General features: G+C 41.0%; 2 long non-coding RNA genes across 2 annotated transcripts; both read left to right on the top strand.

Moving 5' to 3' along the window:
- Positions 1–535: 535 nt before the first annotated feature.
- LOC141806824 (uncharacterized) lies at positions 536–39,601 on the top strand. The gene is made up of 3 exons (XR_012599792.1): positions 536–720; positions 1,266–1,536; positions 38,747–39,601. It is a non-coding gene; the product is annotated as an uncharacterized LOC141806824 (long non-coding RNA).
- Positions 39,602–43,929: 4,328 nt separating this feature from the next.
- LOC141806825 (uncharacterized) lies at positions 43,930–169,006 on the top strand. The gene is made up of 4 exons (XR_012599793.1): positions 43,930–44,147; positions 57,324–57,405; positions 96,023–96,155; positions 168,669–169,006. It is a non-coding gene; the product is annotated as an uncharacterized LOC141806825 (long non-coding RNA).
- The last annotated feature ends 66,652 nt before the right edge of the window (positions 169,007–235,658 follow it).

Genomic DNA, 235,658 nt, shown 5'->3' with positions numbered 1-235,658 from the left:
ACTCAATTAAATACAAAAGAAAAGAGCTGACACACGTTCTTGATCTATAATGTTTGATATGGACTGAGATTAAATTTAAACACAAATACTTTGCCAAGAATGCCTTTTTCTCCACTACTTGAAAGTCAAAGGAGCAGAATTTCGGTATGAAATTACAGACAAAATTATCATGCAACTTACTACCACAAACTGTAAAGGGAGATAGAAAAACTATAAAACTACAAATAGGTACTTATGAACCCACCGACGCCGAACTGAAGTCCCTTTGTTTTCAAAGAATTAGAAACGATTTGTCTCTCGTTTAATTTTTACTCCCTGCCTTCTCCTTCTGAGTGTTAAATTCTGCGCACTTTGCGTAGAATACGTTAAATCCCGCTTGTTTCACTGTCGTAGTCCTCCAAGTCAACAGCGCACGTGAACACAAAGGCATTCTGAAGTCTTCTGGAAGGGTCTCGCGCTCTACCCTCCTCAGCTGGGCTGCCACGCGCCTGTCGCGTGGAGCAGTGTACACATCAGATAGTAGTGCAGGGGCTCTTGTAGCTGAGAGGCGTGGTTTACTATCATACACCCCTCAACAGCACGGATGTGGTTTCACGGGAAGAGCAGGGCAACGGAGGGTTCGAGCTGTGAGCCTCAGTGGGTACAATGACTGCTAAAATACCTCGAATGACAACCCAATCGAGCTTGTAGTGCAGTCAGTGTCTTCCAGATATAAATAAGGTAAGAAGTGTGTGTGTGTAAAATAAAAAAGGGAGAAAAACAGACAGTACAATGCCTCAAAGCTAAGGTAGCATTGTCACTTTCCGTCTTTCTCTATGCTCTCCTACACTAAAACCCAAATATATTCAGTTTACCCTCACACTTGTCAAGCTAAAGTGGCTTATCTTCACATCTAACTAGCTATTGACAAGCTAGTGTTTGACCTTTCTTCTCAGAACCAAAAAGCAGATTCTCCCGTGGCTACACTGCAGCCTTAAAAAACAGTAGGCCTATTTTTGAAAGAATTTCAAATTAGTCATTACTCATAAATTTGTTAGTAAAGCATAATGAAATTCAGAGTCATTGGACACATTTCCTGATCATTAAAAAGTTCTGCCTGCATAACCAGAGTCATTAAATTAACACAAGTTCATCTGTTTTAAATAATTGTTCTCGGTAAAAATGCCAGCCACTGCATAATGGTATGAAGTAGCTAGCTGACAAAAACAGAATTTGGCTTGACTGAAATACATCTGTCTGTCCTCTTTCTCTCTGTCCACCTACAGAGTTTCCACAATGAGACTTCCCCTGTTCTCTAAGCAAAAGCCATCAAGGCCTGAATCTGTTGTAACGTTAGAGGCTGCAGAGGGCACACAGACAGGCAGGAAGCTCTGATAGAGAACGATGAATGGATGGAAGAGATGGGATAACCAGATTGGACCAGGAAACAAAGGCACCCTGGCTGCCCTGGTGTTTTTCAGGCTGGTTGTGAAGTGGCCTCTCCAAATCCCCTGTGGTGAGCTCTGCTACAGCTGGTTGCCGGACATGAAACAACAGGTACAAGGTGTATGGCTGTATTTTTTTATGATGTCTTTGTGCAACTTCGCTACAGACAACTCAAGCAAGTCGTCAGGCAAAGTTGTTAAAAATCCACTTATTTTCTGTCAGAGCTGAACCACTCAGATCTTTTGGCCAGCATGACAACCACGAACCAGTTGGCAGTGTGGAAAAGTTGGCTTCAGTCTAACTTTTGGGCAATATTGCCCGTTGGCATACAATCACACATTAACATTGCTGTGTCGCCCACCTATCACTGCGGCACAGCTGTCACTGCAGCAAGCAGTCTGTACCCCCGTAATCAGATATCTGCATATCTCCTCTTTCACACTCTGAGTATGACAGTGTGGTTTCAAGTCCAACGTACTGGTAGAAGACGATTGTTGAAATCAGATTTGTGTGTGTGTGTGTGTGTGTGACAGGGAGAAAGGAAGTGAAGCTGTGTCTGTAAGGGAAGAAGAAGTAACTCAAAGTTAGGGAGCGACCGCTGTTACAGAGTAATGGTAAAGAAAAATTGGTATCAATGGGAGGTGCTTACAGTTTGGATGTGACAGGTACTTTAACAATGTAACGTCATTTCACCTGAACTACAGCAGGCAAATTGATTAAGTTTGTGTCGTTTCAATCCCAGGTTCCTCTATTCCAAGGGGAATTGAGAGTGTATACGAGACCTGAAAGAGGGTTATGATACCGCCTTGGCTAAGACTTCTTGGATTCTGTGGTAGCACGGTTATGAGTGTCTGTGTCAGGAGGTCCATGCTCAGATTGCATTTCAGGGAACACTTCCCTTGTATGTGTTGTTAATTCCTAACCTTTCACAGTTGTTTGATTCTGTATTCAGGAGCAAAAATAAGACTGTATAAACATTTATATCTTTAACATTTCATATAATGTTCATAAATGTAGGTTGTTCTTGACCTTTGACCTGAAGTGGAAAACGTAATCTTGTAACAACCTTCATTTAGTGGCTATCTGGGTGTTGTAAATTTTATCAAACAAGAGACTTCAGTTTAAGGTACAGATTTTAACCTGGAAATTAGTACAAGGAAAAAAGAGGCCAGAAAATTGAAAATTTTATCACCCATCATCACGTGACAACAAGAAAAACCTCATCTGCTAGAAATTTAAGGTCAAATCTCAAGAGAAGCTACCAAATAGAGTTTAGGTAAGAAATTATTTAGTTTTCAGTCGAAAAAAAAAAAAAATCTCCCAAATTGATACTGAAGCCCTGACTTTGTTCTTACCACCAACAACAAAGTAGTTTCTGGTTTAAGTTCCTGACTAGTAATGACTGATTTCTTGTGTGAATTGGTCTAAAGCTTCAAATTCAAAAAGCAACATCCTTCTAAAAAAGCAATAATCAGAGCATCACAGGTGAGTATTACAAAGAAAATATAATCTTTTCAGGCAAAATGTTGGCCTATAGTTATGTTATTAGGTAAACAACAAAGAAGTTTATTTTTTTATTATTTTTATGGAGGAATGCATTCAAACAGTAAATTTAAAGACTGATTAAGGAAAAGTTTGGTAAACTAGCTGATGCTACACTGCAAAAACTGTATCATTTTAATAAATTAGACATCGTTAGATGTTGTATGCGCTACATTCACCTGAAAAGTTCAGAAAATACATGATTGTACGAGTGAACCTCACTTTACGGCCTCTAATCCTTTCTCTCATTTGTCTCAAGTAAACTCGGTGAAGCTGGTTAGCTTCATTTTGAGAGCTTTGCAAAAACTGCTATGACAGTTAATAATGACTCTAAAACCAGACTGCATGGTGAACTCTACTCCTAATTTAGTGATGTTTAAATCTTTTATTTGTGAGTGTTTTAAGCTAAAGTTGACATGTTCTGCGTTTGTTATCCACCTCTCAAACCGTCTGAGAGCGAAACATGAAATTCAAACATTTCTGACTTGGCTCTCTGAAGCTTCCTCCTGCTGTATCTCTGTGTCACAGCAGAGCTTACTTCCTTATAACCCCAAACCCTCTGACCACAGTCATCTCACTTCTTACTCAATCTTTATCTATTTATACAGCACAGAGGGAAGAGAGAGTTAATGTAGGAAACACACTCCTTTCTGTGAAAACAGAGAAGCGGACAGTTGGCTGATTCATGGCTCTGTCTTTTGCCATCCCTGACCACCCGGGCTTGTTGTTCCTTCTGAGGTAAATAACGTGACTGATGTTTGGAGAAAAGCTGCACAGAGCTTACAATAACAGCCGAGAGTAAATGACAGAAGAATAAATGTCATTTTATTTGTATATTTGATGCTTTAAAAACATGTTCATGAGAGAAATATATATACTTATATAAAGTGAGTCACATTTTTCAGTCCCACCAGTATTCTCTGATTTTGTAAAAATCTTCCATCTGCACTGAAATGCCAAAATGACAGAAAAACACTTAAATCTTTTCTATTCTAAGCCAACAGCTTAACACTATTACTGCCAAGATGCTTTCCACTGTCTCTGAAGCGTTATTTATTGTTTACAGAGCAAGTGTGAAAAATGAAGTGCATCAGCACGTCCAATTTCCAAAAAAACTGGAACTCATTTCAGTGAGACTGGGGGCTGTGTTAGAAGTCATTCACTCAACCTTTCATTCACTTTTTTATTAAAAAGACAATTCCTTGGAGAGGGCAGGGGAGCAGCAAGGAGTTTTTTGAATACCAAGGGCACTTGTTCCTCCAGATCTCCACAAACTGGCACAAGAAATAAGAGGTTAAAATTGTTTTGGATTTTTTGCATGCTTTTTCTGATTTAAACTGAGCTTATTTTTTATAGAAATTTCTTATCGACTATTTTATGTCCTGAGAGTCTGGGACTGACCATCGATATGTCGGATTTACGATTCAGCGAGGAAAGCTCTTCTTAAAATCAACTGGACATTGAACAGAAATAGTTGTCTCAGATGTTTGTTTTCTCCATAATCCAAACCAGATTACATCGTTTTTTTCCAGGACTCTTCCCAGGAAATTGTGAACCAATAAAACTGGGTTTAGTGTTCCATTTTCCAGTATAAGGTCTGTTTCAATGGCCTCTCAATGCTGCCAGGAATAACAAATCTGTTGGGAAAACACTGGATCCCTTTTTATATTTATTGTGTTGACCTAGAAGTACAGTTTATTATCTTAATATTTATTTAGACCATGAGTTGTGTTCATATGAAAAAGGATTAATCACGGTGACAAAACAGTTAGTTTTATTCCAACTCCACAGTTCCTATCTGGCTTCATTTTTACGGCCCATTTTGCTTTCTTCCTCTCCACTTCCACTGATCTTGTTTAGTCATATTTTTTACTCCAGGCATCTGTTTTCAATAAAAATATTCTTAAAAGTCACTGCACAATACCTGCCCTGCAATAAATGGAGCGTGAAGTCCTTATGATGTAGTAAAACCAAATCAAATCTCAGAGGAAACATAGATCACAGGATGTAGCAGTCCTCAGTGTTGGCTACAGCACAGAACAATGCTTACTTGTGTGTCTAAATCATACACTGTATAAAACAGGGATTTAGCATTGGTTACATTAATGTCATGAAGAGGCACAAAGAAGCCTGAGCTGGTGGTCACCAAACTGGAAATAAAAGTCTCCAGCAAAGTGAAGTGGAGGACAGATTGGAGAACAACAATAACAGGCCCACCTGTCAGTCACATGATCACTTGCATCCATATTCATGCATAATGGCCTGTGTCCACCTGAGGTGTAAATAAATATCAATATAGCAATATATCACAGTACTTTGACCTCTGATACAATATCGATATTACATCTCAAATTATTATTTTCTTTTTTTGGAAGAAGTTTCAGTCAAGTTGGAAGTTAAATATGGCTTTGGCACCTCCACTGTGGTAGATGAAGAGATGCTCAGCTGTATGTTGCCTGTAGGCTGTGTAATAAATGTAATGTCAAAGCACATTTAAATATTTAATTTCTAAACTTGATGATATTGGTTTTTGTTGTACTGGGCAAGTCAGAATAACTGGATGATGCAGTAGTCATCACTGCTTTCTTTCTTTTTTGGATCGGTTTAGTTAAAATCATTGTTAATTCAATTTTTTACAGTATAGTAGACTGTTAAACTCATAATCATAGGAACTTTTTTTTTACACAATATCAGATTTTGTAATGAGAAACACTGGTTACACCAAGTGGTTTTGTCAGTTTCACCAGCTGACCACGTCTTTTGTCCAATAACTTCTTTGCAAAATTTTTTTTTATGTCACAGTAGATCAGGAGTGGTCAACCAGTCAGAGACCAAGAGCTGCAAAACTTACCGTGGTACTACAAAGAGCTGCATAATACACATGGTTGTACAAACACACTTCCTCTCACTCATAATCAAAATAAAAATTGATGCATTTCCAATTTCCAAAGCAAGATTAATTTATTTTATTATTTAATTTGCAAGTGTGTATAAATTTATTCATGGAGCTGTGTCAAAGACAAATTCCTGTTTTTAAGACAGAAAAAAGTTCTATCTATCTATCGATTAAAAACAAGGTTTTAGATCGATAGGCATACTTCTACTCTTAAAAATGACATGATTTTTTAAAATTATGTATATGAATGGATCGAAGAGCCACACACTTAAAGACAAAGAGCCACAGGTTGGCCACCCCTGCAGTAGATCAAGCAACAAACTTAATTCACTTCATGTTTTCAAGTGAATGTGTTTAACACTGCATTTGACTTTCAGTATTTCAAAAACAAAATAGAAAAGCTGTTTTCAATCAAATGATTGTGACTTAATTTTTCCTTTTAATATTGAATAATACTGTGTGATTTACATAAACATCAGCTCTATTTTCTCTTAGTTAACTGTGTAGGATTTTTCAGTATATCACAATATTGTGATATCATGATACATCATGATTCTATCGGTTCATGATCATGTGAGGTTCTTGCCAATACCAACCCCTGTGTCCACTATAAGGCCTATAAGGCTGGAAGTGCTCATGACCCATTATTGGTGCTTATTTGTAATGATTGTTAATAATTACCATCAAGTTAGTTTAAAATGCTCTGTATACCTCATATTTTCCTTTTTTCCTAATTTCAAAAAGAAAATGTAGACATAATTGATAAAACCTGTGCTGTAGCTTTAGCGGTCCCTCCAGATCTGAAAATAGTATTATACTCTGAAAAAACTGAAATCTTTTTAAGTGTTTTTGTCTTATTTTCAGTAGAAAATTCCTTTCTAGACTCAATACGAGCCACATTCACCTGACCAGTCCAGAAAAATGTCTTGTTTCAAGTTATTTAAAGACAAAAATGAGGTCTGAGTTGCTTGTAACCAGTAAAAAAATCTGCCAATGGAACAAGAGAAAAGTTACTTGTATTAAGACATTGTTCTAGTCTCAAGCAATTTCTTCTTGTTGCATTGGCAGATTTTTTTACTGGTTCCAAGCGATTCAAACCTCATTTTTGTACTCTGATAACTTGAAACAAGACATTTTTCTGGATTGATAAGTTGAAAGTGGTTCATATCGAGTATAATAAGAAAATTTTTACTTAAAAAAAGACAAAAACACTTGATGAGATTTCAGTTTTTGCAGTGCAGAAACAACGACCATGGTAAGCTTCCTCTTGTATATTTCAGATTTCCCACCTCTTCTTGATTCTGATTGGTCTTTGCCAGAGAAGTGACAGTGACGAACATGGCAACATTCCAAAACATGAAATATTTTCAACCTAGAGCTGCTAATAAAAGAAATGAGGTGTGGAGGTTAAACTGTTGTGTGCACTAGGCTGTAAACATGTTAAAGTCTGTTGTGAAAGTAAACACACTTTAAAGGGGTATCCTCTGCTTGAGGAGCTAACCTCGAGAGGACAATTTTCACCTCCACAGGCTTCATTTGTCTGTGCCAGAAGTTGCTGCTAATTCTGACTTAGCCCTTTTCTCTGTCTAAGCAACACGTGTTTATCTTGCTGTACATCTCCTCAGACATGTAGACCACTCAGATGCAGAAAGCTTTAAGGGGACGAATCAGAGATTTCAGATTTATGCTCATTGAAAACTTCAGGCAGTAGTAGCATCATCTCAGGGTGTCTTGTCATCCAACACATGCAGATTTGCTGCTGTAGGCACATTGAGGTGGTCAGGTGGATCATTGAGAGCCAGTGCTTTTAACTGATCACAACAACAAAGGTTCTCACGGCCCTAATCCTCTTTGGCTCTTATCTCTCACCCCTCCTCACCCATCACCCATCTCATCGGCTCACATAGGATCAGACCGAGCAGCACAGACTTTCTCATGCCTTTCTCTTTTGGTATGCTCCAAATATCCCCATTACTTTCTCCATCTCTTTCCCCTCTCAGATTATCTGTCATTCTTGATCATCATCCTCATTTTTTTTTTTTTTAAGTGTGTGTGTGTCTCAGTTTCTTTTCTCACTTTCACTCGTTTATCTGTTCATTCCCACCAAGGGCATCGGGGTCTTACAGGGCCCTCTTCACCCTTTGGCTAACAAAAGCTGAGTCACTATTTGAAATGAAGGGACCAGGCTTTGAACACCACTTGCTAAGCCTCATTTGTAGAGAAGCCTCAGTCTCTTATCGACAATAGATTTGGCTCTGTGCGTGGACTGTGTTGCATTCAGGATTGTGGGAAACTAAGCTGCAGTGTGCAAGAAAAAGCATTTGAATAAGAACTTTCCTCAGCTGCTGCATCTTTAAATCTTTGTGATGTAATTATGTTAAATCCCCGAAAGCTGCTGTGCCTCGTATTGCCACCGTTTTTTACTTCCTCCCTTGATAAGCTCTGCCGCAGTTAGTCCCAAACATCACAGGTTAATGCGGCCATTTACTTTGATATCAGCAGAATAAATCAACCTTTAGAGGCTATTAGTGTTATTAAAAACACCCCAGAGGGAGCTGCTATGGTGCGTGTACTTCCAGGGCCTGTGTATGTGTTGCAGTTAGCTTTAGATTATTGGGACTTATTGGAGTAACAAGCTAATGGAATTAAGGTGCTGGATTTCATGCGCCGTTGCCAAGATTCAGCATTAAAAGGATGTGTGCTGAATAAATAGTGCTTTAAGTAGATGAGATTCCGACACGGGAGAGATTCGCCTGTCAGAGCAGCATTGTTTGCTCGCCTCCCGAGCAAGTGAAACTGTCAAGTGTGCAAGTGGCCACGGATGGATAGATGGATGGATGGAGTGGATTCCTTCTCTTAAGAGTGCACATCAGAAACAAACTCTTCAAATGCTGGAAGCAAAGAAACTTTCCTCTCATATCTAGTTTCTGCATGAAGCAGCTCTGGCAGAAAAGAAGTGGCTGGAAACGCACCTTAAGGCACCCTCTTGATGAAAAAGCGAGGATTTCTATACAGATCTATATTTGCCAGCTAATTACGTACATGAAAAGCAGAATGAAAATGAAATCCAAATATTTACCAAAATAAACTCCTGTTTTGTTTCATTTCTCCGTCAGCCGTGCCAGAACAGAGTCCTCTCCATTACAGATAATTCATCTGATGTTTGTGTTTGTTGCTGGATTAGCTGGGAGGCGTTGCTGTTGGCCCGGGCTGTAAAACGCTCTCATCTGTATTTTAATGGACTACCAAGCAGTGGGAGGATGTGGCTCCGTGCCACGATTTCACAGTGAAAGAGGGGGATCGTATGTAGCAGGTAATCTATTTGTGAGAGTGTTTTATCCGTATAAATGGAATTAGCGGGATGGTTTGACGACACATTAAAAAGGCAACACTGAGTGTTTGTGAGTGAACGCGTGCGCCCGCACGTGTGCTCGAGGAGCCATATTTGATCGACCCTAATTGGGATTTCTGCGCTCAAAAAAAAAAAGACTCTTTGCTTTAATGATGCCGGGGATGTAAGGTAAAATAAAAACCGATAAATGAAACTCATCTGTGTGAAATTAGAGTGCGCACACTTGAAGTGGGAGTGAATAAACCAAATACACATGGCATGAAATCCACAGTGAAGCAGCTGTATTTGGATGCATGTATGAAGTACGTTAGCTACTGTATGCAGGATGGAAGTGATTATGTTAGGTAGCATGCTAGCGTCTTTTCACTGAAGTGGCTATAAATTGGATTTTAATGCTCTGTAATCCTCCTCAATTTCCTGTTGGGATGAAAAAGTTAGTCAAGAACCTGCAGATGCTTTATTTCCCACATTTAGTAGCAAACATTCAAAGTAAAAGCAAAATGACAGCATGCATGCGTCACACACACACACTCTCATACACACTCACACACATACCAATGCACACACAGAGCTTGCAGATGGTAGGGTCTTTCTAACCCGGCTCTTTGTAGCCCTCTCGCAGTGTGAGCAGAGGAAGAAAAGGCTTGTCTTTTATCAGGCGCTCAACGCAGCAGTGTTGACATTGGGATGGCACCTAATTAGGTTAGGCCCAGCACAGCATGCACGGTTAACTAGGCTGGCCTAGGCCTCAGGCTCCGCAGATCCCAAGGTGAACGCAACACTGCAGCTGAGGAATGATACCACCGACTACTAATGTACTTTTAACTTTATCTGTCTTCTAAAAATACTGCCGCAGCAAACATCCCCAGCTATTTTTACCTCTCCTTCTACAATTAGCAGGTGAAAGTCTCGGTGTTGGCAGAGTTTGATGAATACAGTGGGAGGTGAGAGTTTCTCATGTTCTATTTGAAAACATATGAGATCTTTTATAACATGTTTCCACAAGGATTTGAATGTGATTTCTGTGGCAAAAGATCAGAGGTCATTAGGCAAGTTTTCTGATAAGGGCTCCAAATTTACTGAGCAGTCAAACTGCTGATGGCAGCTTTTTGGAGTCAGTTTTTTTATTGTCATGCTCACTAAAATGAAAGAGAATTTTGAGCAGGCAACATTGTCAAAACTAGAAAATCACTCAGAGACAGCAGACCTCCACCAAGCATATTGTCAGCAACACTTTAGTCCTACTTTAATGTTATACTTCCTTTCAGCAGACTGTCTGCTGCAATTTGGAGTTAGTTGCAGGTTTGTATGATAATTTGTTTCCTGACAGTGTTGAAAATGATGATGACCCAGTACATATGACATATTTCAGATCTTAGTATCCAGAATATTGCCAGGATCTGGATCATACTTTTACATCTGTCAGAAATTATGGTGACCTTGTCTTGTATTGTTTTGCAAAGCAATCTGACCATTTATCATAGAGTTATGGTGAAAACAACCCTATCTCACAATGATAAAGAATCCTTTAAAAATGTTCTGGATTCACTTCTTCATTATCCCATTATAAACATTTCCTGAAAGTTTCATCAAGATCTGTTCATTACTTTTTGAGTTATGTTGTTCACAGACAAACAAACAGGCTCTAAAACATAGCCTCCTTGGTGGAGGTAATTAGGACAGAAACCTGGCACAGGAAAGTGAACACACAAATTGCAAACTAGCGGGATTGGCCAGATTAGCCCCCAGATTTTTCCCCTGTAACACCTGAAAGTGTAACTTTTGAAATTCTGATATGAAAGTCCCCATAAGATGTGTTAAAGCTCCTATGAAGCGTTTCAAACTGGTTATGAAAAAGTATGATATTAATAACAATTCATCTTTATGGCCTGTAAGGGCAAACTAGACCATCAGCACGTTTTTTTTTCCTTCCAAATGTCTCAAACTCTTTTTATCAGGGAGGGCATCATGATTATTTTCATCGAGTCCTCAGCTGGATGCAAAACGACGGCAGGATAAAATTTGTTTCCTTTTTATCACACTACCATCTGCACAGGACAAAATCTGCAAAGAAAGAGGATGTAATGCTTTGTCCACAGGGGGCGCCAAAGTTGACACAAACCAAGTTGCTTGGAGAGAACATCTTTTTTTGTATCACTTTTACTCAATCCTATTATTGGATTTATTCAAAATAACAATGCTGAGATGTTCAAACGAAGCATGCAAATTTTCAGAACTTCTTCATAGTCATATTTTGTAGAAATCCCTGAATCTATCCATAAACTGCTCAAAAGGATCTGTTCAAAATGACATGAGATATTAATGAGACTTGTTGAAATGATGAGGTCATCACATAATAATTTACGAACTGGTTCATATCAAATTTGAAGGGAGGGCCTCAAACACCAAGGTCTGTCCAAAGCTCCGCCCCCATTAGGTCTCTAATTGAGGTGGGGAGCCTTTAAGAGACAGCAGCTCAAGTTTTTCAGACTGAGGCTGAAATAAGGGTTCTCAGAATCTTCAGTGTGAGAAATGCAAAACATTATTTTGTTATGTTTAAATCATATAAAGCTACTATGGGGGTACAAGAGGGACAGAATTAAGACCAAAAGGTTGTCACTTATATATGTATCTAGTTGACTGAATTTGACTTGACAGGATTAGCCTCATATTTACAGTATTTAAAAAAGCAATATTTTTCTAAACTTGATATTGATTCATTGAATAATTTCTCTTGCCTAGAACAAAAAAGATGTGTTCCAGTTAAAATAAATAAATATATATATATATATATTTATATATATATATATATATATATATATATATATATATATATATATATATATATATATATATATATATATATATATATATTTATTTTCAATTTATTTTTAATTTAATTCAATTTTTTGTTTATTTTATTATTATTTTTTTTAATTTAATTTTTATTTTATTTTATTTTATTTTATTGTTGGAGGCCCCCAGATTAAGACTTGGTCCTTTGGTGAGTTTTATGGCAGCAGGAGAGTTAATGTGGGGATGGCTTACAACAACACTTTTCTCTTGTTTGTCTAATGAGGAAAAACACCCAGTGGTGCCTCATCGGTGGTATTTTGGAACACAATGAAGTTTTGCGGCTCAGAGGAATTAGCTTTACTTTCATAAAAGCCATGAAGATGAGCTTAGGGGATTCTTTTGATTTGGTTATGTCTGTGTTTTTGGTTGCCAATACAAAAGCTATAGAATATCTCCAGACTGGTCCTTTAAAGTCATTTTCATCTTTTAAACCTGGTTTCACCCTGATGAAACTGTTTGAGCACAAGATTCACAAAGAGAAGGCTCACCAGGGTGCATCATTTTAGCGTCCTATTTCTAACAGAACTGTGAAACAAAAAGCTTTTTATTGTAGTTTCCTATTTGTCCACTGACTAAAGGACAAAACAGGACAGAGGGAAGCTGACTGAAGCTCTGTCTGGGTTTTAGTTTCACAGTCCGCGTACTTCCCCTGAGAGGCTGCTCTTCTCTTTGTAGCATCATTAACAGTTTCCCTGTGTGGAATCCCCTCCTCTGATTCTGATTTCCGCTTCATCGCCAGTTTGGCCTCATTGAAGTGAGATGGTCAAGCTGGAAAGGGGATGTTAGCTAAAAAAAAGACAAAAGAGGATGTGGTCCGGGAGTATCCAGTCATGTGACACTTATGATTAAAATATGACATTTTGACTCATTGCTGATTAAATTTAAAAACGTAGTGTTCTTTTTTTTACAGTCAGACTGGCAACACAGCAAATTAAGGCCGAGTTAGCTCCGTACAGGTGTCAGGAAATGAAATGAGATCATTTGAAAGTCTTAGAGTAGCTAATAGGAAGAGAACAGGAGGGAAGAAGGAGGGAAGGAGGAGGAAGAAGAGGAGGAGGAGGGGTGTCCGGTCACGCTGGTGCCCGGCGTCTTTTTAGAGAGAAGAGGGGGAAAGACAGAGAGAAAAAGAGGGGTAAAAAGAAAGGAAAGCACTTTTGCGAGCCACCCAGGCTTCATTACCACGTCAATCTTAAGAAGGAGAGAGAAAGAGAGAGATAGAGAGGGAGAAACAGGCCGGCCAGGGCCCAGCAGTGGGGCCGGATCCATATGGTGCTGCCGGCTCTGGAATGAATAGTGAATGGAGCGGCTGGGCGCTGGGCTGCTGGAATCTGCCTCCAAGCCTTTGTGAACAGGATGACCAAAGACAAGAGGGAGCTCTGCAGATGGCCCAGGCTATAAATAGGTAGCTAGTCTATCTCTGTGCTGTCACTCTTCTTGTCTATCTGTCCCAGCTCACCCCCCACCACCACAGACGCCACGGAGATCTAAGAAAATAAAAGCCGACAGTTGCATGATTCTGCGATATCACATCTGGGCTGAGAATCTGACTCGTCCCCTTTTGTTTTCTTCCTTCCCAGCCACCCCCTGACTTCACACATTTATCATTCAGATCTGTTGCAGATCTGCTGGAGGTATGGGACTCCTCGGGGTGTATGGGAAAAGTGTTTTAGCATGGTCGCTAAGTTGCTCAAACACAGACAGAGAGATTGAGCAGTTGTGTTTTCAGTCCAAACTTCTCGCAGATGGACTTTAAAGTGAGTGATAAATCCGTGTCCAGATTGAGGGTCCTTTTGTCATTAAACTAAGCCTTAGCACTGCTGTCCATCTGGCTCTGTGTGTGTGTGTGTGTGAGAGGGAGAGCATTTGTGTGTGTTTGTAGTGTGCCTTGTGTGCAGACACTGGACATGATCCTGTGTTGGGAAGAGCACTTCAAGCCTTCCTTTTAAAGAGTTGCTGACTGTAGCGCACTATAAGCTAGCCTTCTGCTCCTTCTTCTCATACATCTTCTTTCTCTCTCTCTCACACACACACACACACACACACACACACACACACACACACACACACACACACACACACACTTTACACTCCTGTAAACACATCTCCAGCCGCCATTGCCAGTGTGTTTTGTGAGTAACAGCCCCAGACTTTGAGGTGCCCGATCTGTGAGCTAAGATAATTGTTAGGAGTGTTGGAGCTCAGAACCAGACCTGTGGAGACAGAGATGACGTGTGTGTACGTACTCAGTGTGTGTGTGTGTGTAAGAAGTTACCCACCAGTAAACAGAGAGTAGCAAGTGGCCTGGATGACTTACGTCTGGACCACACAGAGGAAAAAAAGCATCAATCAGTTTGGTGCTGCGTAAAAGCTTCAGCATTACAAACAGAGTCTGGCTGGTATACAGACACATACACACTTACACACACACTCACACCATCTTATTTATTGTCATGTTTCCAGTTTTATTGTTTTGTCTAATGGAAGTTGAACACTTGCTGCTGACTCTCTCTCTCTCTCTGTGCATGTGTGTGTGTGTGTGTGTGTGTGTGTGTGTCAGTAATGCCTCTCCTGAGGTGAGGCAGCCAGGTGCTCACCACAGGCGACATCACCGCTGGGTCAGCCGCTGATGCAGTGCACCACCTCGCCTTGATGACATCATCGCCCTCCCTGGCACATCGGTCTGGGGCCGACTGAGCAGCTTGTGCTCATGTGTGTGTGTGTGTGTGTGTGTGTGTGTAAAAATGTTATAATTACATCATTAAATCTAGCATTGAGTGTATTAAAATCATATTTTTTTCCCAGAACAAATTAGAAAGGCAAAAGCTAATTAGCAGATCATTTCAGTTGTGTGCAATTTGACTGAAATTGTTTCAAGATTTTCCTTTTATCAAATAATATCTTGAACATATTTCCACTCATTTTGAAGTGCTTTTGGAAACAATTACCTCTCCCTACACAGCAGGTGTTTGTCTGCCTCTAAATTAAACCAAGATTTTAAGATTAATATGAGACTAAATGGCTTGTTAAGGCAGACATATTTGGTGTTTTTTCTCTTTTTGGAGGGGGAGAAGACTCTTTAAAAGCCCTTCCCAGTAGAGGCCCTCCATCTGTTTAAACTCCAGCAGACACCTTGTATCTGTAGCTCTACTCCTCCAAGATGCTGCACAGCAGAGACAGATGAATTTGTGTGAGTTATCCGGCCAAACATTAAGATATGCTGCTGTGAAAATAAAAAATACGCTGTTTATCAACCAGGGCGAGTTTTTGTTTTTGTTTTGGGTGCGCGGCAACAGACATTATCCATCTTGGTGATGTTGTGTCACAGCAGCGCAGAGGTTGCTCCTCTCTGAGAATGTGCTATTATCAAGCGTACTCCATGCTCATAAAAATATCTATCTGGTGGCGCCATGACATCAGAAACGCTCTATCTGGGTGGGGAAAAAGGTTGTGTAATTGCAGCACGCTCTGTCATTAGAAGGGCAGAGTGTCATTATATCACGAGTTACTACGAAGATAAAAAAAAAAAACGCGTTCTTCTCCTGCTTTGACCTCCTGTTTCCGCTGCTGCTGCATTCCTAGTTTGGAAATCTGTCCTTCTCTTTCTTTTTTTTCCCCTCTCTGATTATCCGTCCATCCGTCTGCTGCAACCTCAGACTCCCAGCTGGCCAGGGTGCGATCCAGCTCACCTCCGTGCTGTCCCGGCTTTAGCGCGGTGAGAGACTTAGTAGGTTTAGTCCGGGGCAAACAGGAGACCACCGCGGAGGGAGGGATGAAGGAGATAGAGGAGGAGTAGGAGGACAGATGGGGCAGGGATCAAGGCCCTGCGTCGCTCTGTCCGTCTGCCTCTCCGCCGCTCACTCTTTGACTCGTCTTCTCTTTTTGGTTCAGGTCTTTTTAGGCATTATGTGGGACCAGATGACACCCAGCCTGTGTGTCTCATTACCACCACAGATGCCTCTCTACCACTTCTCTTAAGCCGTTTTCTTCTTCTCTTCTGTTATATTACAAAACTGAGCCCAAATCTATCTTTATTTTGACTTTAAAAGATTTCTCAAGGGCAACCTTCATTTCCCATGACCACCCTCTCCACCATGACCACACATGCATGTAGAAAAGCAGCAGAAAGCGACAGACAGAGAGACAGAAGTTGTTTTTGTCTCTTCCTTTTTTTCTCCCTTGCTTCCGCATATGGTCATCCGTTCTGCCTGCCTGTCTATCTGTCTGTCTGTCATTACAGTAAATCAGAGGGCTCTTCGGCTTTATCCGAGCGTCCTTCTGGCTGGGACGGCTGCAGCAGATGTTGGAGCCTGGGACAAAATGGATTTCCCCCCGCTGAGAGCAGCTTTTCTTGCCCTCCTTAATGGAGGCTCCTTGAAATGCTAATGCCCCACCATTAGTGTAGTGGTGGTCTAGCATAGTGATGGTGGGAAAAAAAGGGGTGAGAGCGCGATCCCGGGCTGAAGAAAACCTTTGTCGCCGGAAAATATACTTTGCTGATCCAGACAGACAAGCGTCTAGTGGAGGTTTAAAGAAAGAGAAAGCATGAGAGGGAGTTATCTGTCCTGCCACACACGCAGAAAAGGGTGTGTGATGGCATCTCGTGCACCGGCCTCCCCCCCCCCCCTTTTCCTCCCCTCCTCAAAGTTCAGCTCAAGAGTGGGATAATCGAGCAAATGAAAGAAGCAAAAAAAGAAACCAATTTCAACTTTTTTTTTTTTTTCCTCAAGGATCAGGCGGATTCCTGAAATTAGCCGGCTTAGCTTGTTGAAAACATTTGATGATCAGCCTCTGCTCGCTGTTATCAGAGGAATCAAACAGCGAGCAAAAGCAAAGCTGCTTTGCTGAACAGCATGTAGTGCATGTTTTCTCTCCTGCAGGCGTGCTGCAGGTACAGAGGAGGGAAAAGACAGCAGTTGTAGGAGTTTATGTGTCTGTTTTGTGCAGCTTCCCGAGCAGATGAAAGGAGTTTGCAGGTACGAGGGAGGCAAATATTGTTGCAGCAGCTTCCATAAACATATCACCGACATATTTTCATGCAAATCTGCTGCTTTTATGTGCTACACGGCGACTTCTGTGCAGCGTGTAAAGCTAGAAGAGGCTTTTTGCTCTTTTGCTATTTCCCTCCTAACCTCCTCCCCCCTCACACACACACATGCTCACAGATTTATCGCTCTGGACACTCTTGTCCCTGTCAGCAGCTGGCGGGCTGAGTCTTGTTTGAGCTTGTGTGTGTGCATGTGTGTGTGTGAATGCTTATGCATCAATGTGTGTGTGTGTGTGTGTGTGTGTGTGTGTTCAGAGCCCCAGTAAAGCCTGCTGCTCTGCTCTGCTGTGCTGGCCAGGCCATGTGGCCACTTTAAAGCTCCTTTCTGAGAGTCCTGTGAAGTTGTTAAGGAGCTCCACTACACTGGCAGTTGGCTCTGGGAATCCCTCTGCCAGCTGTAGCCTGCACACACACACACACAAACACACACACGTACTAACAGACATGCACACACACCCTCCCTGCTTCACTTCCCTCTCTCATGTCCTCCCTCTCATGCTTACACTTGCTCCGTTTCTCTGCTCTCGCTCCCATCTCTGTCCTCTCTTTTTTCTCCGTGTCTGTTTGTTGCCTATTCTCTCCCCTCTGTCTGTTTCTCCCCTCTGTCTGCTCCTCTTGTTCTCTTCCTCCCCTTCTCCCCCATTTCCCTGCCTCTGTCTGTTCCTCGTTCTGACCGCGGTATCTGCATAATCTATGTAGTGAAACATCATTGCGGACCTTCTGTCTCTTCTGGCACGGCTCCGGCTGCACATGTTTTCTCCTGTATACCTGCTCAGATCGCTGGAAATGCACTTTGGCAACTGAGCTGGAGCCACGTGAGGCAATGATGGCTACTTAGAAAAAACATCTGGTGAAGAAAGTTATGAAAAAGCAGCATTAGTAACCGAAGTCTGAAGGAAGGAAGCTTTCAACATATTTACAGCACAAACCCAGCACATTTTGTCAGTGCCTCACTCTTTTAGCTTCTTTTCTGGCTCACACACGCTGACACACAAACTCAGGAAGGTTGCATCCCTCTCTCATTTTGGCTGACCTTTCATGGAGAGCAGAGAGCAGGTGCACCTGTGTCCTGTTCCCTGGCTTATACTCCCAAGGTCTGCTGTGCACATCTGCTTGAGTGCTCTTGCTTGTACACACAAGGAGGACATTTGCTTGTGTTGTCATCAGCTCCATTTTGCAACAGAGGTCCCTGGCTACAGGGTTATGGATGAATTGTTGAAGAAGGCCATCGTCTTCAATATCTATTTGCTGATATTCACTATGCTGCCATTGAGGTGCTGTTTTTATTTTGTTCTGTGCCTTTTTATCAAACCAATTTAGAGCCAAAGAAAACATTACTAATTCTTTTGTTTATGATTTTCATGTTTGAGTTTATGCTCTTAAAGCTCAGTCTTGTCTTTATAAGACTAAAGGAGGTCGAGTTTGGCTGTTCAAATATAAAGCTACAGAAAAAATATTGCAATTTTTATTTTTAAGCTTGTACATCAGTTTTCCAGCCCATTAGATATAGTTCACTTCCTGATTTTCAAGCAATCGCCTCCTCCACTCCTGTACACGTTGCAGATCAACCTGCCACATGCAATGATGAGAGGACAGAGGTAGTGAATAGGAAAAGGAGCAAAGAGCTTCTGGGGGTCATACCTTCCAGGATCAAAAGAAATATTGAATGACATTTTCCATCCATTACAGTAAAGATATTAACAATTTCTTTTTATGTAAAAACCATAATAACAGAAAATTTTGGATTAGTTTTCCACATTTCCTTGTTGAAGACCCTGTAGGTGACTAAAGGCTGATTTATGCTTGATGTGTCCGCAGGGCCCGCGCAGCTTCTGCAGACAAGTGGCGTCATTTTTGCGCCTGCACCCCCTCATGTGGTCCCTTTCACGCAAAAAATTTCTCCGCCATGCACACTTGAAAATTTCTAACCTGCCGGACGGAGACCTGCGGATAAGATGGCAGAAGGACGAGATCTCCTAGTGGTTGAAGTCCAGAAATACAGGCACCTGTGTGACTCTTCACTCATAGATCACTGTGATAACAGAGTGGTAAATAATTCATCATGTGAAATTGTGGCCACTCTCAGCAGAGCAGAGAAGAGAAATCGGTGTAAAGAACTTGGAAAAATCTCTAGGACAGATATGTCATGTTGTAAACAAAAGCAATCTTCTTTGACTCTCGTTTTGTGGTACACCGCCCCCTGCAGTTTGGCAATGGACACCAACAGACGCTGTGCCTGGTGTTAAAAAGTATAAAAGTCTCACACGTTCTCTCGTGTGTCTCATTTCCACGAAAGCATAACACAGCCTCAAACCAGGAAACACTGAGAAGAAGATTGATTTAAGACACACCACGTGTGCACATAGCTAGTCTAATATTCTACCAATCTGCTAAATCAAAATACTAGTGGCAACTAGTGGTTACCAGTAGCTTTTTTAAATGTTGATCAGCCTGTTGGTGTATTCCCACAGCAGGGGGATGCAGGTCTTTGACCTTGTATTTTAGGTGGTAGAAGACTAGAAAGTTTGGGAACCTGTGGGCTAAATAACTATTCAACTGCCCGTACCATAACCCGTAGATTCACAACGCTGACACCAGCAAACCGCTCACCCACACAGCGCCATACACACTGTCTGCCATCTGCCCTGTGCAGCGAACACCAGGATTCATTGGTTAAAAAAGCATCTCCCCAAAGTGCCAGACGCCATTGGATGTGAGCATTTGCCCACTCATAACAGTAACAACGAGGAACTGCAGTCAGGTCGAGAGTGGAGACCCCGATGAGGAAGACGAACATGCAGATGAGCTTCCTCTAGACAGTCTGTGCAGAAACTCTTTGGTGATGCAAACTGATTGCTGCAGCAGTTGTTCGGGTGGTTGGTCTTGGGCGTTTGTGGAGGTGATGATGCTGGATGTTGAGGTCCTGGACTGGTGTGGTTACACGTGGTCTGCAGTTGTGAGGATGGATGGATGTACTACCAGACTCTCTGAAACTCTGGCGGACATTCCTGCAGTCCGTATGCCGATTACATGCACCCTCAAAACTCGCCTGTGAGGTGGATGGATTATCTCAACAAAGGAAACAGTATTTGAAGGAGCATCCTTTGTGTACGTAGAAAAAGTTTTGGATCTTTGAGTCCAGCTTATAAAAAATGGAGCAAAAACAAGTGTTGCAATTATATTTTTGTTCAGTGTACTTTTAACTCAGTCACAAAGTGTTTTTTCAGCTCCACTCTTACCTTTTTAGTAAATTAGTATCAAATTGCACAGCGTGTCTTGTGACATATATAATATCTTAACTTGTGCATTGTGCATCTCTCCTTCAGAAGTCAGTCTGCTTCAACTCTTGATTTAAACATATCAAAATGAAACAAAATGTACTTCTTTTTTTCCCTTTTTTTTTCCTTTTTTTCCCCTTTTTTCCTTTTTTATTCCCTTTTTTTCCTTTTTTCCCTTATTTTTCCTTTTTTTTCCCCTTTTTTTTCCTTAAAGGAAAAAAAACGGAAAAACAAAAAACAAAATGTACTTCTTTGGTCGTAAAGTCTTGTGATTTGACATGTCATTGGTAAGATACAGCTTTAGCTTTATGGTCAAGGTAAAAGGAAAAACTATTGTTTGTGGACATTTAACATCGAGGTTTGGTGAAAGGGCTGTGAGGACTATCTGGAAAAGCTGTTTTTTATATGTCAAACAACCAGTGCTCATCTACCCACTCCAACATCACCAAGCAGAACAAACACAACCCTGCTTTTCATTTTGTTAATAGACTCAAGTTTGAACAGACCACTGCAGAATAACAGCTGCATGTTGAGCCTTTAGCTTAGTCCGTGTTGTAGCTTTTAGCCCGTGCTTTCTCCTGCTTTTCTGTGCTTTTTCTTTTTGACTATTCAGTTCCTGTGTCTACCATTACTGCAAAATGAATCCAGTAAATCACCTTAGTTCAACACAACACAAATCTCTCTCCTCTCTGCTGAACTTTCTCAGCTGGTGTGGTGTTGTCATAGAGACTAAGTGCCTTTAAATCAAGTCTTACCTTAAATCTGACCAGGAAGCTGAGAAGTAGCATTAAGAAACTACCTTTTTTTTTTAAGCGTTAATGATCTCATTTTGAATCGTGGATTATAATCAGGCATATATCTAGAAGTGAGACTTTCTCCAAATTACTTTGAAACTCCTCACAGAGACTTTGAGCTACAAAACGTCTAAAACAGGGGATTTATTTTTTACCTGACCAGTTTCAAGTTGTATTTCAGAGAAGTGTGTGAGACAAAACTTGGCCAAAATTTGAAAAAAACAACTTTAACCAAAAGCCAAGTTTGGCTGCCAAAAAGAAGAGAAAGACGAACAAGTGAAGGAAGCAATGAAAGACATCCTGCTAATAAGAAGTTTTTCAAAAAGAAAAATGAAGTTACGAAAAGTTGAGTGAATGGACTTCGACACAGATATCAAACTAGCTACCTTATGAGCTGTCTTCAGTTTTAAAGCCAATCCTGCCAAAATTTGGAGTTACATTGTGAAGAAAGTTGTAATAAAAAGTGATTTTGATGTCTTCTCTGTTAAATGTTCAAAGTGTGGGAAGATTTAAAGTTGGCAGTCGACTTGTGTTTTTACACGAGGACTTCGTAAATGGTTGAGCGTCTTGTTCATATTAAAAATGTTATCCCTGTCTAAACTAGACGGGACTCCTCTAATTATCAGCTAACAGACAAGGTTTGGAGCTCCTGCTGACTCTCCTACATCCCCCTGCCCGCCCGTTCCTCTTCTTCTTCCTCCTCTCCTCATCCTCCTCCTCCTCCCATCCTCTCCTTCCTCCAGAGACGGCCATGCAAGCTGGCGTCCTTTCACTCCACAGATGTCTCTGTTCCTATAGGGCTCTCGCTGCGAGGAGATGTGTTGGCAATCCTGTGAAACACACCTAACACACGCGCCCGGGCACACACACACATTCGCAGACGCTCGCAGAAACACCCAAACACACGGTGTGATACTGCTGTTGTCGCTGCTGGAGTCGTTGTCTGTGCACACACTCATCCTCGCCGCCTCACTCTGGCGTTCCTTCCTCTTTCCTGTGTGCGGCTGTGTTCACATGACAGAAAAGTTAAGAGAAGAAGTAGAAGGTGTGTGTGTGTGTGTGTGTACACACAACACATCCTGTGTGACAACCTGGCGTAGCCTAGATCCGCCAGAGCTCTCAAGTTGGGTGTGAGAAGGTTGTCACCACGTACCTGAGGCTGGCGGGATTAACACCTGTTCTGAGCGCAACTGTCATGTATGTTTGTCAATGAGCGTCTCTCTGCTCCCTTTGTGGATTTTAGCTCCTGAGTTTGGGTTTGAAACAAAGAAAGTTGTGATTAAGACCTCCTGCTGAAGTCGTATCAAGAGATGCGGACAGGAAACACAACTGATGTCTTTGTTTGTGTAGTTTGCGTTGTTTGTCTGTCACTCCTAAAATGTGCTTTATGTGTCTGTGACGCCTGTTTAGGCTAGCATGTTGCTGTGTGTTTTTTCTGTTTTCCACAGTCGTGCTCTGATATGTTCTCTTGCTGGCTGTACTGTTGTGTGTCACTCTGTTCGTGTGTGTGTGTGTGTGTCCACAGCATGGGAGTCCATCTGTCTCCAGGAGAGCAGCTTCCTGTTCTCTCCCTCTCATCTCTGCCACTGCAGGAACACACAACCTGGTCTGACATCCGCTCACACACAAACACATACACACACACAAACCCACACATCCATATATACACACAGGGACGCACAAACACACATGTATATATACCTTCTGTCTGTCTATCTGTCTGTCTGTTTGCCGACACACATTTGTCTGTCTGTCTTTCCACACACATCCCCATAAAGCTCATCAAAGCCAGTCATCTGCCTTCCTTCTGTCTCTCTGTCTGCCTGCGTGTCTGCCCGTCTATTTGTCTGTCATCCAATCGGTCACAAATGATGGGGTGGGGTGCGGGGGGGTTTCACACATGCCATTTGGCATCCCCAGCTGAAGCTCAATAGAGTGCTAAATGGCGGGGACACAAAATGGCTGCGACAAAGTAGCCTCTGCAAAATGGCGCGTGATGAAGGGTGTGATGTCAATCAATCAATCAATCAATCAGTTTTAAGATCACCAACTCATATAACACGTCACATATAGAGCACATTTTAAGGGTGTTCTTTGTGATACAAAGTTCTTGTCAAGAGAAAGAAAGTAAAACTTTTTTCGTGACAGGCGGAAACCTCGAGCAGAACCAAACGCACTGGTGGACAGCCGTCTGCCTCGTGCCCTGTCAAAGGTCTGCTTCCTATCTGGCCTCGTCCACACGGTGATGATTTTAAGAATGCAAGTGAGCTCCAAGGAGAAAGCACCAGCCGTGCTCACTCTCCACCCGAGCCGAGCAAATCGATCGGCCAAACTGCTGGCTGGGATGGTTTGCGATGATTGTTCCACGGATCCTGGAAAACAGTGGCGCTGGGGTGTGTGTGTGTGAGAGAGAGTGTAGCATGTGTAAGTGTGTGCTTGTGTGTGTCCGAGGGGGACATTGATTGGAGCTATTTCTGCTTTGCCACATGACAGATGCAGCCTGTTCACAGCAGAAACGTCAATGCCCACACCTGCTTGGGTGGTGAATGTGAGGCATCACTGACGATTGCCTCTGTGGAGCCAGACTGAGAGACTGACAAAGTAGGAGGAAGGACTTTGTTAGCATGCAGACATCCAGCTGAATGTGAATTATCACACCATCGACTCTGTCTGTGTCCTGGGTGTGTCTGCGCTGACTAACACAGGCAGTGACATGAGATTTCAGATGAAGAGTTGTTTATTGTTGCTCTGCTCGCAGCATACAGGAGGAAACGGCGCAATATTATGAAAATAAATCCTATCATGTATGACTCTCCTTTACAGTTGGTGGAAATTACCGTACGCCGCATGTTGCACCTTCATTTACATATAGTACTATCAGTTTCCAGCTCTGCAGCAGCATGGGGCAATCTGTTGACTGTTGATTTAAAAGACAGATAACCCTGTATCATATTATCCTTGCACATATGTGTCAACCACGCAGTTTGCAGATTAAAAATACAGAGACAGATAGCAAGACGGAGAAATCGTGAGGAGGACTTTTCTGGCAAATAGAAATGTTTTAAATGAGGAGAAAAAAAAGAGAGCCAGCCCTACGCGTTGGGGCGTGTTTGACGCAGGTAGGATTATAGGCCCTAATAAGTTATAAATGATAGTAATGGCCATCTGTTCGCCTATAGGGAGCTCCTAGCCAGCTCTGATTTGGCACGCCGAGCCGCGGCACGACAGACACTCCTTTGAGCATTGGGCATTTAGAACGCAGCCACCTCGTGCCTGGGCATTTGCTAAATTCAGACGTGACACTCTGACAGCAGATGCTCAAAGCTAGACTTCAAGACGAGGATAAGTAGAGATTTTTCCCTCCTCTCCGGGAGCGGTATGAACACTGTAATGATGGAACTGTCAAATGTGCGATTAATACCAACCAATTAGGACGGATGGCTGCAGTGTGGGGACGGGGAAGCCACAAACAGGATGGAAATATGCTCCTAAAGCATGCAAAAACACCTGAATGTCACAGTGCTTGAGCTGTAATGGACTGGCTGCTTCGTCCATAGTTACTGTGGCCTCTCCATCTGTGTGTGTTTGTGCGTCAGGGCTCTGGTCTTAGCCCTGTGGCAGGTGTCTCATCCCAGTGCAGTGTTTGCAGTCTGGCCCCTTTAAGCGCTGTAGCCTGTCTGCAGCAGATTACACACACACAGGAGCAGATGGGTGCAGACCTCAGCACCCACAAACACACAAAGCAAGGCCTGCCCAGCTGAATGCACTGGATCCATACGTGTGTGTTTATGTGTGTGTGAGAGAGAAATGATGCGTGCGCAACACATGTCTGTTCATTCATCTGTGTTTGCATGTACAGTATCCACATTAGCTGTATCAGAGTGTGTTTATATATTTTTTGTGTGTGTTTTTGGCTTCAGCGTGGCTAAAGACATTAGCGGGTAAACATGCTAATCCTGGTGCCCGGAGATGAGGAAATGAAGCTACTCTGCTTCTTTCTCTATCTTCCACACGTTTATTCTCATATGAAACCTAGCTCGACTGTCACAGCTTGCTAATATATGCATATTCTTCTCTCCAGGTTTGCTCAGCACGGCGTAAAATTATTAGCAGGTTAGCTGTGCTTACACATACTCGCCCTTTATCTTATCAGACCTTGTGTGCAGGACATAAAATGCTACGCTATGCTAAAAGCTAAAGTGCCTGAGGCTAGAGCCGCACCATGGTTTGCTGACACAAGAACACTAGTGGAAATGCTTTTGTCAACCCAAGGCAGGCATCTGTAGGGTCAGATATCCTCCTAGTTTTACACGCTGAGATTCTTAAGGACAAACATGTCAGTCAGATTATGATAATTAATAGGTAATCCATATTCTTCTGCACTCAGCACAAATCCCTACAGCAAGAGTATTTTACAGAATCTATTGATGAAGAATTAGAGATTTGTTGTTGGTATTGCACTGTCCTGTAACACTAAAAACAAAGACCACCTGTGTGAAGAGCAAAACATGACTGACGATAACACAAATGTCTGACAACAGTTCAGCATAAAGCATATCTGCAGTGTCTGGAATATTTTTGGTGGATCTGTTCTCTGCACGTATATCCTTTCCTTGAATTTCAGGTTTGCAGTTGGATGGTAGAAAATGAACGTGAAGAAAATGAAACATTGGCCCTGAAATCAAGGCCCAGAAATTCTTCAACATATTTCTGAATAATCGCAGACATACCAGACACTCCAAGATAGACCATATCAGTCAAAAGGTTTCTGAGATTAAAAATAAAACAGGACTTATTAAAAGAAAGACTTTATGGCTCTAATGGCTGAAATACACCAGCTGCGTCTGCAGTCCGTCTCTGCTCAGTCACAGCATCAGGTAGGTTTCCATTCAACAGGATGTCTGCGGGGTCTTAAAAAGTATTAAAAGTTAATAAATCAATTTTGGGAAAATTAAGCCCCTTAAAAAGTATTAAAAAGTCTTAATTGTGGTTTTATGAGGTATTAAGTTTCATAGGTATTCAAGCTTTGACCCAAAAAATATCCATGAATACTTATTTTCCTCCTTGCAACTGTCCCCTGATTGGGATGTTCAACATTCAGCCAATGAAGTTCTAAAATAGAATAGAATAGAAAAGAATGGAGTTACTTTATTGATCCCAAACTGTAAAATTGTTGTGTTAACAGCAGAAATTGATGGAGTCAGTAGAAAAATACAAAAAAAAAAAAAAAAAAGAATAGAATAAAAAAATGCATAAAGATTCTAGTTACAATACAATACAACAATAAGGATTGTGAGCGGTATAAACACCAGCTATAAATTATTTCTAGTTTCATAAAGAGAAATTAAATACAACATTAAAGCAAATCACACTATCTCCGGCGCATGTCCTAAATTTTAAAAATGATTAAATAATTTCTCATTTTCTTCAGCAAGTTGGCCTCGAATAATTACTGTTTCTTGTTGTGGGAGTGTTGATAAACCTGCCTTTAGTTTCATTTGTTCTTTCAAGCTTTATTCCTCCTTAGCTTACATCATTTCTGTAAAAATGTAAACTACAACTGTTGAAAAGTGGATGCCAACAACAACTGAAAGTTGCGATAAAGTCTTAAAACTTTTTTAAAGGTTTTTAAAAAAGTCTTAAAAAGGTATTGAAATCAACCTCAGGATTTTAGCATACCCTGTTCAAGTCAATGTGTCAAGCTGCCCTCTTATTTAAATGTCTTAGAAGAAAAAAATATTACAAATCAAGCCAAAATTTCAAAACAATCTTAAAAGTTGGCTAAAATGCCTTTTTTCATGCAAACAACTTTTGTGTTAACATGTGTATTCGCTGAGTAATGGTTGGTAAAAGGGCTGACCCGTCACAATGTATCGGGGCCTGACAGGCCCCACAATTCATGATTTAGTGCAGCGTCTGGAGAGAGCTGGTAGTTCTGAAGGCTGGTCCAATTTTTTGGCTTCATTTTCCAAGAAAAAGAGCAGTGTTGACATTTGAGGCAGATGATTTCACAGTTAGCTTTAAATGGGACTTCTTTATTGTGCACCTTGACCCTCTTAATGGACAGGCTGTTAACTTCTAAAGTGAGGACTGTGAACTGTTCCTGATTGAAGTATACCGTATGAGCAGCTTCTTGGTATTTCAAGTTTTGAACTCTAGGTGATTCCCTCAGCACCATGGTTAGGATCTCTCTCAGATTAAAGCCGCTGAGAGCAAGTGAATTTGAGCCATAAAAAGTGGCCATTTGACAAATAAGTGGAGAGGAGTTTGACTTCTTTTGCCAAGGAGTTAACAGGACATGACATGCAGTACAAAGATTATAATGTGATTTATTACGCCATTTGTCACGCCTACTATCAGCTGCAGTGGTAAAATTGGGAATTTCCAACAGACTTATCTGAAGATGTTCTGGAAATACTGACTGTATCTGCACATCAAAACCAACTTAAACATAACAAGCAAGAAATACAAGAAGAGCACCACATTTTGAGGCATTTGCTTCACAAAAAAGCAGGTGTGAGACCTTGCTGTGTTTTTGTACGTCTCTAAACTTTGTGACTCACTATTCTTCAAGATGCAGCTGTGCTTTTACACTCGTTTGTTACATTTTTTTTCCTTCTGTCAGAGTCATTATCTGGAAACTTTAGCCTCACAGACACGACAAGGTGATGTCAGAAGAAACTTGTTTGGCTCCCACTAAACTGACAGGAAACATGCACATATATTCACACACACACTCTCACACACACATGGGTACATACAGATGCCCTTCTGTGTGCTCCTCACAGCTGCTGTTTGATCCTCCATGTGACCACAGGCTGCAAGTCACACATGAAAAGGAGAATGTGTCACCCACAAGGCTGATATATTGGACCTTATAGCTAACTTTGTGTGTATGTGTGTGTTGTGTGTGTGTGTGTGTGTGGATGCTGCTTTGTCCCATCCCCAGCTGTGTGTGTCCTCGGGGGCTTGATGTCCAAACAGGAAGAGGTGTCAGATGTCCAAGGGATTCATCTCTGGGACACAACAACTGGAGATCTGTCTGTCTGTCCTCCACACACACACACACACACACACTCTGGCACACACACACACGCACACAAAAAACTGTCATCCATACGTCACAGCAGCAGTTTGTCTTCATTCCCCTAGTGGCCTGCACACATTCGACAGCAGCCTCCTTCCTGCAGAATATGTGCCTGCCTCCTCTATGCATCTGCTGGCACTCACACACACACACATACACACAAGTGTGCATGCACACACACACATATCCATCCATACACAGGCCCTGTTCTGAGGCTCTGATAATGAGTAATTAGCCAAACAAACAGGTACTGCCTCTGCTAATGGCTGAGGGCGCAGTGTGGGAGTGGGAGTGGAAGGAGTACAGTATTAGGGAAGTGAAGGAGGGGCGGGAGCTTCCTGTTTCACTGTCCAATAAAATCTTAGTTTGACTTGAAGAACCAGAGGATAACTGGTTGATTTACAGCTGACATCACATCCATATTGTTTGATACCTCAATTCACAGCTGTCATTTCAAATTAGCATCAGCTGTCATCCTCTGACGTGTGATTGGACACGGCTTAAGTCGTGTTTGTTTGTCTCTCTTCTCACATTGTTCCATCTCTCTTAAACTGACACTGTTGCAAAAGTATGTGTGGAAAAAGAGTGTGTGTGTGTGTGTGTGTGTGTGTGTGTGTGTGTGTGTGTGTGTGTGTGTTTTGAGTGTGCCCTTGTATTTGTGTACGTTTGGACAAATTAGTTTTCAGCTTGACTGCTTGTGTGTGTAAATGAGTTTGAAAGGCTATGTAATCACCCAAGATTGGGGCTAAGTGTGCCCCGTGTGTGCCAGTGTGTTTTTGTGTGTGGAGACAGCTGGACCTTTGCCAAACCCTTGCCAGGTCCTTTTTGGTGCATTCTTTCAAGACTGAAGCACATCCTCTCGAGAGAGCACGAGAAGGAGAGAGTATTTCATCAGACTGTATCATATAGAGTCGTCTCTGTGACATCACCCATTTTTATTCTGATGTGAGTTTTGAAGCCTATGGTCAGCAGAACCGTGCTTTGAATGCTAAACTCAACCTTGCTTTATTGGTGGGTCTTTGACCTCTTTGTGTCAGAGTGTGCATGCCTGGGACAGGATCCAGCCTCCATGACCAGAGAAGGGGAAAGCGGTTTCGATAATCGATGGACAGACTGATGTGCAGGAATCCAAACATCTAATAGATACAAGATGCACCCTGAGATTTGCAGTGAATTAAGTAAACAAGTTGTTCTGCTGGATTCATGTATGTCTCCATCCTCTTTGTACTGCAGTTGGGAGTGATGTCAGTCTGTGACTCAGCAACTCTGTCCCTGGTAGCAGAAAATGCACACACACACACTCACCTGTACCTGTAAGTCTGGGAAGGCAAAAGGGAGAATGGCCTGTGCTTTTCGGGTCATGTGAGCGATGTGATTGTTTCTTTATTTCTTTACATGTAGTTTTCCACTTTTGTTTGCCATTCAGTAATTGTGTTTAAAATGAAAATGTTCTTTTAAATAAGAACATTTCTCGTTAAACATAGTGGGTTTCATTTGTATGGGTTTGTATGAATTTAAGTCAGTCTGAGTCAGTGTTGGATGTCAGAGTTACACTCGTAGGGAACCAGAAAGACTGATGTTGAAGAATTTTGAAAACATTCAGTTATGTTGTGGTTTTCCCCTTATTATTAAAATAGCTAATTTTGTATTTTGCTTGTTTTATTCCTTAATGCACTTTTCAAATAATTCTCTCCAGATAAATCACTGATAAAACTTTAAAACTTAGCCAGCTCTTTGTTTACCCCCCTTTTTTTCTTAGTACTCTTAGAACTGTGGCAAAAAGAACCCCGCTACACAGTATCTCGAGGGAAGCCTTAAAGGGGACATATCATGCTTGTTTCTCCTTTTCACTATGCCAGACTAGGATGCCTGTAAAGCATTTCTGCCCTCAGTACAAGTCATTTAGTTCCTTCATTGCCCCACAATAGAGTTCTCAATATCCTCAGTTTAGGCCATTCTGAAGATCTCGTTGAACAGCTCCGTTTCGAGAATGACCTCCGGTAACCTCGCAACGTCACTGCCCTTTGTGCTCTGATTGGTCAGTTCTATCAGAGGGGTGGAGGGGGTAGAGCCAGGGGGCGGTTTTTGCAGCATGGCAGTATTTACAAAATCGCCACATTGAATGGAGCAGACCGAGCGAGTTTGCTGTTTGCCAAATCTTCACCGTAAGGCATTGATAGCACTAATAAAATGGCAGAGTGTAGGATACGTCCTTTTGTATTGGACCCCGAGTCAGACCCGGACGGTTCTGCAGCTCAGGAGGAAGAAATTCCACCTCGACACAGATCATCTCAGGATGCTTCAGTGTGGTGAGTCAAACCGGTACTGTAACATGTATAGTTTATATGTTTAAACTCGTCTCTTGGTGGGTGTATCCCTCGGTGGCGGTTGTGTGACTAACTGACATCACAGAGGAGGAGCTGCTTTATCAGATTACTCCAATAAAAAGAAAGGATCCTCGTGTCGTCATGAAGGTCGAAATCTCGAAGCCAAATGTCAGTGACCTATTTTCAGAGGCATCAAATCTCGTTCTAGGATATCAGAAAAAATACAATATCTCATTTTTTTGAAAATTCAGGGGGTGAAAGGTCTTGTTTTCAAATGTATTATATTATATGTAAGTTTTAGATCAGGGATCAGCATGATATGTCCCCTTTAAGTCAGTCTGAGTCAGTGTTGGATGTCAGAGAGTTACACGCGCAGGGAACCAGAAAGACTGATGGTGAAGAATGTTGAAAACATAGTTATGTTATGGTTTTCCCCTTATTATTAAAACTGCTAATTCTGAATTGTACTTGTTTTATTTCTTAATGCACTTTTCAAATAATTCTGTTCAGATAAATCACTGTAACAACTTCAAAACTTAGCCAGCTCTTTGTTTACCCCCCTTTTTTTTTCTAAGTACTCTTAGAACTGTGGCAAAAAGAACCCCGCTACACAGTGTCTCAAGGGAAGCTTTAATTTTTCAGATGAGTGGCACTGCCTTCTTGTGCAGTAGAATTCCCAATGAAATATGCTGAAAACATAGATGTTTGATCGACATCTTCAAATAGATGCAAAAACTTTTCCCAGTCTGGTCATTTCAACATTTTCCAATGGAAAATAAATGCCCATTGGGCTGTAACTGGAGTGTTTTAGGAATAACCTCGACCTTATGTGCTTATCCACTACTCTAACTTAATTTCCATTGAATATGAAGAATGTTTATTTGAATATTTGCTATTTTTAAATGCTGGGGAGAACCAGTCCTAAAACTGCAGACAGCTCAATGTTGTTGCCCGGGTATTTACTAACCTTTCTTTGAACGTGCAGAGTGCAGAAACATGCTACAAACACTGAATACTGAGACTTTCACTTCATGGTGACTGTATTGACCCTTGGTGTGGACCTAAATTTTTTTTGGTTTGATGAAAATATATTCTGTTTACAATTTCATTTTTCCTACCAACAATAACACTCTGCCTTATCTCCTTCACCCTGTCTTATTTATTGATTTATCTGTGTTTGTGGCTCCATGGTGCAGCCTTAATATCCATCCCTGCATCCTTCGCTTTAAACGTTCCCACACTGCTCATGGTTGAATTCTTTTCCATTTCACTCATTCCCCTCTTCTCAATTGCTTTCTCACCATTTCCACTGTTGTTCCTGCCTCTCTTGCGCGCTCTCCCTGCTCTGATATATTTAAACCATCCCTCTGGGGAGAACAGAAGCCTGCCTCAATCTGGAACCAATTGTTTTGTTCGGTTCACGAATCCAGAACCAAACCCTGACAAAAGAACTCTTGTGAAGGCCGCTGTGTTATTTGTTTTTGCCCGAATTACAGATTGTGCTGTTATCAGAGTATTTATTGTGCAGTTGAGGATGCAGAGAGAGAAAGAGAGAAAGGGCCCTGAAGCTTCACAGCACATCAAAGCTGTCACAAAAATGAAGCAGGGGCCAAGTGGCAAGAAACGCTGTGGGCTCAAATGATACGAGCCCGCACTGCTACAGATAAGGAGCCACTTTTAAAGGCTCTCTCATGGTTGTAATGATTGTGCTCAGCGAGTGTAGAGGACTGGTTAACATCCTATCACTATCAGAGCAACTGGGTTTAAGTTCCATTTACATTTACAAAGGGTGAACTAATTGGAAAAGGGCTTGGTAATGCAAGGCCCCGATAAGCTACTGATGAATAAGCTGAACTTGGATTTGTTCCTCAGTCAAACTAAATGAATAAAAAGTTGCTCCGGCTTTGCTTTGCTTCAGTACCCATCAGAGGAGCCGTTTGCTGCAGCACATGTGAGATCAGGGAATTACAGACGCGAGCAGACTGCAGGAAGTCTATCCCCTGGAGTTCATCTGGGACAGGACCTCTGGCTGTGTGTGAGGTGTGTGTGTGTGTGTGTGTCTGTGACAGCCTGAGCCACTCAGCTGGAAGCCTGTCAGCATATGCCAACCAGCTGAGTAATGCTGCAGAGAGTTAGCTTTGTGGGAGAGGCCACCTGACCCCGATAGGTCACCTAATGACCTTTGCTTTAGACGATGAGCTGCAGAAAAAGGCTCCAAAATTAGCGTCTGCCAAGTGTTAAATGTCAAATCTGTCAAAACGAGTCCCACTGCCAAGAAAAATTTTATACAATAAAAAGGTGTTTGTTCCAGTTCCTGCCTGCTGTCGTAATCCCCATAATGTATGTGTACATTTAGCCCCTGTTAGCTTAAAACAGGCTAATGCTGTAGTGTGTTTTGACGACTCCTTGGCTCTTTGACCTCTCACGCGTTGTCCGGCGCAGTCACATGCAGCGACAGGAGACAGGAGGGCTCAGGTCTGGACCAAAGCGCAGGAGGATCTCTGACTGCTCTTAAACCCATTAAGGCCACCTGGGTGTGTAGTCATGCGTGGTTTGAAAGCCGGCCAGGAGGTGTGTGAGCTTGTGCGTATTTGTGTATTAGTGTGTGTGTATGCGGGCCGAGGAGGTGGCCAGGAGGAGCAGGCTGTTCAGCGAAGATTAGCAGGCTCTCACATGTTGCATAACAGATTCCCCGTTTCGTGAAAAACCTGCCCGCATGCTGCCGCCCGCTAAGCAGGATGGCCTTTCACTAACGCCCTCTACACTTGCACATAGACTCCCATGCACGAAGACATCGAAACAGTGTATTGTTTAGCCTCATTAGCAAGTGGCTTCTGCTTTTCTTTGCATCCTTTGCGCGGCTGTTTCCCTCTATCGATACTGAGTGAGAGGAAAAAAGTAGCCAGACTGGCCTCCCAACTCACGCAGGTTGAGTCAAAGCCTTAACAAATGTCATTATCCAGACCAGCCTGGGGGTGATTATGTAGTGTGCCACTTATGGTGCTGTGTTTAGCATGGGCCTGCTGCATCCATCCAGGCCAACTGCTGTGTGTGTCTGTGCATATGGGCCCGGGCTTGCTCGGGGGCTGTGATCCGATGGGTCCTATAACACCAAATCAAACACAGAGGGAGACGCAGCCTGCCTATTTCTCTGTCTTAGCATGTGTGTGTGTGTGTTGTGAGCAAGGGGGGGGTTAAGTAATAAACAAGGTCTCCATGGTGACAACAGATGCAGCTGCAGCAAAGAATGAAGTTGAGTGTCAGCAGTAAGGAGCTACTGTGTGCATGTTTGTGAGTGCATGTGTGTGTGTTTGAGGGGAAAAACACCAGCAGTAGGAGCCCAGTGAGGATCGTAAACACCAGCAGGCCATGACTTCCACAAATAGACCTCTGAGGAAAAATAGGGAGCAGCAGAAAAACGGGGTTGTAGGGGGATGATTTCACACAAAAAGAAAGAAACATAGCACCAGGATTCTGGAAACATAATAGGTTTAAAACCCTGTAAGGCTATTTTTAAACGCGCTGGTATGAAAAGATGCTAAAACAAGTAACCAAGTGTTAAAGAAAGTGGAAAGTAGCGCACATTTCTTCATCCTGAGCTCTGGCATCCACGCCTCAAATGTCAAGCCTGCGTCCTCACTCCCCCATCGCTAAAGCACTGACGATCTATTCATCAGTCTTCATCATCTTTCATCATTATATGGTAATCCTCCCCGCTCACTCTGGGTCCGTCTTGACAGCCCCCTGCAGTGTTTCTTTCTAGTCCTGTTGTGTGCTGAGTGTGCCATCTTGATTCACACATCCTGTCAGTGGTTTATAATCCCTCCTTTATTTAAGGCAGAAAAGCACACGGCTGTTTCACTTCAAGGCCAGAAAGCGGCCCAGCAGCCGCACCGAGCGCTCTCATTGTCAGGGCACCTCGGGTTTGCAGTCCACCTCTTGCCCCAGTGTGACCCCCCTGCCCCTCCCCTCTTTGGTTAGGCTATTTTCCAATATTATTTATGCACAGACTCTTTTTAGTCCTCTCTAAGCTGGCTTTTTCAAGGCTTTTCACTGAAAGGCTAAAAACATACAAATCCCCATCCAAAACCCTCAGAAAAACCATATGGAGCACTATACCTTAATCAGAGAAGTCCCTGTTTGTGTGTGTGGATGTGTGCGAGTGTGTGTGTGTGTGAGTGCCTCTGTGTGTGCTCACTAATATTAGAATAATCCCTGGTGATTATGGGAGTGGTTATTAGGATGAATATGGCAGCAGGGTTGGGTCGGGCCGAGCTGAGCTGAGTCCAGCCTGTTGTGAGAAACAGATGTCGGCTGACCCACATCTGCCGAGCATGCTGGGACGTTGGAGTGTCAGGTCACAGCTCTGTCACCTCAGGGACAGTGTACATCTGGGCCCCGAAAGATGGTCCACTTTTTCTCTCGTGGTTTACGTTGTGCCCCTGAACGCAGTCTTGATGAGGTCTCTACCTCATCCCTCTACCTGTCTGTTCCTCCGTCGTCCCCACACGCGCAGAGACAAAGATTCATGTACACATGTACACACGCCGTACAAATACAAATATTTCTGGCAGAAAGAACACATTTCAGGCTCTGATCTGGAGATCAAAGGTTTTTGGTCAATCTGTACTGTTGGATTGTGACCCAGACTGGTAAAGTCCGGGGATGTGTGAGTATAAACACTCTCTGCTGCAGCGCTCTGTGAGAAAGGGAAACTGATCCAAACCTGTTAAGTAATGTCACAGATCTAAAAGTAGCTTTTTCATTGTGACGTCTACATAGATCTTTGACAGGGTATATGCTGATATTCTCAGGTTAAATTCAATACCTTTTAAAGACTTTTTAAAAAACCTTTCAAAAGTTCTTAAGACCTTATCGCCACAATAAGCTGTTGTTAGCAACCGATCTTTGACAGTTGTAGTTCGCATCTTAACATAAATTGGGTAAACTGAGAAGGAATAAAGCTTGAAAGAATAAATGAAACTAAAGGCAGATTAATTGACGTTAACATTCTCACAAAAAGTAACAGTGGTTATTTAAGGCCAACTTGCAGAAAAACAAACAAACAAGAATTTTATTTCATCATTGCCAAATGAAGGACGTGCTTAGGATTGTGTGATTTGCTTTCTATCAGTGCTACATACTGACGGCTACTAAAGTACTGTACGAACTGAGTTTGTTGTCACATTAGCCTATGGATATGTTGGGCTGCTAACGCTACGTTTAGCCCACGCCTCACAAAATTACAACTTTGCTTGTTGTCACGTCTCAAACAACAGCGCTACGTAACTGTATTGATAAATACCTTATCTCATCGCTTAGTATCCAGTAAAAAGGTGATTTGAACAAAGAAAATTTGTTCCAAAACAACTGAGATCAGGGGAAGCTTTCTCTAAATCGTAGGAATCGAAGATCCCAGGTCATCAAAAGTCTAAGAAATTTTCTCGGAAGGCTCGAGAAACTCTTCTGATCTAGAGTGAAATATTTTAAGACGCTAAAGCATTTTCTAGATCCTCACACTGGTCTGTGATGAGTGTGGCGAGCAGAATGATTGTCACACTCATCAGGTGTGGTTATTTTTGAAGGTTCAGAACCTGAAAACATTTTTCAACTAAATAGACTTTTTCCGTGGCAGATATTTGGAACTGTCTGTCTTTGGAGTCAAAGCTTGAACACCAATAAAATTTAATACCTCATAACATTAGGGTTGAGACTTTTTAATACTTTTTAAAGGCCTTAATTTTCCCACAACTGATTTATCAACTTCTAATACTTTTTAAGACTCCGCGGACACCCTGTTTGACATGTCCGACTGTTTCTGTTCACTCAGGCGCAGGATGTCATGGCTTCTCTGTATTTGGTTATGTATTACAGTCATATTTGTCTGTTCTACTTAATATTTGCTGTTTCACTCAATCGCTCCTGTCACTTAATCCCAAACATGAAGCTTAGTTTCTTTCCCTGCTTTGTAATCATATGCCCCACCTGTTTTGGTTTCACCTGTGTCTGATCACCTGTCCCTTATTACCCTCAGTGTTGATAGTCTTTGTCTTTCTATGTTTATCTGCCAGTTTGTTTTGTCAACTCTCTCCTCTACTTTGAATATTTACTCAGCTCCTGTGACCTTTTTTTTTTTTGCCTTGAGGTACTTTCTTACCTGCTTAAAGCCCAAGGTTTCTCTGCTGGTGTTGTAAACTTTTTTTTTTTTTTTTTTTTCCTGTAGCCCCATTAATAAAGCCATTCTTTGTTGGTCAACTCTTCCTCCATGAATAGACAAATAGATGTCAAAACTGCTAGGTAATTAAAGGAACATGCCAAAAACTAGAGTTGGAAGCCTGTCTCAATTTGAACCTCTACCTTTTATCACACGTCATGGACACAGTGAATAGATTACTTTTACTTTATTCTGTTTAGTTTTATTTTATTGCTCTAATTTTTGTTATAGTTATTTTTTTACTCATTGCTTTTTATTGGTTTTGTATATTATCTATTGTAAAGCACTTTGGTTTACTCATGGGTGGCTGTTCAGGGCTGTATAAATAAAGCACATTTACATTACTTATAACTTCAACTTAATGAACAAAGAGAGGCAAAACTTAAAGAAAACTTTTAAAGTAAAGGGTCCATTGCAAGAAAATTTTGTAACTCCTGTTTTGTGGTTTATTCATCAAAGTCCTGCATATAATGTGCAAAATAAGCAGGAGTCTGACCTTAATTTTGAGTTGCAGGATTACCAGTCACAAAACTTTATTGTAATCATGGTTGGACAAAGGGATGATAACTGCAGGTGGCAAGACAGAGAAGTTGATTTGAATCATCCGTTTTACTCAATTTTATTTTGTATTTACTTAAAGAGGGGGTAGCATGCTTTCCCATAATTCTAACATGGGTAATAAGTAACAATGCAAGATGTCTGATGTATGCAAATTTTCCAACCACTGTTGTAGAAACTGCTGAATTTGTCTGTAAACTGCTTAAAATGGTCCGTTCTCAAAATAGCACAAGATCTTCTTGAGATCTGAAATAAAATGATGAGGTCTTCACAAGGGTCTCTCTTGACTGGCTCAGGATATGTTGGGGGGTTGGGCCTCAAACACTAAGGTCTGCCCAAAGCTCCGCCCCTGACAGATCCTTAGAGGGTCGGCCAATCAGAGAGAAGGGGCTTTTTGGAGTGAGGAGCCTTAAAAAGACATCAGCTACATGAACTCCGTTTCAGACAGAAGCAAATTTAAGAGGTCAATATGAATCACCAGTGAGAAAAAATTAGACCTTATTTTGGCAGTAATCACATTACACTGCTATGGGGTTAACAGAGACAGTATAAGGCCCTGAAAAGCTCAATACCCCCTCTTTAAAGTATCATCTTTACTTGCAAAAGACTTCATTCCAAATCTAATTGACAAATTCTGTTATCCATCACATTAGCATTTGTTTTGGAAGTTGATTGAGTCAGTTTTGTGTGACACAATTTTACTATAAAACCTAAAAAAGAAGTACTCTGTATGCAATAGTGCAGTAGACACAACCCAAACTCACCCAGGAGGATTCTGCAGTGGCTTCAACTGACAAGAGAAAGGAGACAAGCATAGATTTTCTCATGTCCAAACCAAACATTGTGGCTTTCAGTTATGGTTGCATTTACTTGAAATGATGCGGTAGACCAACACTGAGAATCAGCGAGCGCTAATTGAAAACAGCTTGCCAGAGCTTCACTGGATCCTGACTGTGGGATTGAGTCCCTCTTTTTTTTTCTATTGTGCTCCAGTTTGCCGGTTCTCTGGTCATTCCTCTGTGTTCCCAAGAGGCCTGAGGGGTTACGGTCTCAGATAGCTGGCGGGTGACTCATACGGGCCTTTCTGGCTGTGTGATAACATAGTTCACATAACGTCATGTTGCCTACTAAGGACAGGGACATCAAATATTTCTCATCTCAATAGACTGCTGCATGGTGAAACTGTAATTTTCACTCCCTGAGGTGCAAACTTTAGGAGGTTACATAATCACCTCTTGGTTCAGTCATCTTTAAATAAATTTAAACTACATTGCTGCATGTCTTACATAAAGAACCAGATTGCATACAACCTACTCACGCTTTTTCTTCTTTCTTCTGCCTCTCTCATTTCTCACCATCTAATTTCTCTCCAGCTCCTGTCCTCTCCCTCTCTGTTTTCAGCAGGATTAAGGCCTGTCCGCGTCATCCCATAGGGCAGAGCGCTGTGAGTGACAGCTGGGTGCAGCGTCTTGACACAGGTCCGTGCCCCCGTCATCATCGCTGATCGTCCCATGCTGGCCTGCAGAGTGACAGGCGCCTGCAGAGCCATTTACTCCTGATGTGGGCAGAAAAAAAGCCCTCCTCGATCACAAGCTTTTATCCCACCCCTCTCTACCTCTTAGCCATAACTTTTTCTCCCTTTGTTGCTCGATTAACATCCATTTTTCATCCCTTTTAGGATATTTGTAATTATATCAACCCTCTCCAACCTTTCTGATCCTCCTCTTGACCTTGTCTAATCCTCCTCTTTCTCCTCTGATATCGCCTCCCTTGTACTGAGCTTGTGTTACTATTAATCTAAAGGAATCTGCCAGATCTTAATTAGGGTAATTACTGTGTTGTTTTAAGTTAACACTGATGACTCCACTCAAGCTACTATCTTTGAGCAGCCCATAACAGATGGGGTGCTTAGTTCTCTTTTGGGAAGGCAGACAGGAGTCACGATCGAGCTGTATGATTTTTAAACTTGATGTTTTTGTAGCTCCCTTTACCTTTGAAAATCTCATCAGCAGAGTTTTCTTGCTAAACCTTTCAGCTTCGAGGTGAAGCCTCCCAGAGTGGTAATAAAAGGCCAGGAATGAAACAGAAAATGCTTTTTGCACTGGTTCGTGACTGAAATTAAGTGTCATATTTGGTTTGATTGATGTGGCGTGACTTGACTCACTGCCCTAAAACAAAGCTGGTCAGTGCAGTCACAGTGTAATACAACTATTAAAAAATAGCGGGAATTGGTCACATTGTTCTGTTTTTTTTGTATCTTCAATTTGTTTTCAGATGATTATTTCCCAAAATAAGGTTCAGGGAGGACTAAAGAGTGTGGTTATTGGCATTTCATGTGAGTAAGAGTTCACCAAAAAGTGCAGGATATTTGGCTTTTAAGTTTAAGTCATCAGATGATTTGAGGACACAGAGCAGCTCACACAAGAAGTTATGAGAAAGTACACAACTTTGTGGAGCCCAAAGACTGTGGCAACCATATTGAAATGCTAACTTGAATTAGCATTTGACTAAGCTAAAACCAAGCAGCAACCTCTGGTCTAAGAATATGAGACAATCCAGACTAGCTAAAATCTGCTGTTTCTTGAGTGTCCACTTGAGGCTGGCTCCAGAAGTACAGGAGGTCACATACATACCAGGCCAAAAAAAGACGTTTTCAAAGCAGAAATTAACCTGTTTACAGCCTGGTTCAAAAAAAGTCTCCTGACTGAGTCGCTAATTTTACTATCAGCACATACTGTACGGGGGATGAATTTTTTTCCAACTCAGCAGTTAAGTGGATATTAAAGGGCAACTCCGGATTTTTGACACCTGGACCTTATTTATAGGTGTGCGCATGCTCATATACTCACTCAGAAAAACATTGTGCAGCTCGTAGTCCTTCAGAAGTTATCTAGATCCAACTGGTTTTAGCCGCACTAAGCGGGGGCCACGGCAAGGGAGCTTCAGCGCGGTACATAATCTCTGCAAAATCGCTCATTTTGGCTATATTTTTTCATCCATCGCCAGTGTTATCACAAACACACTCCTCTTCTGTTGCCATAGGCTAACACTGTCCACAAGCGCACCACCAGTTCGCATTGAGTCGTAGACGTGCTCCTGTTTGTTGTTCTCGAGCCAGCTTTGTCTCTCTCCCTCTGCATCCTTATTTCATGGAGCTCCTCGTCCGTGTACTCAGGCTCAAACTGGTAAGGACAACCGTCAAACGTTTGTTTACCAGGTCAGCTCTGGGTCAGCTGACCCACCTGAAGACAGTAGACGAGCTGACTTTATGATAACACTTGTGATGGATGAAAAAATATAGCTGAAATGAGCGATTCTGAAGAGATTATGTCCCGCGCTGAAGCTCCCTTGCCGTGGCCTCCCCTAAGTGCGGCTAAAATCGGTTGGATCTAAATAACTTCTGAAGGACTCCGAGCTGCACGATGTTTGTCTGAGTGAGTATATGAGCATGCACACACCTATAAATAGGGTCCAGGTGTCAAAAAACCGGAGTTGCCCTTTAAGATCAGGAGCTCACCCAATCAGAGGTACAGCTCAGGTCACGTGACTGACAGGCGCCCTATAGCTGTATGTGAAGCCCTTGCCACTACCAATATGGCTGCGATAGCCGATGTGCTTCATTTTCTGTTTCAGAAACAGACGCGTCAGGGAGACTATGTCCATGTTTTAAACAGTCTATGGCTAAAACTCAGTGCAGATGTTTGACATGGCCATGCAATATGTCGAATTACCTGAGTTTTTTTTTTTTCATTAAAAAAAAAACTTTTATGTATCTGGATGTAAACATGTTCAGATCTGTGTTACAAATGTACATTTAACTTCAGGCTCTAAAATGATTCTCCAAGTGGATCTTTAAAGAACTCCAGTTTTTCAGCACTGGCCAAATTTTATGTGACAGAAATTTACAACCTAATGCAAACGCCGATTAAAGACCTAGAAACGACATTATAAAAGGCCTAGAGCAAAGCTTCTACAGTTAAAAAACTCTTTTGCTCCAGCAAAATATCTTCTGAAAGGTGGAAATACACAGACATTTGCTTCTTGGTCACTTTTACTCCCCGGCAGTTTCACAGATACCACAGGGCAACTCACAGCAAGGCCCCGTAATCTGAAACAGGTTGTTGAACGCTCTGTGATATGACAGCATGGGTATGACCAACTTACATCTTGTGTGTGTCAATGTGTGTGTGTGTGTGTGTATGTGTGTGTGTGTGTGTGTGTGAGAGAGAGTGAGAGACAGAGAAAGAGAGAGTGTAGAAGGACAGGAGGGCATCAGATGAGTACAGACTGTTTCCACCTGCCAGGTGCCCGGTCTCTAATCCCCCCTCTCTGTCTGATTAAACACATACACACACACACACTCGCGCACACAAACAGGCGCAACAAGGTCATCTCTCTGTCAACCATACAATAGGGCTGTGTACCCATCTGGCCTTCATCCTAAAAACTTCCTCTTTCGGAAGCAAATAGGAAAGGAGAAGAGAGTCAACACTTAGTGCCTTCCAAACAGGTCACATGGACTTAAATATTCCTCTTAAGCTTTTGATTTATCTCTGCTTTTTGCAGTTATGTCCTCTCCATACACTTCTCTCCTTGATTTCTGAGTCAACTTCATGTGACACTTTGAATTTTAATGTATGCTTTCAAAACACATTTACATGGATGCATAAAGGTGAACTCACAAAGCCCTCTGCCCCTAAAATTTAAAATGATCTCTTTCTTTCTTTACTCAACATTCTTTTATTCTCTTTTTTGTCCTTCTGCTGATTACATCCTCTTTTTTCTGTCATTTCTTTCTTTTCTATTTTTTTTTCTGGCACCAGAGCAATTCTTCTTGCAGTGAGTCATATTATTCTGATAATATTTTACGCCGGGAGTAGAGAACTTTGATATCTCGAGGATAAAAAAGCTTTTGTAGAGACAGTGACACCATTCCTCCTCCTCCTCCTCCTCTTCTTCTTCTTCCCACTCCTCTGCTTTTCCCTCCCCTGAGGAGGTTTGGCTTCTTCTGCCCCCCTCGATGTCTTTTATGTCTGACGAGATTCTGTGCTTTGGAGGTGAACAGGAGGTCAAACAGCTTCAAACAGTGTTGTGAAGATCATCACACTGAAAATGAATAAAGATTAATTCAACAATGTTTGTGTGCACATGACTAAATGCATGAACACTGTGTTTTTGTCTTTAATCTACAAAATCTTTGAGGATTCTGTTGGTAAAACACAGGCTGTACATACTTCCACACTAGAGTGTCTGTAAATGCCAGGTGTGCTTGAATATGCATTATTTACTGTATTTAGTATCACAGCATAGCTATTGTATGCATTAACTATAAATCCTGTGTGTGTGTGGTTAAATCTTCGCTATAATAGTGTAAGAATTCCACAAGGTGCCAGGCTGTCTGCGGCGTCTCCCCTCCTCACCTGTTGAGGCTGTGATTAGATACTGTCAACCCTCAGGCCATGGCTATCACATACAGGTAGAGCACTGTGGAGCTGCAGCTTTCCCTTTTCTGAGGGCTGAGCTAGGACTGGTGAACTCCAGAAACTACAGACGGTGCTGAAAGTTTGTGTCACAGAAATGAGCCATCTGTCAACAAGTGTGGGCTAAAGGGATCTTTAAGAAAATATGAAAAAAATGTAAATTATCTGGCGGAAATCACTGCATGACTACTCCTGCTTAATAACACACACACACACACACACACACACACACACACACACACACACACACACACACACCAATTGTAAAATTATAGGATGTCTGAAAATAGAGCTTACAGAAATGTTTTATGATTCTGTTACAGTGCAGTGTGGAGACCACAGAGTGACAGTAAGTTAACCCCCTTTTCCTACATATGGTTTATACAAGTTTACATTAAACTCTAATATATTTGTAATAAAACTTATTTTTCCCTTCTGTTATTTTTTTTCCTTTTATTTAAAAAAAAAAATCTATTTCATAAGATTTTTTTTTTCCTTCCTGGCTTTTTGTCCCCTTGAATAGACTGAATGTCATGCAGCACCACGTCAAGTCATGACAGAATACATGCTATGACAAGTGCAATGAGACTTATTGGTTGCTGAGTCTAACAACTAAGCTAAACCAGTGTACCAGCATTGAGCTCATGCCATGGAAAGCTCAGAAAACAAGCCAAAAATAATCTGAAGTCAATACTTTTTTGCCCCACACCCCAGCTTTTTTTTTATTTTCAAAAGCTGGAATTAACTTTTTCTCACCCTTCTGACAACATGCTTTATTTTGCCTTGTCTTAACATTGTTGCTTTTCTTCCTTTGCAATAACTTTGGTACAAGCACTGAATATTCTAAGTATTATTTTGATACACATCTGATTTTACAGGAAAGATGCAGCTTGTGTGGCAATATGGCTGTCTATAGTCACACTTGCAAAGGTGGATAATATTCATTAGAGAGGAGTGGAATTGGAATTATTATTATTTTTATTTCACAAAGTAATTTTAAAAATATTTCCTGTTACTTAGAATTTTTTTTTTTTTTTTAATTGAACACGTCATTGAGATAACTTCCGGTTCGTGCCCCTCCTAATGAAAAGGAAAAAAAGAAGAAAAAAGAAAAGAAAAGAAAAAGGGTCCTCCTGTCGGTTTGTTAACACAGAGTTTGGTACCTAGACATTAGCATGCAAATAAAATATCGTGTGGAAGACTTTTTTTGGTTTCGTTTTGAAACGTGAGGTGCTTCGGTCGTCTGAAGACCGTGGTGGACACTGGTGGACGAAGTGAGGCGCATGGACAAAAGGTATTTATCAAACACAAAAGTTTGATGTCTAAAAAAGATCTCTCTTGTAGTTAAGAGTAGTTTTTGTACACTTTTATATCCGTAAAAGTTCTTTAAAGTCGATTTATCTCCTATTTTTGGCAGAGGCTCCTGACATGCTAACGAGGTTAGCTAATTTACACAGCCACGTGACATATTATGGATCACGCGATTACTGCGCCTGCTCCGAACTTTTCTCCAGTATATCAGGGATAATTTACAGACAAACATACCATGTAGCTTTTAAACACATTAGTTATGAATCAGTGAAATGAAAATGCTCCTGTGTACCACAGTGGTTGAACTGAGTTTCATTGTTATGCCAACTTTATCCGTAACTTTACAAAACCACGCAGCACAATGTCAACAGTTTTACCTTGACTTAGGTAAATATAAAAGTTACTTCATCCCTTTCAGCTGTACTGATTGTGATGAAGGCCCTGATAAATCACAGTTTGGCACACAAGTCATGTGGAAGACTTCATACCGGCAGCAACAAGTGAGACAATATGTGTTTTTGCAATTTGGGTGAATCTTCTCTTTAGGTATAATTGCTCTTTGCCTGAAGGTATCATAAAGCAGCAATATATCATCACCCCTGCGGTCTCTTTTGCAAGATGGTGTCTGATTGTGCTCTGAAGGGCCCCATCTTGCAGGCAGGGAGGCTGACAAAGTAGTTTTGACCCTGGGCTGAGTCTTGTTGTGGCGCTGGCGTCTCTGGAGGGCTTGTCTGGATGCTGGCTGCACTCTGTCTGGGCCGCGCTGCACTCTAATCACCCTGACACTGCACTTACAGGGCTGACAGCTATGGCGCCAGAGAAGGAGAGCGCGAGGGAGAGAGGGTGAGATTGTACACGTGACATGGCCCACCTTGGCTCCCCACTTGTTCGCTCCCAAGATAATCACTTTGTATTGATTTTCTTGGAGCACACAGATCCATGTTACCTTTCAACCTCCTCTTATGCTGCTTGTCAAAATATCCAAGGGCCACAGCGCACAGACCTGTTACCTATTACCTCTCCTGATCCGCTTAATAATTGATTATGAATGTGAATGAGAGAAGCTGCTGCGGGCCTTCATTTTTGCGCCATGATCAATAATGAAACATAATAGTTGGTGTGAATTTTATCCACTCCCATTGAAAACAATCAGGCCTGTTATTGAGTTAAGGGGGACAGGGTGGGTGTGCAGTGAAACATGAACCCAAACTCAGTGTGCGAGTATGCAGTCAATGCTCCATTCCTTTACAGCTCCTATCAGTGAGCTGAGGCGTCACAGCCGGCGCCCTCTGCTACTTACCTAATTAGCTCTAGGAGCCCTTGCATTATTAACAGACCCCCTAAATCATTCAAAGGGGCCTGTAATGTGTGTGTGTGTGTATGTGAACACAAGGGTACACACAGAGGGGGTACGGAGGATCACTGTGATAATGTCCCTCCCTATTCACGACATGTCAGACGTAATTATTCACCCTGGGAAGACACGGGTCCAGAACACTGGTAATGGCACTCTTCTTATCCTCCTTCTCCTCCTCCTCCTCCTCTTGCTCCTCCTTGTCCACCCCTCTCCTCTCCCACTGCTTTTATGACTGACAAGGTGCTAGATGGCCCAGACACACACTCTAGATAGACAAATAGTGCAGGAATGTTGGCATTGTTAGACAGGAATGTTCATGTTACAAAGGTCACATGCTAATGTGTGGAGATCAGCAGGAATCGATGGATAATGTTTGTTTTATTGTGAACATGGATCTCATTAGCATGCTCTGCTATGGCCTCATTTGGTTATATTAGGCGTAATGCACTCTTCATTTATAGGTACATTACTGTGATATAGCGTCAGTGTCATTTCACTGCTTTAACCGCTGCTCAGCTCTGGTTTGTGTGCCTGAAATACGAACAGCTGAATCATGTTCAGCAGAACGCGGTTTGTTTTCTCTTGGTTTAGCAGCTGGAAGTGGTTTGGGTCCTTTTGTCAGCAAGAGTCAGCAAGAAACAAATGAAAAGTCAACATACATCACTTCCTCCCTCTCAGCCAATCGCCGCCTCGTACAGAGACAGAGGGTGTGATATTGTTCTGTATGAGATAATATTTGGCTGGGCTGGCGACCAGGAGCTCTTGCCCTGGTAATTCCACATGTGTTTACAGGAATGTGACTGTTTCCTGAAGCTCTGCAGAAGCTCTGGTATGTGGCTTGAATTCCAAAACATGACTCCTGGTCTTTGTGGCACGGTTTACCCGCAGAGGATTTGGGATGAGGTTTCTAGAGACCAGAAGGGAATTATTATTCTTTTTGTTTGAAGAGATTTGTGATGAAATTCAACACCACAGGAAGCTTTGGCATAAAGTGGTTATCAAGAGTTGTGAAAAGTGTTTACACAACAAATTGTGTCACATTGAATTCCAAATACTATATTTCCTTTGCAGCCTATGTGCTCAACAAAATACGTTTTTAGGGTCACAGGTTTGTTGATATATGGTGCCTATGTTTGACTTTGACTCTCTGCTCATTGCTGATTAATTTTCCTTTGAAATTGATGGAAATGCTAGACTTGGATTTGGTTTGTCATATTTAACGTACACATATTTTAAGGATCCGACGCTCACCTGTGTCACACGATCAGTCCATCATTCTGAACTTTCAAACAAAGGTGGCAACAATCAGACTCTGGCAAGCAGCCAAGATAGAGGATGAGGAAGATATTTGTTCCCCTTTAGTAATAAATCAGCTGTGGGGAGATATTCTGGAATTTTGAGAAGATAATGTGATAAACATGATGTTGTGAGGAGATGATGCACACAAACCTGGAGAGGTGCCTGTAGGGCTGCAGCTATTGAATATTTTAGTATTCAAGTATTCTACTGAAAATCCCATTGATTAATCGAGTAATCGGATAAAATACATTTTTGTTTAGTTAAAGAGCAGTTATTTTTCAAATGAAAATTTTTCTCTTTAAGAAATAGAATTTTCTGATACAGCATGTCAATAAGAGCACTTGCTTTGGTAGCTCCAAAATCTGTAAACACACTTTGACACATTTTTTGTGCCTTGTACATCTCATCAAATGTTGCGGACCCAAATGGCACCCGTTTCGTAGAATGACCCATTAGTCTCCAAACTCCAGAAAAGAAGCTAGATTTGTTGCTAGTTGCTATTTTGTATAAGAGGTAGCTTGAGGGGTCTGAAAACTCTCTTTATATGGCCTCAGCTCTATTTGAAATACCACTCTTTGATCTTTTTTTGAAATCAAATGATTCCTCGAGGCGGAGAAAATTACTCGAGTAGTTTTTGTAATCGAGTACCTCGACTCATTCAAGGAATCGTTTTAGCTCTAGGTGCCTGTAAAGAAACTCTGCATTGACCACATTGCTAATGTTAGCATTGCTGTACATGCTGATAATTGCTCAACACCACAGACCAACTTCTTTTTAGTTAAACAAGTAATACGTGTTATCAGCCTTTTTATTTTATGCAAAACAGTAAATTCAACCCTGTAAACTCAAGGTAGTAAGACAGGGATGTTTCTTAAATCCAAGGTTAAAAGGAGTCCTAATGGAAAATGAGGCAATTTACACCTTTTTAAATTCTTCGTCTTCCTCATTTTTTTTTTTAAGTTTTGCAGTTTAAATATCGGCATAGACCTGTTTTTGAGTATAATGTGACCAGTTGGGTTAAATTGGTACATATAGCATTGTAGCATTAAAACTGGTGTGGGTTGAGATATGAGCCACTAGAAACTGAATTTGAATAATTTAATTAAATTTGAAATGCTCAGTTTGGATAATTGGATTAAACATGATTTTTAATAACGTAAAATAGAATATTTGAAACAATTATTCAAATCCAGCTTTTCAAATCCAATATAGTTATTAAAATTCAGTCTTTATTGGCCACTATCTCCTGCCTGTAGTCGGGCTCTCAATGAAATCAAAGAATAATCACTTTGTGTCAGACTAGGTCAAATTACAAAAAATATGTTATTGTTGTTTAAAGAATTTATATTATATCAAATCATGATGAAACTATGGATTTAGACTCCTGATCAGGAACAGATTCTTATCATGTGATGGAGTTTATTTTTACAAGTTACTCACTACATGTCAGATCAAAAGTGTGTAAATACCATTATCAGATCAATCAGCTAGATAAAGAGTAAATTCATGTTTGGGAATCATCCTTTTTATATCCAGGGCAAACTGCTTTTTTAATCACTAGTTTGAGATAAAAGGGGGCACTAATGAATAGGAAATCAATCCAAGTGATGCTTTTTGGCAAAGCAGGCTTGGCGCTAAAGGTCCGTGATTCCATATTGTGCAAACAAAAGTGTTACACTACGACAGTGGACGTGCCCAACACTGCCAGTGAGTACACTTGTGAAAAAATGTCCAGACTTTGGCAGACGAGGATCTCAGAGCACCAACAGCAGACGAGCAGCACTGCTCTTCAGACATGTTTCAGCACAACATCACAGTTTAAAGATGGGTGTGAGAGTAAGAAGATCACAGGCATTTTTATACTGTAGTTGCAGGGTGGAAAAAATTGTGGTGTGAACTGTAAGGAGGGAGAAATAATTAGACAAGATAAAAGTCTCAAGAAGACGGAGAGTGAGAGTGAAAGAGAGGAAGAGCAAAACACCCCTTTACGTGGTTAATCTGGTCTGCCCCTCCCCCCTCTGTTTCAATTAAGAAAATTACTTTTTAGTTCAATTAACAATAATTCACGGTTAACTGAATAAAGTTTATTACACAATCAATGCGACAACAGAGCAGAGAGAGGGACACACACACACACACACACACTCACACACACACAGAGGAGCCCGGTTGTTGGAGCAGGTGTCAGGGCCCCCTGATCTGTTGACCCATGCAGTCTTTGGTGAACTGTGGCTGGGGGAGGCAGGATGCTGCCGAGGGCCTGGTGCTGGAGGTCGGGGGAGGACGAAGTCTGTATTGGGATGTGAGGGAGAAATGTGCCATCGTGCTCTTAGATGGAAGGCCCCCCCCCTCTATCTTCTATCCTCTATCCTTGGCCTCAGGCAGCAGCTTGCATGGCAGCGATTAGTTCCCAAACACAGACAATAACACTAGCAGCCACATTGTCATAATCGCCATTATCCCCCTCCACCACCATCAACACAAAAACATGGCAGGGACTCATTTCTGGAAGCTTCCGCCCTCTTTTATGCTGCTGCAGATGAGCTGTCTGCCCATAAACATTTAGAAAAATGTAGCATATAAATTCTCCTCTTTTACATTTACATACCAACAATAAGGTGCTCTCTGCTCGCCCTCCTTTGTCTCATCCCTCCTCCTCTTCGCCCTCTCTGAAATGATTTACACTGCTACAATTATTGGGTAATCTCCACTGTCATTACTCTTAACATCTGCTCTGTCACAAAGCTAAGGGCTTTTGGCTGTGCTCTGTGATAGTTATTGTATGTGCTTACAGTCCTGTGATGCACACAGACCCTACCCCTCCCTTTTTATTTCACTGCTTCATTCCTTAAATGCTCTCTACATTAAAGAAATGAAATGGCTTTTATATAAGCGATTGCAGCGTGGTGGGATGATTATTGTATGTGTATTAGGCTTGTTGTCAAATATAGAAGCACGGGTTGTAAAAATAAGGGCTGATACTGATATGAGAAATTACCAGTGCTTTGATATTTTGTGATCCTTTCAGCCTGTTTTTCAAACGAGCCATGAGGTCTGATGTATTTTAAGTGTCACTGGTAGTCCCTCATCTTAAAATACCACTGGAACATGTCTTACAAAGTGCATGTCACTGATCTTTCTCAGAGATCAGAAAACTCCCACACTGCCAACATAGTCTTTCATGTTTGACCATGAGAAGAAATCAAAGACTGTCCAACAAGTGACTTTATGCCCAGTGAAAAATTCTCTAGATCCGTGGTTAGATAGATGATATCCAGTCGCTGGCCAGATTTGAAGTAACATGATAAAGATATGACAAGTTGCTGATAGGCTTTGGCATGTTACACTGTCCACTGCACCTTATTAACTATGAACAAAATGATGTCAGAAGGGCTGATATTGACTGAGGCCACTGTTCAAAACATTTGTCAGGCCCTGGATATCAGTATCTGTGCCTGAGGTATTAATGGGTGTCATCAAGGGAGCCAATTTTACTTTACTTTTCTTTATACTGTATTCCAGACCCTTAGGTCCATATAAATATATTTATAGAAAAGCATCCCAGTACTTTGCACATCATCACAGTACTGTACCGATCTTGTACTGTAATTGTTTGTTTTTAGTAATATTTTTCTACTTTATATTTCTCTTCAAATTTCTTATTTTATATTCTCATTCTATTACTATTCTTTTTTTATTGTTTTTGCATTTATTTCACTTTTTTAAATTTAACTTTTTTTTCTTCAATTTCGTTACACTTGTTACAATGACAGTAAAGTTCTATTCTATTCTATTTCTGTGAGCTGCTGTGGCAAAAAAAAAAAAAAAAATCCCCTATTAGGGATCAATAAAGGAATATTCTATTCTATTCTATTCTATTCTATTCTATTCTATTCTATTCTATTCTATTCTAAAATAACAAATGAATAGTGTTACAAAAGTTTTGACCATGATTATTGATTTGGATCTCCTGCCTAAAAAAAGGATTTTACATAAATCAAAAATAAAAAAGGAACTACAGTCAATTGATTAAAAAAAATACAGTTTCTTAATGAGCTGTTGGGAAGTTTGTGATTTTTAATGTTGGATTCAGTATTTGCCCATTTTTTTTAAAAATCAGTGTTGATTTTCTCAGAAAAATAATGACAACAAACGTTTTTTTCAAAGACCCATTTTTGCTTGACTAAGATTGGACAATGACGAGCTGAAATACAGCACTGATAATAAAAAAACTCTGAGGAACTTATGTTTCCCTTTTGCTAATGAGATCATGACTAGAAATTTTTATGCTGGACTGTCAAACATTTAAAATCCATGATGTTTTCGACATCGTGTCTCTGATCTGCTCTCTTTTAACAGACAGGTGGTGATACATGAAAGAGTTAAGTAAGACTGTCACTACAGGTGCATTTAAGGACCATCATAAAAGTGGGAAACAGTAGGTTTACTTTGTTCTAGCAACATGTAGCACTTGTGTCAACAGCAAAACTTTTATCTGTCTTGTATACTGGCACTTTAATCCGTGTGTGATGACCTTTTCTTACTCCTGTAGATCAGCAGGTCGACGGAGTCCAGGCGAATTATTACTCTGAGATATTACACAAGCAGAAGTGTCAAGACAGTGAAGTGTTGTGGATTTAAACTTTTAATACCAACACCTAATTTGCTAGATGAATGGTGAACGCTGCAGTGAATTAGTCAAAAAACCTCTTGTTTCAGGTATTGTCTGACAACAGACAGTAACAGTCTGGCCATGGAAGAGGCGTTAATGTCAGCCAGAGCTTGTGAAGTTTCAATAATCAGTGTTTTTTATACTGATGCTTAGGCCTGTCACGATAACAAATTTTGCTAGACGATAATTTTCCAAAATATTATTGTCAATATTATTTTGATTCTTTTTCCATATTTTCATTGATGTAATTATGATAAATGGGATAATTAAGTGAGTACACCATATCAAAAGCAAGAAACCTTAATTTCTTCAGAGTATTTAACTGTAATTAAAAGGTCAGGATCTTTTAAATAAAATAAATTAAACAAAAAATATAATAAATTTAACAAACAAGAAAGAGAAAAAAAAATACAATGAAAAGGAAATGGACTCTCTTTTAGAAAAAAATACATGTCAATGAAAATAACTAATACTAATCAAAAACAGTAAAACATAGACCCTGTCTCTAAAGAAAAAACGAAACTCCAAAAAAAAAATAAAATCCACAATTTAAACTATAGCCTTAATAAAAGGGAATTTATACAGTTCCTGAAATGTTTGTAACATGTACTTTTCCCCAGTCAATCCATACTGTCTGTCGAACATTTTTAACATTTCTGGCTTTCAACCGTATTGAAGGGCTGCATTTCTTTGGCAATGTAGCTGTCTTTGAGCGCCCACCGTTTGGCGCTTTTATTTCTATTTACTTTGCAGACCAAAAGCCTCAGCAAGAGCGGATTGTCAAAGAACAAGGCTCCGCTGCACCTCCCCTTCTTTTTCTTCGTCGCCACTATTTTCAAACAAATGCGACATATCAGCTTGTTGGTGTTCATGAGCTCACACTTTGTTCATTCTGATAAAAAACAAAATATTCCCACACTGGGACTGTGACAGGCGGCTTAAGAACTGTATCTTTGGTGCCATCACTCATATTAGCGTGTGTTTCCTCCTTACCCCTCAGGACGCTCGCTTTAGCTCTCTCCGTGTGTACGCGCGAGCAGCCCCGTCTTCACCCCAAAGATCGCATTTTTGACGGATGCTCACTTCGCTATAAATCCGCTAAATCTGCGATAGAACCTATGCACCCCGATGTTAGGAAAGATAGACGTAGTGAGCCATCTTCTCATTCAGCCTCTTTGGTCGAAAGAGAGGAGGAAAACAAACACGCATGCACGTGTCACTTTATCGAGGCTGGCAAACTTACCGAACACGTTTTATTTATTGTTCGGTTAATTGATTTATTGATTATTGTGACAGGCCTACTGATGCTAGTCTTGGAGGGGTAACCCGTATTGGTTAATAATTCAGACTGTTTTCTATAAGCTAAGGAAGGTGCCAAAACATCTCTGATTGGTTGAAGCACCCAGAGGTCAAAGGTCAGCTGATGATCAGTCCAAGATGGAAAGTTATCTTGAAAAAATATAATCAGATAAAAAAAAGCAGGACTGTTAAAAACAGACAAAACTATCAGCGACTTGTGTGTTTCCGTCTGTCCGTCCCTCTGAATGAATAACAAGCGACCAGCCAGCAGACGGGCTGTTAAGCAGGCTAACCTTTAGCGAGCATGGAGAGGAACATTGAGAGATTTCCATCAGATTACCCTCTCCAGTTTCCATTGTGTGTTCTGTGAGCGTGTGTGTGTGAGATTTTGTCTGTGTGTGTGTGTGTGTGTGTGTGTGTGTGTGTGTGTGTGTGTGTGTGTGTGTGTGTGTGTGTGTGTGTGTGTGTGTTAGCCCCCCCTTGGTATTCCTCCCCCCTCTCATGCAGCAAATTGGAACCATTTGGTATTCAGATAACGGCAAACAGCTCAGATCTACTGGAACAATAAGCGCTTTCCAACTGATCGCCCACCTGGACTGAGCTGCGTTGCGACCGTCTTGATAGTTGTCACTTCTTTCAACACGGCTCAATTGCTAGAGCAGATTTTTTCAGTAACCACTAGCATGTCATTAGCATGCCCTGTAGTTGTTACCGCTGACTGGACTTCATTTTTTTTCCCCACTCCCGACAGATACAAGGCAACTGTCTCAACTCTCAGTGTCAGAGATGTACTGACGTGTGTTCATACCTTTGAGCTTAACCCCAACAAGAGGATTGTAATGACATGGCTCCAACACAGTGTGATTGAGATGGATGACCTGTTTTATTATCTGTGCTTTGTATGTATGTGTATGCATGAATATGCTCCCTGGGCGCTGGGGGAACACATTGTGACCCTTGTTGTTTTTGGCCACCAGAGGCCACGCTGGCAAAGGCTGAAATGATGATTAAGGACAGGAGGCCTGGATGGGAAAATGTGGATTAATGAAGCTCAGATAGAATTAATAGCCATGACATCCCACAACAGCGGAGCAGCTAAATGAGAATATGCCGTGGGTGCACCACAGTCTCTACGCTTGTTTCGCTTTCAAGGTGAGAGTGGGAGTACAGAAGGTGAAGTTGCATCTCCCGGCCTTCTTACCCAACTTGCTCCTGCATGACACGGAGAAAGTGAATCAGTGTTTCACGAAGGCCAAGGATTTAGTTTTGGAGTCTCCAGCTCAGTGGCTCGTGGAATTACATTCATAATGGACTGTTTTGCTGAGCGAGTGCTGTAAGCAGTGTGATCCGAGAGCTAATGTGTAGAGTCAGGTCCTCCTTCCTAATTGTGTTTTCAGGAGAAAATCTGCAGGTTTCTGTTTGAGCTGCATCATAACAGCCTGTAAAGCTTATAAAACCTAAACCCAGCCTTTGTGATCCCTTGTGTCCTTTGTTTCTGCAGTTGGGTTTCGTATTACCCACAGAGGTCTCCTCCTCTCCAAAACAATCAGATTTCAGGAGAAATGTCAGCATTTCTTCAGTGTTCTTTGGCCACTGCTGGATGTCAAGTGGAGCAAGGAGCTGACAGCTTGTAAAAGTGGGAATCCCAGGACTGTCACAAAGAGATGCATCAGGATTAGAAAATCAGTTCAGAGCGCTTTTAATTGTTTGAAGTTTGGAGCTGGCAGAACAATGACAAAAGTCACGATGTCAAGATGAACCTTCTGATAACTATTTGCAATTCAAATACTCCCTGACGTAAGGAAAGAAAGATCCATTTAAAAGCTGTACAAAGTTGTCCTGGGCTTGTTAGTTATGGATATGATGTACGTAAATATTCCAGTTTTAACCTTGTATGACTTTATTAACTAACAAAACTCTTTGGGGCTGTAAAAGTCTCCAGTTCTCAATCTCACAGTGCTGATCCTGTTTGACCAGCAACTGGAATTTTATTTGGAATATTCATGATACTATGGAAGTTTTTTGTTATTTAATGGCAAAAGGAAAACAGCTTTTGGTATATAGTAGAATACAATAGAATAGAATACAAAATACTTTACTTATCCCAGAGGGGAAATTCAGGATTCACAGCAGCAATCAAGAAAACAAAAGTAAGAAAGTGTATAGAAAGTGCAAAAAGGTCCATAAGAAAATAGATGATGACAGCTTGTCCATCATTGTCCAGTTCAGCCAGTCTCCACCTCCACAGGGTCCAGGACTGAGCTTCTTTAGCAGTCTGTTCAGTCTCTGTCTCCTGGATCCTGTCTGCTCACAGCAGGTGAAGCTCTTCCAATGTGGCGTTGGTGTCCAGTATTAGCTTTGTTAGCCATGTCTGTGAATAGCATGATGATGCTACTCTGCCTTCTGGTATTCCCTCTGTTGCTAGGTTAGCACAGCTAGCTTGTCCATTTTACTGGAGATAGATCTTACGTTCCCAATAACGATGGAAGGAAGAACAGGTAGATGTCGTCACTTCTTAGCTCACATGTCAGTACCAGCACGTCATCCTCACCTCCTTCTCCTCGCCTTGTGGGAAGACATCAGGCCTTGCACCAGTTAGCATTAACATGCTACAGGCTGCTAACTGCTAATTTTACATGTCAACAATGAGGCCATGGTTATATGTAGGATCTCCAGACAAACTTAAGAGCAAAGATTGTAAAAATATCACTGAAGACAAAACCAGTCCATGACCAACACATGAGCCAAACAAAGTAATGATCCACTCCAAATACAAAGATGGTGAAAAAGAGAGTAAAAAAAATACAAGTAACGGACAAAGAAGAGAGAGCTGCCACAACCAACAGGGCAGCGCCTAGAAAATAAAGTTAGATAACATAACAGTCGGGTGTAAGTAAAATTACCTGATAAAATACAGCTTAAGATGAGATAATAGTCACTTTAATTAAGCAGTTATTCCAATATCAAAAAATTATGACTCATCCTTACTACAGTCCTATCCAAATTAACTTGTTTCTCGCGTCCCAGAATCTTTCTTTAAGTCAGCATACCTTTGGTGTTCATCATCTATTGGGTTTTTATTTGAAGCTGAGCCTTCAACAGAGCTTTCATCCACTCCAAAACAAACCAAAGCTAAGTTATAGATGGAGCAGTTTTGTGATATGAAAAAAGAAAGAAAAAAAAGTGATTCCAGGGCTTCTGTTTAGCTCAGAGGTCAAAGTGTGAGCTCCAAATACAGAGGCTAAAGTCCTGGCTCCAGTTTCCAAAGGCCTGACTTCAATCTTTGTATTATTAACTCATTTTTTTATGTCTTTTTATTCAGCTGCCCCGCTGAATGAAAAGAACTTCATCAATTTAACTTCATCAATAAAAAAAAGAAGACATTTGTGTCACACTCTAAGTCTAGCAGTAGGGACTGAGAGCTTCACTGGGTGAAGTAACAGTTGAAAAAAAGAGTGACATGACTTACAGCACTGAAGGTTGTCAGCTGTTGATGTTTAATAGGTGAGCTCAGAGCTTTTTTTTTTTTTTAAAGTGATTTTTTTTTCTGACAGTCATCAGGCTGAGGAGGAAGAGGACGGACTTAATCTTGTTTTGTTGCAGTCAAACAAGCAAATTCTTTGAATTGTGTTAAAAGAAATAACAAAAGCATGTATTATTTTTAACTTATAGGAAACATTACAAAGAAGGATACAGTTGCTGTTGGGTTGCAACATGTTTGCCTCTCCGAGCCTCAGATGTTTCTCCCAGCAGCTGCACAGCTCACAGATTCAACCCCCTGAAGTTTTTGTTTGGCTGTTTGAGGATAACAGTTGCTGGACCGACTTGTCTTGTCTTTGATTCCACCACCTGGTCCGTTGTTCAGTTGGTGGTCTTTCACTCCTACCTCCTGCGGGCTACAAACGTCCCAGCTTCTGTGTGTGTGTGTGTGTGTGTGTGTGTGTGTGTGTGTGTGTGTGTGTGTGTGTGTGTGTGTGTGCACGCTTGCGCACAAGCACACCTGGACATCTTATTAGCATGTGAAGTCAGGAACGGGAGACTGGTTTAGCTCCAGGTGGTGATCAGTCATTTATGTCTGATCAGTTCTGCAGGTAAATGTTTACCTCAGACTGGTTAGACATTACCGCGGCCTGGAGGCAGAGCTCATTATGTCTCCTCTGGAAGTATTTGTAACAGTTTGTAAGTATTTGTAAATGTGGTCTCCTTTGTTTCTTCAAGAACTGGAAGAAGAGTAAACAAAGAAAGTGTTTGAGGTAAAATTGAGGCTGTTTGGACATCCAGTAAGTGATCACGAGTTCAAGGTCAGATTTAGAAAAAAAGTGATTGAGAGAATACACAAAAAGGAAAAGCAGTTCATGGGGTTCACTCCAGAGCATCTTGCTTTCTATGAAAACACAGGAATGTGTTTTCTTCTTATGTGAAGTCCGAGGGGAGACCACAGGGAGTGAGAGGAAGAGTCAAAGAGGGGCTGAAATTACAGCCCAGAAATGCATAATAGTCTTCTAACCTTACTGTTCTTTATTCCAACACAGGAGATCATCTCCAAGTGGACTCACCAGCTGCTCAACAAACAAATCCTTCGGGGCATGAACCCACCACTGTACTCCAGTCAAGGTACAAATGAAAGTTTGGTCACATGTCAAGAACAAGGTTTTAATAGTTAACTAAAACGAAACTAAAAAGGAAAACTAAAATTTAAAATACATTGCAGTTAACTCAAATTAATAAAAACTAGAAAAGAAAACAAAAACGATCAGTAAACTAAAACTGTATCTTGTGTTTACAAAACTAACTGAAACTAACTAAAATGATAGACACAATGTCCTTAGTTATAGGTTTTGACAATATCAATAGCCTTTAGGATTTGAATTAATCCGACACATTTTCCCAACCAATTTTACGACAGTTTTCGGCAGTTGTCAGCACTGAACGGCACCATCACAGCGACGTACTGGGACGTGCTTGTTTACTGCACTGACTGGCTGTGCTGCCACAAAACGTAGAGGAGCAATGAATTAGAGCATCTGCAATAGTTTAATTTCATGTGAGTCTGACTTTAACTGTTACAGAGTCCAAGTTTACTGTTTTATATAATTTATGTTTTTATTATTTTTATTTAATTCATGTTAACATTATTTTATATAATTTATGTTTAAATTTTTATATTAAGTTTATATTATTTTCATGTGTTTAAGGCAGCAGCCAACATTTCAGTATCAGCATTGACTGAGCAGTGAGCACTATGTTGGACTTGAAAATAAACTGTATTACTAAATATTTACTCTGACCTTTTTGAATCCTGCACCTGCTTAATAAGGTATGAAAAAACTAAAACTAAACTGAAACTAAACTAAAACTAAACTGAAACTAATCCTTGTTGCAAAAATTAAAACTAAATTAAAACTAGAAAGCCCGCCCCAAAACTAATTAAAACTAAACTGTAATGGAAAAATAAAAAGTCAAAACTAACTAAAACTAAACTATAATGACAAATCCAAAACTATTTTAACCTTGGTCAAGAAATAATCTTTTTAATCTGAACTCTTATTGTTATTGTCTCTGTGGGAAGCAACAGCAGAAGTCAAAACAGGCCGCTGTGATATTCTTTCCTCTTCCCTCTTCACCCCTAAGGAACTTTTCCAATTGTTTTGTGCTTGACCTCGTCATGTCAGAAACTCATTAGACCACCTTTCTGCCCTCCTCTTAAGTTTCTGTGACAATCGGGTAAATACTGACCCCGGGCAGGAGGTGAGAAAACTCTGGGAACGAGTAATACAAGAGAGAAAAGTGGACTGAAAGGGAAACTGAGATAGTGAGCATTGACAGGATTGAGCTCCCAGGTGGGGTGTCAACCTCCAGGGAGGCAACAGTTGCTGACAAAGCTGTGTATATTTGTGTGTGTGTGTGTTACATGATAAGGTCTTGGCAGGTACTCTCTTTGTAAATGAAGATTATTTGGTTATTGCTCATTAGGGGCTAGTTATGGTCCCTGATGATGACAGTCTGGCGTGTTGAAGCTTTCACAGCTTTAAGCAGTGGTTAGTGTTACAGAAAAAAAGTCCATCAGTTGAAAAGACTGGAGGGTTTAGTGATTTTCCTGTCTCAAAATGTTTTTTTTAACAGTGGCTTTAGTCGTGCAGCGTGTACTGTTGACTTTGTCGCTACCTTCCCATTGTGAAAGGGTGACCTTCCTCTTTCTCCCACTCTCTGTTCTGCTCAGCTCCGTACATCTGTGTCTGTTTACCAGCCTGCCTGCGTCTCCCTCAATCTGAACTGATGAGTGCAACTCACAGCTGCTCCTCTCTTGTTTCCCGCTGCTTGGATTGTGTGTGTGTGCGTGTGTGTGTGTAAGCATTATAGTGTGTGGTGTCATTGTGTTCAGCAGCGATCGCGCCCCGCTCCCAAATCAAAGACGACTGGCTCACTACCGTAACATACCTCTAATCACAGGCACGAGAAGAGTTTACATGAAGGAGTGAACGTGGCTTCCACTTCTTCCTAATCACTCGGGTGGATACTTGAGTATTTTTCTACACCTGTAGTAGCCAGCGTATATAAACATGTGCATACACATCAAATACCCACATCCACCTGTGACACCTGAGCCTTTTCACCTGCATTCCTCTTTCCTTCATGCTCTATATAGACCTTTCTCTGCTCTGTTTTTGACCTGATGACACAAATGTTGCTGCCTCTACAGTTCAATAATAAATACAGTAGTGTGTCTTTGAGGGTTAACGTGGTTTTATTTAGTTTTAAGGTCCATTTGAGCAAGTATGTGCTTACTGGTTGCAAATAATGAGAACAGGAAGTCTATGGTTTCAGAGAGGTTACAGAAAGGTGACAAAGAAGGAGGTTAAAGACTGAATGTGTCTGCGGGCAGAGTACAGGATATCATTGAGAGATGACATCATCAGTACAGGTGGAGTCATGTGAAACGTTGTCCTCTGGTTGGGGTGAAGGGCTTTGAGGTTGTTTGGTTGTTTGTCAAGCTGAACCTGTCACACCTGTTATGGACCATTGGGACCCCTCCTCACATCAGGTGGTGGTTCAGAGAGAAATGGTTGTGTATTTCAAACATGACATAAGGAGCTGTCATCATATTGATGCTACATGGTATCACACCCTCCACCCTCCTTTGTTTTCCTTTGAATTTGATTCTAAGTGTTTTTTTACACGACAGTCTGGGAATTTTCTATTTTACATTTCAGAAACATTTACATACAACTGAAGCAGTCAGCTTTTACATCTGTGACAAAATTTAACTGTCTCCTGCAAATTAACATACAGCATGAGAAGGGTTGTAACAACGATAGACTCAATTCTGAGAATGTCTTCAAGTGTATTAAAATGATCAGTCAATGAATGTATTCTTTGATTAATGAATCTGGTTAATCATTAAACATTTTACTTAAGCAAAAGCTCTAATTCTCAATGCATGCATTTTCATTCCTGTTATGAGTTTAATCCCTGTTCCAGAAAGATAATGATGGGCATTGTGGTGAACATTCCATGTCTACATTTGTTAAAGGTGCCATAAAGTGTCTTACGTGAACCCATTTCTGGATGGAATGTATCATCTTGTCTGGTCTTGCTAGTCTTACACGGTTTGGTATCGAATAGTAGAAAAATAATGTAAAATAGTACTCCTTATTTCAGACCCAAGGGCATTCATATCACAATTAAAAAAATAGCAGAATAAAAAAAATAAAAGAGAAATAAAGTAACAAATAAGGACTTTGAAAAGCACTCTGTCTAACAAAAAGAGATGTTTACCAAAGGTTCCACTGCCTTGAAGAAACTCTGACAGAACTGAGTACAGGGTCATCTTTTAACAGCAGTTAAGTTGTTTTCTGACTGTAAACTCTTACACATTAATTTAAATATCAGTTTACATATAAAAGCCATAGACTGTATAAAATACGGACGTAGTCTCGTCAACGTCACCCGTCTTTTTCTGCAATGGGAATTAAAGCAAATCAGGAATCGCGGCCACACTGGAAGTGGCAAGGGCTTTGCGTACAGGTGTAGGTCACTCAGTCACGTGACCTGAGCTGGGCGACTTGTGATCTTAATATCCTCTGATCTGTGGAGTTAGAAAAATATTCACCCCCCTACAGTGTGTGCTGATAGCAAAGTTAGCTGTTTAGACAGGAGACATTTTTTGAACCAGGCTGTACATAGGCTAATTTCTGCTGTGAAAACAGCTTTTTTTGGGGCTTGGTGTGTTTGTGACTTCCAGTACTTCCGGAGCCAGCCTTCAGCGGACTCTGAAGAAACAGCAGATTTTAGCACTTCCACATTGTCTCATATTCTTAGACCAGAGGTTGCTGCTTGACAACAGGAGAGCAGGTAGGTACCCCGAAACTAACCAACATCACCTACTTTCCAAATCAATGAGTTTGGCTTTCAGCTTATCATTTTCTTTAGCCACTGTTGTTAGCTTTGTGACCAAAGCCAGTATGTCCTGGTTATTCATGTTGGCAGATAACTCCAGCATAGAAAGACGTTGTAGATGGTCTAAGATTGTGGTCTGGATGTTATCCAGCTTTTTTCGTGTTTAGAGAAAGCAGTGTTAAACTCTGACGAGAGTGAAGACTTGTGGTCTGCTAGCCCTGTTGTTAGCGTAGCCATTAAGGGGCTGGTTGCCAGGTCTTCCTTCTTATGTTCCTCTTCCTTTGATCTGCTAGACATGTTTTCAGTGTGAAATGTAGTTACTGATTAAGATTAGAGAGATACAAAAAAGTAAAGGTTGATCAAGTGGGAGCGTGGAAAAGTGTGATTCCTGTGTTTTATCCGTTAGTGATGCATTGTCCACTCTCTAAAGTTATATGGCCTCGTCCCTCGCTGGTCTTCCCTTGTCTCTTGTCTCTTGTCTCATCTCTCTGGTCTTGTCTCATAACTTATTGTTTTGTTTCTCTTTTTTTTGTTTAGCTGTGTATTGCATTATATCACATCTTGTCATTTTGGCTCTTATTCTATCGTCTAGTATTTAATTTTATCATGAAGGGTTGTGACTTATTGTTTTGTATGACATTAAATTGTCTTGTTTTGGGTCATATCAGATGATTTTTCTGTTTTGTTGATGTGTAAAACACTAATAATATTTATTTCAACATTTTTAATAAGTCGCCATAATTGGAAGACAATATTCAGTTTTACAAAATATGATCAAAATATGAAATCAAAATTAAAGACGTTTCCGTAGACATTAAACGCTTCTATATGATCCTGTATTGGTAAGTTTTTCCATATTGAATAGAGGAAGCTATTCTGTTCTTGAAAAAAATGTGTTTTTCTGTCAAAGCTTGTGCATAAACTCCACTGTTACTGATGTATGTACACATATATTTGCATTCCAACATACATTCAAACAGACTTCAGGGGGCTGCTGGCTTACTGTGGAAGTTCTCTAAGCTTCCTATAAATATTTCTGCAAAAAAAGAACAACAACAACAAAAAAAACACACTTTCTCCTTCAGGTAGAACTCAGCTCTGTGTCATGTTGCCTGTCGGCGCTGCTGAAATGTTTCTTTGGTAATTCATTTGCAATTAGGAAATGTAAATCAGACAGGTGCTGCTGGCATCTATCAGAGTCTGTATTTGTTTTACCTAAGGCTTCTCAGATCCTCCCTTTGTAATAACATGCAATATGCACGCTTACACATTTGAACACACACGTGCACGCACACACACACAACAAGGTCACCTCCACATATCACTCAGGGCCTTTCTGCACGAGTCTGAAGAGACTTTAGAAGTGCTGCTTGAAAAGAGAAGAAAACTTTTTATTCAGAAGAAGGAATACAGAGTGTGCCTTGTTTCTGACTGACATATGTTCACTGTGTGTGAGAGAAGAACTGGGATCAACACTCTCTGCACATAAGGAGAGCTACAGCTGCTAGATAGCATTGCTTCGTTTGTGTGTGTGAAGTGAGGGAAAGTGTGTGCATTTGGAGTGGGGAGGGGGCACACAGGGGAATGCGCACTTTCATGAGTGTGTGTGTGTGTTTGTGTGCGAGAGGAGGCGAGTGACTTCACACAGGCGTAGTAGTAATGAAGCGTGCCAGCGTGGAGAGAGTGGAAGTTGAGTGTCAAACTGGTGAAGAGGAAGGAGGAATCTGCAACATTTGGTTTCCAGTATGTCACATTTCCACCGCATTTTAATCACCTTTATTTATGCCAAATACTGAGCATGAGGGATATAAATCCTTGTTTACAAAGACTGACCAATGTGACAAATGTGCAATTTTAATATTTGGACCAGGGACAAGCAACTTTTTAAAAGACAGTTTTTTAATATTCAGATGCCCTCCCACACACACGCAAAGGCACACGCAGACCACATTAATAACCACACACACACACACACACACACACACACAGCATTTTATACCACTGGCAAATGCCTTATTCCCACCAGCTGTCTGAATGCATAAAACCCAGGCTTGTTGTTAAGTCTCTGGCTTAAAAGCACTGCCAAAAAGAAAGCTGGGCAGGAATAACGGCATTAATTCTGCGATTTGAGCCACCACTCAGACTCAGCATTTAAAAGTGCTTAAAACTAGCAGCTGGTGTCAACAAGGTAATAAAAGCAGGCACGGGGGATCACTCTGCCTGACTGGTATCAGGCAGCAGGACGTCCGTGTCAGTTTAAACAGTCGTGATGCGGACAGGGAGGAGACACTGGCGCGTGCCCCAGCAGGCGGGTAAAGAGAGGGCAGTCAGGCTAATGTGAAGGAGGAATTTGTATCAGTGTATGTCATACAGATATAGCCGTCAAAGATTGATGCTGTCATCCCACTTCCTCCGTCTTGGTTTCCCAGGCTCTTCCTGTGACATCACTCTCACTGAAAAGCCTCCCTCCCCCTTTTCAGGTGAAAGGTATTGTTTACCGCAGCTCCTGCCAAGTCAGGAGTTGGAAAACTTTAATTTCCCCGGCTCTGGAGACAGTGCCAGAGGTTTCATGTCCATTACCCAAGCCCTGAAATAAGAGCTGACGTGGACTTGGATTGAGCTGAACACTCAGCGGCAACATTATCTAACCCCTAAACGTCTGTATCATCTTTCTCAGCATCCCCCCGCCTCTTCATCACTTCCTCCCTCCACCTCTTCCCTATCACTTTCTCTCCTTTGTCCTTCATGTTATCCTCATCTGCTGGGCTGGGATACTGTTATACTGCTAGGACTTAGCTGGACCTGGGCCACAAAGTGCATTATGATCCACCTCTTCTCGTCTGCCCATTAACTTGTCTTTCATGATGTGGCTGCTGCTTGTAAACGCCTCGGCACCTCAGCACTCTGCTCTTAAATCTACGCTCCGCAGTCTGTAAAACGCTCGCACTGTCCTCACCACTTGCACCATTGTCCCTTTGAAAGTTAAACCCAACCATGAGTCAATGCTGGTCAGATTTTATAGTTTGAATGTCCCTGTGCTAACTGTTATACAGGGTAAGGGATGATAAGTAGGTTATTCGAATACATTGGAATCCTGACAGGCTGAGCAGTGCTGTATTATAGTCCTATAATTTGAGAATATTATATTCTGCCAGGCTCTGAAAATCCACACAATTGTCTAATACCATAATATTCTTTTTTTTTTAGAATTTAAAATACTTTTAATTTTGATTAACTTTATTTGAATGGGAAATTTGTAACATAGAAATTAAGTTTGGTCTTATGGGAATACAAAAAAAGTAAAAAAAAAAAAAAAAAAAAAAAAAACACAAAAAAGAAACAATGAAAAAAAATAAACACAAAAAATATAATGAATATGTGAATAAATAAATAATCAGAATTTATTAAACAAATTTAAATCAACCCATACAAAACACATACACATACTTAAAATATATACGGTAGGTCACTTAGTCACTTTTCTTCTACATCACACATGATTACAGCCGACATAATGACTGTACTTTGACATCAGCTACAATATTTGTTCTGTTGATCAAAAAGTTTTGGAACCACTGATGAATGTGGTTTCCAGTCAGTTTTAGCATCATACTTGTTTTAAATAGTACTTAATGGAGATGATGCATAAAAAATGTAGACAGAGCTGTCAGTCAAAGCAGAGGACAAGTGCAAGGTGTCCTGAAGGTTAATGGCTTAGGAAACGCTGAGCGATTTAAACACCATATGGATAGGCTCATCATCTACAAGCTGTTCAAGGTTGAACCCATCCAGAGCACTGTAGGATTGAGATAATAGCCTTCTTGGCCCAACTGTTGTTAAGCTACCAATCTCCTGTCAGCTGCAGACGAACTGACAGGCATTAGGACCCCACACCCACATCAACTTTCTCCCTCTGCTCAATCTTTGACTCATTTTCTCTCCTCACTCTGTCAGGTACACAATACAGAGGTGTTGATGACACATCTTCTCCTTAATTTCATTCTCCCCTCCTTTCACACCACCATTCTTTTCCCTCTTCCTCCATCTTACTCATCGCTCCTATTCCTCTTCTTCTCTCCCTCTTCCGCTCGTCAGCCGTACACATTCGTCGGAGAGTGGCTCGCCCTCAGAGCCATCTGTTTCCAGGCAGCCTGTGAGCATTGCTGAAATATGTAGGGCCTAATTAATTCAACCAAATTGTTTTAGAATAGATTAATACAATAATGGCAGCGCATGAAAGGTTATTTCAAGTACACCACTCAGCTAATCTCATCAAAGGGTAGATTTCACTGCTCTGCACTCAGTGAACACCCACTGCCATATAGACCCTCGCATGCAGGAAAACCAACGTGTATGTACTGTAGAGCCTCTCAGTGCGGGCGCTGGTTCTACAATCAAAATGGAAAGGCTATTATTAAACGGAGGGTTGATTGATAGTTTGGAGGATGGAATTAAAATGGTTTCCTGTCTATTAAAAATGCAGAGCCTACTCAGAATTCCTGTCTAATGCAAATTGGTATAGAAAATTCCACCCCAAGCCTATTACTGTTGATTAAAATTTCATGAGAATAAACATTTAACTCTGTATGTATGAAGGGATTTTTTTTTTAGTCTAATGGAAACAACATGCATCAAAACTTTTTAAAAAGTCGCTTTATAATTAAAACCTCTGTATCATCCAGTCTATGCAGTCTATCACTGGCTGGTGTATGTTGATTGTAGGACAGGAAGTAAAGGTGGGAGATGGGCATTAATTACAACGTATGATAAAGAACTCTTTAACATTAAAAAACATTCTCCCCACTCCCCTGAGCTTTTGTTCTTAGTCCTACAAAGTCATCTTTGAACTAGACATGCACCAATCCATCGTTTAAAATTTCCTTGATTTTGGGGGATCGGTGATTGGTGATCAATGAGTGGTGATCAAGGATTGGTGATCGTCATATTCTAAATATGAAACTGATCTTATATACCTCCAAGAAGGTCTGACAGCCAGCCATTGTTGATTTTTGCTCTGAGACCTTAAACCGAGGTCACTTTATTGGTTGTTTAAGTTAAAACATGAAGATTTTATTGTTTCACAGGTATTGTTCAGTGATTTTCAATAAAATAAGATTATAACATTGAAGGTATATGCTGTCACGTATGAAAAATAAAAAATAAAAATCTGTATCTGCCCAAATCGGTATCGGCAGGTCAGGCTTTTTAAAGATCAGTGATTGGCCAGAAAATTGTGATTGGTGCACCCCTACTTTGAAACCAAATAAATGATCAACATGCTGGATCTCTGTCTCTGAATACTTCCTCTGAAAGTTGCCAGGTTTTCAGCATTTGACCTTGAGTTAACTGTTGTAAAGTTTGTCTTTGTTCTGTGTCAACCAAAATCAGGAACAGCCAGATATGCATTATATAACAACTATAAACTTATATACATAAAGGTATGTACGTAGGAGTCTGCTGTTACTGCTTTTGTGATTACACTTGCTTGTATTTGTGAAAATTACCAGCCCAACTAATCTCACATTTATCACAAACTTACTAATTAATCGAACACTAGCATTATCTGATAAACTGTAGGACTGTAGGTCCGTCCTTTCTCCTCCTGCTTAAAAAAAGAAGAGATATATAGATACTCATAGCTCAAGGCTTCAAAACAATCATCCTAGAGCCAACAGGTAACAGTATAGTGGCTTCATCCACTTAATGTATACATCACATATTTTAGATAAAGCATTTCAGGTCAGATAAGTCTCAGGAGTTGAGGAGCCGTGGGGTCAAAGCTTTTTTGATAGCTCCACAGATCCTGCCAAGCCTCCAGCTCATACATTTTCAGAAAATGGATCTGTGATAGTTTTTCCTTTGATGGCTGTTGAGCTGAACAGCTGGTGGTGCTTTAAATCCAGTGACCTCCAGGAGAAGAAAACAATAGTCACTCACTTGAAAGCACTTTATAAATGATACTACACTAAACTCATTATAAAGGGCGTCCTTTTCCAGTTCTCGTTATCCATATTTGGGAAGACGATTTTTCTTGATGTGATTATTTTGTGTTGTTTGCGATTGTCTGCTGATCCCTGAAGGAGAAATTTGACCTTCTGGGTGAGAAATGCCTCAATCGCTAAACTACACACCCTGCTGGTCTTGAACTTAGTAGGAAAACATCTTTTCCTCGGGAAAAGTTTTTGTAGGGAGTATTGGAGGCAGGCTCATCTTTGGCACATGAATCACTTAGAAAACAAATGAATTGAAACATCAAGCCAGCAACAATTTTTAAGATCAAGTGTCACATTTTTTAAGCCGTGGGTGTCTGAGTTTCAAATGAACCTTTTCAAATACTTCTCCTCAGAGACGGAAAGGCTGCACCATCAGTCACCTGGACTAACCTCTGTAGGGAACAGTAGAGACAAGCAGAAGTCACAGGGCTGTTGTTCATCAAGATTAATACGAGCTCACTGTCCTCCCTGGAGAACCAAACGAACAGATTCCCTACTTGACTCCCGAGCCGGCTCCTATAGACGGCTCTGGTTCATTAACACGAGTATTATGGCTCAACCACTTGCAATTAGGAATGTGTTTAAGACAGAACCAGGCACGTGCACTTACAGCAGCGTGTGAGCATGTCTGGGTATACCTATACACACACAAACACACACACACACACACACACAGTAGCACAGTGTTGGTTGCATTTTTTAAGAGGAGGAATATGATAATGAACCTGGCTTGATAGAGTAATTAACTGGGCTAAATGGAAATCCCACGAGGTTCAGTGATAGTTAGCAGATGTTCTCTGAAATACATTAAAGACCAAACGTCTTGTGAAGCGGGGAGAAAGTGAGATCGAGAGAAAGAGCCAGAGTAGTGCCGCCGTACATGAAGTTTGGCTTTTACAAAGTGGAATTGGAGGTCTGGTCTCGTGAGGTGGGAGCATTATTAGGAAACAATGTTTCTGCAGGGGGGCTTAATCAGCTGATCAGAGTCATGCGGCTCACAGGAGCAGCAGCCATCAACCTCAAGCAGGCTTTGTTTTCAACTGAGTGCTTTTATGGCCAGAAGAAATTTCTGGTTGGCTAATTTTGCTTTTGATTGTGTCGGCTAGGCCACATGTTTAGAGTCAGTGACAAGCCCATAAATGTGACCCAATAAATCTGGCTCTGGAAATGTCTCTGGTTTAATATGCCCCAAACCTACCAGTTTGTTTCTCTAAAAGAGTAACTCTTCCAGGCAGCAAAGAGGTCATATAGGGACATGGGGAAATACTTATGCTTTGAGTTTAGCAGATTAATTAGCAACCATTGTGACCCTTTGCTCCTAGATTACATTCCTTTGTTCTTGTAGGATGCTAGCAGTAGCTCTTGCACATTTTTTTTTAGTAATGATCTAAATCTATTCAACATGATTTGAGATTGGAATTTACTTAAGCTCTCCTGATAATTATTTTGGAGTGATATATAAAGGCCTCACAAAAGCATTCTTGGTGTCCAAGACTAGGTTTGCCTCTCAAGGACAAAAAGTGTATTGCGTCAAATTGTAACTTGCTGTGTTACAGCCCTTTATTTGAAGACTACTGGTTTGTTTTGCATACTTTTGTCTTGTTTGATCCAGTGCAGCATGCTGAAGGAAGTTTTAACTGTAGCCAATACTTGCCTCTGATTGGCCAAAGGGCGTAGGAGGCAAGGATCTGCATTGTATCATTGGAAGCTGTGATGTTACAAAAGCACAAATCTTCTTTGGACCATACTTCATGTTCATATTAAGTGGCAACCTCCGGTCAAAGAATATGAGACAGTGCAGAAGAGCTAAAATCTGCTGTTTCTCGAGTGTCCACTTGAGGCTGGCTCCGGAAGTACCAGAAGTCACATACACACCAAACCAAAAAAAGCCTGGTTCAAAAAACGTCTCCTGACTGAGTCGCTAATTTAACTATCTGCACACACTGCTCGGGGGCCAGGGGTGGCCAACCAGTGTGAGACCGAGAGCCACAAAAAATACCATGGTACTCCGGAGAGCCATGTGACACGTGGTCTTACAAATACACTTCCTCTCACACATAAACGAAATGACATAAAATGAAAATCAATACATTTCCAACTTTCAAAGCGAGATTTACTCTGTTTGTATGTGTGTTTAAATTCGTACTAGAGAAGAGAAACTGAAACTTAAGTATCAATCCCAACTGATCCCAAAGTAGGCATCCATATATATAGTTTAGATTGATCAGCACACCACTACTCATAACTATATATATATTTTTATGAATGGATCGAAGAGCCACACACAGAAAGGCAAAGAGCCACATGCAGCTCGCGAGCTACAGGTTGGCCAGGGTATCAGAGGGTATTAGGATCGTGAGCTTGCCCAATCAGAGGCACAGCTCAGGTCACGTGACTGACAGGCGCCCTATAGCTGTACGCGTAACAGACTGGCGACGTCTGGGAGACTACGACCATGTTTTATACAGTCTATGGTTTAAATCTTTTAAAGAAAGTTTGAGTATCTTTTTTTATCAACATTGACAAAAGGCTTTTCCTACAATCATTGAATGAAGAACCTGGAATAAGATCGCATCACATTGCATTGGAAAGCATGTTTTTGACAGAACACAATTTTTCCTGTCTAGGGCAGAAGTAGTATATGAAATCAAAAAGATGCTGTAGAAGTCAAACTTTAATGTTAGCAGTGTATTCATTGTGCAGAGTTAAACACTTTGTTAACATTTTTGAAGTTTTGGCAGTGTGTGTTGTGAAAAATGAGAAAATGTTCATCATACAATGAGCCTCCCTCGATAACTTCTGGGAATTTTCTGTGCATGTCTGAATAGGGCCGGGAGTTGTTTTAACTTCCATGAGCCTTTAAGTTTGAAAAATATGCATCAGAGGGTTTAACTGCCATATTTACACACCAACAGGTCAGTTTTAATTATAGGAACTAGCAAGGACATTCGAGAGAATTCATGCAGCATTTGAGTTGCATATTGTTCTCTTCTCCTGCTTGAATAATCATGTGGCGGTCTGTAGATGCCCGGCTCAGTCTATAGCTTGGTTCTTGTCATCTATACAGCGATATCAGTGGCACCACCAGAAGCAGTGAAGTCGCACTCCACAGCTAGCTAGCGTGCTAAGTCACACTGAGAGGAGCCATCTGCTTCCCTGTCTGAACTTTAGAACAAAGACGCCAGGCTGTCAAAGTTTCCCTCAAACAGAAACTGCACCCTGACTCAATCACAAGGAGACGCACACAGGCAGAGCGCCATGAACGCATATACATACACAGTCTCACACATACACACACGCTCACACACCACCCACGTATGCGCACACATTTTGGACTTGTGTCCTTCTGTTCTGGAGTCTAATGGACTTCCCCATTCTTAGTAAAATGGCTCATTTGAGCAAACAGAGGTAATTTTAGATATTTCTCTTTTTGCAAACTCAGATTAGTTCCCTGAAAAAATAATGAACCAAATGAGGCCTCTGGTAGAAAAAACCCCCCAAAAACATGTGCATGTGCTTGCGGAGAGGAACACCTGTTAATATCGAGTTTATTACTGACTTTCTTCCAGTCAGTCCATGTGGTCAGTAGGTGTGAAGCAGCTGCAGGAAGTGTAATAATGACTTCCTGTTTACTCCGCCTCCTCCCACCCACTCACCGGTTACAGCCGGCCATGTGGTCGCGCATGGACCGAGTCCATCACTAATGGGCTGGCACTGGACGTGAACCTATGGCAGAACACACCCAAAAGAACAAGCAGCTCTACCCCTAAGGTCATCTTCCTCATCCTCATGCTAATGTAACAGTCTGAGCTCATATGTGTGGGCTTGAACTTCCAGTGACCTCACACCTTAATGCACTGATCAATCAGTGTCCTACTATTGCCGCCTCTACTTCTCTCTAATCTAATCTTAGTTTTTTCTTTCCGACATCCTCACTATTCCAATGAGCAAAGAGCAAAGAGAAAAGAAACCTGGAAAACCTTTTAGTGGGACTTATTTTGACATCCATAATGTGTTCCAGAGGAGCACACTTGAATCCTGTGCCAAGCTAATCTGTTTACATTAAGTGTGAAGAATGCCTGAACCCGCCTGCCCTAACATGAGAGGACAGCTGATATCGAGCTGGATTTGTTGCTGTTTTTTAACTCAGCGCAGCAGAATGAAATATTAGCTTAGGCTTTAACTGTCCATAACCTGACATGAAGAAATATTGCAGACACTTTGACGTTTTGCTAGCTTTAACACCTCTGATGTAAACCAGAAGGCGGTGAGTTACAGTTGTGGTTATATCTATCATAAACAGTGCGGTGCAGGAACAGTAACAGCTCTGCGTGCACACATGCGATATTGCACCAGCAGGCTGCCATGCAGTCTTCCTCTGTGCTGATGTTGAATGTGATGCAAAGCACTTCTCTTTCTGGTGCAGTCACTTTTGGCTCGTACTCTGATAACCCTGGGAACCTCATAGGAGGAAGCTCAAAGTAAAACAGTTAAAGCTGCTGTTTTTCAAGACCTGATGAAGGCCCGGTTAATATTAGATGTTGTTTGTGAAGTGAAAAAACTTCTGTGCATTCAGCAATCTGGGACTTCATGAAGTCAGAAATCTGAGCTGAGTTTCTTGGGTGTCTAACAGAATCAGGCTTGTAAACAAGTTGTTAGCAGCTAGCAAGGAGTTAAAATTTAAATCTCCTGAGAGCCGTATACAAGCACTGCGGCCACAGAGGAGGGAGCTGACTTTATGGTTAGAAGGGTGTGCATATGTTTTTGCTTGTTAAGAGGCATTTTAGATCCATGATAAACAAACAAAATCTCCTTACATATCAAAAAATTGATGAGCACTTCTTGTTTTTGCGGAAATATTTAGAAAGGTGTACATTTTCAATTCCGTGCACATGCTCCACACATCTGAATTCACAAAGTGTCTTCAACACGGCATACAGAGGTTGCTGCTGGAATAGATTTGTCGGTGTCTGACCACCCTGTGCTGCCATGGTAACCTCTTTAATAGTCCACAGAGTATGGATGTGACATCTGCCATGGTGTGCTCGGCTTGTTTGATTATTGAAAGCCTAAGCAAAGGCAAAGGCACATTGATTAAAACAGAAAATGACTCCAGCATCTGGTTCTAACAAATACGTTACATTATGTATTTGTTTTTGTTTTTTGAATGTGAACAAAACATTTTCTGTTGAGTATCAAGATTGAATGTTTTTCTGTATTTTCATCATTTGTATCTATTTGCCTGAAAGTGTTCGATGCTTTAATTGATGTCGTAGAGAAAAACAGAAGTAAAAAGTCTTTCTCAACACGTTCCAGATGAATGTAAGGTTGGGTTTGTTTCACACACTCTGTCTCCGCCCAAGTTTGTTGTCCTCCCACAGAGCACAAGGGTCAGCTCAGTCAAGCGCTTCACTTAATCTGTGCGACATTCCCAGGAAGACAAAATCACTCCATGCTGGTTAACCATTACCACACTCAATTAATCATTCTCCGAGCTTGTATGAGAATTTCACGATGCCCGTCTTCTCCTTTCCTTTCCTCCTCCCTTTCCTCATGCCACTGGTCTTACTTCATCGCATCCTTGTTGACACTCTCTGGCCGTGCGGCAACAGAATCTGCCTTTCATGTGCTCCCCAGCCGGCTCGGAAACACCGGTGTCGCAAGCAGCCCGAAGTGCCATCTGCCACCGTCCCTCAGAGCAGACGATAAAGTTAGCATCTCTGCTTTGCATTCTCCCTCTGGATATGGACAGACAGTCGAATAAAGACACCCTACACAATAATCTTACAGCCCAGTACAGTCAAGGTAGAGGCATACTTTCACATCTACTGGGAGGGGGAATTTTGGAACTCATCAGGATTGTCTGATCATGAGAAATGCCTTTGATAATGATGGCTAACTTTATAGGCACTCTGTTTACGCTCATGCTAGCAGCCTATGAAGCGCCTGTGTGTTTGGATAAAAAGCAAAGCTAAAGTCACCTCTCTAGATGAGAGTCATGGGTCTGTAAACGCAAGTTCTTTCTATTGATTATCAGACAATTATTGACAGATTTTTTTTCGATCTATTATATTCCATTATATTCCCATTCCCCTGCTCTGTTGAGTCTCAGTTTCACTGTTAATAGCAAGTTACACAGAGACTTAACTCTGGTTTTCTAAAGGGGTACAAACCTGAAAAAAACTTTCAATTACGAGGCCTTGAGTTAACAATAAAAGACACCATGGTGTAAGCTTTAAAAATACCTTGTCTGTGCTCCAGAGAGGAGAAACAGCTTTTAAAATAGTTGTTAATCGAATGGAGGAGAAAGCTTGTGGAGCTAAATCCTGATTGGCTGTTACGGCAACGTGTGGAAGATTTGTCCCTGAAACTTTTGTTAGCTGCCTACGGAGGAAAACAATGGTTGTTGGATCATTATAATTGTGTACTGACAAGAGGTGCAACGGTACATGTATCTGTGCCGAACCGCTCCATAAGGCCGTTCGGTTCAGTACAGTGCTGTATTCGAACGAGTACAATAAGTTTACGTTAGCCGCTGCACATGGCTCTTTAATATGCACATGAGTACTCGTCTATGATTGGCTGAGCAGGGAAGGCGGTTTAATATTCATGAGGAAAGTGGTCTGTGATTCGTGCTTTGCGATCATGTGCATATCATGTGGACGTGACGTCTCATGGTGAATCAATCAGAAGATGAATATCAAAGAGCTTCCGTAGCCACAGGAGCTTGTGTCTGAATTGTGCATCATGGCTGCTGCTAACGACCAACCGGAGCTTGAAGAGCCCCCCCCCCCTCGCTAAAATCTCCTGTTTGGGAACACTTTGGCTTCCTGGTGAAATACTGCAATGGAGAAAGACAGGTGGATAAAACGACTGCAGTGTGCCGATTCTGCTCAACTGAGGTCGGGTATTTTTCCGGCAGCGCGTCAAACATGCAACTCACCTGAGACAGAGTATTTCAGTAGACTCTGACCCACTTCTATGGTGGAAGACCAATGAGCCCATGTATCCCCTCACTGTTAAGTTAGCAAAGTGCTACCTTGCCATACCTGCTACTTCTGTCCCAAGTGAGAGGATATTTTCGACCGCTAGGGACATAGTCACTGCCAGCAGATCTGCTCTTACTGCTGATAGTGGACAAACTGATTTTTCTGGCAAGAAATTTGAAGATTGAGTGAAACCGCCTAATATTGGAACTGTCAGTGCTGCAGTTAAGGTGTTGAAAAGTTTTGTTTACTGTAAAAAAAGGAATATACAATTTTTGATTTCATACATTTGTTGCTTATTTTTTTATTTAACTCATTAGTATTACCAAGCAGCAGTTTGAATTATTTGGTTTTCAGTTTGTATAATGGCAAGTTTTTGGTTTTAATAAACATGCTAAACAAGCAAATGGTTTTGCGTTGTTCCATACTGTACCGAACATGTACCCAATAGTGACCCTAAAACCAAGGTACATGCCGAACCATGATTTTTGTGTACCGTTACACCCCTAGTGCTGACTGCTTTTGCTCTCCATACTTACTGTTATTCCTACATACACCAGAACCTGCTATTGTAGGATTAGCCTGTACTGCTCAGACTACAAACACGAACCAAAAAAATCATCCCACCAAAACCAGACCCTTGGTACTGATTCCACGTTTTCATCTAAAGTCTGTAAGTAGAAATAAGAGCTTTTAGCAATATTTGAACCTTAATAACGAAAAGACAATTGTAAATGAAGAAGCACTGGGTGTGTTTTATTAAACCGGAGTCAGGAAAAGCTTGGAAGAGATCAGTATCTCTGTGACTTTCTGTGACTCCAATTTCTTTTTGACTGCAGTTATGCATAAACTTTCCTCGATTTCAGGAGCAATCAGAGCTTGAAAGAAATTAAATGAAACTGACAGCGGTTCACCAAACACGTCCTTTCCACTGCACTTCCTCAGCTTGGTTTCTCTATCAAGATACTGTGACGATTTAATTTTGTTGCTGCATGAATTTATTTAATGCAAGGAAATATTTCCCCCTGCTCTGTCTTACCTGCTCCTAGATGGAAATGATAAATTTGAGCTCAAATTCAGCATGGCCGTTATACAAAGAAAGCAGTGGGTTTGTTTTTAGAACCCCAGGATCAGATTCAGTTGAGTTAGTATTTTAAGTCGTCTGTCACTCAACAGATTTGGGCGAAATTGGCAGCTTTATCTGAGTACATCTTGCATAGATTAATGTAATCAGATTCCACTTTAAATGCGTTTCCCTGCAACGATTACCCCAAACAAATCTATAATGACGGCTTTAGCCCCAAACTAAAACAAGCCAAAGTGTTTAATGGAGTCATCAGCCCACTCAGATTACCATCATCTGCTTGGACTAGCTACCTCTGTGTGCCACGCTCCTGCTCCCACACACACACACACACATACACACACAAACACATACACACACCCTTATCCCTCAGATTCCCAACTACAAGGAGCAAAGAAGCGTCAGGAGATGTTTAATTAAGACAACAGATCAATTAACAGCTCAATTAGCCTGGCTAATTAGGGGCTCAGTTGGAACAAAAGCTCGCTCTCCTCTGCTCTCATATCCTCTCAGTGTCTCTCTCCCTTTCTCCCTTGCTCTCCCACACCAACATGCACACACGCACACTCCCACACTCCCTCTCACAGGGTTTAAGCACAGGACATGATTGTCGCAAAAACCCCGCTATAGAGCACATAATCCCACTTAATCGTCGGTCCAGATTTTGGCTGAAAATTGCCTGGAAGGGGAGGATAGGAGCAGGAATTGTCTCCTCGGCTCAGTTTTATCTATGAATCCAGGATGCGGAGGTTCTCAGAGGACTAATTGAAGTTACAGAAGCCTGGAGGTGAAGGTGCTTTTGGGTTAACCTGGATTTTTTTTGTGGCTGGGTGCATTACATCATCCTAACATGCATCTGGATGCAGTATTTAAATGTGATCATTTCTTAAACTCATTTCACTCTGCTTGTTATCTGTTTCCTCAGTACAGAAAACATCCTCCTGTCTCTGCCAAGTGTACCTGGACTTCTTGTGTGTACCGAGTCTTTTGGGGGTGTTGGTGGGACTCTGCTGACGTTTACAGGCCTGAGTCTACATGTATTTGGCAGAAGCTCACGCTCTGGACCCCCCTGCCCAGTCAATTAGGACAACTGTGGTAGTTGGTGCACAGCCCCATTAGTGTATGTCTGTGTGAGGGAGACACAGAAGCTGTGTTTCCATTTAGATTTTTACAACTTAGGCTGAGAAAGAGGGCCACCCTCCCTCAAAAAAAAAAAAAAATAGATGAATAAAATGCATGAAGGAAAAAAAGGAATAAGGAAAAGAATGAAAAATTATATTCACATTTCTTTCGACAAAAATTTCAACAAATAAGCAGCTATTGGCTGCTGCTGTCTTGTTAAACTCTTTGTGCCACGCTCAGACTGATCCATGGAGGTTGGATGAGGTAAAGAGGTGGACCTTTTGCCTGTCAGTCAGGTCAGCAATGCCCTTATATGAGCAAAACTCGTAAGTTTAATAACTTCAAAAATAACATATTTTAAGAAAATGTGATACCTGTACAGTGTGTGCTGATAGAGAAATGAGGTATTCAGACCTAAGCTGTTTTTGGAATCAGGTTATAGGGGTGTTTATTTCTGTTTTAAAAGTAGTCTTCTGCTTGGTGTGTGTGTGTGCGATTTGCTGTGTTTTTGCAGGCAGATTCTTCAAAAACTGAAGATTTTCTCACTTCTGCATAAGCTCTTTACTTGAGACTGGTGATTCTTTTTAAGATTAATAAAATAAAAAAGTCATACTTCAAATTTTGGTTGCATCAAAATGAATAAGATTTTCAAGGTTTTCATAGCACAAACAGGCTATTTTTATAGGTTATTGTCTTGACCTACATGTTAGGTGTATCATAAAGTGTACCGTGTAGCATGAATTTGCACTACATGGATATCATTGAGCAAGGCACTGAACCTTGAACTGTTTGGGGCACTTGTTTGTCTGTGGCCCCTCTAACCCTGACAGACCTCTGTGAGGTCATGCCCAAGGATCATGCTTGTTCGTGTGTGTTAATATTTTGGCCTATGTGTGAGTTGCATACGCAGTAACCAAGTAAAAATAAATAAATTCCACCCCCTGGATTTATGAAATATAACTTGTTCCTTTTTGATAACAAAGTTGACACTTTTAGTCATTTTTGGACAAACTGTCTTCTATCAAAATTTAACTTGTGTTCGTCATTGATGGCATTTGAAACATACACGATACCAAAGTGAACCGTCAAGTCTTAGAAAACACACAATAATAATGAATTATCATGTTAAGAACTAACTTTGCTGACGGAAACCATGTTTAACAAGAATTCATTTAAAATACATATTTGTTAACCTTTTACTCATTTGTCAACATAAAGGAGGTTTTTGGTCACTACTACAGTCAGTCAACAGGGGGAGTTCTAAATATTTTGGCTTCACATTACTTTAAATATACACTCGGTTGTGTTTGGTAGGAACCATTTCGCCACAATAATGGGTGGAGCAGCATAAATAACCAAGTTAAGAAGATAAATACCTTAAGTTTTATAAATCTATATAAAATCAATCTCATTTTGATGTCTATGTTTTTTATAAACAAGTCTCTTATTTTACATTTTTTGAGTTCACATCCACATCACTGGTTCAAACAATATGTTATCACTCTTGGTTGTGACCAAGGTTATAATAGTTAACTAAAACGAAACTAAAAAGGAAAACTAAAATTTAAAATACATTGCAGTTAACTCCAACTAATAAGAACTAGAAACGTAAAAAAAAAACGATAAGTAAACTAAAACTTTATCTTGTGTTCACAAAACTAACTGAAACTAATCAAAATTAAAGACAAAATGTCCTTAGTTATAGTTTTTGACAATATTAATAGCCTTTAGGATTTAAATTAATCCGACACAATTTTAACAACCAATTTTACAACAGTTTTCAGCAGTTGTCAGCGCTGTACGGCACCATCACAGCGACGTACTGGGACGTGCTTGTTTACTGCACTGACTGGCTGTGCGCTGTGCTGCAACAAAACGTAGTAGAGCAATGAATCAGAGCATCTGTAATAGTTTAATTTCATGTGAGTCTGACTTTATTGTTACAGAGTCCAAGTTTCTAATTATTAAAGCTCATATTATATTGTTTTATATAATTTATGTTTATATTATTTTTATTTAATTCATGTTAATATTATTTTATATAATTTATGTTTAAATTTTTATATTAAGTTCATATTATTTTCATGTGTTTAAGGCAGCAGCCAACAGTTCAGTATCAGCATTGACTGAGCAGTGAGCACTATGTTGGACTTGAAAATAAACTGTATTACAAAATATTTACTCTGACCTTTTTGAGTCCTGCACCTGATTAATAAGGTATGAAAAAACTAAAACTAAACTAAAACTAAACTAAAACTAAACTAAAACTAAACTAAAACTAATCCTTGTTGCATAGATTAAAACTAAATAAAAACTAGAATGCCCGCTCTAAAACTAATTAAAACTAAACTGTAATGGAAAAAAAATGCCAAAACTAAACTATAATGGAAAAAAAAATGTCAAAACTAACTTAAACTAAACTATAATGACAAATCCAAAACTATTTTAACCTTGGTTGGGACACATTGATCACAGCTTTGATCGTTACCTCCCATATCCAGAATTATTCTGTGAATCTCTGTACTCCTAAAACAAATGTGTTAATATGAAATGACTTACATGCTTATTGATAGAGATAAGAAAAGTAAATCTTTAGTCTCAGCCAAACTTCAGTTTAGAAATGTCAAGATGTCTTTGTGAAATATGTGTTAAGACAGAGGGGTGGAACACCTGACGGACAGAAGAGATGTGTGTTTGTCTGTGTCTGTGTCGATCTCTGGTGAGTGTAAGAAAGATGTCCTCATGTGCCCTTCCCCTGCAGTCCCTTTGGGTTTGTGTCCATGTTTTTGTGTGGCTACATGTGTATGCATTTGTGTGTGTGTGCGTGTGTGTGTGTGCGTGTATGTGTGTGTGGTGGAGTTCAGATGTCCGGTCACCCCATATATCTACAGTACAGCAGGCAGGTCTGGGGTTCTGTTGTTGGTGTACTGTCTTCTCTCATTACTGAGCAGGCCCAGGAGCAGGCCCAGGCTTGACACACACTCACATATACACATAGAAACATGGAAACAGACACACAAACACACACACATATATATACATGCACACTCACACACACACGGTCTTGCAGGGACAATTAAATATGACTGGAAACACTGGAAGAATCTGCCTAAAGTGAAGGAGACGGCTGGAAAACAACTTCATATTGATGCATGTTGATCCACCTTTACTGTCCCTTACCACTCACACACTCACACAAACATACTCAACCACAATGGGACACACTGTGCAAGTCTTGTGACAGGATGACTGACAGAAGGACAGGCTGTTAGCGCATGACTTCCTCTCTCTGTACACACACACACACACACACACACACACACACACACACACACACACACACACACACACACACACACACACACACACACACACTTCCCTATGTTCCAGTGATAATAAATTGTGTCCCAGCAGCTGTGTGCTCTGACTTCAGCCTCCGTCTGCTGTGTGATCTGATCTGGTAATGACGTCCAGTTACCACTGACTCTCCTCCTTCCTGTTTCTCTTCTATTTCCTGTCCATCTGAGCCTGCTCAGTTACACAGCACAGAGTTTTTTAATGCAGCAAGTTCTGCTATTTTGACTCCCTACATTAGGTTAAAGTTTACATTTGTAGCCAACTACACTTTTGTTTGATGACTACTGCCAGGGATCCTGATAGTCTTTGTAATACCTGCTTGTGATCTGTTGATACCTTTCTCTCTGATAGAAACACCCTTATTTAACCTGCAGCTGGTGTGTGGATAAAATAAACACCTAAAAAAAAAACAACTAAAGCACAGGCCTTTTTTAGTCACACCATGACAGATATTCAGGAGCAAAAAATGTTGAGAAAGTTAAAAAAGTGATCTAATAAGGGCCCTGTTTGAAAATGTAAAGCTTATTAACATGAAAAAAACACCAAACAGCAGTGCTCACATTTAAAAGAAGATGTTGGTAGGAATTTATATTTATGTGTCTCCAGTTGGTCCGATCTAAGATTAGGATTTCAACCTCCATCAGACTTACCTGGTTAAATAGCCAAAACATAACTGATACAACTCTGAGCTCTGAACATTACATTTGCAAAAGTTAAACTAGAAAAACACTCAGAGAGCGCACACTTCCACCAAGCATATTGTGATTGTCACCAACACTTTAGTCCTACTTTAAGGTTATACCACCTTTCAGCAGACTGTCTGCTACAATTTGGTGTTAGCTTCAGGTTTGTTCCATAATTCGTTTCCTGACAGCGTTGAAAATTATGATGACCCAGTTCATATTTCATATCCTGGATCTTAGTGTCCAGAATATTGCCAGGATCTGGATCGTACTTTTACATCTGTCAGAAATGATGGTGACCTTGTCTTGTATTGTTTTGTAAAGTAATCCGACCATTTATGCAGAGTTACATACACATATGGTGAAAACAGCCCTATCTCACAATGATAAAAAAAAAAACCTGGATCCAGACGGTGATCCGTATCACCTCCAAAATTTAATCACTTCCTCCTTATTATATTTTGAACATTTCCTGAAAATTTCATGAAGATCAGCTTGTTACTTTTTTAGTTATGTTGGTCACAGACAAACTGACAAACTCTCCCAAAAAAATAACCTCCTTGGTGGAGGAAATTTGAAGTTGAACACTTTGCATCATTTATTGCCAACGAGAGAGAAGAAGAGGAGGAAGTGAACCGGTCAGCCTGTGTAATGATACACACCATCAGAGCAGAGTGACTGTAAGGGCCAGGCCTCACTGATGAAAAACACAACATCTAAAAAGAGCCTCACTAATTTTAATCAAACGGTTAGCTAAAATTAGCTTTAACTCCCAGCTAGTCATGCAGCTAGCAGTATTATTAGCTGAGTCTGCTACACAAAGTGTGCTCACTTGTCTTTGCAGTTACTGTAATTTTCACATCACTTCCTGTAATGTCAACATTCTCATCTAAACAGTAAAACATTGTATAATCCTGCCTGGGTTTCTGTGTGTACAAAAGAACCTTATTACCTGAAATAGGTCACGTATCACTCCCTGAGGAGGTGACCATGCAGCTTTGCTCAGTCATCATGCAACATTCATATTCCAATTTATTGAGTACATTATCCTTCCATGTGAATCAATAATATTTGGTTATTTAGGCGAGGTCTTTATATGATTATAGATATACTTGTTTATAAATGAAGAAAGCAGACAAAGACATTGAGACCGTAGCAGCCAGCCAGAGGAAGATTCCAGCAGTGGATAATTGGCCTTAAGCCACTCCTCTGGCCCACTGCTCTCTGAATAATGCATGCTTTTTTAATGAAGCCCCTTTTTTGTTGTCTTTTTACTTCTCTAGGATGTAGGGTAAAATTAGCATACCCCTGTGTCTGCATTTTAATGAGGGTTTGGCTACTGAGGCTCGGTCGTGCTCACAGCTTCGCCCATTCTTACTGATCTTCAGTTTACAAAGGAAAGATAAGGATAGCCGTGACAAGGATTGAACCACCCTGATGGTTGATGTAGACAATGTGGCATCATCAAAGACGGCTTTGTCTCCTGATAAGGGCAGTGTAGCCGTCACCTCTGTGAAGTTTAAGGCCCCCGGAGGCTTAAAGTAAATGTTTAACAGAAAAACGAATTTGTGTCCTTGCAGGTGTTCCTTTATACATCTCTTTTCAATGTCTCTTTCTTTCATCGGCACTACGGTATATAAAAACCAAAAGTACATCCACGTGAACATTTCTCACGTGGGGCTTACAGTAAGAATGTCAGCGCCGTCCAGATCATTGAGTCCTCTTTTTTTTGCTCCAGATCGGGGCCTGGAGTCTGGAGTGTCTGAGTCTGGTCTTGAGTAGGGCAGGAGAGCATTCCTCAATCATTGGGGCATGTACAACAGTTTCTTAATCCTACTGTAGACCCCCCTTTCATCTACTGGCTAATGCTTTGTGAAGCACTGAGCTGTGTGCAGTCCCAGCGCTGGAGGAACGGTGGAGCTGAGCAGGTCAGAGGAGGAGAAGGAAGGAAAGGCAGGAAGAAACAGGAGCAAGGAGTCGGAGAGAAAAACAGAATTTTTGTGTTTTAATTCTGACAGAAATGGAGACGGAGGTGTCCGTACTCTCTCTTGGTGATCTCACACTGCTTGACGACTCTGACATGAAGCGTAGGATGGAGATGGATGAAGACAATCCAGGCCTCATAGTGTGTGTGCAAATTGATTTGTGAATCATGAAATGCTAATTTCTCAGGAGTCTTTGAGTGCTCCAGCTTCTTTATGATGAAGATGACAAATTACACTCTCTTCACAAGCAATATTTGGCTGCCATTTTTGTCTGATGTTTACTGTAGACTTTGGAGTGATTTTACAACATCTGCCTTCATTTGTCCAGGCCATCAAGTCACCAGCCGTGCGAATGCTACTCACTTTTTTTTGGCATTTCTTTATTGACTGATTTATCCCGAGATGAGAGGAGTGGTAAGTTGAAACATTGCGGTAGACAGCAACAATGCCGGCCTAACAAAGCGCACTTGGCTCAGATTATTGTTTCCTCCCAGCAGAGTCGCCTAGATAATTAACCTGTACATTAACTTCCCAGCTGATAGGAAACGACATGTGGATATGAGCTCGGCGAGTCACGGAGATTGATCCTGAGAGCGATGGGGATGGCAGAGGCAGGAAGCCTCGCGGTTTGGCAGACGCCGCCATACCTGTCAATTCTCACATTTTGTTCAGTCTACCAGGTTCAGAGAGAGTCTCATTTCCGAGTTTGGCTCGGGATGGAGTTTGGCACGGGAACAGAATAAGAAGGGAAGTTACAAGATGCTTCCTCGCTGGGACTGTGTACCGGCAAACTTTCCGACAGCTTGAGCAACTGGCTGGTTTCTCTGTGATGGACTCGAGTCACGGCTGGGTTGTTGTTCCAGCTGACAGTGTGCACAATTATCATATCTATTAAAAAGTATTGTGTTACTCTGACAGTCTGGCAAGATTTTCTAACGACATTACTTTTTCCTTTCGAAATCCAATGACTCCTTATGATGTTTAGTGACAGGAAACTTTCCCTCCAGGCTTTAAGCGTCCAGCTTTGTTGGAAGTTACACTCCTGGCTCGCTGTGCTGTGTTTATCTGTGTTTGTTATTGTGAAGTTGGTGATCACTTCTCGAGCCTGATGGTGCACACCACCGCACATCTTTAACTCCTGGCACAAACCTTTCCTCTGTGCCGGGTGAAAGCCTGCGGGATTCCAGGTCAGCCCACCGCTGGGCATCGGGCAGCGAGTAATGGGCTGGTGGCAGCAGGCACTGGGCACTGGGCGGCAAGCTGGGACACAATAGCGGAGGGCCGGTCCAGGCCAAAATCAGGCCAAGTAGTTGCAATCAGTGGTGCATGAGGAGATCTGGCACGGGCTCTCAGCTGCCTCTCCTCTCCTCAGCAGTGGACTGCAGTGATGAGCTTTACAACCAGCTACTGTCTGTCCTGTCTCAATTAGCACTAATCTGTGTTCTCTGTGCCCCAGAGAAGACAGAGACTGTTCCCTGCGTCTGTTTAACTTGGTACTGAAATATTTTAGGTTGCATTGAATAATGCTTTATTGAATGGATAACATCTTAGTGAGAAACAGATGATAAGCCTGCACATGAACTCAGTGGCATGTTAGGTGAACGTTTGACCCACTACTCTGTTGATGATGGGAGCAAGGGACAAGTTTCACTGTAAAGTTATTAGCTCAAACTGCAAAAAAAAAAAAAAAAGATGAATACTTTTTTTTTTTGGAACACCTGAAGTGGTCCCCTTGTGACAAGACTTATGTCTGGTACGAAGACATTAGTCTAGATCAGGGGTCTGCAGCCTGCAGCTCTGGAGCCTCCTGCAGCTCTGGAGCCTCCTGTGGCTTTTTGACTAATTTGCAGAGGCTACTTGTAGTTTTAAAAAAATTATTGAAGTAAAGAATTTTATTTTTATCACTAAGGGTATTAATTGTTATCGACATGACACTAAATAAAACCATGCATTAACGTTTTTGTTGAACTCAGTATGTATCACATCTTGCAACAAAGCCTGCCAGCCCTCTACTTCCTCTTCCCCAACACTAACAGCCCACCAACTTTCCATGCACCTGTGACGATCCTCAAGTAAGAAAGCTAAATCTACAAAAAGACTGATCTGAAAGAACGTACTGATTTTTATTCTGTGTGGATGGATTCATTTAGCTTCCTACGTGCCGGCTTCATTTATATGCTTGATTTAGGCCGAGACACAAGCACACAAGAAAAAATGATGCGAGCAATATTATCAACAAATGTTATCAAATTCATGTATTCTTTCAAACATTGTGAAATTTTTGCAGACTTAAAGTTGAAATGTATTTTTTTTGACAAAATTTGAAATTTTAAAATAATGTTTTTTTTTTCCAAACTTTTGAAATTTCAATAAAAGTGAAAAAAAAAATAGTGGAGTTTTGACATTTCATTTTTAGCATATTTTGATTTTTTTTTTTGCAAATTTTACAAGATTTCAAAAATTTTGCACAATTTGAAAATTTTTAAAATTATTTTTTTGTATTGGTGCAATTTTTTATTATTATTATTTTTTTTAAGCTCTGATGGCTCAAAGCGTGACTTTTCCTTGCGACCTTTCACTTGGTCATTATTTCAGTATCCAACAAGTTGGCAGCCTCAAAGATAAAGTGCTCACTTGTTTCCTTACATTTCTAAACCATGACATCTCCTCTTGTAAAAAGATGAGTTTACCTGTCAGTGGTACATCTACATATATTTGATGGCATGTAAAAAATCCCTGGAAAAGCTGCCTAAGCCTTGTTTTGAAAACCTTTTATTTTATTGTTTTTGTGAGATTGAATGCTCCTCTCACTTACACAGACATGATATTTTTTAATTCTGTACATTTTTCGATGATATAAAAAACTTAAACCAGAGTTTTGAATCAGCCAGCTCAGAGACTGAATAAATATTCTCTTCAGGTGAAGCACAGCTGAAAAAATGCTATGTGCCAAACACTTTCTTGATGAATGAAGTAGTCACTTTGTTGTTTTTTTTGCAGCTCAAAGTAACAAATTTGGATCCTTTTTTTTAAATAGCAGTGTAAAATCTAGAATGTATAAATATAAAAAACCCCACAGCCTTTATAGCAGGGAAGCTGTGACCAACAAATGTTCACCAATCACGCTCAAAGAGGCTAAAACAATCAAATGCTGCCAGAAAGTGTAACAAGCATCTTTAGCTCCAAAGTTACACATTAGTTCTTTTCAAACAAATTAAAAGATGTTAAAATATACAACATCCCACTGTGTAAGAAATGTTTCTGACTGTTGAAATGTTTCATGATGAAGAGAGAGAATCTCTCTGTGCAAACTTATTCGGTTTCTGTGTCCATGACTTAACAGTTGACCGGGTGGTTTGTTTGTACGCACTCTTTGGTCCACAGCAACACGGCACAGCTTCCTTTTGATCTGAATTCACATGCTTTTGGCTAATTTCCCCACCATGTATTTTTAATAAGCACACCAGTGTAAATGGCAATGAACAGGACACCTCCAATCATCAGAGCGGCTTGGAGCCCCAGCAATGTTGAATTAACTATGTGAAGGCAGCTGCTCTTTGAGCTCAAACACTTTTGTTGTGTGGTGAAAACAATGAATAATTCTCTTTAACACCCCATATGTGGGTGTTGGGAGCAGGGCAGCAGGCAGGAATACCATCCGTGGCTCTGATCAAAAGCCAGGCAAAGTTTGTAATGAACACACACACACTTGCACACAAACACACAAGCTGGATGGAAAGAGGAATGTTCATTTGTTTGAGGAAGTGTGTGTGTGTTTGTATGAGGATGTTTACATCCTATGTGTTCACCTTTACAAGGGACATCTGTGGGGCTTGTTTCTGTTGCATGGTAGTGTGACTGTGATGGTAGGAGATACGCAGCATCCCCAGTGTTTCAAGCACTAGATTACCATGAGTTTTCAAAGACAGTAGAAATTTCTGGAGGTAAAGACAGATGTTGCTTATGAAGAAAACTCATCCAAGTTTGACCAGGCATAGATTTAAAAATACGGAAATGTTTTTTTCTTTGCGACTTGCTTTTGAGTAGCACTGTGTGCAGGTTGGAGATCAGATGTTATTAAACTAACCAGTTGCACTGGAGTTGGGTCGCTGTCTGTTTTGTGAGGTAAAACAGTTCTTAATAATCTTTTTGTGTGATGCTTTTCACTGCATTCAGCAAAACCTGCAATGTGCAGTTTCTGTGCAGCTGTGTAGCCCTTTTAAATACCATCTTTGTTCCTAACTTGGAGTTTACAAACCTCGAGCTACCTGTTGTGGAAGCATTTATATCTCTGAGGCAATGCCCTGACCAATTTACCCAGTGTCATATTGCCTACTTTTCTGCTCACCTAAAACTGTAGACCAACATTTAAAATCTAAAATCTAAAATATCTTTATTGGTATTTAATTTCACTGAAGCTAATAAAATAAACTCATTTAAAGTTGTATTGTAATAGCTCTGCTGCAGGTGTGTTTTACCCTCTAGGTCAAGAGTCTAGGTCAAGGGTCTACAACCTGCAGCTTTGGAGCCTCATGCGGCTCTTTGACTCCTTTGCTGTGGCTTCTGGTAGATTTAAAAAAAATAGTGGAATTAGGAATTTTTATTTTTCTTACTAAGGGTTTTGGTGATAAAAGACATTAACACTAAATAAAATCACGCTTTAACATTTTGTTGACCTAAACATGCATCACATCTGGCAATGAAGCTTACAATTTTTTAGAATTTATTTTTTTTTGACATTTTTCCAAATTTAGAAAAAAAATCATATATTTTTTGGATAATGCATTTTTTTAAAAAAATTTAAAATTTTAAAATTTGTTGAATTTCTGCAAATTTTGCAAAATATTTAAATTCCATTTTAAAAAATATTTTGCAAAGTTTTTGTCACTTTTTGTTAAATTTAGCATTTTTTAAATTACAATTTTAAAATTTCTTTGCAAAGTAATAAAATAATGGCAACTTTTTGACATTTCATAAATTTCTCAAATTTATGAAATTAATTAATTTACATTTTTTATACTTTTTGCAAATTTGTTTAAAAAAGAAAAAAATAAAACATTACATGTTCAATATTATCAACATAATAACCTTTTTCAGGTAATTGTTCACTAGATTTTTACTATCTTTAGAATATTATACACTTTTTTGTCCTTATTGTGAAGATAACAGTTCATTTTGTGGCTCTCAATTGACTTCAATCCAGGTGGGCTGAGGCAAATGGCTCTTAGGAAAATAGAGGTTGCAAACCCTTGCTGTAGGTCTTACTTTACTCTTAGGGTCAAATCAACAACTTTTGCCAATTTTACTGAAGTGAAAAAAATCTCACCTCTGTTAGTACATACATGAACTGTACTGGTATACATTATAAAAATATAAAGAAGCACCTTTATTGCTGTTAAAAGTATTTATCTTTTGTTGCTGGGGATGATTTAGCATTTCTTTTGAATGTCTGGTCCACATTTTAAATTGTGGCTAAAAGATTTTTATTTTCTATCTGTGAATGCACGCTTTTCTCAAATACCACTCAGTGTGTGTTTTAACTGTAGGAGCGTCCCCGCTAAACTAAGGACTTTTGAAGAATACTTGCTCTTCGGCCACAGGACTAAATTTATTTGTAAGGTTACTGATCTTGATTTGATGCATTTCCATGAGTTATATGCTAAAATAACGCCTGACTATCTAAAATTCTTATTGCACCAAACAAACAAAAACTGCTTTTTTTCAGCCTTCCTCACCCTCACAGGGAATCTGTCTCAGCAGCTTCATGTGGCTAGAAAAAAAAAAAAAAAACACCCAGGCAATTTTCTCCAAACCAGTTCAGTTTGCAACCTTTCGTGCTTCTTGCTGCTACCTCACCGTCTCCCTCAGATCTTTTTCTCTCCCTCTCACTTCAGCTGTGATTCCTGTGAAGCACATGCCAACCCAGAAACACCCTCAGAAAGTAAAGTTGGCCTGTGTGTGTTGTCTGCAGGGCATTCACCTGCCTGACAAGACACACAGGGAGACAGGGAAAGGGAAAGAAAGAAAATGAGAGAGGCAACTTGTTACCTAGCACCTCAACATTGATCATGACAGATTTTTGGAGGGTTTGGCATCAAAAAGACAGTGCTGCAGGTTCAGTAACTCACACATGATCATCTCTAGGAACGGACAGAGAAGTTTATTATTAGCTAATAATTCCAGCAGTTGCACTGAGGCAGTCAGTCTATATGAGAAAATATGGGAAAATGATGCAGTGCGCGTTTACCATGATTTGGTTTGGAGCTGGAATCCAATAAAGATGATGAAGAAGGCTCATCTCCGCACCTCACAGGGCTGGGCCCGGTGGCGGAGTATTCAGCGCAGTGAGAGGAGAGGGAAGTGATTACTGTCGTTAAGTTGACAGGAAATGTTGCATCTCCTTGACGTTTAGTAATGATCGCAGCAGCTGGGAACAATAAAACTCCAACATTGCACAATTATTGGCCTGCCTCACTTCCATTGGATAAAAGTAATAATGCACATTATCCCCACGTCCCCCTTTTATACTCGCAGCAGCCAGGGAGCAGAGGCAGCAAATGAGATTTGCTGCACAGGAAGCTGAGTAGGCTGACGGTTATGATTGACTGGAGGAGGACTTCCTGCAGCTCTGCGCGATGTGACCACTCTCACTCGCTCCCTGTCTATCAATTTGTCTCTCTTTTCTCTCTCTGTTTATTTGTCATGATTTGACTCGTGCCTTTGGGACAGAGGAGGGAAGATTAGAAAGTTAAAACGACACCCAGAGACTGTCAACAGCAGCTTGGATTCATGAAACGTTCTTGTTGGCAGCAAGTTAACGAGACACGAGTGAGGGGGCACGCTGAAGACAGACTTTTTACATCCAGTTATAGATCTGTAACTTCTCTCCCACTATTTTCCTCATCACTGTTGTTAGTTTCTGTCTCAGTTTAGCCAGCTCTATCATTTTTCTTTATGTCTCTTAGATCATAGAATATTGGACCTCTTGCAGTCTGCTTTAGCTTTCCTCTTTCTAATGTTTAAAAATGGCAACAGCACAGAAGTGATTTTTGACAAAAGGAATGAGGGGCAAATTTATTATCATAATTTTTTTTTTCTTATATTATTGTTGTTTTTTATGTCTGAACGATTTTGGAAAATAATCTAATTGCGATTTTTTTAGACCAGTATTGCGATTGTGATTTAGCATACGATTTTCTGAGGGTGGACATTTATCTTCTGCATTGTTCACTTAACACAAGTTTTAAGTCATTTTATAGTATGACAACCAACAAAAGATACTGTTAGCATCTAAACAAATCTTTTTTTTGCATTTCTTAATTGAAAAAGAAAAAGGAACACTGTGAAATTTTACTGATCTCCAGTTGTCGGTAAGAGTAACAAACCATACAGAATAAAGTGATCAAGATGTATGGCTCGCGATCTACTGGATGAATCTTTGTAGCCCACAGGTTTTTTTTTTGCCGGAAAAAAACAGCATTTTGACTTTTGCTGGTTTCAAGGGAGAACAAGTTCAAGTTACTATATTCCCTCCAGGTCTGTGTACATAAAACTTTGTTTTTTTTCTAATTGCAGCTTTTGCAATTTGAAAATTGCATTCTTTTACATTGCGATGTCGGTTTAAATTCCATTAATTGTTCAGCCCTTTTGTTTTGTGCTAAATTTGTTAATGTATTTAAGTGTTTGTTTGTTTTTTCAATATGTATTATTAGTGTCTTCCAAAGCTTGACATGATGCCCTCTAATTGCTAATATTAACACAGAAAGCTGTGTATATTTTTAAAACTTCAATGTGAGAAAAATAAATTCAAAAATAATTTAGTTTAAGAAGTGAGAATTAGAAGGTCTTTTCAAAGAGCTACTTAAATAAAATGATACAGCATAATAATTGTGAAAACAATAGACAAATTATTCTTCAATCTCTGATAGACGTATACAGGGTTAACAGTGACATAAAAAAAGTCTTAATCGAGGCTTAAAAAAAAAAAAACTCTACTAGAGGTCTTACAAATGGAAACACTTCATTAAATCCATGGTATCTGGTTAATATTAAATGACTTGATACATTTTTTTGTGGATTTACTTGTTCACATGAACATTGGTGGCAGTGAATGCATTACACACCTGTGTAAAATACCTTTTGTTCTGCTGTGTAGTTTTTTTGAGTGCTGAAAGTATTCCTTATGGGAACTCTAAATGTGTGCAGAAACCCTGATAGATGCTGCACTGAGAAAGGATGATAAAAACGTACAGAAAACATGACACAACATTTTCATAAATCAATTCCACTGAGAATTTAAATTTCTAAAGCAAGTTTCACAAGTATCTAGACATATTTCATTGCTTTTACATTTCTTTGCTTGTAAATTTGTAATTGTTTTAAAGTGTGAAACGTGTGCGTCTGCTCAGAATAAACTATCATAAATTCATTTACATTATGACTCTATATGTCACATTGACCACTTGCTGTTTTGATTATTAATTCATGGTAGATTTATTCATTAATGATGATGCATTTATAATGCAGTTTGAGTGTTTACACTTTATACAGCTCACACTCATCCATACTGTGCTGTGTTTGATGGGAGTGTGAGCTGAAAGATATGGTAAAGCATCATCCTCCATATTTAATCGAGGTCTTCAGATGAAAGATAGCTTTGACCTTTATGCTCCGTGTGTGTGTGTGTGTGTGTGTGTGTGTGTTAGCATGCCCAGGGTGAAGAGGATGGAACCAGTTGAATATTAATCATTGATTAGGTCTGTTATGGTTGTGCATAAATATAAGGGCTATGTTTGAACTATGAAGTTTCCAGCTCTTCTTTCTTTCTCCTTAATTGGAGCTGCTCAGATTCTTTTTCAGTGACCAGTATTGATACGGCTCAAGAGAAGCACTGAAGTAAGGAATCCACGAAGAAGGCCCGGCCTTGTAATGAAAAGCATTTCATTTGCTGATGTGCTTTTTTTGTTCTTCGACAACGTCGACATCTCCTGGGTTTATGTTTCTCAGAGCTGCTGTGACATTGCGTAGGAGCAGGAAAACCTCAACGTCTTTGATAGACGCTTTTATTTTGTGAAGAAGGAAACTAGTTTGTGTTCATCTCATGCCCTGGCTTCCTGTATGGGAGTTGTTTCAAGAACAAAAGAAACGCCTGAAAGAGAGGAGAGAAAAAATAAGCCAGTCAGATGTGCCTTCTGAGAAACTCCTCTGACACCGGATGCTTTACCTCTCGATGCAGCGAGTGTGTGGTTTTCAGTGTCTTCCGGGATACTTTTTTACCTTTCTGGAGGGGCTTTAAAGGAAGTTTTCAAAACCTCACCCTTTCATCTCCTCCGGCCCCAATGCTCTTCTCTCCTCCGCAGGTGGTTTCCCCTCCGGTCCCTTCGCTCTCATCTCTCTCGCTTACACCTTCTTCACCCTCGCCTTGGGGAAAAACACACACACACGCTACACTGCTGCCCTCAGATAGCTTTCCTATAACTCGTAAAAATAGGGCGTACAGCGTGAGCTATTTTAGCGTCTTCATCCCCCAGCAGTCTTTGCTCACTCATCTCAGGAAGTCGTGGTAGGTAGATGATGGTACAGAAAAGCTTGGGTGAGGATGGCGGCGATGATGATGTCATGTTTGTTTCTTCCAGGGTTGTATCACTTGTTATGAGTCATGCCAGGGTGCTGACTCTGTGCGCTGATGGTGGAGGAAGAGTTCACGTTCAGTGGGAGGCTTTGGGAAATCACCTCTTTTCTCATTCCCACAGGTTTGAAATGTTAGCGTGCATATCGGCCAAAGCAGTAGCAGCTCTCCTTTACCGGTCAGACGGTTTCATATGGTGTGATAATGTGAGTTTGAGATGGAGATTTCTGTTTGAATATATGATGAGTTTCCTCTTATAATGGCTAATTGCCACAGCCGTTCCCCACAGAAAATCTTCGCACTTGGATTTTTGTCAGCCTATAACCGACTTGCCAATCATTTCAGGTCAGTGTTTGTCGCACGTCTCACCACTCAGACACTGAGCCCGAGTGAGACGTGGTAAACTCCTGAAAACACCCCCCCCCTTCCCTTTTTCTCTGTCTTGTTTCTGTTTGTCTCACCCCTCTCTCCCAAAGTTTTTCCTCTCTCTGGCTGGGCGGCCGCAGGTTTCCAAACAAACTCGCCGAAACATGTTGTCTGTGAGTCCGTCCGTCCAGCCCTCCTGCTGGGCACCAAAGCTGCCATCCACAATGTAAGCAGGTGGCGCTGGCATCCCAGGGAGAACGGGCAGCGCGTGTGGGCGTCACACAGGCGACGCCAATCCTAAATTCCCAGCTGACCTCCAAAACCAAGGCTACGAATGTGCTCGCCAATCTTTTCGGCTAATGCTAGTTTTTGTTTGTCTGCGTGTATCTTTCTCTTTATATTGCACTCGTCTCTCGCCAGCTGCATTCATGTCGTCGGTTAAATAATCAAATGTTGAGCCTTACTTTGTTTAAATGTCTTTTAGCATGCGTGTGTGCCTCTCCTTCTCCCTCTCTGCCTGCGTTTGCGTGGTGGGGGTGCTGTTTAGCCGAGTGGGACTCGCAGTAGGCCCCAGGCCAGCCGCCTTCGGTTGGACGTTAATGAACGGAACAGGAGTGGGCACATCTGATGAAGCTGGCCATGCTGTCAACTGATTTTCATCTGTGTGTGTCTGCGTGTGTGTGTGTGTGTGTGTGTGACAACAGGTGCAGACCAGTTCTCTATGCACTGACAAAATACATCCTCTGCTGTGCCAACACAGGTGATTTCCACCCAGAAAGGCTCGCACAAACACACATCCTCCCTTCTTTTCTGCTGTTTTTCTTACTTTTTAAACAGAGAGCGCCTTCAGAGCTAAATGACAGTTTGATTACTTAGATTATCTGGAGAGTTTGAACTTCCACTCGCTCCTCTGGGTGCCTCATTGATAAAATATAAATCATTGCCTTGATGTTAAACCAGTCTGATAGACAAACAAGGAAACACCTGTCACACACAGCCCTCAGTCAAACGACTCACTCGTGAGTAACATATACACACCCAGTGGAAGGTCTGAGTGACAACATCCTGTTCCTCTCTGCTTGTCAACAGGCCTGAAGCAACAACAGTATAAGTGTGTGTGTTCATTAGAATAGTACCTGTCTGGGACTCCCTTAGCCACCTGGCTTTTCAAACAGAAGCAACCAACACTCCTAATCTTTCTTCCTATATGCCACAGGCAGACAAGTTGAAAATCCGCGTCGGAACAACAAAACCAAACATCACAGCGTTCCCAAATGTCACATTATTGTGCATCGTACGCGGACAGAAGCTAACGAGACGGGGAGACAGGAACGTGATTCTCCTCGGAGAGAGGCAATTTTTTCCCTCTGCCATCCGTGCGTCCGAGTCCAAAAATAACAAAGAACAAAGGCGGATAAATGAGTGAGTTTTTGAGCACAGGCTAGTGGGCTTTGGCAGCAACCGGCCAGGCAGGAGGGGAGGGAGGGAGACGGGGAGCGCTAGCTAGCAGGCCCGTCCACACATCTGTCCACACAGCACGGGGTGGGTTCCAGCGACACCCACAGAAACAGGCTTAACCTTCTCTTCCCCCCACCACCTGTTCATTACTATGGGCCCCCCCACCGAGCCACCGCCACTCTGCTCTTCTCCTCTCACCCGCTCCCTTGTTCTTGTTGTCTCCATCTCTCTCTGTCTGTCGCTGATCGTTCCAGTTCTCTCTTTGTTATCCTGACGTTTTTTCTTTTCTTTTTTTACTCAATCTCTTCTCCTTTTTCTTTATTTTCCTGCATTTCAATTTCCCCGCGGTGCAGCCATATCGCTCCTCACTTTCTTAACTTTTGGGTCAAAGTTAAAAATCTGTGCAGGGATGGAAATATGGCCTCGCTCTTTTGGGGAAAGGCTCATCACACAGGTTGTTTTAAGTTTTAAGTGGAGTGGAGGAGAAAGAAGTGGCTGCCTTACGTGCAGAGAGCAGTAGAGAGAGAGAAGAGGAAAGAGAAGAAGAGGCTTTTGATGAATTGTCTGTGAAAGTGCATCAGTCTACACACATCTTCAAACCCCCTGGTGCCTCTTGTCTGCTTTCAGACCCATTTCTCTCCACATTGTTGGTAATTTGAGCGTTCTCGCCCATGGCATCGTTCATAGTTGGCCCATTTAAATCCCCTTAGAAATTCAATTTGGAGAAAGGAAATGACAAGATTTAGCTTATTGAGGTTTGCCAGAACATCCCTGAAAATCAGACATGGGAATATGTGAGATTGTTAAACCCTCATCATTGTCCCCCTTTGTTACCATGGTGAAAAAAAAAAAAAACACCACATATTCTCTGTACTTGCTCGGGCTTGTTTGCATTTTTGATCATTCATTTAGCCAAGGTGAGACCTCAAATAGCCTTCTCTCATGTGGCTCTCAGAAACCTGGACGGACACTGTTGCAGCGACAGAAAAACAGGCAACAGTTTGCTTCAGGAAAGAGGGACATTTGTTTTTAGCTACATTTATTTCCATACCATAATTTCCATCCAAAACAATAAGACAAAAAAAAAAAAAAGCAAAAACAAATTGCACCCGCAGTCTCTCATATGGTACCTCAGTGAGAGCAACTTGGCAGCAGCTAATGCCATCATTGTACACAATGTGGTACACATTTCAATTCAGCCAATTGTTATTTTTAACTGTGAAAGTGAAGTTAGATTGTGAGCCGTGCATGGAAGGAGTGCAAAAATCTGTCATGAAAACATGCAAAAGAAAACATGTTTTATTTTTAAATGGCGCACACATGTGTTGGAGAGGAATATAAAGAGTAATTGGAGTGGTACTTTATGAAAAATTGATGTTTGAGTGTGTGTTTGAGATGCCTTTGAGATGCATCACTCTGTTAAATTTGAGGCTATAAATATAACAGGAAAAACAAAGAGCTTAAATCTGTCTTCCTCTCCTTTGGTGTGTGTGTGTTTTAATGTGCGCTTTGTGTGCACCGGGCACCTTGTTGACTTGCGTTCTGCTCTCCTGCCTCCTGCATAACCTCAGATATTCTTTTTGACTCTTTAATTGCTTTTGCGCAGTGGCCCTGATGACGATAAGGAGGACTCGGTGACAACATCTCAATTTCTCTCTCCAACTGAATGCTCCCCGTTTCAATTATCCTCGCCGTTTTTTTTTTTCCTTCTATGCCGCCCTCACTCTTGCCTCCAAATAAATTTTCATTTCCCCCCCTTAAGCCCGCTGCTTCCTGTATCTGATGGCGTCTCACTCAGTTATCCATGCATGGTATTATCAGAGAGACAGGCCCTCACTGCTCACTGAGAGGGAAAAGGCTGCAGGGTCCTTATTACATACCAAATATCAGGCACCATATTCAAATCCAAAGGAGCTGGCTGTGGGTAATATTTCTAAACTGGTTCAGCCTGTTGAGACTTTTTGCACCAGCCTACACAGAGACATGAAGCCCACACAGTGTGTAAGATGAGGGAATTTGCTTAAATTGCTACAGTTTTGCATAAATTCACTCGCTTTAAAACATTTCTTGATTCGTTTTATTATTTTTCTCATACACAAAGTGTCAGAGCAATTTTAAAATATATGCAAAAGAAGACTACATCAAAACCATCAGTTGATTTTCCTTTTACAGGCACTGGAGATGTACTCTGAGTCATCACATCCATGGATCCAACCGACAGAGCCTACGTGAGCTCTCCAAACAATGAAATCACCAGGAGCAGCTTTTCCAGGTTGCCTGCCCGCTAAAGATAGAGAAGAAGGAGGTAAGAAGTTGGACACACCCGCTGAGTATTGAGCAACATTACAAGAAAAACAGAGAGGCAATCAAACAGTGTGATACCACGTTGTTTTACTGCCTCCCAAAAGCTCAGAGTAATTTTCCTCATTTGAAAATAACATAAAAAAAATCTCTCCCTGGATCATATCGTCAATATGAGTCCATGCGATTGACAGTTTTTCCCACAGAGATAGAAACTCTCGGTCACATAATAATTACAGAGCAATGAGCGGCACAACAATAAACATGTAAACCATTCAAGGCAGCACAGATAAGATAGCGCTCAGAGAGCGTTTTATTGCCAGAGGTTCCCACAGTTTGGGTTGTTCAAAGGTCTCTTACACAAGCACAGATGTCCATAAAAAGCAGCAGTTCACGATCAAAGCTGAGAGGGAATGAATCTATGTCAGAGAAGAGCTACCAGTGATTAGCTTTGTTAACAGAAGGCAGGGACTTTTATTTTTTAATTCAGCCCACGCACTGAAATCGACTCAAAATGTATCCACATCTTACTCATTTAGCAAAAAAAAAAAAAAATGTTTTTTGTATTTCTGCCTTCAAAAGTAAGGACTGTTTTATCTAATTCAACTTTAAATGATGATTAATTCAATCATTGTTTACAAAGGTCTCAAGAAACTCAAGTTTATTAGTTACAGCTGTTTTTCATTAAATTAGAGACTTATCAGATTTTTATCGTCTTATTACAGATGAATAATCTTGGGACTCTCTTAGACCAGATTTGAAATCTAATCAAACTTCAGTTTTGTTTTGTAGGAAGTTGTGCAAGATGTTCAAATTGAAAAGGTCTTATCGGCGCAGGAAGTGTTGCAAAGTCAAAGTTATTATTTTATTGGGTTTTACAAGGAGCAAGGAGTGATGCATGGGCTGATTCAGGTCAAGGAAGTGAGGTGGTAAAATTTTATTTGTGTGGCACTTTCAAGACACAGGGAGAGTGGCTTCAGGGAAAAAAAAAGAAAAACATTACAAAATCAAAAATAAAAGTGTCAGCTTTAGCAGGTATGGTCAGATATGGGGCACAGTGTGGATGGACCTGTCATTGTTCAAAACTTTTTCCACTGAAGATTTTTTCAAGTTTTCATCAAAGGTTTCTAGGAAGTGCTTTCCAAATGAGTTAGGAAACATTTCTTTTTATTTGAGGCGCAACAATGAAACAATATAAACGCACACAGCAGTGAAACAGTAACAGGAATTCAGTCATGACTTCTGGTTTGTTGCTGAAAGAATCAAGCTCTGGTAGCTTTCTTAAAAGTGGAGAATTTTATGTTAAAAGTTGAGCGATCTGTGGCCAGTTTTCGGACTTGACTCCTGTCCCTGAAAAACTTTCTGAGCTGTGGATGTTTTGCAGAGTATAACTTTTTATTTATCTCTTGAAGCTGCTTCTAGTGGATGTGCTGTTTGCTGTGGAGCAATTTCAGTATATTTGAAATTCCCTTTGAAACAGTCCATCCTGGTTGTCATTCTTTCTTTCTGTTGGTGTGTGATTGTTTTGACATGATCACTCCTGTAATTGTGTTTTATTTGCAACAATTTTGAAAAGAACTTTTCTGCAAAAGAAGAATAAAAAAAACAAAACAGTAGGGACTTTTAGAGAGGAAAGAGCATTTGCCTTTTTCCAGACAGTTGAGCTAATTTAAACACATTTCTTACAATAACTACCAACTATTTCAAACTTAACTAACTTGTTCTTGATTTGCTCTATCCATGTCAGAATAAAGGGAAAAATGTGCTCCAATGTCCTATTTGTTTGTCTGTTAGTCTATGAATATTAATATGACAATGAATCTTATCTTACGTCCAGCACAGTATCAGAATAGATCCATAAAAAAACATTTGTATTGTGTATAAATCCCTGTCATAGTCTTGTGTCACGATTGGTGGGAACTCTTGATTTTTCAGCGTCAGCTCTCTGAAGCCTTTGATAAAAGCTTGAGGTGGGCCCGTTTCACTGCTCAGAGAACTGACCTGCAGACTCTTTCATGTGTGGACTTTACGCACTGATGCAGCTCTATCAACGTGTTTGTTCGCTCTGTTATTGAACGCTTATCTTTGCGACGAGGGGGCACTCAATACACAAGCAGATAAAGATGAAAAGCATGGACGGCCCTGCTTTTTTTCTCCCTCCTTCCTTTTCTGTCTCATTCTGAAATTGTTCAATTTTCAGTGTCAGTGGATTGAAGAGAAGATAGACGTGGCTGGAAATGAGAGGATCAATGTTGCATGGGCTGAGTCTTAATAACTTTAACATTCATGGCTGCACTGAAATACTGCGAATCAGTTTAACAGTCTGTAGTTTAATTATCAAGAGTTAGACACTTTAAAAGTCATTAGGGCACATTTAGAGGCTTTAATGTTGCAGAAGAAACCTTCAAGTGTACGCCAACAGCAGCATGACTTTCAGATAGACTCCAAAAAGTATCTAATAATAGGATCAGTAAAGAGTGCCTACCAAAATAAGAGTCTGGGCAGGTTGCTGCTCTGAGTTGTCCTGTCTGCCAGCTCTTAGCTCCCTTATTTTGTGGGATAATTCAATTTCCCTCAGACATACTCTCTCACACTGACGCCATCTCCATTACGACACGCAGCCAAACACAAGCATTCATTAATTAGCGGCATCGTTGTCTTTTAATTATGCATGTGGCTTATTAGGCACCTCACCCGCTCACCCGAGCCTTTCGCGTCTATACTCCCCCTCTGTTCTTTCGCTTGTGCTCATACGGGACCTTTAAACTTCCACCTGCACATTATAGCTCTAATAAAGCTGTTATCAGCTCCCGTGAAGGAGACAGCAAACAGGTGAGGAGAAGGAAGGGGGAGAGATGGAAAAAAAGAGGCGACTGAGGGGTTCTGATATGTCAGCAACAGAAATTAGCTAACTGCGCTCCTGACTGTGACACAGGCAGGGAGAGGAGGAAGCCAGCGCCTCCTCGCCTTCTCTCCCTTTCCTTCAGCAAACCATAGGCAGAGAGAGAAGGAGGGAGAGAAAGGGAGGAGAAGAGAGAAGGGGAGAGACAGAGAGGGAGAGAGCGTCAGCCGGCAAATTTTTACAGCTCTCCAAAATCATTATTGGCAATTAGCGTTCGTCAGGGAAGACAGCAGCTGCTTGTAATTACAGGTAGCCCCTCATTACTTCTCAGTGTAGGGGAGAGGAGGGATGTGGGGAGGAGGGGGACATGTTCCAGAGCCAGTGTTTATATTTATTTATTTATTTCTTTACCTGTGATGTTGAGCCACATAATGTATAGCAGCTATATAGTGCAGGGCTGAAGATTTCAGCAGGTGCAGCTTGAGAGGAGGAGGAGGAGGAGGAAGAGGACGAGGAGAGGAAACTTAGTGTAAACAGGCAGCGATATCACAGAAACATCGTGCAGCAGTGGTGATTGTGTAAGAGTGGGTATGGTTTTTTACTGACGCGCCAGTGGGCTCAATACAAGATTTATCTGCTACGTCTTTAGTTCCTGGTTCTTCTTGTACGATTTCGTAAAAATCTGGAGAGTTTCTTTTCCAGAAGCTGTGATATTTCAACCTGACACGGCGCAGCTGAAGGTTAAGATGTCCTGACATCTTCCCCGTTACCATGCCCTCAAAATTCAGCACTGCATGGCACCGTGTGGAGCGTTCAGCAGGCCTCAGACTCCTTGTAATATAATATTCCACTAATGGTTCATATCAGGGCAGCCTCACCTCAGTCTTTGCCAGACTATCTTGGCTAACTCAAGCGGGAGACCAGAAACCCTTTAGAAAAGTGATTTCAGAAGAATCCTCCTTGATAGTCGAGGTATTTCTACCTAATCAGCACGCTGGAGCTTAAAACTGGCACAGGTCAAACCGTACTTAATTTGAGAAAGTTTTACTTTTTAATCTCAAGGCGAACCAACTCATTAAATGATACCTGGTGCCTTTTACTCTGCATCTGATTCCGACATCAAACGGTTTATATATTTTCATACCTTTCAAGCTATGTTCAGCATTTCCTCATGCCTTGTGCTGGCCATTTTTATTGTTTTTCTAAAGAGCGGTTTGGAAAAGTTGGGATTGTTGAGCTTTTATCCTGACAGGTCTGTCAAATCAAAATATTTTCTTTGACGCTCGTAGCCAGAAATGTCATTCCTGCAGACGGACTTGACATTAATTTGACTCCATAGCTGAAATAGTTAAAGGTGGAGAGGTGTAGCCTTTGGTGACTATAAAAGGAGATATTTCTGGGGGTGATGGAGATGAGGTAAACACATACCTCAGGCAGGGGCTAGACTCCTATGAATAGTTAATTAATACCATCTGAATGCTTTCTATGCCCTAGCGACTGCTAAGCTTAAAGTCCCCCACTGACTCCGCCGTAGCCTGGGGCAACAATCAAACCAATTAACCCCGGGCAGAGAGCGGTGCAGGTGCACGTGGAGGTGAGGGTGTAAAGTGTATACAGCTCAGTTTAACAGAGGACCACTGCTTCTTCTGATCCCTTACCTCAGACAGAGCAAGGTTAGGTTTAGAGGCTCTGTGTCCGAGGTGTAGTTTTCAACACGGAGGTCAGGTCTGCTACATGCAAGGCCTCTCAGCAAGGCTAACACAGGGCACGCTAATAGCAGCCAAGCATTAGCCTCTCAGCCTCCGCAGAGGGGTTTGGCTTGTACTCAGAGGAGAGGAAGGTCTGACTTTGTTTTTCCTTTTTGTTACTACGCTCCTTTATTACAAGTCTCACTCACACAGTGACTCATCTCTGGTTCCACAAAGGGAAAAAAGTCACAACTGTCAATCTTGGGGTGACTTCCATGACAAGCAGCCATCCTTTATCTTCCTCTCTGTTGATCACCATCATAACAGTATACATAACAGTAGATAAACAGCTCTCTGTGCCAGCAACATAAAGGCCTTACCGTGTTCGCACTAATTCATAAAGCGGTGCCATTAACTGTCTCTTTTTATAAACCTATACCATGATTGTCTGGTACTGATAAAAAAAAAAATCTCTTTAGACCTTGAGGATATCTGCAAAGCTTTATTCACCGTGAGGGTGCCGGTATTTATTTTCCTCACACACACACGCACACACACACACACACACAGGCTCCTGCTCGGTTACAGTAGAACAACCGTCATCCTGGCAGCAGAATAGCTCACATTTGCAGGGCATCTCTCGTTTCCACTGTAGACCGTCCAACGCAAATACAAAGAACAACTGTCACATTCAAACTGGAGCTGAAATGACTGGCTGGGTTTCGATTCATCTTGTCTGTCCGGGTCTCTCTTTTTTATTCGCTGCCATGAAAAGTTGGAACTGTATGAGAACCCCGCGCTAGAGGGAGAAGATCAAGTGTGTAAGGATTTAACAGATGGAATTGGGACTAAATGAAGCGCTAATGCATGGATGGTATGAATCCACTGTGCATTTTTTAGCAGGGACACACGGAGAGGCTTTCTGTTTAAGGTGGAAGTTAGCAGTTGATTTAATTTCTGCATAAAGTTGAAGAATTTTTGTAGAAAAAAATTCAATTTATTTTAAAAGAAAATAAAAGTAGAAAAGTGATGTTCCTCATTAAATGTACTCATAGGTAAGAAGGTGCTAAGATCAGACAGGTAATGTGGTGTAAAACTGATCTTTTAACTGCTTTACTTCCTGTTAGAATAAAGAGATAAAGGCAGAAAATTGCACTTTGTATTGGCATTTGGCATTTGTTTTTTTTTGTGTGAAATGATTCCAACTTTTAAAAAGTAAATCTTTGACACTGGCATTTAAAAACACTTCACATGTTGCATGCTGCTTTTACATTGCTGTGACTTAAAAAAAAAGCGCCAAATGTGCAACCTTTTTTCTTAAATTGAATAAAATTTACACTCAAATCATTATTTTAAGACACACAGAAAATATTCCTACCGGGCTCCATGCAGGGCTTGCAAGAAAAGCGAGATCTTAAACCCTTATTTGGATGCTCCTGCTGCTTCATACTGTGGCAGCCTTGAGAAATATTGTCGTTTTGTTCCACTGATGCTCGCTGCGCTGCAGTGCTGCATTTTCAACTGTTGAGTCAGATTTCATTTACCAGCTCTTTCATCTGTTTTAACTCAGCGAGGCGAGGTATCGCACAGAGTGCGTCTGTGCGCCTGTGTGTGTGATTTAGCAGCGACAATATGTGTATAAATTTGCTGAATTTTGTGCGGGCCTGTCTGTGAGCAGGGTTATTTGTGCTTGTTTTGTCTGTGTATGTGCACCCTGTTGTGTGTGTAAGTAAATGTGTGCGTGTGGCTCCCAACCCAGAGCTATTATGTGGAGACAGCAGGTATAATATCTGCAAACCTTCGCCGCTGCGCTGGATAAGTAATGGCCTCAAGACGTCACCTTTATCTGTAGCCACACTCCTGCAGCTGGGGCTGTGTATTCCCTGCCTCACACTCCCTCCATGATACACAGGTGTGCCATTATGTGTGTGTGTGTGTGTGTGTGTGCTGTTTATCCCACAACACAACCCCCCTACCCTCTTATGTATTTGCCACACACAAAAGTGGTCATGAGGAAGGCAGATAGGGCCCAGACTGACACATTCATTTCCTTAACGGCCGTGGATGTGGTGGCAGCGCCGCCGCCTTTTAAGCAGCTTTGGCTATATATCCCCTACAGACACTGGGTGAGGGGAGTGTGAGGCGCCACTGGGAGCATCCCATCATGCCCTGCAAACGGGGAAAGGGAGGCCATGGTGGGGACAGATAGCAGGATGGAGGGGAGAAGAAGGAGGGAGGGTGAAACTTTGACAGAGACAGAGAAGGCAGAAGCAGAGAGATGCTGGGGAAAGAGACAGAATGACGTGTGGGATAGATAGGGCGAAAAAAATGAAACCAGACAGAGGGAGCGCGAGAGAGAGGGGTGAAACAAAGGAAGAGTTAGATGGGGAGTGAGTGAGCTTTGTGGTCTCAGGCTCCATGGGAGGTTCAGCCCAATCATTTATAAAAGGTAAATGCTGTCAGGACGCAGAGCGTTTAAAGGCGCGGCGCTGCAGGTGTGATTTATGCTCTCAGTACGAGGCTATAAATCACTCTGCCTTTGTTTCTACAGGCTGCTGCTGCTGCTACTGCTGCTGTTGCCGCCGCGTCAAAACATAACCATCCCTGCCTCATCTGTAGCAGGCACACACACCCAAACACACACAGCGGACAGCAATAAAGACAGAGCAAAGAAGCATGATGATGGGAACGGATGGCTGGACAGAGAGTAAGGAGAAAAGGGGTGACTGTTTGGAGTCTATGATGAGATGTGTCGAGTCAAAGAGGTGTGAATGCGCACACACACACACATACACACACAGAGTCACACAGAGCTATCAGTGCTGAACAGAGAGAATCTACTCTGACACAGAATTCATGTTCCTGCGTTGCTGTAATTCAAACAGTGTTGGGGAACGTGACCTGCCGTCTTGGAAAGTTTGACTCCAAAAACCAACTATACCACAATCTGTGAGACTGTCAGAAAGCAATTTCTGTCCCGTTCTGGTCTGTGGAGTCGTGCAAAATTACTTTGTGTTTCTCAACCAAGAAGAACATTCACATTTTAGTCATTTTTACTGGTATAATTCAGATGTGACTTCAACTTGAAAGGTAGTCGTCAAAAATCTGATTCTTACTTTTCTCATTTTGTCGGTATATTCTGTGTACCAAGTTTGATACAAATGTTTTTTCTGATATTAGCTTACCAAAAAGTGTCTTGCCCTTACATTTCTTCTTCCTGAGGACAGTATCTTAATTAGTATCTTTGTTTTTAAGTGTGATTTTGGAAAGCATCAGAAGGGGCTGTGGGCTGAGCACCACTAACATTAGCTTAGCTTTCTTTTACGGTTAGCATTTCTTCAAAGTCATGCCATAAAACAGGGAAAGCAATCATTTAAATTCATATAGACTTGGAAATACTCTCAAAAGATGACAGTGAACCATAGCATACTTATGAATACTGGTTTCTATCAACCAGTGCCTGAATCTTTGTATCAGTGTCAGTATTTGAAACGGAGGAATGATATCTCTCAACATCTTTATTTATGACCTAATGAAATTTTCCCTCATCACCAGAACTGGAGTCTAATTCTCAAGATCTCCTCAGCAGCAAAAAAAAAAAAAAAAAAAAAAGATTTCTCGAGTCCCACAGGCATTTTTTGGGGGCATAAAATGTAATTCATTTTAATAGACTCCAAGTTTATTTCATCATAACAATGCAATTATAGTCATAGTCATTTCTCTGATGGATAACAGAGCATCTCTCTAATGTTCTTGCCTTGGTCAAATGCCATTACTAACTACAGTTTGAGTGTTGAAGACATAGGCAGTATTGATATGATGTGTGTGTAAATGTGTGTGTGTGTGTGTGTGTGTGTGTGGGAGGGAATGGCACTTCAGCAAGGTCACACGTCCTGCTTATGACACTCACATTGTCAGCATTCTTTTACTAGCGCAGATAAAGACCTTTGTTCTGCTCGAAACACCCACCACTTTAATGGTGTATGAAATGGGTTCAACTCTGACGTATACAGTGAAGCAGCGAAAAAGGAGAAAAAAAAGGTGAGGAAAGGATCTGTGTGATGAGAGTACGACTGAGTAAAACCCACCACATGAACACTTAGTGGGGAAAAAAACAGCTTCTCATACCAGGTGATCTGCAGTATTCACCCAAAGTCATTTACCGTCTACATTTCTTCAAATGACTTTCACTCTTTGCCCCAAGAACGATCCTGACCGAGGGTGATGTCACTTTAAAGAGTTATAACAGGAACAGAGAAAAGGAATTACAAAGTCCCTTATTCAACTACTGGTTGTAAAGAAATAGTCCCCTTCTCTGCATTTGGTTATTTGTTTGTGGGCAGAAAGGCTTTAGTAAATTCCCAATTTGTACTGGTACTTACTTGAAACACCTGCTTTGTAAAACGGCTCTAATCTTTTTTTTCTATATGCTATCAGATTTATTCACTTTTGTTTGTTTTGTTTGTTTTATTTTGATGCAGTTTCTTTTCTTCTGTTTTGGGTTTCTACACTTTCTGTAACAGATAAGACTGTAAATATGAAAAGACAAAGGGGTAGGACTGGAAAAGTTTCTGATTTCATCCTACGCCCTTTCGAACAGGGTATAAAGATCTACGTTATTAGAGTTGTTTCTTTAATTGTTTGTTTTGTTATGTCTTTCACCTGTTCGAATAAACAAATAAATGAAATTAAATGAAAAGTAACTCAAGATGGGCCTTACAGACAGAGCTCTGAGGTAATGGGTCACACACACACACAAATAAATCCACTCACAGACTGATGACCTGGCGCTAAACCCCGGAGTCTGGGTCTCCATCTCACACTTTTAAAACCTGAACATAAAATCTTTTTTCCTCTGAAAAAAGTGTGATCGCCTTGTGTCACAACTTATCAATATTTGTTCTCAACACTTGACAGTCAAGTAACTTTTCCCCTTTTGTGTATGTGTGGCTAGCTGTCACTCACAACCACAGTGCCAGGAGGATGAATGACGGAGAGACACAGTGATAGTCCAGAATCAGGCCATATTATAGAAGTGCTTCATTTAGACACAGGATCACATTTTATCTATTAAAGTATTATCAATTTTAAAGGTATTACAAACACTACTTTCAAGTCTCTCTTCAAATTAATGCAGGATCTTCTTTTAATCACAGGTTCTTGTTTGTTTGTACCAATATGAACATGGTATTAACATCAGTATTAACATGGAAATACTGGATGAATTTGCATGTTATGACAGATAGTTTCAATCATGTTAGGACAACAGTCTTTCAAGTAGCATTGGAAAAGAAACGTCTTTTTACATTAAAAAACAAAAAACAAAGCATAAAAAAAATCCCACAGAAAACAAACAAAAAATAAAAAAAACAAAACAGCCTATTTCAAAAATGTATTTTAAGATTTCTAGTTGTAATGTATTCAGCAAAAATGTATGAGGTAGTCAAAACTGAAAGTGAAACAAGCAAATTTGGGTTGCTATACTTTTCAATGGACTTATCCCTCCTTTCTGTATCATTCCTCCTTCTTTCCACTTCATTTCCCAGGGAGCAGAGACACTGAACTGCTGCACAACATGATTCAGAAACACTCCACTGAAAGCAACACTTGGTCTTCACACATAATCAATCCCTTCACCCAAAACATATTTCAGCCTCGTACGCATCACCCTCAACACAAACCCCATTGTATTCCAGAGAGTGGTCAACAATGCTCTCCACTCAATACATAATATAGGCGTATAAATCACCTCAGAGAAGGTTTTCTGTCTCTTCAGCTGCGAGTAGTGGGGGGGAGGAAAATGGAGCTGTAACACGCGGCGAACACGTACATGCTGACCTGAATGGCTGCTGGTATTCTGATTTCCCTCAGGAGCTCCTCTCTGGCCTGTGCCGCTGTTTTAGATTCCAGAGGGAGGCCATTAATGCTCAGCCTGTCGACCTGATCCATATGTATGGCTGCCTGTTCCGTTTCTGTTCAGCTCCTGCCTACCTGAATGTCTCAAGCCTGCCGGAGCCCAAATTGGTTCTTTGGCGTGCAGAGATAGAAATAGAATAGCGGACATGGTGGCATACAAAGGACAAGCAGGCTGGTTTCATGAGGTCATTATTCAGACGGTGCGTCTGGATGTCTAGCTGCAGCTAATGGGCTCTATTTGCAGACTGAGGAGCACAAACTGGTTCCTGTCCTCTAATTCTTAGTCAGTTGGTGTGTTATCAGGACACGACTAGTTACTACGCTCTCCTGTCAAGAAGACCTAAACCACTCTTGACTGGACTGTCCTACAAATTAAGGGATTTCAAGTTTTACTGTTTTGTCATTGGATTTATCTTTTACTATTTTTTTCCTAATTTGGATCAAACACTTGATGAATTCTTGGAGAATCCCTAAATTCCCCTAAATCCCTGAATTCTTTTTTCACGATCTGTTCATGTAGATACTATTTCCAAGTGTGTATACACATGTGTATGTGTCACAACAGTACTGTAAAAGTAGTAATGACCAATTTGTATCTGTCCAGTGAGGTTATTTTTTATTATTTTTATTTATTGGTGATACAACTGCATTAGATCAAAACAACCAGGAAGTGGTGCACGTAATTCTTGACAAGCAGTTTTTGATCCGTCATTAAATACAGAAAAAGACTTTTAGAGTAGCCACAACAACCCATTTATTTCCATTGGAGGAGAACATGATTACAAGTTAACCTGCAACCTTTCAAGAGGATTAAAAAAAGTTATCAAGCATTAACTAACTGAATCTTTTAAGTCATATGAACAGCCTTCGCTGCGACATATTGAAATATATGATCAGCTGGAGCTTCAGCTAGCATATGAACCAAAAAAAGTCAAGTGCTGCAGCTCATTTCAGAACTGCAGAGTTCACAAATATGTATCTATTCTGCACTTAATATCCCACCAAATATCTTACCAGCTGCTTAATGTTACTAGAAACTGTGCCACATACTGCAAAAGCTGATTTTTAAGTCAGCGTTTGTCTTATTTTTAGTAGAATTTTCTAATTAGACTAAGTATGAACCACATTCACCTTACAAGTACTAGAAAACGTTATCCCAACATAGCAAAAATCAAAAATGACACAGATTTGCTTGAAATTAGTACAATTATCTACTATTGGATCTGATAACAATTTTTACTAAAATCAAAACTCAGGTACTTGCTTAGATTTTAGTTTTTCCTGTATCCTGGGGGTTACAGATCACAGCTGTATCCCTACCTGCTCTGTACGCTGGGATCTCTGATGTTTGCCCAATAAGTAGCTTAGTTTGTCTGCCCAGAGGCTGGATGAAGACTTTTTTCTAACACGTGTTAAGAGTGATTTTATTAAAAATTACTAATTATTTTAGTAATGTGATACTGAAATAGCTTTTTTTCTTGCTGAATGATATCCTGTCTTACTCTCAGGTGTGCATGCTCTTCACATTTTAGATATCAAAAAGGCATCAGCCTGATCATGCCTCTTATGGTCATAAAACTGTTTTGTGTCAGAATAAAGACTGAAAGAGAGGACCATTGATGCACCGTGTGATGCTTGTTATATTCCTCCTCACCATGACTCTTTCTTTGCTCATCTGCATCATCCCCATGTGATGATTCACATGTTAAAAATAATTTTTGAGGAGCCTGAAATCCTGTTTGAAATGGTAGTTGAGGTAGTCTCTTTGTCTCTGAGCTGCTTTGTTCTGTGTTAATATTAAAAATTAATACAGCTAGGCTAGAAAATAAAGTGGAAGTGAGCTGTGCTGTCTGCATATAGTGAATCTCATCGTGTACATTTAGCATTAGTGTAAGTCATCTCCTGAGACAAATAGCCTGTATCACAATACATTACATCACATTAGTGTTTGTTAGAAGGGAGTCTTTGTAGGATGGAGAAGATGGAAGACTCAACTTTCTGAGACCATGTTGAAATTTTAAATCGTAAACTGTCTGTTATGGGTAAGAAAAAAATTCAGAGCTATCTGCTTTTCTGCACATGACTTTGTTTCCCCTCTGTTATTATATGTTGTTTAGATCTGCTCTATGATTGGAGATCTTTAGCTGATGTTAATCATAGTACAGTTAATATGCAGAGGCTTCACATACAGATTTAAAAGAGTCACATTTCTGACTCGATTTTAGTGTCATACCTCTTATTTAAGGGCAGGACGCTAGGCAGTACAGTGTCCTGAAAGCACTTCCTCACGACTTGGCCTCTAGAAATGTTGAAAGTTTCAGTTTGACATTAACAGGAATTTGTCACGAGTTAAATTTTAATCATCACAGCATTAAACCATGACACATCCCAGTCTTTAAGTCCAGAATTTCATTTGAACCAATCACTTGAACAAATAATTTGCACTCATAATAATTGAACATTCTGTCCTTAAACCTGTTTCAAAATATACACCACATTAAATATATTTTTAAAACTTAGTTTATCTATTCAGTCAATCTAAATCAAATCATCATAAAGAAGCAAGACAAAAATATTCACCGTTATATCTGTAATTACATAGTCAGAATCTGAACCTGTAAAGGGAACAATGATTACTGACGTCTTAAGTCTGAAATAATCAAACTAATAATAATGGACAGTTTCTGACAAAAAGTGACAGAGAAAAGGATGGTGTTTTATTTTTACTTAATTCAATGTGTTAAACTTGCGTCATAATCACATCCCTATTTGAACTGATTTAATTTAACCTGAGCTCAGATTACACTCATGACATTTAAAGCAAAAAGCAACAACTGAATTGGCACATATTCAACAATCCTGGAAAGACAGTGTATAATATTACTGACATACTGTATGCATTTATCAGTTTTACTTTGATTACCATAATTGTCATGAATCTAAAACAATTAAGCTTTACGACTCCTTTGCCAAGTGGAAAAATAAGGCTTGATGATTGGCTGAGAAAATGATCAAAGAACAGTTTGCCCATCACTTGTTGTTGGCGAGGGGTGTAATCCCAACGTTGGCAGTCTAGACACACTCGACTGCCTTCCAGTCGACAGTCAGGGAATAAGAAGTCCGCCTTTTTTAAGACGTGTGATTTTGTATTTAATTTCAAATTTTCCACTCAAATTTTTCGTCCGTGTTAATGCAAATTTTGAACTGTTAGAGAATGTGAAATTTGAAATTCTGAGGGCTTTTTTTGTAAGTAATGCCACATACAGTTTTTCCTGCACAGATATTAAAGATATGGGTGTGAAGATGTCTTACTGGCAGAGAGTCCCCAGTGAATTACCCTGTCAGACATTCATTACTGACAGCTATAAGCCAGAACATTTGAAGAACACACACACAGCTACTCACACCATCTCCCTCCATCTCCTCTTTTTTCTCCATTTCCCTCTCCACCTTGTAACACTTTACTTTTACTGTGTTTAATGGGAGTCTGATGTAACGACACAGTGTGAGAGCAGGAGTGCAGATGTAGCTGGTTGTTCTGACTTTGCTGTTTTTTTTCCACATTGACTTAATGTAATCAAAGGATTTTCACTGGAACACAGTTTTATTGTGTACCCTGCTTAGACTTCTCCTGGTTCTACAGCAAATTGGAATAAGGCCATCCTAAAGTAAAGTGTTACCAAGACAATCCCTAAAGCAAGAGCTTTGAGAGCTATAATGCTGTACACACTATCATCCCTGGGTTTAAAACAAGGGGATTTATCAGGGATGTGTCTGCCTCTGCTGGGGCTAGGGGGACCAAATTATAGCCCCAGTGTCTGGTTGGAGGCGGGGAAGGAAATAGATGGGTCTAGATATAATGGTGATGGCCCCTGGGTGGTACTCTTGTGAGGGAGAAAGAGGAGATTAGAGTGGAGGTGTGAGCTCGCAGTAAGATTACATTTTCCCTCTTTTTAATGGATAAGTGCTTCTCTTTTTTCTTCTTTCACTCCCACTATTCTGCTTCTGTTTCACAGTGTTCCTTCTCTCTCTCTGTACATGCACATATGCACACACATACACACACACACACCAAACACACACATCTCTCCTCTCTCTCCCTCTGTCACCCTCTCCCTCCGTCCTCCCTCACTTGATCCTTACACCTACGTGCTACAGATGGTTTCATTTTATAAGAGATAAAACCACATTTGGTGGAACTGATTAAACAGAGGGAACAACATCCCCATCTGCCATTTATTCCAATCTGAAATTGCTTGGGCAGATGCTGACATCTTTGGAGATGATTGATTCACCCCGTCTGGCCAGAGAGGAGAGAGGAGAGGAGAGCGGAGCTGGAGCCTCCCCGGGGCTGCAGCTTCCTGCTGCCCTGCCATGGCACCACCACACTGTCACTTCAGCAGTGATGGAGCCCCTGAATCCCCCCACCACCCCCTCCAAGTCCCTCATCTCCTGTCTCCAGCAAGCTGCTGCAATCAGCACAGGCCCTGATTGGACTTGGGCAGGTGAGCGCAGTAAACTTTAATCATGAGGCCAGTACATGCCAGATCACCCCCTCTGAGTCGGGGTGTGACTGAGCGATGGCAGAGGGAGGGTGGTCGGCGTTTATGAGTGGATGCATTTAGCGCTAGTTTCACCCAAATTACAAATAAGCATATTTTCCCACTTAACTCTGTCCAGCCGTGCAGACAGTCACACTATAATTGCTTGGATCAGAGATATCGGTCTTTGAGATCCATTTTTATCATGGGGAATAGGATGGAGGCAATGAGATCCAGTTTATGACTCTCACAGCAGCAAAAACATTGTTGAGGATTAACGGTAGGACTGAGGGTAAAGTCGTATGAGGTGCATCTGGATTTTGCAGTCTTTGTGGATCACGAGTTGTATCTTCTTTTTCTTTGCTGATTCTATTACGATCTGTTACAAAAACGCCTGAGCCTTCTTCCTCAATCACTCAAATACATCCAGACAGGTGAGATACACAAACAACACAAAGAAATCAAACTTTGAGGCAGCTTTAACAAGCATTCAAATTGTTTTTTGAAATTATCCCTTTTTTTGTTTCTATTGTTATTCTGAGGAATCAGTGTCAAATGAGCCTGGATCTGGTTCTGGACTAGTTAAACTCTTCAAAGTATGTTTGAACAAGGTGAATTTGAACACCAGAATTTCAGCACTAAAATACTGTTAAACTAATGTTACATCAACACAAAATTAAAAATGCTCACTACCCTCGTTGTTTGATATTTGCTCTGTTGACTGACGACAGACCATCTGCAACAATTCACTGTGCAGTGATGTCAGTCTCTGATGCACAATCTGACTAATGATTCAGAGAAGAATTGTTTTTCATAGGGCAGAAGAAGTTACCTGTTGGACACCTTAAAACAAGAACAGCAGGGGCTACAAGCAACAATCAAAAACATCAAATCACTGACATTATTTCAAAAACAGAGGTGAAGAAATGCAAAAAAAAAATACAAAAACCATCAGTATTGGTTAAGTATATTTCTAAAACAGCAGTATTCGTATTGTGCCTGATCTGTAACGATCAGTGCATCTGTAATAGCAGGCCATTAAAAACATCACAACAGTCAGATTTCTATTTTTGTGTAAAAACTCAGCAAATTCAAAAAGAATTTGTTGGTGTGGGACTAGTTTTAATTTTTTTTAAAGGTTTCTACTTGATACAACTTACATACATTAACACCCAATTATATGGACATACTGACATTCTGAACTTGTACTGACTGTTGGCAGCAAAACAGCCCATGCAGAGAGAAAGAGAGGTTGTAACTAATAGATGATCCAAAGGTTGGTTGACATGATTGACCATTTTTCTTTTGGATAAACTTTAGGATAAAAACTTTTTTTGGAAGTGCAGCTTCAGATCTGCTGTCAGATATCTAAGATAGTCAGAATTGCATTTATTCCCGAAGTATCTTAAGAATACAAGGAATTTGACTCCGGTTAACCACACTCTCTCTGTACAATTATTGTAAATACATGCTAAATATTACAAAAATAGAAAAAAACTACAGCTTAAGTAGTAAGAAAAAATAATAATACATAACTTTGTACAGAGAAGAATAATATATATATACACAGAGAGCTGAAACGATTCCTCGAATGATTTGAGGTACTCGATTACAAAAAATACTCAAGTAATTTTCTCCGCCTCGAGGAATCGTTTAATTTTAAAAAAGATCAAAGAGTGATGTTTCAAATAGAGCTGAGGCCATATCAAGAGAGTTTTCAGACCCCTCAAGCTACCTCTTATACAAAATAGCAACTAGCAACAAATCTAGCTTCTTTTCTGGAGTTTGGAGACTAATGGGTCATTCTACCAAACGGGTGCCATTTGGGTCCGCAACATTTGATGAGATGTACAAGGCACAAAAAATGTGTCAAAGTGTGTTTACAGATTTTGGAGCTACTAAAGCAAGTGCTCTTACTGACATGCTGTATCAGAAAATTCTATTTTTTAAAGAGAAAAATTTTCATTTGAAAAATAACTGCTCTTTAACTAAACAAAAATGTGTTTTATCTGATTACTCGATTAATCGATGGGATTTTCAGTGGAATACTCGAATACTAAAATATTCGATAGCTGCAGCCCTATATACACATTAAAGTTACACAAAATAAAAAATAAAAAATTAAAGTATAGTGCACTGTAAGAATGTCAAAGAAGTGTGCAATGAGCTGTGGCTTTCCGAAGGCTGGTTATAAGTTAGTAGCTTAACATTTAAAGCTCTATCCCACCAATTAAGCCAAATATGCAAAAGTGTCATTGAAATTCAATGAGTTTAATATTGTATTTTAAATTAAACTCATTTCTCCATTTTTTAACCCCTAAACTTTTTTTTGGACACAAGACTCTAAACCAATGTAAGAAGGCTTTGTTTGTTTCAGTTTCCTGTTGCTTTAATAACAATTCTTTCAAAACCTTGACTCATAAGGATTTGATATCAAGCGTGGTTATGTTTATTTTTCCCTGAATCATTAAAGAAACAATCTTTCTTGATATACCAGTCTTGATCAAACCATAGTGCTATAGAACATGAAGTACATCGCTGTGCTCTCTGACACTGAGGCCATGCAATGAATAACAATAGTACAAAAAGCATACCAGTGGGTCCCTAATGATTAGCCATTCCACCTGACCTCAATCTAATCAACATTTATAGTGTCCTGCCTGTGGAATTACACTGCCCTCCTCTGAATCGACACTGCGTCATCACTTGTAAACACTCAAGCATTTTAAGATGGAAAACTCTCGCTGCAGAAGTGCCATCAAAGCCAGCGGTGTGTGAGTCCACTGGAGTGTGCGATCAAACACGCACACCCAGTCTCATAAAAACTGCTGAGCTGGGCTCTTCAATGCAATCAGGCACCGGTCTCAGCTCATATACTTGTTTGATGATAACCGAAGATGGAGGGAGAGTGATGGAGCTCTCCGAGGGACCGCGGTGATAATTTAGCTCAGGGAATGGGTGTGAATCATGGTGAAGGCGCGTGGAGGGGGTGCCTGGAGGTGGTGGATGAATCATTAGGGTGGACGGGCAGAAGGGGGATGGAGAGATGGAAAAGAGGGGTTGTCCCCTGGGGAGCTAGATCCATCAGACAGTGCTACTGTGGCCTCGAATGTAGCATCGACCTGGAGGTCTGCAGCCCGGACCCGTCCATCTTTCTCCCTCATCTCTCTTTTTCTCCTCTGACTGTTAGTCTCACTCCTTCTCCATCGCTGTCATTCATCACAGCCTCTCTTCTTCTCTCCTTCTCTTTCCATCACCAGGCATGTCATTCCACATCAGAGGCCTCATCTCCCGCTTCGCCATGTCTCTCGTAAGCCTCTTGAAGTACGACTGGGCCTGAAAATGGCAAATGAATTCCCAATCTGAATGCATACTCTCACCCTCTCCTCTCTTCTCTCCCCATGCTGCCCTCCATCTCTCGCCTCAGGCAACTCATTCTACCTCTCCTCCCCTTCACACTCCTCTCCTCTGCTCCCCCCCATGAACACCCATGGCAGACTCTGATGGGATTCAGAGGAAATTTCTCACCCCTGGAATTCAAAAAGAGATACAGAATAACATAAAAGGAAGAAAGTGAATTGTTTCAGTCAGCAGACTGCCGTTCTGCGTGTCTGTGTGACGAGACAAATGGCGTGTACTTCTCAGACATGGCCCTAGACTGCCCTGCTTCTCCCCATGCAATAATCCATTACCAGCAAACATCCACGCCTTTTTAAGAGTTCTAGCTCCCCAAAGCTTTGACTTTGGACAGGCAGAGGTTAGAGGAAAACAACCTGAAAACAGCCTTATCTCCCAACACACAAATGTTTGTTAAGGCTCCCCATTAAGTCTCCCCCCTCCTGAATTTGCATATTAATTGCATTCTGGCTCTACTTCCCTCCTTTAAGGCTGCTGTTTATAGGTGCTTTATTTCTTCGAGAAGACACAGACGTCCGCAGGGAGCTCACCTGCAACAGAGGACATGAATTGAATTCTGCAGGAAATTGCTTTAACTGGAGTGTAATCGAATTTGCACCCACACACACCTTGACTCGAGGACCCGGAGGTCACGGTATGCAGGCGGATATACATGTGGAGTACAGGGAAGGTGCACCCACACTGCACATGGAAAGACAGCCTTCTTGAACAACCAGAAGAAATGAACACTTCTGCCAAATAAAAAACTCATACCCAGCTTTTTTTCCCCCTCAAACCTCCCTCGTCTTACATATTTTCCCTTCCCTTCTTTTTTTTTCTCCCCCTTGTGAATTGTGTTCACCGCTTAGACATCACAGCATGTTTTGGCAGCTTCCTCAACAAATGTTTGAAAAGATGTGAAAGTTTTAATGACTGGATTGAGTAGGGGGATAAAGGAACAGCTGGAGATTCTGTAATGTAGTGGCTATTCTTATATAGGAGAGGTACACTCAAGCTGTCTCGTTTGAAAAAGCGGCGTTGCAGTTTTATCCGCACTTAAGAATAACAGGTGATTGAGCATTCTCTCGTCCCTATCTCCAGAACAATGTGACCATATGGGACTTATTTGAATATGATGTACTGAACGGCTCTCTATATGTGTGATATCACATTATGCAGAGTGGGCCTATTTATTATTTGCAAGATAATACTTTCATTTTCACAGATTATGACTCACATGATTTTTTTGGCTTTCAGTGATAGCATGGCATTTAATGGAATAATACCAAACAGTGCAGTAGTCATTATTCTGATTATTTCTCATTGCCAGTAAGGATGTTTGTGTTGATGTGTATCTTCAACATAGCTATTACATTTCTCGGATACAGCTGAATTCCACCACAGGAGACTTGGTTTTATGGTAATGGTCCTTCATGCAACGGAAAATCTAATGATCTGCACTCAGCCCATCGGAGTAACTCAGTTCCGGGGCATTGATTTCCTTTGTGTTCCGGATTGATCCGTGGCCTGTTAGAGCTCAGTATGTCACAGCTTCCTTGCAAAAGGGCCACAATAAAACCAGATGCATGAACACGCAGTGGAACGAAGCAGAGAGGAACAGAAAGGTGGTGAATAGATCAAAACTTCTGTGTTTCAGTATGCATCACACAACAATGTATATTTGTTATTTTTAAACAAATGCATCGCTCCAGTGATGATTGTATTGATGCAACTGGACCTCAAAAAAGAATCATTACAGTGTCGCTGTGCCACTGGTCCCAAAACCCCTGTCCTCTCTTCTCTAGTGTGCATAATTCGTGCACAGCTGCGTGGGAGAATGCACAGTCTCATTAGGGCTCCCACTGCAGCAGACCACTCCCCATATCTCCCTATAGCACTGCCATCTCCCATCACCCACTGGACCACAGCCCCCCCAAGGCTGAAGTGTGTTAGCGTGTGCATACCCAGACACACACTTACAGCCTGAGTCTTTCCATTAGGCCATTTCTGTAGCACCCTCCTCTTAGCATGGTTGTCTGACTCCTCTGTCTCGTCTGTGCTAATGCAGACTGGGTGCACGCACCCTCCAGCGTGTGTGTATGTGTGAGAGATCTGTGTTTCAATTTTAGAGCTTTTATGTATGAGAAACAAAGAGCTGCACAGGGACATGAGACACGCAGCAGTCCTGCAAGATGCATGCCTCTGTACATGAAAATTTGCAACTGTTCTGAGGAGGTTTCTATGAAATGTGTGTATAAATTGTTCTAAGGGGTTCAGCAGGCACGCAATGGGACACATAGGGCTGCTCTCCCGCAGATGCAATTAGGCTAAATGGGATTATGCCTATCACATTTCAGACAGGCCGGCCCCACGGCCACCTGGGGGAGAGGGTGATGGGTGGACGAGGAGGGGGGTGGTGAAGAGGAATAGAGAGGGGAAGAGGGGGATGGAGAAAATGCAGAGAAGGGAATTTGGTCTCCTAGAGACAGCATCCAGGATGGAGCTGAGCACACTGAAGCTATGCTGAAGGAGAAAGCATGTCAGGCATCTTTGTACTGCATTGAGAAGGCTTGTGACAACACAGAGTATGAGACTAGGCTTATATCAGATGGTTCGACACCTTTGTGACCCCACATCTAGTGGCTCTGTATGATGTCTTTGATGTCATGTACTATAGCGAGCCCCCCTCTGGACCAGGCTAAATGTCAGCGTCAACAAAGAGGGCGAGAGATGGGAGGCTGACATTTTCACACTGTGTGATTGTGGTCATAGATTCTCCCCACTGAAGCAACACTCAATTGAACTTTGTGGTCACATGGTGGAGGAGAGGACATGGATGAAGAGGAGAGAATATACACTTTGCTCAGCCTCTGATACTTTATAAGTGTGGCTGGGTTTCTGAGGCCTTTAGTTTGTCAGGGTTTTTTATTCACTATAGAAAACACATTTCTGACTTTAGAGAGGGCCAAGTTCACACAGTTACATGCCTCTGTGTTGCATTCTACTACCATGTAGACAATATACTATTTCATTGAATCACATGAAGTCCTCATTGCAGGTCCGGGCTCAAGTCAAGCCAAGGCCATTTAAACACATCTTTGATGATGATTTGGTAACACTTAACTTTAGAGGTCCGCAAATTTCATCACACTTAGGTAATAATTAGACAAAGTTTTCTCTTATTTCTTTGAAACCTGTACTCGTAGTGTCTATCACAGTCAGGTAAGGCCAATTTACAAGCCCACTCTTGGTGAATATCACATCTGAAGCCTTCAGTTATATCATGTCAAACATTATAGGCCTAATCACAAAGGTTTATCATTTTACATGTGATCTCAACTATTCATGTCAACAAACTGGGTACTAAAGAACTTGGTGAAATTAAATAACAAATAGCTAACTATCAACTGCTTATTGGGAAATTAAATTATTTACTTAATATTTCAAAGGAAATTATCAGAGGAAACAATGAACCTAACTTCTGTATTCAAGAACTAAGCAGCTATTTATCACTGCTTCTCTGGAAATAGCAGAAACGTTGGGATACTCCTAAAAACATTTTGTGGTGGGTTGTGATTTAATTTAAAAAAAAAAAAAAATCTAATCGTCACCTTCTTACCTTGTAATTTGGAGTAAATTTCAAAGAAACTGGATAAAAAAACAGTAACCCACCAATTGTGACTTGTGACATTAAATTTAGACCTGATTTAAAAAAGGTATGTACTAATTTTGAAGAAATGAGAAAAAATTTGTCTAATTATTACCCAAGTGTGATGACATTTTCAAACCTCTAAAGTAAAGTGTTACTGATCTTTTATGTGAAATATAGCAGGGATGGGCAATGAATTTTGAATATTTAATAACATAAAAAAATTCAAATAGTTCATGTGACGATCACTTTGTCTTGTCTGCAGCAGAACCCAGTTTTATGCAGGATGCCAGAGCTGTTTTGCGTCAATTTCACAAAAAGCAGATCGAGTGGGACAGGAAGTTGTGCGCAGAAACCAACTAAAATGCCCAATGACTTTCAAAATAAAACAAACTGTGTCCAAACCAGATCGTATTTTACTTGACCACGGCAACAAACTGACATAATGAATAGAGCGAGACCAGAAATGAACAGGCTGGAGGATTAACAACGATGCCCAAATATGGATTGGGAAGTGCAGGAACTCCCTGGAAAGAATGAACGAAAATGAGGTACAGCAAAACTCTGCAAGGTTGGACTAGCATATCACAAGGTGTCAACAACTGCACAGCCACGTGAGAGCGAGGCATGTAGAAGAAAGTGCGGCGCTGTCTGCAGATCAACAGCCAATGGTAGGCTTCATCACCCAAGAAGTAAGTTTGATGATAGATGTGCAGAGCGTAACAGCCCTCTCCCTCTTTGCTTGAAATGCCCCTCCCTAAAATATAGATATGAATACAGCCAATGGGTAGGTTTTTAAAAAGGTTGTAAAGTTATAATAAATTTAGATGAAAAAAAAAATCCCTGCATGGTGTGATCTCAAAACCAGATTCATTGGCCTTTTTAAGTTATAAATAAGTAAGTGTGTTCATATGTACATGATCACATACTATGTAACACAACAACAGCGAGTCTTTGTGTAAGTGGGACCTTAAAGTAGCCTCCATTGGAAAGTGAAATAACAGGTATTGAAGGTTTAAATCCTCACGCCGGCTGAACAATGTTACATTTAGGCTGATGGTGGATCCTCCTAACCTCTGTGCCCTGCCCTGGCAGGAGCAGAACAGGGTTGAAGCACTGAGCTGCTGTCCTCCCGTTCCCCCACACGCTCTCTCACATTAATCAAAAGGGATGTGGAGGCTCCCAGCTCACCTCTCAGTCCCCTGGTGCCAGCTGTGTTTGGGCTGGGCCCTGTCAGCCTGCCTGCCTCTAATCACACACTGTCATTGTTCCTGCGGCCTTGTAAACACAGAGCCTGCTACGGCTGATCAAATCCAGGGTCGTTTGCACAGATGCATGAGCACGTATGTAAAACTGCAAAACACTTAAACATCTGTGTCTGCATTAACAACTGAATGTATAAAAAAAATCTACATTCTCAGAAAAAAAACACACAAACCTTTGGGCTCTATTCTCATTTTCAAATGCATTGCTTAGGTAATTTATCAAGTAGAGGTAAAATTAGCTCATGAGAACAAGATTCAATAATCAAGCAGGCCAAATTGGAACTATTGAAAATCAGGAGTTCCTCCTCCGGTGCCACATAATGTCAATAAATACATTCACATGCTGTTTCCTCACGAGAGTGTGAACGCCAAGTGTCTATTTTTCATCGAGAGCAAATAACTGTCGAGGTGAAACTGGACATTTCTTAATGATGAGGAATTAAACGTCCGTGGTAGACCACTGAGAGAGATGACAATATGCTCCTGAACACGGTGGGACAGAGCACAGAGGCTGAGGGGGGTAAACTGGAGAGCTGTGATAGGATACGGCCCATTAATTATTGAATTTGCTGACGTTATGACAAATGGCGTTGTCCTAGCCCTCGCTGGTGCCTGTGACTTTTGCAAGGCCAGCTGGACAGTCTCAGCATTTCTGCTGCTAAACTGCAGCTTTAAGACCTCTTTGGTGTGTTTTTTTTTCTCTTTTCAGGGCTAAAAGATTTTTCCAGCCCACCTGCAAGGAGGCAGAAGTTCAGATTATTAAGTCGGTGGATCAAAAGATCTCCAGGCTGGGGTCATTTACACTGAAATCCTCCTCAAGGATCTCAGCACTGGTTTGCTGTTGTGGGCATGAGAGTTATTAGTGTGCATAGTGAGACAGTGTGGGAGACAGTTGCACCTTAATGCTGGGTGTTTTTGCGACGTGAGGCCAGCGGGGGAAGAAAGGCAACAGTGTGCTGTGTTTGTGCTGTGTGGGTCGGCCTCCTGCTCCTGACGTGAATGTGGTCGACTGCTCCCAAATGAGATGTCCACTATGAACTGTGGGCTGGAACCCTGGTTGTTTTGGGTGTATATAAACCTTACACACATTCCTAACCATGCTGTAAACAGAAATAGTGCACCTGAAGCTGTGCATAATTAGTACCATCAACAACAACCTCAACTACTTTCTCGCCTTCTCCTTATTTTTTTCATTCTCTGTCTCTGCCTTCAGTATTTTGTGAGGTATCCTTCATACATGCATCCTGTATCTGGCTGCAGCTAACCTTAGAAAAACTCCAGCACACCCAGCAGAAAGAGAGAAAGAGAAAAACGTGAGGAAAAAAAAACAAGGGAAAGAAAACAAGTGAGAGATGGCTCAGAGAAAACATGCTGTTCTCTGCGCTGAATACAAATGGGTCTTGTTTGGTTTGTCTGAAATAATCTGTTAACCTTAAATAGCTTCCATGTTTTTTCTGTGGAAGAAAGTACTCTCTACACAGCTCATCTTTAACACTACCTTTATATCTTTAAAAATGACACTCTGGAGAATTACCCAGGGCTAAAGTGTTATAATTAAAATGACTAACCAACCTGGTTCCACACACTGAAAAATGACTCCTTTTAAAATCCACACTTAAGATTGACCCAGCCGACTCTGGAATAACAGCAACCATTTATGAGTCAAACGTATGGCGAGAAGTCACTGAGGGCACACTCTGCGTATTTGTCACCTGCAGTGTTAGCTCATCTCAGAACAGAGTGACTGTCAGTGAGGGAGCTGGGGTCTGAGGGCCTTATTCTTTTACTGGCTGCACCACTGTTAATGGCTCTCCCTGTAGATACAGCCTGCTGCCAGCTGCTGCTCTGGCCCTCTGGAAAAGAGGCCGGCAATTAGACCTTGCACTTAAAACAAGGTGAGTCAGGACCTTTTAATGGCGCACTATTTCTGCGCTCCCACACATGTGGCCGCTTAGATTTTTGCTGTGCAAGAGAACTCTGAGAACTGAGGCGTGGAGGTTACTCCGTTCAAGTAAGTCAGGAGGTGGGTGGCTCGGTAATGGTGCAAGATTGTTCTGCAGATATAGCTTTTTTTTGTGAAGCTTGAACCTTTCACTTGCACCTTTGTTAATCTTTAAACCAACTTTTTATTTAATAACTGTTCCAACTTAGATGATGAAGTCGACTTTTTTTAGCCCTTGCTTGAATTAACACCAAGAGAATAAAAAACAATGCCTTTATTGTCATAAATAATTTCACAACAAATTTGTTTTGCATCTCCTTCAACAAAAATAATGTTCACTACATGCCCACACACAGTGGACCTCACACATACTTATATTTCAGAAGACATAAAGAAAATAAAAGTGCATACTGATACTGTTTGACTGTGCTCTGCAACATTATGCTACTGCAAACATTTTGTAAACAAGCTGGGCAAAACCTGCAGCATATTAGCTCTGTATTGGCTCCCTGCTGCTGCTATCTAGAGGGACTGAGGTTAACTTTCTAATTCTGTCCTGCCTCTCATCTCAGACCTTGATAAGATGAAGGATAAAGGCTGCCTGTGTTTAGACTGCCGAACCTTGTTTCCTTGGACCTCTCCCAGCTAACCTTGAGACCATATGATGATGAGCATAAAGAAGTGAACACATTGACATGTGCGCTCTCTGTGTGTCTCTATCCTGTGCAGAGAAACATATACAAACATACACGCAGCATGAAAAGGTTGTATGAACATAGGCATGAGAATAAATAATTCACTACTGCACAAATAGAACAAGCGTAGGCTGAAATTAGAAGGTTAATATCAGAAGTTTCCAGCTCTGTATTTTAAAGGGCCCTTATATATGCACAATCTTATCTTGCTGTAATATCTTTAGTGATGTCTGAATGTGACTTTTTATAACACACCCAAATACAGGACTAATACAATTAAGTACAGATACTGAACCTCTTTAAAGAGAAATTTTCAAGTAGTGATGCTGACGTCTTGAAATCTGTTCTTTTGCCAGATTCTTTCTCATACTGTGAAATTTTATTTCTCAGACCAAATTTCAGAGATTCATAATTGTCTTTACACTTCGACACATTTAAAGGACATTGGACTTTCAGACTCTGGTCTGCTGGAGCAGTTGGACTGCTACTGAGGAGCGGCTATACACCCATGATAAACGACAGCCTTCAACCTGGCCAATCTAAATAGATTATCTTGGCTGCATCCTCCCCAGCCAGGTGCCAATATGAAAAATAGACCAACTGTGTTAATACTGTTTACATAGTTGTAGAGGAGTCTGGATTTTGGAGCCTTTACATGGAAATATGAAACATGGGAGCACCAATAAAAATGTCTGTATTAAGATTATTTATCCATCTGTTTTGAGATTGAGCACCTCTCCCTAAGAATGGCTATCCAAAGTATTTTATCAATTTATTACATTGTAAGAATTTGAATTTTAGCCTTGTTTTTCTGCCAGCACAACCCCACCTAAAATTCATGTTATATGAAGACCGACTTGTACCCATGTAAGTGTGTGCATATATGTGTGTCTGCAAAGAGCTCTCTGTCTTTTGTTCTCTGAGAGATAAAGAGCATCCTCTGCTCTAACAAACACATAAATATGCATTAATCAGTTCTGGTTGAGCGAATCTGAAGAACTGTCAAGCGTCAAATGTAAAGGTCATGCTTTGCTCGCTGTAAGGGGAAAATCCTGGAGACCATGGTTAGGGCACCATTTGAATAAACTATGCACAGATTTACAAGAAGTAACCTTCAGGGGTAAACACGCCCCCTTCACTCACCAGGGAATTGCTAGCATTGTGAATCTCTTCTATCCCCACCTTCACCTCATGGATGAGACTATAGCTGTCACACAGATCAAGATAGATAGGAAGCTGGTGGGCATCACTTTGATATTTAATTAGAGCAGATTTTGTGCATTATAATGAAGTGTCAGATGTTGAAATGCATTAAAAGAGTTGAACATGTCTCTCTTATACTCGCTTATACAGAGTAATTTGTAACAGTATTTATAATGCAACACTATATGTCACAATATAACATTTCATTACACAATACCACACGTTAGGAAACAATAGGATTTGACACAATAATATATTAAACTACCGGATACGATGTATTGGGATACTCCACAATATGAGAGGAGACAGTATGTTAAGATACATCAGAGTACGACACGAAATGATAAAATGGGATACAATAGAAAACAACACAATACACTACTATGGGATGTAATGGGATTCAACACAGAACAATAAGATTTCATACATAAAAAAACCTGTAGACTGTGTACCGATAGCAAAATTAGCATTTCAAACCCAAGATGTTTTTTTGTACCAGGGTTTAATATATTTTTTGTAAGTCATAAAAGTCTGTTTTTTTGGCTTGGTGTGTACGTGGTTTCTGGTCTTTATGCAACCAGCCTCAAGCTGATCCTCGATGAACAGCAACATTTAGAACTTCCACTTAGGCTTCATTTTTCTATTTCTTTGATATTACACAAGCCGTTATGATACAATACAACATGATACAATGTGTAAAGGTATAACAGAATGCGGTGTGGTACAATACAGTGAGTTAGGGTTAGCTGGGATACAACCAGGAGGCAACATCCATTTTAAAAACATAAAGCTTTTCAGGAAGTGCTAAAAGTTTCACTTAGCTGCAAAAAGACCAGAAGCTACATGCACGCCAAGCCAAAAAAAAAAAAGATTTTTACCACATTAATTAACCTTTTGACAACTTGGTTCAAATAGAAGCTTGTGTTTGAATCACTAATTTCACTATTGACAAACATTTCACAGGGGGTACATTTTTTTGTAACTCAGCAGTTTAGAAGATATTAAGATCGCTAGCTTGTACAATCAGAGATGCAGCCTACATTTGGCGCCCTATAGCTGTTAATAAGGAGGCTCAAACCCACCACATTTCCAGTATGGCCCCCACCAACGATTGGCTTCATTAGTCCGTAACATGAACAGACGGTTGATGTTTCAGACACTGTGTCTATATATTATTCAGTCTACGGATATGACACAATATGATGCAATGCGTTTTATTTACTGGTGCAGCGTCAATGTCCTGTTACCAGGAGTCATGAACTAGTTATTTATTTTGTAAGGAAATGTGTATTTTTTTAAATTGAAATATCAACACATGGTTCAGCCAGCCAAATTAAGTTGCATTAGTCAGTGTGACAGTTTGTAACCGTATTTAAAGTTCGCCCAGCTAATTTGTGCATAGATTATAAATGAGATGTGTTACTCCAGTTGATTATATTCTGTATAGAAACAGTGTGCTCAGTGGATCCCCTTTTTGAATTTTGAATACAGAGCCCCCACTTCAACCCCCCTCCTCTCTGCGTACCCTGACAGCCGAGCAGAATATGACAGGTGGAGGTCTTTCAGGCAGAGCAAGGGGTGACCTTGCCACTTCCTCTGTAGAATTGGTTTGGGTGGTAATGTGTGGCATAATCCCCTCCAAAATGTGCCCTGACTCCATAGACAGGCCTGGTGGACAGTGTGGCCAGTCCCAGCCCTAGACTCGCGCCTGAGCCCCATGGCAGCAGATGCCACATGGTGGCTCACAAGCCTTCAGCGCGGGTGATGTAGGCGGGCGCCGGCAGGGTCACCGAAGCCTGTGTCCATGTCATGAACAGGGAAGGCCTTCTCAGCAGGCAGGCAGGCAACATGCCGTCCTCTCCTGTCCCCCTTTCTACGAGGCTGTGTGTAACAGCTCATTTGCACGTGCTTTGTGTAGATTAAAGCAAGAGGCTGCAACGAATAATTAGAAGTAGTAGAGCTTACCGCTTTTTGGATTAGTGTCCTAGACAATGATGCTACCTTCTGAGTGAGTGTGTTCATTTATGTTAAATCTGTGAATGCACAGACATTTGTACATGTATACATTCATTATGTTTATATTACTCTGAAATGGATGTTCACAAAACAAAACAAACAAAAACAACTGATAACAACATGACTTGACCTTGTGTTAATGTGTATTTTTGTTTGTGTGTTACACAGAACAAGGCAACAAAGTCCTCTCATCCAATTACACCCGTTCTTCAATCACCCAAACGGTTGCTTGGGCAAAGTTAATTGCAACTGTGTAGTAGCCCATTTAAATTGCATTACAAAGACTGAATAATGAATATACATGTATAATTGGCATGTTTTTTATGGTCATTTCAGCCATCAATCTCTCCACCCCTAATAACACAATATATAACTCTGTTCCCAGTAAACACTCTATGAGAAGTTTGATTCTCATATTTAGCAGTTAAGCTAAATGGGAAATGATTTTAATGATCCACCTTTAAAGTACTCTTCCTAATTTCTTATTTCTTCTGTTTTTTCAGTAGATCTCAGACTTTCAGTGTAAAAGGCTCAGCACATGACGAAAAAAAAAACTTGATCACATCATCAGTTAAACTTGAAAACCTTGTGTTTCAGACAGGATGAAATAATAAACCAGTGAAATGGAATTAGGCTGCAGTATTTGGGCTAATAATATGACTGGGCAAGGAAAAGATAAAACTACTTGGGGAAGCGGACTTCTTCTTCATCATCCTCTACATCAACAACAACAACAACAACAACAACAACAACAACAACAACAACAACAACAACCACCACCTTTGTCTTCTGCTGTAAAAACAACTGCCCTCTCCCTTCTTCTCCAGTCTTCCAGGTAGATTTCAGAACCCGCAGCCAGGCTCATATTGAAAACCAGGTTTCACTCTTTCTGTCCCCCAAAATCTGCCATACACAAACATGGCTGTTCCTTATGCCTGCCTCTGTTAACAGGACTCACAGTAATGTGAATATAAAAAGCTTAAAAAACGAAAAAAAAAAAAAAAAAACTGAAAGTTTTATGAGGATCTTTGTTCACCTATTTTAAGATAATTTTTATACCTATGTAAGCATTGTCTCATTTTCTACAGTTCTACAGTTTCTTTTAGCAGACACTTTTGTCCAAAGCGGCGTACAACACAAGCAAAAATTGGACAGAAGGGAAACCTTAATTTGTGTGACAAAAAGTTATTTGGCTGCAGATGCTGCCGTTAAGTGCAAGAAGAATCCCCCATGTAGAATAATAAAGCCATAACTAACCACAATTAGTTGCTGCAACAATATAATTCAACCTTCAACAACATTCGATGATCAGTGCTAAATATTCACTAAGAGCTGAGTCTGAGACCTTCTGACTTATTCTACCCCTGAGGACAAAGACGAGATGGCTCAGATTAAGGGCCCAAGTGTTCCCTGAACAAATGAGTCTTCAGACATCTCCTAAAGTAGAAAGGGCCTCTGTGGATTGTATAGACTTTGGTAATTCATTCCACCATTTGGGCGCAACAGAGGAGAAGAGTCTGGCTAGAGATTCAGAGCCGCGCTGGGCTGAGAGCACCAGGGGTCTAGCGGGCAAGGAGTATAGACCTTGATGAGGGACCCATTTTTTCCCCACCATTTCTGTTTGGTAAAATGCTGCCAACTTCTACACTCTGCACCTTTAAATAGGTCTAGATCAGGGGTCTCGTGCCATGGAGGGCCAAAAGGGTGCAGGTTTTCTTTTCAACCAGAAACTTCACCTGCTGATTTTACTGATTAGTCCCTGCTCTCTGCTTGAAGGTGAGTTAATTAGTGAAATCAACTGGTGGAGTTTCTGGTTGGAAAGAAAACCTGCTGCCTCTTGGCCCTCCATGGCACGAGTTTGAGATCCCTAGTCCAGATACTACTGCAGCCATGATTCTAGAAGAAACATACTGATAGAATAATTATAATAATATAATATTAACAATAAAAAGCTAAAAGTCATTAGTTGGTTTTCTGCGCTTGATATTTTGTTGTCAAACTTTTCTTGGCAGAACATCTTGTAACTGAAAGATAAATATATCAAATGACTTGAAAAAAAATGTATTTCATTAAAAATAATGTACATCTGAATGCTCAGATAACATTATCATTTCTTTGTTGTTTCAGAGATAAGTTATATCTGTTATTTAGACTGGGATTAAAAATATTCCCTTCCTCATTATCAAACCAGGAGTATGACTATGCACACTATAATGAAATGAGTGGGGCAGAATTTTCCTTATTACAGTAACAGCATGATGAATTATGGCACTGTTTCTTCAGGGGATGTTGCTTGTGGAAATGTTATAGGATGCCCATGGGAACCAGTAGTCATCAATCACACATGGTGTGGTTGTGCTGTTGTGTTGTTGTTCTGTTTTGTGGTGTGGTGGCCCTGAGGACTCGGGTGTGCACAGCAGCCAGCAATCTAAACAGTGACGCTGAGCTCCGAGGCCTTTATGGGGCTGCCCGCTCTGCTGCCTGTAAAGAAAACAGATCAGGGGAGAGGGATCAAGGTTTGTTTTCTCTCCTTTTTCTAGGTCATTATTTATTATGAGAAATATCAACGTCCTTGGCTGCTGCATGGGATCCCCCCCCCCCCACCACCAACACCCAATTGACAGATCTCATTATAAGATAAACGTGACAAAGATAGCTCATAATGCTTCAGAGAAATGTAACACCATTAGCAGGTCATTGTCATCGTTCTAATGTGTCCTTTTAAGCCGCTTAGTGAACTGGTGCTGAAGTGTGATACAGGGATTAACCTATCACAGAGTTGCTGCGGAGGAGTTGAGCCGCCATTGATGGAAATTTTTGGACGTGCGGTGATATCTTCCCAGGCGCTACGCAGAGTCATGCTGGAGACTGATTCCTAAACATAACACAGAGGATTCTGGGATATGGGGGAGGATGTCTAGAGGGTATAGGCATGCACCGGGCTCGGTACTGAGTGTTTCTGTGGGGTTGAAGACTTGTGATTAAAACAGGAGGATGATTTTTCCATCGTAGTTGCCTTGAAATAATTTTTTGGGTACAAATTTTTCCACACACACCCTACTTAGGGCTGCTAACAGTGATACTGCAACAAACACCTCCAGTACAGACACATAGCAAGCTGAGCAACAAACACTATAAATCTTAATAAATGGACAAACTACAACTCATTTCTAGGACGAGCTTCTATTTAAGAATGTGCTTTTAATGAGTTGACAGAACTGATATACTGAGGTGGAGCGTCTGCCTCGGCGGATTAATGAGCGCATCTCAGATGTGAGTTGTGGAAATGAGTTGAAAATGTGAATGACAGCAAATGCTTCCAGGGTTAAATAGTTATTTATGAGGCCATTGTCTGATTCCAGCGTACAGTAGAACCATCTGCAGTAGCGAGGACACGTCGTTATCGTTCAGTCATCCATTGTACTTTCAGCGACTGTTAGCTGACGCAGTTTTCGCTGATCAGTTTCACGACCTCATCAATCATTCCATTAGCTCTCAGCAGCACATTAACATCGTATTAAAGCGGCGAGGAACACAAAAGATTCGTTTTAATGATGACACAATACACACTATCTGGTGTGATCACATATTTACACTCACTTGAAAAATACACTCATAATTGTGTTTGTATCCTCATGCAGAATCTCTTTTTCAATGGACCCACGTATCCATATTTCGTGACGAAATATCAAAACAAAGGTTACAAAAGTGATGGAAATTGTACAACTCAGTTACAAAGAAAAACAGGACTCTTGCGGTGCTTACATATTCCAGTCAAATTTATTGGCGGCAAGACATTTCAGCTACTACTGCTTTTTCTCATTTCATGGCTCAGCAGGAATTATCAAAGCTTTTTTGATTACATTTTCATATGACCTTGATCTGAAAAGGGCAGAGCAATCAATACAATAGCCATTAGCATCCTAGTAATTGTTAGTGAAATAGTAATCATTTCTGAAGGCCCCCACAATCTCCTTTTTAGCTTCTTATTTATTTATTGGGCATATGGAGGGAGAACGGGGCTGCTAGCCGAGATGGATGTGATGAATAGAGCCCCGAGATGCAAATTAAAATGTTTGTAATTAAACCCACTGATCATAATGGCTTTCTTTCTGCAGTCCTGCTGGTTCTGGCTGATGCTGAAATGGGTTTTAGTGTTAGATTTTTAAAAAAGTAGGCATAAAACAGCTTTTTACCTCCTCAGTGGTGTTGATTATCTGTACTTTTTGTTAGCATTGCAATCTGAAGCCACTACTCACATGAGACACTGGAGCCATCTTGTTTACATTCGAACATGAGATGACATGTAAACCATCAATGCACCAAATCACAAAGCAGTAGTCAGGGTAATGGGACTATTTATTCAGCTTTGTTAGGAGAAGAGGTCATGTGATCAGGGGATAGTAATTATAGCATACGCTTAATTACATCAGCAACCTCCTGTCTTTTCATATTATCTCTGACGCAAAAAAATAAAAAAAAAAACACAGAGATTTGATTATGTTAATAAGCAGCATTTTATACATGGTAATGGAGGCCTAGTTCAAAGCCATTAGTGCTATGAGGAATATCCATTTGAGTGTCGGAGCTCTCGAACGCAGCTCAGCTCAAAGTGCACATTGTTTAATGGTATTGATCAACGGTCTAGCGAGCTCGGGGGCTTTTGCTCATTACTGTGTCTTATTCATGCTTTCTTGGGTAATGATGCCCACACAGCAATTACTGCCACAGCCATTTAGATGATCTGAGAGAGAAATCATAATCATAAAAAGATGGAGGAGAAACTGAAGAAAAACAGAGTTCAGTCATTATCTGAGAGAGAAAAAAAACAGCTTATAGAGAAGAAACGTGTCAAGGTATGAAGCTTGTTGAGGTCAGAAAGAATACTTGGTGAACTTCTTTCAACCTCTCATGGTTGGATAAAGTGTACAGACCTGAAATTAGGAGTTTCCCATAGGATGCATTTGTCCAAAAGATTTGGCTTAAAGTCACATAAACTCCTTTAAAGGTTTTGAATGATTTGGATTGAGATTTGCCACATTGCTTATTGTTTTTTTCACGTGCATTCTTATTTTCTCTTGAAATGTGAAGGGAACTTGTTATGCAGTATAGAACCATGTTTTTCAACTGGTGGGCCGAGACCTATAATTGGGTCAAGGAGCCATGGTCATTAAATTGTGCCCAGATGAAAAAGTGAAGTCCATTTATTTGAAATACAGTAGTGACCTGAATATTGGATGACTCAGAATATAAGCCCCCCCCCCCCCTTTTTTTTTTCGAGACCAATCTTTAGAAAAAAAGACTCTGATAACCAAAATTTACTTTGTTTAAAGAAACCATTCTTATACTGAAATTCTGAGAAAATTGTTAAAATAATAATTGGAGACTGCTTTCATTCTTGGCTTTAAATGCAATCACAAAGATCTGTGTTTCAAACGTAATTCCGATGACAGTTCTGGCAATAGGTGTGCCTTTGTTACATTAATCATTAACAAACTAACACCCTCCTGTCAAGCTCTTGGAAACGGTCGCTTTGGGGCCTATGATAGGCTTTTCTTTCACTGTTCACATTTTTCAGACAGTCTTTCTGGACGTGCAATCTCACGTGCCATAACTCCATAATTTGTGTCTGCTTGACGGTTGTTTTACGTCTCTCCTGCATTGACCGTCATTATCTTAAAATTAGCATCATAACTCCACCTCAGTTGTCTGTCAACTCGCCCAACTTTTGGTTAACTATGTGCTGGACAATTACCATGCCTCTCCATTTTTCATCTCCTGTCACTGCGTCTGCTGTGATTGACAGATCATCACAGCCACCATGAGGTCACTGGCTTTACAAAAGGCTGGCGCTGTTGTGGTCGTATAGCCACCATCAGCATGTGTCAATGGTTAGACCTTGATTATAAGAAGACTTCTTCCTTTCCACTTTATTTTAAAAGACAACCTTCTTTTTTATTGGGTCAATACTGTAGTTAACTACGATGCAGTGCACTAGTTTATTTACACTCCATCTCAGGGATCAGTCCATCTCCTATAAGTTACTTTTTTGTACAGTCATCAGGGCTTGACATTAACTTTTTTGCTCACCAGCCACTGTGGCTAGTGGTTTCCCAGAGTTACTAGCCACTCAGCATTTTCACTTGCCAAAATTTGTTGTCGTATAATTTTGTTTAATATGATTAAAGCCGACAATGACATGCTTAAGTTTACTTGAACTAAATTTGCAACCTTTTTTTAATGTTAATGACCCTGTGCACACCCAAATAAAGACTACATAAACGTTTAATGCCTCAGGTCATTATCAGGTATTCATTTTTGAAACGGTTGTGTGGAAGGTTGTTCTCCTTTAATATGAAAGTATGCAGTCTATTTAGACAAAGTCGTAAAAGGAGTAGTTAATTATTGTATTTAATAAAAGTTGTGAAGGTTGGAGATCAGTATTTTTTTAGAACCGTAATTTTTCAATAATAAAGTAAGTAACATACTTTCTGGACTATAAGTCACTCCGTAGTATTATCATACATTTTTTGAAGTCATATCAGTCCAAAAATGTGTCATGAAGAAGAAAACATCTTAGCAATTCCATCGGCAGAAGACTTGGCGAATGGACCATTGAGCAAACACTGTGTGCAGGCAGTGCTCAGGGGAGTTGTAGTGTCGCAGTCTCATACTGCAGTAGCTTTAGTATATCAGATGCCGTTTTAGAAAACTACAGTTAAATAATTCAACCCGCCAAAATGACTAGTAGGAGAGGCAGTGTTACCCGCCACAGCTGAAATTCACCCGCATTTGGCGGGTGTTAGAGTCAAGACCTGGTCACAACAAGCAATAAGTTATATCTGGGGGTATGGCTCTGTTTTGGGAGCTCCCTGCCCCTTGAGGTGGGGGCAGCATGATGTGCATACATGAAAAGCCTTAGCAAGGAGGACAGCAGCAAAGAACCCAAGGGGAGACTGAACAAAGCAGGCATCAGTGACAAAACATAATGCATTGGTGAAATCAGACACAGCATAAAACGAGGTGTAAAGCAGTTTGCAGAAGGAGCAGCAAGACAGTAGATAACAGACAACATCATTGGTCGGTAAGTAAATGCAAGAATTGGGGGTAAGAGGTAGGTGAAACCAATGACACATGAGATGGTTCAAATCCATCAGAGTGGAGGCAGAAATTTTCAGAGGCAAGAAAAACATGATGGCAGGAAGAGTTAAAGAAGAGAGAGGTTGGTTAATGAAAATAAATTAATGGAAACATTAACTCATCAGTAGACCAGAAGGTATCTGTCACATCTAAGATTACCTTTGTTATTTTAATTAGTGATATCTGTTTTCCATGGTTTACGGCCTCATCCTGATTCATTCTTAGTCTATTTCTTTACTCTTAACTCAAACCTAGCTGTAAAGAACCACCGTGATAAGAATTCTCTCATTGTGTCTCAGAGAGTCTGAGTTGACTTTACACATCCTGACCCTTTGCAGACACAGACACTCCTTTGACTGTAGTCTAATTTTTTTTTCCTATTTATCTGTCCTACCAGAATTCACCAGAGATTAGCCCCTCTTTGCTTTATTTTCTGCTCATTAAAGCTTTGTAAAACCAATCAAAGCAGGTACTGAGCCGGGTCAGTTTCTGAATCATCCTTGCTCCTCTCACACACTCCCTGCCTGTCTGTCTCGTTTTCCCTCTCTGTCTCTCCTCCTTTCAGCCCCCTCCCCGCCCTTTTCCCATCTCTCCCTATCAATGAGGCGGCAGACATCCCAGACCTGCTCAGTCAACTGCTTCAAGATTTATTCTTTGTAACAAATCTGCAACAGCTGGAGAGCCGGGGAATGCATGTAAACTTTGTGTGTGTAATTTGGTGACAAGTCAGGCTTAATCAAGCTCCCAGTGGCTGGATGAGAGGAGCGCAGGGGAGCGGCATATGGGGAGCTGAGTGGTGAACAGGCAGTGGGCAGGGAGGGAGACACAAAGCTCTGTTCATGTGCATTAACATGCTGTACAGTAGCAGAGGCAGGCACACAGACAGACAACCAGCAGTCAGTCATTTCTATCAGCGCGTACCAGTGCACAGGTACTCCAATGGCTGGATCATTTTTGTTTTAAAGCATGTACAACTGGATATTTCTTGGTTCCACTTTACAACCACATGGGCATGCTTGATTAAATAACTACAGATAGATAAATATAGATATCAATTGAATTAATAAAATGTGCGTACAAAGGCATTTTCTTACACAACAGAATCTGCAATTGATGTTAACAGTCTGATTTTGTTCTTAAATGCTTTAAAAGATGTAAACCCTGTTAAATTTCACTTCAGAAGGTGAGTCATCATTAATAATCTCTATGGATGAGCTTAAAAATCACTAAAATTGTCATTTTCTGGGCTTGTGACCTTGCATAGAGAGCTAATCCCCTGGTATTTTCTTCACCATGAGCCAGAGAAATCTGTAGTTATCACGTGATGATGTATTAAATCATCTTAAAGTAAAATAAGTTCAGCATTTCTAATATAGACCAGGTGCTTACAAGCCACATGTGGGACAAGTAGTGTGTTTGTGTGGGACAATGCTGAAACATAGGCTAAATTATTATATAATGTCCATCTAACCCTGAAACATTAATATTTCTATTGAGACCAAGCTTATCATTATATGAATAAGCACAGTTTGATTTGGTTACACACAGTATGTTTGTGTTTTGTTTTTTTCTTCCTTTAATTGAATTTTTCCAATTCAAAAGACAAGTAAATGCAATTGTCACAGGAAAATAATACTCATAAAAACTGTCAAATATTTACTTGTTAAAGTAAAAAAAAAAAAAAAAAAAAACGTTTCTCAGACCTTAAATATTCTGATTGTGATTGTATCTGCTATTCTTTAAGTTCATTGTATGTTCTCAACTCTTAAAGGTGGACTAATCTGTGTGGAATAAAACAAAAATTCACGAGTGACAACATTTCAACTTTTTCTGCAATAGTCATTTCTTGTACGTTTTTTTTATCATGATGTGTGTCGCTTCACAGCATACTCATTTCTATGTGCAATGGAGAAATACTGGATCAAGTTCCCAAAATGCTCGCTATGAATTGCCTTCCACTGGTTTTGATCTTAAATAAACATGTTCCCAGCTCCTACTTCTCTGAAGAATTTAATTTCACCAAAATCTGCATTTTGGTGTCTGAGGATTTAACCCTTGTTTTTCATGTCGGTGGACGCAGGTGACAGGTTGATGAACTCCTGACATGTACGTTTATATTGATTGACAGCAGACAAATGTAATGATTATAGCCATCTTCCAGCTATTGGATGAAAATCATGCTTTCAGAAAGGAGGCTGCTGCACTTTGGAGAGCAAGAGCCGATCAAATGCGGGACATTGTCTCAATTTGCGGTACGGGGAAAGAGTGATAAAGATGCTGTGCAGTCCCGCACAAAGTGGGACACCTGGTCACCCTATTTTAACATGGCACCTATTGGCCTCAATACTGTGTCAGAAATGGAGTCGTGGACCCCACATCCAGATATTAGGGTCTATGGTGCAAATGCATGATGTAAGTGGTTGTGTTTCATTACAAAGCTAACATTCGCATGGAGCGCTGTTTTCCTGGCGTTTATACTCGAGCGTCATTAATTCTTACTTTGTCACGTGACCTTGGTTTTGTTTATTTTTACAAGGCTGTTCATGTGTGAACAAGGCTTTATTGTTGGAAGTGAAAAATGTATTTAACCTTGCTTCTTTTAGCCTCAAATGTGCAATGTTCCAAGGTTTAAATAACTAATTGTGTCACAGTATTAACATATCAATTGATCATAGTCAACATGGGTGAAAACAGAACAAAAATGTACCTTTAACTTTTTCCATCCATCCATTTTCTATACCGCTTATCCTGTTTAGGGTCGCGGGTGGCTGGAGCCTATCCCAGCAATCATTGGGCGAGAGGCAGGGTACACCCTGGACTGGTCGCCAGTCAATCGCAGGGCTGACACATAGACAGACAACCATGCACGCACACACTCACACCTAGGGACAATTTGGTGTGACCAATTAACCTGGTAAGCATGTTTTTGGACTGTGGGAGGAAGCCGGAGTACCCGGAGAGAACCCACGCATGCACGGGGAGAACATGCAAACTCCACACAGAAAGGCCCACCGGCCGAGGTGGGGATTTGAACCGGTGACCTTCTTGCTGTGAGGCTGCAGCGCTAACCGTTGCACCACCGTGCAGCCCACTTTAACTTTTTGCCCCTCAAAAACAAGTATGTGTTTTGTTAATCCTTACTTCATTTTTAGTCTTCCTACATTTTTCAATTTGAATGATTTGCTTTTTTTTTTCTTTCTCTCACACACATATGCACAATGACTACAGGCCCCAGTGCTGGGCCACTCAGGGGGCTTAATGTTAATGACAGGGTCTGTTGATGAACTGACCTGTCCAGCTGGTCCCAGCTGCCCTGTGCAGCTGCAATACACCACAAAAAACAGAAAGAAAAAGAAACAGAAGAGATAGATGAGTACGGGTGTAGTGTAGACATGATTGTTAAAGATTTGAAAGAGTGAGAAGAAAACAACAGTACGACAGGAATTTAAGCAATGTGAAGAAAAACGAGTGGGTGTTTCAAATGGATTTGTTCAGAAGGTTACAGGTGAGGACTCTCATCATAATGTAGATATGTCAAAGTGGTAAGTAGACAGGAAAAGAAAAGGTGGGAAGCACTGACAGTTTGTGAGACCTTGGTTGCTTACTATAAAAGCGACACTTCTGCTTTAAGCCGTGTTTACGTATTTCCACGATGTATAGGCTGAACTAAACCATTGTGCTTCTCTGGAGGTTCAAGGCATACCTTTACGTCCTTTGTTCACTGTACCCTTGAGTTTTTATTTTCATTTGAAGTACCTTTGACTGTACTCTATACAATATGTACAAAACACTTGTAGCCATGGTTACACAGTTAATTGAATCAAAACCTTTGTGAGATAATTGCCACAGAAGGAAGCCTGCGCGTTAGATTTTCTTCTAACATTGAAACTTGCATCAAAAAAGTGACTCAGAAAGTGTGAAACCTTGATACATATTTATGAGAACTTCATTTGATTTATTTTTAATACAAACGAGGCTTAAGTAGGAGAAGAAGGAGGATTGCGTCAAGAGAAGTGGATGATTTGAATGTGGTGTGTGAGGTTGTTTGGGCGAATGTGCGTGCGTTTTGTCGTGATGCATTATAGTTTCTCCTCAGGAACACATGGCAAGGTATTTACCAAGCCATCTGCTAAAATCGCCTGGCTGGATTGAGCTGACGTCCAGTTGCTAAGGAAATGGATGCTTTTCAAAGGAGAGCCAGCCCCTGTTGCACACCTGTCAGCGCAAAAGAGACCCAGTCTCTGTTGCTCCCTGCTTCTTTCTTCATCTCTCCATGCTTTATGTGTGTCTGAAGCTCATCAGTCACATTCTGTGGCCAGATGTGATGAGCTTCCCTGCCTTAAAAAAAGGGAGAGTTTCTATTTTTTGGTTGAGCTCATCTTTATAAACAGAAAATATAGGGAGATAGATTTTTTTTTTTTTGCATTTTGTTGTCATGGTAGATTTGTCACATATCAGCAGACTTTGGTGTATGCCACAACACCATCTTTGACCCCATCATCTGTAACTTGATAACAATGTCTTTGGCGCTTTAAAGAGATGTAGGCATGAAAGTGCAGCAAGTCTATTTTACAGGAATAATTTCAAGCAACAAACCTGCTTGAAACTGTCGAAAAGTAGCTCACAGAAGTAAGCCAGAGTATTGCCTGCGCAATGTGACGTTGAAATGACGCATATTTAACGTAATTTTTGACGTCCAAATCAGGTCTCCTGAAGGTGTGGAATGAAAGCTTTTATTACGTCTTTTTCAGACGTCGTATTGTCAGTTTTAACGTCTAAAAAAGGTTGACTATTGATGTCTGAATGTTTGGATCCATTTTGAACATCTCATTGATGTCTTGATTTGGTCTGCGGATGACGTCCATATGCTGAACGTCATTACAGCGTCTGAAAATGGTCAGATTTAGATGTCAAAATTTGTACCCATTCTGCACGTTGCCCTGACGTCTAGATATGGTCTGCGACAGACCGACCCAATACTGGCGTGATCTGTCTCTCCGACGTCCGATGTTTGAAGGGAGTGTTTACTGTCAGTGTTTCTGCAAATGCATCTTGAGTGATAAACTTGGTCGCTTCCGAAGCTGCTAAACCAAAAAACAGTGCAACAAGGACAAAAGCCAGTAGGTTTTGAGACTGGGTCCTTTTTATAAAAAAGTCCAACCACACTGCAGCAGGATGAGTGAGTGGGTATGAGAAAGATGACACATCCTGGCTCTGAAACAAACGTGAAAAAGGAGCACAAGGTGCACTTCAGCACAGTTGGGCCCATCATCGAGCAGGTGGTTATGATTGCTTTAGTGTCACAATCCTTCGGCCTGCGGCTACACACTTCTCCCAGAAGAAGTTAATGCAGGTGGAGAACTGTGTCCAGGGCCGACGATGAGTCTCAGGAAAACGTGGCCGTGGGGCAGGGCATGACCTTCAGCGTGATGCTTTGTCATCTTGGCCTAAGCACCACGTCCCTGTTCGAGTGACATCCATAAAGGTCACTATGGGGTTAGACTTCTGGTCATAAATCTACAAGGCAACCTGGGATATGGTGTCCTTTTTAAGTCCCGGTCCCTCTGTCCTGTTTGGGCCTTGTCCTAGATTTAGGAGCTGAAATGATATCATAGAAGACTGAGCGTTCCAACACAGATGAAAGCTTGAAATATGTCTTTACCTAAAAGCTTGGGGGGATGTGGTCTGCTGCTGAGAGCAGAGTTTTATGAGTTATTGGTTCGAGTGCCGTGAAAGAGCTGCCTGTGTAAAGCACTGAGGTATTTTCTTGTATTAAAGCCAATGTATTCTCAAAAGTTAAAAAAAAAAATGTTTGAAAGATATAAATGTATTTTCCTGGTCTATTAAACCACTTGAAGAGTAATTCAGAGACCTACACAAAGAGAAGCTGAGAGAAATATGAAAGAGGAATTTAGCTGATTATGAAATCTTCATTTCATTCAAATTCAACTCATCTACGTTTTAAGCTCTTGTGAGAGGCTTTCACTTTGTGTCAATTTTGATGACCCCTGTGAACACAGCTTTGTCGGAAATTTCTGCTGCTATTCTCTACGAAAAAAAAATTCTCATATTGCTTTTTTGGGGTCAAAAGTTCCTCTCAATGTGAATTGCAGAGGAAAATGCAAAGAAGAGCCCTTCACCATCAATGGCCCTGCCTGCGACCAACTCAGTGGCATCATGAACACTGAGGAAATATCTGTAGATAGCTCGGTTTGCTTTTGTACTTTTGTACAACCTTGAAATCCACTGGGAATTGTCGAACAATGACATACCTCTGGGGGTGATTATGATATTTTTGAGCATTCTTGTGCAGCTAACAGTTTCCAAATGAAACTTTCCTGTGAAACTCTAAGGTTACTACACCATCAGATTGAAAGCAAAGCAGAAGTTTTCCTTTAAAATGCATCTACAAAATAAAAAATTGTAATTTCTTAATCCATAAACAGTTTGTAAGAGATTTTTGGTTGCTCTTGTGTGCTGATAATATAAATACATTTGAGGCCCACTACAGCAGTTTGGAACAAGGAAGTAATATGGGATTGCCTGATTTTTCTTTCCATACAGATGACAAAGGCTGCCTATGTATGATTGGTCAGCGCATCATGAAATGTGAATGTACTACCAACAGAAACCAGAAAGTTTCCCATTCCAAAATCAAGACTTCTTGCACACATTCTACATTCTTTGGTGGAAACTTTTTGTTACCGTGAGCTTATGTAGGTCACACGGAAACATTAATTCTAGGGGCTTTAAATTACAAATGGAGTAGTCTTTGTAATCTACATAAGTTGACTATCTGAGTGCAAGATCAGAGCTTTTGCTCTGCCTTTGTACTTAACATCAGCCCTTTGTGTTCTCTGTGCAGTACATTATTACTTTACCATAACAGGACCATCAGCTCTCCATTAGTGAAATATTAATATGCATCTCTGAAAGATAATTGCCCTCTCTGCTCTCATCATCCAGACACCATGTGAACTTAGAAACAATCCCTCCTGTCGGTCCGCTGCAGAACAAAAGGGGCCTTGGCTGGAGGAGGAACATCTTCATTTCCCTCACAGAATACATTAAGGCCTGTAAGTAGGGGGGGCTCGTTTATTGCCCATGCCTGCGTTTGCGTCGGGCACCTGGGATTCTCCAGACCTGTTTGATGTGGCCCTTTTCAAGCACTCTGATCATCCTGTTAAATTGCGGCTAATGGACAGGGCCTGCCACTCGGAGAGGCCCAGACAACGGGGGGACAATTTAGTGACACGCACACACCTGTCCTTTGTAGCTGAGCGAGACATTGTGTGCACAGGCGCATTAGTCTCTGCCGGTGCTCATACAGGCACTTTGGGTGCTGCAGCGTAGCCAGAGCTGCCATTTAGGCCTGAATAACCCCAGGTGTTATTACCTTGGGTACCTGAGCCCCCCCCATACACACGCACACACACACACACACACACTCTGACCAAACAATACACAGCAGGGCACGGAGGGTGCTTGTTCACCTATATCTATCTATCTATCTATCTATCTATCTATCTATCTATCTATCTATCTATCTATCTATCTATCTATCTATCTATCTATCTATCTATCTATCTATCTATCTATCTATCTATCTATATACATATATGTGTGTGTGTGTGTGTGTGTGTGTCTGTGTGTGTGTGTGTGTGTGTGTTATATTTTGTGTGACATTTGATTGTTTACTATGGGGTGAGGCGGAGGCATGGCTGCACCTGTCCCTTCAATAGAATCCCCACAATAGAAAAAAAAACAATAGAGTGGGGGAGGGGGCATTCTGCTGGGATGTTTTTTCTGCTTTATAAGAAAAAAAATTGAGTTTTCATTTTCTTTTATTTTTAGGATAATGTCCTAATTTTAATATTTCTTAATTTTCTTCAGTTTGTGTTAATTTAGGATCAATTTTCAGCACAAGCCTCTACAGCATTTAAATATTCTCTACCCGCCTTAAAATTCTAATCACCTCTTTTTTGTCCTTACAGCGTCTTAGCCTTGACATTTTTTTGCTAATTCTGCACATTTTAGCCACACTGAGCCTCCTCTTTGTTCCCAGTCACCAACAGTCACTTTAAATTAGCAGAAATAGCCAAAATGCTGTTCCTTAGAAACAAACAAGCAAACAGAAAAAACAAAGAACCAAGGCCTGTGTAAGGAAACCCGCTCTGCTCACACAAACACACCGCAGGCTACTTTTCTGAAGTGTGCTGGAACAAACAAGCGAGCAGGTAACTGAGCAGAACCTTTGAGAAATGTCCGAGGCTTGGCTACAGACCAAGCCCATATTGAATGGCACCTAACAGTTTTAAATCAAGTCTGTGTGCCCAGCATCTGATGTGGGAGGGACTGGGAAAGGCTTTCTGTGAGCGCACCGGGAGATTTTTATATTTGAGCTTTAGTGTGTGTGTGTGTGTGTGTGTGTGTGTGTGTGTGTGTGTGTGTGTGTGTGTGTGTGTGTGTGTGTGTGTGTGTGTGTGTTTGTGTTTGTGTGGACAATGACAGTATCTGTTGTGCCAGAGGAACTGATGAGCAGGTGGTCTGAGTGGGATTCAGCATACTCTCTCTCCCTCTTATTCACACTCGCACTCATCTCTCTCTGCTTCTGTATTTTTTTTTTTTTTTTTGCCTGTGTCTGTCTGTCTCCTGGGCGGTCTCACTCTCTTTTTATGTTTTTTTTTTTCTTATTTAATTTCATTTTTTGTTTGTCACATGTGAATCACTTTTTTCAGTGCTGGTGGTTCCAAGCAAAAAGTAATGACCCTCATATTTTGAAAAGGTGTATTTTACATGAAAATAAACGTTAAAAAGAAGAACTTATCCTATAGGAGAGCTCACTTTGTGGAAGTGACATGTAATACGGGACTTTTGACACCTGTGTTTGAATGTATCTTTGATGTTGTTATGAATAAGTCATTACAGGAACTCTCATCTTCTGTTACAGAGGCAGTGCAATGTTACATGACTCAGAGGACTCTGGATAATACACACACATACACACACAAACACACACGCACACACAAATAGTTGACATACCATCACTGACCAGATGTCTGTGTATCGATTGCTTCAGTGACATGGTTCAGTGACATTCCATTCAACTGATGTGAATACAAAAAACTTACTGTACACACACACACACACACACACACACACACACACACACACACACACACACACACACACACACACACACACGAGTAACACATTATGTGGTGTCTACTACATTATTCTTGGTATGTCTTATATGTAGAGATGGGTACCGAATTAGGTACTTTTATTGTTACTGACTGAATTCCGTCTGTATTCTCATAAATTCAAATGATACCATTCATAGAATAGTATAGAATTGAATAGAATAGAATAGAAAATACTTTATTTATCCCGAGGGGAAATTCAGGTACCTAAATGCATCCTTGTGACTGTGAGGGAGTGGAAGAGTAGGCAATTTTCCATGCCGAACATGAACACAGCATTGCAAATTTATGAATTAAATTTAGAAATAAATATATATATAGAAAAATTTTGAGTTTTTACTATTTAACAAATTAATATTTATTACCACACAAACACCCACAAAAGTACCAAAAATGGGTACTGTTGAGTACCAGTACGGATTGCCATATACCAGGCATTGGTACTGTATCCTTTCAAATGTGAAAGGTACCCATCCCTACTTATATGAGCCTTGTGTTGACCTGTTGGGACAGTGAGACCGTGTTGAGTTTCAGGTTGGGATGTGGTGTCCTGTGCCTTCCTCTTGTCCTCTTATTTTCACCAGGGGTCATGCCCCAAATTCAGCTAAAACATTAATTACTGTAGGTGAAAAAACTATGTTTCAATTTAATAAACTAGTGTAAAGTAAATCAAAAGAACAGCACTTAAGATGTGACGTAAACTTTGCTTTTCCTGACTTGAGTGTTATCATTTTCAGATGCAGTACTTTTACTCCTGTTATTCAGCTGTATGAAATTAACAGAATGCAATTTGTAATATACTTTATCTACTTGCATTATTTCTAACCCCCTTACTGTGTCTCATTCTGATTGATGAATATTCCCAAAAACATTGTTCATTTTTTATTATTATTATTTTTTTAAAAATATTTCAGAAAGCCAATTGACAGACATAAGAAAATCAATAACATCACTGAAAAAAAAAAGTTTCTGCCAAACAGCATTGATAAGCAATGCCAGAAACATCTGCTCACGTCAAGGTAATGCTCACATTTTTTGACACTGTGGCAAAAAAGTTAATTTCCTAAATTCTTTTAGCAAAGCTGGTATGTACATCCAAAAGTTGCTGATGGCTAACTGACTGAGTTCATTTTTTATTTGCTCCAGGGACTTCATGGGCCCTCTAATGAAACGTCATACAGTGTTTTCCCTAAATGAGATAGATCTTTCTAAAAATATTTAATGCTTTCAGAGACTGCACAAAATTAAATGAGAAAAAACTAACCATCAGATAAAACAACAATGAAAACAACAGACAGCATCTTCTGGCCTTGTGTGTGTGTTTTAATATCGTGGTCTTGAAGTCTGTGCATGAAAAGGAATGGTCATTTTATATATGTGACACATTCTCAGCACGCAGTGTCAACACTGATGACTGAGAAAGATGTGAGCTGAGTTACGTGGATGGTTGCTGTCTGCCGTGTCATGAATTATAAATAACAGAGGTGAGCTTTCTGCTGGCCTGTGACAAACATTCCTGCAGGAACATTATTGACGTGTTGTTACAAAATGTGATGTGAATGATTTCTTTTGAGTCCCCAGTGCAGCAAACCTTTCTCATTTCTTTCTGCATCGCTGCTACTTGCATCAGCCTCAGGCGCAAAAAAGGCAGCCAGTTTTAAATATGCAAATATTTTTAGGAATTAGGGGCTCGATTTGAATAATGATGTGAAACGTTGAACTCATTTTTTACTGGAGAGGAAGAGACATGTTAACTGTGGTCCACTGTCCTTTCTCATTAGCCACAGTACATCAAGCCTCCAGTAGCTGCATTGCTCTGTTTGTGTGTGTGTGTGTGTCGGTGTGTGTGTGTGTGTGTCGGTGTGTGTGTGTTAGTTTGGACGTATACTACAAACCTTCAGTCTTCCTTCACGGCTCTTTAATTAGGGAGCATTTCTCTGCATTTTGTGTCAGCTCTTTATCAGTTATGGCTCCACAACTGAAACCTACAAACAGAGGGGAGAGGCAGCTGTGGGGAGGAAGATAAACAGTAGAAAAAAGGAGGGAAAAAAACAAAAAACAAAACAAAAACTGCAGACTGGACTGTGGATGTTCAAAAACCATCTGAAATGTAACAATTTTGTTTTTATCTTCAGCTTTAATCTCACATGAAAATCTGCTACTGCAGCACAGTTTCATCATTTATGCCTTTCCGCTCTCAGCAGATATTTAATTGAAAGCTTCAGTCAGATGATCTTTGTAAATGATACTTTTTAATGGGGCTAGAAAGGGTGGGAAAATTTATGATTCATGTGTTGATACATGGCTGTAATCTCTTCATAATTTCCATCAGGTTTGGGGTTCTTGTTAATATTTATTGGCTGTTTTGTAAAGTCGTAAACCATAGATCAATAAAGGGTGCACTTTAAGAAATTAGATAAAGGATTTATTTATATTGGTATTGATTATGAAGTCTGGCAGAGAGAGACAGAGGCAGGTGGAGGGAAAATTCCCTTAGCTTCGTGCTGTGCGAAAGAAAGACTCATTTGTTTGTTTATTTAGGTTTTTAAATCCTATTTTAACATTTTCTTTAATTCATAAAAAAAAGGATAAAAACAATGTAACATACAAAAAACAGTTGTTCATTCATTTCTTTCCTTCAACACAATTTTTTTCATTGACTTCAGGAAGAGCATTGTTTTAGTTGGTCAGGTGGCGTTAATTTGAATGACAGTGTGAAAAAGTCAGTGTTGGTTTTGTTTCTGTTCTTCAAACAGAAATATTAATCCTGACTGACCAACTTAACTAGATCATGACCAGTCAAAATAAACCACAGGTTATTGAAATGATGCCTGTTTTATTCATTTTCACCTTTCACTTTGTCAGTCTGGGGCCTTGTTCATTAAAGCCGGATATTTGGGAAACCGCATAAATTTTAACATGTTTAGGCTTGTCATCCACACGAAACTGTGGCCTTACTACAGCCTCACTAAAAACAATGTTTTCTGAAAACTCCGGCCAAAGCGAAGATTTTGGAACACTCTGGTTTCATGGTTTCACGTACATCCTGGTAAACTGAGTTTTCGGTCGTCATTCTGATTGGATGGCACGGGTTCACACCTGGAAAACACTGCCAGATATGGGTTTGGCATGCACTAAGCTGCACTTCTGTTCTGGGACTCCCTGCTCTTCCACTTGCTCGTGTGGAAAGCCTGAGGCAGGAAGAGCACACCTTCTTGTCCATCACAAGCCATCATGAACAGCATAAGCAGGGAGTGCAGCAGCAAAAATAAAAACCCAGACAGAGCAGAGCAGTCGACATGTATACATTGACAGGAGGAGGTGGGTTGCAAAATGCCAGCAGAGGAAGCAGGAAAGAGGCTGGGCTAGAGCTGTTTAAATAGCCCGCTCTGAATGCAGTTTTCCAATAGGAAGTGGACAGGTGAGTCAGCCGAGCCATGAGCTGAACTGCACCAATGATGACAGCTAAGCTGTTAGAGCTTGATGTCGCGGCCTGCCTGAACTAATGCTACACTTGATGTTTGGCATGCCCCGAGCTGCACTTATTGCCGGATTTGCTTGCTGCATATGGATGAAAGTATTTTTAAAAACTAACAAAAAAAGGATATTCATTTTTGTAAATACCCAGCTATGTGTGGACATGGCCTGGGTCAGCTATAGAGTGGCAAGTAAAACATGTCTATCTCATAGTGCTGTCCATAAAAACACATTTTTTCCGAATCACCACGTTAGTTTGTCATGAAATTAACTGAAAGTTATGGCAGTACGGAAGACCAAAACTGCATGGGGTTAACTCCCCACTATAACATTAACAGTTACGTTACTTTGCTGTTATAATGTTACTCACACCTTGTCATTCTGAGCCTTTTTTGGAAGGACTTCATAGATTCATCAGCCCCGGTGAGATGCATATAAAGATTTTACTAGACTTTGTTTACAAAAGTGTCTTCAGTGGGGTGGTAAGCACTGACAGGTATGTAGGGAACATAGACTGTGTAAAATATGGTTTAGTCTCTGCAATCCACCCGTCTGTTCCTGATATGAAATGAAGCCAATCAGTAGACGCAACCACATTAGTTATGACGCCGGCTGTGAGGTTCATTTCGAGCAGCTACAGGGCGCCCATTAGTCACGTGACCTGAGCTGTGTCTCTGATTGGATAATCAAACAGTCCTTATAACTTCTAAACCGAGTTAGAAAAAAAGTTCACTCACAGTACAGTGTGTGTCAATAGTAGAACCAGCGTTTTAGACTTTGAACCAGGCTATTAATACCTTTTTTTATGCCGTTAAAGTCTATTTCTTTTTGACTGGATGTGAACATGACTTCTGATCTTTTTGCAGCCAGCCCCAACCGGATTCTCGATTAACAGCGCATAGACTTCATTTTTCTAAACATGATGTTGCTCCTTGGCTGTGAGTAATGTTGTCCCATAAACATAAAAAAACACTCACTGTTTTCTGGCGCCTTCAACCTATGGGAAGGAAAAGTAGCTGTGACTTTCCTTAAAGAGAGAACACTTACGAGAAACTTTCTGAAACACACTGAACCAACAAAGTGTGGAAGGGAGGCTTCTCGATGGGTGAGTCCATGATGAGTTGAAATCCTCGAGTTGTTCAGAGAAGCCAAATAACCCATCAGTGAAGCATAATCTGTAAAACTCATGTTATAAAACATTGTAACTAGACAAACACCGATCGGTGCCCATTTCCTTAGATTTGGGGGGATCGTGATCGGCCCATCCTTACATCCATCCATCCAAACTGATGTTACATACCTCCGGGAAGGTCTGACATCCAGCCATTGTTGCTTTTTGCTCTGAGACCTACAACTCAGGACACTTTATTGTTTGTTTAAGTTGAACATAAATATTTTATTATTTCACTGTTATTGTTCAGTGATTTTCAATAAAATACGATTGGAACATTAAAGGTATATGCTGTCAGTGATTAGAAATAAAAAATAAAAAATAAAAATCGGTTTCGGCCCAAATTGGTATCGGCAGGTCAGCCTTTTTAAAGATCGGTGATCGGTGATCGGCCAGAAAATTGTGAATGGTGCACCCCTAATTGTAACCTAATATGTATGTATTAAAATATTTGATTCAGATGAGTTGTTTACGCCCTGTATTAATGTCTGTTACTTGATCTGATTGTTTCTCTCTGAGGTAAAATAATTTTTCTGCACTATATGAAGAAATCTGGAATGGACGGAAACATTGTACAAGCAAACAAAACTGGTCTGACGCTGACACAACCTTTTTTTTTTTTTTACTTTAAAAGAACTTGGGATTGTTAAACTTCTAAGAAGACAAACAAGAAAACAGGAAAAAAAATCAGGTTTAAGTTCAGGCATGTGCATATATTGAACAAATTGTTTTACTTTTTGCGTACTCTATGTTGACTTTGCGTGTGCTTGCTTAAGTCCCCCAGCCAGCCTGTAAGCCAGTCAGTCACCGACTCAGCAAGACAGACAGACAAACACAGACAGACAGGCAGACAGACAGAAAGACAGACAGACACACAGACAGACAGGCAGTGCAGGCAGAAAAACACAGAAAGAGGCAGAACACAGCTGTCTGAGCAGGCCTCCATTATCCAGCACTATCTATTGATTCACCCTGTGGGATTTTTCCTCTCTGGCATGGGATCATCTGTGAACACACACCAGCACGCTAACACACAACCCGGGGTACAGACATGGGATGCACACACACTTTCACACATGCATGCACAAATGCAACGCATTAAAAAAAAAAAAAAATGGAACACACACATTTGCACCACCATGGGATGGGATCGATAGCCAGAGGGAGTGGAGGACCTTTTTTCTTTCATTTTTTATTTTATAGTCTTCAGACACAGGGGAGCGCACCCCTCCACTCTGCTGGGTGCATCTGCTGTGTTTTCTCTAATTATAGAGCAAGGCAATGGGCAAAGACCCATAAAGAATATCTCTGGTGCTATAATTACTTTGGCTGCTTGCAAAATGAATCAGATAGTGTCAATAGGATTAGTGAATGATTTGGGTTTTAATTTAGTCTCTGACATAGGTCTGGTTGCCTGGTTGTTTGTTTGATATTTTATTAGTTCTTGCCTGTTAAATCAAGTTTATTGAGTTAAAGGACGATCAAGGTAATGCTTAAACAAACTTCCATCCCTGCTGTTTGATCAGAAGCTCAATGCTTTCTATGACAATATTCATACGATTCTTCTTTTACGATATTCCAAAAGGTTGTCATGACCCAATGCATCCTGCAGGAACAAAACCAAACAAAATGAAATATGCAAACATGATTATGTTTTTATCCTCCCACGTGTAATCATATGGACAACCCTGGCACTAATGATCAAACGAACAAGCATCTTAATCAGTGATTGTACACAAACAAACAAACCAACAGATACACTACAAGCAAGTGTAAACTCCAGATGATCATGTGATTAATGTATTCGTCCTATGCACGCACTCTTCAGTATTATTGCCAATAAATAATGCATGAGCCCCAGCCTTTGTTTATGGTACGATGTACTGCATGGTCCTGAGTATTCTGCTGTCATGCCAAGAACTGCCTCTTGATACAACGTGCTCCTCCATCCTCTCCTCCCTGCGTCTCCCCTCTTATATACTTTTCCTGCTGTGTCTGTACACACAGCAGACTAAACAAGGCGTCGAGAGCAGTGAAACAAAGTTAATGAACAATAACAGCTGTTAATCTCTGATGGAAAACATCTTTTCATAGGGAAAATCTTCAGGTTGATCTCCCAATCCCTTCACATTGTCAATCTGGAATATGGAGGCCCTGGAGGAAATGGCTCTGTAATCTGCTCTTAATCTGTGTCCCCCTCCCTTCCCTCCCCTCCCCGCCTCTCACACAATATCCTCAACAGCAGCTGTTTAGCACACTCCGCTTGTTTTCATCACTGTGGATTGTCTTTGAATATCACTCTAATATTTAAAGTGTCTCTCTCCTGAGATTGTCTCCGGAGATGATAGGACATCCATTTAGGGCTATTGTACAGAAGGAATGTGTACTTGGCCAGCCTGTATCTAATTTGGAAATTATAGTGATTACGAGCTAAATATAAAAACCCGGGATTTTGAGGCTGTAAGAGGCCTGCAGTGAAGGCTTACTGTATTGTTTGCCAGATGCACACACTTACACGCAGACACACACATGCAGGGAATGCAAACACACTAACATGCTTGCACAAAGGAGGAAAAAATCCGCCTGATGCGCTAAGTGCTGTTGTGCTCCGCTGAGTGCGTGTCTGTGTCTGTCTGCGCTGCCCTCTCCCTTGTTCTTTCTGGGTCCCTCTGTCTGTCTGCGTGGAGGGAAACATTTGGAGCAGCAGCGCTAAAAGCCTGCGAGCATGGATGTAGGGAGCATCCTCAGGCTGTTAGTCCACTCTGGACTTTAAATGGAGTCACACACATGATGGCTAACAGATGTTAGCAAGATAACACGCAACACGGCGCAGCCACTCTCTGGGTTCGAGCCCTCCCACTTTTCTTTTTTTTTTTCCTGCTTTCTTCTCAAAGGGTGACATTCAGGGGCATAGATGCTGTGTAGAAGAGCATGCTTGGAGGGTAATGCATTAAAGTGTGTGTTTCTGTATGTGTGTGTGTGCGTGTGTGAGAGGTTGTATTGTTGGGAAAAGGGGAGCGTGACGAGAGTCTGCTGTGGATATAATTAATAGGCCACATGCGGCTGCACCAAATGTGTCACAGTGAGGGGAAATCAATCGATGGAGTCTGCCGGCGCAAAGTGTGTGTGTATGTGTGTGTGGTTGATGACGGAAGGGCAGAGGGGGAGGGGCAGGAGGAGAAGGTGGGAGTGGGAAAGAGGGGCAGCTCCCAAGAGGGGAATGGATGTAGGATAGATGAGGAGAGAGACAGGGATGAACCATGGGAAAAGGAACAAGGGAGTCCGGAGGAGGAAGGAGATGTTGTGGAGGTAAAGAGGAGGGCGAGGCGGGGTTTGAGCCTCCCATCTCAGCTGGATAGAAATCATAGCCTTCAGCGATCTCCTGCAGAGACATTTGACATGGAAATTCATGACTGTGCCAATATATGGACATAATGCAGATCTAACACATACATCACAGGAAACTCCCCAGCTGCATAATCAGAAGCTGCTTTCACACAATCTGAGTCAGTTACTGTATGTTCAAGTGAAATCAGACCTTTATTCCTGCCACTGATATCTCCATCTGTGTGGAACTAATCACGCCAGAATTAAGATCCATAAAAGCAGTGTGGTCGATGCTTTGGACTCACCGCCCAAGTAGTGAGATATCCTTCCTTCTCAGGGCCCAAACTCTGCAGTCGGCTTCTTTGTAAAGAGTGCATATCTAAGTTTGGAGGCAGGGGAGGAAATCAATAAAGATAAGGGTTGGATAGAGAGCTGTGTGTTGAACAGGCTGGCAGCAGACTGCAAGAAGCTGCCTGTCACCAGCTGCAGGGCCCTCTCTGCATGATAGCGTGTGTGTATGTGTGTGTTGGTGTGTTTGTGTGGGACAGTTGCTGATAGTGCTGCCAGGCGCCAGACACCCGTAGATGAGACAGGGGGTGTAATCGCAGTCTTCTGCTGCTGTTGCCCTTGGAGTCATGTGGGTAGGTGCAGGCGCTTGTATGCAGTGGTATTTAATTCACATGTACAGTATCAGTTTCTCTACCTTTGTGTGAGCTGCAGACAGGTGTATTTACCAGGTTTGTGAATGTAATGTGAGTGTTGGTAGCGTTCTCAGGTTGGTAATTTAATTCTTAACATTGAACTTAGACATTTACTTTTATATCTCATGACTTGAGAAGATACTCACCAATCTTCTTAAGAGTAAACTGCTCCCAGACTTGAGGAGTTTTAGGATACAATGATGCTTTGTTTTGTTTACCTGTCACTTCCAGGTTTTGCATGTGACTCTTAGCAGAGATGATAAGAATGCAAGATGTTTCACTCCTTAGCAGTTTGACTCTGGAAAACAATGTTGTGTCTGTGCAGAGCATGAGAACATATTCAATGATACCACCAAGTAATTACCAAGAATTAGATTTGCTGATAACTAGGGTTGGGAGAAAAAAAAATCAAAATTCATTATATCTGGAGTTTTTTTTATATGCAAATATCAAAATCAGGATTCTTTGTTGATTTTTTTCATACTCAAATTCTTCATTTTGGTCTTTGTTTATAAACTGGATTGGAAAAAGTAGCAACTTTTCTCCAGCAGGGGGTAAAATGTTTTTCTTTGACTCACGTGATGTGCATTTTATGGCTCGTGATATAGTCTGTTGACATTATCATCATTTAACTTTTTCGCGTGGTCTGGTGTTTAGAAGCAAACTAAAAATGACAAAAATCGTATATATCAAAGAATTGCAATTTAAACAGCACCCCAAAAATTGTAACACAATCGAGTTGCGAGAATAGTGCATCATCCCAGCCCTACTGGTAACTAATTTTGTCATCAAATTTTGTCCATGACATCAACCAATTTTTACACTGCTGGTCACGATAGAGGAAATGCAGACTCATCCAAACTTTCAGTCAACTTTACCACAGGTAAATTCCAGTAGCTGCTTCTGTAAATGTTGCACTGTGCATTGGTTTCAACACTTCCAACACTCTCCAAAATAATTTCTCCTACTGTTCCCTACATACTGGTGTGTTTGTTTTTTGAAAGAGCAAAGTGCAAAACTTGAGAGTTTCCTTTTAAGCTGGAGCATTCTCTGCAACATCTCCGCAACATCTCTTTAGCCCTGTCACATGTAGTAGCAAGTTTGACATAACCCTATCTGTGGAGAGTTGTCCACTGATGGTTAAAGGGTCCTGGATGTTGTCCTGGGGTGTCGGGATGTTTGGATGACAGTTTCCAACCAACAAGACCCTTCAAACTTCACAAGCTGCACATTGGAGGCCCAATGGGTACTAAAGATTTTTAAAAAAGTGACAAGACTTTTATTTCTACAAGAGACTGAAGAAACACCAGGTTTCTAAGTTTGGATTGTAAAATGGATTTGAAATTTTAAATAAAATTTTCCTCAACGTTGTATGAAACAGTCGTTCATTTACTGCAAAACCTTTTTTTCCAATGTGTACGACATCTGCGTATCCATTTGATCAACTCAGACACGAGTCTTTACGTTTCGGTCATTCATCTGAACTCTTTAGTGGTGACACTGTGCTCCAGACCAGGTGGCCTCTGGTTTGTTGGTTTTGAAGGAAGATAAAGGAAGAGCAAAGGAGCTGTCACTTGGTCTGAGGAACACACACCCAAGACCCAGTGCTGCATGGTCTGTGTAACACCCCTCGCTGCCTCCCACTAGTAAACAGTCCATTAGCGTAGTGCTCCAAGGTAAACATATTTACTGGCTGGTGACGGCTTGCCAGTGTGGCTCCTCAGGCCCTGTGGCAGAGGGGATTTCATTAGGCAGAGGGCAGGGGGAGAACGGAGGAAATTAATGTGCCATTCAAGATGATTTCTTTGTTTCCCATCAACATGATCACAGACAGGCCGCAGGGAAGAGATGATTTACGCACACAAAGGAAAGAGACGGGGCGAGAGAGGGAGGGAAAGAGGGAGGGAGAGAAAATATCACAAAAGGCTCCCGGTGCGTGAAATGTCTTCCTTTTGGTGAAAATGCTCTTGTCATGATTTTTTGTTATGGCTTGAAGTGCTGGAATTGTTTTCAATCAGAAAAGCTTTCTTGTTTGTCATTAAGGATTGGAAATGGAAGTATTTCTGAGCAGTAAAACACCAACAGGCACAACAATGTAATGCAATTTTTTCCACACTATCTCCACTCAGTAATCCGACCAATCCGGTGATGTCCTGCAGCCTTGTTAAGAACCTGTTTCACAATGGGACTTATTTTATACAGTTTGTTTTGCAGCCTGGAGGAAGCTATTCTGTGGCCCGTCTTGATTGTCAATAACTGCGGTTCACAAATTAATTATGTGAAAACTATATACAGCTTTTGGCAGCACATTAGGTTGGTTGGAAAATAGTTTGGAGAGATATTTCTTTATTGCTTGTTTCTATAAAAATGGACCTAAATACTGCGTAAACAAACTTTTATTGCATTAGAATAAAAATTAGTGTTCATGAACATGAAACACTGTTCAGTCTTCTTTGAAGTAAATCAGGTTTGTTGAATGATTTTTAGTTATAAGTTTGGTCTTCTGCTCTGATTATTCAACATTTCTGGATTGGAATAAGTGAAACATAATAAGGGAATATTTTGGTCAAAAGTAGGCGGCTTGGACTATAACAAACACAAAGTGACTCAGACAAACTGGATCCTCGCCTGTCTTAAGTTGGAGAGGATTATTCGTCAACATGAGTAAGCTTCAGCCCTAAAGGCTTAACAAACCGTCCACTCTCTAAAAAGAGTGTTTCCACCCATGTTTTCTTGGGAAGTTTCAAAGGTTGGTTGGAATTTCTGTAATCTTTCATAGTGAGGTACTGATTCACCTTTTCTGTGTACGCGTGTGTTTACTTTGTCACCTTGTTTGATTCTTATGAATGGGATGTGATTTAATCCAACAACTGGAGAAACAAGCAGATTTTTTAAAGTGATGATGTCCTCTAGCTCTCAGCTGGTGTGACCTTAAGCATAATGCTGTAATTTTTTGCTTATTTGCTTTGAAGGAGGTTGGGAAATCAGTGCATTCATATATGAGACTCAGGTTCTGCTTTCAAAGGAAGGTGTATTGATGCATATGATAGAGCAAACCATTGACTCGTAGATCAATAATAGGACTGTCCCCAAATTGTCCTCAATGACAAACCCCCAAAGACATTTTTTCTTGATTCAAGGTCGTTTCACCTTCATTTGCCAGAGTTAGAGTCAGACTCTTCTGGAAGCGACCAAAACCATAAAGTTATATATACAGTATATATACATACAGGTGAGCTTAAGAGCTTCGTGGCAGGATCAGGGTTTCAGATATCTTGGACTATGCTATGGTTGGACAGATTCACCTTTTCTGTGGAAGGAGCTAGAAGAAGTGATTCAGACTAATCTACTTTTTATTGAGGCAAACTATCACAGGGTTGCCTTACAATTCCCAAAACGGCTTAGAGAAGAAGCAGAAGATTAAGAAGACTAGGGCTACCCTAAGTAAATATTTGGGATGTTTTTAGTCAGATTACAGAAGTAACACATACAAATAAGCATATGAAGACAATAATCATTGTTTTTTCAGTATGGGACGCAGTTCCTGTAAAGAGGTGATCTGGTGGAGAACCCCCAACCCTCAGATTGTCACAAAATATGCTAATCCTTGCTTTTAGTTAGTCAGCTATGACTGACAATCAGCTTCATAAGCTATTAAACAGCACATTTATGTGATGTTGAGAAAATCTGTTCATTGACCAAAACAGGATTTTTACAACATGTAAATATGTATACTTCCTGCAGTGGCACTAAAGCCCCGTTTCCACCAAGAGGTTCAGTTCGTTTTGTTTCGGCACAGCACGCATTTTACGGCGTATCCATCTTCAGGTTAGTCAGGCTGTGGCTGCGATTAGATAAATGGCTTAGTGTGTGATTTTGTTGAAATAGAAGATTAAAATGGGCTGCACAGTGGCGCAACAGTTAGCGCTGCAGCCTCACAGCAAGAAGGTCACCAGTTCAAATTCCCACCTTGGCCGGTGGGCCTTTCTGTGTGGAGTTTGCATTTTCTCCCGTGCATGCGTGGGTTCTCTCCGGGTAGTCCGGCTTCCTCCCACAGTCCAAAAACATGCTCACCAAGTTGATTGGTCACTCGAAATTGTCCGTAGTTATGAGTGTGTGAGTGAATGGTTGTCTGTCTCTATGTGTCAGCCCTGCGATTGACTGGCGACTAGTCCAGGGTGTACCCCGCCTCTCATCCAATGTCAGCTTGGATAGGCTCCAGCCACCCGCGACCCTGAATAGGAGAAGCGGTATAGAAAATGGATGGATGGATAGACGATTAAAACTTGGAATTTGCAGTTGATGATCACCTTACAACAGTTATCCAAAAAAAGCTATGCTAGGGAGCTAGCCAACATGAAGTTTTCTGGCTCTTTTGTTTTGACCAAGGTTTTTATGTTGGTCTTAATCTTTTCTCCAGTTTGAAATTTATTTCTGATTTCAAGACACAAAACTCAGTCCGTCTCGATACTTGGAGTTTAATTCCCTCTGGTAGCCTGACTAGTTATTGTTAACCACTTTTGATGCCAAACTGCAGACTGGCTTACATTGTCATTATGTTGTACATTTATATATTTGCTCCTAGAACTTCTTATTTAAGCACACTTAGAATCTAAACTTTTATAGCCTAGATGTAACGTGTTTCATGAAAACAGTATCTATAAATATCTGAGTGTACAGTCTGCATGTGATGCCCATCCATGTCTCACATGTGACCCTCTCTGTGTCTCTCCTTCCTTTCAGGTCACTGTGTGGTTTGTATGACACCTGTGAGCGATGTGCTGCCTGACATGAGCTGCATACAAATGACTGTAGAAGGAAAAAAAACATACCCCTTTGAATTCACACACACACACACACACACACACACACACACACACACACACACACACACACACACACACACACACACACACACACACACACACACACACACACACAGAGTAATTTCAGGTGCCCGTCTTTCTCTGCTAGGAGGCTGTTTTATGTAGTTGGTGACCTTAGACTGTGGAGCAGGTGTTTAGGGTCTGATAACATCATGACAGAGAGTACAGGTGTGACTGCGTACAGACAGGAAGGACACACTCACACGCAAATAGACACATGCACAGTAAGGGATTGTGTTTCATATTGAATGGCTCACCTCTTTGTTCGTTGGCCAGAAAGAAGTTAACGTCATACAACAGGGGGATTATTCTCACGTTTGGATACGTGTGTGCATACAGCTGTGAAGAAATATAAATAACTAAAATAAAGCCTGCTAACACATTGCACTGTTGCACTGAATGTGCATGTCCTCAAAACAAATGATGCAAAAAAAATGATCAACAGTAATTATTTGGATGCACAATTTATGTCCTGTGCGATCCAAATTATTTGCAAACAACTAACTTTTCAGCACCATGTCCATGCTAAAATATGTAGATCTTCTGTCAGTGCAGCAGAAAATGATCATAAATCCCCCTTTTAAAGCTGCAACATTTGAGCATGTGTTTAACTGTGTTGTGGACACACATACACACACACACACACACACACACACACACACACACACACACACACACACACACACACACACACACACACACACACAGAAAAAAAAAACTAAGAGCCCTAAAGGTAAATGTCAGCTTCTGCGGGTGTCCAGGGGGAGCCTTGTCCTCTGCACCATCATGTGGAGAGAAGCAGTAACAGCAGTGACTTCATTGACATTCCTCTCATAAAGGCAGCGGCTAACCCGGCCCTCAGTGAGTAATCCCTCTTACTGAGACATGGGAAAGGAAAGTAGGGACACAGTGTGTAAATCTGATCGATTTGATCCCATGCAGGAAATTGTACATGTGGTTTTGAGAGCTAAGAAGTTTGTCCTCTGTGCTAGAATCCAATCCCGTACTTATACCCTGAGGAGGAATGCATAAACTGTGTCTGTATGGCATCAAACCGTGAAGAGATGTTTATAAATTCAACTTACAGCATAAAGTGCAGGTTGTTTTCTCTGTTTTCTGAGAAGTCCCAGCCTGCAGGGTGATGCTTTGTTGATATCCAGCGTGGCCCAAGGTACAGCCTTGATAAGGACCGATATACATACAGGCAATGTTTTGTCTCTCCACTTCTCATTGAGCATGACAGAGAGGATTTCAGAGTGACTGCACTGCCAGATGGGAGATTGTTCCTTCATGGGTATTGTCTGCGAAACGCCTCGGAATATGTCAGCTTTATCTGTGTTAAAACATACCAAACATTTTTGCGCGCGATACTGTGCTACAGAAGCTATAGCCTCTCCCATCTGTGCCGTTGCAAACTGTATCTCGGTCCTGCAGCATCCAGCACACGCGGCAGAAATAACTCCGCTGATCTGAGGAGGAGGATGCCACTGCCAAATTTGTGATACGTAAATGTGTGAAATATTGTGATATTGAGACATGGTTCCAGTTAGATTATGTTGTATCATTGAGCTGTGTTTTATCCCTCTCCCTGCCACTCGCGCCTTTGCTCTCTTTCCTCTTTTCTGCCTCTCTATCTCGTTCACACACACGTACACACTGACACACATAATGCTCTATCATTTTCCTCATCCCGTGCAAGAGGTGTGAAAGGCAAATATATGCTCTCCTTCACTGTGGACATAATACTGAGGTCATGAATGGAATGTTAATGAATGTTTTACCACATACCTCTATCAGCGTGCACGTACAGAATCACACTCGCACACCAGGATTTACTGAGCGGGTACTAATGCAGCCAAACCATAACAATACACTATTTTAAATATGCATTCCTTTGAGAGTGAGCGTCTGTTTTTGGTAGCTTGTGTTGACTTGTGTCGCAAGAATGCAAAAAAAAAAGGAGAAAAGCTGAACTTAACTGACCATGAAGGGCTAAAAAATGTAGCCAAGTGTCTACGAACGCGACCTGTGAACTTGAAATCCATGTCACATTGGGAATTGCACCGGAGGAAACAAAAGAGGGACAGAGGGGTTATGGGAAGGAGAGGCCGCGGCTTGCAGATCAGTAGTCTGTGTTTGAGTATCTTATCGCTGCTGTCGCCAGCTCAACCTGGCTCCATTGACTCTGTGTGGGGATTAGAAAGGCCCACAGCTTCTGATTATTTGGGTGAGTGAGCGGTTCTGTGTAAACAAACATTGCGGCCGGGATTGTTCCAGTCACAACACGGCTGGCTGGCTGGCTGGCCCCCGACAACACACATCACGTTCTTCCTGGTGTATCCTGGTGTGTTCGGGTTGCTGTATATTCATCTCGTATGGGCACAGGTGTGACGACTTATTGATAGTTAGAGATCTGTAACTTCAATTTCTTGGTCTCAGATCTTTTCAACCTGAAACAGGAAGAAATCACCTCAAAAAGAAAAGAAAAAGATATCATATCGTCTGTGAGTGGATGTTTTGTTCCTTTTTCAAGATGGCGAACCAGACTGAAGCAACTGTAACCAAAAACTGCTGGCATCTGTACACTTGTTAAAGCCAAGAGGAGTCAAGAGGAAGCATATTGGGGGTTGAAGAGAGTCTAACAGTTAAGAAGAAAAAAGAGAATTATTTTATCAACAGCACAACAACATTGAGCCAAGCAGATGGGATGTAGTGCAACTTTGAGAAAAACATTTATTCCCAAGCACGAGTGCTCAGCGAGACTTCGCTGCTGCAACTTTTCTGCTGTGCGTTTTTTTAAAACAAAGGTGGAATCACCCATGAAGGGGCTGTGAAGTCAGCTGCATCTCTTTAGATATCCATTCCAGATGCTGGCTAGACTTGGTGGAGCCGGGGCCTGTCGTACTGGGGGCTGGATTTAGTTGTCTTTTCCTCCAGGTGTGATGCCTCATGCTGATTCCCCCACATGTTCCACGGGTCTTATCCAAACACGCCAGGGTTGGTGACAGCGCCGCTCGGACTGCCCTCCCTCCTCTCTTTCTCTCTGCCTCCTCTGGTGGCCCACCCACCCACACTGCAGCAGCACCAACCTCATCTCCTTACCTGTCATCAGAGCTCCTAAACTGAGAAGTCTCCCTCCTCTTCTCCTTTCTTTCACTTTTTCCTCCGCTCCTTCAGACCTCTGTCTCCGTCCTGCTCTGAGCCCTCTTTGATGAGGAGTAATGTTCACACCACTCCTCCACAGGCTCTGCTGCAGGCCGGGGCAGGCAAGTTGTTGCTCTAGTAACTCAGTCATGCTCAGCGGTGATGTAGGACGTATTAAACTAGTCATATTTCAAGCTTGGTCAGTTTTAGGACGACACACCATCAGGGAGTGTTTAAAAAAGGGAGTGTGGAAAAAGAAAATAGAAGCTGGGCTTTTCTTTTTGTATTCTCTCCCAGATGAATGTGTGGTTTCTGTTTCCATTAGACGTCTTTATCTCACCATAAACTAGGCAGGCTAGAGGTCTTTTTACCCGCAGTTGTATTTTACTTTACACCATGACTCCAATCTTCCATGACAAAACGAACGTTTGCTATTACTGTACATGATTCCACCTACTCTTGGAGGTTTTTTTTCTAGGGCAGAAACAGATAGATGCAGTGGGGGCACACATTATTAGATAGCCCACACAAAATATGTTGTCTCATGGCTGGAGTTGGATGCCATCCAGGTTTGGCATAACTGAGGATAACATATTTATGGGAACACAGAACAAGCAGCCTTGAAGCATTGAAACATGCTGGCCTTGGTTTCTTTGAACAGGAATCTGTCAGAGTTTATTAGTTTTATGAGTGTAACCACAGACCCTCAGCTGATTGATTGTTTTCCTTTAATTGAAATTTTCATCCCTGAGAAATGTTTTATCACTGATTCATTACTTGTCAATTATAGTTACAAAACTGATTAGAAGGCAGACATACTTTTGTTTCGAAGGGTGAAAGAAGAAGATTCAATAAATCTATTTACTGTTTTTTTTTCAACAGAAACTCCAAAATGAAATTAAATAGTTGTGCCTAATAAATCCATTAATCTTACCGAGTTCTTTTGATGGGAAGTAGTATTAAGAAACCACAATCACAGTCTGATCATTCAAACATGGTTTATGCTAGTGTGTATGTGTATGTGTGTGTGAGGGGGAGAGCTGTCTTGTTGTCATAACTTTGCTGAGATACTTTGAAACTCCCAATGAGCCAAAGCAATGTAAATGATTTCCTGATGTTTAAACCACCATTGGAGTGATTACACTCTCAGGATCAAGATTTTCGACTTATAAACTGCTTGGACTGTCCCCAGGGGTCATTATAAAACACACAAATGCTGGTTACACATAACTGTTTGCAAATGTGCAGTGACAGGGAGTGACTGTGATGGGATTTTATTGTTTTTACAGTACGAGCACAACACTTCTGCCCTCAGACTGCACAACGGAGGAGAAAATGCTCATATACACGACAGTCTTAATGTAAACATTAGTCATCTGTATCTCATAAAGTCATTTTCTCATCATGTTTTGTCAAACAGCTCACAGTGTTGTAATTTCCCATTGGGGGTGATAAATATGTTGTGTCCAATTCAATCAAATGTTTGGAAACCTTGGCTTTATATGATCAGTGCAACAAATGTCAGGAAGTTATGGTTTGCTTTAGAGGCTTTGCTTCAGCTTTAACTCTTCATCACTGTCTCACTGAGGGGGTTTTGAGAGGCTTCAGGATGTGTTGTTTTTTACTGGCGACCATCAAGGCAAACATTTACAATACCTTTGGACCATATCCCTATGACGGCCGCCATCTTCTTTTGATGTTTTACTCCTCCTAATCGATGAAAAATTACAAAGAAGAAGGAGCTATACAGTTAATATTCTATTCTTCTGTACAATGAAAATACATTTGGTGAACTTAAGCTCAAGTTAATAAAGAGTTCATCTCTTACAGATTGAGGCCCCGTTTACAGGACGTTTCATCCGAAAACACTAAAATACAGTTAAAAAAAGGTGTGTTTACACAGAAATGCTGAGGGACTGAAAATGCTGTAGTAAGCATGCCAGGCCTGTAAGTGGTGCTATAACTGTCTTGTCCAGAAGCCACCACCACCACCAAAGTAGAGTTTAACTGATCATCTAGTGTATTGGTGAATGCTAAGTGCAGAAGTGGAGCAACATATGCACATTTTGTTGAAAGACAGTCAGCAGATTCAGCAGATTCAGCAGCACAAGCAACACGGTAGTCCACGATACCATGCTTGCGCAAAGTGGAGCATGACGTCAGCGTTTCCACTGAAAACGCCAGCTTACTGTTTTCGTGGCAATGGTGGCGGCAGGGTTTCAGAAAAATTCCACTCTGTAGGCCGTTTTCAAAAGTTTGCATTTTAGCTTGGCTACAACGCCTTCCATGTTAACGCGAGGCTGAAAAGCAACAAAACTTTTGCGTTTCACCCTAAAACCCTTGTCGTGTAAACAGCCCCTGATTCTACATAATACAAAGAAACTGCACTCAGGGTTGACGTTTAGCATGGGAAGTGTTGTGTTTCTTTGGCAAGTGCTAAAGCAGGCGGAATGTTCACCTGTGCAATGGCATTCATTAATGCTTCATTGGCAGTATTCTGACTTCAAATAACCACAACAATCTGATGTGAGAAACATTCAATGAAGTGTATTAAATTTTTGAAGTTTGACCACAGCCTATCTGGAATAACTGGGGCTATGGATTTTTTTACCTATACTGCAGCAAGCCACCAGGGGGAGCAGTTTTTGTGGCGACCTCACTTCTAGTCAAGCAAGATGATGTCCATTTTTTTTAATGGTTGATAACTTCAATTAATACAAGCCTGATTTGTCATGTCCATGAATTTTGATTGTAAAAGTTACCAAGGGAAAGTGGAGTGCCAACACTCTTGTTTTAGTTTTGTTATCAAATCTGTTTACATTTTGTATGAAATTTTGGCACACAAAATCCACTACTGGAATGACTGATCAGTTACAGAAATAGCTGATCAGACAAAGCATGGTGCTGGTTTGGAATAATTCTGCTATCAGAAATACCGAAAATGTGGTATCATGTAATGTAAATTTGCTAATCAGTGCTCCAATCATAAACCCTAACCAATCACACCCAAAACAATCAACAGGTTCCAGGTAAATCATTTTGTAGCGTTTAACCAACAGCAATGCCAACCCCAACACAATTGTTTTACTTTTCTTTGTGTTGTCTCAGGTGTCAATACAAGTCGACCAGACTGCCACATGATGTAGTGACTTTAACTTTCCAAGTTACGCGCAGCCCTTCTTTCTGTCAACAAAACTCTCCCATCACTGAATCAAAAATCTTCCCAAGAAGCAACCTCTGAGGATCTTTTTTTTTTTTAGCTAGTTGATTTGACTTGCTTCATAGCTGCTCTTCAAGCACAAATTGAAGTATTTCTTTTGAGAAGTGGTGTAATGCCCCCGAGGCCTTCCACCAGGTCCAATTGCCTTTAACTGAAAAAAAAAAAACATGACTGTGGTTGATGAGAATGTTTATAGATTTTCTTCAGTGTTTCTATACCAATTTTTTGTTTGATATTGAATTATTCTTTTTTGCATTAGTTTCCGAGGAGTTTTGACCGATACCTAACTTGCTGTCAGTATCTGGAATTGATCATAGCGTTCAATTTTCTCAAGCCAGATAATCTAACAAATACTTTCTACTCAAATCAAACCTTTGAAGTTGCCAGTCGGGTTGTCAGCAGAGCAGAGTCAACATTTTCATCTCTTTAGCTCATTGTTGGGAGCCAATGAATTCCCGCTGTTTATGCCAGGTAAGGCATCACAGGTCACAACACGGGACCCTTGATCTACCTCGTCTCGTGACATCACTGCCAGTCATACTTTTCGTCTCCTCTCCTCCAGCTGGAGCTGCCTGTTGGACCTCTGTGAGGGCCCCAGTGCTGGTATTAATTTCTCAGCCCTGTTGGCGTCCGTCCCCCTGGCAGCACGGCGTCAACCCCAGCTCCAGTCTCGGTCTCAGCCTCAGCCTCAGCCCCGGCTCTGGTTCCATCTCCATGTAGGAGTGTTACTGGAAAGCTGGCCAGTGGGATCTGGCTCTGATAATCATTTCAGGCTAAACCTGCCAGCATCTGTTGCAAAGCTTGAAGAAGACAGGCTGTTAGGATTCAGAGAGGACAGAAGTGAAGACAAAAAAAGTCCAAAATAAAGAAGAAAACGTCCTGGAATCATACATCATTCCATTAAAGTTGAAAACAAAAAAATCTGTAGCCCACTTTTTCTGTTCCCAGTTTCTTTTCAATATGGCTTCACAGCTTAATGTCGATGTGGTGGATGCTTTTGCGGAATTTCAGTGTGGTTTCCAAGATTTTAAGCAATTTATTTTGAAGGGCTGTTTCCAATTTTGAACAGAGGGGAAAGCTTAAAATGAAGTTAACCTTTGAATCCTTCTACAGGAGAATTCACAAGTTGTTTCATGTATGTTACATTAACACACTTCAAGATAAAATAAAACCACATCTGTTGACCTGAATGCAGTGTTCAAGTGTTGGAATGGAGCTCTTGCTCTGGATTTTGTTATTTTATATTTTGTTACCCAAGGACAAAGATTCCAGCACAATTGTAGTGTGGTTTATTCTTCTCAAATAAGCCAATCTAATGAAAAACAAACTCAAGCATTGGAATCTATATGTGGTCAGAAAACAGTTTCTCATTATCTACTTAAGAGATTTTTTTGTGGTTTTTCTTTTGTAAACCAGTTAGAGATTTGTCTTTGTCCCGTTCCCCCTCCAGCCACTGATAAAAGACAAGTCCACTTTCAGCCATAAACAGAATACTTGCTGCGTCTGCTAATGATTGGAATGTGTGTGTTTGTGATTATAGATGTACATTACTCTGGATTCGCTCTTTCTCACTCAAATGATAATGTTGAAGCAGCACAAGAGAATACTGAACCGTCCTTCTCTCATGAATGAATGAAGATGAAGAACGATTAAACCTCATCTCAGACAGTCATTATATCTAGGCAACTTGGAGTGGAAAACTTAGTTTTTCCCCTCTTTTTCTTTTAAATGGGCTGTTAATTGGTGCCTGATTTATGGTATTTTCTTACTCAGATGCATTGGCACTTCCTGACAACTGTGTCTGCTGGGTTTAGATCTTGGACAGATTAACAACCCATGTGACGGCTGCAAGTAAAGAAAGAGCTTGAAGGCGGGACTGCAATTTTGATTCATCTGACCACTACTTTGGTTTTTCAAATGCCAAAAAGTTGTCAAGAAAGGTTGAAACAATATCCAAACTAAATACACCAATTGCTTCTTTGGTCCAACAGGCAACTTGTCATTCAAGGAGTTGTGTTATATGTTTTGCCCTAACAACAGAAAAGTAGAATATCCTCATATTAATGCCGCTTGATGAAGAAATAGTCAGTTTTTGTCCTTGAAGCTTCACTGAAAGAGTCCCTTTTAATTAGGGACACAACAATTCAAGTCTCAATATGATACCAGTACTGATACCGATAGCTCTGCTTTGGTATCAGTTGATACAAATACTGATCCTGTCCAATCCAAATACAATGAAATCCTAAAATGTTTTGGCTTAAACTGACTGAATCAGCAGTGCTAAGGAAGCTGTGTCCAGCCAGTGCACTGTGAAACTTGAGAGCGACAACCATCATAGTTTGAGATGTCTGAGCTGAAGCTAAACGCTGTAAGAGCTTTTAACCTTTGCGCAATTGCTTGTTCAATCCAGGCATTATCAGGTTTTCAAGCTTTTAACCATGTGACACATGTGTAATCCTAGTTTCCAATGACTTGTGAATCCTGAACAGTGGTTTGGATATCCATTTCTGCTATCAGTCTATCACTGAGAAAAGTTTAGTGTCTTTTTGTCATTTGTTTGGTTGAACTGGTTGTGTTCTTGAGGCGTGATGTTTCTTGAGATGCTTGATTCAATTGGTTGTGAATCATTAGCTTTGTACAAATTACACACAACCAGTTCCTTCGCAATCTTTCATTGCTTTGCAATTTTTTTCCAATCACTTTAGTTTCCCTCAACTTTGACCCAAAGTACTCAAAATCTATCATCGTAAAAGTCACCATACTATTGTCTTTGATATTGTCAGAATATTGATCCCTGATGCTGGTGTTGTCATCGTCACATTAAAAGATATTGTGTACTATATATTTTATTTATTAATATACATGATAACAGCAGCTTAAGTGTGATTGCATTTCTTTTGTGGGACTTATATCTTAAGAAGTTTTGTAATCATAAACCTTTGAGTGAATGTAGTCTTGTGCTTCATCAGTCATTTGTGTTCCAAGCTGTTTGTGATTGATTTTGTCATGGTTCTTTGCTGCTTTAAACAAGATGACCAACTCTCAACTGGCTGAACCATAAACTATATTATAAATAAATATTTAAAATAATAGTGGTGCTTTCAGTTATGAAATGCCAGCTATGAGCCAGGTAGCTCCAGCTAGCTACCTCTTGCCAGGGAATAGAAGGGGTACCATGTAAACTTGACCAAAATGTTCAAATTCAGCTGAGATTTGGGGATCTATTTAGTGAACAAAGCATGGTGACTTCAGAAGTTGGGTCCTCAAAGTGATCATATATTTAAATTTGGGACACAGCTTTTAGTTCAGATTGCCAAACAGCTTGTCGTTATTTGTCCATTAGTACATTTTTTTTCTTTTTTTTCAGCTTTGGGGCTTATCATTTAGAGGATATTTGAATATTGTGTAAAAGAGTAGAAGCTGATCATGAAAGTTTCTCTGAATAAATCTCACCTGTGGATTTATTCTATCTTTAAGTTTGAGTCAGATAAGAGCCACTTGTCTCCTTTATTTTCTATTCTGAAACTATTTGTGCATGAATACTTCAACACGTGACTTGCTGCCCTCCACCACAGTGCACATAATTCTCCTCCATTCTGGACTAAGAACTCCTGAGAGGCTTCTCCAACAAGCTGTTGTCCCTTCTGTAAACACAATCACTGTAATATAATGTGTGTGTGTGTGTGTGTGTGTGTGTGTGTGTGTGTGTGTGTGTGTGTGTGTGTGTGTGTGTGTGTGTGTGTGTGTGTGTGTGTGTGTGTGTGTGTGTGTGTGTGTGTGTGTGTGGACCGGGTTATTCAAAATCTGTTCCACTTGCATGGCAACGCCTCATTACCCGTCCTGCCTTCTTCTTTGCCCTGAAGTGGGGTGCGGCTCCCCTCGCTGGGCCCAGTCGTCAAGGTGACCCAACATGCCCCAGGATGGCAGGCAGACAGGCAGGCTGGGGGAGAGAAGGAGAGAGGGAGAGTGGAGCTGTTCTTTTCTGTCTTTTTTTTTTTATCGTACTGGGGCCACCATTTGCTATCTGGTGCACTGGGCCCTGGGTAGTTCCAGGCTGCCGTATGCAACCTGGTGAGCTAGCAGCTGATCTCATTTTTCAACACACAGCTGCCCCAACATCAGGCCCAGGTGAAGGTGACCTCCCTTGCCTGTTGGAGTGTCTCTTAAAATTGTGAGGTGCCATCAAGGCTGTGCCAAATCCAGACAACCTTAACTTCTGGTGATGTAACACTGAGTTAGTTTGAACTAAGGATAATCCGTCTGTGCAGAGGCATTCCAACCAACATTCATTTTTCCTCTGACAGGATTCAGTGACTGACATGGGCAAAATATTAACATTAATAACAACCTTATTCCTATAGCATGTTTAAGAGCTTTGACAGGACACAGACAAGGACTTGGAAAGGAAACAATAAATGTTCAACTTGGGCCAAACAGATGTGGTTTAGAAAATGCAACCTAAAAACCGTTAGAAGGTCAACACTGATTAATTCAAATAAAAGTGACAGAACAGGCAGGCTTCAGAAATAAGTTTAAGTAATTTATTTTTGAGACGTTAGTGTCATGCTTTTATGTGGTATGTTTACACAACATAAATGTGTAATTTTGTTGGAAGAACCTTCAACTTTGGCAAACTATTATGAATACCAGAAAGAACAAGTACACTAGTAAAGAGCAGTGAAAAGGCAACCACATAAACCAGTAACAAAAACATCCACAATTCCCAACATCTGACAACAATATGCCAACTAAATCATCATCACTGACTGGTGCTCGGACAGAGAGCTTGTGTGTGAGACCACAGACAGTAACCACTCTGATAGCTTTGGCTTAATAAATTCAACCATCGTGACTTTTGTTTCAAACAAATTTTCATTTTCTTCCTTTGTAGTTGCAGTTGCTCTGACTTTTAACATGTCCACAATCACCCTGCCTTTTTTACATGATACATTAAAACTAAATTATCAAGGAAATGTTCATTGAGGTTTGGGTGAAGCATCTTCATCCATCGTTGTTCAAACATGATTCATGCTGCAGTAGAAACAACACACTGAGATTAGTGAAGCTAACTAGCTGACGCCTGAGTCTTGTTCTTTCTTTTGCTCCTGCTACTTTTTCCTCGTCTGTCCTCTGTTGTACAGCAGGTGGCAACCAAGGGGAAACATATGGTTTAGAAAAATGAAGCCTGAAATGAAGTGCTAAAAGTTGCTGTTAATTGAGAATCTGCTTGAGGCTGGCTACAGAACGACAAAGGTTAGACAGATTATCGGCCAGGCTGATTATCGGGGCCGATATTTGGCATTTTGGGGCATATCAGCATCAGCCTTTTTTTCCAATCCGACGGCCAATATGAAACCAATTCCAAAGTGTGTTGTTTCTGCTCTGATGGAGCTGCTCCACTGTCTGCAGACACTTTTCAGTCCCCAGCACTGTCCCACCCACAGTACCATCTGATTGGTTGCAAGCAGAGCCATGGCTGGGGTAACAGCCAATTAGCAGTGAAAGCTGTGCGCATGCAGCGCCGTCTCTCTCTCACACACAATACATTTTTCTGCCTCTTAAAACTGATAAGAAATGTTTTAAACTGCAGACACTCAGGAGCTGCTTGTTGATGCTTCTCTGCACAGTTTCTCCATTTACACTATGGAAGCCCTGGATGGTCAAAACATTTAACATCAGTCATGTAAAACCACACTGAAAATTAATTCAACTGCATAACATGCCTGTAAAAGACAGCACAAACTCACTTCTGTCCAATTTTATCGCAGTAAAATTGAAATTTTGGAAAACTTTATTTTACTGTAGAAAACTTTAACTTATTATTTTTTTCAAGTTTTCATTTAACTTTATAAAATATGCTGCTAAGCCTGGGGGCTGTTTAATATATGCTTACATATGCTTGAAGGCATTTGAATGCAGTTAAGTGTTGTTCATATTGGTCAAAATTTTTACGCCAATATTTTCACTTTGACTGCAAATTAATATCAGCTTCAAATATCGGTTATCAGCCTCCTTGCCTACTAATAATCAGTATCAGTATCAGCTCTAAAAAGTCCATATCTGTCTATCTCTAATAAAGACCGGAAACCACACAAGCCCAAAAACCCCCCCCACACTTTTATGGCATTAAATATTTACAGTCTGATTCAAAAAACAGCTTGGGTCCGAAACACTAATTTCATTATTGGTACACACTGTATGGGGCGTGAACTTTTTCCTATCTCAGCAGCTTAGCAGATATTAGGATCGTCTGATCATCCAATCAGACACACAGCTCAGCCCATGTGATGGACACCCTATAGCTGTTAGAAAAGAAGCCCAAAGCCAGCGTTATATCCAATGTGGCTGCTTCCACAGATTGGCTTTTTTCACTGTTTTGGGGACAGACGGCTGACTTCGAAGACTATGTCTATATCTTACAGTCAATAGTGGCAACCAGCATAACAGCAGCCGTCAATCATCTTAATTTGACGTAAAAAAAAATGTAACCTCTTATAACTCATGAAAATTAAACTCTTCAGAAAAAAGAGGACTTTAATACAAGGCAGCCAAATGATATCTTCAAATCACCATAATAACTGGACGTGAGAAACATTTCTACGAGATGAATTAACTTTTTAAAGTTTGACCACAGCCCATCTGGAATGGCTGGAGAGTCAGATTTTTTGACCCATACTGCGGCCAGTCACCAGGGGGAGCAGTTTTTGTGGCGACTTCACTTCAAGCTGAGCAAGATGATGTCTACTTTTCGTACAGTCTATGGTCAAGCAGGATCAGATTGATTTACGGCATGACTAGGTCTTGATGACAACACCACATTGGCTGATGATGTTCTTTCCTGTTTTATTGAATACATCATCCTTGTTCATACTTTTTGGCCCAACATTGACAGAACCCCGACCACATTTAGTGACAAAGTTTTGTGTGTGTGTATAAATACCATATTGGTTGGTTTTGATTTGAAATTTGTATTTTTCTGAACAGTTCTGCTTCATCCATCCATCCATCCTTCCTAACCATTCCCTCCTCTCATTTGTCTCCCTCCCTCTCCTTCTCTTCCTGTCACCCCCCTTTCCCTCCACCCCTCTAACACAGGACAGATTGGGAAGCCGTGATGGCGGCACAGAAGTTGAGGGAGAAGCTATTTATCCCAGACGGATCAGGAGGTGTGTGACGGAGGTGTGGACGGTTGCTGCAGGTCAGTGACGTTGGCAGGCGCCAGGCAGGCCGGCCCACATGGCTCGGGGACTGTGGGACTACAGACAGATGGCACCTGGTGGGTGACAAACAATTAACAAACCAACAAGAATAGCTGGATCGGCAGTATACCCACAAGCACAGGAGATAGCAAGAGAGCGGGTGCATCTGTGCTCTGAAACACTTTCACTCTTTACTTTTCCTCTTCCCCGAGTCTTGTTTTGTATAACAGTTGCATTTTACCCATGTGTCTTTTTCACAAAAACATTCTTGTTGTCGTGCTGCTATAGAACAGTCTAAATAAAGCGGTGTTGAGCATATGCAACCAGCATATGTTTCTGTTTATTTCAGGGCAGATTTGAAAGACGCAGTAGGTAATTTAAATGTGCAATAAGATGAAACAACACATTTGATTTCAACTTTAACATAAAGCACAAGTTATAAACATTCAGATATAGCTGTTTTTGAGCATGCTTTATGAAAAGATTCATTCTGGAAAGTCATCCAATGTGTTTGTTTGAAAGTGAGCATGGTGGCCGATGTTATTTCACCGCCTAACTACATCCAAATGTCATCGCAAAAGGGTGTTTCTGCACTCCACTCCCACTTGCTGTACAGTGAAGAAGTCCTCTGTTGGTCATAAACAAGAGAATGTATAATTTAGTAAGCAGTATCTCTCTTTTAAAGCTTGAGAAGAGGGATTATTATCCATACCTAACCATGTGTAAGTAAACAACTGTCATATGTGAGAATTATTGCCTTGGACTGGTTCTGGTCCTAATGTGTGTGAGAGTGTGTGTGTATGTGAACACATCTGGAGTCTAGACTCTGTGGCTCTGTGGGCAGGGTCCTATCTGCGAGCAGCATCGGGTCCGGAGCCCGGCCATGTTGACATAGGTGGCACACACACACACACGCAGGCATCTGTTTCAACAGTTAGTACTCTCACCAAATGCCCCCCTCTGTACACACACTGACACACTCTTTGCTGGACACTTTTATCCTCCACTAAGGGATGCAGGGGGGGGGCAGAGTGGAAGTAGAACCTGCAGAGGTCCCTGGTAACCGAAAGCAAATGCAACTTCTCAGAATCAGCACCATAAATCCTATGATCCCTCTTTTCATTGCTGCGTCAGGATATGAAGACACGCAGGGGAGGACGCTTTGTGTATGTGTGTTTCTGTCTTTTTCCATCTGCTGGTTGTGTTTATGTGTAATTTTTCTTCACATGAGTACAAGTTATAGACTACATGTAATGAATTTCCTCTTGAGGAGTTATGGCTTATCATGAAAATGGCCACACAGAAGTCTTGTAGGGAAGTCTGTGTGCGTAAGAGAGTGGGGGAAAGGGACTGTCAGTGGGCTGCATTGCAGGGTGCTAAAGAGGCATCTATCCTGTCAAGATCATGGAGTTTTATTAACCTGTATCACAGCTCTTCCACTTCTGATTCATGCCTAAGTGATGTCAAAACACACACAGGCACAGACACATGCTTAAATAAATACAAACTTACTCATATGCAGTGCTAGATGTGCACACCAAGGCATAACAACAACATTAGTGAGCAGGACAGAAACACTGCAGTGGAGTCAAGACGTATAAAACAGTAATAGAGAGCCAGTCAAACAATCTGCTTTGCTCTGTAGTCAGTCTGCGTAATGGCTCGACTCATTAATGGGATGAACACAACAATAAATCTTGGTCAGAGAAGGACATGCAAAGAATGCAAGACGCGAAAAGCTTTTCACAGTAGGAAAATAAACACAGATAAGACTGTGGGAATAATCATGAAGAGCTATGATGTGCACAAAAACATACTCACCCATACACACATATACACACACCAAATAAATAAAGAGGCAACAGCAGCACTTACGGTGCAGCTTAGACGTAATTCATCACAAACGACTTTGGAGTTTATATTAAATGTATGATTCTGTTTAGTGATGTCCTTTTCACGCTCACCCTTTCCATTCTTAAACTGTCCAACAGATGGATTCTCTCATGGTGAATAGTCAGTGCAAGCTTAAATCAATGAAAATGAATGAGCTTCTAGATAGAAGAAAAAATCAATTTTCATACACAGTGACGATAATGAAGGAGTAGGTCTGAATTCACTCAGTCCCAGCGTTTATGCCGAACCAGAAAGTCAGAGGAAACAAAGAGCCTCTCCTTGATGCACGCAGCAAATAGAGATCCGCTAATAGAATCTGGGACATACATTTTCTTGTCACCTCCTCTACCTCCGAGGAGCCTCGCGGTCGATAAGGGAGAAAGATTGGGTTGAAAATTGATTTTCCAGAATAATTGCTATTCTCTTCGTCAGGGGGACTCAAGTGTCTACAAGGCTTTTTCCTATTACAGCTGCTGGCTCTCCAATTTAGCCGCCTCGAGGAAATACATGGGAGGGCACAGCCTTTGGCCTCTGTAACTATCAAGGTTGTGAAGCTTTCAGCAGATAAGATTTATGGAGAGTGCAGCGTGATTGGCCAGCCGCATTTTGTAGATTGGTAACGTTTGACCTTAAAACTCCGAAACATAAATGACCAGTCGAGTTTTTATTCCTGGATTGTTGCAACCTATTTCAGAAGAACTCAAAAGACAACAGCATGTTAAACTAAAGATCTTCCAATTTTAATAGTGAAACTGGAACCAATACCATTACTGATACTGAATCCAGTGAAAGATTTAACCCAAACACATTATTTTCAAAGGGACCCACAGATCATTTTAAATCTTCAAAAGTTGTCTGATCTTGCTCAACCCGTGTACAATCCATTTTATCATGCTCTTTATAGTGATCAGGATCACTTAGCTCAGCAAAAACCAGTCTTTCAGTTCCCAAACGGCTCCGCATAGCACTGTTTTGGCTAACAAGAGCCACCTCTTCAAACCATAGACTGTTTAATTAATGGACGTAGTCTCCCCAGCATCACTCGCCTTTTTCTGAAATGGAAAATGAAGCAAATCAGCTATTGCAGTCATTCTCGTAGTGACGCCCCGAGTACAGCGTGTGCCAATAGTGAAATTAGCGGTTTAGACAGGGGACATTTTTTTAACCAGGCTGTAAATTGGTTAAATTCTGCTTTGAAAATGGCTTTTTTTTGGCTTGGTGTGTTTGTCACTTCCGGTACTTCCGGAGCCAGCCTCAAGCGGACACTGGAGAAACAGCAAGTCCCAGCACTTCTGCATTGTCTCACATTCTTAGACTGAAGGTTGCTGCTTGCTTCAAACAAAGTAGTTCACCACTTATAGATGGGTAGATCCCGTCAACTGCCATGGTGCGGAACTCCTCTCGCCCTGCCAAAAACCCATCTAATTCTGGGGCAGAATTCCAAGCAAGTGGACCCAGATATCCCTCTCCCCAACAATGTTTCCCAGTTCCTCCATTGAGGACCCAAGGAGTACTAAGACCACAATGGATAATCCCCCCACCCAGCTCTCGACCTACCCTTGAGCTCCTCCCAGTTGGACGCACCCAACACAACTTCAGAGTGACAAGTTTTTCGGAAGCATTCAGAGCTCACCTGAAGTCTCCCACACCTCATGAACTGCTTTCAAAGCGGAAACCAATTTTAAAATTACTGTTCGACCTAAAGTGGAGCCACTCGTGGTTTCATTTAAAGATCCACCATTGACCCAACCAACACTGTGTCTTTCCTTTGACTGGCCTGTGCAGACAGAAGAAGCAGTGTAATATATGCCTGCTGAACATGGAGTTATGCTTCATTATTAGAGCCTGTGTGTTGTGTTGCATTGCACCGCATCAAGTCCTGCTGCATATCAGCCTCGGCTGCCATCTGAAGCCTCCTTGCTCTGCTCCAGTGTACAAAACCCTATTGTGGCTTCTGTGAGATAAGCACAGAGAGGGTGAGAGGGGGAGAAAGAAGGGAGGGGTCGCGGGGTGAGAGACTCCTCTGGAGGCGCCAGGCCTATCTGCTCTATCTCCTCCAGGGAGCATGCCGGCATTCACAAAGACAGTGGTGCTAAGAGGCTCGTCGCCCTGCTGCCCACCTCCTGCACACACTAGAGGAGGAGAAGAGGAGATTTATGTCACGGTAACCCAATCTCTCCCCCTGCTGAACTCCCCGTCTTCCCTGACTGCCTGTGAGAGTGAGGGAGAGTTTAGGAGTGGTGGGAGGATAGTGAGGGCTGCTGGTGTTTTTGGAGAACAGTGTTCCCTTTCTGTTGTTCCAATGAGTGTCCAATGTACAGTCATGTACGCCTCTATATGCATGTTCGTGCATACATCAGTGGTTTATATCAAATGTAGTGGCTCTACTTTTTGTGTCTGAGTGGGATTGACTCCCACAGACAGCATTGAAAAGAGATTTGACACTTAGAAATACCAAAAAGGAGGAATTGTGCAAACACATTCACACTTAGACACACAAATTCACGTGCTAACACATTCCAAGCCAATTTTCACACACTGACAATTTTAGGATGCCTTCCTAATGCTCTTTTAACATTTCTAACATTCACCAGATTTTCATTTCGACCATAAAAATGACTGGGAGAAGCTGCGAAAAAGTTGAGACTTCACAAACTAAACAGATGCTGGAAAACACGTTGTGAAGCCAACACAAAGATTGCACTTCTTCTTCCCTATTCATACCTATTAGAATTCAAAGAGTCAACAATGCAGGGTTGAAGTACATAATGGATGAAACACAGAATGTGACATCTCCTTGAATTCATAGGTTTAATATTTGATGGTTGGGAGGCACACCTGAGAGCTGAACATATGACTGAATCAAAACTTAATGTGGAACACGCAATATGCGGAAATTCTGAAGTCAGGGGGAGGAGGAGACTGAATCACCGCATCAAAGTTGACAGAGCCGGATGGTAAAACACTGAATTGCAGTCACTTTTTATTTTGAACTTTTTAAAGGATGCGGCTTCACAGAGTTGAACAACAAATGTCCTCAATTCCACTGTAACTTTATAACTACACAACACCAACACATTCAGTTTGATTAACCTCAGTTCAACTCTCAGAAACTCAGATTCTCAACTCTGTATCTGTGATGTTCCTCACCTGTGAAACTCACTTAAATCAGACTCCACACATTTTCTCTCACCTCTGCCGCATCCTCCAAACATGTGTGGAACTCCCCAGGAGTCGGCCTTTGGGAGATGTGTGTGTGTGTGTGTGTGAATGCGTTTGTTCTGTGGGCCTTCCTTGCATGTGTGTGTTCGGCATGACGTGGCAGCCCCCTGCCCTGTTCAAACACGGCGTTGGCTGTGCAGGCAGCCTCATCGTCAGGCTTGGCTTGCCACTGGTACACGCTGTGCCTGGCACCCTGTGGAGGGGGAAGGAAGGAGCGCAGCAGGGCCAGGCCGCCTCCAACACCTCTCCCACCGAGCCAAAGGCTCCTCTGGTGGGGCTCTGAACAACCAGAACAGGCCCAGGGAGACATGATAATGAGGACCAATACTGTGTTACACAGGAAACATGGAGGGACACCATCACAGGTTCTAAACCAAACACACATGTACACAAAGATGTAAACATGCAGATATAGAAACATATGCACTTAAACATGCCTGCTTATAGTCAGGATGCCAGAGATGCAAACAATTAAACACACACACCAAAAAGAAGAAGTCCTCTTGTTACGATAGTTCTACATTTTGATATTTGTCTGTGTAAATGGAAATGTTTAAGATTCCTGTTCCCAGGCATCTCGCATGGCATTTGGTCACCTCAGCCACCACTGCCACTTCTTTTGTACTAATGCCAGGCTGTTGGAGAAAACCTGGCCTAGCCTGTGAAGGTTTGCACACTTTGAAATAATGCTCTGCTAGCTGTGATGGAATTACATCACTCTGTGTAACTACACCTGTATACTGAGGTCTTAGTGGTTGCTCAAACCATATACTGTATAATTAAACAGACTTTTGCAGCAAATCAGGAATCGCGGCCATATTGGAAGTGACGGGGGCTTTGAGTACAGCTATAGGGCTCCCGTCAGTCACGTGACCTGGGCTGTGCCTTTGATTGGATGAGCTTGTGATCCAAACATTCTTTAAACTGCCGAGTTAGAAAAAACTTCACTCTCCGTACAGTGTGTGCGGATAATGAAATTGGTGACTAAAGCGCCCTTCACACTGCCGCGCGGTAACCGCCCCAAAAACCACTTCTCTGCCGGCAGAGGCCCCTGAAATACAGAGCGTTTTTCAGAGCTCCTGCCGCCACGGCATGAGCATGGGGTAACAGGCGGCAGTGACGTAGAGGTGATTCGGCGAACGTTACAGCAGAGCCCGCCCAAAAGTCCTTCACAACACTCCCTCCTCAAAAACACGTACCCCCTAGTAGTACCTTATAGTTTCTGTTTATTTTATTCTGTATATTTTACTGTATGATGTGCATATGAAAGATTTTTTTATTATTATTGTAGAGCTCTTGATATTCAGATACCAGCAGTATTAGCTCCTCCATTGCTCTTTCTGCCCCTTCGATGTGATTGACTGTTCCCAGGCGGCTGCCGCCAGAAAGTTCAACACGCTGGACTCCGGGCGGCAGGGGAAAATCTGTGCGCGTGCACGTAGGCGGCAACCGCTTCTGGGTCCTACTGCCGCAGCCAAAACCGCTTGCCGCCTGCCGCCCGCTGCCCGCCGCCCGCCGCCCGCCGCCCGACCCTCATTAAAATGACTGGAGGCGGCGCGTTGCCGCGTGGTGGTGTGAAGCCACCTTAAGACAGGAGGCATTTTTTTGAACCAGGCTGTAAATACGTTTTCTGCTGTTTAACCAGCTTTTTTTGGCTTGGTGTGTATGTGACTTCAGGTACTTCCGGAGCCAGCCTCAAGCGAACACTTGAGAAACAACAGATTTTAGCACTTCCACATTGTCTCATATTCTTAGACTAGAGGTTGCTGCTTGGCTCAAACCCAAAGTGTATGGGTGATATTATAATGTGGCTAAAAATGACCAAATAACACAGTAAAAAACAGTGCATTAATTTTGAAACCTTGATTGCATCACAAAGTTAGCCTTCAGACACAGGAAGGGTTGTGTTTGATTCAATATGAAAAGTATGTGTAGAATGCTTCTGGTAAGCACACCAGGTTTAGTTTTGATTAACCATGGTGTTTTGGCTGCATTATTCTCATAAGCAGACTTTTTATTTTGAAATGTATCTTTATAACAGGTCTCAGCTGAAGCAGGTTCAAGATCTTCATAATTTCTGAGCAGATGTTTGTGGAAGCTAGCCATAAATTAAAATTCAGGACATAAGAATGTTTCAGAGAAGTACAGTTTGAAGAGTAATGTAGCAAATGTGCAATCCAAGTTGAATTGGATCAGCACAGAGCAGTCAGATGTTCACCGATCTAGTGAGTTTTGTGAGCCGGGTCGAAGCGACTGTGTTACGGTTCCCCTTTCCAGAATTGCAAACTAAGTTAGTAATCCAAACTTCCCATAATTCCTTGGATTACATGAGTACCAAACAAAATCAGAGGTGACAGGTGTCCACTCAAATGTTGATAGGGCGAGGCAGATTCATCATGTGATTAGAGCGCCATGCTTGAGAATGAAAAACTGGAGCATGCATGTGTGACTGCTTTGCGAGATGTTAAAGATGAGAGGGGATGAAAATTGGATTAAATTGTGTGTGGCAGCTCACTGTAGGGAGGTAATTAGGGACAAACATTGAGACGCAGAGTCTGATCTCTCCTGCTGGAGGTTAAGTGAAATAGGAGCTGTGAGTCCCAGCGTCCCGGTGGCACAGTGATTAGAATTTCCTAATGTGGGGCTAATGGGATGTCAGCCGGGAGCAGAACCCCTACACAGAACCTCTCATAACAACAAGTGGTCAAAGATCAAGCCTGATTAAAGAGATAGAGAAGAGAAACAGGAACACACATGCAATGTAGACACTTCTGGGACTGAAGTGGATCCTAACTATCAGCTGTATTATTTCACCATGCAGGATTGGGAAGGCGAGAAGTGGGACATTACTGTTGTGAAATTAGATTCATGATTGTGATGTGAAAAAAAAAACTTTCATTTTAATAACCCGCAGCTTGACAACACTTTCCACAAGCATGTTATTTTACCAGCAGCTTTTTTTAATGTACACCAATCAAACATCAACAAGTTGAAAATCAGCAGATTTCAACATCATTTAGATGAACCACAAGATTAAAACAATTGTAGACAGATGTGTGAGTCATCATTTCAAGTGATCTGAATAGTTAACTGTTGTTCCGCTTCCATTACCAGTCCTCTGCTTTTCCCCCACCCCTCATACTTGCTCCCTCTGTCCCTCTCTGTATCTTAATCTACGTATGAGCTTTCTGTGTTCACCCTCTCCTGCCCTAGTCAGTGTTTTCACATTTGATCAGAGTCTTCTGAGGATTCGTTAGCATCGCTTGCTTCCAGTTGTGGTGAGGATGAAGTAACGATGATAGCAGCAGCACAACTTGAGCTCCAGCCCCATGATGATGAAACGACAAGGGGAAACAAAAGCAGCCCCCAGAGCTGCAGATGTTGACGCTTGGAGCTGTTTGTTGTGTGGAGGTGTTAGCGAGGTAGAGGTGGTGCGCTTTTCATGCGAGTCTATGAGTTTGATGGTCGTGTGTGTGAGTGTGTGGGTGTAAAACACATGTACTTGCACGTTTGTGTGTGTGTATGTATGTGTGTGCTGTATATTTGTCTGTGCGAATGTGTGTGTCAGCGCTGCGGCCCTGTGGCTATGAGGGACCCAGCTGGGAGGAAGAGTGAGTGCATTCATCCTGGCTCTCAGGGGCCGGGGGCCACACAGGTACCCGACGAGGGGATGAAAGGCTGCTCTGCAGATGTCACCCGCTGGGGTTCAGTGGCCTAGCCAGCAAATGTCATGTTTGGCAGCTGGCACGCTGCTGCTCTCCCACCAGTTGTTGGCAGAAGCGTCTTCTAAAGGATGCTAGAGTGGGATGTGAGCACCGGGAGCGCCCTAATGGGAGCAACATTAAAGAGAGTTGCTGGCTTCTGTCTGTCATAGAACATTAACCTTGTCCTGTTTCCCACTTCTCTCGGGCAGCTGACGCACATATACACTCTCTGTCTCTCTGTCTCTCTTTACCCAATAACTTGCACACATGCTCATACATTTCTACACACAGGAGTACCCTCAATTGAGCTCGCAATCTGCCTGTTCATCTGTTTTAGGGTCAGTTCACAGAGGGAGTAAAAGTACTGTCAGTCTCAGCTTAAATAAGCAAGGTTTTGACGTATTTGATTTAAAAAAATGTTAAGACAAAATTAGAGAAGCATCGATCCAACTTTACTGGTCCCGATACAGATACATATATAGATACCTGAGCTTTGTGTATCAACCAATACTGATCCGATACAAGTGTAAAATAATAAGCTGCATTGCCTGCTGTGGGATAAGACCGGTAATGTTTGAGCAAAAAACATAAAATGAGTACATATGGAAGTATTGAGGTTGATATTTATTTAAACTACAAGTGTTTAAATGTTTACCAGCAGTTTGTTTTAAAAAATGCTCCAGAATTAAAAGAAATGACTATTTTATTGTGAAATTTTATACCTTGTGGACTTAATCATAGTTTAGCCTTAGTGTCAAGTTTGGACCGATCCTCTCCCACTGATACCTGATCCAGCTTTGAGGGGCTGTATTTGAAGCTCATAATTTCGAAATAGCTGTGCTAATGTACTGACTCCTAAAGTCCTAAATTTGATCAGTTGGTTCGCTCCCATTAGACTATAAAGTGTGCTTTCTATTGGCTCCCCTCCAGCCTTTCGTTGTTTTGAACAACACATGGTTGCTCAGTGTCAAAGGTCACATGACTGGCCAGTGGTTTGTAGACCCTCCTGTTGTGTCCCACAGCTGAGCTCCCAGAGGTTACTCACACATAGAAACATCACCCGCTATGAACAAACACTGCACATGGCTACACATTCTGCTGACTTTAAACACTCAAGCTTCTTATCTGAAAACATTTTAACACATTTTCTGTTCTGAGTTTTAGATTACAGCAACTCTGTTTGTGTGTTAAGCACCATGATGAGTCTATATGCCAAGCTCTACAGATGTTATCCCGAGTGGCAGCTAATGATTTTATGCCAGTGTTCCAAGTGTGTACAATAGCAGGGTGGTGTGTATGTTTTCCTTCTAGTCACGCACTTATTCCATTGGCATTGACAATACTGTTCCAGTTGTTGGCCTTTGTGTTAATGCTCACCAGAGCCTCTACATGAAAATCCCATTTGTGCAAATGGTAAAAGAAAGCATTAAAGAAAGGTCAGTTTCTCACTCTAGGATCGCTTTTTAACCACACATCAATCCCTCCATAAAACAAGAAAACACATGGGAAGAAACCAGATGCTGGTGTGTGTGCAAGTGTGAGTGGATGAGATCATTTTTCTGATCATTTTCTATCAGTCACTAATAGGAAACATATACATACAGTATTTAGAAATGGGGATGAATCAGTGGGTTCACTTACTCATCAAACTACATGTAAAAATCGCCTGACATTTCCATGATCGCTTCACTGCTTTTATTTTCTCCACCCTGCCAATCTAAAGGAAAAAAAATTGCTATATTGAGTTGGTGTTTTGCAACATCTGTGAATCATTACTCTGGGTTTAACTTCTTCAAATGCACACAATTGGCCCATAAGTTCTGCAATACTTTCCCTTGTTTTATACAACTTAAAGAGTTAGGGTATAGAAAAGCTTAGAGAAGGTTTCTCCATTACTGATCTGCTGTTGGAGAAAGATTTGACCTCAATGACTCAATGATTATAATTATCGAAGCCTCTTATACTTGATTTTATTTACATTGTGACCAAAATTAGTTTTAAAAAAAGAGGTACATCATAGGTTTCCACTTAATTAATGCAACCCTTTTTCCAAAAATGTCTTAAAAAAGATAGATCTAGATGGATTGCAAATCATTAGTATCCTATATCAAATCAAATCAAAATACAGCAAAGTATCAGACGTTGAAACTTTTTTTCTAAAAAAGTTTGTTTTATGAAAAATAAGTGTTTGTTTTAAATTTTGTGCCAACCTTCGTATCACCCAGAATTTTGTCATATGTATGGGTCGTAAAATGTGAGATTTCAGTATATTTTAAACTAAGAAGAATTTCTTAATTTTTCAAGGAATAGCTTTATAACCACTGGCTCGACGGAAAGTTCTATATCATTCTCTGTTTTTACAAGATATCCTAAATGGTATTGCCTTTGACTAGGCTCTATGCACAGATCGCCCCCACATCGGCATGTGGCGGCAAGGGCATTTCCAGTTACCGAAAGAAGCAGTAGAAAGTGACAGTAGATGGTGTTATAACGGCAGACTTCAGAATTCAGTGATTGCAGGAGTTGCCTAAAGTGTCTGTCAATGATATATGGAAAATCTTCAAAGTATCTCGTACAACACCATGTAGCTAGTCGTGAAGGCTTTAAAATGTACATGTTTTATTTGTTTGAAGCTTTACAATTAATTTGTGAACAGTAGCTAGCCCGAGCTAGAAGACTTACTTTTGTACTTTATTTTCATACTTTAAAGTAAGTGTAATGATGTGTTTATACCTCTGACTTCGTATGTTTGTACTTTTATGAAAGCATAAGGTAAAAACGGGGCTACAAGAGATCTCCCTGAGAGCCCACTGATACATAACTCTCTTACAAGATATATGCTAGTGGGTAGCATACATCTGTACAGCTCAATTTTTCCAGCAAAATAGCTATTTTTACCTATAAACACACAAACAAGTGCAATAGTCTTGCACTAGAGAGTCATATGTAATTCATTCAACACGTTATATAGCTCTTAATCTACCAAATTGCTATAGAATACTTTGTAAATTGCAACGATATGCTAGCGGTTTGTACACATTGATAAACTTTGTTTTTTTTCAGCAAAATATCAACTTTACTCCCTTAACACACAAACAAGTGTAATGGTCTCGCACAAGAGTCATTGTTAATCCATTCAACATGTTATATGGCTCTTAAACTACTAATAATGACATAGAGCACTTGGCGCTAGCTTGATGCTAACGTACATCGGGATTTCTTTTAGTATGCCAGCGGTTAGCAAACATTGATAAAACTTTTTCCAGCAAAATATCAACTTTCATCTCTGAACACACCAACAAATGAAATATAAAGTCAGACTAGTTGACCACATACAGTTTTATCTCTCTTTTCTACATGAACATACTGCCAAACTGCCTCTTGCTAAAAGATGCCATCTGTCAACTGTGCTTGTCTACATTTGAGTAGTAGAGCATTGTAACTCAATGATCATAGCCAGTGACTGGAGGTACTGTACTGCCAGTGGTGGGTGGCTGCCCTGCAAATACAAGAAATTGTAGCAACATATGACTTACACTTTAGATTTAAATTAATGAAAATATTTATTACTTGTTTTAACCGACCAGTAATGCTTATGGTGAATATATTTTTAAACCTTTTTTTCTGTATCTGCCTGTGGTTTTTATCATCAAAAAGTTGATTGTTGGAGCCATCAAAGAGAGACATGTTTTTGGGTCAGGACACTCAGACCAACTCTTCTGTTGTCTTCTCTTCAACTCTAGATTTTAACACCTTATACTGACTTTATTCAGACATTCAACAAACCATGGAGTGGACAAGCACATTAACACATGCAAGCATACACAAACACACACACACCCTCACACTCACTCACACACGTGCCAAGTGGACAAATCACACCCAGGGGATTTGGATGCATGCAATTAAGATTATGATCAATGACAAGTCAATCATGTGAGCCTGTTCCCCTCTCCCTTCCCCAACTCAGCAATTATTCTCCAGCTGGTGGGGTCTGCCCCGAACCATTGGAGGAGATATTATACTCCTCTTTTTTTCCATCATTTCTTTTTTCCTACAGCATGTACACCCCTGCTCCCCCTCCCTCCCTTCCTCACCCTCCCTTCTCGGACTTCCCATACAGTGCAGTTTGCTTTGTTCGCCTTCTCTTCTTCTCTGTCATCTCTGTGGAGCAGTTAGCTCTGTCAGTCACATTTGACAGCTCAGGGCTCCTCACTATTAGCCTCTGGCCTCTGAGCCTCCAGACTCCATGTTAGGTCAGATTCCTCCCAACACCAAACAGACAGATGAGGGACGGGTTTAATGTTCCCCTCAGCTCATCAACTCAAACTTCCAACCCGTGGCTTTGAAAGGGTGGTATGAATGAGTTTATCATTGTAATGGCCAATCAGGAGGTTAGTAGAGCAGTAAAAGACTTAATGCAATTTGTTACGTGGTTACTTCCAATAAAAAATGATAAAACTAGTTGAAAATTATTCTAATTTCTTCTGCTGAAGAAGTAGCCTGGTAAATAGTTACTCTGTAGCTTTTTCAAAATGGCCTAAAATCATGATCTTTTGGTAAAATAGGACAAGGCCACAAGGCCCTCATATCTGTCAATGATCTTCTCCTTTCCATCAACTAGTCTGTAAAAACTGCAGCGTAATGTTCTCTAATTTTGTTGACTTGTACTTCACCAAATCTATAAGTCTTCCTTTTTGTCTTTCTTTTGTTTTCTTTTGCCACAGTGTTAACAGATTAATAGACCAATAAGAATGATTGGGCAGATATACACTAGACTTCATACTCGTATACGGTGACAAAGAAAACAGTCACAGTGGTTTGAATGACTAATCACTTAATTTAAAGAGCACATTTAAAAAAAAAAAGAATTCATGAAGTCTGTTTTGTTAAGACAAAACAAAACAGACTTTATGATATCACTTCATGTTTCAAAATGACTAAAATAAAAGAGAAAAAAATCAAACAATAAAAACAAAACTGTAAGGTAAATTAGTACAGTCAAAAGAACCCCAAGGTTTTCAGAGATACAGATTGTAAGTCTGGTATTTCTTATCCTCTAGAGATGGAAAATCAGTCATCAAGCTATTAACAAAAGCTGAATGTCCAACATTGGAGAATAAAGAGATATAACACAAAGCTAATAATAAAACACACAAACCTGACGCCTGAAGACGATGGCACCATGTTAGTCAAAGACACAGTAAAAATCAGATCAGATCATAAGTGCAGATTTCAGAGTTATAATGTTGTTTAAACAGGTTTGATTTCAAATGTACCAGGCTTTCCTGAAATGGGTTGAAATGCTGAATTATGGTTGCGCCATTAAGCGATATGGTTTTGGACACATTGGATGTCTGGACAAGCTCCTGGCATAGGCAGATGTAAACACTGACAGAAATTAATAGCATTATACTGTATTACCCGGATAAGCTTTCCTTAAAGTATTATACCATTATATATCTGTGTCTAATTTCACATAGTAATTTTTGTGTTTAGTGTCTTTATTGAGAGGATCAGAGCAAACTGAGGAGGAAGAGGGACATGGGACAGCTCATGGGACTTTTTGACTAATATAGAAACATAAAACACATAAATCTTCTCAGTCCACAAAGAAGATGTTTGTCTTAAACTGCAATTCAATGCAGCGGATGAAGAAAAATTGTTGAATTAGAATCAAAAGAATACAAAGCTGCCACCCAAGTCATTGATTTTATCATAAATCCCACCTCTCACAATGCAATTAGCTAATCATAGACCAGTACTTTGAGATGGCACTTGGGGTGGCCTATCAGATTTAAACGTGGGCCCATGCTACCCTCCAGGACTATAGACTGTATAAAACATGGACGAAGTCTCCCTGACGGCACACGTCTGTTTCTGAAATGGTAAATGAAACACATCAGCTATAGCAGCCATATTGGAAGTGGCAAGGGCTTTGTGTACAGCTATAGGGCGCCTGTCGGTCACGTGACCCTGAACTGTGCCTCTGAATGGGCAAGTGTGCGATCTTGAAATCATCTGAACGACCGGGTTAGAAAAAAATTCACCATCAGTGTGTGCCGATAGTAAACTCAGCAAGTCAGGCAGTAGATGTTTTTTGAACCGGGCAGTAAATAGGTTAATTTCTGCTTTGAAAACAGCTTTTTTGGCTTGGTGTGTCTGTAACTTCTGGTACTTCTAGAGCCAGCCTCAAGCTGACACTTGAGAAACATCAGATTTTAGCACTTCAGCATTGTCTCATGTTCTTAGACCAGAGGTTGCTGCTTCTTAAGGACCCGCCAAACTTCAATACTGTGAATGTCTTAGCTGACCAATCGGACATCTATATTCACAGCTCTGTGATATGATTTGTTATTGCACATGTCTTCTGGACTGCCAGAACACATGTGAACAAACTTATTCAGTTACTTTCCTTTGCAGCGTTTCCACTTGAAAAATCTGCTCATTTTGTGGATCAGATCTGAGCTGTGTGGTAGGAACACACACAGCAGCAGGAGAGGAGCTGCACCTGTCCTCTTCCCTGTTCTGTTATTTTTTATTGGCAGCCCAAACACGCTGGCTTCACACTTTCTCAGGTACATTTGCTACTGTGCTACCAACTGCACTGAATAATACCATGTCTGTGTGGTTGGTGGTTGTGTACGTTGCAGAGAGGCATGCGCATGGCTCTGCCCATTATTCATAATAGAAAGGCTTGGCGGTCCTGCCAGCAGACCCATTGCTCCTGTGCTATCTGAGAGCAGATAAAGGAGGCAGGTGTGAGCAGGAAATTAATGTAAATCCATCAGTCTTCAATTAGAGCTCTACCACACACCCAAAATAAAGACTCCATCTCGGACCAACAGGACCCTAGCTTTGTTCACATCCCAACCCCACCTGCACAACTACAACAGCAGCAGCAGCAGCAGCAGCAACCCTTCTGTGCAAACACTCAGGAGCTATATAATGCTGTGTTTAATGACGAGAAAGCATGGGATGTGCGATATGTGCAGGTGCAGGGTGTTATTTAGCTTTGCAAGTGGCAGCCGGGGTGTACACGGTCATCCATTAGGCTCCCAGTGTGTGGTCGGGATAATTCTGTGTGCCTGGAGGTGCAGGGTCAGAGACTCTCCATGGACTGTGGGCTGGGGGAAGAACTGCAGTTTAACCTAATTTGGTTCTAATTACAAAGACAGGAAGTCCACCTGCCACATATGGCTGCTGTGCTCTCCTTCTTTCCAAGGGTTAGAAGGAGTCTGGAGATGGGAGGGGTGGTCTATCTTGTGTCCTTCTCTGTGGTACAGAAACTCCAGTTATCATCATAGTATATACAGAACACTCACAGCAGATACCACACTGAATATTCCAAGTATCTGCAGTGAAAATAAATATTTGAAAGGCACTGTTAGATAAGAACTTCAGGAGCCCTGAGAGTCTCACAAATGTCAAAACTAGTGTTATCTGGCAAGAACATAACAAAATTATCTCAGCTGTGGAGCCGCAGCTATGCCAAACACTGATTCAGCCTTGATGTGCAACTTGGGAAGATTGGCATTGTGTCGTTATTTATCTCTTGGGCTTTTGTTCTTGGGTGAAGTATAGGACTAATAGCCATAACAGGTGCCAACAAGAAGATGTAGTTCGAACATGATGCAGGTCTTATTGTTAAATACATGACATCATCAGAGCAAGGTTCAATAATCTAAATACAGCACAGTGAAAGAAAACATGAAGCTTAAAGCTCATCCTGTCACTGCTGTTCTTACATGCTTTGTGACATCCCAACTTTTCTACAAGGCTGGTTTCTTTATGGAGAAATTCTTCAGTTGTCTCTTGTGATACATTTGCAGCCTCAAGCAATGTTAATGATTGAAGACAGAAGAAGTTGTTTAAGTGGTTTGCCGCCTTTAAGTTTTAAGTGTTTGTATTTTAAGTTATACTTCATGGAAGCATTTCTTACTGAGGATATAAGGCTGCCAATTAATTACAATAACTTACAGGAGTGCTGTTGCATCGAGGAATGGGGATAAAATCCTGGTTTAATAGCTGGTAACCAATTACATTTGAGACAATTAATGCTGATGCTTAGTCTCACAGGTCCCATGTCTTATATCTTAAATCTCAACTTTAGTCTGTAAATCAAATAATAAACTATGTATAAAATTTTTGGATAAAAAAATTCCCATTCCCAAGGTTTTAAAGTGCATGAGGAAAAAAAACTGTTGCTCAGTTAGCATTTTGCCAAAGAACTAAGGAACTAGGGATTTAACTCGTGTTGCAGAAACTTTGTAGGGACTTTGTGAAGCTCTGTTAGTTGGAAAAAGTAACCTTAAGTTGAAAACTGTGTCAAAATTTGAAGGATCAAAGCTAGTTGGATAATGATGCCTTGTTGAGAAAGAAGGAAGTATTTTAATGTGGTAAGTAAAATCACAAAAAAAGATGGAAGTAAACAAAACATTGTTGTGATGTGTTCAAAAGCGGCAGATTTCTCAATGAAAAAACAAACATACAAAAAACTGTAACACTTTACTTTAAACTTAAACTTAACTTCTATAAAATTAGCACAAAACTTTTTTTTAAATTAATATCAAAATGTATTGTCGCAAGTCACTTTTGGTAGGTTACTGTTTTTCCAGTTTCTTTGAAATTTACTCCAAATTGAAAGGTAAGAAGGTGACTATTAGCAAATAATTAATTTGAAATTAAATCACAACCCACCACAAAATGTTTTTAGAAGAACCCCAACGTTTCTGCTATTTCCAGAGAAGCAGGTGATAAATAGCTGCTTAGTTCTTGAAAACAGAAGTTGGTTCATTGTTTCCTCTGATAATTACCTTTGAAATGTTCTATGAATCATTCAGTTTCCCAATAAGCAGTTGATAGTTAGCTATTTGTTATTTAATTTCACCAAGTTCTTTAGAAGTTGGTTGATATGTATAATTGAGATCACATGTAAAATGATAAACCTTTATGATTAGGCCTATAATGTTTTACATAATACAACTGGAGGCTTCAGATGTGATATTCACCAAGAGTGGGGTTGTAAATTGGCCTTACCTGATTGTGATAGATACTGTGAGTACAGGCGCACTGCAAAACTGAATTATGAGCTAATTTTCACCAAATTCTCATGAAATTTCAGGGGCTATTTTAAAGAAATAAGAAAAAACTTTGTCTTTACCTAAGTGTGATGAAATTTGCGGACCTCTAAAGTAAATTGTTACCAAAAAAAAATGCACGTTTTATTTTTTCCACACAAAACCCAGATAGATCAAAAACGCTTATGATTAAGACATTATGAACAAGTGTTTGACCATTTAGGTACCACTTTTTTATAGAATCAGTTCAGTTTTTCTTCAGTAGGAACTGCTGACAGACAGGTATGTATTAAATAAATTTATATCTTCATACCCTAATATTTCCTGCAGGTTTTAAAGACACCTTTACTTTTGAAATAGTAAATAAATGTGCTGACATATCGCATTTAACCACAGCTTCTTTTGGTTTAACAAATTTCTAACTCTCTTTTTTTCTTAAATAATCCAAAGGATTTAAAGAAAAGCTGTAATCTCAGGCCTCAAATTTTACCTACCAGTCTTTACAACCTGCAAAGCCAACAGTGGCTTCCCCCTGTCAGACCTTATCAGCTAAGCAGATCCTTCAGTGGTGTTAATGGCAGTCTCTGGCAGTGTAAAGCCCCCTTACAAGGAACTTGATTGTTCTGTTAATGTGTTACTTCCTGTTGGAGTCACTGCTCTGGAATGGAGCTGAGTGGTCAGTGCAGGAAGAAATCCCCCCTCCCGCGTATCAGAGTGATCCCAGGGTTTCACTTAACCAGCCAGCTAGCCAGACAGCCTGGCAGTTAGCTCCCACAGCCCTTGATGGAGGAGATGGATTTCACCAAAGCGGTCTGTGAAAGCTGACACCCAGTCTGAGGAGGCTGGTGATCCAGATTAGGATAAGACTACACCACATAAAAATGCTGATAACAAGGAGACCTTAAAGGCATTTAGTTTTGTAATTTTAAATGCTCACCACAGGATTGCCTCTATTTTAACCACTTTAATAATACATGCCTCTTATAAATAAGTAAACCTGGCCTCATTTTGTACCCCAATACGTCATTGGCTTACGTCAATCTTTAAGGGTTATTGTGACATCTACGTGTTAGCGGTGACTGTTGCCACTATGAATTCCTCCAGCTTATTTCTCCACCCTGGGATTTACACTCCGTGCACAACTTTGATCTCAAGGTATTAAAGTCAGTGGTAACCAAACAGGGTAAGGAGAAGAGCAGGGGCTTATGGGGCATTAAACCCTTCTATGTATGCAGGGAGCTATCTGAGAGCAGACAGCAGTAGCATGGACTGAGGTGAGGAGACGATGGGGCAGTGACAGAGACGCTGAGAATCCAGCTGATGGTGTGAGTGGCAGGTCAGCTCCTTGGCAGAGAAAGTGGCTTGTTGATATGGCAGTATGCCTTTTTACCCGCCCAGGAGTCATGGGCCAGGGCACCAACAGCGGTGTGAGCGTTGTTCAAGAAGCAGCCGAGATCAGGGCCATAATCAGTCAGGGTGAAGGGTGGGAATAGAGCCTGGGGCGATTTGGAACAGCACCCACAGACTTGCATCTACACCCACACCAACACAGCATCTGATACACCAGCACATGTGATTTAAAAAGAGACAGAATTTTTTTTATTTTACCTCGTGTTTTTCTTCTTGAGAATAGCCCAGTTCTTTAAAATCTGAACCTCAGTTTTTCAGTAAGAGGGATCAGTACGTTTCTCATATGGTTCAATATGTGCTTTCTCCTGTTGGCACCCTGCATAGCTGCAAGAAGTAAATATGGAGAAACTTCTGTGGTGTGCCCAATTTGAGTCTTGCCCCTCCAAGGCTGCAGAGGAAATCTATCCTGAAGTTATGTTACGAAACTTAATAACTGACCGACCATCTGATTCACACCCTATCCGTCCAAGACGTGGCACATATTTATTTCCAGCAAGTGATTGCATCAAATTTTTCCTGTTTTTAACTTTGTTAGAAAAAAACACGCTTGGCGAATGCATGGCACACACTGGTGGCTGCAGGGAGCCAAAAGCACTTTATTTATGTTTGGATGGCAGCGGGTGCTCAGTTCTGCTTGGCACAGACAGTGTGCTGTGGTCTTTGGCACCTCTTTGCATCCCTCCTGTCCCCCTGACACACACTCCCCATCCCTGTTGGGCCTTTGTAGCGTCTTGTGTATGTGTGTATCTATGCATTTGCATGTGTTTGGTGTAATACGTGTAAACTGCGTGCTCCTGTTTGTATATTCTTTGAACTGCACTTAAGATATTTTTTACACTGAATATCAAATTAAAGGAACAGGCAGCAGAAACGCTTTATATCCATTTTTCATACACTCTTTTATCACTTCTTTTTCAGCTCCTCTAATTAAACATGAGAAGTTTTTCAAAAAGCGCTTTTGAAATTAAAACTAATCTCCAGTGCACCTAAGGTCGTGGGACTGCAAAGCTCTGAGTTCCAAGCAGTAAAATACTACATGAATTAAGATGAATACATATGCCAGTGGCTAATCTTCTACTTTGAGACTTTGCTTCTTGAAACTTACTTAAGACGTCACATGGAGGGCATGAGTGACTCATGTAGTAATGCCAGCCAAGTGCAAATTCTAATCTTCCCTCGACTTTGCTTATGCAGGAGAGGGAGGGAGAGCACTCTGCCAGGGTGTCCACTGAGCACAGCCATTCCACAAACTCAAAGTTACAAGGTCGGTGTACATCTGCTGCCGGCAGAACCTTAAGTAAGCAAATATCCCCAGGTCTATACCTCTACAATCTCATTTATTATTTTTCCTCTACCTTCCGAGAGCTTTTCATTTTACCTTGGGGAACGGACTGACCCTCACTTGCTATATAAATATATAATTTCTACTTCATATATTTATAAACCAAAGCAAGGCCAGCCACCTTAAAAGGAAGTGAGGCCTTTTTTTCCATGTGTCGGAGCTGTGCGGAGTCTGTTGAGGCTCAAAACCCGAGATCCGCAGCCTGGGTTTCCTCAGGTCAGTCAGCAGTCAGCGTAGTGTAGCAGAGTGATTCTGGTCAGGCAGGCCGGCTGGCCATTGGTGGCCAGATAACAGCTGATACTGGGACTAATTTGGTCATGTGCAGGGCTGCTGGATGACGAGGGGCCTGATAAAGAAAACATGGCAGATAGACAGCTGGGCTGCTGGAGGAGGATATGAACTCTGGACAGATCCAGGCTTGTGGATTTTAAGTGTTTTGTATGTCTGTCCATCATCTGTCCACCAGTGTTTCTGTAAAGCAAGTTTTCCTTATTGGTCAAGATTCTCGTGTCTTATATCACATTTTTTGTGTCATAGATGGAAGATTTACCAACGTTGATGCTTGAAAGTTCCCGAACCTTTTATCCTTTCTGTTAGAAATTGTCTGATACTGAGTATTGGCTGAGTAACTGGTAAGACCAACACAGTGTTTTCCTGATACAAGCAGGATAAAAACATGCCGGATATTGGTTAAAAAAAAAAAAGGAAAAGAAAAAGCTCAGACTGAAATTTCACTGTCAGTCTGGTATTAATATCTGCATTGTTATTTATGAATGTATTGTTATCAGTATTGGTACCGTCATCATTATCAGTATGCACATTTTTTGTATCTATATTTTAGTTTGTTTTGTTATCTATATTTTTATCATTATCTGTATCATTTTTGATATCTTTACCAGCATTGTTATCTGTGTAATTACTGTTGTTGGTGTCTGTAAAAATTAATTTTGTCATTGGTATCAGCAACTTTAGTATAATTATTATCATAATCTGTATTGTTTTTTCTTTTTTTTTAAATCATTATCCATTACACTATTCTGGTGATTGTCCAGAGCAAAGTGGACCAAACGTTGGACAAGTTAGTACACAACTAAGGCAGAGCTATCGTGCTGGTTTTAAGGTAATGATGCAGCAGACATTCAACTGTCAAGCAGACATAATGTGGAGTTACGTAGCGTGATGTTAAAGATCACGGGTCCTTAAAGATCTTAAAGCTTATCATGTTCCTCAAGAGATAGACAGAGTGTGTATGAGTTTGGTACTGAGAAATGAAACAAAGGCATCCCCACTACCAGAGCTGTCATCGGACTTACATTTAAAACACAGATGATTGTATTCATAGCCAAAAATGACAGCAATCTCTATTATATCAATGATTGCCTCATTATTCAATAAAAAATTGCTTCAAAGTAAATTTTGGTAATCTGATTTTTAGAAATTGGTCTTGAAAAGAGGGGGGTGGTCTTATAGTCGGGGTTGTTCTATATTCGGGTAAATACAGTAAATTGTGATCTTCACATCTCTGTATTTTCTTAAAGGGGCTCATGGTCATAGGATTAGATTGGGGCAGTTTGAGCTTGAATTTTTTAAGAGGCTGTGAGGAGTATCCAGAAAACTAGTGTTTTTTTTTTGTTGTTGTTTTTTACCAGAACAAAGACTACATTTCCCATGAGCGCTTGCAAGTGTCAGGAGGACATGATTCTTAACAAGGCCGGCATTTGTTTGAGATCAAATGAATGGAGATAAGATCTTCTTTTGAACTCTTCTCTTCTTTGTTTGAATTGTTTTTTTCTAGGTACAAAGCCACAAGGTAAGGTATTTATTAATGGTTATGTAGCGCTACTGTTTGAAATGTTACTAACAAACTTTGTAAACTCAGTATGTAGTGCAGTTTAGTAGCTGGCTTTATTTAGCACTGCTCACAGCCTGGTGCTCTGAGACGTGTCGATGACTTCCAATGTTAGCGACTCCTGGTCATCTACCAACCACAACCTCATCAAGCAGAGCTAATGCAACCTCACTCCTCATTTTATTGATAAACTCTCAACTTTAAACAGACCACTGCAGAATAACTGCTGACTGTGGGCTGGAGTGAACATTAAATTAATTACTAAGAAAGATCAGAGAAAAACTCAGATCTTTCATTTCACTGCTGAAATTTGTCGGCCAGTGTGGTGTTATCACGGGGACCACATGCTGTAAATCGATCCTTTATGACCCAATAGTCATGCTGAGAATTAGTATTTAGAAGTAACCTATTCTGGTGCTGATAGGCCCATTTTCCATCTTGGATTACAAAAGACCATAATTCTAACTTGAACTTTTTCAAAATTACTTAGAAAATCCTCACAGTTTGTACAGATGTATTACATTTCACTTTTTCAATGTTAAACTTTTCTGTACAGTGGTTGCACTCAGCCAACCACAGCACATCAAGCTACTTATTGGCATCTAACTGGCACAAAGCTAAGTGGTAACCCCTCAAAACCAGGTTGATGTATGCATAACAAGCCCTGGTGGAGGAACTGCTGTGCTGTAAACATACTGTGACCATGAGAAGTCTTGGCCAACAGAGTACGCTCACAGAGCTGCAGCAGCAACAGCAGCACAGTTCAGGAAACCCTGCCGGGGTCATATGGTCCTGACAGTCCTGGTCTGCTTAGGCTGACACAGAGCCTGTTGCCTGGCCTAGAGAGGCGAAAGACAGAGCGATAGTGTGTAGTGATGGCAGCGTGTGTGTGTGTGTGTGTGTGTGTGTGTAGTTTGGCTCCCCCGGAAGAACGGCAGAGGCTCAGGACTGCAAGGAGGCTGCTGGGAAATGTCTGTGTCACTGGTGTCACCAAGGCGAGGCAGATACACAGAGCAGCAGTCATGGACACATTCTTGGCCCGGGACGATCTCCAAACACACTCGCTACCATGATCCCTCCTTCTCAAGCTCTCACTCCTCTTCCTCTCACTCACTTACAGATGCTCTCTGTCTCTTTCTCTCCGATGTCCACCTCTCCTACTCTTTCTGCTGCTCTAAAGAAACACACTTCTTCTTTCTGGATAGCAGAGTGTCATTTTGAGCTGAATAGAGAGGAAGAAACACAATGTTAAAAGAGTTTGTCAAATCTTTATATATTTCTTATTTCAATTTTATGATTTTTATTATATGTGATATCTTAAAAAAAAACATTATCAGAAGTAAAATCGCCCACAACATCATTCTGTTCTCATTCCCTGTCTTCTGTTATTCAGTCTAACTAGGCTTGTAACCCGTTCAGTGCACTACAGGCAGAGCAGCCAAATGAAGATAACTAGCACCCCCTTTTGAAAGTACACGCTTTAACCAAAAACCCAAATCTTCTATTATTCCCTCCTCATCATGTTTGAAGCTCAGGAAATAGATGAGCTTTGTGTCACCAGAGCATATCCAGATCAAACTGTCACACTGAAGTGCGTGGAAGGAATGATGAGCTAAATTAGCGATTAATTGGGATTAAAATGTTTACCACAGGGGGGTGTTTTGGATGACCTTTTACATACAGTGTGTATGCGGATGTGTGTGTGTGTGTGTGGGATGCATGCTGGAAAAAACAAGCTCGGCTTTGATTAATATGGATTAGGGGTCTTAAAATGTATAATTCAGCCACTGAATAAAAACATGTTTAGTAAAACTAATTCCTCTGAAATATGAAAAATGCTACAAAACAATGTCTGCCTGGATGTCTTTCTGTTTTTGTTGTGTTTTGCTTATTTGCTGCCAGATTTTCACAATGGAGACTTAGAATCACATATTTTGGAAGTTTTATTCAGCCTCTTGAGTTGTTTTTAAGTTCTTTTTACTGTGACAAGGATTCAGGATGAATCGATGACAGCAAAGATTTTACAAGAAAGCATAACTTATCAGAAAACTTCAAGCTGCCGTTTATACAACATAAAATGTCTCTTCTGATACTTGCAATTGCTATTTTGTCTTAATACCTTTAACCCTGTATTGTTAGCCTAGCTTTATATTGCATTGAAATCTAAGACATTGAATTCTTCTTGTAACAATTTCTGTTTTTAAGAAAATATCTGATTTGGTTAGAATGTACACAAGCCACATATGCTCCAAATCTATCATGCCAGTTGTTGTTTAACTATCACAATACACATTCATCACATTATTTATCTCCATCCAACCTTCCATAGGGCCTCAGAAGTTTTAGCTCTTACACCAGAGAGCAATGTGGGACAGACCTGATAAGCAGCTCAGGCTGGATCAGGGATAGCAGGAAGTAGAGCTCCTTTTCTCACAATCCTCAGTTCCTTCACCCGTTATATGTATCTCTGTTGCTTTATGTATCTAATTTATGACATACAGCATTGATCATACATCTTGCACTCTCTACCTGATCATTCCCATGTTTCCTCCTTCTTTTAAACATTCTTATTTGACTTTCTTGTCTTCCTCTGTGCTTTTCAAACACAACTAGTTTCCACTCAGAGTTTGAAAGCGTTGGAGGTCAAAGAGGAGATTGAGGGGCCGGGGAGTGGAGGAGAAAAGGGGGGAAGGGGAGGGCTGAGCAAGAGTGGAGCTGGTCGGTCGGTCAGGTGCAGCGCCACCAGTGATCATTAGGGTTACAGCTGCCCGGGCCAGATTGTGTGCTGCCTGCACCAGGCGAGATGTTTTGCCCAGGGAGAAGAGCGAGCATCTGTCTGTCCCTCCCCGTAGACAGCAACCTCCTACCAGCCTGTCCAACTCAACCCAACTGGTAACAAGGTCACCCAACTCTTACTTTCTCCCACTCGCTCACGCACACCCACTCTCAACTACTCGCTCCTTCTTTTTCCAGTTTTTGCTCGCTCCCTCTTCTTACAGACAGCTCGTCTCACTCGCTCTCCCTTCAGGACAGGTTGTGAAAGCAGCAGGCCCTTAGTGCGGTGCAGATTGCAAAAACAAGCGCATGTGGTATTTGGACTGAAATGATTTTTTTTTTTTTGTGAGTGCAATGCCAATGAGCATAGCAGCAAAGAACAGCTTTTCACTTTTCAGACAGTTTATGCGTTATCTGTGCCCAATGTTAATTGCATAGTTTGATCCCTGTTGATAAAGGGACACTTTCATGCTCAGAAAAGATTTAGCCTCGGCAAGTGGAAACTCATTTTTAAACATTTATTACAACCATTGTTTTTCCTTATCTCATCAAACTCATTCAAATTTATAATTGCGCTCAAAGTCCAGGGGAGAAACTGTCGCTAAATGTGTTTTCGCTTCAGAACAGACATCCTGTAACTTTTGTTTGATGAGTTCGACCTGGTGAGAAGACACTGCATCATGTCCCCCATTAGTAGTATATCTATTGTAACGTTTTAGGAAATTTAAAGTGTTTTTTTGGTATCTTGAATACCCTGTCAACAGAAATCTAGACTTTGTTACTGTGAGGCGTAGAACAATGATTTGGTTCCCCTAGCACATTGATTCAAAACAATGGAGAGCAGCTACAACAGCTTGGCAAAACTTGCAAAACTTTTCTTCTAGCACCTTCTTTATAATAATAATAATAATAATAATAATAATAATAATAATAATAATAAAGGTAATAATAATAATAATAAAGGTAATAATAATAATAATAAAATATTAAATAATGATAAATAAAAATAATAAATAAAAAAAATAGTAAAGTAAATAAATAAATAAAGCAGTTTTACTGTGAGATTTAAAAAAAAGAAAAAAAAAAGTCTTTGAAAAATGCTGGGTATTGTTTTTTTAGGAACCGTTTGGTTGCTCCAAATATTTCCCAAAATAAACTTAACAGAAATCTAATCATTTTCACTAATTGAATTACCAGTATGCAGTTATTTTAGCTTTTTGACTGTAAATGTAAATGACTGAAGCATGCTTTTCTGTTTTTGCTGAAATCATCCGCTTCCTAACAGATTATGAGGGAAAATACCCAGAGGAGTGATTTTTCCTCAGTTAGGCGCCAGAAGTCAGAATTGTTTGATTGGGTTTGATGTAATTTGCCGATTGAATTCATTAACTGATGGGTGCTAATCTTTTTGATCTAGCTTTGTCTACAGACAAACAACAGGATTGAAAGAGGCAAGAAAATCCTACCAGGCAACAAATAACATATGGCCTCTGTTGTTAATCTTTCAAACACAGAGCCCCCTTGACGACAATAAGCAGGTAATTAAGATGTAGAATATTTAACAAGCACGTATTTAACAACAGAGGATATTTCTGTCTCATTATAGCAATCCAGAATAAGTACATAAACACTAACTTCTTACAAGCAACACATTTGCTATCACTCAAACGTGAAGTGGAGGGGTTGTAGAGCAGTGAAACCTTTAATTCGTTTTGACAGCATCATCTGTACTCAATTGTCAGCCAGACTGAATGAGCTGAGCCAGGAGCTGACAGAAAGGGGCTGAAACAGGTGTGACACCAACTTTCTGCCTCACAGGAGACGATAAAGCCCTTGGTCAAGGGCACAGCACCTGGGCCATTGTTTTAGCACACAAAATAGCTTTTAAGTGCAAATTTCCACTTGGTCCTAAAGGAAACCTGGCCTCTGCACTTGCTTTACTCATTTGAACCAATATGTGATCCGGCTTCATTTACATAATGGGCAGAATGGAAATGAGGGGCCAGCTTTGTCAGCTCAAGACAAAAAGAAGAAAGAAAAAAGGGAGGCAGACTGTTGCCATTCTGTTGAACTGCATCTGTACAACACAAAGGTGTGATATCTTGAGTCTCTATTGACCCCTTTTATTATGATCAGAGGTTATATCGAGGGCTGCCACTCTCATAATCTAACCGAGGCCCTGTAAGTGGCTGCGAAATGGTAAATAATTCAAATAACATGCAGACAGATGACGTTTGCATGTGCCTTGTCCATACATCGCTCCCTTTTGTTAGCTGCTAATAGGATTTAGACAGTTTTTTAATTACAAAAGCCCCCTTTTCACTTTTCAGGCTAGTGTTTGGCACAGCATACAAGATAATTGCCTGTGGATGCCGACAGCTTTCAAACTTGAATGGGGCTGGGTTCTTCTGGTTATTTTATGCTGACTGCATTGCTCTCATGTTGCATCATGTGCTTTTAAGTTTCAACTCTCAGTCTGCTTGAGAAGAGTGAGTGAAGGCTTGGCAGTTGGGCCAGAGTTAAACCCCATGGTGAAGTAAGTTCATGTGCATCCCTTATCTACCCAGACTTTATCATTGCTCTTTCTGCAACTGATAAAACTGTTAAAAGGGGCTAAAGTTAGGGTCAGACAATATGTATTCCACAATGATAATTTATTTTAGCTCGTTATCTAATGTACTTAAATTGTGTTTCTTGATTTCTCTGTGAAGTTATAAAAAGGTTACTGCTGGTGGAGACATTGTAGCAGTACATTGTTAAGGACATGAATGCATTATTTACAGGAAGTAAGACAGTCTGTAAATTTTCTTTGGTCACGGCTAGCTGTGACTTTAGCTAGATCAGCTAGTTTTGCTAGCCAGATTAAATCACTGCTCTTTGATCTTTTAAGGCCTGTTTTGTTGTTTGTTTGGCAAGTCTGCTTTAAGCTAACCTAGGTAATCGGTTACTTTTTTCCTCTCCATCAGTTTACTTTATGATTTATTAATTTGTAGAAATGTGAAATAGCCAAGAGGAAACAGGTCTGAAAGAAGCTGTGAGCTAGTTTCTTTTTAAGGGTAAGGTAAATTGCACTTAGCTTGAGCTAGCTGGTAGGTGGTCACCACTTTATAATTCTTTTAAGATGTTTTGTAATAAACTCACAGTTTAGCCAGTAAGCTATCACCTTTCCCTGTACCACATTCCCCCCATTAAATAATCCACAGCTACTGGTATGAACCATAGACTGTAAAAATAAAAGATAGGCGTCATCTAGTTCGCCTTGAAGTGAGGTCATCATAAAAACTGCTCCCCCTGGTGACATGATGCGGTATAAGTCAAATACTCCATCTCCCCAGTTATTCCAAATGAACTGTGGTCAAATTTTGAAAATAAAAACACTTTGTAGAAATGTTTCTTACATCTGTGTACTGTGGTGATATGAATGTGTTATTGGGCTGCTTTGTGTTCAAATCCTCTTTTTTTCTGGAAAGATTAGCTTTCTTTTACGAATAGCCAGTCATGCTGTCCATTCAACCAAAGTGTTGAACATTTTATTGATGAAATGTTGTACAAAATGTGTCAGTCTAACACCTGAAAGTATAGAAAAAGGTTGTGACTGCATTCTGGTAGTAGATAGGTATGATAGCTGTTTTAAGCTGGTAGGGGATGGGAGTCTGGTTTGTAGGTCTATTGTAGCTTCTTCATTGTTTGGCCAATTAGCTTTGTCATATTGTTTTGTCCCATTAAATTAAAACTACAAGTGGTATTAAACTATAATCAGTTCAAATTCTGAGAGCCAAAACATTTACAGAAAGAGGCTGTCAGTTATCACCAGTCAAAGGCTAGCATACAAGCTAAGCTAGCTGAAGAGTTGTCTCTACTGTTAGGTTTATAGATCTGCTTTATGAGAAAGTTTTATTATTTGATTGTGACTTTTGTTTAAAAAGATACATTTTCAGAAGTGTAACATTTTTTTCTTCCCTGGATTGGAGCATAAAAGTCATTACGGTGTTCAAGTTTTGTAGTTAAGCTCTATCTCCTTGCTTACATGGCTGCCTCATATACATCCCCCTACTTACTTCTAATTTTTAACAAACTCTCTGCTGAGTTGATTTTTCAAGTCGTCCCTCTTTATCTGTGCCTGAAGCTGATGTGTGTATTGCTCTGCAGCAGCAGCAGGGCCTCCTCACCACCTGCAGAGTGGGCTCTGTGGCTGGCCCCCAAACAGTTATTGGTGATGCTCTGCACAAAGCAAAACAATGCTGCTCACTTTAAGTCTTCCTATGACTCATTTCTCTCTTTTAGTTAACCACTACTAGTTTTCATTTGTTGCGTGACCTGCAGGCATTCTCACCGTGAGACACACTGCACCTACGATTTTAGTGTAGTGGAATTTCTATGGAGACATTTCAGAGCATAAAAGGCCATATGGGTGATAAAATGTTATTGTTTGAGTGTAACATGTAACTGCAGCCATCACCTGTAATCAGTGAGTGGGTTTTAAGAACTCCCTGTTGAAATATATAATAAGGGCTAACATTTACTTCCCTCTGACAAGACACACTTTGTCTTGATATAATGTATGGTTTTAAATTAGACATGGGTTGTTATGTACAGTTGGTGATTGGACAAGGATTATAACATACTTCCCTCTGGCTGTCTCTCATACACACACTTGTTAAGTATGCATAAATGATTCCTATTGAGAAACAAATGGACCAGAGCTCATTTGAGATGTCTGAAAATGATTTCTTTGTTGTTTTCTACTGGGAAACATCATTATAAGATACAAGCGCCAAAGTGATATTTCCAATAAGCCACTGCTTGCTTTCTCTATCTTTTCCCTTTGCCTTGCTGGCACTTAGGCACAAAGGTATTTACTTTAGTTTAATCTTCTTGAGCTTTCCACAACCAGGCAACACGTCCACATAAACTCGTACACGGACAAATACACAAAGAAGTAAAACCCTGTCGCCTTGTTCTCTGCGAAGGTAGATTATCTGTGAATGCACGGAGAAATTTCTCGAGGGATGCTTTGGCTCCGTGTAATAAAACTCGGAGAGTGTTGCCTTTGCCAAGCTGAGACATCTGGTCACCTTATCACAGATAAGTGGGGGTTAGTCCTGGCATCTGCTAGAATTAATCCATTTTGCAAACACAGTTATCCTAATCTCCTAAATATGTCATTCCACAACTGTACAAAGCAGAAGGTATCATTTCACCTTTCCTTCTCCACGAGCTTGATCAATACTTCACTGCTCTGTGTCATGAAACGAGAACGGTGACACAGTATAGAAGTGGAAGACAAAAAGAGGTTTGAAAAAGGTGTCACAGCCCGCACCTGGCCAACTATTTGCTGGTGCCCAGCCTGGTCCACGGCGAGCCACCTAACATCCCTGCATGAATATTCATGTGGGCGGATTTCTCTTTTGTTGCCTGCCTAGTCAGCAGTCACAGAACACATGGTGAGTGTTGGCAGCGCCCGGCCTAGGTAGAGGGGCCGCGGACGGAGGCAGTGGCAGGAACCAGGACCTGTGAGGCTGACTGACATTTCCATCTGTGGCGAGGCCTGGTAATTATCGGGGAGAGGAGCGCCCGCAGCAGCGCGCCATCTGCTAGGGGAGATGGCTCAATGAGGTATGAGCACGAGCGGCACTCCGTCGGGCCACTGCCTGCCTCTGACATGAGGGCTCGCATCTGCTACCGAGGAGCCGGGCTGCCCAACACAGCCTGCCTGCCTGGCCGAGAGAGGGGGCTGACAGGAGGGAGGAGAGCAGCCAAGAGCCCCCCCTGACCCCCTCCACCACCACCACTACCACCACCACCACCCACCGCCATCACTACCACCACTGCCCTGCCAAAGGCACACTTGACAAACAGCAGAGCCCACTCGCAAGTTTCCATACAGATCTCTTCATGTTGTAACAGATACTTCTTGGTTCCAGCTCTCACTGAGGGATCCTTCATTGTTATGTCAGTGTCAGTGATTGTCTGAACAGGCGGACAGAATGAGCTGAGACTGAGTGAAGAAATGTTTTATACATTTGTGTCCGTGCATGGCTGGCCTCGCTGGAGATATTCTCTACTGGCACGCTTGTTACCAGGATTTGCTTCTGACTCATTTGTGAAGCACAGCTCTCTGAGACCGCTCGGCACCATATCACACAGCTTCCTCACACACCTGGCAGGTGTGCGCAAGCATGTGAGTGTGTGTGTGTTATGTGTGCGCTTTTTCCTGTGTGTCTAAGCCTCATCTTGAAGTTGCTCTCATTTTGTGCTCAGCGTGGTTAGTCCAACTGAGGCTCTGTTCTTACACTCTGCCCACAGACACTTTCAGAGCCACACACTAACATCCCATTAACAATGAGCACAGAGCGCAGGCCCACCGCTCACTGAGCAGGCAAGATGGCTAACTACTTAAAAACACTGCCTTGTGCACTTTTGTGTATTTGTCAGGTGTGAAAGCCAGAGAGTCCTGTTGTTCCTGTTTGTGCTATTCTTATTTTGCTTGTTTGTGATTTTACTTTTAGGATGTTTTGAAAAAGACACAAGATATAAATTTCTATTTCTAAATCTAAGCTTTGACTGAGAAAGGGACTTCTTTGCCCTAAATTTAGCGTTTCTGTGGCAGTTTTCATACCCACTCAGTTTTCCACTCCTGTTTTAGTTTTGTCAAGTTCTTGACAAGTTGTTTCAGCAGTTTGTACCTTTGTGTTTCAGTATTTTCACACTGCCCTTGTAGCTCTTGCATCACTTTTAAACACTTGAGATTTACTCTAACAAAGAGAACAAGCTAAAGAGGCTGAAAGAGACAGCAGGAAAGAGAGACAGAGACAGGGAGGTGGGATGGGAGGGGGGAGCTAGAGAGAGCGCATCTCTTCATCGCAGGATTTTATCTGACTGTTTGGACAGATTGGTAGAATTCAAAATGCAGCAGGGGCCTGTGATGTGGCAATAAAGCGTTTGCCTTTGATCCCGCCTCACTATTTTTTCTCCCCTGCACATGTGCACGTCAAAATCAATTAGATCAACTCTGAAGAGGCGAGGCAGCTGCGCATCCGCACTACAAACCTTTGCATCACCTCAGTTTACCAACAATCTGCTTATTATTCTCATTGTCAACTCAGTGAAACAAACTCTAGCGCTGCCGTCACCTGCGTGCACAACAAACTTCAAGGTGTGCAGAAGATGAAATGGTACACAAATAGAATATCCATCTTAGCAGACAGAAACACATGCTTACATCCTAGCCGCAGCTGTCAATTACCTACCAAAAAAACCCTCTTTGATAAGAAAAATTTGAATCCCCCCCCCACTCTCCCTGCACTTGGAGTGGCTTTTTCAGATGTCGTAGCACTTATGAGAAATTTGTGACAGCATCAACAGCGCCTATTCCCCATTCAGCAGCATTAACTCTGTGCCATGTGTCTAACAAACGGAGGCCATTCTGGAGCCCTTAATGACAAGGCTGCTCCGCTCCTCTCCTCTCCCCCTCGCTCTTTTCAAATTGCTCTCTAAATGAAGTACAGCTGTGTGGACCAGGTGCTGCCATCCCCCTTTCAGAAAGAACAGGAAATTATGAAATCCCCAAATCCTTCATAAATGGCGGGCAGGAGGGAAGGTTGGAGAACGGCAGCCTGGTTTGCCTGGTCTGTAGCTGCGCGTCTCTTATCAGTGGATGATCTCGCATTCGTGTTCATCTTAAGCTCTCTCCATCCAACACTCCAACCCAGAACCAGTGTTAAGAGTTATACAGGAGCAGTTAATGGATGTGCTGATAGGTCCATTCAATCACAGCCTAGATTTTAATGTTGGTGCAATTTTAAGAAACATTTATTGATACTAGTTTGTGCATCTCACCCATCCGGTAGTGGTGTATAACGCCTGAGGTTTTAAATGTTGGAATTACGGAAAATATTTTCTATTTTTAATCTGCAGGCTTCTTTTGATGGCTAATGTGACATCTTAATCAAACTGTTTTAAAAGGTTAAAGATTGAGCTGAATAAATTAAAGAAAATCACCCTTTAATGCCTTCTTTTCCTTTTCAAATTAAGGTTTTGCCCTAAACCCGCAGCAGCTAAGAGCTAACATCCAGCACTCTCTGTTTGTTTCCCTCTGTTCCACACAACAGAAAGAGCACAACTGCTGAAGTAGGCCTCCTGCTCAGGAGACTGTCAATGTGCAGCTGTCAATGTCTCCATAAAGCCCCATATCCATAATAGACAAAGCACTCATCAAGCCTCGGCTTCATCTGGCCTCCCAGATGCCCCATCACCAGGGGCAAATCCCATCCAGGACTGAGCGCCGCACCACGCAGCCAGATGTGAGCTGGCAACATGGCCGTGGGGTCAACACATGGCAAAGGTAGACCCAATAAATGAATTATACTCTGATTATCATAAATGTGGCATCTGAGCAGGGAGAGTGTGTGTTTGGGAAGGGAAATGCTGGGACACCACTCCATAAGCTGCACTGCTCTGACCAACACATACACTCATACGTACACAAAAGCAACAGTAACATTTAGAAAGCATGTATATGTCAACATATCATGTATATATTTTTTGCAACTCTGTGCAGGAAAATACAGGGGATAACATGATGGAGCCAAAAACATATTTAGGATTCTCAGAATGGTTCCATGCCATATGCCCTGTATTTGTACATAATTCCACAATGTTCTAGGTCGCTCCCTCAAACATATTCTGTTTCGTCACATGCCAAAAAGACCTTTTTCCCCCTATCCCTCCCTTTCTCGGATCGACATGTTTGCATGCGCTATCTGGCTGCCCTGGCTCCCTGTCTTCCCCTTTAAAATGCCATGCCAACTTCAGAGGACCCAGGTGTATGGGTCCGTTATCAATTCCACTAACAAGCGTGCTTACTGGGATCACAGGACGCGTTGTGGCTTGCTTTAAAGTCCCCGTCTGTAGCCAAGGCTGACCTGAATTGGAGACATGCAGCCCCCTGCTGATAGCAGCCAACCTCTGATGGGCAGTCCCTCTCCCAGACTTGGCCAGCGCTCCGCCTGGGAAGGAGGAGGGGAGAGAAGAAGAACTCTTTGAAATGCTGGAGTTCCATGAAGAATTGAGAAGCAGGACAGAATCAAAGGCTTCTGATATAGGAAAAGGAAAAAAAATATAGAATCAAGACTTGGAGATGAAAAAAAGCCCTCGTAATACATACACACACTCAATCACATATATGTTGTGAATAAGAGACATGTATGAAATGCAAAGGGAATTTCTTTTCCCTTTATCACAGAGAGGCCTGCACTTGAATATGAAACATCAAAAGTCACCTGCCTTTCTTCCTTACTCTCAATCTTATTCTAATCATCACATTTAAACAAGGTATGAGTTTATGCCTTGGATTTAATCTTCTTTTGGATTCTTTGTATGCATTATATGCATTGTGGAGTAGGTTTGTGTATGATGAACAGAAAACGGCTGCATGTGCCTCTAACCCAGCTTTTGCTGCTGCTTGTATTGGTGGTGATGGTGGCAGCTGAAGGCCATTATGTCCAGGTGGCCTTGAGGATGCAGGGGCTTTACTGAGCGCTACACACACACACACACACACACACACACACACACACACACACACACACACACACACACACACACACACATTAAACGCGCACAGAAAGCCTCACAGCTGCTCAGGCCCGCTGCATGTCAATTAGGACTGCAGAGGATGTACAGGGACACATGGACATTCACAGAGCACATGTATAATGCATGACAGGTTGGATGGGCCGTATTGAGGTCTACTCACTAGATTGAATGCAGCAGTAGTGATTGTGTATAAAAATATATATATTTTAGCCCAGATCACACACCTGAGGTACTTTCTGGCAGGTGGTTTTGATGTTGGTTGGCTTGTGATGTTTGGCGCTTCATTGGGTATGTGTGTGTTTTGAGTGTATGCTGTACAGTCAGGCTTCATTTGTTGCCTGGCAAAAAGCGTGTTTCAGAGTACAAGAGAAAAATCTTCTAAATACAAGTCCTCTCGTGTAGGCTAAGTAAGTGAGGGTGACCATATTCTGAAAACCCTACCCTGCCTCTAGAAGATACTTCAAAAATACTCAGAGATGACAAAGTAGCTTCATAAATTACACTTATTTAAAACATTCCATTTTAGGTTTCAGGTAAAAATTCTCTAAAAGAGAAACTTTAATAATGCCTCACTACCTGCTCAAATAAAAAGAAAAGAAATATAACCCAATGCTCAAAAATATATTTATCTTGTGCAAAAATATAAAATAATGCCTCAAAATCTTAATTCGACAAAAAGAAAAACACAGAGAGGTCATTCATTCTTGTTCTATTTGGGCTAATGTAAGAATAAATAAAATGTCTCAAAATCTGGGTAAAAAAAAGTCAGAGCAGGCAGTCAGAGCATGTTTTTTTTCTTGTCATCTGAGAGAGGGAGTGGCCTGAGTCTTTTGCATCATGATCATAGACTGTATAAAATATGGAGGTAGTCTCTGCTATGTCACATGTCTGTTCCTGATGAAGACTAATGAAGCTGGTGGCAGGGGCCATAGTGGATATGAAGTGAAACTGCTGAGTCAGAAAAACAATCACCCCCTGTACAGTGTGTGTCGATAGCGAAGTTAGCATTTCAGATGGAAGCTGTTTTTTGAACCAGGCTGCAAATTGTTTTTTTAATGCAATAAAGTCCGGGTTGTTTTTTTTCAGCTTGGTGAAAAAGCTATCTTCTTCTCCTAGAGGATTCTCGGTGAACAGCAACTTTTAGCTCTTCCTTGTTGTCTTCATTATTCTAAACCTGATTTTGCCCCTTGCTCATGACTAGGGCTGGGAAATTTATATATCAGATATCAGAAAATTTTGATACTAGTACTGCTACCAACTTTCATTTCTATACCGGTTCTTGAATGATACATTTTTCTGTACCAATTTTATAATGTCAGTGTCAAAGAAAATTACTTTACACATTACAGTACAAGTCTTGAGTCTTATTTTTTTAGCTGCATGTTTTTACACCCTGAACAGTGTTCTTATAAAAAATAAACCACAAATAATTGCCCATGCAGGTCAATGTATAGTGAGTGCACCTTAAATGTTATTAACTTTTTTTCCCTTTTGATTTCATAATAATCCTCCGTTATCTGGGGTCGGGATAACCAAAAATGGCCAAAGAGACAAGTGTAAGTACAAAAAATGTGCATGCAGACGTCTTCTCAGGCTGCAGCATACATCGTGGATCACATGCTGCTTGTGCTCGTGTATGAAGCATACCATGCTTAGAAGCTCACCTTTCTGAAGTGTGCTGAGAGGGTGAGAGAGGTGAATTGGGCCTGAGCATGGCACACTTGCTGTCACGCTAGTCAAAGGAGACATGTTTGATACTCGGTACTACCAAAGCATTTGGGTCGGTGCCACAAAAGAACCAAAGTTCGATACCCAGTCCTTGTCATGACGCTTGTGGCGTGCATGCTCGAAATCTTGACAGGAAGGTACATCAGAATAATTCAAGTGGTGCTTTATTATGAGTATCAATAGTCTGTAGAGCAAGCTGAGAAAAATATGTTCATTGAAGGGAACTTTATAAACCCCCACCCCTGGACATAATTTAACGACCAAGAAGTGGACATGTCTGGACAAAGGAGGTCACCCGAAGTATGTTGACATTAATATTGCGGTAAAACCACAGCAAATATGAACCCAGTGTCAGACGGACTTTCAGCAAATCAAATGGCACTATATAGAATTTGGATAATACCAAAGTTTAACTGTTTTAGCTGCTAATTAGTATGTAAATCAGACTCTGAAATTCAAAGTTCAAGGGACTTTTTGTGTGCTAGTTTTTGGCCGCATTATAAGTTTACCCCCCAAAAGAAGGCTATCTCATAGAATATAGAGTTAATCACATAAATCATCTTAGTTTTATATTCATTTATCTCTTATCCTCGCTTTGCTCTCTTAAATTCCCAAATTTTCTAGAGTATTTCTGCTCTGATGCTATAAGAAGTTTCCCCCCTCACAAAAAAACATTCCTTTTAAGGTCGAAGCAACTCATCAGCAGCAGCTAGCACATTATGCTGATTACTCTTATGAAAATTGCATGTAGTGGGGTGAGGGGTCACCCGAGCTTGATTCTGTTTTCATGTTTTGTTTCACACTAGCCAAGCTGTGGGTGTCTGTGTGTGAGGCACTGTTTGCTATTGGCTTTGACAGCGCGCGGTGTAATTGGCTCACTAAGGTGATTCAGTAATCGCCTGAGTGACACCTTCCCTGGCAAATTTTGACGTTGGAGGTGGATGAGGATGCGATGGGCTTCAAGTGCCAAGGGAGCTAACCTTGTAGGACGACTGAATTTACAGCAGAGAAATATGGAGAAGACCCAGTTTATTCAGAGTGTTTGCATCATAAAATTAAAACGTAGAACAACTTGGGAGAATATTTGTTCTCCTCTATGACCTCAAACATTAAACTGTCCTTGTTCATAGCTATGTGTAAAATATTCATCTTATTTCATCATCTATTCTTTCCACTCTTACTTTTTGACCTTCTGTGTTTACCATCACATACTTTTTTTTTTTTTTCTAACCTCTCCTTCCCCTCACTTTCCCTGTAGTTTCACTTCTTTACTTTATAACTTCTTTTGCCCTTCTCCTCAGAGGTATTTTTTTCTCTGTTGATGACTCCAAAGCTAGTTTCTATGATTAAACAATGCTTTTCATTTCCTCTAAAACCAGGTCTTTGTTAGAATACTGTTGTGAAATCTCTATCCCAAAAGGCCACTGATGAAGGAGGGTAGTTTTACACACATTGTTAGGGATTAAGGCTAAAGAGGAAATCTACTAAAGATAAAGGAATAACTAGCATACTTATTCCATCCTGCAATTGCTTAATAAAAGCTCCTGTGGAGAATTTCAACCTGGTGATAAAACCAACTGAAACTAGAAAAGCACTCAGAGAGCGCAGACCTCCACCAAGCGTATCGTGATTGTCACCAACACTTTAGTCGTACTTTAATGTTATACTCCCTTTCAGCAGACTGTCTGCTACAATTTGGTGTTAGTTGCAGGTTTGTACAATAATTTGTTTCCTGACAGTGTTGAAAATTATGATGACCCAGTACATATTTCATATTCCAGATCTTAGTATCCAGAATATTTCCAGGATCTGGATTGTACTTTTACATCTGTCAGAAATGATGGTGACCTTGTCTTGTATTGTTTTGTAAAGCAATTCGACCATTTATGGTGGAGTTATATACACATATGGTGAAAACAGCCCTATCTCACTTTGATAAAGAATCCTTTATAAAAACCCTGGATCCAGAAGGTGATCTGGATCACCTCCAAAATGTCATCACTTCTCCCTTATCCCATTTTAAACATTTCCTGAAAATTTCATCAAGATCGGTTCACTTTTTGAGTTATGTTGCTCACAGAGAAACAAAAAAACAAACTCTCCCAAAAACACAACATTCTTGGCAGAGGTATTTAACACTGATGCATTTTTGTCAACTGCAAAAGCAATCAACTGATGTTTTCTGTCTGGTGATTTTAAAGGTCTGTCATATCTGCCAGGAGTTAAGTGTCAGACAAGCAGAGGCAACCCTCTTGAAAATGAATCTCTTCAAGAAAAAATATAAGCATGTGAAGTCAGAAAACTACTAACCCAGGAGCGGTGAAGAAGACCAACAACACCAAAAAGTTCTTTACAGGAGCTTCAACAAAAAGTGAAAAAGCTAACTTAACAAGACTACACACACACACTTCCTTTAAAATTTTGTCTAAGGGCAGTATAAGGTCAGTAGGTAGGCTTCTACTCTAGGAAGTAAGGCTGGGACAATATGCTATTCTTGTGATTCAATTCTATTGTGATTTTTCAGGTGCTGATTCGATTTAAATTGTGATTATTCGTTATTAACTTTTTTTTTTTTGCGATTTTTAGTTTGCTTTTTTAACACCAGATCATGTGAAAAAGTCAAATGATGATGATAATGCCTACAATACCAGGAGCCACATTTTCGCATAAAATGCACATCACGTGAGTTAGAGAAAAATATTTCACCCTCTGCTGGAGAAAAGTGCTAACTTTTTTCCAATCCAGTGTATAAACAAAGACTGAAATTAAGATTTTAAATTTGGAGAAAAAAAATTGACAACGAATCCCATTTTGATATTGTCAAAAATAAATCCTGATGTATCGATTTTCAATTTTTTTCTCCCACCCCTTCTAGGAAGGGTAGTTTTCTGGTGGCTAATAAATGTTGGGTTGACTAGCATAATTGATCATATTAACTTCCCACTTTAGACAGTTTCAGAGGTGTTTCCGATACTTACTGTACATTAGTTTGAGAAAAATCTTCCTTCTTCCTCTCCTTGCTACCATCACCTCCCCTCATATCTTCAACCCCATCTTATCCATCTCTTTAACTCCTCTCCCTCTCCTCCGCCTCCTCCACTTCCTTCTCCTCCCTTTTGCTCGTGGCGTCTCTCATGGAGAGGAGGAGCAGCCAGCGCCGTTCTGTTCCTCAGGACTGTCCTCCTCGTGCAGAACACAGATGGTTATTATGGAGCTGCACATAAATTGATTATGTTGGAAATTAACTGTTGCTGTCAAAGGCAGCCGCCAACCTGTCCCAGTGTGTCCCTGTGCCCGCTGATGCATAGGATCCAGCTGATGGACCAGATGTTTGCACAGTGCGCCGCTCCTTTTAAGGTCAGCACAAAAGTGGTATGGGGGCTCTCTGATCTTCGTCTCTTTGTACTTTCAGCCTGTGCCCACTTGCCTCTTGACATTTGAGGAAGTGAAATGTGAGTTTTTTCATGTGAATTGGGTAATTTTGACATTGCTGTAGTTGAAGTGTTTTACTGGGTTAGAAATAAAATCAATATTCACAAAAATTAATTTCCAATTCAACCTGTGTTTTAGTTGTTGTCATGAAGAGTTTTGACAATGAAAGCTTCTGCTTAGTTACCTGTAATCCGTGGGTGGTTGAACTAGGCCTTACGTTTGTGCCAAAAGACCATGTAGTCCTTTCGACATAACCGGGATGCCAAGAGTCTCCAAACGCCATCCCTGAGAAGGACCATCTTCCAGAAGCTCATTACAGGTTGCGCTGGATGAGCACTGTGGCCGACTTCATGGCTGTGGCCTCGGGGGACGCGTAGCACATTGCCAAACTCAGCAGAAAGTCAGGTCTTAGGAGTGTTCCTACATTGTTTTCCAGGCCTGACCTTGATTCCAGGCCCACTCCTGCATGTTTCCGTATGCATGGCAGAGTACGGTGGGCTGCCAAAATCTGAGCCAAACAGGGAAGAGACATGCACATGCACACATAGACACCAACACACAGACAGCAGTGAATTGGAAAAGAAGTTGCTCTGTGTTTAAAAAATTAATGAAAAGCTTAAAAAAAAACCTAGACGAGAATAATCAGGATTTTTCTGACATTAGGTGCAGTGAATAGAAGCTTTTGTTCCCGCTCAAGTTAAGATTCTGTTTATGTAGAAATGAAGAAAGACATCTTTCATGATGACCTTTTTGTCTGAGTCTTTTGGTGCTTTTTTGGATTAAAGCCTTAAAAAGAGAAAAGCAGTAAGATAATGGATGGATGGATTGACGGATGGATGGATGGTCAGTGATCTAAGCAGACCCTCCGTCTCAGGCCAGACAGGCATAGTGACATGAATATGAATGTCAGCAGGTGATGAACAGAGTGGAATTCTGAGACGTGTGACTGTTTGTGACACATACCCCTCACACCCCAGATGTAGGCGAGCTGGGGAGGCTGCCACTCAATTTGACGACATCTGAGCAGCTAACAGCAGTAATTGGCTACAATAGCTTGACTGGATGACAATCAGTGTCACAGACAACTTTTAAAATACAGACACAGAGTGGCACAGAGGACAGGCAGTGACTGTATAAAAGTTTCTTCCCACACATTGCAATGTGTATACTTTAACAGAATATTCTACACATTCACAGATGATATGAATTCAGTTTGAACAATATCTGTTTACTATCTAGAAAAATCATATAACAGAAACTAGCTTTAAACGCTTTTATGAAAATGAATAACTTGTAAGAACTGAAAAAAGGGGAAACCTAGACCATTGAAGATTAATTATCTCTGGTTTAAGATATCTATAAATATGCTTAAAGGCAAACTGAAACCTTTGCAAAAGTGTTAATTCCCTCTGGTTTAATCAAAAGTTCATAAATACCTACTGTATAATCGATTGACACCATATGATACCATAGATACCATGCTATAGTGTGCAGCCGAGTAAGATGAAATAGTATATGATTCAATAACATAAAAGAGTTCATTTAAGAAAGGCAGAATAAGAAAAAATAAGGTTGGATGCAACATAACAGGATAGGATATTGTATTGTTACCAAACTAAATGTGATTATTTTAATACCGGTTTAGAAAAATGAAGCCTACGTGGAAGTGCTAAAAGTTGCTGTACATTGAGGAACCGCTTGAGGCTGGCTGCAGAAAGACCGAAACTCACGTACACACCCAGCCATAAAAGACTGACTTTTACAGCATATAAAGGCATATTTACAGTCTATTTCATAAACATCTTGGGTCTGAAATACTAATTTTACTAACAGCATGCACTGCACCTGGGTTGTCTGTTTTAACTCAGCAGTATAGAGCAGAATATAAAGATTGTCTTTCTGAAGTGTCCCTACAGTAAATCCACTTTGTGATCGCTGTGAACAAGCACCAGCGTCGCTGGCATATATGTTCTGGTCCTGTCCACGTATCACTACCTACTGGATCAAAATATTTCAAAGTTTGTCTGAGATTTTCCAGAAACAAATTAAACCAGACCCCATTATTGCAGTGTTTGGGGTTGGGACTGCTGTGGTGGAACTCTCTTTGTGGAGTGACCGGAAAAATGTGCTATGTTTTGTGATGCTGCTAGCAAGAAGAGTGATTCTGCTGAACTGGAAACACAAAAAACTCCAGCTTATCAAGCTTTAATGAATCATGGAATGAAACACTTACAACTAGAAAAAATCAAGTTCACTCTGAGTGGAAAGATTAACATGTTTCGCTTAATATGGCAACCATTTATAGAATATTACAACAAGAACAACCGCATGAAAAATTAAGTCTAACCAAGTCAAAAAATCAAGTTGCATCCTCCTTGTCATATTATTAATATTTAGATTGTATTTTTCTCTTATTCTTATTTGATTTTTTATTGCATTATATTTTTATTAAATTTATTTTTATTTTATTGTACTTTTTATTTATTCATTTATTTATTTATTTATTTTTCTTTAAGCTAAGGTTTGTGTATTTGTACAATTGTGTTGTGTGTGTATTGGTGTATCCGTATATGTAAATACATATGCTTACAGATTTATGTGTGTAGTTGGATGTTCCTATATATCATACCATGAATGCGTGAGCAGATGCAATTATTTATATCTTTTGATTATTTTTGTATTTGCAGCAACAGAGGAAAAACCCCCAATACAGAGAAGTTGGAAAAAAAAAAAAAGAATGTCAAGATTGTCTGATTGTCCAATCAGAGTCACAGCTCAGTGATTGACGGGTGCCTTTGAGCTGTTGGAGAGGAAGCTCAAAGTCTGCATCATAACCAATGTGGCTGCGTCCGCTGACTGGCTTCATTTTACTGTTTCAGGAACAGACAGGTGATGTGGCAGAGACCACGTCCATATTTTATACAGTCTATGACTGTACCGTACCATGCTGTATTATACAATGCCATGCAAGATACATCATGGTAAGGTAAAATACAGTAAGATATGGTATTGCACAATAAGATATATCAGATTACATTGTATTCCATTGCAATATATTTTGATACCTTGTGTTTTGTTACGCAGCATTTAATTATGCCGTGTTTTGCTATGCTGCCTCATGTTATGCTTTGTTATGTAATGTAACATTATGTTACATTAAGTTACCTTATGATTCAACACTAGATCATATAATATGATGATTTAACATGGTTTGATACAATTACACATGAAACAATTCAGTATGATGTGACACAATGATTTAACACAATATAATATATATATATAATATATACATATGCTTCAGTCATATTCAATTGGGGAAACATTATTAGGTACAACAAGGTCTGTAGAGTACAGTAAAGTACAGTAGAGGACAGTGTGTTAAAAACATTTAATTGTGTCCTTAGTGACATTTATCTTGGACTCAGCAGAAAACCAACACAAATGATCAGAAATAAAAACGTATGATTCATCATAAGAAGAAAGAAGCTTCTTTTTGTTCTCATAGAAATAACTGAACATGAGCCAGGACAAATACTCACACACAGCCTTTCCTAATTAACATGCACAATACACTTGAGTTTTTTGTTTTACTCTATCTTTTTTTCTTTAAAATATTCCACTTATTTGTTAGCAGCCCACCGTCTGTCTCCATCACCAGTTAAACCATACGTAAGGAAGATTTTGTACACTGTCGTTGGTCTAGCACATTAAACATGGCAGCGGATGTTCTCCATTTCCTCAGTAAAGGACAGATTGTGTCTTAAATATAGTTTCTGAAAGAAGTTAATCTTCTTTTACAACGTATTTGCGCATAATATCTTTTTTAAACAGCCAGACAGAGTAAAAGAGGAATAGGCAGAGGAAACAAATTTCAGAGCAAGGTGTGCTCATTGTTCCTCAACTCAGATTATGAGAAAGAAAAGGCTGGAGGATTTATGGTGATTTACACTCCTCAGTGGGTAAAAAAGGTGGGAATCTCCTTTTCTTCTCATCTCTATCAGGCTGGAACACCTGGGGCTGATAGGAGCTCTGAGGTAGCTACAAGCTTGAATGAAATTCTCCATGTTTAAATGTGTGTGCATGCATGAATGTGCATGTTCTTGTACACATCTGTAGGAGTGTATGTACATGTGTATATTCATGTATGTCTGTGCAGCAATGGGAGATATTTTCCAATCACTGCTCTGCCGGTTTCTCATTGTTCTGGAAAGCTGTTTTTCCCTCTGCACGATTAACAGTATTATCTGTACCTCGCCCAGTCAGCCAGCCAGTCCTTGGGCCATTGTGTTCCCGTCAGGGGTGAGTGCTCTCTGCGCTGCGTGTCACGCCGGCCCCCCGACAGTAGGGACAGGCTTGGCTAGGCCCAGGTGGGACGTGCTGGCATTTGGGCACTGTCCGCTGCAGGGGGGACGGGGTGGACAGGAGGAGGGGGGGCTGGCCTCCACAGCAGGCAAGAGGCAGAGAACTGGTCCCCTTGCCCAGCCAGAGCTCCAGTTCAGGGGTGATGAGAGGTGAGTAAGGGTGAGGACAGGAGGCCCCCGGGGGCCACCTTTCTGTGCCCTGAAGATCAAGCTCCATCTGGTCACTCTGTGAAGCAGACACCGTTTGTGACAAGGCTGCTTTTAGAAAACACCTCATAGTTTTTGGCTCTCACTGCCAACACTACCTGTGAGGCTGGGCTGCTCCAAAAGATGTTTAAAGCTAGAAAAGAAATCTTAACAGATGTACAAGAACCAGTTCACAGAGACAGATGTTGACAGGTTCAACTGTTCTGTTACTATAGCATGTGATGAGCAATGACGTGACTGGCACACATGAGCAGGTTCCATCCACAAACAACCAAAGTCTTCGTTCTCAAAACTAAGACTCACATGAAATCTCTTCTAAGGCAAAACTAAAGTAAACAAACATGGTGGACAATGGGTATGAAGAACTGATGACAAGCTACAGTTGTCAATGCTGTGCATTGGCTGTTCTCAGGGTTCTCCTCACTCAACAGGCTAAATAAATGGTAAATACTTAATACATTCTGCATTAAATCTTTGGAAACCATAAAAAGAACTAGAAGAGCACTCAGAGTGCAGACCTCTGCCAAGCATATTGTGATTGTCACCAACACTTTAGTCCTACTTTAATGTTATACTCCCTTTCAGCAGACTGTCTGCTACAATTCGGTGTTAGTTTCAGGTTTGTATGATAATTTGTTTCCTGACAGTGTTGAAAATTATGATGACCCAGTACATTTTTCATATTCTGGATCTTAGTATCCAGAATATTTCCAAGATCTGGGTCATACTTTTACATCTGTCAGAAATTATGGTGACCTTGTATCGTTTTACAAAGCAATCTGACCATTTATCGTGGAGTTATAAACACATATGGTGAAAACAGCCCTATCTCACAATGATAAAGAATCCTTTAAAAAAATCATTGATCCAGACGCTGATGCGGATCACCTCAAAAAGTTAATCATGATTGTGTTGTGTTCTAAATTTATACTTCATTAAGTATAAATTTAGGGTTAGGATTGATATCTCATACACATCGTACCTAAAAGTGCATTATTGATTTTGCAAGTGATAGCATACTCTTATGAAGTTTTTCCCTTTTTTTGCACAAGTCAAGTGTATTTATATTGATCTGAATCACAAACATTCATGTTTACAATCAATCACATTTATTGCCTGTGAAAAAAATGAAGATATTCTGCATGAGAAACTCTCATCAAAAAAAACTTAAGTAATGAATATAAAATTTTGATGAATTATAATAAAATGTAACCATGAACAAACTCTGAACTGCAGCATTTTAACCAATGTGATTTTGTGTTTGATTTAGTGATGTGGCCTCCTCTGATGTAAATGTCGTATTAGCATACTATTGACAAGCGACCAGACCACTCTCCATCTCAGCCTGTCTTTTCTTCTCTCTTCGTCTCTCTCCGATGACCTCGCTGCCCCATGCTTTGATGAACCTATGAATTCATTGCCCTGCTTCTCTGCCTGCTCTCTTCCTCTGCTGCTCTTTAGCCCTCTCTCCTCTGCTGTATAATTGACTCAGCTGCAGCCTTTGTGATATAATAGCTGGTTTACCTGGCTGAATGACATTTCACAGGCTCTGAGCCACCATAAAGCTAATTGTTCTAGACTGTGAGGGAGAGTGTGTATGTGTATGGTGTGGATGTGTGTTGGTGTTTGTGTGCAGAGGACGATAAGAGGAAAGCGGTCGCACCATTTGTGCTCTATAGGCCAGCAGAGGGTTGGAAGTGACATTTATCTCCACAGACCCAGGGATGGCCTGATGTTCTCCCTCTGTTTTCCTCTTCTGTGCTTTCTTGCACAAATTTGACTCGACTACCTACGGTGGACTTTTCTGTAGTTTGATTTCTTTTGTGCATGAATCTGTTGTGCATGTCAGTAGTTTGCACATACTTCTTCTGGACGCCTGCGCAAGGAAGATACGAGCTCTGAAGCTCTGTATTTTTTCTCTGTATTCTGTACAATATGGAGGGACTGGCATGAATATACATGTATAAGAAAAGGAAAGCCAGGTGGTCTTCTCCGCAATGTCATTCTGATGTGTTGCTTCTGGTTGCTCGGTGCTGTTTGCCCCGTCCATCTGTCTTCTTTAGAATGAATATATGGTGGTCCATTTGTTCTGAACAAATGTCAGCTACCAAATAAGGCTGTGCTGTAGCACACAGAACTCGAACAGCACAGATGTATGGAAGTCTTCTGTCATCTTGATATTTGTTTTGTTCCAGAACTGGTTTTGAGGGTATATACATCTGAAATCTCAGCCTAATGAAAATTCACAATGAGATAAGCGTGAATCATGTATGTTAGAGAGTATTCTGGGGGAAAAAAGTGAAACACTGGTTGTAATTTTAGTATTAGCATTAAGAAAGTATGTAACACATTATGATCTGCTTTGTCATTTGGCTTAATACTTGACCTATTTAGTTAAAGATGCTATGAAGAGGATGTGTTTTAAATGCACTCCACACACTTTCGTGAATTACTTTTAGTGAGGCATTTGTTTTGTAATCAAATGGAGATCGGATCTCAACAAATTTTCTTTGTTCAAGATAACTTTTTACTGGATACAACGCGCAGAGGTAAGGGACCTATCAGTACAAATACGTAGCGATCCGGTTTGAATCGTGACATCAAGCAAACGTTGTAGCTGTTAGTGACGTATCTGTTGGCTAACGTGACAACAAGTTAACACTGTCAGTTTGTGAGTAGTTTTGTAGCCGTTTACATTTAGCGCAGCTGGCAGTTCAGTGCTCTAAGACAGTGTTTTTCAAATTGTGGTCCATGGACCACTAGTGGTCTGCCAGTGCCCCCTAGTGGTCCGCAAAGACCGTGAGGAAACTGTGGTTATTTTAACGGAAAATTCACGAAAAAAGAGGGGGTGGGGGTGTGAGTTGTTTGGCTACTACGCAAATTGATGTATTTACGTTAGCTGGTTAGCTATGTCCTGCCAGTCATCTACCAATCAGAGCTAATGTAGCCTCACTTTTCATTTATTGATTGACTCTCAAGTTTGAACAGACCACTGCAGAATAACTGCTGACTGTGGGTTGAAAATTATCACAAAGAGTTTAGCCCTCTGCTGTACAGTGATACAGCCAGAGCTAAAGGCTAATTAGCCTTTAGCTCGGGCTGTATCACTGCCCCATTTAGCTTTCTTCTGCCCTTCTGTCCTTTTTCTGTCTGACAGTTGGGCTCCTGTGTCCACCATCACTACAAAAGTAATAATAGAAATCGTTTCTAGAAGAGAAAAACACAGATTTCTGTGTTCAAGTTATAGTACAGACTGTGGTTCCTTTTAAAAACTAATGTATCATGCTGGGTCCAGGTGTCGTGATGCATTAGTGAATCTCTGCCCATCATTCCACTGAATCATTCTTTATATAGACTCTGATAACACAGTGAGATTAGAGACCTGCAGCTGACATGTTTTGTATCGATTGTGTCCGTCTGACATTCAGATAGCCCTGTCTAGAATTTCATGAAAGAGAGAGAAAGAGATGGAAGGACAAATATGTGGAGAGTAGAAAAAGCTCCCAGAGGGAGAGCAGCTGCTCAGCAGCCCAAGAAGATACATTTCATAATGAGAACATATTGCTATTGATTCTTACTTTGAATGGGAGCATTGATTTGATTGAACAGTCATTACTTCGTGGCTTTTAAAACCCCTAATGTGATCAGACTAAAAGCATGTCTAATGTTGTCAACCCAGGGAGTGATTTTTTTGAGCGATCACGTCAAAAGAGACTCTGCTTTAGACAAATATATTTTGGATGATGTTTTGGTTTAGTGCACTTGCTGACTTTGTTTTTTAAAAAGAGGAGTGGTACCTGATCATGTCTTTCTGTTGGAGCATGGGGGTGGTTAGCTTAGCTTAGCTTAGCTTAGCACGAGTACTAGAAACAGGGGTAGATTGCTAACTTTTTTTTTATTATTGTCATATGAAATATATTTTTGCTATTTAACAAAGCTCTCAGTGATTTTTTTTTTTACATCTTTATGAAATATGAAGGGCAACTTGATGTCATTGTGGGTTGCATGCAACCAAGGGAGGAGACTTAAAGAAGCCAATGCACCCATCTTTTGTTTGTAGCTATGCAGTTCTGCATAAAGCTTCAAGCTTCGTTTAAGTATCAAGTCTAAACGAGCAGTGTAAACATTTGAGTTGCATTAAGTGGTAAGATTTCAGATTGCAACCAACTGGCCACTACATTGTTTATAAAGTCATTTTGACAATTTTTGTGCAATTACTCTTATCAGTTTTGTTATTCTGACACTCATGTATGAAACTAAATTCACAGACCAGAACATTTTCAGAAGTGTGGAATCAAAGATCTGCTGAGCCGAAACTGGAAATAAGATACAGTAATTGCACAAATTGTGCTGAAAAGCCAACATTTTCAGTTTGAGCCATGTTCGAAGTAAACATCCTGTCATGTCAGTGCTCTCATATCAAATATATAGCAACACATCAATCCCTCCTGGCAGGTTTTGAGGAGGCATGTCCGCCTGCCTCTGTGTTGAACAGACTGTGGGATGTCAATGTAGCATCACTAGGTTTCTTCTGCTCTGTTCCTGTCAAAAAGCCCACAGGCCCACCCATCCAAGATGGCCTCTCTGCTTCCCACTTAGAGAAATAGATGGAGTGTTTAAGTGTTTTTGTCGAGTCAAATGGCACCAGGCAGATGACTGCATGCCATTACCATAATTTACCCTGAAACAGGCTGTCAGGGTGTATCATCAGCAGGTCTGTTTACTGCCCTATGGAGCTTCAAGGAGCTTATGGACAGGTGTAGCTTTGCGTAATGAATCCAGGAAGCTCTGCGCAGGTTCAGAGTGATGCTCAGTTTTAGTTTGACAAAGTTTAGTTTGTTTCCTGCCACAGCTTGTCAGCTGCAAAGTTAGCTCCACTTCCTGTTCTCTGGTGACAGCTGAGGGGTGATGAGTGGCACTCGTCGTTCAGTCTGTCTGTCTGACCGTCCCCACCTGTCTCTCTCCACCAAAAGCTTTCAGGGGCTGCCCGCATAAATCTGTCAGGCAGATGGGGGGGCAGGCTTTTTACATGTCACTTGAGGGATGCCCAGGCAACACAATCTGCGGCCCACAATGCAGTGTGTTTGAACCTTGTGAAACCCCGAAATGGAGAATCGATGCAGCGCCATGCGTGGCCCAGATTCTCAGAAGAATCCTTCTGTATCCTGCCTGTCTGTGTCTACCTTCTGCCGCGCTCCTTTAGAAGAACTCTGCATCTTTTATTTATCCCTTGAAATAAGGCTGGACCCTGACGAGAGCATGGGCGGCACACACAGACACTCTGTCTTGAACACACACATGCACACACACACACAAATGGGCCTCCTTCTGTTACTGAAAAGTCGGCAATTATGGAGAGAGAGGGGAGGGACAGTTGGGATTTGCATATGTCGTTGAGAGAAGAAACTACATCTCCCACAAGGCCCGGCGGTGGAAATGAACCAGCTGTCCATGGTTTGTAGATCAGATCCCATCCTCTTGATTACGAAATCACAGAATAATAAGGACCAGAAAAGTTGTGGGCCGCGCTGTTTGTTCCTCCTTTGTTGTTCCCTAGAACAGAAGTTATTTTGCTTCCGCTGCCTCCGAGCTGTTCGCCATGTGCCAATGTTTGGTGCACTGTGCTCCACTTGTTCTCCTCCTCACACGAAAAATCAGAAGGCTCCAGCCCTGCCCCTCCAAAGCTGTCATGTGAACTCCCGCCTTTTGTTTAATTTACATTTTGAGGCTCAGCCCATCAATTCCCCCTTCTTCCCACTGCCCCCTGCCAACAACGCCACCCCACCACACCAACTGGCTTCATCAAAAATGCAGAGTTCAAACTAATTAGTGACATTTGGCCATTTGTGAAACTTTCTCCTCTCCAAGCTCAGCTTCTGTCAAGCATGGCCTAAAAGCTCGTACAATACTGAAATACTTTCATCGGTATGAAACATGACGGTGCTGTACACGGCAATAACCCAATTCCACTTTTACATATATGTAGATCCAAGCACAGACCAGATACACACAATACATCATGACTCAACCATTATCAGGAATAAATAAATAACAAAAAACAATATTAAAAAAAACAGTTAAATCATGTTGATACTGATTTCTTTGCCATCCAACAGACTTTAGAATAATGCTCTAAACAGGATTCATTTCACATTATAAACAAAAGTATTTGCAGAAACAATCCTGGAAAACAACATAATGAATTGTGCATTTGCGAGACTTTGCATTCACAAGTTTGTCTTTGACAGAAGAGGCATCTGTCTCGCTGATTAAAAATAGCTCTCAGGATGAAGGCAAACATCTGTAGGGACAAAAATAAATAAATGATGTGATAAAATGATGACGTGAAAACTTAATTACACAGATAAGTACTGAGGTTCTACTACCAGCTTGTGCAGAGGTGTAGAATCTGGGGACTGAAGACATAAAACACACACTCACACGCTTACAGGCCCATACGGTGTGATGGACCAGTGCTGCTGTGTCTGAAGGGCCTGTAGTTAGGTGTCGGTACACTGTCAGCTGTCCTTCATTGACGCGTGAACAGGTGCTGAACATTTTTAATTTCTGCATCCAATTAAAAACTGTTAAATATGGTAAATAGTGCAACCTTGGGTGTGTTGCTATGATTAGCATTTAGCATTGATGATGGAGTACATGACTTGGGTCGTATAAAGTTATAAAAGCATACAGTATGCTTTAACAGTGGTATGCTCACTCTCCTCATCATATGTTCTGGGTTGTTCAGCTACTTTAGTCGGCTAAGCCTTTGCTAGTTTTTGCTAGCCCCCACCGAACTTACTGTTGGTCCTCGCTGGGTTCAGTTTTCACAGAAAAAAGAAACTCAAAAATACCAGCATACATAATTTTGGTCTGTAGATAACTTCAAAAGACTTCAAAATGACTCCAAAATGACAGCTATAGCCCTATAGCTGTGAGGAGGCCTCATTTTCAATATGGCTTCCGCTGACGATTTGCTTCAAAACCCCATTTCAGAAATAGTCATGTGATGTCATAAAGACTGTCAAATGAATATACAGACTATGTCAGGAATGCATTTTCCACCCATCGACAATAAATTGTCAGTAGCTGTTAATTACAGCTGTCAGCCGACTTCAGTACATCCATGCTTTCCCCTCATCTAAGTGTAAAGGGCTAGAAAAGTTTTTTTTTTGTCTTCTTTTTGGTTATGTTTCTTTTATTAGCCTACTGTCAACTTCTTCAGCCTGTTAACCTCTGCTCATGGTATCATAATGCATGTGGTTGTTTTACCATCACGAGTAAATCCTCATCCAGAATAAGTAAGCGTTTTTGTAGTCTGGCAGCTTTGAAGATGTCTGGACTAGAAAGATTCCTCCTACGACCATAGGACTGAAAAAACACTTCTAAAAATGATACTGCCGATAGCTCTCATTGTTGTTTTTTATTGGTTGTGGTCCAGGACTTTGATAATATCTCTAAAAGTGAAAAGCATGGCTGCAAGGCTGAAAGTTTCTGCCAAACTTTCATGTGTCCTGTGTAGTTTGGGTGAGAGGGGAGCTCTTGAAAATGAGCGAACAGCAGAACATGGTGAGGAATGGAGCAGAGCAGGTGAGGAGAGGGGAGGTAAAAAGCTGACAACGTTAATATGAAACCAAAAGGAGAGTGCAACCTGGCAGTCACTCAAATCCTGCACCTGCACCTTTATAAAACAAGCTCTCCGGTGTGCCTCTCTGGCTCCCCTTCTCTCTTTTTGTTTCCCTCATTTCTTTCTCATCTGCTCTCTCATGCGCTCTTGTCTTTCCATGTGCTGTGGCTCGGGGCGTTGTCATTTTCAGCATGTTTTCTATACACTGTGCACTCTGTGCGTGTGTTAATTGCGGCCATCCTTGGGGAGGAGGAGAACGATGAGGAGGACCTGTTTGAGAGCAGCCGTGCCAGGTTGTGTGGTTGGGCCCAGCGTGGAGCTACAGACACCTGGTCTGCCTGAAGGGCATGAGGAAGGTAGACTTGCTTTTTCTCCTTCTGCCCTCCCCTTGCTTTCTATTCGACCTCTCTCTCTTTCCCTCCTCTCTCACTTTCACACACTTTTTCTCTGTCTCTGCTCTCCTCGAGCTTGGAGAAAACAGCTGCTGTACAGCCTGTGCACAGGCATCCCACCTTACCAGCCCAGCCTCTCCCATCAATCATGGCACACTGCTCACCACTGTTTGTATGGCTCCAAGTGCACTAAACAGGGAGAAACTTAGGACTTAGTGGGTCAAAGACTTTGAAACAGTTCATCAGAAAGGTCATAGACCACATGATCAGCTGCTGATGTTTCATAAATAACAACAATACATCACTAAGTCTTGCTAACTTTTAGCACTGATGAGCTAAGTCAGCTTAGATGCTACTCTGGCTGCCGTATCTTACATTCAGATCATAAAATACACACTAACCACAACATAGGCTGTTTTCCAAACCACTTACTATGTGTGAATGTAGTATGTAGAAGGCACTGCATACTGCTTTTGCAAACAGATGATTTATTTTTTGGTTACTTTATTAGAAATGTACAAAACAAACCCTGGGTAAATCATAACATTTTAGTTATTTGTTAATAATACCACAATAGAAACATCATATTTGATTTTTTTTTTTAATCTTACATCAAAAGTTATATTTTGCATTAAAAAAAATGGAAGGGACTGACTTTTTATTTTTACAGCCGATGGAAAAAACATTTCCATATTATCCACGTATGAATATCCACGTCTTTCTCATCACCTCACTTCTATCTCACGGACCGTGTAATGTTAACGTTGTTGTGTTGTAGTTATAATACTGACTTATTCCACTAGATGGCAGTAGTTTACCAAAAACCTGCCACCGACATTGTCAAACAGCGTCAGCGCCGTGCATTGTGGAAAACATTATGCCAGGTAGACTGGTCTGTTGCATACTGAGCATTTTTCCTGGATCAATAGAACATCCAGGGATTTTTGGCATACCGCAGATTTTGCAAGTTTTTGCATACTGACTTCTACATACTAAATTTTGGCCAAAAAAGTTGACACCATAGACTGTAAAAATAATGGACGTCATTGTGTTCGCCTTGAAGTGAGGTCGCCACCAAAACTGCTCCCCCTGGTGGCTGGCTGCAGTATAGGTAAAAAAAATATCTGTCTCTCCGGTCATTCCAGATGGGCCATGGTCAAACTTTAAAAAATTAATACACCTCGTAGAAATGTTTCTCATGTCTAATTGTTGTGGTAATTTGAAGATATCATTTGGCTGCCTTGTATTCAAGTCCTCTTTTTTTCTGCAGTTTTTTTTTCAGTAGTTATAAAAGGTTCAAAACAAGGTTTTACGTCACGTTTAAGGATGATTGACAGCTGCCGTTCTCGTGTATTTTTTTCAGGGATAGTAAAATACGTCGGAAGGTAGAGTCAAGAAGTGATTAGACTCTCGGAAATATATTTTTTTGTCACCCGGTTTCACTCAGATTCTCCCAGAATCCCTCACAGTCTCTACTGCGCAGACTCACTCTGGCAACGCCTGTGAGGGGGGTATTTTGGCTTCAAAAGTGTACAATGGTTAATGGCAGAGCCATGCTGTCCACTCTATATACTGTCTATGGTAGACACTACTGGTGTAGTAGGCAGTTTGGAAAACAGCCATTGATTTAAACAAAAAAACAAAAAACATTGCTACATCCATACAACTGAAATCACACAGATTTTTAACTACTTTAAACTTTTTAGTGTGAGCTACTGTTTGCTTGAGAGTTTGAGAAGAAACAGCAATGTGCATTTTTTAACTGGTGATTGCTAATGGCACAGCTAAATGCAATGCTTTTGATGGTAAAAATGTTTGTGCTTACTACTTATGATATCACAGGTTATCACTGAGAGTTATCACTGTTTCTGGTGCAGAGTTATTTCAGCATACTTCTATTCTTGGAGGTTTTTGTGAAAACACCTGTACAGTGATCAGGCTATCAGATGTTTGACTCAGAGATTTGGGTCTGTGGCCGCAGTATGGCATGGATTAATGGTCCATCGTTCCCTAAAGCTTTGTCACCGCTCCTTGGCCTTTCCACTCAACTTTGACATTCACCATCAGCTTTGTGGCCATATGTGCACATGGTGTTTGAGTGATGAAAAAGTTGCCCATTTTCATATTCAAGTCTGACATATTGAGGGATGGAAAGATGCTCATGGAGTGCTCGTGGGCAAAGACAGTGACATACGGACTCTCTCTCGCGCTTTCTCTCTCTGATACGCACACATACGCACACAACTCTTGGTCAGCAGCACAGATGAGTTCTGGGAAAACAAGCAGCTGCAGGAGGAGGAAAGGACCATAAGGCTGGACGGCTTGCCAAATTTCATCATCTATTATGGATTGCCTGAGATGCACACTCTACTGCAACCGGGGGCATGTCTCTGATTCACATGCAATCTCAAATCTGTGCACACACATATGCATGCACACATGCACAACTTGATATTCAAACTTGAAGCATTTCAAACCACCAAACTCAGATTATCTAAAATCTCAAACTGGAGCTTAATTGTTACTTTTACACACTCAGAAATGTTGTTTGTAATGTTTTTTTTTTTAATAAACTGGGCACAGTACTTTTTATCCTCTGTAATACATAGTAGGAGAATAGTGGCACAGCAGCTGGTGCCCAACCCACACTTAAAAGATGCTCACTAGACAGCAGATTCACTTCATGGACAGAGGTGACTACCGGGGGGGTGGCCACTTGGCAGCTGGAGCTCACTCCCCATATAGGAGGTTCTATGTAACAGCTGTTGTCAGGCTGATGATCTAATGTTTAAGCTGTGCTGAGTTTAGTGTGTGCCTGCAGCAAGTGAAAATCACAATCTCAACACCAAATAGCAACTTTTTATATGCAGAGTAAATCAGGTCTTCATGAGTTGACTCACTGAAATTTAGAGTGTATAAGTTTGAATTGAATAATGCTTGCAAACTCTTTAACGTTTTAAATTGTATTCAGTTCACCTTTTGAAATCTTCAAGGCATCAGTTCTACTTTGCTGCCGCTGCATTGCTCATTTGCAAACACTTGCTCTGGCTGCGGTTTCTGCAGCTGGTTTTATGCTGTGCTGAGCTTATTACAGTGACTTTAGTGCAGCATTTATTAGCCCTGCTCCCATACCCAGAATCCAGCAGTATGCTCTGAAGGCCCCACAACTCAGTGAAGGTGCTTGTTGGTCCAAAGCAGCTCTGGAAACCCCCTTACCTCCACACCTGGGCTGGGTTGTGTCCAACATTTTCTGTAACTTTCAGCAACTATTCACACCCACTGCACGCAGCGACTGGTGAGAACAGTGAGCAGGGGTTTCAACTTTCTCTAAGGATTCTTAGTTTGCATTCATCACACAACTACTATTATTCATCGCAGTTTGCTCAAACTACTGTCTTTAGCATGAACCCACTCTACACCTGTGTTCATGAAAGGTGCAGATTTGAGCATTTACTCCCCAAACCCAAAGCATGAGTGTGGAAAGTGACAAGACTTGTGAGCCAAAATTTGCCTTTCTTTTGATTTTGAGGGTCCTTGTGCTATAATATCCTCCTCACCAATCTAGCAGATTCTGCAAGTCTACATTTCAGCATTTCATTTAACAGATGCTTTTGTCCAAAGTGGTGTTCAACCACAGACTGTTTAGAATATGGACGTAGTCTCCATGACATCACCCGTCTGTTCCTGAAACAGTGAAATGAAGCCAACACAACACAGCCACATTAGATGTGACGCAGGCTTTGAGCTTCCTTTTTAACAGCTATAGCAGTGTTTCTCAAAGTGAGGTCCTGGGACCCCAATGGACCCCAATGGACCCCAATGGACCCCCATATCTAGGGGGTCCATGGAATAATTTAAAAACAAAAGCAAAAGTGTGCTGTATCATTGCAAAAGCATATTAACAAACTGGGATCTCTTGCACCAATATATTCAGTTTTTTTTATACTCCCACCCAATTTAGTTTGGTGCCATGATATCAACTCTCATATGATCGTGACATGTTTATCACTTCATATTGTTTAACAACAGAAAAAAAAAACCCTCAAAACAAAAAAACACCACCAACAGTGGTGTGCACAGACTTTTCAAATGGCAGGGGTAAAAAAGAAGAAAAAGAGGAAGAAGAAAAAAGGCACATACAGTGTGTGTTTTTGCTACCCGACAGGGCAGTTTGTCATATTTTAACTACCCAAGAGAGTAGTTGAGAGTGTTTTGCAAACCAGGAGGGCACTTTCACACACTTTTTGGCTCCTGAGAGGTCTGCCTGAGGGGGCTGCTCCCCTCTGTGCACACCACTGCATTTCCTCAAAGTTTACAAAGTGAATTATTTCAAAAATATAACTGTGGCACAATTCTGTCATTGCAAAATACTTCAAGTTTGATTGGCCACAGGTGCTGCCATTATTTTTTTTTATTTATTTTTAATTCAGTTAATTAATTAATTAATTTTTTAAACAGTGATGAAAATAAAGCCACAACTAACTTCAACCAAAATTTCAGTTCATAAATTATTTTGCGCCCACTATGGTCTAGATCATTGCTAGGCGCTGCCCTGTTGGCTATCGCTGCTCTCTGTCCGTTTCTTGTAATTTTTTTCATCTCTTTTTTGCAATTTTTGTATTAGGAGTGGATCATTACTTTGTATGGCTCATTTGTTGGTCATGGACACCAAACTTTTTGTGGCTTCAGTGATATTTTTACTACTTTTTTTTCTGTGTTTGTCTGGAGATCCTACAGGTAACCATGACTGCATTGTTTACATGTGAAATTAGCTGTTAGCAGCCTGTAGCTGCTTGTTACAATGACAATAAAGTTCTATTCTATTCTATTCTATTCTATTCTATTCTATTCTATTCTATTCTATTCTATCAGAAGTTCCCAAATTCTTTAGCCTGCAACCCCAAAAAGCAGCATTAGAGACCAGCCACCCACAGACCCCTTGCCATGGGAAAACATTTACTCAAAAAAGGTAATAGATTCTTAATTTAGCTGATCTGTAGAAAATCAGAGCACCTATGTGCACTTATTGCTGTGTTTCCTAAATTCACCTGCTGCCACTGATACTGTCGTTATCCTGGCTTTGTCATATTGGGGATCCTGTCATAGCAAAGAACTGTGGAAGATAAGTTTTGTTGTGATTTGGTGCTTCAAAAAAAAAACTTTCAAGGAAATTTGGTGTAATTTCATTTGGTGCTGGACTCACAGAAATGTTGACAATTCAGTAAAAAATCCAGAAGATGCCTTATGGGCTTCAACTCCGCCATCACTGGCGCTGTGTTTACAGTTTACGGAGCAGTCTTGGCATTCTTGGTCCCATCTTCAGGAATGAGGATGAGATAACTTGTTGTTGTGCATGTTTGTGTATCTTTTCAGAGGGAGCACTTTGGCAGGCACCATTACCGCCCAGCAGTAAATTGCCTTGTAAATTACAGTGCTGGGGTAATAAAGCCAGATTTGTATATCACCGGGAGTGGAGACTGTGTCTGTCTTGTAAATTTAATTAAACAGCAGGTGCAAAATCAGGTCATATGGCTTTGATGTGCCCCATGTGAGAATGACAACCAGACAAAGATTCTAATACGGGAAGCATTTACATATTTTTGCATGCGGCGGGCGGCTTGTACAGAGGTAGGGGAGGCCTCGCCTATCACCTTGTAGTGTATTAAGTTTCCGCTGGATTCAAGAGGATTCAAATTAGTGAAGTGAATTAGTGTCACCTTCAATTTTAATAGATCCACAGCAAAATAATGATTAAGCTCCTCAAAAAAATAGCCTTACGACTGTTGAGTGTGTATAAATGCAGCCGTTTCCAATACCGACTGAGACACTTTCACACTAATTGGCTTTTATTGCTTGTCTACTGTACATTACATAAACCCAGGATGAACCCATTAGAATCAAATTAAAATACTCCTCAAGAACTTCAGTTAGACAAGATGAGACACCAAGCCAAAGGTATAGAAAATAAGGAATACTGCTTATACTTGGTGACTAGAGCGGTGTTTTAATATAGATCTCCTTCTGGCTGATGTGCACTGAAGCCCAAAATCATCCTCTTATGGCTGTACTTGACCTTTGACACTGTCAACGTGCTGTCTGGGCACCAGAAGGCCCTCTCCCGTACGTCGGTTTGAGCTCACTGCCAGAGAGCCCACGAACGTGTCAGCGGCATCAGTTGACCTGACGGCAACACCTTCACTTGTTTCTTTTTTTGTGTGTGTTGGGAGGAAGTGGTTGATAATTACCACCTAGGATGTAGCCATCTGTGCCGCCCTTTCACGGCCTGTTAAGCTCGCTTTTCAGAAAGTTTACTGTTGACAGAGGGCACGCGAGAGGAGTGAACGCCAGAGCGCGTAAAAAAGACTGCACACTCAAGCAATATTAAAAGCAGCGCAAAGGAGCTGATTTACAAGCAGAAGGTACAGGAGGAGGCAAGGGAGGAGAGGGGCAAAACGGGTGAGGAGGAGGCGCAATAATATGAAGAGGGCTTTGAGGAATTGTTGAGGGAGTGCACAGTTAATAACAATCTCTTACCAAAAGGAGTCATCTTGAAAACTTGCTCCAAAGTAAAATATCAAAAAAAAGTGTAAAAGATTAAAGTGAAGTTTGTCGTTACTGATCAGTTAATGCTGACATCTTGGATTGTATTTGATGTGTAATGCTGTTAAAATTTCTGCTGTTACATTATGTAAAAAGTAAAACATATTCTTATAAGTATTTCAACACTTGAGCCAGAAAGACAATGAATCGTCACTGTATTTAAGCTTTGAATTCAGCTTACATCCAGCTCCTAGCATATGATAGCATTAGCTAAAGCCCTTAATCTTCTCACGTTGTAAAAATGGTAAATGATAGGACAGAAAAGGTAATAAAGCTTGAATACCTTTTTGATAACCAGCTAGCAACTTAAAAAAACTTAACTTGGAACATATACCCATTCCAACACACTAAACCATACAGCTGAAGGTGTGTTTAGTCACCTGCTTGGCGTGTGCTATAATTATCTTTTGACGATGTCATATGATATAGAGGAATGGCCTTACGACGTCACAAAGAAGAGCATGTTTGATCAACCATGAGCTGGCTCCAGGGCACCAGCTAAAGTTAGCATTGAACAACTTCCTTGCTAACCATGAGCTAAGTATAAAGCATATTCAGATATATTGTTTCATTGTATTACACAGTTATGTTAGCAGCAGGGTTCGAATTATGGGGGAGCTAAGGGGAGCTCGGTTCCCTTAAAAGCGTTACCTGACACATTCAGGGGGAGCTCTGAAAATTTTCTGATTTGTAATGTGCTTGTCTCCGAACTGAGAAGGAATTGATTTTTAATGAGCCTCACTTGATATCGGAGCCTATTTTAGCACCACGGATAGCACTGTTTTCCATGTGACTCAAGCCGCGTTTCCACCAAGCAGTCCGGGTCGGTTCGGTACGGTTCAGTACGGTTTGGTACAGTTAAGCCTGATCCCGTTTGCGTTTCCACAGCAAACTGTGCCCTCTCGTGGTGGGAGGCGTGTAAGCTGGATGCCGCAAGCCCCAGCTGTTAAACAATAGCGTGACCCAGTTTACCCCGCTAATAAATCCAACGAAGAAGAAAAACGCAACACAGTAAACAAAGAGCATAGATGGAAGACATCCAGCATTTCGTCCTCTCTATGATTGTCATGTAGCTCCCTTTTACAAAGTGCACTCAAGCTTTGTTTCAGAGAAGTCTGTGTGCCGCCAGGAGAAATGCAGCTGCTGTCGGGGTAAGTTACAATTCTTCTGACCAATCAACGGTTTGCAGTGTTGTAGCTCCACCTTCCGAGAGTGGATCGATTCAGTCTGGCACTAATACGGAAGGGTCCCAAAAAAGTAGGCCGGCTCGTCACGGTTTTTGGGGATCTGTCGCGGGAAAAGTCAGTGGAAACGCCACAAAATGTGCCCTGTGCCGAGATGAACCGAACCGGTCTGCTTGGTGAAAACCTGTCTTTAGACAACCTTAAGCCTTGAAGACCCATGATTGGCAACATCTGCTTTAACATTGCCTGATTGTCCAGTCAGAGGTGCAGCTGGGAACCCGCCCTCGATCTGAAAGGGAAAAGCATTGAGATATTGAATGGATGGATGGACAACTCCATCAAAGGTAATGTTAGCATTCTGACCCCCTTCCCTATCAATGGTTATATAAGCTAGGACTTCTTTTGATGCAAACAGAAATAAGCTCTTGTTTGTTGGTGGATTATGGTTCATTAAATATGTTGTTTGAAGTTAAAACAAGTCAGATGTCCCTTCTGATCTGTGTTGCTCTCAGTTTGCTTATCAATGAGGAAGTGATGAGATTATGAAAGAGGATTAAGGAGGAGGGATTAATAAAGTTGTCTGAATCTGAATCTGAACCTGATTATTGTCTGATTTCTTATAGTTGTAAAACTTACAGCAGTTAAAATAATAACAATAAGTTGAGTGTCTTACCCTGGGGCGTAATGCAAGAGGAAATGATGTGTGTTGATATGGTGAACTGAGTCAGTTTCACTGTGCCCTCACCCAAGTTCACAATCCCTGTCTTGTTTTAGTCCCAGCATGCTCTCCACTTGTTCCAGCTCTGTAACTTTTCATCAAACCCGTCCGTCACTGAGAGCCGCCTATTGTCGTCAGCCATGAGGGACACCTGTGTTTCTGCCATAAGGCAGCAGTTATCATCAAGCTGTCGGATATCTGTCACTACAACTGGATCTATGTGGAAGCCTTTGCTGTCAAAACCTGTCAAATTTCACTGAGTCTTTAATGAGAAAAAGGCAAGTTGAAACCACAGGCGCGCATGTGTGTGTGTGTGTGTGTGTGTGTGTGTGTGTGTGTGTGTGTGTGTGTGTGTGTGTGTGTGTGTGTGTGTGTGTGTGTGTGTGTGTGTGTGTGTGTGTGTGTGAGATAGAGCAGTCTGAGGGAACAGGTGCATGGCTTGAAGCTGTGGTGGTGCTGGTAGGAGCAGTAGGGGCTCAGCGCAGTACGTCATCTCTGATAGCTGACGGTTCCAGGCTCACTAATCAAACCTAGATCATCTGCCAGTGACTAAAAACCTCATGACTGACATTACATAAAGAGCTGTGGGATGGATATTGATCCTGCTCCATCTCACAAACTTCCAGATAAACCCACATATGAAAATATTTTAGTCTTCTGCAGCCTCTGGCGTTACAAAAGATCTGTGTTTACGTTGTATATGAAGAAAGTTTTCAGCAAAACTGATTGTAAATCAAATTTGAGAACACGGTGATTTCTCCTCTGTTCTCTTTACACCTGGCAATATTGTAATCAACTCAAGCGTGTTTGTATTTGACTATGCACTCATCTCAAACCCAAATCCCCGAGGTCCTCTCTGTTCTCAGCTATGTCATCATGACAGAAAACAGAGTTTGGTACTTTGCCTACAGCCCCTGACAACCGTTATCCTCACTGTGCAGGTCTGCCAACCTAACAGGCCTGTCAAAGGCCAGGTGAGCAGGCTCAGGTGAATGACCCCAGGCAAACTTTCCCCTGTTAAAGTGGAGAGAAAAAGTCAGGAATAAAATGGTAGACAAGTGGAGCAGGAGAGTGAACACAGGTGGAGGTAAAGAGAGAGCATACATGGGATGAGATGACTCGTGAGATAGACTGAAAGAGTGAGAAAAGAAGCCAGAAGCTTCAAAAGTTTTTACTGACTTAAACACTTTCCTTTAAAAGAGTGTTGTCTTTTAGTTAAAACAGCTTTTTTGTTTTCATCTGCTATTCCTAAAAACACAATTTAAGAATACTGTTCAATATCTGACGACATCGGTATCTTGTTCAAATCTCAGATAGACAAAGGAAACACTTTTTTTGGTCTGGGATTAATAAACAAGCAACAACATGTATGATCATCCAAAAGTGCTGGATTTTTTTCAACTTTAGGATGGAGCCAAACTAACCATCTTCTTATGGTACCAATTTGTGCTTAGCTAAGCTCAGCAATTTTGTGTTCCCTCCCATTTCTCACAAGCTACATGTAAGATCGAAGTTTTATCCACACACAGAAAAACAGGGGTGCTTATCTTGGATTGCAACTCTGTTTCCATGATTTCTTAAGATTTAAACCATCCACCTGAGAGGTGTGGCAAACAAAGTTGCTGTTTTAAGAGCAGGATTATTACACATCTGTGCCCCAAAAGAGGCTTTGATGGGACTACTGGCAGATTTTGTTTTTCGATAACATTTTGGAGGACAGACAGCCCACACAGCAGGTGGATCCATGTGGTGACCAAGGTGGCCATGGCCCTCTCTTAAGTCTTATTGGCAAAATCACATGATTTGTTCTGCTTGGTGAAAGGAAGTTTTTTCTTACCACTGCAAATGCTACAAAGTGCCATGGCCAAGATGTGAGAATAAATATTGCTTGTAAAAGAAGATGGACCATCTCCCACCTGGACCCTGGGTTCTTGGAGATAATTTAACAGAGTAAAGCACCTTAAGGTAACATTTGTTGTGAATTGGCGCTGCATATATATTAATTGACTGGCTATCTGTCCTTGTCAGAGGCAAAACTTATATTTAATCAACCATTCTAATAATTTTTCTTGCATTTAAATCTTGCACCTTTTCATATTTGTTATACTTTATCGGGACATTTTGGAGCACTTTATGCTTCCTTCTGCTGATAACTTTATGGAGATGCTGATTTCATTTTCCAGGACATGACACCTGCCCACACTGCCAAAATACCAAAAGCGTACTGAATTAAGGATTAAGTCAGGACAAACTCATAAAACTTGTGTGCCATGTCAGAAGTGACGCAAAAGATACCCAGATTTGACCTTGTTGATAAAATGTTCTTATTTTATTCAGGGAACAGTTTGAATACTTTTGAGAAATTAATATGATATTTAAAGTCAGAACAAGGCCTTAAAAGGTACAGATGTTGCCCAGTTCAGTAGACATAACAACAGCAGGTCTATGAGACAGTCAGCTGTGATATAAGATTAGCTACATCAACTGCCAGCCAAGCTGCTCCATGGCTTTTTGATCTGTGACATCAACCTTACTTATCAGTCTGAGGGATTTTTCATAGCATATGCTTTTCATTTAAAATATAGAAACCTCCTTTCTTTTAAAAATATAATTTTCTGTGTCTGCAGGTACCTGCTATAAATGAACTTCTTGTCATAATGGCGCCAATTACTGTTCAGCAACACGAACTAACTGTGTTGCTGTTCACTTCCTTTGTTGTTGATCTGACAGGCCTGAGTGCTGTCTCTCTGAACCACAGGAAGCTAATGAGAGTTAATAAGTGTCATGGGTTAAAGGGACAATGAACAGCACCGCTGCATGCTGGGATATGTGTATCAGAGGCGGGACCCTGTCATCCTATGTCAGTCTCTTGCTGATGTACAATGGCCCCTGGTCACAATTAGAGTCTTGTGTACTGAGTGTGTGTAAGCATGACTGAATGCACATGCCTATTATTAACCCTTAACCCCCCACAGAGAGCTGGCAGGGAACTCTTAGCTTTTAATGTCAACGTGTTTACCCCATCTTTTGATGGGCAGAGATGTATTCTGTCCATCAGTAGGAAATGTCAGAACTGAGGAAAGACCCCCAGTTGTTGGCATCAATGTTCAATGAAACAGAAGAAAAATATGGTTGATGATTGAAGGACGCTGAAATGAAGGCTGTTTCCTGCTGTCAGTGACACATGAGCAACAAATTAGGATGCTTATTTGACTCTGAAATGTGAGGAAGCTAACTGAATTTATGGACAGTGAAAGAACATTTCAGTTCTTGGTGTTTCTTAGAGTCAGAGAGTGTGTTTGTTGTTTACAAACAGGCTATGCTGTTTTTGTAGCACTCTAGTTCCCTCTTCTGGCAAACAGATTTACCATAAACTTGAAGTAAGTCACAATATTTCAACAAAAGTACATTATGAGCAGCTGCTCTGTACTTTAGTAGTTGAGAGGATTTTCCTTTCAGATTTCCCCTGTGCGCTAAGATTCCTCCATTAATGCATACCTTATTCTAGAAGTAAGATGGTTGGCTATTTTTGCAAAGCAGTTTGAAAAATTTAAAAAAAGAAAAAAAAGAAAAAACACATTCCCTGTGCAGACTGAAACGTTTTGAGAATGTAATGTGAAGTAAACTGTTTCCAAACCTAAGAGTCTAGGACTCCTTAAAGACTGAACATCAAAATCATAGGTCCTCGTACACCCAGTAGAGTAGTGCTGGTAAACCTGATTTTTTTCTAGTGACCAGCAAAAGGAGGCCACAAGAGGTTAAAAAAATAAAATCTAATGAATAGCGTTGTTGTTTTTTGTTTGTTTGTTTGTTTGTTTTAATAGAGGTTACAATTGAGTCCTCCTCAGAACAGCACGGTGATCACTTTAAGTATTATCCTTTTCAGACCAAATACACGTAAAAAGGACAGAGCATAAGTGGTCAAGCCTTAGGAAGCTCCTCTACCTCCTTTAAGGCAGTTTTTCATCCTCTGTAAAGCACCTGCATTAAGCTGTGTTTCTGCCACTGGCTGCAGAGTAGCATGATCAAACAACCTTAATTCTGCAGAACACTTTACCTTCAAATAAAGGCCTTTATGGCACAATTTTTTTTACTCATAGTACACATTAACAATAATTATTACAAGTAATGGTATTGATGATGATGATGATGACATTGATAACGACTGGAGTTATCACTGTTGCTGTGAGTGATGACTAAGTATAGAACAAAAAAATCAAACAAAAAACAAACAGCTTTTAGATGCCAGGTCCACTGTCCAGCACTGCACCTGTCTCCATTTTTAACCAAAGCAGTAAATGGCTCTTACTAATGTTGCTCTCTCCTATCTAGATGCTTACTTGTGTTTTACCTAATCTCAGACTATGTGACCCACCATAAACAGTATAAAATGTGGACATAGTCTCTATGAGGTCATCCTTTTGTTCCTGCCACTGAGTTTTGAAGCCTATGGTGGAGAGGACCATATTGATAAAGCTAAACCAATTTGCTTTGTTAAAGATAGGGCCTCTTTGCAGACAGCTCCTGAATGACCGCCTGTTATTCAAGTCAGCCATGCCCTCAAATATAAAAAAAACCCTCATCAGTTTAATAAAATCAAAAATAGTTATAACTATTTATAAATAGTTATACACTGTAAAATATTTACTTTTGCTGTAAAAAAAAAAAAAAAAAAAAAAAACTGGACTGTCTAAGAACTGCAGTTTTTAACACTTTTGCATAATATTTATTTTTTCTGGCTGGAGGTTGCTGATTGGTCCAGACCTAACATTGGGCCATGGCTACGGGGTCTGCTCTGACAAGTGGCTACCACAGTGACCTGTCATCCATAATTGAGTTGTTTCATTTGGTCTACACTTGTTGTCAAAATGAAGTCAAGTAAAAAAAAGAAAAGCTGATAGCTAAATGGAGAATGTGGGTGTTAAAAAATTAAAATCGGAAACTCATCCTTGAGGGTGAATGATGCTAGAAAGCAGAGAGTATTCCATGATAGGAGCTAAAAATATTCTGAGAATCACAAGATAGTGCTTTAACCAGATTATATGATTAAGTATTTTCTGCTGCATGAGAAAGATGAATATATAGCCTTAGCAGTATGAGAAGAAACAACCTTGCATGACTTGAGCAACATTTCCACGCATGAAATGTGCTTTTGTGCTACAGTGTGAGGGCTTAAAGGTTAAGTTTGTTGGTTGCTTTGTAAGTGCAGAGCAGCAGAGGAGAGGATGCTGGTGTGGAGCAGCAGCAGGAGGAGGACTTGGCAGCGAGGTGTTGGAAGGTAAAGCCAGCTCAGACCAGGCTGATCGGCCTGCAGCCAGCACACATGTGATAGCAGAACCTTGTGTTCTAGGCAGAGCAGGTGCGAAGGCCTTGTCTCCTCTCCTTTCATCCATCCCTCTCACAGCCATGAAGCTTGGCTCTCCCTCTCTGGTTTCTCTGAGGTCCAACTCTTTGTCTTCCAGGCCATACTCTCCTCCATGTCTCTCCAACCATCTCTCCATTTCCGTCCCTGCACCCCCCACCCCCCCTCTGTCTCCCAGTATCATACTTCATTTGCTCAAGATAACACATCAGCTTCAACGCCCATCCACAAACCCTGTCACCATGCTGCCCACAGATGGTAACTTCCTGTGGTCCTGCCCAGTGATTGGTGGAGAGACTTCCAAACGGAGAACAGCTGGTGAGGGATGATATATCACCAAGCGTTTGCACTTTCATTTTCAGGGTTGTCTTGTTAAAGCTCCCGATCCAGCATCTGGCAG

This window comes from Halichoeres trimaculatus, unplaced genomic scaffold, assembly GCF_033239565.1.
Source record: "Halichoeres trimaculatus isolate MK-OKI-2021-1 unplaced genomic scaffold, fHalTri1.1 fHalTri1_scaffold_17, whole genome shotgun sequence".
NCBI classification, from domain to species: Eukaryota; Metazoa; Chordata; class Actinopteri; order Labriformes; family Labridae; genus Halichoeres; species Halichoeres trimaculatus.
The sequence above is the reverse complement of the archived record's forward strand: the minus strand, read 5'-3'. Positions and strand labels throughout refer to the sequence as shown.